At 23.2% G+C, this 288,358-nt stretch overlaps 54 protein-coding genes, 1 non-coding gene and 6 pseudogenes across 55 annotated transcripts, besides 6 other annotated features; 39 read left to right on the forward strand and 22 right to left on the reverse strand.

Moving 5' to 3' along the window:
* Window positions 1–3,839: 3,839 nt before the first annotated feature.
* Window positions 3,840–6,155, forward strand: PMUG01_10044400 (early transcribed membrane protein; the record flags this gene model as incomplete). Its single annotated transcript, XM_029005650.1, has 1 exon — window positions 3,840–6,155. The coding sequence occupies one exon, from the start codon at window positions 3,840–3,842 to the stop codon at window positions 6,153–6,155; it is 2,316 nt and encodes a 771-aa protein (XP_028862218.1).
* Window positions 6,156–8,378: 2,223 nt separating this feature from the next.
* On the reverse strand, window positions 8,379–9,181 carry PmUG01_10044500 (conserved Plasmodium protein, unknown function; the record flags this gene model as incomplete). The annotated part of the gene is made up of 3 exons (XM_029005651.1): window positions 8,379–8,497; window positions 8,788–8,849; window positions 8,994–9,181. 3 exons carry the CDS (start codon window positions 9,179–9,181, stop codon window positions 8,379–8,381), a joined length of 369 nt encoding a protein of 122 aa, XP_028862219.1.
* Window positions 9,182–10,290: 1,109 nt separating this feature from the next.
* On the forward strand, window positions 10,291–11,157 carry HAD1 (haloacid dehalogenase-like hydrolase, putative; the record flags this gene model as incomplete). Its single annotated transcript, XM_029005652.1, has 1 exon — window positions 10,291–11,157. One exon carries the CDS (start codon window positions 10,291–10,293, stop codon window positions 11,155–11,157), a length of 867 nt encoding a protein of 288 aa, XP_028862220.1.
* A 1,737-nt stretch (window positions 11,158–12,894) lies between these two features.
* Window positions 12,895–14,922, forward strand: WDR70 (WD repeat-containing protein 70, putative; the record flags this gene model as incomplete). The annotated part of the gene is made up of 1 exon (XM_029005653.1): window positions 12,895–14,922. One exon carries the CDS (start codon window positions 12,895–12,897, stop codon window positions 14,920–14,922), a length of 2,028 nt encoding a protein of 675 aa, XP_028862221.1.
* A 292-nt stretch (window positions 14,923–15,214) lies between these two features.
* Myb2 (myb2 transcription factor, putative) lies at window positions 15,215–18,043 on the reverse strand (the record flags this gene model as incomplete). The annotated part of the gene is made up of 1 exon (XM_029005654.1): window positions 15,215–18,043. One exon carries the CDS (start codon window positions 18,041–18,043, stop codon window positions 15,215–15,217), a length of 2,829 nt encoding a protein of 942 aa, XP_028862222.1.
* Window positions 18,044–20,475: 2,432 nt separating this feature from the next.
* On the forward strand, window positions 20,476–22,538 carry BDP1 (bromodomain protein 1, putative; the record flags this gene model as incomplete). Its single annotated transcript, XM_029005656.1, has 3 exons — window positions 20,476–21,166; window positions 21,630–21,707; window positions 21,877–22,538. 3 exons carry the CDS (start codon window positions 20,476–20,478, stop codon window positions 22,536–22,538), a joined length of 1,431 nt encoding a protein of 476 aa, XP_028862223.1.
* Window positions 22,539–24,210: 1,672 nt separating this feature from the next.
* Window positions 24,211–26,807, forward strand: PmUG01_10045000 (aspartyl protease, putative; the record flags this gene model as incomplete). Its single annotated transcript, XM_029005657.1, has 8 exons — window positions 24,211–24,727; window positions 24,927–24,988; window positions 25,165–25,203; window positions 25,342–25,403; window positions 25,543–25,622; window positions 25,745–25,808; window positions 25,925–25,962; window positions 26,230–26,807. The coding sequence occupies 8 exons, from the start codon at window positions 24,211–24,213 to the stop codon at window positions 26,805–26,807; spliced, it is 1,440 nt and encodes a 479-aa protein (XP_028862224.1).
* Window positions 26,808–28,480: 1,673 nt separating this feature from the next.
* PmUG01_10045100 (ubiquitin-conjugating enzyme, putative) lies at window positions 28,481–29,819 on the reverse strand (the record flags this gene model as incomplete). Its single annotated transcript, XM_029005658.1, has 5 exons — window positions 28,481–28,629; window positions 28,798–28,926; window positions 29,071–29,238; window positions 29,466–29,545; window positions 29,770–29,819. 5 exons carry the CDS (start codon window positions 29,817–29,819, stop codon window positions 28,481–28,483), a joined length of 576 nt encoding a protein of 191 aa, XP_028862225.1.
* A 4,455-nt stretch (window positions 29,820–34,274) lies between these two features.
* PmUG01_10045200 (Sec1 family protein, putative) lies at window positions 34,275–36,170 on the reverse strand (the record flags this gene model as incomplete). The annotated part of the gene is made up of 1 exon (XM_029005659.1): window positions 34,275–36,170. The coding sequence occupies one exon, from the start codon at window positions 36,168–36,170 to the stop codon at window positions 34,275–34,277; it is 1,896 nt and encodes a 631-aa protein (XP_028862226.1).
* A 957-nt stretch (window positions 36,171–37,127) lies between these two features.
* Window positions 37,128–38,145, reverse strand: PmUG01_10045300 (conserved Plasmodium protein, unknown function; the record flags this gene model as incomplete). Its single annotated transcript, XM_029005660.1, has 5 exons — window positions 37,128–37,224; window positions 37,345–37,409; window positions 37,569–37,604; window positions 37,735–37,769; window positions 37,956–38,145. The coding sequence occupies 5 exons, from the start codon at window positions 38,143–38,145 to the stop codon at window positions 37,128–37,130; spliced, it is 423 nt and encodes a 140-aa protein (XP_028862227.1).
* A 507-nt stretch (window positions 38,146–38,652) lies between these two features.
* PmUG01_10045400 (apicoplast ribosomal protein L27 precursor, putative) lies at window positions 38,653–39,282 on the forward strand (the record flags this gene model as incomplete). The annotated part of the gene is made up of 1 exon (XM_029005661.1): window positions 38,653–39,282. One exon carries the CDS (start codon window positions 38,653–38,655, stop codon window positions 39,280–39,282), a length of 630 nt encoding a protein of 209 aa, XP_028862228.1.
* A 1,456-nt stretch (window positions 39,283–40,738) lies between these two features.
* TLAP2 (thioredoxin-like associated protein 2, putative) lies at window positions 40,739–42,568 on the forward strand (the record flags this gene model as incomplete). The annotated part of the gene is made up of 1 exon (XM_029005662.1): window positions 40,739–42,568. One exon carries the CDS (start codon window positions 40,739–40,741, stop codon window positions 42,566–42,568), a length of 1,830 nt encoding a protein of 609 aa, XP_028862229.1.
* A 1,371-nt stretch (window positions 42,569–43,939) lies between these two features.
* On the reverse strand, window positions 43,940–45,838 carry SDHA (flavoprotein subunit of succinate dehydrogenase, putative; the record flags this gene model as incomplete). Its single annotated transcript, XM_029005663.1, has 1 exon — window positions 43,940–45,838. One exon carries the CDS (start codon window positions 45,836–45,838, stop codon window positions 43,940–43,942), a length of 1,899 nt encoding a protein of 632 aa, XP_028862230.1.
* A 2,761-nt stretch (window positions 45,839–48,599) lies between these two features.
* Window positions 48,600–54,717, forward strand: PmUG01_10045700 (conserved Plasmodium protein, unknown function; the record flags this gene model as incomplete). The annotated part of the gene is made up of 8 exons (XM_029005664.1): window positions 48,600–48,639; window positions 49,004–53,111; window positions 53,368–53,454; window positions 53,612–53,664; window positions 53,761–53,863; window positions 53,994–54,050; window positions 54,250–54,397; window positions 54,586–54,717. 8 exons carry the CDS (start codon window positions 48,600–48,602, stop codon window positions 54,715–54,717), a joined length of 4,728 nt encoding a protein of 1,575 aa, XP_028862231.1.
* Window positions 54,718–55,623: 906 nt separating this feature from the next.
* Window positions 55,624–56,562, reverse strand: PmUG01_10045800 (translation initiation factor IF-3, putative; the record flags this gene model as incomplete). The annotated part of the gene is made up of 1 exon (XM_029005665.1): window positions 55,624–56,562. The coding sequence occupies one exon, from the start codon at window positions 56,560–56,562 to the stop codon at window positions 55,624–55,626; it is 939 nt and encodes a 312-aa protein (XP_028862232.1).
* A 1,158-nt stretch (window positions 56,563–57,720) lies between these two features.
* Window positions 57,721–58,257, forward strand: PmUG01_10045900 (ADP-ribosylation factor, putative; the record flags this gene model as incomplete). The annotated part of the gene is made up of 1 exon (XM_029005667.1): window positions 57,721–58,257. The coding sequence occupies one exon, from the start codon at window positions 57,721–57,723 to the stop codon at window positions 58,255–58,257; it is 537 nt and encodes a 178-aa protein (XP_028862233.1).
* An 856-nt stretch (window positions 58,258–59,113) lies between these two features.
* PmUG01_10046000 (conserved Plasmodium protein, unknown function) lies at window positions 59,114–61,840 on the forward strand (the record flags this gene model as incomplete). Its single annotated transcript, XM_029005668.1, has 12 exons — window positions 59,114–59,163; window positions 59,347–59,454; window positions 59,556–59,700; window positions 59,926–60,059; window positions 60,258–60,345; window positions 60,472–60,535; window positions 60,676–60,722; window positions 60,831–60,878; window positions 61,004–61,116; window positions 61,230–61,322; window positions 61,608–61,680; window positions 61,802–61,840. 12 exons carry the CDS (start codon window positions 59,114–59,116, stop codon window positions 61,838–61,840), a joined length of 1,002 nt encoding a protein of 333 aa, XP_028862234.1.
* Window positions 61,841–63,140: 1,300 nt separating this feature from the next.
* MRScyt (methionine--tRNA ligase, putative) lies at window positions 63,141–65,783 on the forward strand (the record flags this gene model as incomplete). The annotated part of the gene is made up of 1 exon (XM_029005669.1): window positions 63,141–65,783. One exon carries the CDS (start codon window positions 63,141–63,143, stop codon window positions 65,781–65,783), a length of 2,643 nt encoding a protein of 880 aa, XP_028862235.1.
* Window positions 65,784–66,600: 817 nt separating this feature from the next.
* PmUG01_10046200 (U2 snRNA/tRNA pseudouridine synthase, putative) lies at window positions 66,601–70,080 on the reverse strand (the record flags this gene model as incomplete). The annotated part of the gene is made up of 1 exon (XM_029005670.1): window positions 66,601–70,080. One exon carries the CDS (start codon window positions 70,078–70,080, stop codon window positions 66,601–66,603), a length of 3,480 nt encoding a protein of 1,159 aa, XP_028862236.1.
* Window positions 70,081–72,565: 2,485 nt separating this feature from the next.
* Window positions 72,566–74,383, forward strand: PmUG01_10046300 (uncharacterized protein; the record flags this gene model as incomplete). The annotated part of the gene is made up of 1 exon (XM_029005671.1): window positions 72,566–74,383. The coding sequence occupies one exon, from the start codon at window positions 72,566–72,568 to the stop codon at window positions 74,381–74,383; it is 1,818 nt and encodes a 605-aa protein (XP_028862237.1).
* Window positions 74,384–76,282: 1,899 nt separating this feature from the next.
* Window positions 76,283–77,785, forward strand: PmUG01_10046400 (uncharacterized protein; the record flags this gene model as incomplete). Its single annotated transcript, XM_029005672.1, has 1 exon — window positions 76,283–77,785. The coding sequence occupies one exon, from the start codon at window positions 76,283–76,285 to the stop codon at window positions 77,783–77,785; it is 1,503 nt and encodes a 500-aa protein (XP_028862238.1).
* A 2,629-nt stretch (window positions 77,786–80,414) lies between these two features.
* PmUG01_10046500 (uncharacterized protein) lies at window positions 80,415–81,482 on the forward strand (the record flags this gene model as incomplete). Its single annotated transcript, XM_029005673.1, has 1 exon — window positions 80,415–81,482. One exon carries the CDS (start codon window positions 80,415–80,417, stop codon window positions 81,480–81,482), a length of 1,068 nt encoding a protein of 355 aa, XP_028862239.1.
* Window positions 81,483–83,841: 2,359 nt separating this feature from the next.
* Window positions 83,842–85,059, forward strand: PmUG01_10046600 (uncharacterized protein; the record flags this gene model as incomplete). Its single annotated transcript, XM_029005674.1, has 1 exon — window positions 83,842–85,059. One exon carries the CDS (start codon window positions 83,842–83,844, stop codon window positions 85,057–85,059), a length of 1,218 nt encoding a protein of 405 aa, XP_028862240.1.
* Window positions 85,060–86,812: 1,753 nt separating this feature from the next.
* PmUG01_10046700 (uncharacterized protein) lies at window positions 86,813–87,973 on the forward strand (the record flags this gene model as incomplete). Its single annotated transcript, XM_029005675.1, has 1 exon — window positions 86,813–87,973. The coding sequence occupies one exon, from the start codon at window positions 86,813–86,815 to the stop codon at window positions 87,971–87,973; it is 1,161 nt and encodes a 386-aa protein (XP_028862241.1).
* Window positions 87,974–91,185: 3,212 nt separating this feature from the next.
* PmUG01_10046800 (uncharacterized protein) lies at window positions 91,186–92,406 on the forward strand (the record flags this gene model as incomplete). The annotated part of the gene is made up of 1 exon (XM_029005676.1): window positions 91,186–92,406. One exon carries the CDS (start codon window positions 91,186–91,188, stop codon window positions 92,404–92,406), a length of 1,221 nt encoding a protein of 406 aa, XP_028862242.1.
* A 2,257-nt stretch (window positions 92,407–94,663) lies between these two features.
* PmUG01_10046900 (liver stage antigen 1, putative) lies at window positions 94,664–95,758 on the forward strand (the record flags this gene model as incomplete). The annotated part of the gene is made up of 1 exon (XM_029005678.1): window positions 94,664–95,758. The coding sequence occupies one exon, from the start codon at window positions 94,664–94,666 to the stop codon at window positions 95,756–95,758; it is 1,095 nt and encodes a 364-aa protein (XP_028862243.1).
* A 2,477-nt stretch (window positions 95,759–98,235) lies between these two features.
* PmUG01_10047000 lies at window positions 98,236–99,334 on the forward strand (annotated as a pseudogene).
* Window positions 98,236–99,334: a sequence feature (hypothetical protein).
* Window positions 99,335–101,079: 1,745 nt separating this feature from the next.
* PmUG01_10047100 (uncharacterized protein) lies at window positions 101,080–102,288 on the forward strand (the record flags this gene model as incomplete). The annotated part of the gene is made up of 2 exons (XM_029005679.1): window positions 101,080–101,084; window positions 101,400–102,288. 2 exons carry the CDS (start codon window positions 101,080–101,082, stop codon window positions 102,286–102,288), a joined length of 894 nt encoding a protein of 297 aa, XP_028862244.1.
* Window positions 102,289–104,760: 2,472 nt separating this feature from the next.
* Window positions 104,761–106,032, forward strand: PmUG01_10047200 (uncharacterized protein; the record flags this gene model as incomplete). The annotated part of the gene is made up of 1 exon (XM_029005680.1): window positions 104,761–106,032. One exon carries the CDS (start codon window positions 104,761–104,763, stop codon window positions 106,030–106,032), a length of 1,272 nt encoding a protein of 423 aa, XP_028862245.1.
* Window positions 106,033–108,160: 2,128 nt separating this feature from the next.
* PmUG01_10047300 (uncharacterized protein) lies at window positions 108,161–109,675 on the forward strand (the record flags this gene model as incomplete). Its single annotated transcript, XM_029005681.1, has 1 exon — window positions 108,161–109,675. One exon carries the CDS (start codon window positions 108,161–108,163, stop codon window positions 109,673–109,675), a length of 1,515 nt encoding a protein of 504 aa, XP_028862246.1.
* Window positions 109,676–111,800: 2,125 nt separating this feature from the next.
* Window positions 111,801–113,046, forward strand: PmUG01_10047400 (conserved Plasmodium protein, unknown function; the record flags this gene model as incomplete). Its single annotated transcript, XM_029005682.1, has 3 exons — window positions 111,801–111,910; window positions 112,098–112,305; window positions 112,702–113,046. The coding sequence occupies 3 exons, from the start codon at window positions 111,801–111,803 to the stop codon at window positions 113,044–113,046; spliced, it is 663 nt and encodes a 220-aa protein (XP_028862247.1).
* Window positions 113,047–113,402: 356 nt separating this feature from the next.
* Window positions 113,403–115,069, reverse strand: PhLP2 (phosducin-like protein, putative; the record flags this gene model as incomplete). Its single annotated transcript, XM_029005683.1, has 8 exons — window positions 113,403–113,432; window positions 113,621–113,688; window positions 113,828–113,949; window positions 114,071–114,168; window positions 114,251–114,337; window positions 114,482–114,546; window positions 114,726–114,849; window positions 115,022–115,069. 8 exons carry the CDS (start codon window positions 115,067–115,069, stop codon window positions 113,403–113,405), a joined length of 642 nt encoding a protein of 213 aa, XP_028862248.1.
* Window positions 115,070–116,159: 1,090 nt separating this feature from the next.
* Window positions 116,160–119,575, reverse strand: PmUG01_10047600 (acetyl-CoA transporter, putative; the record flags this gene model as incomplete). Its single annotated transcript, XM_029005684.1, has 9 exons — window positions 116,160–116,222; window positions 116,421–116,524; window positions 116,692–116,749; window positions 116,897–116,983; window positions 117,266–118,064; window positions 118,350–118,534; window positions 118,745–118,829; window positions 118,920–119,019; window positions 119,425–119,575. 9 exons carry the CDS (start codon window positions 119,573–119,575, stop codon window positions 116,160–116,162), a joined length of 1,632 nt encoding a protein of 543 aa, XP_028862249.1.
* Window positions 119,576–120,691: 1,116 nt separating this feature from the next.
* On the reverse strand, window positions 120,692–126,231 carry PmUG01_10047700 (conserved Plasmodium protein, unknown function; the record flags this gene model as incomplete). Its single annotated transcript, XM_029005685.1, has 2 exons — window positions 120,692–120,899; window positions 121,148–126,231. The coding sequence occupies 2 exons, from the start codon at window positions 126,229–126,231 to the stop codon at window positions 120,692–120,694; spliced, it is 5,292 nt and encodes a 1,763-aa protein (XP_028862250.1).
* A 4,468-nt stretch (window positions 126,232–130,699) lies between these two features.
* PmUG01_10047800 (DNA polymerase zeta catalytic subunit, putative) lies at window positions 130,700–137,632 on the forward strand (the record flags this gene model as incomplete). Its single annotated transcript, XM_029005686.1, has 4 exons — window positions 130,700–130,795; window positions 131,058–131,156; window positions 131,315–131,360; window positions 131,580–137,632. The coding sequence occupies 4 exons, from the start codon at window positions 130,700–130,702 to the stop codon at window positions 137,630–137,632; spliced, it is 6,294 nt and encodes a 2,097-aa protein (XP_028862251.1).
* A 718-nt stretch (window positions 137,633–138,350) lies between these two features.
* Window positions 138,351–140,492, reverse strand: PyKII (pyruvate kinase 2, putative; the record flags this gene model as incomplete). Its single annotated transcript, XM_029005687.1, has 1 exon — window positions 138,351–140,492. One exon carries the CDS (start codon window positions 140,490–140,492, stop codon window positions 138,351–138,353), a length of 2,142 nt encoding a protein of 713 aa, XP_028862252.1.
* A 1,851-nt stretch (window positions 140,493–142,343) lies between these two features.
* Window positions 142,344–146,472, forward strand: PmUG01_10048000 (conserved Plasmodium protein, unknown function; the record flags this gene model as incomplete). The annotated part of the gene is made up of 12 exons (XM_029005690.1): window positions 142,344–142,579; window positions 142,749–142,863; window positions 142,976–143,074; window positions 143,186–143,394; window positions 143,653–143,789; window positions 143,934–144,040; window positions 144,163–144,228; window positions 144,375–144,480; window positions 144,593–144,808; window positions 144,994–145,295; window positions 145,492–145,769; window positions 146,217–146,472. The coding sequence occupies 12 exons, from the start codon at window positions 142,344–142,346 to the stop codon at window positions 146,470–146,472; spliced, it is 2,127 nt and encodes a 708-aa protein (XP_028862253.1).
* A 1,012-nt stretch (window positions 146,473–147,484) lies between these two features.
* ADT (ADP/ATP transporter on adenylate translocase, putative) lies at window positions 147,485–148,393 on the reverse strand (the record flags this gene model as incomplete). The annotated part of the gene is made up of 1 exon (XM_029005691.1): window positions 147,485–148,393. The coding sequence occupies one exon, from the start codon at window positions 148,391–148,393 to the stop codon at window positions 147,485–147,487; it is 909 nt and encodes a 302-aa protein (XP_028862254.1).
* Window positions 148,394–150,975: 2,582 nt separating this feature from the next.
* PmUG01_10048200 (conserved Plasmodium protein, unknown function) lies at window positions 150,976–154,449 on the reverse strand (the record flags this gene model as incomplete). Its single annotated transcript, XM_029005692.1, has 1 exon — window positions 150,976–154,449. The coding sequence occupies one exon, from the start codon at window positions 154,447–154,449 to the stop codon at window positions 150,976–150,978; it is 3,474 nt and encodes a 1,157-aa protein (XP_028862255.1).
* Window positions 154,450–157,079: 2,630 nt separating this feature from the next.
* Window positions 157,080–159,227, forward strand: DYN2 (dynamin-like protein, putative; the record flags this gene model as incomplete). The annotated part of the gene is made up of 1 exon (XM_029005693.1): window positions 157,080–159,227. The coding sequence occupies one exon, from the start codon at window positions 157,080–157,082 to the stop codon at window positions 159,225–159,227; it is 2,148 nt and encodes a 715-aa protein (XP_028862256.1).
* A 1,286-nt stretch (window positions 159,228–160,513) lies between these two features.
* PmUG01_10048400 (DNA repair helicase RAD25, putative) lies at window positions 160,514–163,856 on the forward strand (the record flags this gene model as incomplete). Its single annotated transcript, XM_029005694.1, has 3 exons — window positions 160,514–160,644; window positions 161,036–161,847; window positions 162,115–163,856. The coding sequence occupies 3 exons, from the start codon at window positions 160,514–160,516 to the stop codon at window positions 163,854–163,856; spliced, it is 2,685 nt and encodes an 894-aa protein (XP_028862257.1).
* A 2,069-nt stretch (window positions 163,857–165,925) lies between these two features.
* Window positions 165,926–166,673, forward strand: ERH (enhancer of rudimentary homolog, putative; the record flags this gene model as incomplete). Its single annotated transcript, XM_029005695.1, has 3 exons — window positions 165,926–166,028; window positions 166,281–166,401; window positions 166,580–166,673. The coding sequence occupies 3 exons, from the start codon at window positions 165,926–165,928 to the stop codon at window positions 166,671–166,673; spliced, it is 318 nt and encodes a 105-aa protein (XP_028862258.1).
* A 168-nt stretch (window positions 166,674–166,841) lies between these two features.
* Window positions 166,842–172,881, reverse strand: PmUG01_10048600 (dynein intermediate chain, putative; the record flags this gene model as incomplete). Its single annotated transcript, XM_029005696.1, has 17 exons — window positions 166,842–166,940; window positions 167,110–167,145; window positions 167,272–167,364; window positions 167,492–167,583; window positions 167,954–168,261; window positions 168,505–168,638; window positions 168,883–168,966; window positions 169,263–169,336; window positions 169,482–169,628; window positions 169,748–169,915; window positions 170,050–170,110; window positions 170,274–170,342; window positions 170,531–171,049; window positions 171,263–171,544; window positions 171,640–171,744; window positions 171,981–172,164; window positions 172,484–172,881. The coding sequence occupies 17 exons, from the start codon at window positions 172,879–172,881 to the stop codon at window positions 166,842–166,844; spliced, it is 2,853 nt and encodes a 950-aa protein (XP_028862259.1).
* Window positions 172,882–173,419: 538 nt separating this feature from the next.
* On the reverse strand, window positions 173,420–174,947 carry PmUG01_10048700 (conserved Plasmodium protein, unknown function; the record flags this gene model as incomplete). The annotated part of the gene is made up of 4 exons (XM_029005697.1): window positions 173,420–173,587; window positions 173,852–173,962; window positions 174,172–174,291; window positions 174,678–174,947. 4 exons carry the CDS (start codon window positions 174,945–174,947, stop codon window positions 173,420–173,422), a joined length of 669 nt encoding a protein of 222 aa, XP_028862260.1.
* A 991-nt stretch (window positions 174,948–175,938) lies between these two features.
* PmUG01_10048800 (antigen UB05, putative) lies at window positions 175,939–177,094 on the forward strand (the record flags this gene model as incomplete). Its single annotated transcript, XM_029005698.1, has 4 exons — window positions 175,939–175,975; window positions 176,392–176,531; window positions 176,669–176,736; window positions 176,983–177,094. 4 exons carry the CDS (start codon window positions 175,939–175,941, stop codon window positions 177,092–177,094), a joined length of 357 nt encoding a protein of 118 aa, XP_028862261.1.
* Window positions 177,095–177,609: 515 nt separating this feature from the next.
* PmUG01_10048900 (GDP dissociation inhibitor, putative) lies at window positions 177,610–180,366 on the reverse strand (the record flags this gene model as incomplete). The annotated part of the gene is made up of 1 exon (XM_029005699.1): window positions 177,610–180,366. One exon carries the CDS (start codon window positions 180,364–180,366, stop codon window positions 177,610–177,612), a length of 2,757 nt encoding a protein of 918 aa, XP_028862262.1.
* An 861-nt stretch (window positions 180,367–181,227) lies between these two features.
* On the forward strand, window positions 181,228–181,726 carry PmUG01_10049000 (conserved Plasmodium protein, unknown function; the record flags this gene model as incomplete). The annotated part of the gene is made up of 2 exons (XM_029005701.1): window positions 181,228–181,291; window positions 181,614–181,726. The coding sequence occupies 2 exons, from the start codon at window positions 181,228–181,230 to the stop codon at window positions 181,724–181,726; spliced, it is 177 nt and encodes a 58-aa protein (XP_028862263.1).
* Window positions 181,727–181,919: 193 nt separating this feature from the next.
* Window positions 181,920–184,426, reverse strand: PmUG01_10049100 (conserved Plasmodium protein, unknown function; the record flags this gene model as incomplete). Its single annotated transcript, XM_029005702.1, has 9 exons — window positions 181,920–182,007; window positions 182,214–182,326; window positions 182,455–182,571; window positions 182,690–182,809; window positions 182,939–183,043; window positions 183,235–183,576; window positions 183,686–183,784; window positions 183,925–184,005; window positions 184,385–184,426. 9 exons carry the CDS (start codon window positions 184,424–184,426, stop codon window positions 181,920–181,922), a joined length of 1,107 nt encoding a protein of 368 aa, XP_028862264.1.
* A 1,984-nt stretch (window positions 184,427–186,410) lies between these two features.
* On the forward strand, window positions 186,411–186,563 carry PmUG01_10049200. Its single transcript, XR_003751949.1, has one exon. It is a non-coding gene; the product is annotated as an rRNA (ribosomal RNA).
* Window positions 186,564–192,169: 5,606 nt separating this feature from the next.
* On the forward strand, window positions 192,170–194,547 carry PmUG01_10049300 (Plasmodium exported protein, unknown function; the record flags this gene model as incomplete). Its single annotated transcript, XM_029005703.1, has 2 exons — window positions 192,170–192,364; window positions 192,577–194,547. 2 exons carry the CDS (start codon window positions 192,170–192,172, stop codon window positions 194,545–194,547), a joined length of 2,166 nt encoding a protein of 721 aa, XP_028862265.1.
* A 9,075-nt stretch (window positions 194,548–203,622) lies between these two features.
* Window positions 203,623–206,007, forward strand: PmUG01_10049400 (Plasmodium exported protein, unknown function; the record flags this gene model as incomplete). Its single annotated transcript, XM_029005704.1, has 2 exons — window positions 203,623–203,820; window positions 203,959–206,007. The coding sequence occupies 2 exons, from the start codon at window positions 203,623–203,625 to the stop codon at window positions 206,005–206,007; spliced, it is 2,247 nt and encodes a 748-aa protein (XP_028862266.1).
* Window positions 206,008–211,076: 5,069 nt separating this feature from the next.
* PmUG01_10049500 (Plasmodium exported protein (PHIST), unknown function) lies at window positions 211,077–212,179 on the reverse strand (the record flags this gene model as incomplete). The annotated part of the gene is made up of 2 exons (XM_029005705.1): window positions 211,077–211,814; window positions 211,979–212,179. The coding sequence occupies 2 exons, from the start codon at window positions 212,177–212,179 to the stop codon at window positions 211,077–211,079; spliced, it is 939 nt and encodes a 312-aa protein (XP_028862267.1).
* A 12,049-nt stretch (window positions 212,180–224,228) lies between these two features.
* Window positions 224,229–225,297, forward strand: PmUG01_10049600 (Plasmodium exported protein, unknown function; the record flags this gene model as incomplete). Its single annotated transcript, XM_029005706.1, has 2 exons — window positions 224,229–224,303; window positions 224,479–225,297. 2 exons carry the CDS (start codon window positions 224,229–224,231, stop codon window positions 225,295–225,297), a joined length of 894 nt encoding a protein of 297 aa, XP_028862268.1.
* Window positions 225,298–240,285: 14,988 nt separating this feature from the next.
* PmUG01_10049700 (STP1 protein) lies at window positions 240,286–242,882 on the reverse strand (the record flags this gene model as incomplete). The annotated part of the gene is made up of 4 exons (XM_029005707.1): window positions 240,286–241,446; window positions 241,530–241,615; window positions 241,694–242,729; window positions 242,880–242,882. 4 exons carry the CDS (start codon window positions 242,880–242,882, stop codon window positions 240,286–240,288), a joined length of 2,286 nt encoding a protein of 761 aa, XP_028862269.1.
* A 6,548-nt stretch (window positions 242,883–249,430) lies between these two features.
* On the forward strand, window positions 249,431–250,078 carry PmUG01_10049800 (annotated as a pseudogene).
* Window positions 249,431–250,078: a sequence feature (Plasmodium exported protein, unknown function, pseudogene).
* Window positions 250,079–253,933: 3,855 nt separating this feature from the next.
* Window positions 253,934–254,729, forward strand: PmUG01_10049900 (Plasmodium exported protein, unknown function; the record flags this gene model as incomplete). Its single annotated transcript, XM_029005708.1, has 2 exons — window positions 253,934–254,020; window positions 254,169–254,729. 2 exons carry the CDS (start codon window positions 253,934–253,936, stop codon window positions 254,727–254,729), a joined length of 648 nt encoding a protein of 215 aa, XP_028862270.1.
* Window positions 254,730–258,845: 4,116 nt separating this feature from the next.
* PmUG01_10050000 lies at window positions 258,846–259,477 on the forward strand (annotated as a pseudogene).
* Window positions 258,846–259,477: a sequence feature (Plasmodium exported protein, unknown function, pseudogene).
* Window positions 259,478–263,949: 4,472 nt separating this feature from the next.
* On the reverse strand, window positions 263,950–265,059 carry PmUG01_10050100 (annotated as a pseudogene).
* Window positions 263,950–265,059: a sequence feature (Plasmodium exported protein, unknown function, pseudogene).
* A 2,657-nt stretch (window positions 265,060–267,716) lies between these two features.
* On the reverse strand, window positions 267,717–268,460 carry PmUG01_10050200 (annotated as a pseudogene).
* Window positions 267,717–268,460: a sequence feature (STP1 protein, pseudogene).
* Window positions 268,461–278,276: 9,816 nt separating this feature from the next.
* On the forward strand, window positions 278,277–280,018 carry PmUG01_10050300 (annotated as a pseudogene).
* Window positions 278,277–280,018: a sequence feature (PIR protein, pseudogene).
* Window positions 280,019–284,480: 4,462 nt separating this feature from the next.
* PmUG01_10050400 (Plasmodium exported protein, unknown function) lies at window positions 284,481–285,369 on the forward strand (the record flags this gene model as incomplete). Its single annotated transcript, XM_029005709.1, has 2 exons — window positions 284,481–284,567; window positions 284,692–285,369. The coding sequence occupies 2 exons, from the start codon at window positions 284,481–284,483 to the stop codon at window positions 285,367–285,369; spliced, it is 765 nt and encodes a 254-aa protein (XP_028862271.1).
* Between the last annotated feature and the right edge of the window lie 2,989 nt (window positions 285,370–288,358).

Genomic DNA, 288,358 nt, shown 5'->3' on the forward strand with positions numbered 1-288,358 from the left:
ATATATTATATATATATTATATATATATATTATATATATATATTATATATATATATATTATATATATATATTATAAATTAAATATATTATGAATATAGTATAAATATATTATGAATATATTATGAATATATTATGAATATACTATTTATGTATGCATAAACATGTCACAATGGTAGGTATAATACTTCATATTTGAGTATATTTCATAAATTTCTGAACATGCTATAATTAAAAGGATCAAATTTAAAAAAGGGGAAACAGGATGGCATGAACTGAACCTATTTTTTTTTTTTTTATTTATTGCATTTTTCTAGGTTAATAAAATTGATATATAATTGTATGAATTTTAAAAAAACTACCTTTTTCATTTTATTCATTTTTTTCATTTTATTCATTTTTTTCATTTTTTTCATTTTTTTCATTTTATTCATTTTTTTCATTTTATTCATTTTTTTCTCTTTTTTCATTTTTTTCATTTTATTCATTTTTTTCATTTTATTCATTTTTTTCATTTTATTCATTTTTTTCATTTTATTCATTTTTTTCTCTTTTTTCTTTTTTAATCATGTTTGAGAACACGTAAAAATATACTCACATATGTTTAAATAAGTTTAAAATATAATCAAGTATATTCAAATATGCTCAAAGTTCATGATATATAATGAAACATGTGTTAATATTTTATATTTTTATGTAATATCATCTTGGATACAAAAGAATGCTAACCTATCTCAGTTGCTTATTAACATAGTACACATGATGGGGGGGGGGGAATGTTTAAGTACGAATGTACTCGTATATCCGTAATTGATAAAATATATAGTTTATAGATATATAAATATTTGTTTATGCATGTATACCATATTTTTCGGGGGTATACTTCTACAAGCATGAGCTATATACATATATAAAAAAAAAAAAAAAAATATATATATGTATATATATATATATATATATGTTTATGTATGCTTGACGTAAAACATAATTTTTACCAAATGAACAAAGAATAGCCATTGTGTATCTGGAGAGCATTCACTATAGTAAAAAGTAAAAAAATATGTGAGCAGCAAGTTAACAATAATTTCAATAGTTTATCTTATTTTCGTTTTATTAACAAAAGGGATAAAGTATGGGTATATATAATAATACATGATGAAAAAATGTAATATAAAAAAAAAGCTATGCTTTATTTGATTTAGATATGTATATATGCATTAACTCCAGCTGTTCAAGGCTTAAGTATATATACAGATGCAGTTGTAGCATAGAGCATATATATTATGTATGCATTTATTGTATATATGTATTTATGTTATATATTTAAGTGTAATCAACTTTCAAGTTAATTTGTATATCTGTAAAATTCATCCATTACAAAAAGGAAGTGCGCAGAAAAGGCAGAATGTGCTTTTATTTTAACGAAATTTATATTACCATTATTGAAGTAAGAAATTTTTCGTTTACTTTATAAACTTTCGTTATATTACAGTTTTGGATAAGTGCTCACGCTATTTTGAAATGAACTATTAAGAAAAAATATATGTAATACGTATGTATATCTTTATGTGTATATATAAATATATTTGTATGTACGTTTAAGCTCGCCTTCGCACAATTTATACACACAGTTTGCTATGGTGCACTATACCGCAAAGCAAAACGAGTAAATGAACTTTTGCATGTAACATATAAGAGTGCAAGGATGAAAAATTAAAATACATTCCGGCTAAATGTTCATTCATTACTTATAACAAGAAAGGTATTATTTTGTAAAAATATTTTTCGAATTTTCGATTGTTTGAATTTTGGAATTTTTAGTAGTTTTCACAAATTAAAATTAATAGGCAGTTCACAAAGTTATATTTTGATAAATACGTATGAAGTACATTACTTTTGATATATCTTAAACACCATGGAACTTATCCATTAGTAGTACCAATTGGTTTAGTAGAGCATATATATTTTGCAGAGTTTTTGCTACTACATCATGTAAACGTTGCAGAGGTCACTATATTATACGATCCTTTTATACGTATGTACATGTAAACATACATATATATATAACACAGTCGAACTTTCGTTTACTATCAAATTTGTAAGGAAAAAAAAAAAAAATATTAAAATAAAAGAATTACATTGAATGGAACAAACTATATATATAAAATTAATAACGAATTAACGAGTTCATTCAAATAAGGAAAATGACGTTTTTTCATTATGTAAAAGTGTCCAACTTTGAAATTATGTGAACATATTTATATATGTTAACACATAAAATGGGAAATTAAAATATTTTAAAATATGAAAATTTTCTGGTTCAATTATATATATATATATATAAACCGTTACAAAAAACATATTTATGTAACAGAACATTATGAGCGAGAGTAGGGAGTAAACCCTACTTGTGCGTAAAAGAAAAAACAAAGAAGAAAAATTTAATTATATAAAATGTCTAATTTTCCTTAAGTAAAAACAAACGTGAAGAGACCAGCACAACGATTAACTGTAGTTTTTACATACGAATGATTTGACATGCGCATAAGTATACAATTACGTGTATATATTAATATTTAATACATATTTTGCATATACATAAAGATATGTATTTATATACAAAAAAAAAAAAAAAAATATATATATATATATATATATTTATTTATTTATTTGTGTACAAAATTTCCACCTTGATACACCATTATTTTAACAAATTTTCCTTTTTTTTTTTTTAAAGAAAACACCTCAATCGACCAATTTATTCATCATTATATTTTACTTTGCCTTTTTTTTTGTTTTTTTTTTCTTAAGGCTAAATACATTTTTTTTCAGCAAAAAGATCTAAAATTAATGACGGTGTATCCAAGGAATATTAAATATATATATATTTCTATATATCGTTTTTAAAAGGTCTTTTTTTCCTTACATTTTTGTATATTCGCTTTTCATTTCCGTATAAGAAATTAAATTCATTTAATTATCCTCTTCAAATAATTTCATACACGGTCAATATGATAAAAGTATAAATAAATATATATATATATATATATATACATACATATATACATGTATGACACTACAACTTTCTACTTAATATATTTGCAAATTTGTAAATACGTAAAAATGAAAAGTTATAAATGAAATAAAAAATATATTAAAAATATTTTAAGTATACGAAAATATTCATGTGCTTTATCACACATAAATGACGAAAAGAAAATTTTTTTTTATTATTTTTTGAATAAATTATTAGCATGCATGTAAAAATTACTAGATAGAAAAAAAAATATAGGAAAAACTTAAACAATAATTAATATTTCGATACCTTAAAATAAGATAAAAAAAATAAAATAAATAAAAGTAATAGTAATAGTAATAATAATAGTAATAATAATAGTAATAATAATAGTAATAATAATAATAATAATAATAATAATAATAATAATAATAATAATAATAATAATAATAATAGAATTCATGATAATAATAATTAACATTAAGAAACGTTAAGTAATATTAGAAAGAACAAGAGATATAAGGATAATCAAACACGACAAAAAAAAAAAAAAAAAAAAAAAATTATACGTTGTTTTTTTTATTATGGCAAATATTTTTAAATAAATAATCTATATTAAGCAAAATAAAATAAATCCTTTTTAGTATTTCTCAAATATATAGTTACATTTATAATACAAAAACATATTAAGTACATATACTTGTATATGCTTAATTATTTATGTAATATTTAGATACCTTGAAAGAAAAAAAAAAAAAAAAAAAAAATACAAGTTGTGTTAGCAAACTTCCTTCTGAATACTTTTCTATTGTTCAATATTTTTAAAATGAAAATATCTAAAGTGTTTTACTTGTTTAATTTATTTTTTGTAACACATTTTTTAATATTATGTTTGTCGAAAAATAATGGTGTTACTAGAGGAACTTTTCTCAACCTAAAAGCAGTTGAACGTGAGATGGAAAGGAAAAGAAATAATAAAAATAAAATGATTATTTATTCTTTAGGATCTGTTCTAGTTTTAGCTGCAGTTATAGTAACAGGTATAGGGCTTGGTGTGTATTTGAATAAAAAAAAAAAGAAATTACCAGAAAATTTAAAGGAGGATAAGTCGAAAAAGGAAGACAAAAATAGCGATGAAAATATCATTCTTTTGGGAAAATCTCAAAGGGATAATAATGACAAGACGTATAACAAGGAAGATTTAGGAGGAGAGGGCAGCTCATCTTCAATGGACATCGGGTGGAATAGTAACCTGGAAACAAACGTTGAAGGGTGCAGTAATGTCGATGCTAATTTAGATCAGGTTAGTAATCTCGACACTAACTTTGAAAAAACTAGTAATCTCGACACTAACGTTGAACAGGCTAGTAATCTTGAAACTAATGTAGATCAGGTTAGTAATCTCGACACTAACTTTGAACAAACTAGTAATCTCGACACTAACGTTGAACAGGTTTGTAATTTTGACACTAATTTAGAACAAGCTAGTAATGTCGATGCTAATGTAGATCAGGTTAGTAATCTCGACACGAACTTTGAACAAACTAGTAATCTCGAAAATAATTTAGAACAGGTTAGTAATCTCGACACTAACTTTGAACAAACTAGTAATCTCGAAAATAATTTAGAACAGGTTAGTAATCTCGACACTAACTTTGAACAAACTAGTAATCTCGACACTAACGTTGAACAGGCTAGTAATCTTGAAACTAATGTAGATCAGGTTAGTAATCTCGACACTAACTTTGAACAAACTAGTAATCTCGAAAATAATTTAGAACAGGTTAGTAATCTCGACACTAACTTTGAACAAACTAGTAATCTCGAAAATAATTTAGAACAGGTTAGTAATCTCGACACTAACTTTGAACAAACTAGTAATCTCGACACTAACGTTGAACAGGTTTGTAATTTTGACACTAATTTAGAACAAGCTAGTAATGTCGATGCTAATGTAGATCAGGTTAGTAATCTCGACACGAACTTTGAACAAACTAGTAATCTCGAAAATAATTTAGAACAGGTTAGTAATCTCGACACTAACTTTGAACAAACTAGTAATCTCGACACTAACGTTGAACAGGTTTGTAATTTTGACACTAATTTAGAACAAGCTAGTAATGTCGATGCTAATGTAGATCAGGTTAGTAATCTCGACACGAACTTTGAACAAACTAGTAATCTCGAAAATAATTTAGAACAGGTTAGTAATCTCGACACTAACTTTGAACAAACTAGTAATCTCGAAAATAATTTAGAACAGGTTAGTAATCTCGACACTAACTTTGAACAAACTAGTAATCTCGAAAATAATTTAGAACAGGTTAGTAATCTCGACACTAACTTTGAACAAACTAGTAATCTCGACACTAACGTTGAACAGGTTTGTAATTTTGACACTAATTTAGAACAAGCTAGTAATGTCGATGCGAATTTAGATCAGGTTAGTAATCTCGATAATAACTTTGAACAAACTAGTAATCTCGATAATAACTTTGAACAAACTAGTAATCTCGACACTAACTTTGAACAAACTAGTAATCTCGAAAATAATTTAGAACAGGTTAGTAATCTCGACACTAATTTAGAACAAGCTAGTAATCTCGACACTAACTTTGAACAAACTAGTAATCTCGAAAATAATTTAGAACAAGCTAGTAACTTTGACACCAGCATTGAAGAGGGTAGCAACCTTGAAGATTACTTAGAAGAGGGTAATAATCTTGGCACAAATGTCGAACATGATAGTAATGTGCACACTAATTTTCAAGAATGTGGAAACGAGGAGTTAGATTTGAAAAATTCCTCTGATAAAAAGGATGTTTTTACCGATACAGATAATAAACAAGATACTGTAACTGACGTAGATCCTACTTATTCAACATCGACAGTAAGTTGTGAACAAACTGAACGAGAGATACCTGAAGAAGTTATAGATGCACTTAGTGAAACGTTAAAAGAAGATTATTTCGACTTTTTTAAAAATGGATTTGATGGAGATAATAATAATAATCCGTTAATTTATGGAGGAGATAATTTTGTAGGTGTGCAAGAACCACTTATTATTCCAACTAAATATTCTTTTTGTTGTTGTGATAATGAAACGAAAATGGAGAATGTTGTTAATTCATATACAGATTAATTTAGATAATCATCAAATGGATATAATGGTATGTGGTTATAATTAATCGAGGAAAACTTAGGTGGGAAATACAAAAAAGGTGAATGCTTATAGGGCCCAAAAATTAGATATAAAAAATGGATAAAATGAAATAAAATTGTGCTCGGAAAATATCTGATAAACCGTATGTTAACACACAAGTACGCATATATATATACATAGTTTTTTTGTAATCGAACAAGTTGATGTACAGCTGAAATCATGTTTAGAAAAAAAAAAATTATATATATATATCAGAATACTTTTACGTTTTTTGAAGGTAAGGAGATGCCTTATCATTCAATCAGAACCTATGGTCTTCTTTTATACCACCTAAATGGTAGTATATTTTTCATTTTTTTAGATATCCCTTTTTTCCGTGTTTTACATTTTCTAAAATTCTCATTTTTATATTTTTAATTTATTGACAAGTGAAGCGTTTTAAACATAAAAAGGAGAAAAATATATTTGTTGTATATTTTATTATATATATATATATATATATATGTATGCATGTACGTATGCATTTTTTTTTTTTTTTTCTATAATTTAAAAAAATGAAAAAAGGTGCAATTTTGAAAGAGTATTAATACAATTTTATATATGTGTATTTATTAATAATCGATTTTGCATGATATAAAGTGACGTTATATGGTTAATATTTTCAAATTAATTTCTTTTCTTTTCTTTTTTAATATTTCATGTAGAATTAAAAAACAAAAAAAATTTTGCATGTTCTTCTAAAGTGTTCATTTAAATTAAAATTAACTAATCGTATTTAATATTATACATTTTGTAATGCGTCACAAGTTCATACCATGAAGTTCATAAATACATAACTACACGCACGTATATGTATATATATATATATATATGTATGTGTGTTTATAGATGTAAACATATATGTATGTATATATATGTGTATGTATATATATGTGTATGTAGTGCACATGAACTTTTTCCAGGAAACATTATTTTTATATAATGCACGTAAATTCGCAATAATTTATGGTAGCATCACCAATATTTTTTTTTTTTTTTCCTTTGTAATAAGCTTTCGAAGGGCATTTTTCTGTCTAATCTTTAAATTTAATTTCAACTTTTACAGTTTATTTAATTTAAAAAATTAACAGAAAATAATAGGAAAATATTTACACACGAATTACAATTTATCAGCACAAATGGCTGTCCATTATATACATATATGTGTTTGCCAAAAAAAAAAAAATACAAAATACATTTTATAAGGAATAATATAGCTACTTTTTAATTATGTTTTCACCTGAACAAGCATTATTTTATGGTGTCCGTTTTTTTTTTTTTTTTTTTCGATGTTATATATAAAAAAAAAATAGAAAATTTAAGAAACTTCGGTGTTTCTACAACATGCGTGGATCACTAAAAATACATGTGAGAAGTAGAAAAATATATGGATTCTTTACTGTTAAAATATTTTAAAATTCCTATTTGAAAGAATAAATATTTACATATCTCTATGACGAATAACACTAAATATTTACTAGTAATACATTCTTTTCAAAATGAACTGTACGAAAAAATAAAATAATAAAAGTTTTCTAATTTCAAAATATATATAAAACTTTTTTTCAATATGGTTACAAAATCCTACATGATATTTTGAAATGTATTATTTAAAGGAATTCAAAAGAAAGAGAATCATGGGGAAAAAAATTAAAAGAGTATATGTAGGAAAACCTAAATATAACTAATATTACGCAGATAACATCTTACAGGAAGATATGTAACGAGAACAAAAAAATATATATATATATTTTTTTTTTTTTTTTTGTTTGTATAATCTATAATATACTCTCTAAACAGCAATTAATGCGGAAATTAATACAAAAAACAAAAAAATAAACAAACAAACAAACAAACAAACAAGCAAGTAAGCAAACAATGATTATTCTGCGTATAAAAATAAAATTATGCATATTTATTTTAAGAATATTATAACATATTTAACAAAAGAAAAAATGGAATATTATTTCTAAGCATGCATTATCCTTAAGTATTTCGTATTTTTACATAATGTAATTCCTTATTATTTGGTAGTAACTAAGGATGAGTTAACTCTTTTACTTGTTCAATTAAATATATTTCATTATAACATTATTAATATTAAAAAAAATGGGTAAACAAACACGGAAAGTTTTACACTGTAAGAAGAGGGGGAAGAAAAACTTATATTTTCTTTAAATTTTTTAAAATATCATTATTTGTATTGTTTTCCTTTCTTACTTTCTCCACTTCTTTCATTGAAAGTAAATTATTATGGCAAGAGGTGCATATAATTTTCATTCCTAAAAAAAAAAAAGGTTATATACGCAAAAAATGTATTTAATATTGCTCACATATTCTACAAATTTATCATTTCATACCTTGTTACATATATAAAGTACAAAATTTAATCTCAGACAGTAACAGCATAATGGTACATTAAATATACTAATATATTTTTCACATTATATCATATTCTTCATTTTTATCCCCATATACAAATGAAACTCTATATCTACGTACACTAAAAATATAAATACAAAAACAAATACAAATATGTACATATGCAACTCAATATAATTTTCCTACACACCTTCTACTGTATCCCAGTGAACTTTGACGTTCGTTTGTTTCACCTTATCGCATCTCCAACACCTTTGTAAAAATAAAAAAAAATTTATAACAAACCAAATAAACTGTTTGAAGCGAAATGGAAGTATTACATACATATATATATGTATATATATATATATATAATAGCATGTATTAAATTGGAATTTTTAATTTTCTAATCTTTACATATAAGCTTTCAAGGCGCTATATTTATGAACAGCAATATTTTTTGCATCAAACTTGTCATCTAAATGTTTTCTGGGCAAAGGTTCGAACTTTTTCAAAAGCTTAACTGCCTTGTTTCTTTCTTTGCTAATATTTGAAGATAATATTCGTATCAGGTCACTCTTTTTGTGATCTTTATGTTTAACCATGTTTTTTTTTTTTTTTTTTTGAAACAGCGAAAATATAAGTATATATATATTATAATAAAGTAATATAATAAAAAATATACAGTAATAAAAACTACGGGAAAGTTAAAAACGAACTGAAATATACAATATTACCATTAAATGTAAGTCTTTCGATATATAAATAATAAAAAAAAAAAATTATCAAATGTAAAATGAAAAAAATAAAATGTAAAATGTAAAACATATAAAATAAAAAGTAAAATGTAAAACATATAAAATAAAAAGTAAAATGTAAAACACATAAAATAAAATGTAGTAAGTATAAAATATAAAATGAAATGCAAAACGTAAAATATAAAAAAAAAATTGGAGAAAGGATAATAAATTTTTTATGTATATATTAAGTTTTTACATATCATCTTTCATATATTACATATATACGTTTATAAGTATATCATTATCGACCACTGAGGAATGTTATTAATGCACATAATGCGTACAGGAATGCGTTGAGGATATTTTTAAAATTTATTTTAGTCAAATAAATATTTTTTTTAATACAAAATTTACACTTTATTTTTCTCTTTAGTATTTATATTATAGAAGAAGTAAAATCACATAATAAAAGTTCGGTATTTAAAAAAGGAGCTCCAAAAATTATATATTTCAATAAAAATAAATCTACATACACGTATGTATTTATGTATGAATGTATATATATGTGGATATATGTATGTATATATGTATGTATATATGTATGTATATATGTATGAATGTTTATATGTATGAATGTTTATATGTATATATTTATGTATATATTCGTGTATATATATATGTATATATGTATACATATGAGAATGAGTAGATTGCGCTTTTTATGCCTTTAATAAATTCACCAAAGAAAAAAAAAAAAATTCTCATATGGTTTGTTAATTGAATAAAGCATTTTTTGTAGTATAAAATATATTTTTTTGTAACTGATTTACCTTTACTACTTTGTCTTACGACTTTACCTTTATTGCTCTTTTTTAAAGGCTCCTTTTTTTTTTTTTTTTTTTTTAGTGCTCTATAGTTAACTCTTCATAATTAAATTAGGAAAAATTTTAGATAAATTTTAGGAGCAGGCAAAAATGCTTGAAATAAAAGATAAAAATGGTAATAAAGTTCAAAAGAGTAACCTGAATGATGAAATAAAAATAATTTTTACAGATTTAGATGGGACTTTATTAAACAGTGAAAATAAAATTTCTAAATTAAATTTGGAGAGTTTACTAAAAGTAAAAGAGAAGGATGTAAAAATAGTGTTTGCAACTGGTCGTCCTTTGTACTCTGTTGAAGGAATAATTGATGAAGAACTTAAAAAACATAACATAAATTTAATGCCAGGAATATATTTAAATGGTTGTGTTACTTATGACCCCAATGGAAAGAGAATTATTGATAATGTTATGAATGATGATATAAAAATGGAAATACATAATTTTTCAAAAAAAGAAAATATATCACAATATTTCATATGGTATAGTATAGACGCTACTTACTGTTTTTCTATGAACGATTCTATTCGAGAATATATAGAAGTAGAATGTATAACACCAAAGGTGTTAAGTGAAGAAGAATTTAAAAAATTGACAGTATATAAAGTTTTAATGTGTTTGAGGGAAGATAATTTATCAAACATTTTAAAGTTATGTAAGGAAAAGTTTTCGCATAAACTTAATGTAGCTAATACTTTTAAGTGTTATATTGAAATGTTTAATTGTAATACAAATAAATTTGAAGGGGTTAAGAAGATATGTAAATTTTATAACATAAGTTTAAATAATGCTTTATCAATTGGAGATGGAGAGAATGATATGGAGATGTTGGAAGGATTAGCTAATTCAGTAAGTCTGATCAATGCATCAAATAAAGTTAAGTCAAGTGCAAAATATATAGCCCCTTCAAATAATGATAATGCCATATTTCATGTGTTAAAGACCTTCTGCAATATATAGGAGAGGATCAAAAGCGGTAGTGCTGCCTGATTCGAGTATGGTATATATATATATACGCATGTGGACATATATTTAGCATAAGATCAAGATAGTATGTGCTACTCGGTTAAGGCAGGATGTGCTGTTACATTCAGAGGCAATTACTGTATCATAACACCACGGTGTACGGTTACATATGTATGTACATTAAGAAACACGCACCCAACATAAGTTGAATGTTAGTAAATTTTAAAACGCACTATTTATCTTTTAATTTTGAATAAACGTAATTAATATTTTATATCAGTTTGATGTAATTACTTTTGAACTCTGGCTTTTGTGTTAGATGTTTTTTTATTTATTTACGAATCGTTCTTTCGACAGTCGTACACATATATTAATCGTTCATTTGCTGCGTGCGTATTATCCATTCACGCATTTATTATTTATTTATGCGTTTATTTATGTAGTTATTTCAGTAAGCACTAGCATGGGTATTATATATATATATATATATATTTATTTATTTTTTTCCGTTTATTCATTTATTATATGATCTTTTTTCAAGAGGCTTTTCATTTTTCCTCATTCAGTTAATTTTTTTTTTTTTTTTTACAACGGTCAATTTTGAAGTATCAGTTCACATATGGCAAAAAAACTGCTCCTTTAATTTGTTAAGAAAACATTTTATTTAATAAAATCTTTTTGATCACACGTAGAATATAAAGGTCAGTGTACACATGAAATTTACATCTCTACGAAGAAGGTACATCGTTGATACTATTTGAATCTATTAATGCATGCAAATGTTTTTATGTATAAAACGTATGCGTATTATGTAAATAATTGCACTTATCTATTTAAAGATGTAGTGACATAACGGTATAGCAACGTATCGATGTATCAATTTTTAACTTACAGCATAATAAAAACAAAACGTAATTTGCATATAACATATGAATACTTTACTTTTATTCATTAAAAAAGACATTTATAGGTATACGCTGAATTATTTTTTATTTAATAAAATTATATAAAAGAGCTCCATGATTTTAAGTTTTTCTTTTTTTTTTTTTTTTTTTTTCCTTTTTACATTATTATGAACGATATAAAATTTGGTAAGGTATCCATATAAACGAAAAGAAAAATAAATAAAAAAAAAAAAAATAAAATAAAGAGAACGATAATGATAGTCATTAAATGTAAACGTAAGAGAAAGAAAAATTTTCAAAGCGTGTTCAAGGTTCCTATGAATAATTAAAACTGACCAAATAAAAAGAAGAGTTGGTTTAATTTAAAAAAAAAAAAAAAATACCAACATTTTGTGAAAAATTTTGTTAATAAAAGAAGAATTTATCCTCTTTTCTTTTCTTTTTATTTTTTTTTCCATTTTTATTTACCATTCCTTTTACTTCTTTTCTCTTTTCCTTTTTTTCTTTCTTATACGCTAGTCCAGCTATATGTAATAACTAGCGAAATAGTGGCAGTTCACAAAGTAATAAGGGGAGAAGGAAAAAAATGACTTAAATACACTTCAAGCATTCCAACGAGAAGTTAAAAAGGAAACAACTGTGGTAAGTTATTGGGTAAATGAACGATAAGCGGGAAACTAAGGAGCAGTAAGAAGGTAGTACCATAGAGGAGGCAGCCAAGGGGAAGAAGCAAAAAGGAACAGGCATTTACCAACTGACCAAACCGCAAGCAGTGCAAACACCGCTAACACCTCTAGCACTGCTAACGAAGGAGGGCTTGGCAAAGATGAATAACGAGGACGTAGTAGGAGAGGACGAGTACCTAGACGAATTTTCAGATGGAAGTGCCTCAAACGAATTTTCAACGAACAGCGAAAGTAGCATAGGACAGAGTGACGAGAGAAAGAGGGATAATGAAAAGGGGGATGAACATAATGCACCGTTAGACGAGGGTTTTGACAAGCAAAGGAGCAAACTAAATTTTGCACTTATGAAGGAGGAAATACTAAATATACATAAGAAAAATATATGTGAAATAAGATCAGTAAGGAAAGGGAGTACATTAGTTGTGTCAGGAAACGATAACAATGTAAGAATTTATGAATTTAAAAATATGAATAAGTATGAAAAAGGGTATACAAAATTGATAAGTTTATCTGAAGGTTCAATTATACAATCTTTAGATGCACAGAATAATATTACATTGATAGCAAATGGAAATAAATGTTATGTATATAATCGAAATTACGAACTAATTAAGAATACTATTAGGGGTGATATGTATATTAAGGATGTTAATAAAACGAAAGGGCATACAAGACAAATTAACAGTTGTCGGATTAATCCATCAGAGGAAAATGTGTTTATAAGTGGTAGTTTAGATAGTACATTAAGGATATGGAATTTAACAAAAAATAATTGTTATGGTATAGATAATGAATTAGTTCATCATCAATGTTTGAAAATAGTTAATGAAAAAAATATGATGAATAATAATATTTTATGTAGCGAATTTTGTATGGATGGAAATACAATTATTATAGGCTGTGAGAGTGGTCAGTTAGAAATAAGAAATAAAATATCAAATGATTATATGTATAGTTATAAAGGTACACATATTATTAAACCAAATGTTTCACATAATAATTATGCTGTAATTGATATATTAACTTCTAAAAAAAGGAACCATTATTTTTATACCAGAAGTTTAGATAGCACAGTTAAATATTGGGATAGACGAAATTTAAATATACCAATTAATACTATTGAAAATATCAACACAATTGTTCATAAAAGTAATATGTGTTTTTATGATAAGGATGAAAAGTATTTAGTCATTGGTACACAAGAAAAAAAAATTTCAAAAAAAGAAGAAAATGTTCAAAATGCAAAAAATCAAGCATACGAATATATAGAAAATAGACTAGATTTTGAAGAAGAGAAGACACAAAAGTTGAAAGATTCAAAAAAAGAATTTCTTACAAATAGTTATATAAAAATATACCAAGGAGATGATGATATGAACAAATTTTTAAATGAAGTGTCTACTGTAAATAAAACGGAAAAAAATATACATGGAATGATCCAAATATATGATATTACTACTAATACTTTTGATTTGATATATAAAAAATATTATGAACATTCAGGTATTATATGTGTTCATTATGATGAATATATAAAACACCTATTTTTAGGTACCACTGATGGAAAATGCTTCATATATTATGATCATAATTCAAAAAATGGAGTCCTAGAATATATAAACAAAGGCGCAAAAAGAAAAGAACAAGAAGTAAAAGAAAAAAATAATTCTTTTTATATGAATACTGAACATATATACAATTTGGATAATTTGCCCAAAGAAATTGAAATAACCCATTCTGGAAAAGTTTTAATCAAAAAACATAACAAAAAGAACAAGTTGAACCCAACTATTAATGCTCTTAACTCAAATGCTTATGAAAGGAAGAGACAGGTGAACCCGTATTCCAAATTCATAGTTGACGTAAAGCAGAATAGTGGTGAGCGTATGGACGAAATACAGAAAGGTGAGCTAGCGAGAGAACATACGGATGAGGAAGAAAATATTGTCGACCTTCTACGAAAAAGGGAATTAAATAAGCAGGGAGATGATTATTTTATGAAGGCTTACAAATATACTCAGCCGAACAAGATAATTGACTATTCCTCAGGAGAAGAACAGGAATACTCGAAAATTTTGAAAAAACCCAAGTGCCCGCAATGTGGAGTTAAAAACTGTGTGTGTGGGTACATGCAAGGTCTGGGGAGAAAAACAGGGAGCAATAAATGAGCGTCAAAAAATGGATGGACAACAGAAACAAAATAATTTTCTTAAAATTACGGACTATTAATTTGAACGGATCTCAGCCACCAGTTTGCATATGTGTGCACTTCATAATGTATGATGGACGCATGTACACGTAACACTATTCGCACATTACACATAACAAACATTTTGTTGCACCCGAAATGCATGACTTATGAAGTATTTTCAAGAAGTCATTCAGTTATACAAAAAATAAAAAAAAAAAAAAAAAAAGTACTAAAAAGGTATGTAAATTATGCACATAAGGGCTAAGCGTTCAATGTCCGTTGCTCATTTGAATTACGGTACATTTACCGCTTACTTGCACCACTTGCTTACACTGCTCCTTCAGCTGTACATTGCATTCCAGCAATTCGGAGTACAACTTTTGCAAGGATTTATGGTACTCTATTTCTTTTTTGGTTTCCTCCTTTTCTTCCTTAATCCTCTCGAGGGCGTGCTTTTTTTCGTTTTCGTATAAGGCGTTTAATGCATCTTTTTCATTTATGCAATTAATATATGAATTAAAAAGAGAGTCAAATGATTTTTTATAACCTTTAATTTTTAACACATATCCCTTAGTGTAAATATCATATTTGTTTTCTAATTTTTTATATATTTCCATATTTTTTTGAATAAAACTTCTCAGCTTTTCACATCTGTATTTGTAATTAGCTTTTATATCAGCTTCGTTCATATATTCAACAAATGTGTACAAATTTTTTGAAGGACAAAAAATTATGCCGTCATTAATTCTTTTCCACATATCTACACTGTCTTCTTCACAATACTGCATATTGTGCTCATTCGAGATTGGCATAATTCTTTTTTCATCATCACGTGTATTATGTGTATTATGTGTATCATGTGTATCATGTGTATCATGTGCTTCACATACATCATGTACAGCACGGTCTTCATCTCGGTCATTAACTCTATCTTGAGCACCTCCCATATTGGTAATTCTAATCAACGAATCATTCGCCTTCCCCCCAATGTGAACTTCTTCCATCTCATGGTTAATCGAATCAATGGCTTGCTGCATATATGTGCTGTCGATATCACTGAGAGGTACTTGGTTCTGAATAGGAGTGCTGTTTTTTATGGGATAATTATACATATCATTTTTAATTAGTAATGTCATTTCGTCCTGTACCAACTGCTCCAGCTTTTTCGAATCATTTTGTAACATATTAGTAAATAGATTAATTTTATTTAAAAAGTAAGGTCTTGGAAGATTCCATCTAACAATTTTATTTTGTTTATTAAATTTTTCTTTCTGTTGTAAATATTCCTGCATTTTTTTTTCTCTATCTATATCTTGAATATCTTTTTCTAAACTTGCTTCTTCATTTTCGTCCATGTTTTGACCATTCACTACATCCTCTTCTTGTGGCATTTGTAGTTCTATTACATTAGTTTCCTTTGGCAAATTTGCTAGTGATGCTTTTATAAGTAATTTTGCTCTGTCAATTTTTTCTTCATAATTATCATCATAGAAGTCACTCAGTAAAGAGTTGTTATGAATTAGTGAGTTATTATTATTCGGACGTTTATATGACATAATTGATCTTGCATACTGACTAATATTTCCTTTAAAACTTTTTATATCGGTAATAATTACATTTTTAATTAATTCCTTTTCGTTCTTATTTACCTGTTCATCATTTATCTTTTTGTTTTTTTCTACTTCTTCTTTTACCTGTTTTACATTATCTCTAATAATTATGTTGGTATTATCTGTAGGAGAAAAATAATCAGCTTGGTTAGTATAGCCATTAGTACTATCACAATGATATAACTGTTCATATTCCTGTGGTTCCATTGCTTCATTGTTCACTCCTATAAGTGGATCATTGATATTTCTAGAAATAATGTTTTGTGCTGCTTGCTGTATACTTAGGTCTAACTTACTTGAAAATGCAATGGATCTATTGTAAAAATTTGTTCCAATAGAGGAGAATTTATCTCTATCGTTCAGAATATATACCGAATTTGTTAAGCTCGGAAGTATATTATTAATGGGTACAATACCACCACTATACTCATTAGCATTATTATTATTATTACTATTATTATAATTATCATTATTTTCTTTAATAATTTGGTTGAATGAAGCTGCTTCTTTATTTATTTGAATAATTTCTTCCAACTCACTTTCATTCAAAATTGGTTCAGGTAAATTTAGTCGAACTCGCTTTCTTAAATGGCTAAGTTCGTTAAATTGCTTGTCATAATTATCAATAGCGGACAACAGATTCTGTTCTTCATTCATTCTTTTTCCTTTACTTGTACCTTTTCCTTTTTCCTTTTTATTTCCATCCTTGTCGTACTGTGTAGACTCATTTATATTTTCGACTTCCATAGATTTAATACTTTTAATTTTTTTATTATTTTGTTCATTCACATCTTCAATATCTTGTTCCTCGCTTACATCAAAAAATCCCTTCGGTGGTTTTCTTTCAAATAATATTTCCTTCACATGGTCAATTTTATTTTTGTCATTTTTTCTATAATTTAAGGAAGTAATACCAGCAGCCTTTAGTTCTCTTTTTTTTTGTAATAATGCTAATCGTCTAGCTTGTTCTAATTGTTTTTCTCTTGCTTTTCTTTTTGCTTTTTTCCCTTTCGTGTTTGCAAGTCTAGCTTTTGCCTCTGCAAGCATTTCTTTCTCATCTTCATCCATGTCAACAGGGTCTGCTCGTGCAGGTCTTGTCTCAGGTGCTGGGTCAATTTCACCAGGTCTTAGACGCCTTAAATTTTTATTCTTATCATGTACCTTTCCTTCAGCTTCATCAAGTAGATACTCATAATGCTCTAAACATTGTTGAGCTGTTCTACCTACAACAGGGGCAATTGTTCTCCACTGGGTAGGGAATAGTTTAGCTAAATGCAAAAGTTTCTCTTCTTCTTCTTTGCTCCATTCTGTTTTTTTAACTGATGGATCTAACCATTCATACCAACGAGCCTTACACTGTTTAGCTGATTTTCGGACTAGTAGTGAAGCAACCCTTGACCAGTTGTTCAGTCCGTATTTCATCACAGCCGCCTTCAGCACTTCATCCTCGCAGTTCTTCCATATGCCCCCCTTTATCTGAATTCGCATTTTCCTACCTTTAGGTTAGACGTAGCAAATTAGCATGTTAATAGGTTAGAAGTTTAACCGTTCAACTAGTTACAAAATTAGCCGATTTGCAGGTTAGACGCTTGATTACGTGCTAATTTTTCAGCTTTCTTTTCCCTCTAACGAATTTTAGCTTGGCTCCTGTATCTCGATCTATTAGAAAGCTCTTGTTTTATTCTTCTTTTCAATTCTTATCACCCTCTTATCTATTATAATAGCTTATTGTCTTCTAGTTACGCATGATACTGCCAATTTTTCTCTTTTGTTATACGCAATATGATGATTTTTCTATATCTCTTTCTTCATTATTCAGTCTTACACTCTATTTGTTACCTTTATTATATTTTTATATGAATAGTTTAAACACTATATTGGTAAAAAAAAAAAGTACAATCGCTACAACTGCCAACTGGAAGCATATCACTTTGGAAAAATTATCTTCCATAAAATATGCTATACATAGGATTTCACACTTATTAATTTTGCTGTCCTACTGAACGGTTTTTCATATTAACTCCTTTAAATGTTTGTCCTTTATACTTGTTTGTACAGAAATATTAAGTATAAATTAATACAATTTTTCTTAAAATATAATTTTCCTTATGAATACGAACACTACCATATCTTCAAATCGCTGAATGGTTCATTTAAATGCTGTTACAAGGTTAGGATGTTTTAATATTATGTTACTTTTATATATTACATTTAAAAGTTGGCGGAAGACAATTAAAATTCACAAAAAAGAAAAAAAAAAAAAAAAAAAACTAAATAAAACAACGCCGAATAAAACTACAGCATAAAATTGAAAACATTAATTCATAGAAGTATCAGTTCCTTTTCCTTTTTTTTTTTCTTTTATTAAATCGAAAAAATTAAGAGAAAGGGAAAAAAAATTTTCTCGCTAAAATAGGTCATCATACATTTATTTTTAGCATAATTTTATATCTCCTTATATTTGCTTTTCACTTTATGTTTATCACGTAATATTTTTAACATCTCACTCGCATTTTCTACGTAAACATAGGAACATATATATATATATAAGTATATGAATTTATATATAAATGTATGTATATGTACATATATATATATAATACGCGTATATACATACTTCATGTATATATGCGTATAATTTTTCTTCCCGTTGGAAAAATTATTAAGCCAAATTTTACGAACAATATTAGTTACTGTTTGTGAAAACATATTAAGAGAACATAACTGCTAACCCGTTTAGCATGTTATAATAATATTCTTTTTTAATTTGGAAAAAAAAAAAAAAAAAGGGAAGAAAATAACAAAATTCAAAGAGGTTTTCATGAAGGCGTAATTAACAAGCCGAGTACGAAACATACATATGGTATTTATATATATGTATACTCGTTTACATGTATGTTTGTATATGTTTGCATTTCGACCTGCGTACCACTTGTGTATATTTTTTATTTTGTGAATTATCTGCAAACGATGCGAAAAATTTTTAAAAAATTTCTTGCTCACATAATTTTTTATTGTATATGTAAAAAAATATAGTTATTGCTAAGTTGTTATTAAATTTATTTAAAAATTAAATAGTTTGTTATGAGAAAAAGTTTTTTGATTTGCCTTTTTCTTGCTCCTCATTTTAGTAACCTTTAATTAATTTTTTTTTAAATCATTTTACCATCATTCTTTTTTATAGTATAGTATCTTTTTTTCCGCACTAAAATATAAGCCATAAATAAAAAGTTAAATGCTTGAACATTTTGAAATATTGCCCATGTTTTTCCTTAGATTATATTTTATATTATATCGTTTGGTTAAATATACTTATGTACAGTATAATACATATATGTATATATTATATATACATATAGATATATATGTAAATATACGTACATATTATATGTACATACCATACGTCGTAAAAGTGAAGGATGCTCGTAACCGGGCAAAGATCAAGGAAGTGAAACCATAAATCAAAGTAGTAAATAGAAAAGCAGGGAACATTAATACCACGATTTTTTGAATTATGTAACTGGAAAATATAGGTGAAATAGGGAAAGAGAAGGAAAGGTTTACATATGTATACATATTTATGTATATGTATGTATGCATATATATATATACAAATATATTTTCACTGTTCTATTACTTTGTAAAAAGGGCGGAGACCATATACCAAACTTATTAGTTAGTTGTTCATTATTATTATTTAATATCTGCAATATAACAAAAATAAGAAGAATAAAAAAAAAAAAAAAAATATGTTACAGCAATTAAATTTTTTAAAAAAGAAGTATGCTACAGGAATCAAAATTTTTTAATAAAAAATATGCTACAAGGATTAAAATTTAAAAAAAAAAAAAATATGCTAGAGCAGTCAATCTTTTTTTTTTTTTGTTTTTTTTTTTTTTTTTTTCAAAATATAACAAATAATGTATGAAGATTTTAATACATTGCCTTTAATAAAATCTATCAGAGAAGATAGTATAGATAATGTATTGAAATTTTTAGAAGCAAATTATAAAGAATATCAAGTAAATGCAAATGGAGATTTTGAGAAAAAAATTGAAATAGTAGATAAACAAACACAATCAACACCCTTATTTTATGTAACTGCAAGAAAGAATGATGATGAGTCAGTTGAACTAAGCAAATTGCTTCTTGAAAAGTTTTCCATATGTAGTCCAACAGCTAAAGATTTAATGAAACAAACGTGCTTATTTTATGCAGCAAGGGAAGGACTTACAAAATTATGTAATTATTTAATTGAAAAGGGTTGTAACCCTAATGATGCAGATAATTTTGGTCAGACATGTTTATTTTACGCATCGAGAGAAGGGAAAACAGAATGTGTAGAAACTTTAATTAAAAAAGGAGCTAACCCGAATTTATTAGATTTGAATAAACAAACTTGTTTATTTTATGCATGTAGAGATGGAAGGTATGATACCGTTAAATGTTTATTAGACAATGGTGTAAACCCATCTATAAAGGACGCTCAAAGGAGAACAGCCTTAACATTTGCTAAGGGAAATGGTCATAATAACATTATCCTTCTACTGAAAAACGCCGGATCCATAAGTAAATCCTCCACTGAGGCTGCAGCGCAGTCCAGCAGCTTAAGTATGTTAAGAAGATATTGCGCGTATATATGTGCTTGCGGATGTATGTACATAAGTTTGCGTTCACTTGTTCTCCTTTATGTATTTATTTATGTTCTTTTTTTTTTGTGTTCTGTTTTGCTTTCATGTTTGTTTTTCTTTCTGCTATCATTTCTGTCCTCTTTTTTATTTTTTTTTCTGTTTATTTATTGAGTGAAGAAAAATAAACTACCCCAATGAGCATATGAACAAATGTTTCTTGAGTACGTTTTATGGAACTTCTAATGCACATATTGTTAAGCGTGTTTTCTTCCTAGGTGCATGCACCCATATATGGGAAATATGCTTAACTGCACAGTGTCCACTGCACCCGAGTATATGTTTTTGAAGTCATAGATGAGTGTTCATGTTGACAGTTACACTCTGAAATTTTATACTTTCTTCACGTTTCATAAATTGTTTTCTTTTTTATTATTTTTATATAGAAAATGTGTTGGTCCACCAAGGAAGCAGTGTAGAAAACGAAAATAATAATAGCGTAAATACACAAGTGGCTCCCAACAGTAACAGTAACTGAAAAAAAAAAAAAAATATATGTTTATGTAACAGATGAGGGTGCAACTGATAACTGGGGTTAAATGGGCATTTCGGTGAATCCGCACCTCTAAATGCTCACTTGAGTAATATCTGAACATATCTCATATATATTTTTTTTTTTTTTTCCATTCTCAGACACTATACTGCGAAAAAAGTATAAGCTACAATACAGACCGCTGGAAGATGAAGATCCTCACCTATGGCTAGATGCGCCATTAATAAAAATACAAGAATTTGAAAGAAAATTTCCAGATATAGCATTATGGCCAAAGAATATATCCAATGCTAGTTCAGAATTAAATAACTTGAATGATCCTTTTAATAAACAGTGGTATATGTTAGCTAACCAAATAATTCAAAGTTTAAGTAAATATGAAGGAGGTCATATTTTTGAAAAACTAGTTGATGCAAAAAAACAAAATTGTCCGGATTATTATGATGTAATTAAAAACCCTATGTCTTTTAGTTGTATAAAGGCGAAATTAAAAAAAGGTGTATATGCCTCCCCAACAGAATTTGTTAAAGATGTTCAATTAGTTTTTGATAATTGTAGTTTATATAATACTTCAAGTTCTCTAGTTGCAATTACTGGAAAAAATATAGAAGCATATTTTAACAATCAGTTAATAGTCACAGGATATAATAATTTTGTTTTAAAGGAAAAGACAATAAATGAGCGTCTGCAAAAAGTTGAAGAAGAAAATATTAGATGGAACGAGCAACAACAGCTGAAAGTTAAACATGAGCAATCAAATGAAGAGAACAAGAGTGAGCAGCATGTCATTCCGAATGCGTAGTAGTCTAAACGGTTCATTAGCAAAAATAGGATAACAACTTTAGTGAGTATCTAAGTTATGTTTCAGTAAAAACAGGAATAACAGAAAGGGAGTACCATATGGAAATTACAGTTTAGAATAGTTACTGTGATGAGGAACTGCTATTGTAATACAGAGAAAAAAAAAAAAAAAAATTTTAATTATTTCTTTTCATTTCTTATAACGTAAACTAGTTGTGCGTATATATGTATGTATTTATGTATGTATGCATGCATTGCATTTAGGCACACACATTGCAATATATGTATCAAGTGTACATTTGTTTTGACAATTTGTAATTTTTGCACTCTTTTCTATTTGAGAAAAAACAGCAGTTCAACATATATATATTTGTGTCCCTCATAAAATTAAAATATTATACCCTGTTTCAAAAATGTTTTAAATTATGAATATATTTTTAATAAAGTGTTTGTAAGAAAACTAAATTTTTTTTTTTTTTATTTTAACACATGTATACATATTATATGTATATATGGGTATACCTATATGCGCATAATTATATGTTCATACCTATCTGTACATAATTATATGTGCTTCTTATTTGTATTATGATCATTGTATTTATGTATTCTTCCTTATTTTTTTTTTTTTTTTTCAAACTTAAGTAATATGTTTCTTAATTTTTAGCGATATATATCTTAAAAAATGCAAATTAGACAAATAATATAACTTCAAAAAAGTATGAAACAGAAAACAAAGTAAATAAAACTATACCGTGGTTGGAAATATAAGAGGAAATAAATCTTTTTTTTTTTTTTCAACAATTATGTTGACTCTATATACATTTTATTTACACATAAACTCACACATATGACTATTAGACTTTTGCTGTTATATTGTGACCCTTGTGCTTTTAAATGAGCATATTATGAAAAACGTAATTTGGGGGGTTGGCACATACATATTTTGCTAATCGGTTTTGGGGAGTAAAGTGTTTGAATCAATTTTAGCAGATTCATTTGATTCTGTATACAAACACACATAAATGTATGTATGTATTTACGTGCGCACATATGTATACAAATATTTTCAATCACTTCCCTTACTTCACCTAACCAGATGGAGCTGCCGCTCCCGCTGCTGTTTCCTATTATGATATTCCTTTTTCAAAATGTTTATGTTATTTCGAACGAATAGCAACACGTAAGCATCATCTACAACATATATGATTTCATTTTGTTCTGATTTCTGTCCTTGACATAAAGGTTAATATTTGTGTTACTTTTGACTTAAATTACATTTGCAGTTGTTTTAAAAAAAAAAAAAAAAAAAAAAAGAGCAAAACTTCAAGTGTAAAGACATCAGATGTTGTTCAAAAATAAAACATACAAAATTGGAAGCACCAGATTAAACCAGTTTTAAGGGAAATGCAAATAAATGATATTAAAAATGAGGAAAGATAGTGAAAAGTATAACTAAAAATTGATTATCAAAAAAATTAAATTAAATTAATTTTTTTTTTTTTTTAATGATAAAATTTCAAAATCGTATCTTTCTTTTTCTATTTATTATGTTTATAACTGTTCTCTACGTTAGTCCGCACAAGTAAATTTGTTTGTTTGTTTGTTTGTCTGTCTGTCTGTCTGATTGCTTTTTTTTTTTTTTTTTTTTTTTTAAAGCAATATTTATAAGTATGCACAGAGTAGTAGCTCACATTAGTGTTTATTTTCTTCTGAAAATATTGTTAATAAAGTTTGTCTTGTCTATTTTGAACAGTAGGATAAATAATGAAACTTATACAATACCAGAAAAAAATGCAAAATATATCAGAAACTCTTATTCGAAGCACTTCAAATTTTTGGAATATCCAGGAGCTTTTGTAATGAGTTCTTTTGTACAAACAAATGAGAGAGATAATGTGATATCAATAAAATTAAATAAGCAAGATATTCCTTCGAAAAAAATATCAACATATTATGGACAGGTAACAATTGGAAAAAATTCAGAAAACAAAATTAATGTTTTATTTGATACTGGTTCAACGGAATTTTGGATACCCTATGAAAATTGTAAAGGTTCAAAATTTAATAATACTATTATTCATAATAAGTACAAAAGGACCAATTCTTTCAAATATAAATATGACAAGAAAGGATTACCCAGCTTGTTAGAAGTAAAATATCTTAGTGGAAAAATAATGGGATTTGACGGTAAATGATAGAGATTTACAATTATTGACAAGCTTATTCAGTACTACCTCTTCCTTTATCCTTAGTCAACTTCAATTGCTGATAATACTTATGTTTGTATTAGATACCTATCCATATATGTATGTATACATCAAAAAAGTATTCCTAAACCCATCGAACTTTTAAACTGTTTCTTTATAACCGTTACGGACATTTTCAGGATATGATACAGTGAATTTAGGGAAAGCTTTGTCCATTCCTGATACAAACATCGCTTTTGCTGTATGTCTCAACACACTTTTTGCAGCCACTTAGATTCGTGGTCCTCTTGAAAGATGCCTTTATGCCCATTTCAAAATATATATTCACACACACACACACACCATATCCTTCCCATTTTAAAATGATGTAAATGCAAAATTTAAATATACGTCATAATACCCGTTTATTTTTCTCAGACACAAGTAGATATACCAGTTTTAGAAGATTTTAAGTGGGTAAACAGGCGTTTTACGAAATATTCTGGCAATTTTTGGGCATTGATAATAATGTAAATTGTGCTTTATGCATGTACATATATATATATATATATACATGTATATACTCTTATGTGTGTACTTTTTTTATCGAATAAGGATGGTATATTGGGCTTGGGATTCGAGAACGAGGATTCCCAAAAACGTGGAGTAAAGCCATTGTTCGTTAAAAACATTTTATTTATTCATAATATCCATAAAAAAAAGAAGAAAAAAAAAGAAATAACACAACAAAACAATATTATATAAATAATAGAATTAAAAAGCAAAACATGTATCTTTCTCTAACACTATTTTCAGTTTAGATCACGTGAAGGATGACAAAATCTTGACAGCTAAAAATTACAAAAATATTTTTGGATACTATATATCGGATAGAGGTAAACATATATGGATACGTTCTTATACGCTAGGATGAGAAGAGGCGTGAACCCTTTTTGTTTTGGGATATTAAAGAGAATAAATAATTTTTTTTTTTTTTTTTGTCTTGCTTTTTTTTCAGAAGGATATATTACCTTTGGTGGAGTGGATAATCGATTGAAAAGATCGCCCGATGAAGAAATTATGTAAGGGATGAAATTTTCATTTCCTTTATTTTTTTTTTTTTTAGTAATTTAGCGTTAAAAGTTTTTATTTTGTGTTCTATTTTCCATTCCTTCTTTTTCTTTTTCTTCTGAATTAGTTGGACCCCAGTTTCAACTGAAATGGGCTTTTGGACAAGTATTCACAAGATTCTGGAAAGGCGAAGAAAAGCGAAGCAGCACTTTTTCGTTTTTCTTAATAGATGTATTTGCCAATTCGTATGTATATTTATGTATATATATGTATGGGTATTTATGCATATATATGTATATGTATGGGTATTTATGCATATATATGTATATGTATGAACATGTATGTATATGTATGTATATGTATGTGTATGTACATGCGAATAACAGTCCATTTGTTTTCTCAATTTGCTCTCCTGCTGTGACTTGTTCTAAGTTGATCTGGTTGGAATCAGAAAGGAAAATGCCCCTAATGTGAACAAGGAGCAAGGTGACGAGCTGATAGTAAAATACGAAGGGTTTCACGATGGAGGGAGTAAATCCATAGTTGATACGGGGACCTTTTTAATATATGCTCCAAAAAAGACTATGGAAAACTACTTAAACGATTTAACAATAAATTCTTGTGAGGATAAACATAAATTACCTTACATAATATTTCAAATAAGAGCAAAAGAAATGAAATCAATAAATGGTACAGCTATTATTGAATTAGTATTGTCTCCAAATGACTATGTCATTGAGTATTTAGATGAGATTAACTCAACAAGAGAATGTGTTTTAGGAATTCAAGCAGATGATCAATCTGAGGAAGATCATATAGATGGTTGGACCTTGGGCCAAGTGTTTTTAAAATCTTACTACACTATTTTTGATAAAGATAATTTACAAATAGGTTTTGTTAGAAGTAAACAGAATTTTACTAAGGACGCTTATACGAAAAAATCGTTTCTAAGTGTAAGGTCAAAAAGGGGAAAAGCGAATAAGAACAATTATAACGGACCATTACAATAAAAAGATAAGCTACAATTTATAGGTAGAAAATGCAAGGGATACTAAGGTAAAACATATGAGAAACAAATAACGTTATAAAAAAGAAATTAGTGCTATTTTTGAATGTTATCAAAAAAAAAAAAAAAAAAAAAAAGTATAGTATAGTATAGTATAGTTAGTATAGTAGAGCATAGTATAATGATTAAAAAACATGTTTATGTTAAGATAAACAAATTTCTCCCAGAACGATGCCACCAGTTGTAAGAATATATTGACACATAAATTTAATCTGATAAATAAGAAATTTTAAAAAATCTTGTTTATTAAACTTGTATTGGATTATATAAATGTATACGTTTATGTGTATGCACACGTTCTTGTGCGTGTATTTGTTTATGTTCATACGAGAACATTTAAGCAGGTATGTACATATATATATGTATGTATATATGTATATACGTATGTACATATACATATATATGTACAACATAAGACTATTTTTCCATTAAAATTTTTCCTCAATTTTACTATTTTACATACTAATTGAATTGTTCAGAGTTTGCTTAATTTTTTATACTGTTAAATGAATGAACTTAAATAGAAAAAAGAAAAAAAGAATGAAAAAATGTACAAATGAGTGGACGCAGAATTGCACAAACGAATGGACGCAGAATTGCACAAATGAATGAACACAAAAATGCACAAATGAATGAACACAAAAATGCACAAATGAATGGACACAAAAATGCACAAATGAATGGACGCAGAATTGCACAAACGAATGAACACAAAAGTGCATAAACGAATGAATATAAAAATGCACAATCGAACGAACGAAAAAAGGTCGAAAATGAACCATACAGGCACACATTCTTCTCAACAAATGTTCACTTGAAAAGAAAGGGCCTTAATATAACACGCTAAATTCTTGTTTAGCTGCTAAATGTTGATAACACAAAAAATAATTATATTTATGAAAGAAGTTGTCAGTGAAATATAGCATCAAAGAGAGAAAAAAAAAATTATATGTAGGTCTACTAAATTTAAATAGTATACAGTATAATATTAAATTTTAAGTTTTTTACAAAGTAATATTTAAAAAGAAAAGAGAAGAGAAAGCATTTTTAATGCATTTGGGTAAGTACTCATAAACATGAATTTACAAATAAAAAATTTCTGTTAAAAAAAAAGGGAGAATTGTGTTTGTACATATTATATATATATATATATATATATATATATATATATATATTCTCGTACTAAATTTTAATGAATATAAAAAAAAGGAAAAAAAAATTTTTAATACAAGATACAACTGATAAAAAAATGTAAATTTACTTTATATAATTTCATTTTTCTTGCTCGCGAACTAAAAATAAGGGCTTAAAAAAAAAAAAAGGAAAAAATGGAAAAAAAGGAAAAAGAGAATTGCATCAAACGCAAGTCTGTACTAAATATAAATTAGTTGTATATAAGCATAAGTGACTAAAACGGAGTGAGGGAGCTACATGTATATACAATATTAAGCTTGTTTTTACTGCTTTCTTTTCTCCTTATTATTCTTCTTGTTCGTCTCCTTATTCGTCTTCTTATTCATCTTCTTATTTTCTTTCTTAACATTCTTCATCTTATTCATTCATATTTTCCGTTTTCCATAATTTATAAATAAGGGACTCACACAAAAAAGGTACGGGTCATAAGTTGTCAAGGTCTATGTCTTGGACTTCTTGGTCGACATATGATAACTCACTAACTGGTGATATGTTACCATTCATATTTGAAGTATTTTTTTCTTTTTTTTGCTTATCCCATAAATCTTTACTTGCGTACAACTTAACATACTCTGTTGATAAGGAAAAAAAAATTATGAAAATATAAAAAATTGAAATGATAAAGTATGTATTTATAGTGAAGAAAATACATATTCATAATTCAATTTGAAAAATATTAAAACACACAAGCACTGGAAAGGAAACATAAAAAAAAAAAAAAAATATATCGAAAAGAATACCTTTTACTTTTTCTTCATAAATATTTTTGTCTTTCATAAGTAATGAAGCCGCATCACTGTTTAGGGGATCAGATGGATTAGGGTAGGTGAGAAGTTGGGGTAGAAAAACTTCGAAAACATTTACAAGGCCTTAAAAAAAGGAAAAAAAGAAGAAGGTAGGTGTATCGGTGTGCTATACTGTACAATCATCTATCCGTTCCTATATTCATATGCATTTTCATATACTCGTCCGCATGCATATTTGTGTGCGCGTTTGTATACTCCTATTCTTACTGTATAGCGGAGTCCATGTTTGGTTAATGACATCCAGACAAACAGACCCAGACGCTTCATCAACATTCGGGTGTAATAATTTGTTAATAAATCCTATAGAGGGAGAAGCAAAAGGATAATCATCCGGCAAGGTTACATGAACTTTCCATATTCCTCCTTCATATGCGGCTAATTTGAAAAGAAATCAAAAATACACACAAATATATACTAATAAGGTATGGATACCACTATAAACACAAATTCATATGTAATTATATATGCTATAACGAGGATTAATACGAATACACGCTTACACACATGCATACAAAGAGGTTCACATACATACACATGTGTATATATAAACACGCATGCGACACTAATGTGTAGATATTTCTAAAACTATAAAGTCTTCCTACTTCCATTTGGCCCATGAAACATCACGTCAAAATCTTGTGTGCTTCCATTGTTTAATTCTAAATCATACCCAGCCATAATACTACGAGAAATGCACACAGTTGTATATGTTTACATATATTATATATACCGAAATACATTTATACATGTACATATGAATATATGCATATTAAAGTCATACACTTACATATAAATGGTGTTACATATATATTTTAAAGTTATTTGTTAGGATTCATTTTTTTCTTTCTTTCTTTCTCTCTTTCTTTTTCTTTTTCTTTTCTTTTTTTTTTTTTTTTTTGTACTAACAGCTTGGTAAAGTCGCACTGCTTTCTCGTTAATGATGTTTGATGATTCATTGTTATATATCTAAATATTTTTTTTCTTCTTTTTTCTTTTTTTCTGTATTTTTTCCCCTCCTTCTGATGCTCTTCTTATGCTATTGTACTAGTAGAATTTGTGATACTCTGAATGTTATTATATTGTTAATCCCTTCGTGTGTGATATGTGTATACATATATATATTTATATATATATATATATATATATATATGTAATTAAATCATTCTTTATATTACTGCTTCGATTTTTTAGTAAGTACATAATATAAAATAAACAATATAAACAATTTTATAGTAATAATTTTTTTTTTTTTTTTCTTTGTTAACTACCTTACTATATTAATTTTGGACGATAGCAGCATGTAATAATAAATATATAGATGTTTATTTTAATAAAAAGTACAATGTGAGCTAGTAGTGATAATATTGATGGTGGATATTTTATTTTAATTCTGTACTGTTATACTCACATATAATACTTATACATATGTATGTACTATATATGTATGTATGCATAACATGTATATGTATATTATTCAAAATGTTTAATTTTTAAAAAGTGTGTAGCTTAAAAAATGGTTTTCCTACATGTTTCGTTTTTTATTATTTATTTTGTAATATTTATTTTGTAATATTTATTTTATATTATTTATATTTTGTTTTTCACTTTTCATTTTTCATATATATATATATATATATATATATATATTTTAATAATATATATGGTTTAACAAAAAAATAAAGGAAAAAAATGGCATTTAATTCTAAAAAATTGTAAGATTTTTTACGAGGTTCTCTGCAAGGTTCTTTGTGAAGTTCTCGTGACGAACAAAGAAATGTATATATTTACAATAACTTGGTTTGGAGTGGTAAATATGACTTTTTAGTTTAAGGCATAATATTGCAATAAAACTTGAGACTTATTTTTTATATATAATTAGGCTTCTGTTCTTTTGTAAAAACCTTTTCCCTTTTTTATTTAAAAGATGGAGGATATAATTTTCATCAAAAGAAGCATTCTGATTTTTTCAAAAAAAGGGGGTTTCTGATTTATTAAAAATGAGATTTCTAATTTTTACCAAAAAGAAGTGTCTGATTTTTGCGAAAACTACCATCAATATATATATACCTCTTCCTATTTTTTTTTTTTTTTCTTCTGCCCTCTTTTTAGGTTATTATGTGTGTATTTAAAATATAACCAAAAAAAAAAAAAAAAAAAAAAAAAAAACAAAATAGAAAAGAAAAGAAAAAGATTTGTAATAAAAGTTCCTATACAAATATTATACTATAATACTAAATCATAAAAAAAAAAAAAATATATATTTTTACAACTTAAATTAAGTCGAATAAACATAATTTCATAATAAAACTTTAATCATTAATTTTTAATTTTCCATGTATATATACATGCGTATATATACAAATATATATACATTGTATATGTAAACATGAAGTTCAATATAAAGCAAAAAAAAAAAAAAAATACATATATATATATATATATATATATATATTTATCTATTTATCTATTTATCTATTTATCTATTTATTTATTTATTTATATATATACATATATATATATAAATTAAAAATAGTGTGAACAAATGGATTTTCTATTTTTGTCAAAAAATATCTTTTAAGTGGGTAATGTGTGTAATATATTTACCAAAAAAAAAAAAGAAAAAGGCAATAATGCAATATATATACATGCATGTAATGTTATATATATATATATATATATATATATATATATACATATTTGTACATATATTCACATACATATATTTATATATTATACACATATATACATATATAATATAAAAGGATAAAAACTAAGCCTTTTAAAGCGTGCTCATCAATGAGCTAATATCTTAATTTTTTTTAATAAAATAAGAAAAAAAAAAAAAAAAAATTAGCATAAATGGAATAATACAGGAAGCGATAAATTAGCATTTATACATGTCGTCTTGTATAAATTTATATATATGCAGAAAAATGTATTTATATATATATATATATATATATAAATAAATTTATATTTTTATTCATATATACATGTGTAAATAAATATGAAGTATATGGGCAATATATGCAAATGTATATACAAATGTATAAACAAATATATATTAAAAAATATACGTAAATAAATAAATAAATATATATATATATATATATATATATAATTTAAGAGGGTAAAATTAATAAAAATAGAGCAATAAATATATCAAGGATCACGTACTTAAAAAAAAAAAAAGACAATACTGTCGCGTCAAAATTATTGATTAAAGTGCGTTGGACAAAAATCTTTAAAACGAAATATAATTATAGATTGACAATGTACCAAATTTACAAATAAAAAAGTTTATTTGTAAGAATAAACTCACATCACAAAAAGTATACATACCAAACTTAACTATATATTGTATATTTCGTGTGTTATATAAGTAAAACATATTTCATGATATATGTACATTACACTTTTAATAATGTATATACGTATATATTTTACTATATATGTGTGTAAAAATTTTGTGATATATATGTACATATATAAATACATATGTATATTTATAGCGTATATTTTGGTATGTATATGTATTTATCACATGATTTATGTTATGTATACTTAATAATGAATATTTTATAGTATACATATATATATTACATATTTCGCGTTTTGCGTACAAGTATATATATATATATATATAACCCAATGAGCTAGATGAACTTCACAATATCGAAGTAGTTTCACAAAAAAGAAAAATAATGTGAATATTTATTTACGTTTAAATATAACCTGTACATAAAATAAAAATTTTTTTTTCTAAATTTTAAACGTTTTGAATGAAAAATGAAGAAGCTGAAAAACGAAAAAAGCGAAAAACAGGAAAATGATATTTAAGCAGAAAATATAAATTGAAAGAACGACGCGTAGATGTAACATATATATTTATTGTAGATATATTGTTTATCATTTGCATAATTTTGCCTTATATATCATTTTACTTTTCTTTCCATTTAATTTGAACAAAACGTATATTAATAGAACTTCAGCTAAATATACAAATATAAAAACATTATAATTTAGGATGTAACCAAATTTTCATGTAGGCATAATGAATGCCTTTTTTTTTTTATTGGAGTTGTCAAGGGTTCATATATTATTTAAATTATTACCAAGTATATATAAGTAACGTTAAATTGAATTTTTTCAATGAAAAAAATAAATAATAACAAATTTTTTTTAAGAAAATTCTTAATGTATACAGTAACTATTTTGCTAAATATTTCAATGTATAATGTATTTTAATATATGATAGCTTGTTGTAATTAGATAATAATGACATAAGATTATATTGTTTTACCGAACTTTGTTTTGTCCGTATAAAGTTAACAATATTGTATTAAGAAAAAAGAAAAAAAAATTAATGAAAGGAAAAAAATAAAATATATTTTTTTAAAATTATTCCGTACTATAATTATTTATATATGTACGGAAAATTGAAAAGAAAAGTAATGATATACTTAAGTTGAGGTGATATGGGAGCAAATAAATACTATAAAGTTAATAAATTAGTATGTGTAAATGCACAATTTATCACATATTTTTTTTGTGCGCATATGTCCATTCACCTATTGGCGTAGATATTTGATGCTTAACTTGTTCATTAGTATATTTCCTTTTCTTTTTGTCTAATGAAGTGGTAATACTCTTTTTACGTAAAACAAAAGGGAAAATATAAATTTAATTACGCTCATTTTTGTTGCATGGTCTCATAGCGTAAATGCATAATATGACTGTACACACATAGTTACATATTCCTTTTTTTTGTTTAAAATGGGTAATCATAGATATTCGCACAGGTACGCATATGTAAGTATTTGAACATATATATGTATGTTTATGTATGCACGTATTTGTAACAACCAATATTATAACTTCCTCTGCTTGCTCGAAATGTAGAAAAGTTCCACCATATGGGTTAATGCTTAATTTTTGTTTGTGCTTATAAATGAAAAAAAAAAAAAGAAAAAAGAAATGAACGAATGAAGGAAAGAATGAACGAATGATGGGGAAAGACTAAATAAAAAATAAGGAAAATGGCACCAAAATGGTATATGTTCACATTTGCAATATTTTAAAAATGTTTACAGCAAATATATCTTTCAAATTTCAACAATTTTTTGTTTTTTTGAATATATATTATGTCATAATTTTGTGCGTATAAATATGTAATTGTTTGGTCTTCAATGCAGTGGTACACCATACGAAATATAACATTTTAAGCAGCATCGCAAAAATGGAAAAAATTGACCATAAATGGAACAAAAACTGGTCAAAGATTGGCCAAAAATATACGAAAAAAAAGACAAAAAAAGAGAGTGAAAGGAACTGATAAAGTTTACATAACAAATTTCCACACACGAGTATCGCTTGGGCCTCCACTTTGTTATCTTCCACATATGGCAGGCTCAAACGGTAAAGGCTCGTCCTATTTCGTTGAGCTCTTGAAGAAAGTTCTCCGGTCGCACAAAATCAGTTGTACCATATATAATTTTTTTATTCATTTTTTCTTCCAAGTCTTTTAAAGCTGACACTTCAATATAGTTACCACCACCTATAACAAAGATAATACAATCTTTTATATTTTCTTGTTTAATATATAATTTGTCCATTTGTGTACTTGGAGGGTTTTTAGGATCAATATAAATAAATTGTTCATTTAAAGAAGAAGGTTTATTTTCTATTAGCGTTTCAACAAGTTTCGTAATTTTTATTTCTCTTCTTCTTGGTAATAAATTCTTGGCACCTTGTAATATGTTAAAACCTTTATCAATAAATATATTACTATATGTGTTTAACTGTTGTTTAAATGTTGTACTTCCACTATTTGAATGAATTAAGGGTGTATTTACATTTATATTTATATTCATTGACTTAAATTTTTCTAACTGTTTAATAAAATTGACAGATGATGTATCTATATTTAAACTATTTAATTTTTGAATAAAGCCATCAAGCGTTTGAGGATTTAAATTCCTTTTGGCAAGATATAAACATAAAAAGGCTCTATATTTATCAAAATTATTACCTTTTATAGAATTTAAAATATTGTTCATATATTGTATACATATTTTTTCATTAGAACATTCAAAATCAAACTCATTTTCATAAAATTTGTCTAAATCTCGCTCTTTTATTTCTTTTATTAGATCAGTTAATATATTTGTATGCATATCTAATAGTCTTTTATGTTCCGTCATTTCTGGTAGTATATTCATGGCGGACATTAAACCCCCTGTAATGTTATCATTGTTCGTTTTGTCATTCTTGTTCAAATTTTTCATTTTTTCATTATATTCGTTTAAACATTCACTGATATTATTTGCAACTTCTGGAAAGGGTTTATTACAATTATTTAAAAAAAAGGAGTCATTATTATTAATATCGTAATATTTATTAGGTATGTTACCATTTCTTCCACTCCTACTATTTTGTTCACTGGAATTAATTTGATTCAAATAAATTTTATTTAGTTTTATGTCAAAAATATCATGAATTAAGGCTTGATATGTCCAAGCATGCTGTATCATGACACTTAAATCAATATCTCTGTCCACTAAAATTAAGAGAGGTCTTTGAATAGATTTTGAGTTAAAAACATAATTATTGGTAGACCTTAAATTTAACAATTCATAAATTTTTTTATGCAATTTTTCTGCAATAGTTTTTGAGGGATACGTTTTATTTGGTGAAACTCTAATAATTGGAACAACCCCTAAGGTAACTAAAAAAGAAACTAACCCTTCAGTTATTTGATCCATAGCATTTTGTATTAAATTATCACTTGTTTCATGTAATATTTTAAAGCAATGAGGTATATTTAACGAAAACGTGGTACTCGATAAACTAATGAATTTTATATATCTGTCTGTGATTTTTGATACATAAGATACTATATTATTTTTTACACATTCGTTAGCAAAATATTCAAAATTTTCATCACTTATATAGGAAAGGAAATTTATATAATAACTTCCATACATATTATTTATCATATCTCTAATAACTTTATCTATGTTTTCTTTATTATTATCTATTAAATAAACAGCATTCACTTCAGGTATTGAATTTCTTTCTTTATGTAAATTTAAATTTAATGTTACACCATGATGTCTTAAATTTCCTACTTTCAGTAAAGGGGCTAAGATATTCTGACCCTCCGAATCATATATTAATATTTTCCATATCTTGTCATGCGAATAATATAATATATTGTCGCTATTGTTCAAACTATCATTGTAATCATTTAAGTTCAGCATATTGATTGCGCTATTTTTTTGTTGCTCCTGAATATTCAACGACATTTTGTTATTTCTTTCCAGCTACTTCAAACGTAGTCCCAGTCGATTGTTATTACATACGCGTGCAGGTTGATACATATGAATATAAAAGTTTTACAGGTATGGACATATATAAATATAAGCACATATATATACACATGCATATATGTGCATACATATATGTACATATATATATATATACATATATTTATATATATATTTTACTCGCTTGCTAGCTCGTTCACTTGTACAGTAATTCCTCTTAATAGGTGTGCGTTTTAGTAGTTTAAATCAGTGCGCTATATTTTGTAGTACATTCTTTAAGTAGCTGTTTTGTTTCTTCTCATATATTTTTAATTTTGCAGTCATATTAAATAAGTATGCTTAACGAATACATTAAGTATAAACCTATTTTTAATTTTCTCAATTTGTTTTTTATTTTTATTTTTTTATTCTTCCATTACACGAATTTTTTTATATGATCAAATTTGTGCGTGCTTTTTATTTGGTTTTGTTTTTGTAATTATTTATTTTGCTCTTATTTTATATGTTTTTTATATTTTTGCTATTTTTTTTTTATTTTTTTTTTTTGCAAGTTCACTAAAGCATGAAGTCTTAGTTAATTCGCTTATTAATTAACTCTTTTTTTATATTTTACTTTATTATTTTGTTAATAAAGAGAAAAATTCTTTTAATAATTTTGCGTTTTTTAGGAAATTCATTTTTATTAGATATTAGCAATTAGCTATTTTAATTGTGTATCATGTACAATGTTTTGTTCATATTATTAGTATAAAAAAATTTTGGAGAGGAGAAAATCTTTTTCAAGCGTATAAATGCAACAGGTAAATGCCTTTGAAAAATTGTACAATTAGAAAATTTATTTTGTTACAATGCTTATAGATTGTATGTATGCGCATGAATTTGTATGCAAATGTATACGCATGAATATGCGTACATGTATGAATGCCTCAAAACAGCTTAAAGTTCTGTGTTAATTTCGCTTTTCTTTTTATAGTCTTTCAGGGTGATTTCATAGTATATTTTCCCGATGCCTGCCACAAGTATACCAATACGTCTGAGTAGAAGAAATATATCAATATGTAAACAAATGTTGAATATTGAAAATAATGTTAATGCTTATAATAATCTAAGAAAAAAAGAAAAAAAGAAGAAAGGACTGTTTTTTTTTTTGAACCTGAGTTCACCAATGCACATTCCTCTTAATCCCTTATTTAAAGGAGATACGTTATGTTCTCCAACCTTCGAAAAAGTCAAGTGTTTCAACAAATATGATGAAATAAGTATTTAAAAAAAAAAATAATAATAAAATAAGGCATAAGCAGTATTAAAAAATAGAGGTGGATGAATGAAAGAGAAAAAGTATTATATTACATTATATATACACGCATATTAATTTACTATAAATTTCTGGTGAGCATAGCCATATTGATAGTCCTGAGAAATTTGAATTATGTTAAAAACTTATTTGAAAACGGACAATTATAGCACATAACGGATTATACATATACACATAGGTATATGTGTGGGTACGTAAGTATGTATTATATGTTTATATACGTTTTACCGATAATATTTGTGGCATAATATTCACCCCAGGGGCTACATGTGATCATTTTAAGCATGACAAAAAAAAAAAATAAATAAATAAAATAAAATTAATAAAATTTTTATTTTAAAGCTATATTTACATATATATATTAATGGCTATTACACGGAACATCAGTTTATTTTTCTGTTGAACAATTTGTTTAATATGAGCATAAAAAATAATATTAATGGCCTTACAAAATGTCCTCATTTCAATTTCTGCTTCATCACGAATTTCTAAACCACATTTAATAGAAGACTTTTTCAAGACACGAACACTAAAATTATTTTTTATTTCATATTCATTTAGCTTGATGTATATTTCTTCATCAGAATTTATAGTAATTAAAATGCAATAAAACAAAAAATAAATGTATGGAAACTTCATCATTGCACGTGTAAATATTTGTGTGTATATGTACGTATTCTCTATTTTTAGCTATCAGCTAATATATATTTTTTTAATTCCATGTAACAGTTTTCTATACTTAGATTAAAAGATTCGTGATATGCATGAAATGCAGTCTTAGCGTCAATTTAATAAAATTAATGAATGGTATACCTCTGTTCTTAAATTTTATGACATGTAAAATTTTTTTTTTTTTTTAGTAACGCTAATTTTTTTTTATATTGATGTGACCATTTTTTTTTTTTTTTTTTTTTTATGTAATTGATACGCAAAAATTTATTGCATTGTGTAATATGTACAGTTGTAAACACGTATTTATACATACACATATATATATGTTTACACTTTTAATACAAATATGTTAATAATTATTTTATACGAATCAAATGTGCAGAAGATATATACATACATATATATGAGAGAAATTGCGAAATGCAAATACGAAGTTGCAAGTTGCTAATTCCTTTTTATAAAAATTATTTATAAATGAGCTTCCAAAGTTTGTTTACATTACTTATATTAATCAAATGTGTTATATGTGCAAAAACAAAATATAATATCAAGCTATCAAGGACCTATTTAAAATTTTTGGGATGGGAGAAAAACATCAAAACTACGCAGATAAAACCTTTATATATTAACAGAATAAATTTGTTAGGAAGAAAAAGCAATAACATATGTAACAATTTTAAGCATAATTTATTTATTAACAAACATTACTTGAAAGATTGCTTTATAAGAAATTCCTATAAAAATGTAAGTATAATAAAAATTAGGCGTTTTAATAAACTATGGGCTAAAAAAAAAGGCGTAGGAAGCACAAAAAATGGTAGGGATAGTAACCCCAAGAACTTGGGTGTAAAGGTATTAGGAAATAATTTTGCGCATGCTGGTAATATTATAGTTAGACAAAGAGGAAGAACCTTTAAGCCTGGATATGGGGTAAAACAAGGAAGAGATTATACACTAACTGCCATCAAATCCGGAAAGGTTCATTTTTTTAACCGCGTTGTAAGCATTATCGATGTTAGTAATCCTAAGCCAATGACATTTAGAGATGTTTACCGAGAGGATCCTACCATCATAAGTTTATCAAAAATGTGGACATCAGTTTAATAAATAAAAAAGATGGATAACATAAAGGTGCTTAAAAAATATTCAGAGAAAAAATTAAAAGGATAGAGACATATATATTATTTTTAATATTTGTTAAGATTCCTAAATATTTATAACATTTTAATATATATATGTTCTTATATATACTAATGTAAGTTTTATCATTTTTACAATTTTTTTTTCAAGTGAAATGTACTATAAAATTCGACTCTTCATTTTCTTTGGATGTAGATCCAAAAGGCTGTAAATGTCTCCTTTATAGGCATTATTTATTTAAGTTGAACTTGCTTATATATACATGTGCATACATATGTACAAGCATATGTACATACATATATACATTTGTGTGTGCTTTTGTAGAAAGCATGCTTCAGCAGTTTGTAAAAGTTATATGAAATTTACATTCTCTCTTTTAAAAATGACCTTTGAACTTTATATTGTGACTTACTACTTACTATCTTTTCGTATTAATCATTTTTTTGTTAAAATTAAATATGCAGTATAATTTAACTGCTTTTCAAGAGAAATATGAAAAGATAAAATCAAGGTAACTACCATACAATGAGTAAAAATTAATCAGTAATCATTAATGGTATTATGTTATTTTATTTTTTCCCCACCCCTTATATATAGAATAAACAATTGTTTATTTTAAAAATTATTACAAATTCATGTTATATATATATATTTTTTTTTTTCTTTATATATGGGGAAAATAGTTATTTTTTTTAAAAATTATGTACAATTCATATATTTTTTTTTTTTTTTATTCTGATTTATGATTATATTAATATGGAGAAGAATACGTTATGAAGTAATATACAAACTGTGTATTACAATTTCGTTTAAAGGTATATATTATTTTAATAATGGTTTAAATTTAAACTATGGCCTCCTTTGTCAGTTGAAGAAATATGTTCTTACAAAGTCGTAGTTACTTATCAGCTTAAATTTAAAAAAAAAAAAAAAAAATGGCTAGCTCTGGTGCGTCTTACTATGTATAAATCTTGTGTGTATATATGTATGTATAAGCAAATTTCTGTGGTTACAACATAATAATGCATAGAACATAAAAAAATCAACGTTTTATAAAATTTAATTTTATGTTTCTTTTACAACTGTAAAAAGCACAGTGTTAGTTAAATAAAGTCTCATTAAGACAAAAATATTTCAGACTTCAGATAGTCCATACGTTATTTTATTTTATTTTGTAAATATTTGATATATTTGGTTGCAACTGAAAAATAAAATAATAATTATACCATTTTTTAACAGGCAATTTTTTTTTTTTTTTTTTTTTAACAATTTATACTTACAAAATGTATGAGATATCATAACAAAAATAACAAATATAATTTTTATTTAAACTTTTATCAAGATCTGTTCATTAAAGTGCGTCTTTAACTAAAAAATAAAAAAAAAAGTTAAAATAATAACAGTAGTAATAATATTAATAATGTACACAAGCCAAAAGACAAATTATGAATACACTAATCCGATGATATTAAATATAAATAATAAAAATGTGAATCCTTATAAAAATGAAAATATAGTAAGCGGTCCATCCAATATATCTCGAAGCATACTTCCTTTACCAATAGATTACCAAGGATATGGATTAAAGAATAATAATACAAACCGCTTTAATAATCAAAATAATTTTAATGGAAGCGAAAATTCAAAAATATATGTGCAACATAGTAGAGTTGGGGACAAATTTGAAACAGCATCTTTGAAACATAGTATTTCTCGCTATATACCCGAAAATAGAAAGGAAGGAAAGCAAATGATTAATCTTTTTAACAAAATGAAACATGATGATATAAACAAAAATACTAGTAACTACATGAATGCAAATTCAATGGTAGTACCTACAAATTTTAGTTCCAGTATTAGTACACCATTAAAATCATATTATAAAAACAATCCTAAAATTATTTATGAAAATCAAAATATGAAATTTCCTATTAATAGAGTGAGTTCTCTAGAAAAGGCGAAAAGTGTAAATTCTATTACTATAGGAAATGTAAAACGCAATAATAAAGAAATATCAAGCATAAAGGAACAGCAAAAGGTTGTATACGCTCCTCCCATAAAAAAAAATATAAATGATTCGGCGATAATAATGAAAGAAGGTTCAGTTCTATTAGAATATTCAAAAATAAAGGATGATAACGTAAAGGTCAGGGAACAAAAGACATTATTTTGGGGAGATGTAAAAAGCAAGGATAATATTATGTTTTCAAGAAATTCTCATAGAAAGAATGATATATCTGAAGCACACGATGTTCATATAAACAAAAAGGCAGAAAAAGTTGAAGAAAAACAACAACAAAAAAATAATAGAAGGGAGGGTGAAAAAAAAAATAATAGAAAAGAAGGGGAACAAAAAAATATTAATAGAAGAGAGGAAGAAGTAAAAAAATATAATAGAAGTGAGGAAGAAGTAAAAAATAAGGAAGTATACTTAACACATAAAGAGAATAATTTTACACAGAATAACAAAAAAAAGGGAGGAAATAGAAAAGATAAACAAATAAACATATCTTTAGAAGGTAGCAAGAAAAGAAGTAAAGAAAAAACAAAAATTCAAAGTAAAACGTTAACTTACAAAATTATTAAAGGTGAATTGCCTTGCACCACTTCAAATAATTTCAAAGAAGATTCATTAAATTTAAACAATGGTTTAAAAACATTTGAAAATATTATTGTGGTTGATAGAAATCATGTTCTTAAAATATGGAATGGATATGAATGGGAAGAAATGGAGAACTATTTTAATTTTTTTATGAAAGCAAGATATGATAATAAAGGTAATATTTGGTGCATAAATAATTCTTACGAAATTTTAAAGTTAATGAAGAACAGGTTTAAAAATTTTGGCAATTTAGCTAATGAAGAGATTATTGATATAGCGTTTGATAGAAAAAATATATTATGGTGTATAAACCGTAAGGGGGAATTGTTAAAATGGAATAAAACGAAATGGTGTAAAATAAAATATAGGGGTTTTCATAAATTATCAAGTTTATCTTTTGATAATAAGGGGGACCTATGGGCTGTTAACTCAAAGAGAGCATTAGCTATTTGGAATAAAAATGAATGTAATTGGAATGAAATAATAATAAAAGATAATTTAAAAATATCTTGTATAGACTTTGATGCTAAGGGGAAAATTTGGGTAATTTCGAATTCCGGTGCGTTATTAACATATTCTTGTGGGAATTGGATAAATTTTGGACATGTATGTTTAGACAAGTTAATATCCATAGGGTTTAAGAAGTAATATTAGGGAAAAATCAAATAGTAGATATACGAAAAATTGAGCGCAATTTAGTTACAGTAAAAATATTAGCAGGAGAATGGGTTGAATAGGAATAGAGAAGGTAAATATAATGATTAAATTTATACCATTATATTTTCATTTCGTTTCTTCCTTATAATGGTGGATATAATGATGAACAGTTGTGCTTATATTACGGAACACAAAGCATGGACCAAGTTCGGATATACATATATATATGAATATATATCTTAACACTTTGCCCCCTTATAGTTTGAGTAATAATGTATATACTATTTGACAACATAAATTCTGATGCAAAAATATGCATGGATTTTTTTGCTAATTTTTAAGTAATTTTTTATCCGACTTTGTATAATCTTTATGAATTTTTGTAAGAAATTCTGTATAATTTTTATTACTTTTTTTCTGCAAATTTGTCTTACTTTTTAAGCATTTTTTTTTTTTTATATATCTTGCTTGTCCATTTATAAAGACATCTTTGTCCAGTTGTTCTGTTATCGTTTATAATTCATTTGTCGATAATTTTTCATTATTCATTTTATTTTTAACTTTATACACATTTGGAATGAACATCTGTAGCGGGAAAACGCAGTGTCTTCCTGTTTTTCTGCTCTAATAATTAATGCGTAAAATGTTACATGAATTTTACAATATTAATATATATATATGTATGAATATCTATTATGTTTATGCATTTGTATATGTATGTGTATATGTATGTATGCTGTATACTCGGCAACGCCCCTTTATATTTTAAGAAAATACGTTCAACATGGACAAATGAAATTCAGTTGTATCGTTAAAATAAAGCATTATTTTTAAAGAGAAAAAGGGGTGAAAACATTTAGTACCTGTTATAACCCCAAAACATATGGAACAAATAATTATGGTAATTTTAAACATTTTAATTAAAATAGAATAGTTAAGAAAACAAAAATAACTGGAACATGAACTATTAAGAAATATTTATATGGATAATTTTTAACTTATATCTTTTTTCGATGGCAATGTATATATTTAGCGAGAATATATGTATAAATTTCATAAAAAAAAAACAATTAAAAAAAAAGATATTAACTTCTCAAAATGAAAGTACCAAATAAAAATAATGAACTTAAATTTTTTGTAATTAGAAAAGTTATTACACAGGAATTTGACGGTAATAACAAATAAAAAAAATAAAAGTAGGAAGAAGTGGGAGTTTACATATTGTGTATAGGTGCCTACCCATACATATGTAACAAAATATATACATGCACACAAACACATTTGCATATTATGGAAAACACTATGAATGTTTAAAAGAGAGATTACATAGTCTGGGGAGGGGAAGTAAATGAAGCAAAAGTTTCAATAAACCCTTTTAACAGGGGGAACGTGCTTCATTTCGTTGTCTAATGGTTCTGTAATAACTTTCCTATATGTAGTAAAATATTTGGAATTTTCAACATTTCTATCAGTCATCCAGGTTAAAGAATGTTTTAAAAAATTTTTATCATCCCGTTCAGGAAAGTCATCACGTGCATGTGCCCCTCTCGATTCTTTTCTGTCTATGGCAGCTAATATTGTTTGGGAGGCGAGGGTTAATAAATTTTCAAGCTCTAATGTTTCTAATAAATCCGTATTCCATGTTAAGGTTTTATCGTTAACATATATATCTTTAAAAAGAGAACATATATCAAGTATTTGTTTATATCCTTCTTCTAATAATGGACCAATACGAAAAACGGAAGCATGTTTTTGCATGCATAGTTGCATTTTTTTTCTTACATGAGATGTCTGAATGTTTCCTTTATTAAATCTTATTTGATCTATTCTTTGTAATGTTTCTTCTCCTATATTTCCTAAGTTTCCATTTATTGGGGGCAAATTCGGCTTATCTATTTCCATAATAGTTAGTGCAGCTCTTTTACCGAATACTACAATGTCTAACAAAGAATTTGCTCCTAGTCTGTTAGCTCCATGAACAGATGCAGATGCTGCTTCTCCTGCTGCGTAAAGACCTTTAACAATAATATCATCTGTTGATTTGTTTTTTAATTTTTTAAAATCCACACTCTGTGTTAATACTTGCGTTTTGTAATTTGTTGGTATTCCTCCCATGTTATAATGAACAGTTGGTAAAACTGGTATGTATTGTTTCGTAACATCTACCCCTGCAAATATTTTAGCTGTTTCCATAATACCAGGTAGCCTTTCTTTTATTGTTTCATAGGGTAAATGAGTTAAGTCTAGATAGATATGATCTGCATTTGGACCACATCCTCTTTGTTCATTTATTTCTATAGTCATAGCTCTACTAACTACATCTCGACTTGCCAAATCTTTAGCTTTAGGTGCATATCTCATCATAAATGCTTCTCCTTCTTTATTTCTTAAAATGCCACCTTCTCCTCTACAACCTTCAGTAATTAAACAACCAGCTGGGTATATACCAGTTGGATGGAATTGCACAAATTCTAAATCCTGTAATGGTAGTTTACTACGTGCAACTACTGCGTTCCCATCACCTGTACATGCATGAGCAGATGTGCAAGATAAGTACGCTCTACCATAACCTCCTGTTGCAATGACTGTATGTGGTGAAAAAAACCTATGTATTTTCCCATCTGCTATGTTTATACATATAACACCAATACATTCGTTCGGATTTAACATTAGTAAATCTAACACAAAATATTCAACAAAAAAGATACAATTATATGAAAGGGATTGTCCATATAATGTATGTAACATGGCATGCCCTGTTCTATCGGCAGCAGCTGCACATCTATATGCTTGTCCTCCTTTACCAAATTTTAAACTTTGCCCCCCAAAAGCTCTTTGATATATTTTCCCATCTTTCGTTCTAGAAAAAGGAAGACCAAATTCTTCTAATTCTAAAATAGATTCAGGTGCTTCTCTACACATGTAATGTATAGCATTCTGATCTCCTAACCAATCTGATCCTTTAATAGTATCGTAGGCATGCCATCTCCAATCATCTTCTGTCATATTACCTAATGCAGCGTTTATACCTCCTTGAGCTGCTACTGTATGAGATCTGGTTGGAAATAATTTACTTATACAAGCTACCTTATATTTATTTTTAGATAATTCTAAGGCAGAGCGTAACCCTGCCCCACCTGCACCTACAATAACAGCATCATAGTGGTGATCTGTCACATCATAAGCTTTGCTTTTCAGACTAGAAAATCTCGAATAACTCGTATGCATAAATTGTATGTACTTTTTGCAGTTCTTAATCATCCTTTACACCTATTTTATCTTTCTCACAACCAGATAATAGTAAAGCCATAAATAAGTATAAAGTGGAGGTGGGAATACTGTGAAGGTAAGGCACATGAACAAGGAAATAAACAAATCAGACGTATCAAATTGGTTATTTGCATTTACAAAAGTTGCATATGTTTATATATACTAATATATACATATATATTAATATATATATCGCAGTACTAATACATGTTCGCGATTATAGGATGAGAAAGCGATACTGCAGTGGTATTATATTATTTGTTTGAGGCAAAAATTATTAAATTAAAAAAAGAAAAAAGAAAAAAAAAAGGTAGAAGCAGGAGAAACTACATTTTATTTTAATAACATACCATAAATAAAACGTTTTTGTAAAAGTATTAAATTGTATTCTTATAATATTCCTTACACATAATAAAGCAACAACTGATCTTTTCTCTTTTTTCTCTTTCCTCCGGGAAACACAAATGAATGATACTTAAATAGGTGGGAAAAAAGAACGTTTTAAAAATAATCTCCTTTTTATAAAATGAGTGCAAATACATATGAATTTATACACATAATACTTGTAGAAAAGGTAAATTTGGGTAAATGAAAAATATTCGTAAAAAATAAAAAAAATAAAATATAAATTAATAAAATAATATAAAATTTTTTATCTCTTTGAGTGAGAATAATTTTCCATTTTAAAAAAAAAAAAAAAGAAAGAAAGGAGCCTTTATAATGTAATATTAAAATCAAATTTTGTACAATTTGATTGAAGTAACTTCACCTTTTATGCAGCAATACTGTTTTAACATAATTTTGTTTTGTTTTTTTTTTTTTCATAAGAAACAGTATAAAGCATTATAGTCTCTACACAATTAGTAAAAAGTAAAAAATATGGATATTATACATTAAAAAAGAAAAAAAATATGAACACACCATTTGAAGGAAATTAAATGCTTAAAAATGGATATAACAAAATTAATAAAAAATAATAGAAAGAGGGAAAGAAAAAATAAGTAAGTACTAAATCAAAACAGGTGTAGCTACTAAAGTATAATTTCCAAAATAAGAATAATCACAAAAACACATAAACATAATACATGATGAATTTAAAAGCTACAAAAAGAAAATTTATGCACACGTAAACGTTATTATACCTGTATAATTTTATTAGTAAAAACCGTTCAAACGTTATATATATATATATATATCATGTTAGGTATCGAAGGAGTACATATTTGTACATATGTATATATATATTGTGGATGTGTTATGTTTATATTTACCAGATTAACAATTCAAAGCAAACACGTGAGACGACCCACTTGGTAAAGTAACCCAAAAAATTATGATACTCATGTGTATAACAAAATGAGTAAACAACTAAAAAAATATATATTTTACTTTTATCAGCGTTATATTTTTTTTTATATTTTTGTTTTATTTGGGAATTTTATTGTACATTAACTGCAGTAGTACATTCACTTTGATGTTTTAACCTAATTTTTGCATTAAATTAAAAATTAGGCTAATAAAAAATTCCCCAAAACAATTAAAATTAACTCATTTGTTTCAAAATTAATTGGAAAAAAAAAAAAAAATGAACGAAAAAGGAAGCAGTTTTTTTAAGAGTTTTTTTTCTGCTTGACATAATAAAACAATACCTGGTTGTAAACATTATGAAAATATAGATAATATTTGATCATATACATGTACGTATTTATATACATATATATAATTATACATATATATGTGTGAGTGTTTATTTTTTTTGTTTAGTGAACGTGCTTTATTATTTAAACCTAAGTAATGGTACTTTTATATGTTCTCATATTTATGAAAAGATATACATATATATTCACGCACATTAGTGTAAATACATTTTTTATATGTTCGTAAGGGCGTATCCATGTGTATCTTTTTCGGAATGATTTCTTTCCCATTTTTTTTGAAAAGGCGAAATAAAAGCAGCACATGTTATCGTGTATATACGTACATATGTTAATAAAATAATATTAAAAACAGTTTGTATTTTGAGAAAGAATAAACCAATAAGTAAGACTCACATTCAAAGGAATTGTCATTATATATCTGTAAAGGAGTTTAAGCAAACATTTAATCGTCTTCATTTTTTGAAGTGAAATGACAGTAACATAAATAGGAGTCCAGAAAATAAACATACATATATGTATATATGTATGTATATATGTATGTATATATGTATGTATATATGTATGTATGTATATATGTATGTATATATGTATGTATGTATATATGTATGTATGTATGTATGTATATATGTATGTATATATGTATGTATATATGTATGTATATATGTATGTATGTATATATGTATATATATATGTATGTATATATGTATGTATATATGTATGTATATATGTATGTATGTGCGTGTGTTTTTATGTATGTATGTAAATAAACATGTGCATATATGCTCGTGGATGTGTGTGAGACCTTAGTCCATAGCTCCATTTTAATATTTTCCATTCCTTAAATTGGTTCAATCAAAGAAAGAGCAGTTCGCCAAATAATTTAATAGGGGTGTATACATATTATCAAATTAAAAACGTCTGAAGCAAGCACTGATATTTTGTATTCCAATCAGATATCTGGAATTTATATCATTAGAAATGACTTTAAAAATAACAATGAAAATATTGAACAGTTATTTTATTTCTCTTAGCTTTCTTTGAATTTTCTTTTTGAAAGAAATTAAACTTTTGCAATAATAAGCAAGTACAGAAAAATGGTAAATCAAAATAATGGAATTTTTTCAAAGTTAACAGGTAATACTATTTATGTTTTTTTAGTAATAAAAAAAAGATAAATGAAAAATGAAAAAAAAAAAGAAAAAAAAGAATTTTATGATAAGAGGAACTAGACATGGACAGAATTTATAAAAATACATAACAACATATGAGAAATACATCTAGAAAACGTCGTTTTCCATACGTTTATCGATATATTTACACGTATATGTATGTATGTACGTATGTGCGTGATATCTTTTAAAAATTAAACATATAAGTTTCATTTTATCTATTAAAAGTTAATTATTTTGACATAATGTTAATGTATGTATGCACGTGCATGTATAAAAAAAAAAAAAATTTCTTTTTGCCTTTGCGTATGGGCTTGATTTTTTCTCAGGTCTGACATTTACCCTCTTTAAACTGAATATAGAAAACATTAATGAAGAAATTGATGAAAATATAAGTCCACTAGAGAAGGCAGTTTTGTTTGGTAGCAGTAATTTAAAATGCCGAAAGATAATATTTATGAAAGATTTAATGAAATTACTAAATAATATAAATTACGAGAATTTTAAGAAATATATTTACCCATTAATAGTAAAATTAAGTGATGATAATAACATAGAAATAAAAAATGAAATATGTAATAAAATAGGAGACTTATGTGCATACCTTTTACAAAATAATAATGACAGTGATGGTTGTGAAGACATAATAAAATTGATATTTCCAATTCTTGATAAATTTATAAAAAGTTATGATAATAAAAGTATCATAGGAAATGTAATGAAATCGTTATTAATATTATCTACTCATATTAATTCAAAATATAGAAAGAATATTATATTCCCATTTATATTATCTCTTATAACAAATGAAGAGTATAAAGCAATTGGTTTTATTTTATTAATTAAGATATGTCATATATTTGAGAGAGACATAATATTCAGTTTTTTAATTCCATATACTGAATATTTTTTTAAGAAAAAAGATGAAGAAATTAAAATATACACCTCTTCTTATTTTTATAATATTTGTAAAATGTTAAAAGAAGAAGATTTATCAAGAATTTTTCTTATTTTTAAAAATATGTGTAATGATGAAAATGATATAATTAAAATAATAAATATTTATAATTGTGCTCATATCTCTTCTTTATATTCGAAAACGTTATTTTTTAATTTCTTTGTACCATTGTTTAATAATTTTTTAAGAAATGGAAATTTGTATATTTTTTATTATTCCTTAATAAACTTACTATTTTTTATATGCATTTTTGAGGATATTAATTTAATACACCCGTTTTATGTCCACAAAATTATTTTCTTTTTTAACAATGTTTTCTCGTCTCATCTGTTTACATTAAATTACTTAAACGAAACGGCAAAAAAAAAGAACAATTATTTTTTTCTGAATATAACAAAGGATGAAAATACCTACATAGAAGGGGCAGAAACAAACGAAGGTATAGAAAAAGATATAGTAGCACCAATTGAAGATGTTAATCAAGAAGGGTTTGAAGTTGATAAAAATAACATAGATCGTACGACTATTTCTGAATCCCTTATTGGTCTTGCTAATCTCGTTTCAAAACCATCAAGAGAATTTCACCCTTCCTTTCGTTCTATAAAGGAAGACATTGCATATACAAAAGAGGATAAGGAAGGGCTAATAGTGGACGAATTGATAAATATGAACATAATGAGAATAGAAAAAGAAGTACGGAGTAGTAGTTGTAGTACTACTACTAATGAAAATCATTCTGTTGTACCACAAAAAGGGGAAAAAAGATGTTCGAGTATAAATGATAATTTATTGGAAAGGGAAGATATAATAATAGAGGGTGATTTATTGATTAAAAGAAATTATGAAATTAACAATTTGCACGAACATTTACAGGATGAGAATAAAAGTGAAGAAGCAAATGTAAAACTAAATGGGAAAATTACGACACAGTCGAATGGATTAAATCATGATATGATAACTTGTAACTCCAGTATTAAAGAGGAAAGAAGCAAAAGTTCTGGGGAAATAGCGACGGAGGAAAATGCCCTTATATACCCATCTAAAAGTGAAGGTGAAGGTGTAGCGGTAGTGACCAGTGAGGGGTGCTTTGAGATAAAGGAAGGGGATGTAAAAGTGATGGATAGAGTAGAAATAATGAAGAAGGCAAAAGGGGAAACATACGTGAAAGGGGAAGAAAATGAGAAAGAAAAGGATGTTCATTATTCATCTTCATCGGGTAATGAACCAAATAGTTCTTCGAGTATATTAATTGAAGGTGCAGGTGACATATGTATAGAACACAATGAATATAATATAATAAATGGATATTATGAAAAACCTCAAGAAGTATTGGAAGAAAAGGATATAAATAATAATGGAATTATTAAGATTAATGAAAAAGTGGAAGAGGGGGGAACATTATTAATTCCCTCTTCATCTGCATTGTTAGAGACGTCTTACTCAACTTCTATGCTTCCGTCAATTTCAGCATCATCAAACGGTATGTTGTCGTCTTCGTCAATTTTTTTCAATAATAATTTAATCAATGATCTTATAATTAATAATACTCATTTTTGTGTAAGCATAAGTCAATTTTTTCAAATACACGGCAATGACGACCGTTACGGAAGAATTGATAATTATCACTCGGTAAAAAGAGTAGAAACCGAGGAAGAGGAACAGAAAGAAGAAAAGAAAGGTGTGGATGGAAAAAATGTTGGATACATGGAGGGGGAAAGTAGGAGAAACGAATTTGTTCATTTAAATGAAAATGACTTAACTGATATAGATAACACATTTAACCATGACAAAACAATCGATATAAATTTAATAAAAGGATGTTATTATAACGAGTTGGAGTTAATTAAAAGCAGTATGATATATGGTAAAATTTTTTTAAAAAAAAAGAAAGAGGAGAATAAAAATAAAAAGGGAAATAATGATCCTATTAACTATGATAATAATGATGATGACAATGATATATACAACATTGGAGCCATTGATTTTGATTCCATAAAAAAAAAATTTTTTTTTGACACGCCAAATAATATTATTGTCTCACATAATATAAATGCAGTATATATTTCAGCACTACATATACCCATGTTAATTTTAATCTTTAGAGAATATTTCTTTAGATTCTTTTCGCATGTTTTTTTTTTCATATGTACATACCCGTATTATTTTATAAGGAAAATTATAGCATCCTTATTTTATGATATTTTACATAATTTATTCGACGCAAAATTTTTAAAAATTAATGTTGAAAAGTTAAATAAGGAACAAGAAAAATTGAACAACCTTATACGAAAGGAAGATAATAGAATGAGAAGAGGAAAAAATACTAGTAGTCTCCATTTATCACATTCCATAAAAGCAGAAAATAAAAAATACAGAAATGATTTTAAAAATGTACAAAGAAATGAATACACAGAAATAATGCACACATTTAACAATGATTATGCGACTTATTATAGTATGAAACGAATACAAAATATTAAATTAGTAGAAGACGAGTTGAACAATGAATGTAAGGAGAATGCATATACAGACAACATTAGGGGAGATAAAGTTGTAGTTCGTTTGAGAAGCGCTTCGACTAATGTGAAGAGCAGATCGAACCGGTTAACCGAGAGAAAGAAAGAGAAGAACAATTGTAATGACACATATAAGCAGGAAAAAGAAACGAGCAAAAGGGGGAAAAAAGAGAGTATAGAAATTGTGAGGGAAATTAAGAGAAAGGATATTGGGAAAGATAATAGGGAAAATAATGAGAAAGATAGTAAGGAAAATAATGGGGAAGATAGTAAGGAAAATAATGAGGAAGACAATAGGGAAGACAATAGGGAAGACAATGGGAAAGACAATGGGGAAGACAGTGGGGAAGACAATGGGGAAGATAATAGGGAAGATAATAGGGAAGACAATGGGAAAGACAATGGGGAAGACAGTGGGGAAGACAATGGGGAAGATAATAGGGAAGATAATAGGGAAGATAATTGGACAGACAAGCGCAATATAAATTCGGAGAAAAATGGAACAAATCAAAATAAAGAAAAAACAGATAAATTTGAAAATTCAGAAAGTTATAATAAGATAATAAAAAGAATACAAAAGCAAATCAATGCAAATTTATATGAAAGCGATTTTTTTATAAATGAGGAAAATGAAAATTTTTTCTTTTATAAAAAATTTCTTAATAAATATGAAAATGTTTATATAAAATTTATAGAGAAATTTAAAAAGTATTACACGAATGATTCATTATTATTTTTTTTCCACTTTTTTATTTACTATTTTTTAAGAGATTCAAATGTATTAGTTAAAAAAGCGATTTTAAAAAATTATGATAAAATTATATCTTTCTTTCCTTGTTCAATACAAAAAATACTTATGTCTTATTTGTTTCATGTTTTAGAATTTAAGACGCTAAATTATTCGTTACGCAGAAAAGTTTCAAAAATTATTTTTAGGATAGTATCAAAAACTGATGATGCCAGGTTAGTTAGGAATTGTCTTTTTCCCATATTTCTTAGGTACCATTGATTTTAAATATTCCCTTCTATCGCATCGTTCTGAATGGGAGTATGGTCATAAGTATATGTATGTGCATTTAAGTGTACTCTTAGATGTAACATGTTCGCGTAAATACTTACTCATTTTATGCAGATATATGTTTCTACGTAAGCATGTATATAAATATATATATTTGTACGCATACGTGTATATATATACACCGTTTTTCCCATTTTTCAGGTTATGCAAAGATGAAGTTGCAGCTATTCGCTTATACACCTCAAGCTATTTTTACCTGTTCTTAATAAAGGGGTGCCCCCGTCTATAGTATTGCAAAAAAAAGAAAAAAAAGTTTAAGAAAAAAAAAATTTATTTTTTAATTATATTGTTACAATACTTTTAACAAAAAAAGAAGTAAAATATAGATTATTTATAACAATTTAATAAAACTTATAATTCACTTTTTCTTATTTTTTTTTAAAAGCAATTTTTTTAAGGGGAATGGAGAGTTATTACCAGTAGAAGAATACAAAAAAGGTTCATACAATGAAAAAAAAGAATGAACTTACAAAGTTGAAAGTATTGAAAATGATATATTATTACTTCTCCCTTTTTTTTTTCGTAAATATACAGATATAGTAGTAACAAATGAAAACAATTACAAACTACAGAGTCGTTCCTTCACGGGTGGAGACGAAGTGTCTTTAATAAAAACAGTTATAATCACATTTGCAAAGTAAAAAGAAAAAAATAAAATATAATAATAACATATTCAATCAATAAAATATCAAGTTTAAAAAAGGATAGAATTTAAAACATTTGGATTGTTCTAACAACATTTATTAATTTTGTTTTTACATTTTCAGGAGTAATCATTTTTATGATAGGCAAATTTTTATAAATATGTGTGATAAAATAATACAGTAATAATAGCGAAATTATAAGAAAATTTATTTGTAAATATGTTACTTAAAATGAATATTACCTGCTCCGTTTTATTATAACTTTAACACATAAACGTGTATATTATGTTAATTTTGGTCAATAAAGTAATAATGTGTTATTGTTTTATATATTTATTCATTTTATTTTTATTTTTTTTTTTTTCTCCCCCCTTTTCAGTGAATGCCCTAAGAATTTATTTTTGCTGTACTTTTTAAAACCATTTGTAATCTTATCAGATGATAAAATTAAAGTTGTTAGAATTACTTGGGAGACATGCGTACTTTCGCAATTTAAAAAAAAGAGGCAGCTTTCGAATGTTTCGAATGTAAGTGCTGCACATATATATATATATATATATATATATATATATATATATATATATACATATATGTATGCGTGTCTGTGGTTATTTATTCATATGTACAAGTATTTTATGTGTACCCGTAAATACTTATGTGTTAGAATAGTTACGTAGCGAGATACTTATTCCCCTTTTTTTATTTTATTTTTTAGGTTTTTGAAAAATTAAATGAGGTGTATGAGAAATATGGAAAGGCAGCCGTAAGCAAATGTAACTTAGCTGATCTTAGTAGCTCGAATAATGCGTCTATTAAAACATTTGATTTACATGATTTGGATGATTAACTTTATTTTTTAAAGTTTTACATGGGATTCCTAGTATGGACATATATACATGTATGTGTACATATGTAAGTATGTATTTTCCATGTAAAGAAGTGTACACAGAATAAGACCTCATGCCATTTTTTATTTTTTAATTTTTTCTAAATGTTTGTACATGTGTTACTAATGTTAGCTTTCCCCTAATGCAGAACATTTGTTATTGTATAATCTACATAGGATATTCTATCATTTCTTGTTTGATTTTACATAAAATAAGATTTCAGAATAAAAGAAAACAAAAATGTGCTAACCCTAATTTTATATTTACTTATGCACATATTTTAACATTCTCTTATGCTTAGGATGTTTTTAAAGAATTATAAAATGTGTTACATTATTTGTGAATCATCATATTTATTTATTTTTATTTTTTTTTTTTTTGTTTCATTTTTTTACCCTATTTTTAATTTTCTTTCACGTCCTTTCACCTCGTTGCAATTCTTTTCATTTCAGCTTTGTTTTAGTTACGTCAAACGCTTAATGTATTTATTTAAACGAAACATCAAATAATTTTAAATGTTGAATAAATTGTTTTGTCTAAAATAAAAGTAACAACTTATTAGAAATGTATTTACAACTGAGGAATAATAAACTGGGTGTATAATATGGAAAAATGACAATAAATCAAAAGACGCAAAATGTTCCTTGTGCGCTATTTTTAACTAATGTATTTTTAAATTATATCGAATACTTCTATTAATAGCACCTTTGTATATTATCCGAGGTAAGATGGGAAGAAGTTTCACAAGACAGGATATAATGGTATAATATGGGAAAGAAATTACATATGCATATGTACATGCACATGTGTATATGTACATGTTTACACTTGAGCGAATTTCCTTGGCGCGTAAGACACGCAAAGCTTTACTTAGGATAGGCTTTTATTAGAATAATATTGTTACTGTTTTGGATATGCCTGAATATTTCGTCTACTTTTGAAATTTTTTTTATGTGATTTAATATCAAGTTTATTTTGAAGTATATATGTAAAGAGTACTTGGTGTCTTTTAATTTTTGCGATTCTGTAAATTTTGTAATTTTATTACTTGTTTGAAAATTTGAAAAATTTCTATGCTTTTTTTTGTTCTCATCTTCCCTATACTTATTTTTTTTGTTAAGTTTTTTTCTAATAGTGGCATCACTGTTATAAATTAAGAGAATGTCGACTGGGCTACCATTTAATAAAAACTTTTTTATTTTATTAATTTTTCTATCCATATCAAACATTTCACAATTATAATATATTTGAATTTTTTTTGTTTTAACCGATGGATCTATGTTATAATAAGGATAATTCTTTTTGTAAATAATTGAGTTTATACTTCCTTCTTTGTTCATTATATTGCATACTTTATCTACTTCAATACATGTAGGCACTATCCTTTCCTTAACCCTCGATTTGATATCTTCTAAAGTCATTTCATCGTTTTTACCCTTACTAGACCTCACTTCTTCCCCTTTGAGTATTCCCGATTTGTTTGTTTCCTTTTTTGTTATTCCCGATTGTTTTATAATGTGTTCCTGTTCCTGTTCCTGCCTCTGCTGATGTTGTTGTACCTCTTTCGGTTCAACCCTTTCAATGGATTTATACGCAGTTACCTCCTTTTTAGGAACCCTCTCATACGTATTATTACTCACATATCGCACATATTTATTTTCTAAAAAAATATATAAGGCCTGTTTTGTTATATGATAATACACGCATCTCTCATAATTAATTTTTCCTAAACCGTGTAATTTCGTTCTCAAATAATATTCCTTTATAAAAAAAGACTTACTTATAAAATATGAATAAAACAACATGCAGAAAAAATGTGTAACTGATTCTTGTATTATTATTAGGAAATAAAATAATTTTTTTTTTATTTAGCAAAAGTTTATTCATATTATTTTTTATAAACAAAAAAAAAAAAAAAAAAAAAAAATTTAATTGTTTACATACCTTTTTACCATTTATTAAAAATTATTATATCCTTAATTAGATAAAATGTAAAGAATTCATGTTTAAAAATGAATTCTCACGTAGCTGTATTCCCGTAAAGAAAAAAATTATAATTTCCTTTAAACATAGGAAAGAAGAAAGAACAAAAAAAATATACTTCAACAAATTTTGCACATATAGTCAATAATAATACGTATATGATAGTAGTAACAAAAAAAAAAAAAAAAAAAAAAAAAAAAATTAACGAAATGTAACGAAAGGAAAGGAATTTGTTTTATGCATTATGCCACTGTTTATGCTGTTTCATTTTTAAAGCAAAAATATAAGTTTTGTAAATTTATATAATGGCAAAATTGTAAGATCGTGATAAAAAAAAGGAAAACAGGGACAAAAAAAAAAAAAAAATAAGCAAAATACATAAAATATATGATATACATGATATACATGAATTACATGAAATATATGAAATGCATGATATACGAGAAATGCATGAAATAATTCCCCAATTAATCGTTAGACTGAACTAGGATAATCATAATTACACAATAGCACAGTAACAAAGTCAGAGAACTAAGAATATACTATATAGCGCAGTGAAATGCATTAAGCATAAATATATTACATCAATAAAAAGCACACTATATAACATAATACAGGATTAACTCTAATAATTGTTAACAATTTCGAAAATATTATGTCCAATGAATGAGAACAATAATGTATTAATAAAAATGAATTTTATTGTTCGCGTAAAAACGCATGTTTAGTGTGTGTAATTTCAACTTTTTTGCAAAAAAAAAAAATTATGAACAATTTACGAAGCTAATAAAGAAGAGTAAAAAAAAAAAGAAGAGTGAAGAATTTGAAGTGTGTGTGGGGAGAAAAATTAATGACATCTTAGGATACGCAATATATATATTTATTTATATATATGTGTGTATATGCGCATATATGTAAATATCTATCAGAGTACCTATTTTACAGGGAAAGAGTGCGGCATATATATATATATATATAAAATGGGAATATTATTTTCCTCAGTATTTTCTCGTTTATTTTCGAATAAAGAAATAAGGATATTAATATTAGGTTTAGATAATGCTGGTAAAACAACTATATTGAATAGATTACAATTAGGTGAAATTGTTCAGACAATACCTACAATTGGTTTTAATGTAGAAACAGTAAATTACAAAAATTTAAAATTACAAGTATGGGATTTGGGAGGACAGTCATCTATTAGACCTTACTGGAGGTGTTACTATAAAAATACAAATGCAATTATTTATGTTATTGATAGTTCAGATGGTGAAAGATTAATTAGTACCAAATATGAAATTAATATGATATTAAAGGAACCTGATTTAGAAGGAGTTTTATTAGTTATTTTTGCTAATAAACAAGATGTAAAAGATTGTCTTTCCATTTCTCAAATATCAAAAGATTTAAATTTGACATCAATAAGAGATAGGCAATGGGCCATCTTTAGTACAAGCGCTACTAAAAATCTGGGTATTACAGAGGCCCTAGATTGGATGGTAAACAATATGAAATAATTTTTTTTGAAAAAAAAGAAAAAAACATAATTGTTGAAGAGATTTACGAGCAAACATAAATCAAAGAGATGTAATAACCAATTATGCGCACACAAATAAATATACACATTTTGTATGCATTTAGTCAAATTTGAATTTGTATTTATCAATATATTATTTTGAATTTTTAAATCACTAATCATATGTATTAGTAAAAACGTATACATACATTTAATATATTTTATCAACATTTGTTATATGGGATAAACATTATATATACATATATATATTTGTGCATATTTTTATTCACAATTTATGTTTCTCATAAACTTTTCAATACTTTTATTCAACATTCATGTATATATATACATCTAAGCATATTATATGTATACAAACTCAATATATACATGCATATTCATTTTTATTTATTTTTTTCTTTTTTTTGTCGATTCCTTGTTTTAATTTATATTATCCAATTATTTTACAATATTTTATTTGTTTTTGCATTTCTATATTTCTGAATGTTATATTTATTATATAAAGAAAACTTTAAAACAATTTAAAATATGTAAAATTAATACATTTTTTTCATTAAATTTTTAACCACCTCAAAAATAATTGTATTACATTTGTTTCATATTAAATAATTTCATGTTATAATAACACATATTAATGAATATGAAGCAGTGCTGTTTTGTATGAATATTTTTCACATTCGTTAATAAGGGAGTATTATTGCTCTTTCGTCGTTAGTCCTCATTTTTCCTTTTTCGTCTATCTTCTTTCTTGTTTGTTTGCATACTTTTTTGTTTGTTACTTTGTTTTTGTTTTTTTCTTTTTTTTTTTTGTGCTTCTTCGTTAATATACAAGTAACATCATGAAAACAAACCGACTAAGGCCTGCCTTTTTACCACGAAGTGCAAGATAGTAATATTACACACTGTGAAATAATTATAGAATTATTGGAAATAAGTATAGTTACTGATAAAAATGCATTGTAATTAAATATGAAAATTTTCTTTTCAATATGAAAATGTATGTTGAATACTTATTTCTTTTTTTTTTTATATATATTTCTGTAAATGCTCTTTTTTTTTTTTTTTTTAACAGTTTTAACACCTCACTGATTAAATCAAAAATAGATATATTGGAAAACTATGCAAAAAAGAATCAGTTGCACAAACTAAGAATGGACGATTTATTTGAAGTTTTTAAATTGTAGATAGATTTTATACCTATCAAACATAAATATAAAACAAAAAATATAAAATACCATTACAAGAAGATAAAAATTATTTTAATTTAAATATTTTTTTCAGATCTAAGACAGAAGAGGACTACAAATTGTCTTTGCATTTATTAAACATCTATTACAATTTTGGGAGAAACTTAAATACTCAGCAAGATGTTAATATGTTTTTTATTTTCATTTTGAGGACTAATCAACTTAACGAAGCAAAAGATGTACTCATACATTATGAATAAAAAGAAAAATCTTATATAAGACTAAAGGAATAAAATAAATAAGTTGGAAATACAATTTATTTATTATTATCATTATTATTATTATTATTTATTATTTTATTTTTTTTATTTTACGATAAGTTATTTTACAAATCAATATTTCTTTTAATGTTTATCTCTCCATTAATAAGTGCTTTTTCTTTCTTTTTTTTTCCTCGTTTGAAGCTTTTAAAATATTTTAATGGATGGTTATTGTGTCCCCCTTCTAACAAATATATTTTATTATGTATGGAAGAGTTTTTAAACAAGAAAAAGTTCTATGATGTTAGAGAAATTTTTTCTTTTATTAGGCAGAATAAGTTATACCACTTTACAAAAAGAATATATATAAAAAAAAAAAAAAAAAGAAAAGTTTATAAGAACTATACTCATAACATATACGAAGATCATGCATATGTTTGATTTTTTATTGTATTTTATTATATCATATTTTACTTTTGTTGCTTAATTTTGCTTTATTTTATATTATTTATTTTTTTTTTTTTTTTTTGCATTAGTCAAATCAAATTAGAGAGCTCTTTTTACGCTATAACAATAAAGTCCATGCTCTTGCTGAAAAATAATTCTATTGAAGAGTCTATGATAGTTAAAAAAAATAAAAATAATGATTTTATATATTACAATTACGAATAATTTTTACACCATTTATAACAACAATAGATGATATATTCATGAATATACAAATGATTTATTTTCCTTTTTTCTTCCAAGATATATGATGATTCGTACAATATGTCTATTTATCTAACAAACGAAGTTCACAATTTGCTACTAGGTTATCTATTTCTGGACTACCGGCTTCGATGATATTATTTCCTACAATGCCTATTATGAGCGCAGACATATATATATATATATATGTATATACACATAAATACATACATATGCATGTGTAAACCTTTGTTTTTTATGCAGAACATAATTTATATTATTACCACAACGCGAAGAAGGACGAACGAGAGGTAGTTAATATTCACAATTTAAATGAAGTTATCTTTAATATTATTTTACAAATATTTGAATATATATCCTTTTTTCCATTGTCCCCTTTTTTTTAATTTTTAATTTAGAACTCAAACTTATTGGATTCTTACGAAGGAAATATACAACGCATAATTGTTATAACTTTAATAGATAAAAAAAAATAAAAAAGGCGTAAAAAATTTTTTGTGCTCAAATATATTCTTATATACGATTTAATTATGTTTCCATTTTTATATTATTTTATTTTTTTAACCCCCAGATACGACTAATAAATGAATTAATTAAAAATAGGACTTCTGTGAAATTATCTTCCAAAAGTTTGACTTTATTTGCATGGGCAAATATTTACTTTGATTTAAAAAAAATTCTTTCGTAATATTTATTAAAGGAAAAAAGAAAAAAGAAGAAAAAAAAAAAAAAATAATATAATTTAACTATTTTTGTAGTAGTTAATAACAAGATTATTACATAAAAACTATTTTTAGGAAATCAAATCATTCCCTAATGGATGTTGAGGAATGCAATAATTGGTTGGATATTTTAAAATTATCTTGCTTGTACAACCAAATACCTGAATGGTACATTCAGTATATTTTATCCATACTAGTTCTATATATACATGTATATATTGAATTATTCACAAATATATGAGTGTATATACGAGTGGATATATTAGTTAATATGTGTGTGTATATGTGTGGGTACATGCCTGTATATATATATGAGTATATAATTATGTGTATATTCGTATGTATAAATGTATGCGTTCCTGTATATGTATTTACAAACTATAAGTATTTATGCATATCTTAATATTATGATATGATCATCGTCAGTACAATACTTTTCTTTCCCCGTTATAGTCACTGCAGCCCATTTTCAGTAGAATTTAAAAATGTGTTAAAAAATATGAAGGATAATAAAGATGCTGTTACCGTAGGGATTAAATGAATATATAGAAAAAAAAAAAAAAAAAAGTAAAATAAAAATAGAAAGATAAACATAAAGAAATTTAATAAAAATTAAATATTTAAAATTTTAATCTTGTATTTTGTAGGCGCTGGAATACATTAATATTTACTTTAAAGAAGAATAAAAAAAAAGAAAAATTTTTTTTTTTATTTCCCAAATTTTTTTTTATTATATATTAAAAAAAATACATATAATTTACTTAATAAAAATTTTTAAAATAACATACAATTCTAATTTTATAATATATTTTGTAGTTTTATCACATTTTTGTTATTTTATCGCGTTTTAGTTATTTTTGAAAATAAATAAAAAAAGATAAATTATAAAAAGGCAAATCATTTGAAACAGTTTCTTTTTCTGTCTCGTTTTTGATCTACTATTTTTTCAAAATAAGCTTATTAAACCGTATTAAAAAAAAAAAAATTTTAAGTATACCAAAAGGATGCCATATTTTTCACTTGCAATATTATATATATATATTTATATTCTGATGTATGCTTTTGTATATATATTCATTATATATATGGATATTCGTACGTACATATCGAGATTAAAAAATAAAAAAATAGCTCTTGGTATATGCAGTATGATTTTTACTTCAATCTTATGTTGTATATTTATAAAGCCCTTTCAAATTTGTAGAATTTAAAAAAAAAAAAAAAAATATATATATATTATATTATATATATATATATGTGTATATATAGATATATAACAAACGAGTATTAAAATAGTTCAAATCGAAACGTACATTTCATTATTATTACATTTTTAATACAAATAATTAAAAAGGTATATAATTAAACATAAATTTTCGCAGTATATATATGACAGAAATAAGTGTATGCATTAAACCAAGCACGAATAATTATTATTATTCAGAATTTTTCCTTTAGTATGAATATTATATATATACGTAATATATATATATATATATATAACTAAATGAAAAAATAATTTATGGAAAAATTTAACTTTATCATTATTACTAATATAACTTTTACTAATTTTTTTCAGGCGAGAGAATTGATTTTATTAATATATATATAGTCATTTATTTATGCAGTTAATTATTTATTCGATTGTTCACCAAATTGTTCATCCATCTGTTCATCCAATAGTTCATCCAATGGTTCATCGAGTTGTTCATCCATCTGTTCATCCAGTTGTTCATTAAATGGTTTAATTATCCTTTTTTTTATTTTTTAACATTTGCTATATATTTTTTACCTTTTTTTTTCCAATTTTTCACCACTTTTTGTAATTTTCGAAGGTATTAGCAAGATTTTTTACAATTTTACAAATACCTTATTTTCCCATGAACTAAAATTTTATAACAAAATTGAATTTTTTAAAAAAAATTTTTTTTTTGCCTTTATTTTATTTAAAAAAGAGAGGATAATACTTATATTAATTAATGAAATATGATATTGTACCCGCATAAATATTTTTCAAACACAGTAAAATGCATGCTTGCTGCGCACATATATAACTTCTGTGTTGAACTGTGTGATGACTTTTTTTATACGAGGAGTTTTGATGTTGAAAAAAGTTTAATAATAAATAAAAAGCCATTACTTTTATATGAGAACAACTTTATTAGTTCTACAAAAGCAATATGTTTTTTATTCCATCGATTACGAAATGAAAATAAGAAAAGTGTAGATGAGAAACTTCGTTTATATTTAACATGGGTCGAATGGAGTGAACTATTGGAAAAGAATATTGAAGTTTTAAATAAAAATAATATTATTGAAAGTTTAGATGAGTTGGAGCTCTATTTAACTGAAAATAAAAATAAAGATTTTATATGTAGCGGAAATGGTAGCGACGATGGGGAAAATAAGCCATCCCTTGCGGATGTTTTTGTATACACATCATTGAAACATTCAAATATTGAAATATGCAAAGAAAGCTGGGTGAATATTAGTAATTACATTGAAAAATTAAATAATTTAACTGATATACAAAAAGTTATAAAAAACGTGGAAAATATATATAAATTTAAAAATATATACAATTTATTTATTTCAAAAATTCATGAAAAAAATATGAATGCATATATAAAAAATGAGAAATTTTATATTACAACTGCTATTAATTATGTTAACGGGGATCCACATATTGGTCATGCATATGAAATAGTTTTAGCTGATGTTATTGCAAGATATCATAAAAACATAGGAAGAGATACCTTCTTTACAACAGGTGCTGATGAGCATGGTATGAAAATAGCAAATCAAGCAGCAAGAAATAATATGACTCCGAAAGAATTATGTGATATGAATGTGTTAAAATTTATAGAATTAAATAATATTTTAAATGTCGATGTAGATTATTATGTTAGGACAACACGTGATGAACACAAAAAGATAGCTCAGGAAATATGGAATATTTGTGAAAAGAATGGAGATATATATTTAGGTGAATATGAAGGATGGTATAATGTTAGAGAAGAAACATATGTAACAGAAAATGAAGCAAAATTAATGAATTATATGGATCTAATGAATAATGTAAAATTAGAAAAAATGAAAGAACCGTCTTATTTTTTTAAAATGTCAAAATATCAAGATAGATTAATAGAATACATACATAATAATCCTGATTTTATTCAACCAGAGCAGAAAAGAAATGAAATATTACAAAGATTAAAGGAACCATTAGAAGATTTATCCTGTAGTAGAACTAAATTCACATGGGGAATTGCAGTTCCAAGTGATTCAAAACATGTTATGTATGTATGGATGGATGCATTACTAAATTATTATTCTAGTTGTTTTATGAATGAAGAAAAAGTAAAATATTGGCCAGTAGATGTTCATATAATTGGAAAAGATATTGCATGGTTTCATACTGTAATTTTCCCAACTATATTAATGTCAGCTAATATTGAATTATCAAAAAGGGTATTTTCTCATGGGTTTGTATTAGCTGCAGATGGAAAGAAAATGTCCAAATCATTAGGAAATGTAATTAATCCTGTGGAAATTATAGATACTTATGGTTCGGATGCATTTCGTTTTCATGTAATAAAAGAATCTAAGAGAGGTTTCGATCTACGATTTGATATCGACAATTTAATTGATATGTGTAATTCTGATTTAGCAGATACTATTGGCAATTTAGTTCAAAGGACATTATCCTTATGTCAGTTATCAAACGATTCAAAAATCCCTCCATTATTCAAAGAATATAATATTGATTTACCCTTTAGCCTATTATATTTTATTAACAGAGTAGAATATTATATGAAATCTTTTTGTGTTCAGAAATGTTGTGAGAAAACAGTTAATGTGTGCAAAGATTTGAACAAATATCTCACGGATTTAGCTCCATGGAAATACAAAGATGAAGATAAAAATAAAAAGTTACATATTATAAGAATAATGTTAGAATCTATTTATTTTATTGCACATTATTTAGATATTATAGTACCATCAATTTCTTCACAAATATTTAAAAAATTAAATGCACCCAAAAAATGTATTGTTGATTTGAATCCATGGTTAAATAATTTACAAGAAGGGGTTCTCATAAATAATGATCATATTTTATTTAAAAAATTTGAAGTGGAAAGTGCAAAAATAAAAATTCAGAAGGTTATTATGAGAGTTTGTAAAATTACTAATATTATAAAAAATGAAGAATTACTGAAAGCAACCGTATGTGAGATAGAAGTGGATCATGAAAAATATCCCGCTGTTTTGTATCAACCCTACCAACCAAATTTTGTTAATACCTTAACCGTTGCAGTACTTAATATTAAACCAATTACCATAAATAATGTTACTGTTAGTGCTATTATTCCGCATGTTCATAATGAACTTTTCTCGTTTTCTCCCCAGGAAAATATTCCTACTGGTACACTAGTAAATGCCAAAAATTATAAGACACTTGTAAAGCAAAGGGACAATTTAACTAAGAAAGAAGTAAACTCCTTAGAATTATCTATTATTAATAGTAATTGTTTTTTTGAGAAAACAATACCAATGGTTTTTGCATCACCTGATGGTAAGCCCTTTTATCACGCCACACAGAAGAACGGGCCGCTAAAATTTTTTTAATTTTTCAAAGCGCCCCTGTGGGGACATATTGGCATGCATGTGCACGCTCGTGTAGATATTTGTATACCTATGCGCACACGTACTATACCTATATATATATATATATATTTAAGTTTACGTTTCCCGCACATATTTATACATCCATTAAATTTTTCTGCTGTGCATTTGTATACATAATTCTCCCCAAATTAGATAACTACTGATTTGAATAATTGACCTATTTTAAGTTAGCCTCTAAAAGTTAGAAAACAGTATGTTTAGACAGGTAAATTTATATTCATATGTTATACGTATATATATATATATATATATATATATATATTTTAATTTGGCTATTTGGCAAATATTCATGGAGTATTATTATTAGTTAGATAAACCAAAAAATAAAAAAAAGAGAAAAATATTAAAGAAAAAGAAAAAAAAAAGAAAAAGGAAAATAAATAATATAACTTTAATATTATATTAGATTATAAAAGTTAACGTTAAAAAATTAAAACTTTCTTCTGTATTAAATTCATATGGACCGTTAAAACGGAAAAAAAAAAATAATAAAATAAAATATTAAGATAATATATTTTATATATAGTATTGGGATGCTTTCGAAAAAAGATGAGACAAAAACATTCCTCAAATAAGCAGAAAAAATTATAAATATAGTAAAATATTAATATTGTCTCTATCTATGTAAACGATCTTTTTGAGTATATATTCTTAGAGGTAGTATAAATATATGGAAATTGGTAACATAAAACAAAAGTGGCTATTCTCTTAAAAGGAATATAATAGTGTAAGTTCACATAGCATACAAACGATCAATTTAATTATTTAGCACCTCCATAAGTGCAACTGTGATATACGACGATTTCGGCAATGTACACATTAAAAAAATGGATGATGTCGTTTGGTAATTTGGTATTTCTTTAATCAAATGATCGTGATAAAAATCCTTTGCGATAAAAGTTAAATGTTCTTCCATTTGTTCTAGCTCCTCATTCCTCAATTCAACTTCTTCCAGATGAGCAATTCCCTCTACATTGACTTCCTTTAGCTGATCAGTCTGATCTGGATCTGTACCTAAAAGCGAGTCCCTCTCATTATGAAGTGCACGACCTTCACTTATGCAGTTAGCACTCATTTTTTTTTCATCACATTTGCTATCAAATTTGCTATCATTCATATCATAGCACTTGTCACCACATTTTCCATAACATTTTCCATCACCCCTGCTATCATAATTGCCACCACAATTGCCATCACAATTGCTATCACTCATATCATAGAACTTGTCACCACATTTTTGCATTGTTGCAGTATGGTATTCCACATGGGGTCTTTCTCTCTCTTCCTTCTTTTCCTCGTTAAGCAACTTATGTAGGTCACTCTTGATGAACGGTATTGTATTCAAGTTGTTTAGATTGTTTTTAATAAAAAAAGATTTGAAGTTATGTGGTTTAACAACAATTTTTCTGTAACACCCAGAAGATGTAAAGAACCCTTTTTCTGATTTAAAGTCATCTAAAGAGAGATTAAATTTGTGCAACACTTCCTTATAATCATCAATTAAGTTATGAGGAAAAATGGTATTTTTATCTCCTGGCAAAGGTAAAACAACATCATAAATATCATATAAGGAAATATTTTCTTGTGTTACCATAACGATATTTTGTTCACACAAATTTTCATCATTTATTGTTGTTGAGTCGTTAGAATAATATGCATTCGACTGATCACTACTTAGATCTTCCCTATTATTATTTTTCATTTCAATTAAGTCACCTATTATAACTTTAAAACCATACTTTTTCATTCTAATATTAACTAGTATGTTAAAAATTAAACTTTGTGTAGCATGTATAAATAAAGAAAATATATCTTTGGGTATAGTCATAAAAGCATTTTTAAGTACTTTATTATTTTTCAAAGATCTTAAAATAGTTTTTTCTACATGTGAATGATTTGATATAGAATTTATTATTTCTCTTATTTCTTTGGGAAGGAAGTCCTCTTGACATTGATTTGAGGTGTGGTGCTTCATTTTAAAATGATTATCATTTTTAATATTTTTTTTTTTTAAAATTATGTTTTCCTTTTTGTCAAAAGTTTTGTTATTACTATGAGTATTAGTACATGTTGCATTTTTGTTAGGTACATTTTGCTCTTGATTTTTATTATTTTGTAACTGTGTCATTTCTCTACATGAATAATCATTCTGTTGATCTTCTATTTCTTCTCCTTCATTAGTTAACTTCTCCTCTTTCGTATAACCTCTTTTTTCCTCTGTTATTCCGTTTAGGTAAGAAATTAAGGTGTTCTTCTTCTCATGATCCAGTCCTGCATTTTCAATGATATAAAAAAGAGCTTGCTTATAATTTTTTTTTAAAATACAAATTCCAATTTCATAATTTTTTATTTTTTTACTACCAAATCTTTGATAACCATAATAATTAACAAACCCAAATTTCTTTAAATTTTCAGAAAGAATTTTATATTGTTCTTGTGTATCATTGTCTACACCCCTTATTAAAATTTTAAAAAAGTTTCCTTTTAAATCGCCTAGAGATAGTCTGTACTTTTTATATTCTAAATTTGATATGTACACATTATTACACCAGTTGGTATTGTTAATAATCAGATTAAATATATCTTCTTTTCTTAAGTTATGGATGCAAAATTTCTGTACAGTTATTCCTCTTTTGTCTTTAATTCCGCAGTACGATATATCTGCATTTTTTTTTTTAAAATTAATTTTTATTTTGTTTAATATTTCACAAATGTCTTTATTTTCTTTGTATAAATTAAAATGTAAAAATTTTTTTTCCTTTTTTAACTCACTTTTTTTTTTCCTTTTTTCGTTTAAATTATCTAAGAAGGTTACATTTCCCCCGTTATTGCAATGATTGTAATTCAGTTCTTTTGAAGCACCATTATTATTGTTATTGCTAGAAAGTAGTAATTTTTGTTCACTATCATTTTTTTTGGTATTATCACAATATATATCTTCCTCTTCATAGTTCGTTTTTTCACCTTTTTCATTAGAATTAATAGTTGGGCGAGGCTTATAAACATTGAGGGTGCCCACACTATTCTGACTTCCTTTCTTTTGATTGGTTTCCAATATGTTTAAAGTACTTGAGCAATTGTAATAACTTATTTGTGATAAATTTTCCACATCTGAATTTTCATTCTTTACTTTCCTTTTCTTTCTAAATATACTACTATCATCATCACAGTAGTCATGCATATTTTTTAGTTTAATTTTATCATTATTGTCTTTTCCATTATTACTGTAATTGGAGATTGTATACTCCCAATTTTGTATTTCGGACAAGTCCTTTTTTTGGGCTTCTCCTGAGCAACTAAGTTGTTCATGTTGTTCAGAATTTTTTTTTGAACATCTTTTTAAATCTTCCATTTTGCCCAACCGTTCACATATTAGCTTTTCCAAGTCCACACTTTTAACAGAACGATACTTTTTCGTATTACTTTTTAGCTTGTTATAAAAACATTTAGGAAATATAGTCTTAAGACAAGTTAGTGATGGATAGACTTCGATAACATTTTTTTCGGGAATATCCATTTTGCTATCATTTGGTACATCTAAATTTGCTTTTTTATCAGCCAAATATATGTTCAAATTGTCTTTCAAAAAATTATCATCTAGTATATTTCCATGTGATATAACAGTTTCCATTGAAGAAGCATTTTTAGTTTCAGTCAATAGAAAGGGATAACATTGTTTTATTAGATTGTGAATATTTTTCCGTACTATTTTTGTTTGTGCTGATTTATCAATTATTTGATTGTTTTCACATATAAAATTATTAAGAACACTATTTTTATACTCCATTGTAATATCATCAAGGTTACTCAAAATGCAGTACGGGATGGTAATTTTTTTGACCTCACTATCAACTTCTATATTTTCGAGTGTATTATCCTTTTTTTCTGTCTTCATTTTTAATTGATATATTTCAAAGAGGATATTTAAAAATTTCTTTAAGACATTTCTGTTATAATCGTCCATATATTTAGACAGTAAGTCCAAGTGTAAATCGGGGTTACTAACATTTTGTAATATACTTCTTTCTTCAGTTTTTTCATTATCTTCAATAATTTTATTAATCTTCTTTTTATTAATAAGGTGGTTCAAATGCAGAATATTATTATTTTTCGTTATTTCATGCACATGAAAATCTTCATAGATAGTTTTTATTTTACCTTTAATACCTTCAAGCTTGTTTACGTCTTTCCTGAACAAGTAGTCGATACCGTGCTTCTCAAGGTGATCATCGTACATTATTGTGTTGAATAATTGAGGGGAAGGAGAAATAAGTGTATATATGTATACATAAAAGAGTGTATACGTGTGTACATATATATGCACATGTATTTTTATGTTATATGTATGATATATTAGTAACGAGGGTGATATACAGCTTACTACTGCTTGGTTAAACTTTTATATCTTTGTTGCAAGCCACTAAAAAAAAAGTAAGTGTGAGCTCCAGAATGAATAGGAATACACGAACAATACATGATACCAACTTTACATAATGCAGCATAAAATTTAAGCAAACGATTTTAGAAAAAGGCAATATTTTTTTTTAATTCCAACCAGGATAGAAGCTCAAAGGAAATATATTATTTAAATATGTAGAAGATATGTTTTTTTATTTCTTCTTTTTCTTTCGCACTTAATTGAATTAGAATTTTTTTTTTTTTTTTTTTTTTCAAGTTGATATGACAGCTCGTGAAGTAATAAAAATATTGCGCTAAGGGAAAAGCTGATGTAGTATTTGACGAGCATACTAAATTTAGCTACTTTTTTATGAAACTATCCATAAATATGAGATGTATAATAAGTCATTTCGGGGGGTATTTAGTTAGCTGTTAAAATGAGGGGGAAAAACAAACAAACAAGCAAGCAAACATGCAAACAAAAAAATATAAAAAAATAAATAAAATTAAATGAAGTTATCATTATTTTTGCTTGTAAGTAGAATGATGCTTTTCTATCATTAAAGATTGCTTATACATAACCACAAATAATTTAAAATTAAAATTAATCTTTAATATTTCAAAAAAGGGGCACTGCTTAAAATTAGGCAAAAAAAAATGTACGTTTATGAAGTTATATAAAAATACGACCGAACAATACGGCAATATGTTTTTATGTATGATGGGAAGATATATCTTACTTCTTCCTTAGAACTATCGTACTCTCTTTTAACATAGTTGTTATGTGTTACATATTGCATACAGAAAAAATATTTCTGAAATGAAGTTTTATATTTATATATATATATATATACATATAGGCAAGTACATAAAAATTGTATCTATAAAATAGTTGTAGGTAAAGAAATACCGACTGCAAAATTGTTAGCGAATTAAAATTCTTCAACCTGTAAAGGTGTATATTTAATTTTATCTTTGCCCAATTTACCGAATTATATATTTTAACAACTTTCTGCAAAATATTAGAACGAACATTTCAGTTAAATATGTGAAACCAGTAGCTCATAATTTTTTAGTATCCATAAAACAGGAAACAAAGTATTTTTAATTTTACGTAATTAAACTTTTTTTTTTTTTTTTTTTTTTTTTTACGAAGAGATGTTACAATGTGTAAGGTAGGAGATACCAGAACACGTTAAATTCCCGTTGATGTTTTTCGTTGATTTTTTTTTTTTTTTAAATAATGTTTATGTATAGTAACACTTATAATTTTTTGAGTTTTATTTATTTATTATTAAACCTAATTCAAACATAACTCTAATTTATTATAAATAAAGGAAATAAATATATAATTAGCAACCAATCACATTTCAGGAAAATAAAAAAAATAAAAAAAAAAATAGTACATCAACCCAAAGGTCTTCCCAACAATAAAAATATTGTATATATTAAATCTAAAATCAGTACTAATGAATAGTTTAAATATTTAACTTAATTTTGCACGATTTATCGAAAATAAAGGAAAACTATAAATTTATATAGTTACGCCTTCATTTATTCAATTAATTATTATATATGTTTAAATTTTTATATTCACAGTAAAACTTCCTTACTATAATGTTAAAATTAGAAAAAAATTAATGTTTTATAGACAGTGAATTTCTGAATATTAAACAAGTGAACTGCTTACTTTTCCTTAACAATAATAAAATGTGTAAGGTAAATATTTATAATAGCGACACAGTTGTAATTATTTTATTTTTTTTTTTTATTAACGATGTTAAAATAGGACAGTTACGAAGTCGCAATCTGCATATTTGATAACAACGAGGAAGCAAATTTCTATAAATTTTTCTATAAAAGGGAGTAATAAAATTAGAAAAAAAAGGAAAATTTCTCACATTTTCTAAAACTTCTTTTAGGGTAATGGAAATGTTTTTATTAATTTTTTAACAATTATAGATGGCATTTTTATATTAATCTGATAACTGAAAGGGACAGTTACATTTTTTTCCCAATTTTTTTATTTAAAAAATAAAAAAAAAAAAGGAAAAAGAAAAAAGATGGAAAAAAGAAGTGTTCAGAATGAATGATATTATACGTAACATAATAATTTCGTATATTTTATTATTTTTTTTTTTTTAAAACTTATATTATATGTGATAAATAAACAATCAGTGTATTTGTTATTCTTAGTTCGTTAAAAATTAGTTAAACCGAAACTGTTCACAATTTTCCAATTTTTTCTTGTCTTGTGCTCTGTGTTATTTCATTTTGAGATACCTTAACATTTATATATATATATTTTTTTTTAAAAGTTAAAAATGAATAAAATATTTAATGTTGTTTTTTACTTCTCATTTCAAAATTTATGTTTACGTGAATATAATTTCGTAAGTAATGAAATAGTAAATCAAAGAAAAACAAATTTGAGAAATGGTTCTATAAATGACATTGTTTCTTGGCAACACGAACACGAAAAAGTGAACACAGGAAGTGAAGAACATTGTGATGATGAACATAACAACATAATTAAAGGACAAGATGATGTTCCAGCTGCTTTAAGTCCTGATGATAAGGCATCTGCTGGCAATAAGGCAGATACAGATGAGGCAGATGGAAATGATATACGTGGAAGGCAAGTAGAAGATGGACGAATAGACTCTCCTGAACAAGTTACTTCATCTAGTAATGATGGACGCGCAGGAGCAGTGGAACAAGCACAACATTTAGAAGGACATGACGCAGATACTGACAGGGAGAGTAAAGAAAAAGAAGAAGAAGAAGAAGACCCTTCAAAGAAACAAGGACAAAGTGAGGAATTAGAAAATTCAGTAGATAGAAGAAATGGAGTATTAACAGATTCCCAAGAACTTGGTCCGCAATTACCTGAAAATCCAGGGGAATCAGAAACCGCAGTAGTAACAGAAAATCCTGAAGTGGGAGGATCAAAAGATCCATCGAAAAAGGCGGAAGAACTTGAGTCACAGACACTACAATATTCATTAGGTTTACCAGGGGCACGAGATCCTGAAGGTTCATTAGAACCATCAAGTTCTCCAGTTCTTGAAGATTCAAAAGATTCATTAGATCCTTCAGGTCCCAATCATTCGTCAGATTCGCAAAGTTCACCAAGTTCGTTAAACTCTTCAGATTCATCAAGTTCGTCATCTTTGCCAGATCCGGAGGATGGCAAAGTGAATACTGATCCAAAACCAGGTGTTTCAGAAGTATCTGAACATCAAGTACCGGAAGATCCAAGGGAACTAGAACCCCCCAGAGAAGGAACAGTATTGGCAGAAAACGAAAGACAAACATATTTAACTGCAAAAGACCCTGCAGTAAAATCAGAAACAGGATCAATATTAAGAGATACGGATGCAACGGATGCACAAGAACCTGGAGAACGGGAATCAGGAAACACAGAAAAAAATGGTACACCACATCAGGCACCACGTCCAACAGCAGAGTCAACAACATTAGATAGTGGAAGAGAAGCACCACGGCCTTTGGAAGAAAGCAAAGAAAGAGAGGAAAGTGTGCCAGTACCTTCTCAGGATACACAAGAAAAAGCAGTAAATGTACCTGGGTCGAATAATGAAGCAGAAGGCTCAAAAATTGTGGAGAGTGTACAAGACCCAACAGAAACATCAAATAAAAACGCGTTAGAACCATTAACAATTCCTGCAGGGGAAAATAACGATATACACCCAAGTGAAGATGAAATAAAAGAGGAAAAGGAGGAGCAGGATGACAATGATGATGACAATGATGATTACGAATATGATGATGGTTATGCGAGAGAGGAAAATATATATGAAGAAGAGCTTGAAAAAGAGGAGGTGACAGAAGTAGAAGATGAAGAAGATATGGTAGAAGAGGACAAAAAAGAGGAAGCAGGTGAACTTCCAAAGGGAAATAATCAAAAGGAAAATGTAACCGAACAAAAAAAAGAAATAAAAGATGTTCCATTTAATGATACTAATGCTCACAAGTTAATTGCCAAAGATCTTGAAGTTTACAATCATGTTAAAAAATCTCAGAATATAATGAAGAATATTTTAAGTTCATTTGATCAAGAAATTGGGGTCTCCAACACCCTGAAGGAATTTGAAAAAGATATAGCTTATTTATTCACTTAATTTTAAGTGAATAAAAAGTAGCACATATATTTACATACATATATATATATATATTTGACATGTTTTTTGTAATATTCTTCTTTATATCGCAAATTAGGCTATAACTTCGAAATGCCATAAAAAAAACAAAAAAAAATAATAATAGTAATAATAAAAATAAAAGACAAACTTTTTTTTTGTAAAATTAAATCCCTTTAAAAGAATTCGAATGATATACATCCTTAATTTATCTAGCAAATTTTATGCAAATTAAAACAAATTTTTGTTAACGTTAGGAGAACATATACATATATTTGTGTTTATGTAAATGGGTAATAAAATTATAAAAATAAGTTGACAACACTATCGGTTTTTAATTAAGTGAGCACATAATTACCTGAATATGTTAATTTAGCGTTAGTTACAACTCCTTATACTATTTATAAATACTATAACATTAATTAAGAATTTCATAAATATAAAATAACATATAAGGGATATATTTTGCAAAGACTAACATAAAATAATAAGTATAATCCTAGAAAAAAAAAAAAAAAAAGGTGATTAAAGAGTATGTAAATCTGTCAACAGGAATAGATTTATTTTATTATTTTTATATTTTATAAAAATGCTTTTTATGACTTTTATTGATAATATAATGATGAGTGTATTTACTGAAAAAGGGAAATTAAGTGTATAATTTTTTTTTTTTTGTTTAAAAAATGGAAAATTATTTTAAAAATTTTCCTTTATTATTTTTTTTTTTTTTGGAATAATATGTAATAGATTTAAAAGATGAACATATAGTTCTTAATAATTCATATATGGAGAGTCGAAAAGTACTTGATAGATAGCTAAATTGGCATATAAGAATGATATTTTGAATGATTTTTGAGCAAAAAGTAGTGTATCATATATCATCCTTTTTGTTGTCCTTTTTCTTTTTTTTTTTTTTTTATTTTCCATTAAATTTAGTTTAATAATAATATGCTGCCATGTAACAGAAAAATACAGACTACAAATTTTTATTTTTTATGAACCAAAAAAAAAAAAAAAGAAAAAGAAATTTTTTTTTTTTTGCACACACATTAAATATAACATATATATGAGGTATAAAAAACCTAAAATTCATTTTATTACCTAAATGAAAAGTATAATACTATTTTCAATTAAGTGCTAAAAGAAAAAATTCGGACATGGAAACGACACGCGAAGATACCATAGTTTTGATGTATTGCACATTGCTCATTTTTATCTTATTAATTATAATTATAATTATATTTTATCTTGTAAACGTATTCAGAAGAAAAAAAACAAAAAAAATTGAAAAAATAAGAATACTTTCTGGTGAAGTTCGTACAATAAGCACTTGCACTTGTGTATGCACTTTTGTACGGACGTGACATATACACTAATATGGCATAATTTTAAGTATATTATATCATAAATGTGTTGGCATATTAGTATATTAGTATGATTAATCCTTTTTTTTTTTTTTTTCCTTGGTTCATAATCGCTAAATTGGACACTTTATGAACCATTAGTTGAGCAAAATAAGTTTTCTAAACAATATTTAATTTCACTTATTTTAAGAAAAAAAAAAAAAAAAATAAAATAAAATAAAACTTAAAATAAAAGAAAGAAAAGAACTTGAATTTTTAAAGTAATGTTTTTTTTTTAAGCGTACTAGGTTTACATATATATATATATATATATATAATATGGGCGTATGTCCCTTTTATTATAGAATTTTGCTAATTTTTTTACTTTTTTTTTTAAAGCGTACCAAAAGTTGAAACAGTTTTTACTGAAGTAAAGTTGGCCCTAAATTATGAATTTATATATATATATATATATATATATATATATACATACATACATTTTCCCCTTTTTAATGTTTAACAAAAAGAAAATCTTAAAATGATAAAGTTCGTTCGTATTTCTTTTTTCCTCATTCTTTTAAATTTGTGTACACATGAAAGTAATGTGACGAGTAAGGAAGTTATGAATCAGAAAAAATATAATTTAAGAAATGGTTCTACAACTGGTAATTTATCTTTACAACGTAAAAATAGTGACTTAAACTCAGAAGATATAGGTGGCTCAAAGAAAGAAGGTAAAGATTCACAAAATGAAAACTTAAGTATTACGAAAGGAGAAGAAGATGGTACTACAGATAGCGAAGGTCCGCTTGAAGGCGACCCTGGTAAAAATGGTATAAAAGGTGATACAGATCCAAGTAATGATATTAGTTCTAAAAGTGGTACTGCAAGTATTCAAGAAGGTCCTAAGGGAGATGCAGATTCGACAAGTGTTGAAACTACTGCGGAGGTTGAAGTTCATGCTACGGATGTAAGTACTAAGGATGTTAAAAGTCCTATGGTTAATGGAGAACATACGGTTGATGGGGGACCTAAGGCTGTTGAGAATTCTCCACCTGGGGGAGATAACAAGGGAGGTACTAGCGAACGAAGGGAGGATGATAAGGCTTCTGCGACTGATAATGATGGCAGAACTAATGAACCAAAAGAAGCTATTACAAGTCCACCAACAGGAGATTCTCAACAGAGTAGTCCACGTGAAGATGAACACCAGGACATGAATGAGGGAAATACAATACCTATGAGTACTGTAATTGGCGTGGAAAAAAGGACAGGCGATGGATTTACCGAAGAAACTGCTATAACTACTCAACCTGGTAATATTGTGAATCAGAATGACCCAGTTGAACATGGGAAGAAAAGTGCTGAATCTGTCGATGTTAATAGTCAGACTGTCCAATTAAGTGACAAAGGGGCAGATACACACAACAGTAATGCTCTTCCTGATGCACCAGATAATGGAGACGCAAGTAGACAAAAAATTACTACATCTGTTGATGGAGATCAACAAAATGATGAAGAAAATAATAACATCCTTAAGGACGTAACTGATGAAAACAAAAAACAAGAAGAGAATAAGGAAGAACTTGTATTAGAGGAAAAAGTTGAAGAGCAAGATGATGAAGTAGACAATGAACAAAGTGTTCAGGAAGTGACAGAAATGGAAGTTCATTTGAAGGATGAAGATCTACAGGATAATGAAGATGAAGATGAAGAAGAGGTGGAAGGACGTAAAAGTGAGGAAACGGATAAAGAAGTAGAGGAGAATGAAAGCGCAGAAGAAGAAAAGGATGCCAAAAAAGGTGAGAAAGGAAAAGAAGAACGAAATAAGGTCCCACCAAATGACACAAAGGCTCATGAATCACTTATGGGAGATTATAAAGATGCTAATAATGCTAAGAAGACAGCAGATTCTTTAGTAAAAGGGTTAATTAATTTACTTGATGATAATATGGAGGTTGATGACACAGTAAAATCTTTACTAAAAGATATAGAACTCTTTTTTTTAAAAAATTTAAATACTAAAGAACTGCTTTCTTAAGGTTTTTTTTTTTTTTTTTTTTTTTTTTTAATGATAATTTGCTAATATAAAAAATAATTTAATCTTATAGAATGAAGATTAACTTCACAAATTGTTCTTCGTTATTGCGTCATTTTCACAAAATATATGAAAGGATAATATTAAGTAGGAAGAAATAAAAATATATTTATTTTTATATATATTATATTGAAGTTAGGAAAATATTGTAAGTACTAATGTTTTATGACTATTATAACCGCATTAATTTGAGGATTTCATAGGTACGCCCAATAGTGCATCCTGCCTACGTGTATGTTAAGCTTTGTCATATTTCATAAATAAAAGTTACTTGTCCTTTTTCATTAGAATATCAGCGTGGTAATAAAATCAGTTTTATATGAAAACATATGGTAACAACATTGTTTTCTAATATGAAAAATAATTACGTAAAAATATGTATAGCACGTTTACATAGTTTATACTTTGCTGATAATCTTATAATATGCTATTTGCAGTTATAAATCTACGTTATTTTAAAGAAAAAAAAAATGGTCTTTTTTTTGAACTATTTGTAATGTGGCGTAATTCTTAAAAGATTGAATATTCCATTATTGTATAAAACAATATTTGTTTATTTATTTTTTTTTTTTATCTTTTTTCTTATGTATTTATTTATTACAATAAATATTTTTGTATTATTTTACTTTATATAACAAAAAATTTAATGTATACATTACTACGGCTTTAGGTTACATTATTACAAGGAAAGAATTGGCTGATATAGTGCAATGAGAGAATAAAGCAGGATCATTTGTTTCGCTTTATTTATTGAATAATACTATCATTAGTTCCAAAAAAAAAAAAAAAATGCATAAATGTAACAACATAAAACAATTTCTTTAAATTCCAAAAAAAATATGCTTTAAAAAATTTTGAAATATTCGTCATCAAAAATTTGATGGATGTATGAAAAAGTAAATAATGAATGTGAGAAGATACTAAAGTTATATAATTTTAGGTCATTTGAACATATGTTCTGTTTCGTTGAATTATAACATATATTAAAGAACGCAAATCATCATAATAATAATTTTGTTGTGATTTTAATATTTAATATTTTATATTTAAAAATTAAGTCTAAAATGATTATACGCTACATATTATTTTAAGGAGGCTACGTGCATCCATAATTCATACATATATGCATATATATTTGTATAAAACAAATAGTAGAACCTCACCATATTACTCAAAGAGTGAGCATCTGATAAACCCATTAAACAGTTTAATTTATTATTTTCCATTTTAGCACAAAAAGAATATTATAGCTGACAAGTTGGCGTGAAGACTACTGTATTTATGATACTGTGAAATATAATATTTTTAAGAGTAAATGAATGAATATATAACCGATATTTGAGGACGTCTACCTGTTTGTACTATTTTAATTTTATTATTTTTGTTGCAAAAAAAAAAAATTTTTTTTTTTTGTTTTTCAAAGGCCTTTTTATTGATTAATTTGTTAAAAATAATAGAATAGTAGTAAAATATAAAGTGAAAATGAAATAATAAAATAATGAAATAATAAAATAATGAAATAATAAAATAATGAAATAATGAAATAACGAAATAATGAAATAACGAAATAATGAAATAATGAAATAATAAAAAAAAGTAATTAAAAAGAATAAAATAAAAAAATAATAATAAAAAAAATAATAATAATAATAAAATAATGAAGAAAAGCCCTTTTTTACTAAATGACTTCTTATTTGCACACACAACAGTACTGCACACCTAGCTATTTCTTATTTTACAGAAATATGAGTACGTTGTCTCAAAAATTATGTAATTTTTATTTTGAACAAATAAAAAATGATATAATTTCATTTTTGTTCTATTCCTATGTGATGTGCGTTATAACAGAAACAATATTAAAAGCACTGTCGTCATTAAATGAGCTATTAAATTTTATTGGGAAATTTAAGGGGAAAAAATGCTCATACTTGAAAAACTGTTGTTGGGTTTTGAACTAACTGAGAAGCGGAAATAACCCATAAGAATAACAGTGAATTATGGTAAAATGTAATTTCTTTATTTTATTAATTTTCTTTTTTTTTTTTTTTGATTTTTTCATTTGCAATATAATTTTTTGTTTTTTAAAAAAATTCTTCTGCCTTGCTATTTTCCAAATGTCCACAATTTCGCAAATGAATAGAGTGTCGTTACTTTTTTTGAATTCAAGTGAAATTAATTTATCTGTACATTAATACATATTTATGTATGTATAATATTATTTAACAATTCATAGTTAACTGAATTATTCTAGTTAACAGTTACATTTTTTGTTTGTCTTTGTGCAGAGTAGAAGAATTTATTAAATTTAATTTAATGCAAACTTTGTAAGAAAAAAAAAGAAAAAAAGACTATTTAATTTTTTTTTTTTTTTTTTGTTTTCCTAAAAATTTGTTATTTTATTGTATAGATTTATAAATAATTAATCGGTATATTTTGTTGTTTGTGAGCATCAAAATAAATCGCTTGTAATTCGAATAAAATAAGAAAAAAAAAGAATATGTACTTATAAATATAAATATAAATATACATATATGTGAACATTTGAACATTTTTATATTAAGACATGATCATAATGAGGAACATTTTATATACTTCTTTATATTTGTTTTTGTTTAATTCGTGTGTATGCAAGTACGAAGGAAATGAAGTGAATAACGTTAAAAATGGTGATGTCACAAATACAAGAAAACATAATTTAAGAAGTAATGTCAAACATGATAATAATTTATCTTACGATAGTGCTAATGATGAACAGCCTCATAATTCCGAAGCAGTAAGTGTGGATGATCTTAAACAAGTTCCAGACCCTCCGGCTACTGAAACGTCTGTCATTTCTCCCCCAAATCATGAAGATGAATCTCTTCAAAATATTGTTAACGATAACTCTATAAACACATTAGAGGAGTCTAATATTAGTAACCATTCAGAAGAATTCCTCAAGTGTGATATAGACTGTCCCGATTGTTCTGAATATTTCACATGTCCTGACTGCCCTGAAATCCCTGATTGTCCCGAACCACTGGACTGCCATGGACCTCTTGAATGTCCTGAAACTCCTTATTGTCCTCATTCCTCCGAATTCGGAGATGACTCTCAAGAAGATAGTGATTCTGATTGGGACAGTTTAAATGATTGTTGTAGTGACAGGTATTATGATAATGTCGACACCATTGATACACCATGCGATACATTTGAAGGAGAAGATCAAAATGAAAATGAAATACAAGAAGCAATTAACAATACCCAAGAAGAAGCAGTTTTAGAAGTGAATGCTGAAGAGGGGGTAGAGGAAGGTAAAGTACAACATAAAGGACAGGAAATAAATGAAGAGAGTATAGAGGCAGATCAAGTACAACATAAAGGGCAGGAAGGAAATGAAGAGGGGATAGAGGCAGATCAAGTGCAACATAAAGAGCAGGAAGGAAATGAAGAGATGGAGGCAGATCAAGTACAACATAAAGAGCAGGAAGTAAATAAAGAGGGGATAGAGGCAGATCAAGTACAACATAAAGAGCAGGAAGTAAATGAAGAGGGGATAGAGGCAGATCAAGTGCAACATAAAGAGCAGGAAGGAAATGAAGAGAGGATGGAGGCAGATCAAGTACAACATAAAGAGCAGGAAGTAAATAAGAGGGGATAGAGGCAGATCAAGTGCAACATAAAGAGCAGGAAGTAAATGAAGAGAGGATGGAGGCATATCAAGTACAACATAAAGAGCAGGAAGTAAATAAAGAGGGGATAGAGGCAGATCAAGTACAACATAAAGAGCAGGAAGTAAATGAAGAGGGATAGAGCAGATCAAGTGCAACATAAAGAGCAGGAAGTAAATGAAGAGAGGAGGAGGCATATCAAGTACAACATAAAGAGCAGGAAGTAAATAAGAGGGGATAGAGGCAGATCAAGTACAACATAAAGAGCAGGAAGTAAATGAAGAGGGGATAGAGGCAGATCAAGTACAACATAAAGAGCAGGAAGTAAATAAAGAGGACGTAGAAAAAATTCCATCAAATGAAACGGAAGGGGAGGCACTTATCGGAGATAATAATTATGCTAACAATATTAAAAATGAAGCTTAAAATTTAGTGAAAGATTTGATTAGTTTACTCGATGATGGTAACTAAGTTGATAATTCACTTAAAGATCTAGCAAAAAATGTGACTTCGTTCTTTTTAAATAATTTGAATAGGACACAGGAAATTTCATAATTTAATTTGTTCATCAATCCTAATATATTCTTATTCACTATTTTGAAGTATAATAAAATTAAAAAAAAAAAAAAAAGGTATATTTTTGGCATTGTGTTCGTAATGTTAGACATATACGAATTCTACTGTAATTTTAAATGTGGTACATATATGTAAATATATTTGCTATATATATATATATATATATATATATATTTTTTTTTTTTTTTTTTTTTTGGTTTTGTTAAATTAACATAAATATGTTTTAATTAAACATTTCGTTATGTGAATAAAAATTATAGCAGTATACAAATCTATTTTTATCTACTTTTTTTTAATCATGGTATCATGAGTTTTTAAGAGTAAATAATCTCGAAAGTAACATGTCATTAACTTAAATTTTTGCAATTAAAAAATGAGAAATATTTTAAAGGAGGAAGTTATTATGAATTAAAGAAATATGCACTAGAACAATACAACGAATTAATCGAATATACTGCATTTTGTGATCTCTTAATAAAGTTAACTTTCATGGTTTATTAATAGTCTTTACATATTTTTTTCCTTTAATATTATATCTATATTATAGTTAAGAAGTATGTAAAAGTACTAGAACACTTATAATTCAATGAAATGTAAAAATGGTAAGAACTGGTATTTGTGTAAGTCCAATATGGGAATATAACTGGACATGTTATGGTCATTTTATAATTTTCATTTAATAGAAAATTATTTCTTCTTCATTTCGTTAGCGTAATGATAAATTAGTAAAACTAAGATGAGAAAAAAAAAAGAAAAAAGGATAAAGGACAAAGGGCCAAGATAACTTTACACTCGTAAGAAATAAAAATTTCTTATTTAATCATATATATATTATTCACGTTGCTATATTTCTTCATCTGTAAATAATTTTTAATAATTTATTCCACAAAATGCTTGCAAATTCACTTTGCATAAATATGATATTGTCATTTGAGTGTTTCTTTAAATAATTATGAAGAGTGGTTAATCTGGAATTACAATGGAAATTTTATAATAGTATAAACAATTGCTTATTTTTTGTGAAAATGATACATAAAAGTATTCACTTGAAAAGTTGTTAATTAGCTTTAGATTAATTCAACTAATTAAACACTCTCCGCAGTTAAGAACCAAGTACATAATATATAAAATTAGCATTATTGTAGTTTTATTTTTCTTATTTTTGATCTTGAAAATAAAGGGAAAGTCAATATTATTTGTTAAGTTGTAATTAATAGGCCAAAAGGAAGCTTAAATTTTACATTTTAAAGAAAAATGGCTTTAAATTGAAAATAACAAAAAAAAAAAAAAAAATATTTAATTTTGTTAAATACGAATGTACATATATGTACGTATATATGCATATATGTATATAATATATATATATTTTTTTTTTTTTTGCTTGTATAAATATTTTTCTCCCTTTTTTATAGAATTTTTCTATTCATTTAATTTTCCAAATCTCCACATATTTATATGCACATTGTACCGCTACCTTTGTAATTTTTAAAGTGAAATTATTTAATTTTTTTTTTCTTTTAATACATAATTATAACAACGCAAAGTAATTTATAATAAATTTACATAATTAAATATAAACAAAATATGCGTTTTTTTATTATATTTTTAAGTAACATATATAACAATGAAGTAATGTTAAAATTGTACATTTTATTAGAACAACACTTATTTTAATTGATCTTATTATATCAGATCTTTTTTTTTTTTTTTTTTTCATAAGATAAATAAATAATAATTAAATTTAATTTTTTTTTTTTTTAAGAAAGGATCGAAATGATGAGAATTCTGGATATTACTTTTTATTTATTTTTTTTAAATCTCTACATATACATAACTAGTTCAAGAGTGATAAATGACGACAACAATGAACAAGGAACATTTCAGAGAAAATATAATTTAAGAAAAGGTTCTGAGTATAATAATAAATTTTATGGTAATAGTGTAAATGGGCTTGCAGATTTACAACATGGAGATATAAGCATTAGAGGAAATGATGAAAAATTAAATGAGGGCGTAGATGCCTCCGATAGTAGCCATGAAAGTGAAGTTAGACGTACTGAGGGCTTGACTAGAAACCTAGTTAACGACAACAATCCTGGTAATACTGCTTTAAATAATTCAGAGGTCAGTGAAAGTGGCACGTTACCTATTGCTGGCACAGAAACTCACAAGGAAGAGGAGGACCATGATGATCATCAAGAAAATGGAACATGTTGTCATGTTATTGATGAATTTATTGATTGTAATGATTTTGATACTACTAGTGATAAAGAATCTAAAACTAGTGATTCACATGCTACAGAAAGTACAGATCATCATAAAGATGAAGAATGTTGTCATGTTATTGATGAATTTATTGATTGCGATGATTTTGATACTACTAATGATAAACAGTCTATTAGTGGTGGTACACAAACAAGACACGAAGTAGCAGATGCAAACCAGAGGCAAGAAGAAAATACTTCTTCAGGAGATCGTACAACAATTCCACAAAATACAGGACAAATTAGAAATGAAGGTGAATCAACAAGAACGACTGTTCCTTCTCCAAATGTAACAACAAGTGATGGACAAAATAATCCGTACCTCCAAGAGGTAAAAGAAGAACTAACTGAAAATGATGAAGATGAGACAGTAGTAAAAGAATTAGAAGAAGTGACGGAAGTCGAGGAGCAATCAGAAACAGAAGCGGAGAAAGTACTGGAAGAGACAGAGGAAGAGGAAGAAGAAGACGAATTGAAAGAAGTGGAAGAAAAACAACAACATAAAGCAGGGAAAAGTAAGGACGAATCAAATCCATCAGCTGATGATACAAAATCTTATACTCCATATATAGAAGAATATAAATATGTTCATAAAACTAAGAAAGCAGCTAATCTTTTTGTTAAAAGTATGTTACGTTCATTCAGCGGAGATCTAAATGTAGCAGATATCCTCAACGGTTTAGAAAATGATATGAATAATTTATTTTACCAGTTTGTGAATAATTAAAAGGGGATATTTTACAAATATATTTAACTATAATTAAAAAAGGATATTTATAAATATGCACTTGTGAATACTAGTGTATTAATATTTCCCTTTTGTTTAGTATTTTTTAAAATTATAATTTTTGAATTAGGTTAAGAGAATATTAGCTGGGGATGCCCGTAAAGAATTGCATGTACATATAACAAATGTTATATTATATTTACATTGTATTATCTTTTTTTTTTTTTTTTTTTCTTCATATATATATATATATATATATATATTAATTTATCTGATTATACGTCCATTAAATATAATAGAGTAATTAATTTTAAAATGACCAACTATTAAATTAAAATTAAATATAAAAAACAGTTGCGTGCAAAATTATTCTAAATTGTTGATATATGAGTTAACGCACCAGAAAAAGTAAAGGAGGGAAACGTTTTTCAATATTGCATTGAAGTAATTTTTTTTTTTTTTTTTTGGAGTAACAGGTACAAAATATCATTATTAATAGGCATAAATATTAAAACGTTGTAATAATTAAAAATATAAATTCATTACGAATTATTGTAGACATGTCTGGTATAAGCAGTTATCTTTGCTTTCCATTAAATTTTTGTAATTTACGTGTAATTAATAATTTCCTTGTTTTGTGAAAATTCTTTTCCTTGTTAAATGGTTCTAATAGAAGTAAAAAAGAAAAATTGAAAGAAAAAAAAAAAAAAAAAAAAAGAAAGAAAGAAAGAAAGAAGTAAATAAAGAAGTAAATAAAAAGTAAATAAAAAGTAAATAAAAAGTAAATAAAAAGTAAATAAAAAGTAAATAAAAAGTAAATAAAGAAGTAGATAAATTAATAAATAAGTAGGTAGGTAGAAAAATAAATATATAGAAATATTTTTTCTTTTAATAACTAATTTTCCATTTGCACACACATTTAATATACATCTAAATAATTTTTATTTTGCAAAAACGCGAAATGATGTCTTCACGTTTTGCTTAATTCTTATTCTGCCTATAATTAAAATAATTTTTTATTTATTTGCTATTTAACCATTTTAAATGTTACGAAAAGTAAAATGATTAAAATTTCATTATAATTAAAAATTAAACGAAGAAAAAAAAAGAAATTTTTTTTTTTAAATTTGTTTCTCTGTTTTAAATCAATTTAGGAAGATGTGGATACCTTCTTAATGAAGACGAATTATGTATATTATAGTTTCACTACCTAATCATTTAACCATTTAATCATTCTTTATTTTATTTTATTTTTATTTTTATTTTATAAAATAAGATTTATAAATAGAGTTAGTACCTAAAATATATGTTGTGAATTGTCTAATGAAAAAAAAAAAAAAAACTTTTAATTTCAATAATTTCCAAAAAGGAAATGACACTTTTAGGAAAAATGTAAAAATTATACTTTTTTCAGCTAATTTTTCCGTTTATAAAAATGTACTTATATTTTAAATATTTGTGAATTAATCATTTTGCCTATGACATTATTGTTTAATGAAGTAGTTGTAACATTTCTTATTTTTTTTTTAGTAAAATAATAAAAATGAATGTACCTTTAATATGGTATAAAATTTGTAATGTAATACCTTATTAATTGTTTTCAATATTTTACATATCTTAATATTAGGTTAAATTTTAAACTTATATAAATTAAGTAGAATTAAAAAAAAAAAAAAAAAAAAAAAAAAAGAATTTTCCCTTTTTTCTATATAGCTTAAAGTTTTGTAATAGTTAAATTATAAAGGAGTTGAAAATGAAGAGAGCTTTGAATATTACTTTTTATTTAATTTTTTTTTATTTCTGTATATATATAAGTAGTGCTAGACCGACAAATAACGATAACAATGAGCAAGGTATAAATAATAGAAAAAATAATTTAAGAAAAGGTTCTGAGTACAATGGTCAACTGATTGGTAGTAGTGATAATGGAGATACAAATTTACAACAAGACGGAAATCATATCAATATGGTAGGTAATGATGGTCACGGTGCAAGTGGTGGTGATAATACAAGAGAAAGTACTGTTAATCTGAGGAGCGTTCAAGCAGAAGGTGTAGAATCTCAATCTGGAACTACACATCATGAACATGGATCAGGTCTTACTACATCCACAGAAACAGCTGTTGAAGGCTGTACAAAACCAGATTGTACGGATTGTACAAGAGGTGATCGCACTGTATGTCCAGAAGAAAGCTGTACTGAACGTTCAACAGGAAGCCGTACTGAATGTTCAACAGAAGGGGCTAAATGCTCAGATCAAAAATGTACAAAATGTAATAGTACTACAAGTGAAACTACAAGTCATACGGGACATTCAGAAGGTTCGAGTGGAGTAAGCGATACAACAGTTCAAACCCCAGTAAGGGATTCCCAAACATCCCAAAATCGTACAAACAGTGAGCAAGCAGATGTAAGATCTGAGGATCAAGGAAGTAAAAGTGAACCAGACACAACAGTAACCAATTCACTACAGGAAATAACATTAACTGATAAAGGTAATATTGATATAACCAATGAGGAGGAGCTCGTAAAAGAGGAGATTGAAGATGTTGACAATGATGATACAGAAGAAGAGGAAGAGCAAGAGCAAGTAATAACTGAAGATACAATAAAAGAAGATATGGAAGAAGAAGAAGAAGATGATGAGGATGAAGAGGAAGAGGAACAAGAAGAGGAACAAATACAGCAGGAAAACGAAAAAGAGACATCACAAAAAAATGAAGAAAAAGAATCCAGAACAAATGATACTAAGGCCCATGATTCACTTGCTAAAGATTACAGAGAAGATATTGAAATTAAAAAAATGGCTGATACATTTGTTAGCACATTGATTAGTTTACTCGATAATTCTAATGGGGTTAATAGTACAATCAAAGATTTATCAAAAGATATTACTCAATTTTTATTGACATAAATTTATGAGAAACGAAATGTATTATTTACCTATCTATTATTATTCATGTTCTATATCTTTTCGTTTTTTTTAGAAATTGAAATATATTTTAAATTCCTCCTATTTATTTAAATAGGAATAAGTTGGGAGAATTAAATATATTACTAAAAGAAAAAGAAGTGACTTCTTTTTTATTTTATACATAGAATTATAGTTAAAACTACTGGTTTTAATTAACTATTTTTAATGCATAATAACTAATATATGAACCTCCTCGAGTTTGAACAACTTGAACACTATATATGTACTATGAAAGAAAAAAAAAAAAAAGTTTAAGTACTGTAAACGTATATATAACAAAACGAAATGTTTCTATGTGATGAACTACCTAAAAGTAGTTAATCTTTTTAATTAAATTAAAATGAATTACTGAATCTAATTTTGATTCTAATAATATGTGCGCAAAATTTATAAATTATACACATCAATTAAAAAAGAAAAAAAGGAATAATTCACAAAATCGCCTATAAAATTAAATACAAAAAAATGATAGCGATTATAATAATAATAAAAGAAAATATATCGGAATATGTTATATATGAACATTAGCGAATTAAAGCAAATATATACAATTTTTTGATATCATCAGAATAAACGTTCTATTAAGTTATGTGTTTATACATAAAGAAACATTTACACATAGAAAATGTGTGATGTACTAATTATTCTCCTTTTTATGCAAAACGTAGAGTAATATTTTATAAAACTTAAAAATAATCCAAATGAATCATTTGTCATTGGATATGTTACGATAGTGTAGATAAATACTTAAAAAAATTTTGTGCAATTGGTAATATTCTTACTCCTTATATTAATAATTATATATTTATAATATTTTTCCTCTGTAAGTAAAACTTCCTTATTACAGGGGTAACATAAGACAAAATTGCATGCATATATTTATCTATACATATATGTATATAGCAGAGCTTGAACTGTCTTAACTCAGTTAATCATATTTGCTTTTTCTCCTTAATACTGAAATGAATAAAAAATGCGTATTTATAATAATAATTTTTCCATTTTTTTTTTTTGTCCATAACTAAGAAGTTAGACAAAGAACTATTAGTTGTACATCAGATATACGTAAAATTACCGTGAGTTTAAATATATCACAATAGATGATAAATTATTTAAGAAAAAAATACAAATATTTAATTTGATGAGTGAATTGTTTTACATTGTTGTGTCCATAATGTACCTTTTTTTTTTTTTTTTTTATACACAAATCTTTGGTGTATGTATATAATGTAATAAATTTTTTTAATTAACTTTGTGAAATAACTAATTCATTTAAATTTTGAAAAATTCCCCACAAAAAAAAAAAAAAGTAATAAAAAGGACAACATAAACAATAGATGCAGCAATGTGGATATACGTGTGTACGTAAAAATTGAAAAAAAAAAAAAAAAAAGGGTATGTCTTTAAGTACTAACTAAACGCGCGTAAAAATCATGTTACTAAAACACATTAATCAAAAATACTTCAATTATTTTCACAGACATGCACTAACAAATTTAAAATATCATAACTAAAAGAACTAGAAAAAAAGCATTTACAAATCTTGCATTCTAAAGGATTTTAAGAAATAGTGGTATAACTCCCGAATAAGTGGATGTGTCAAATAAATGATCATTAAATGAAATATTGTTAAATTGAAAAATTACTCTTATAAGTAAACACTAAAAAACATAGAAAAAATAAAAAAATATACAATAATTAACTGTTTCATGTTTAATGCATTGCATATTATCTTACTTAAGTGTGCAATTAAAAATGCTTTCTTATTGGCTGAAAATGAAAATAAATTATTTTTCTATTTATAATAGCACAGGAATGTCTATCGTTATATTTACCTCTCATTTTTTTTCTTTTTCTTTTTCTTTGTTTATTAAATAAATGTTGTAGTTAACAGATAAATAATAAAAATTTACTTTTGATAAATCTTTGTGTTGAAGGAACAACAGTGAAAACGTTACACGAATACCAGAAAAATGCGGCAATTCATGAATGCGCGCGTTATGGTTGAATTTTTTTTTTTTTTTTTATTTACCTCTTAAAACACGTAATTTTTGTTTAATGAAATGAAAAAATTATAATAAGTTAAATATTCCTTTTTTTTTTCTTTAAAATGAAAAGACAAATTTTCATTTTCGTCCTTGTACAAATTTTAAATGAAACTATTACTTTATGAATAATGAAATTGTCCTTTTCATATTTAATATAAAATATAAAATTATCTGTAGGAGATAAAACAAAAAAAAATAATTTTTTTTTTTCTTGTTCTTTGCGTTCCCATTATTTTTTTCCTCCTTTGTGTTCACATGAAGTGTGTTGCACCTAACAAAATGTTTGAAAATTTTAATTATAAGATAAATTGCCACCGTCAATAGTAAAGTTCATATAAGAGCAACTACAAATTCGAAGATAATTAAATTTTTTTATATTAAGACAGATCAAAATTGCAACATAGTACTAATGAAATACATAATTTGAAAATTTTATACACATACATAATTTTCTTAAATGAAAATTTTAGAAAATTAAAATTTGTAAACTTTAAGCGTTGTACATCATATTCAAAAAAAAAAAAAAAATATCCATATTTTAGTTCTCTAAAAAAAAAAAAATTAACTGAATTAGGTGACTACGGAAAATTGTTAATTATTTCAATTGAATAAATCACTAATTGATTTGACTTATTTACAAATTCATTTGACATAGTTACTTATTGATTTTAGTAGAACCTTTTATGAATTTTTCTCATAAATGTAAATGCATGTGTAATTACTAATTTTATCTAAATTTTTGTAAAATAAAAAAATTAATTGACATTTGAAGGTAGAAAGTTTAATTAAATTTGATGTTACTCAATTTTTACTTCTCTATTTAGTTCTTTTTTATGTCAAATAAAGAATTAATAATTAATTGTTTTTTATTTTTTTTTTTTTGCGTACCTTTGAAACGTTTCTAAATAGTTACATATATATTTGTAGATATATACATATATATTTGTAGATATATACATATATATTTGTAGATATATACATATATATTTGTAGATATATTCATATATGTTTGTAGATATATACATATATATATATATATATATATATATATATATATATATATATATATATATATATAGACAAAAAAAAAAAAAATATTCCTCAATGAATATAATTTCGAGTATTTTTTTTTTCCTTCTTTTAAACTTATGTTTAAATGAAATTAATATTACGAGAGGTGAAAATGTAAATCAGGGAAAGCCTAATTTAAGACATGGCATGTCAATGAGTACTGAACCGTTAAATGAAAAAGACACAGATGAGGCAAAGGAGAATGAAGAATTACAAAATTTAGATAATACTAATAATAGTGATAACTCTGGTAACCCTGAAGTAGATAATGTGTTCCCTACGTTAGAGGAAAATTTAGAGAATACAGAAAACTCCAAAACTGAAAATGAATTTACTGAATCACATAATATTATATCAAGCACAATGGAATCTGCTAATGTTAAAAAAGTAAATGATGTAGGTTCTAAATCTGAATCAGTACTTCCAGAAGATAAACTAAACTCAGAACAAATAGATGTAGATAGTGTTCATGAATATAATGATTTGAATCAAAGTATTGAGGAAGAAAAACACAAAACAGTAACTAATGACAAACATGAAGATGAAAAAGTTTCAGAATCAGATACAACAAAAACATCAGATATCTTAGGAATAAGAAGCGAGAAAATAGAGTTTAACGAATCAATTTTTCCAGATCCATTAAAAGAGATATCATATCAAAAGAACTCAGAAGTTTCTCATTCAAATATTATTTTAGGAGGACCAAGAAACTTGCCAAACACAAATCCAAACGTACTAATACCGGTGGGAATACTTGAAAGTGAACATAAAATATATGAAGAAGAGGATGCAGAAAAAGAAGAAAAGGAGGATGATGCAGATTCAGAGGAAAAGGAAGAATTGGAGAAAGCTGTGCACAATCATGAAGAAATCGATGATACATATGATGTAGATAATGAAGATAACGATGAAGATGATGATGAAGATGACGAAGATGATGAAAAAGACAATGATGGTAATGAACAACATGAGCAACGAAATAGAGATCAACAAGCTGAAACGAAGGAAAATGAAAAAGAAGGAGATCAAACATCCCATGAGACAGAAGAAGAGATCAAAAATGAAAATACTGTACCAAGTGATAAAAATGTACATAAATCACATAGTGAAGAATATAAATCTGATAATGCTGTTAAAAAATTAACCGAATCATTGGTAAACACAATGAATGAATTAATTGATGATGATAGTGAGGTTTCAGACACGATAAAGAGTTTTACAGGGGATATTACCAACTATATAATGAAAAATTAAATGTTAAATATATATATATATATATATATACATAATTATATATTTAATTATTACTACTACCATTTTCTATCATATTTGAATTCATCATATGATAATAAATTTTTAAGACATAACTACTTACCATGATAAGTAAAAGCGCCTAAGGTGTAAGCTAAAAGGTGGCATAAAAGTGTGGGTGTAAATATGTATGCATATATATGTATATATATGCATACGCAGATGTGATTATCTATTTGATTTCGTGTAAAATTGTTCTCGCTGAATGAAATACTCATTCGGTATTTTAATATAGGTGTAAACATAAATAAAATAGAAGTACTGTAATATGACCTGGTTTCATAATAACTAAACGAGTCCAACCTATTTTATTGACCTTTCGTATATAGTAGAATTCGAATTAATTTTGTTACTAGTTTAATATGAATTATCATTATCATATCATAATTATGAAATGGAAGATATTATAAAATATATTAACACATACAATACATTAACGTATATAGAAATATATCCATTCACTAACATATATGAATCTTATTAACAGCAGGATTGTATTTGAGTTAATTTTGTGTTACACTATGAGCGTATAGTGTTATTCCTAAATTTCCCAGAGCTAATGAAAGAAAAAAATATATTTTTTTTATTGCACTTTCAGGGGTACAGGAATATTTTGTGTTTGCATATACATTTACGCATACATTTACGCATACATTTACGCATACACTTACAAATACTCTTACACTTATCCTCACATTTTCCCGTTCATACTTATACTGACACTTTTTTTTCTTTTTTTTGAAGTTTACAAAATTTTAAATATTTATACACCCCTTTCTTTTATATATTACGAATGTACAGTAATGTAGTACATAAAAAGGAAGAATAATACGCCTCAATTTATTTTTACTTTTTCTTCCTAATAAGGAAATTGGAAAAAACGTGACGACTTTTTTCCAGGTATTATTAACATTTATAGGCACCTATATTTTCATGATATTTAAATTGTATATTTTCTTTTTCGCTTTTTCTCTAATGTACTATTGTATGTAATAAAACAAATGTTTATATGTGTCATCATTTTTGTTTTTTTTTTTTTTTTTTTTTAATTATATTTTAATTATTTTAAATTGAGAGATTACGTAACCACTATGCCGTTACGGTAATATTATGTTATTACAATATAAAAAAAAAAAAAAAAGAAAAAAAAAAGATTATCATTTAAAAAAATTATTTTTTATTAAGGTGTTTTAAAAATAAATAAATAAACTTAAGTGCACACAATTTGTCTATAATATATGCATGCCATATTTTAAATGCGGAAATTTGATTGTACATATAATTTAAGATATATAAATTTCACAATTTTATGTTAGAAAAAACAAAAAAAAAAATCGAAATTACAATAATTTTTTTCATTTTCCTAATTTGTTATACAATCCTTATATACACATTTTTAGAATGAATATTTTTTTATTTCAAAGTTTAGACAGGGGAAAATGTAAATTGAAAAATGTCCATTAATTTTAGATAAAGTCTGTAAAGCGCATAATTTTTCTTTTTTTCGTTTCTTATTTTAATGTGTAAATATACATACACAAATGAATAATTTGATTTTATTTCATAAGATATACAATAGGAAAATGAAGATGCAAAAAATTCAAAAAATTGTGCATTACATGTATTAATAGAAAAAAGCTGTTACTTTTCAATATTTTTTTTATATGTAATAATAAAGAAAAAAACATATTTATAAAATCTATTCGAAGGAATGTTCTACTTTTTTTTTTTTTTTTTTAGTGTATTATTATTATTTTTTTTTTATTGTAATTGATATTTTGTGTTTTAATATTTAAAAGAATTTAAATGCGAATTTAGTGGATGGAATTATTAATAATTCAAATGCTTTCTCCTATTATTATATTCTGTTTTCGAGAATTATATATTTCTTTATTATATAATGTTAGATTTGTACATTAGAACAGATATCCTATAAATGTGTGTGTGTCTTATTGATTTTTTTTTTTTGTTTTCTTTATTTCTTTTTGTCTATAATGTATTTTATTCCCTGAGAAACGAAAGTACAATTAAAATTTTGTTTTTTTTTATTTTATTCTTAAGCATTGATAAAAAAATAATCAACTTTAATATTTTTTTTATGTAGAATTATTCTAATATTTCCAATTTTATTTTATTTATTTATTTTTTTTTTTTTTTTATTTTACGTACATTTTTTTTTTTTTTTAAATAAAAGCTGATAATGAAGAATATTAAGCATATTACGTTTTATTTATTTTTTTTTAATATAAGTATATATTTAATAAATGGAAAAGTGGAAAATAATAATCAAAATATTTCTAGCTTAGGTCAGAAAAAGTCAAATTTAAGATATAAAAACGAAAGTAGTAAAAATGTTATCAAAAAAAAACCGGTTTCTTCAGTGAAGCAAATTAATAAAGTAAAAAATTCATCGAATAATTATACAGTTCAGAAAAGTAATAAAAGTACAAGTGGTAATAAGATTTCGAAAATTCAGGATAATAAACATATTTCTAATAAGAAAGAAAGTAAAGGAGCTAAAAAGAGTGCAGTAAAAAAGAAAGATGAAACATCAAACATAAGTTCAAATTTAGATCATCTAGTACAAAAAAATAAAATATCAGATAATGCAGTAAAAAACTTAAGCAATCAAGAAAATAATATTGAAATGACCCCTAAAAATGAAGTATCTACAGAGCATAATAATAGTGAAGATACTAAAATATTAAAAGAAGAGCAAAATGATGAACAGTCAGTACAAGAGAAAAAAGAGGAAGAAGGAGTAATACTAAAAGAAAATAAGGAAGAGGAAATACAAGATCAAAAGGAAGGACCAGGAAAAAGTGAGGAACAGAAAAATGAACAGATAGATTCACATAAAACAGTAGAAAAAAATGCACCAAATGAGACAGGCATATCTGAAGAATCAAGTGTTAATACTATGAAAGATACAGAGCAAGTGATAGAAAAAGAGATAGAGAAAGAGATAGAGAAGGGGATAGAGAAAGAGATAAATAAAGAGATAGAAAAAGAGATAGAGAAAGAAATTGAAAAACAGATAGAAAAAGAGAAAATGGATAAAAATAAAGAGAAAAAAAATGAAAAAGGATTTTCAAAAAAAGTAGAAACAGATCTATCAAATATCAAGGAAGAAATTATATCTTTTGTAAATAATTTTAAAAAAGATGAAAGAGTTGTAAAAGTATCTGAAGCTTTAGGAACTATGGCCACTAATACATATGAGGGTGTCGTTAAGGTTGTAGATTCAGTAATGTTTTTTGTAAAAGATTTTGCTGAAATGGTTAATAATATATAAATACTAAAAAAACAAAAAAACAAAAAAGCATATATAAATTGTGTTTATTGATTATTATTAATATTAGTACCTCGCACAGCTGTTGTTATGCACAAGATAGGGCACTTCTAAAAACATTCTGTTATTATGTTTGAATAGTTTCACTAGGCACATGTTTTCTCTAGATAAAAGAAGAAAAATAAAATAAAGTAAAACATAAATGGTTACGCATTTGTTATTTAACTAGAGTTTCATTATTGTTAATATGTCAAAATAATAAATTTGATGAATAGAAGAAAAAAGAAAGTTCAATTTAGTAAAAAAAAATTCATCATTAAAAAAAGTAAAAAAAAATATTTAAAACTGTAGTACACTTGGAACACTACTATATTAAAGGAATATCGATTCCTTATGAACTAAAAAAAATTTGCTGCATCGATATTTAGTTATCACGAGTTGTATTTGGTCTAATTGTTTCAGTATATATGTTATCATAAATTTAAAATTCATATAATTAAAAAAGAATATGCAAGAAATAATTCGTGGAGAGATGTATAACGAAATTATTGGAAATTCATAAACAAACAGTGTGGATATATGCAGCAAAGGAATAGGTGATAGGCCTTTAGCCTAATTAAGGATATGTATGCATATATATATATATATATATGTGCACATATATACGTATATATGCATATACATGCATGTATATAGCCAAACAAAATTATACTATAATTAATTATTATATTATAATAAATTTATATTTTTTTTACTTATGTGTAAATATCAGAATAAATATATCTAGCTGAAGTTGTAATTTTGTATTTTTATCATATGTAACAAAATTGTAAAAAAGCAAATAATATTACAAACATTTTTTTTCTTAAATAAGATAAACAAAATTCTGCGATTAGAACATGAAATGTAAACATTATTTTTTTACGAAAATTAATGAATTAGATAGTTATTCAATTTCGCGACTTGGAATGTACAAGTATTTAGTCAGACAGTTACAATGAATTCTGTCTACATATACATGCATATATAAACGTTTTAAATGAAAATAGTAACTACGTTTTAACCATCTTAATGATATTGTATTGAAAGAAAAAACTGAAAAGAGGATAAAGATAATTGTTATTTTTTTATTTATGAAAAAGAAAAGTAAACTATATGCACGCATAACAGTTCGGATGCCCACATTTTTAAAATCTACAGTTATTTTTTGGAAGTCAAAATTTTTTATTATTTTATATTCCTTAAGGAAAAAAATAGTTCTTTAAAATAATGATAAAAGTCGTTTATTCTATATGTCAATTTTTTTTTTTTTTTGAATTTTAAAAATATGTACATATATATACTTTTAGACTTTCTATGTATATTTATTTTTTAAAGTCTTTCACTGTTTCAAAAATAGTTTTATCTCAATTTTCAAAATTATAAGAAAAATTAACTTTTTTCATTTTAGAGTTATACATGCTAACCTATAAGTATTTTAGAGCTTTAACATGTCTTTTATTTTTCTAATTTTTTAATAAAAAAAAAAAGAATTGTACAAGAATATGGAACAAAATATATAACTTTTTCAATTTTTGCTCTTTTTTTCTGATATGTTTAAAAAGATCCTATAAGTTGAAAAAAAAAGTGAACATTACTTTTTTCCTGATAATTAAAAATTTTTGTGAGCATGAAAATAATGGCGCAAGCAAAGAAAATTGTGAATCATAGAAAACAAAATTTATGAAAAGATTCTGTAACTGGTCATTTTTATTAATAAGGTAAGAATAGTAATTCAAAAATATGAAATGAAAATTTTTCTGAAGATAAAGAAAAGAATTTAATGGAAGGAAATGTTTACGTTTTATAAAATGAAAAAGAGTTTGATAAGGACTGATGAAGATTTATGAGGTTTTAAGGAGACAGGACTTACAACATAATAGGAAGAAAGTTACGTACATCGGATACTGCATCATCTATTATTCTTTATGATTTTTCATGGGGAGAAGAATATAAATTATCAGCATACTAAATTAAGAAAGAATAACTATTAAAAGGAGCCCTTCCTACTGTAGATCTTAACGTAGGAGGCAGAAAAAATGATTTCAGTGAAGAAGATACTGAAGAAAATTTAGGAAAAAAAAAAAAAAAAAAAAGGATGTGAAGGGAAACAATAAAAAAGGTAAGATGCACAATTACCGGGAGTAGAAATACAAGTATTACCATCTTCATCAGCTGATAAGTCAGAAAAAAAGTTATTAAGAGGAAATATATTTCAACAATTTGGACATTCTGAAACACAAATCAGAAAATCAAAAAAGAAATGTTGATATAAAACAATATGATTGTAACTACCAAGTATTCATGGACCACAAGAAGTAGGAGATTTAATATCACAACCAAAAACATTAAGATGAACAGAACAAAAACATAAAGAAAATTCAAAACCTGTATTGAAAGACAAAACCATCATAATAAGAAGTGAAAAACACGAAAAAAAAATGAGTAGCATATTTTCGGGTTTAAAAGTTATCAGAAGAAATTACCCCAGTACTAGGATCGCAACCACAGAGTGAACCAAAAAAGAGACAAAAAAAAAAAAAAAAAGAACTATAAAGGGTAAAACAAAGATTAAAAGTAAATACGATAGAAATATGAAAAGGAGAACATACAGATAAAAAGAAGAAGGATCAAATGGAATAAAGGCAGATCAAATATAAGAATCACGTATAAATAGTAAAACCTATAAAAATCGATATAGATGTAAAATTAGAAGAAAATCAAAGAAACAAAATTTCCTTGACCAGGAATAGAACGAATAGAAAAAAAAGAACAAAAAAAGGGTGTACAGAACCTTAATAATGAAGAAGGAAAAACAAAAAAGGAAAAGTTGTAATTGCAAACTCAAATAGTGCAGATCCCCTTTCCAAGGAATCCCTAAACTAAAATAAAGACATGTATGCTCTAGAATCAAGACATGTATCTTCTGAATAGGAAGATAGTGTTACTGAAAAGGAAAATGAAAGAAAAAGAGATAGAAAACGAAAAATAGGAGAACGGAGTATATCACATGAATTATCATCATTATTATCACCACTGTTATCAGCACATGCAATAGAGCAACCAATAGAACAGTTTACAGGTCCATACTGTACTTATCAATTACAAAATAGAGAGGAAGGGGATGATAATATAAACAATAATAGGGATAGTTTAAGTGACGTTCCTAGCGAACCACCAAAAAGGGAAAATTCAAATATCACAAGATGTAAATATGTATCTTCATAAAAATGTAATTATATTACCCATAGGGAGGAAGAGATGAAAGAAGAAACAGAAGAAGCAGAAGAAATGAAAGAACACGAGGATGAAATAGAAGAAAAAGATATGGAAAAAAAGGGAGAATTAATTGATACCCCCCTTAACGGTTTTAAGGATCATAAATCACTAGTTGGAATTTATAGAGGTAAAAATGAGGTTCGAAAAATAGCTGATGCTTTAATTAAGAATTTGTATACTTTATCTGATGACTGTAATGGGTTTTATGATAGTCCTAAAAATTTTGCAAAATTTTTTCCTCTTTATTTTTTATCAAAATAGAACTTTTTAAAAGGAAACTTTTTTTCATTTCGATCAAAAATAATAATATTCCCTCATTAAACTAGATAAAATAATAATACATTTTAAAATATTATGTCTACCAATTTGTATTTTATTAGAAAAATGAATAGGAAGCTAGTTTAAAACATGAAAAAAAAAAAAAAAAAATGTACAACTATTAATTTTATGTTTCAGTTATACAGACATAAATAAACTCTAATGATAATTTCATTGGTAGAATAATGTTCATTATTAAAAAATTTACGAAAAGAAAAAACGCAAATATTAAGATAATATAAAATAGCGAAATAATGTGCTTCTGCAGTATAGTTAAAAGCGTGTATATATGGATTTATTTCTATATAAATATATCTATTAATCTACCATGTTTTCAAAACTATAATAATTTTTATACATATTTTTTTTGTCGCAAATGATTAATATAATAGGTACTTAAAGTAACATATTTAAGAAATAATTAGCAGAAAGTACACTATGAAAATTATTGAAAATAGGGACAATTAAAAAGTGAAAATGTGACTAGCGAATATGTACTAATTTATTAATCGTATTAACCTTAAGTATAGTAATCTAAATTTTTAGTTCAACAAACTGTCTATTAATAATGTAAATTTATGGCTTTTTTATTAGGTGATGTTAGTAGGTAATAGAAAAATAAATAATTTTTTTTTTTTTTTTTTTTCATAGTAAATTATTGAAAGGACATTACTTATTTTTATTCTTTATTTAACTAGTGAAATTTAATGTGTGCTTTAGGTTTAACTAATTAAAGAATTTACATGTATTACTTTGAAAATTTAACTAATTTGACAAATTTTACTATTCTGCGTAGTGCAAATAAAATTGTTATCTATATTAAATGAAAGTGCATGTAAACATTAATTTTTTTATGATTATATTACATGTAATTTTTTCATTGGAAAATTTGTGTACATATATCTGTATGCATATAAATATATATATATATAAATGTACTTTAAAAATTTGGGAAAACCTTCTTTTAAGTGGCATTAAAAAAATAATTTTTATTATATAATAAAAATGTCTTTTTTTACGTTTAAATATTTTTCACTTATTGTTGTTTTATTATATTAATAAGTACCGTTATAAAACAATTAGAGAAATATAAACTATAGCAATTGTCCATTATAAAAAAAAAAAAAAAAAATGTTTTCTGAACATTGTAGATGTCGTCCCCGTTAATATTTTACTTTTGAGGTATTATTAGTTTTAAATGTTTCAAATTTTAAGTTATTATGAAAGTGAAAGATTTAAAGAAACGAAAAAAAGAGTGTTTTTGTTCTATTATTTTATTATATTTATCCAAAATTAAAACTTTTTTTTCGCTGTTGCAAAATTTGTGAAAATTCTGAAAATTTTTTACAAAAAAATTATTAGTTTTTTTTTTTTTTTTTTTTTTTTCCTATAATAATAAAGAAAAAAAGAAAAAAAATATTTATTTAAAAATTATGTTTCTTTTTTATATTAATTTGAACGAATTATGTACTATCATTCATTAATCGTAAAATGTACGCACTATAAGGTAAAACTTTTTTCTTAACAGGATGGTTGTAAAATTGACTAGAAAATTGTGTGTTACACAATAGTGTATAGGATCCAATTTTCCGTTTTTTTTTTTTCGTAAAAAAAAGTATTAATAAACGAATGAAACTGGAACATAATATCTCCTATTTTTTAATAAAATAGTTCATTTTATTTTATTTATGATGTAATAATTCTATACTCTTATATTATTGAATTATTCTAAATATTGTAAAAACGATATAAACACCGTACCACTGTTTTTTAAATAGAAGTTAATTTTTTTCTTTTTTTCTTTTTTTTCTTAAATGTAATTTGTACGCATAATTATTAGTGTAATTAAATAGTGTCCGATGATTGTTCTAATTTATTTAAAATAATAAAAAAAAAAAAAAAAAAAAATTAAACTACTTAAGAACAGGGCATTTTATAAAATTGTCATTTATTAATTTTTGTTTTTATTTCCAAAATTATATAATATTTAATAAAAGCAAAAAATTAGGAGAGTACATCCTAATATTTCTTTTATTTACTTGTTTCTTTTAAGTTTATATTTATATAAAAATATTGTTGCAAGTGATAAAATTACAAATGGGGGAGTAGCTAATTTGAGGAATGGATCCCAAACTAATAGAACAATACCTGTACAAAATGAAGAAGAAAATGAAAGTAATAAAAATGGAAAACTTCAAAATTCTCATGAACATGTTCAACCAGCAAACAAAGCATTAATCTCATCCACTAGTGCACCAAATACAAAAGAGGTATATTTAACAGATAATGAAGATAAAAGCGCTGCAACTGCTAGAAATGGACAAGATAGCACATTAGATCCATTAACTTTGGGTTTATCTGAAGCATTTAAATTATTTTACAGTTCACTATATAAACCGGCAGTAAGAACATTATTACAAGATGACAAAAATAAGCAAAAAACAAATGTTCATATATCTGGAACACCAGACGATCAAAAAAATAAAGAAGAAACAATTTTGTTAGAATATGATAATACAGCCAAAAATATAGTTACTGATAGTGAGGAGGAAGTAAGGAAAGAGAAGGAGGAAGAAAGTCAAGAAGAAGATGGAGTAGGTAATATATCTGAAGATTTGATAGATGAAGAAGTCAAGACAGACGAAGATACTGAACAGGGGGAAAGTCTCAAAAAACAATCTCATAGTAATGGAAAAGATACTACTGATATATCAAGTGATGATAATGAACCATATACGAAATTACAAGCATATATAAATGCTGATTATTCTGGACAGGAAATTGAAACGTTTTTGAAATCCGTTGTTAATTTACTTGGAGCTGATAGTAAGTTTAAAGATACGTTAAACAATTTGACAAAGGATATGACTGAATATCTACAACGTAGAATATTTTAAGACCATTATAATTTCACAATTTTATTTATAAACAAAATGGTAGCATTAATTTTTCTTGTTACTCCATAGAATGAAATAGAGAAATACATAATCACTGTTTGGAGTATATAATTATTCTAATTTAAAGGATGATATTAAAAAAAAAAAAAAGATAATATTATGTAACATATAATAAACCTGAAATACCAAAAAAAAGTATAATATATATATTTTTTTTTTTTTCCTTTGATTGAAATATTGTTAATATATACGAATGAAACAATGAAATTTTGCGTGAATATAGCGGAACAGTGAATACATTTGCAAATTGGCAAATGTGGCATAGCGACAGAACGACAAAACGGAAGAATGACAAAACGGAAGAATGACAAAACGGAAGAATGACAAAACGGAAGAATGACAAAACGGAAGAATGACAAAACGGAAGAATGACAAAACGGAAGAATGACAAAACGTGGAAACATGAAAGGACTAAAATAACACGGTTTTACTCATCAAACAAAAGTGCATTTCATTGTTATCAAGCCATCTTGAATTATTAAAATATATATATACTTGTAATTGTTTTTCTATCACGGATTTAAAATTACGAAAATAATGTACCTAATTAGAAGCGATTTAGTAAGAATGGTAAAAAATGATTATATAACCTGTAGTTTCCAAAATGTACTGGGGTATTTAGTCAGTGCATGATCTCAAATACTTGTAAATCTCATGAACAGTTTATTTTATATTTTAAGAAATTTGAGTTTTCATTTTTTTTTTTTTTTTATGTGTAATTAAATACTTTGCACAATATATGTTTGCGAGTAATGGATACTAAAGATATTCCTATTTTTTGTTTTGTTTTGTTTTTGTTTTTTCTTGTCTTCTTTTGGGTCGATCTGCTTCGATTTGTCATGCTTCTTTTTGTTTCATTTTTGGATTATAATCATTATTATTACTATTTTTTTTTTTTTTACTAATTTTAAAATAGTGTTCATTTGTAATTATTACTACAATTTAATATATAATAAATAATTTATTATAATTAACCTAGTGGTAAAGCCACTTACATCTTTATGTTAAAAAAAATAAAAAAATTATTTAATTTTTTTAAATAGTAATATAATAGCTTCAGAACAGTTCTTTACCATTTTATTTAAATTAAACTTTGTAAACCATTTTACCGAATGCTTCTGTAATATGAAGCAAAAAAAAAGCGACTATTACTTCGCATCCATTTTAAATTCTGTTTTATTTTATTATATATATTTTTTCATTTCATTGAAGTAGATTTAATCATTTGCTTATGTTTAACTATTGTTGAGAAAATATTCAAAAAAAAAATTATCTGATCATTTTATTTTTCGCTGACAAAAAATGATAATGTTCACAATATGCAACTACATCATTTATTTAATGAGTTCGATGTAAAAAAAAAAAAAAAAAATTTGACCACATACATGAATTTATTAATGCTCAATACTAGTAAAGATTGTCTAAGCACGAAAGGACACCGTGAAATTGTCTCTATTGTTTCGATTTTACAAATATGCACATTACGGATTCATCATTTTATTTTATTATTACATTTTTGTTACAAATTTCACACGAAAAACAAGAAAAAAGAAAAATTAAATATTAAATATTAAATATTATGCAATGTGCATTCAGTATTTATTTCTGCTAAAAATTTGTGAAGTTCATTTGTCTCTGTCTTTACAATGAAATATATAAAATTATAACGTGATATTTAATTGTTCAGTTGTTTATCTGTTTGATATTTTTTGTTTTCCATAAAAACTCCAAAGGATTGGATGAACTAAGGTGTAAACTTAGAATAATGAATTATGTGTTTGTGCAATAGTATTTTTTTTCGTGTGCAAATTGGTAGTTGTAGCTCCTTGGGAAAAAGGAAATTTACTTCGCCATTACAAGTATCATTTCCTCGAATCTTAAGAATATACATATATATATATGGATGGATGCCCATTTACGTATGTATTTATATTTGTGTATGTATGCATATGTGCGTACATATCAATGTGTATACATGTGTACGTAAATATGAACATAAATAGTTGCACAAAGCTACATACCGTCATCGATATTTTCCTGTACACATAGATCGTTTGTACAGATTTGTGATCGTATATTTAGACATTTTTCCAAACGTATTTGTGTTACATTTTTATAAATGATAAATGAAAAAAAATAATTATATGTATAAATACAAACACATATATATATATATATGTATATATATATTTTTTTTTTTTTTTTAATATTTTATAACAATATTTTTTAAAATTTTAAAAAATTTTCCAGAAACTATAGTTACAATTTTTTATTTAGATAAAATATCCTCAAGTTAAAATTAGCATATATTATAAAATAATATCTCACCAATTTTTTTTTTATTCTATTTTATATACTTTAAAATAAAATTTCTGTAATTTTCTTAAAAAAATGTCCAAGATGAAGAAAAATATGAACATTATTTTTTACCTTTTCTTTTTGATTATATTTTTCCAAGAAATTAATGTTTCATGTAACGGAAATGTGAAGAAGATTAAGTCTAGTTTGAAAAGTGGTACAACTAATAATGATTCACCTGTACAAGAAGACAAGCATAAATTGAAATCAGAGAATTCAAGTGCAGAAAATTCAATTGATTCTAGTGTACCTGAAAATATTGATGAAAATCAAGAAAAAAATTTTGTTTCTCCATTTACCAGAGATCGTAATAAGGCAATTAAAATAAAGGGTAGAAAACTTATGAGTAAGCCTGAACGCTCACTTAAAGGAAAAAGATTACGTGGTTCAGATGAAGAGAAAGAAGGATATTCCCTTAGCAAAAAGGAAGATGTAACCTCGTTAGGTATTCCAAGTGATCATATACATGTAGACCAAGAAATAGTGCATCCCCAGGGAGCCGAAGAAAATCCGTTGCAAGTTAATGGTATTATAGAAAAACAAAAGAAAGAAGAAGAAGGAGAAGAAGAAAGAGCAGAAAGCGAAGGAGTAGAAGAAAGAGCAGAAGGCGAAGAAGTAGAAGAAGATAAAGATGAAGAAAAAAAAAAAGGACTAAGAGGAGAACAACAAAAAGAAAAGATTAGATCAGGATTAGAGAAAGAAACGGTAAAGAGAGAACAAGAAGAAAAGGATAGGCTTCAAAGGGAGCTAGAAAAAGAGGGATTAGATAAAGAGAAAAAATCTCACCTTGAAGAAGAAGGAGTACCAACACATAAAAATGTGGATGAATCGTTAATAGTAAATCCCCCTTTATTTGAACCATTTAATGGGGCTGAAGAGGACCATGAAGTAATTGAAAGCGACGAAGAACAAGAAGAGAGAAGCCAGAAAGAACATTTTGAATCAGAAGATAAGGGGATAGAAGAAGGAGAAGAGGAAGAAGGTGAAGAACTTGAAGAACATGATGAAATTGAAGAAGGGGAAAACGTATCAAAAGACGCATCAGAAAATAATATCTCAGAAAAAGAAAGTTCACATGAAAATGTAGAAGTAAAACACGACAAAAAGGAAGAAGAAAAACATAAAAAAAAACAATTTTTTAAAAATGATGATGAAGAACACATGGACAATTTATCTGATCATGAACATGTAAATGTCGATAATATTGTAAAGGATCCCGAAAGAGGGGTGAAAAATTTTATTAACTTACTTGATGGTGATCTTGCCGTTATAAATATAATTAAAGGTCAAGCAGGAAATATATCTAAAACGGTTTTACATTTCTAAATATTAAATAATAAATATAATTTTTATTATATATCTATTGATATATTTCTCTTGTCTCTCGTGTTACTTTTTGAAATGTGGAATAAATTAAAACAGTGTTGATATTCCAATAATTTAGGTGTATAAATAAAATAATAAAATAAAATAGACAAAAAAAAAAAAAAAAAAAAAAAAAAAAAAATAATAATAATAATAATAATAACAAAGATTACTAAGAGTATATCATTTGAAATAATACTCACATAAATATACCCTTAAGTTGAAAATTTAATAAAATATGAGAGCTGTTTAATTTTTTGTTTTTTTAATTTATCCCTTACCTAAGTTTCAAAAAGGTAACGTAGTTGACGAAAATAGTATGACAATAAATATGTGCAGTTATATTTTAATTGAGCATATTTGTTTCTTCTATTTTTCATTTTTCAAGTTTTTTTACATATATATTTTTGAGGTGTCTTAGATATGTTTATGAAACATTTTTTTTTTTTTCCCCTTTTTTGGGTGAATTGTAATGGAACTCAGAAAATGAAACTATGAAAAAAGTGTTAAAGTAATCAGTAAATAAATACTTAGTGACTTGCTGATAAGCTGAAATATATTCTCTTCCTTTCTAGCTAAAAATTTTGAATAATAATTACCTTTTTTTTACCCTTTAATGAAATATATAATACTTAATTACACGTTAGTATTTGGAGTGCCCTGAACAAAATTTCTAGTAAAAATGATGAGAGCAACATAAAAAAAATACATTTCTTTTTCTGCGCAAAATATTTGCTGAACGTTTAACATATGTGTGAAAACATGTATTTAGTTATCTATTTCTCGCCTTCTTTAAATGAAATTGTGTAGTTCACAAGTGTTTGTAACTGTTAATCTTTTGCAACTCTGGGAATTGTAAAAGTTTCAGTAGATGTATTACAGATATGGAAAACTAAAAAAAAAAAAAAAAAAAAAAAAAAATCAAGGTACCTATCTTTTTATCCATGATATTATAATTAGAATCTTAATAAAAATACTTTCCTTGTGTAATATAAATAAAATGAGGGGAAAAAAAGAAATTACAACTGTTCCTTTTAAGAGCATTTTGAATTTGCACACAAGGATAATAATTCTTCGAATCTCCATGGTTCCAAATCCATGAGTAAATAATATGAAAAAGCTTTCTCAAATTTCATTTATTTTTGAATAATACACATGTTAAGTGAAAATAGAAGAATGCCTTTTTCTTTCATTCTTTCTTCAAATATATATTTATTTGTATATATTTTTATTTGTTTGGATATTTATTTATTTGTTCATTTGTTTTTTTATTTTTTATTTTTTACCTTTTCATTTTTATTAAATATTTCTCTACAGTGTTACATGAAGCAGGACGTTTTAAAAATCTACAAACATTTTTGGGTGTGTACGTTGCTATATATTTTCCATTAATGTAAAATTGAAGTGAAAAAAAAAAATTTAAGAAATTTCGAATAATTAAATAGTGTAATTATTTATTCTAACTAATAATGAAATAATTAAATATTAAAATTTTTTTTTTTTTTCATTTTTTCTTATTATTTTTTTTCCTTTTTGTTTAAGGTTTGGTAAGAGCAGCGTAAAAATGAGTTCTGTAGTGAAAATGGAAAAACCATTTTCCTTCTTATAAAAAGTAAGAATGTTTTTTTAAAAAAAAAAAGGAGTTACATTATTTTCCAAAAGAACGATTCTTTCATTGGTTGGGATTATGTATTATATGTGAATAAAACTATTTTTTTAATTTTACAAAAATATTCTTCTCTTAGATTTTTTAGAAATATCAAAAATAAATTTCGTATATTTTTTTCTTTAAATAGTGTGAAAAGGACTTTACTAATTAATTCAATTTTTTATAAGTCAAATATTATGAAATTTCGGAAAGGTAAAAAATTTAAGCAGCGTTGAACCTAGCATAATAAAAGATAAGTAAACGTATATATATGTGCATGTCGTAAAAGTTCTCTCATTTCCCTCCTTGATCTTTCCTAAAATTGAATTTTATCTTCGTATTTGGAATATATATATATATTCATATTTGTGAACTTAATTTATGAATTTTTTTTTTTTTTTGATGTTGTTTAAAATTGCTTTAATTTTTTAAGAGTCAAAAATGCAAAAAATTTGGGGTGTTGTCTTTTATTTTATTTTTTTAAATAAATATATATATACAAAAAATGGTAATTTGAGAAGTAATAATGACGGAAAAAATACGCCAGAAAAAAAAAAAAAAAAAAATTTGAAAAATAGTTGGATTCCTTATTACTATCCTCAGTGGAATCAAAACAAAGTCCCTGATAATTTATATGACGTTCCTGAGAACAAGGGAAATAAAAATACAACAAAATACAAAGAAAAAATAAGTGGTGTTACGGAAAAAAAGAAAAAATTAGATGAATTAAGAGACGTGAATGAAGATGAAGCACCATACAAATTACTAAGTGTAGGAGAAAATAGTTCAGCATCTGTTAATGAAAGAGTAAATGAATCATTAACTCCTGGATATAATAATGATACATCAGAAAATACATCACAAGAATTTATTGTAATAGATCCTAATGTTGAAACATTTGATGATGTAGCAGTAAACGAAATAGCAACTCCTGAATCTGATAAGGCACCATCGGAATATAAATCAGAAGAACCGAATGTAGTAATTCATAACAACGAAACAATTGAGAGAGACAAAAACGAAGCATCTCATGATAAAGAAGTAATTGAATCATCAACTTTTGAAAATGATGAGGAAACATCAGAAAATATATCAAAAGAATCTAATGTAATATGTTCTGATAGTCAAACAGTAGAGAGAAATGAAAAAAATTCTGATGGTGGAAATGTAACATATAATACTATAAGGAAGCAAGAAATTGCATCCGAATTTGAGGAAAATGAAATAGACCAGGCAGAACAAAGTAGTGATGTGGTTGTAACATATGATAATAAAAGCGAAGATTCCAGCGTAGCACTAGATGCTCAAGTAGAATCCGTTTTTGATAAAAAGACACATGTAAATAAGGAAGAGACAGAAGAACAGGAAAGTAAAACAGATATACAAAAAATCAATAGAGTTGAAGAACGAAATGAACCACCATATCCTGGAGAGAACACACATAAAGAAAATGTAGTAGAACAGCGGAAAGAGGACTCCGAGTCAAGAAGAGAAAAACAAGTTCAAGTAGTACTTGAACCTCGACTGGATAATGATAAAACACAAGAACAACCCAAAGAAAGAACTCATAATTCCGTAGAAAAGATGGTGCAAAGGAATGGGGAAAACGGTGTTGAAGAAGAGGAAGAAGAAGACGAAGAAGAAGACGAAGAAGAAGAGGAAGAAGAAGACGAAGAAGAAGAAGAAGAAGAAGAGGAAGAAGAAGACGAAGAAGAGGAAGAGGACGAAGAAGAGGAAGAAGATGATGAGGAAAATCATGACAGTGTAATATATAATAAAAAAGACAGTAACACATATTTTCCGCCTAATGACAAACACGATAATATGAATATAATGCAAACAATAACTAAGATTCTACTAAGGAATTTATTAAATTCATTAAGTCATGATTATGCACTTAATGACCCCCTGATGGGATTAGAAATGGGTCTTGTTAACCCCTTTTACCTTTTTTAAAAAGAAAAATAACACCTGCAGTATTTGTTTATTGAAGTTATTTGTATATGCCATTGCTCGTTCATATTCGCAATGCATGTATATGCATATATATATATATATATATATATATATATATATATATATATTTATATATATATTTATAATAATTTTTTTCAATTATTTCTGCCGTAATACACTGTATTTGGCAAGAATATTTGAGATGGAAAGCAATAAAAAAAAAATAATCATAAAATAAATAAAAAACAGTAAAATAAAAACAACAGCTTCTTTTATATTATGTAAAATATCATATGTGTCAATTTTAAAAAAACAAATTTTTTTTTAATAAAAAAAGACTAATTCACTTATAATTAAATAATTAAAAAAACAGTTACATATAAAATGGAAAATGTTTATTTTATTATGTAAAACCTTACTTTGCGTGAGCTATTTATAACAAAATAAAAAAAAAAAAAAAAAAAAAATATATATATATATATATATATATATATTATGTACCTTAAATTGAAAGTTTAACACATTAAAATTGAAATAGTAATAAACAAATGAATGAATAAAGCTGATATGGTGAAAAGCGTGGGTATTCTAAGACAGCATTACGTGACACCATGCAACCATTTTTGCATTCCATGATTAAATGAAGTTGATTTATATAATATGCTACTTATCATTTTATAAGTGGTCGTTGCAGGTATTTTAAAATATAATAATTAAAATAAATGGTGACAAACAATTCAAGGAAGCACTTAAATTATTCTAATAATATTGTTTGTATTTAAAAGAACAGCATTCTATTTCTGTGAGTTTAGGCTTGAGAAAATAAAATTATCGTAATATAGTTGTAATTTAAAATTTACATTAACCCTATTTCATGATGTATATTTTGTACATATAAATACACATTACTTCAATTTGTTATTGCTACTATGAATGGTTCAAAATAAAAAACATCGTGATGTATAATTATACTTGTTGAACATAATGAAGTTATAATGTATTAATAATCATTTTATTATATTTGTTTAATTATTTTCTGTAGGAGCATTTTAAGAACATTTTGGGGTTTCAATTTTAGTAATAAAATGATAAGAAATGTTGGTTATTGACTTGCATCAAAATTTTATTCATAAAATGAACATTCTTATTAGAAAGACATTTAGCACTATTTTTTCAGCCTCCTCCAACATAATAAATGTAAAAAACATTCATCATTGTTTATATCTGTCTTTGTTTTTACTATGCGTATAAACGCATATACATATGATACAAACGATGTATATGATCACTAGGTGTTCCTTTTAGTTCGTTGCATATTGCAATAAAAAAAAAAAAGGAGAAAGAGAATGTGAAAGGGAAAGAGAAAGATAAAGGGAAGGAGAAAGATAAAGGGAAGGAGAAAGATAAAGGGAAGGAGAAAGATAAAGGGAAGGAGAAAGATAAAGGGAAGGAGAAAGATAAAAGGAAAGTGAAAGATAAAGGGAAAGAGAGAAAAAAAGAGAAACATTAAATCCCTTTTTATGAACAACTTTTTTTTATATTCTCTTTAAATGTCACAGTATATAAATTACTTATTCTTATTACCGTTATATCATATTTTCATTTCAAATTGTAATAAATAAGTTTGCTTGTTGTAACTCAACTATATATTCTAAGTATCGGAGTCAATTTGTTACTTCTGAAATGTCAAAGTATTCATTTTTGTTTTCTTCGAATAAAATTAGTGTATCAATTACTTTATTATTTTTTTTTTTTTTTTACTGATCACTAATTATTCGTTAATAATTTGTTTTTTTCATACTTGCGTATGATATTTGTTTTTCCCCTATACATGAGCGTAATTTATTTTAATCTCATTCGAATGCATTATTTGCTTACCTTTATTTAATTTTTTTTTTTAATTTATCTTTTTTTTACCTTTTTATACTTTTTCTGCTTTCTTAGTATGGGTTCTTACAAGTACTGTAAATAATAAAACAAAATAAAATTATGGAAACACCCCAGTGAAGTAAATTATGAACAGAAATTTTATATTTTACAATCATGAGGAAAATTAAAATTTGGGGTGTTGAATATAGGGAAATAAACAAATATTATATATATATATTTTAAGGAAAAAAAAAAAATGCTATCACGAATCTTATTATGGAATAGAAATTCTTGCTCATTGTCTTTTATACCCATGAGGGCTCCAACAAAAAAAAAGAGCATACAAGAGAAAAAGAAAAAAGAAGCGTAATATTATATATATACATGTATACATATATATATATATATAGTTCTTTAGCAAAATGTTAACAAATGTGTATAAATATACACATGGTTGTATGTAAAACTAGAAGATATATTTTCACCAGTTTAACAAGTCTTAATGAGGTAAATTTATATGTATGGAACCTTATTTTCTTTTTTTTTTTTTAAGTAATGAAAATCAAGAAAACTTAAGTGAAACACGGTACTTGCCTTATATCCCACCCGCATATGTTGTTGATACGGTATCTTTTTTTAAAGACAAAAGTAAAGTTGATAATTTATTGTCCCTAATTTTCAGTCCAAAAAATTCAACGGATACTTATGAAGATAGAAAAGAATATCAGAAGAAGTTTGAAATGTATCAAATTTTGAAGGAAGTAAGATGAAAAAATTCTATACTGTTTTTATGAATACAAATTTTTTTTTTACCCTAAGAGAATACATTATTTTGTATACCTTTATATATATACCTACGTACAGATGAATGCATATATATGAAGTATATACTAGTATATATATATATATATCTTTACGTGTAATATGTACAATTTTGCACTTGGGCATATGCACATTAATGTGCAAAATGTTAAAAATAATTATTTATGTGTGAAGAAATATAATAAAGAGACGTGAATGTTACTTAATGATGTATATATATGCGTACGTATTTAACAGCATACACATGTTTATATGCTCTTGTATATGAACTTACTCTTTTTTGATAAGATTGCAGTTAAGACAAATTTTGCTAAAAATTAAAAAATTGTTTTCAGAGAGAAGAAAAAAAATATGAAAAGCACTTAGAAAAAATGAAAGAAAAAGTTTATAAATCAATTGAGAATTTACCAGAGGAGTTATATGATGAGAGTATTAAAAAAGGAGACTTATTTGATCATAAGGAAATTCAATTTGGCTTGAAATATGAAAATGAATTATTGAAACATTTGAATATTTACAAAAAGAAGTTACTGCATGTTTACAAAATTTTACTTTACTTACGATACCCATTTTATTTAATAAAAAAAAAGAACCCCATGTTATTTTATATAAGTGAAAGTAAAGCCGTGAGCAGGCAAAAACAAATTAATGCACAAAAGAAAAAATTGAAGAAAAAATAATTCTTTTTAGTTGTGTTGCAAAGTGAACATTTGCACATATATATATATATATTAATGTACATATATATATGTATGCAGACATGCACATATAATAATATCAACAGTCTAAAGGAAAAGGGTAATAAAAATTGGACGGTAACTTTAACATAAGGATATTGCATTTCACATGGAACTATACGAATATATATATATATATGTATATTTTTACATATAAGATTACATCAAAATTAAAAAAAAACAAACCCATTAAAATGTTACGGCATAAAAGTATAAAGTAGATGTGGTTTAATTACACAAAGGAGTTTGTAAATAAAAAAAAAAATCAAACAAACAAATGAACAATTAAATTGGAAATTTTAAACGTCTTCATCACTTTCGTTGTACTCCTTCCAAAATTAAAAAAAAATATATATATACAAAATCATTGTAAGAAATACACTATACTTTTTGCGCATGGAAATATTAATTCATTTTTTTTTTTTTTTTTTATGACTTTTAAATTAATACATAACTTTTGTAAAAATGATCATTTTGAAGTGTCATTTTTTTAATTTAATTTTTTTTTTTTTTTTACCATATTGTTAATAAGTTTGTTTTTAAATAAAAATCCTTCTAAGTCCTTTGTTTTAAAGTTATCTTTGTCTATTAATTGAAATTTAATATACACAAAGATATATAAGCATACATAAGGGTATATCTGTAAAAGTACACATGTATTAATGTGTAAATATGGATATATGTAAATACAGAATTAATATTCATTTTCTTTTTTTCGAAGCACTTCCAAAGTCTTCAAAACCAATGCAGGTTTTAATGAGAACCCCTTCGATAAATAAACACAAGCTGGGAAGAATCTTAATATTTAACTTGTTCATAAAGAATTGGCAGTTATTAGCTTCTACTCTGACAAAAAAAAAAAAAAGGGGGCGAAATAAATTAAAATAAAAGGAGGGTGTTACACAAATAATTTAGTTCTTTCTAATTTTTATTTGTCCATTTTTCTACTTTTTATTATTATATATACTTAATAAATTTAGTCGCTAAATGTATGTTGGCTAGTTTAATTAAATGGGTATGTAAAATATTGCAGCGCTTGAAACTGCTGTCATAAAAATGACAAACCTGGTAAGGCGTAAAACAAATAAAAAATAAAATGAAAATTTGAAGAAATTCATAATATGATTTAAAAAAAAAAAGTATTTACCACATTGTAATTTTTAAGAACGGTTGGTATAAACTCTTTTTCACTTATTTCGATATAAACACCATCTTTTTTTAATTCCTGTTTTTTCTATTCACAAAAAAAAGAACAAATAAGGAAAATATAATAAGAATATTAAATGTGAATGTACTGTAGTATGCGGCATACTTTTCATTTTGTCTATAATTTTGTTTATATATTCTGACAATTTTGATCATTTTTTCTTCATTTTACCTTAAGTTGTGTTAATCTTTTTTCCCTCCATTTCCTTATTTCCTCCTCATCACTATTTTCATTTGCTACAAAAGTTTACATTGAAAATCTTTGCTTTTTCACTTTGTGGTCAAGTTTATTTTCACACCGCATACTTCCGCATGTACCCGTATGTACATTTACGAAAATATATACATGTATATACATAAATGTTTACATGTACATGAGAGATACTCTCAAGTTGTTTCAATTTTTTTTTGCATACTTAAAGATGAACTCTTTACGTCCTTCTGTTCATCCATCCATTGTCCATGGAGTCCATTATCTACATGCTGTCTTTTCTCTTCAACGAATTTACGTTCGTTTGCAAGGTTTTCTTTAGCTTTTTCCTGTAATATTTAAAGGAAGAAAGAAGGTAAATAGTTTATAAGGAATTTCCTCGACTAAATTGTTTCTATACTTTTTTTTTCTTTAGTTGTTATTGCATGTTATTATATATATACACATATAAGTGTACGTGCATGTTTTATGTGTGTATATATATTCATAGTTATGTATGACTAATGTGAGGGTTGCACATATATCCGTTAATTTATTTTTTGGAATCATCTTTTAATTTTATTTAATTAAATTATTTTATTTAATAAAAATAATTCTAATCTATGTTTTCTCTTCAAGGTTTATTTCTTTTGTTGAAAATGACAAAAATTATATACTTAAAAAAAAAAGTAATAACATTAAAATATCTTGATATTGTTAAATTATGTATTTGTTACTAAATAAAGTCATTAAACTAAAAAATGGGGTATACGTTGTTAAATGAAGAAAAAAGTAATAAGGCACATACTTAAGGATGTATGTACGAACATACGTATGTATTGTACATACATATATACATATATATATATATATAATATACTCATATAAAAGTATATGTTCATGTATATACAATATATGCACATATAAAATAATATAAGAGCTAAGTAACAGATGTGGTATAATAAATGTTTGATATGAAAAATGAAGCAAAAATAAATATATAAATTCAAATTCTATGAAATTAAATTAAAATAAAAAAATTAATTGGAAGAAAGTCTACATAAGTTCACTAAATAATTATATGATATTCATTATGTAATAAATTCTACAATAATAAAAAAACATATGATTAACTTGGATTAATGTAAATTATATATATAGTATGCAATAATAAGGATACGTATTATAATGGAAAATAATTTCACGATTTCACAATTTTCTGAATTTTATATTTAAAATAATGCTTATTGTAACTGTAAGTGTATTTATTTTTTATGATAAATAAAATAATTAGCACGCGAATTTTCATTTTGTGACATTAAATAACTGTAATATATTATTTTTTCATTTGCTTGAATAAATTATATTCCCTTTAAAAAATTGTGTGATTTGGTGGACCAAATATATATACATGCGCATGTATATATATATATATATATGTATTTTATTTATTTTTTTTTATTATTATTAACATATGGTATTCCAAGGAAATTTTAAGTGTCCCAATTTTTCTTTTCTTTTTTTTTTTAAAGAATATTAAAAGCCAACTTTTTTTAAAAAAAAAAAAAAGGTAACCACATTTAGAATTTAAAAAAACAAATCAATTATACGAATTTCTTAATTTGACAAATTATGTTATTACTTATGTCCTTATCTTTTGTTAATTTTTTTTTTTTTTCTCTCTACTGGAAAAGCTTGTTCTCCACTCTTCTAGAGGAAAAGCCTAAAATGGGAGAACAAAAAAGAAACAAAAAAATGCACAGAATAATAAATAAAAAAATCAGGGGAATTACAAAATAATGAAAGGAGTTAATTTTGTTATTTTTTGGAAAAAAGTATAAACTCCTTTGAGGAAGTATAACACATATGTGTATTTGTGCATATTTACAATTTTGTTATTTTTCTCAATTATTGTGGTTACTTGAAGTTTTGTTAAGCATCTCAGAATAAATTTATTAATTAATAAGCCAATTAAAAAGGAAAATATCATTTGTGTGTAAAATCCGTCAATAAGTATACACTTCCCTAAAAAAAATGATACATTTTAGTTATATATTAATATATGTGTGAGCTTGGGTATATTGTGTATAGAGTATGAGAAAACTGCTCCTGAAAGATAAAACCATTTATATTACTACACAAATATACGAAATAATTTGCTTTGAAGTTAAAAAAATATGGGCACATTTTACCTCCATAGCAAAATGTTTTGTCCGTGTAATCAAGCAGCCATAAAAATATAGTTGACCACTAAAAAAAGATAAAAAGAAAAATGTGATCTTCGTTTGGTGTAGGAGTAAAAGATGAAATAGACACAAGAATGAAACTGTAATTATATTTTAAAATAAAAAAAAAAAAAAAAAAATTGAATTTTGATTATGCATTTTCGTGTATTACATGAGACCCAATATTATTTATGGTATTTAAAAAGGTCATGTACGTTCCACCAATTTGGGGATCGGATATTATATTCTGAAAACTCATCTACAAAAAAAAAAAAAATTAAATAAGATATAGATACACATTTAAATTTTGATATAGATGCACATAGATTTGTGCATATGTAAGTAGGTGTGTAGTAATATTTTTATTTAGCATTATAATTTCAAAGTATGTACCTTTCTTCTCATTTTAGCATATTATGCCATTTGATTATACACATATATATATATATATATACACATAAGTATATGTATATATAAGTGTGAGACGAATATGCAGGTGAACTCAAATGTGTTGTTCACATATGCTTTAGACTTTTCTTACCGAGGAAACTGTCATCAAATCTACACAAAAATGGTTAAACAGTTGAGCTATAAATATGTATATGTAATAGGAGTAAAAGTTAATTTGGGAGAGCTCCGATTTGTTGGAATACATATATTGAGTGAGTGGTAATAAAGATGATAAAATGATATTTGAAAAGTATCTTAATATATATCCAAAATAATAAACTTTTAAGGGTTTTATATTTTGTATTATTCTGCCTATAATTGCTGATGATATAATTGATATAGGTATAAAGAATGGATTAAAAAGTGCAAACTCTTCTTTTGTTATGCCTTTTTTTAACATTTTAAAATTTGTTCCAACTTCAACTGATGCAAATGGTAAACGATTTATTAAAAATAAAATTATAAATATTTTCATGGGTGGTAAAAATAACAATTCGTATAAATTTTTATAAGTGTCTTTTGCATTTGCAAATTCGTTTTCGTCTTTATTTTTATTATTTAAATATTTCATTTCTTCTGTTTTTCTTTTCTCATTTTCATCATTTATTTCTTTTTTAAAAAAAGTACATATGGTTAAAATTAAAATGAATGTGCCCCAAAATTTTAGAAAAATACTCATATCAACAAAAGGTTGAAATGATGGGTATATTATGTCCATATTATTGTGTAAAGTTTTGTAATAATCGGATTGATTAAATATTAAGTGCATACATCTCACATATTTCTTAAATATATAAAAGCATATATTTTTGTTATTTAGTGTCAAAAACGACAATTGCGATATGCAATATCCTATGTTTTGTCCTAAAATATTACACGTGGATGCTAGCCTGTAAAGAAGATATAGAGGGGAAGGCGGAAAGAATAAAAGATATAAATTTAAAGGATGACTCTTTAAAATTATTGAAAAGTACAATTTATCGTTATGTGGTTCGTTCCTTTGTTTCTGTTAATAATACATAAAATATGAACAGGTGAACATTGTTACATGATAGTTTTGTTCGTTGCGGTTCTAATTAGCGGTGTCACAAGATAATAGTAATTCTTTCTTATATACTAGCGATATTTTATCATATTTTGGGGTAATATATATTTTTTGTTTTCTTTGTTATTACCCCTTGTTTTCCTCTGACAGCATGGTTAATGCCCATCCATCCACTGCAATATCTTGAGTGGCCATTAAAAAAAAGAGAACGAAAAAAAAAGCGGTTAGAAAATACAAGTTTATGTTACTATCCTTTTCCCCTAACCAAATGCTCACATGACTACTGTACAACATCATTGATAAACTACAAAATAGCTGAATAAAAAAAAACAAAACAAATAAAATAGAAAATAAAATATGTTCCGTCATTTATTAGGTCATTGTTATGTACACAATTATATCTTCAAATTTATCTTTTTTTTTTTTTTTTTTTGAAGTTCTATATAAATATGTTAACACTATACATTGTTATTTGCGCGTAACACGTATAAACTTGGTTTTAGTTTATTATCTCTTTTTAAGCACTTGTAACGGAATTATCCAGCTTTTTCTCCTTCCAATTTTTTTATTATATACCGAATCTACAATGGGAGCCCATAACAATTTTAGACTGAAAAAGGACGATAATAAAATATTTTTAAAAAAATATTCTTTACTATGTAATTAATTATTTGTATAGTTGCGCGATTTATAAACTAACCTAAAAGGTATACTAACTAAAGATAACATACTTAATTGGGAGTAGCTCACTTTATCTTGAATTACTAGGGGAACCACCGATGAAACCCCAATTGGAACACCTTGAAAAATTAAGCACAATGATTTAAATGATGAGAATAAAACGTTTTAGAAATATATATACAAATACATGTGTATATATATAAGTATACATGTATATATTTATTTATGCACGTTTGCATATACTCATTATTGCATATACAAATTTATACACATACACATTTACAAATATACACATTTATACATACACACATTTACAAATATACTCTATTATATATACCCACATTTATGCGTATACTCAATTATACGTATACAAATATATATGTCAATATCAAGCAATTAATTATTAACAACAAGCACGCATTTATTAGCATGCTTTGTTCCTCCTTTTCTTTAGCTTTAGTTAATTATTCGTGGTATACTTCGGAAAAACAATTCGTTAAAATTATTATGAATGTAAATAATACCTTGTATAGTATATAGCAACAATAAGAAGATCACATTATAAAAATCATGGTTTTTCTTTGGTACTTTATAATAATTCCCATTTTTTATATCATATTTTTGCATTCTTTCTCTCAAATTAGTATCAATATTTTCACATATAGATTTGGTCATATTGATATTGTATAATTTTAAAATTTTTAAATATCTTAATTTCTATTTCCGGCTTATTTTTTCTCTCTTATTTTAAATATATGCTTGTTCTTATAAACCTTAAAAAAAGAAACTTTTCCTTAATTGAAGTGACTCTTGTTTTTTCATCTTTTTTTCTTTGTGCTTTTTTTTTTTTTTTTTTTTTTTTTTTTGCCTTTCAGAGTTTCTTATTTTTTTTTTAATCTTTTTTTATTCCTTCTTGAATTAGAAAAAAAAAATTAAGAAAAAATGATTAAAAAAAAGTTTTTTTTACAGTTTCAATTAAATACAAATAAATTAAATAAAAAAAAAATAAGTTATAAATAAAACTATTTTTATACTTGAAAAATATTTTTAACAGTATTGATTTGTTTGATGTGTATGGGTGCCCATATATATACATTTATGTACATAAATATGTATATATTTAACATGTATATATATATAAATATATAAATATATATATATATATATATATAATGTATTTATATATGTAAAGGTGTAAACATATACGTATTCTTTTATGTATACATATAGTAATCATACATAACTACGATGACTGCGCTTATTAAACAATATAAAATTTTAATTTAAAATATTGGCAAGTGCGTAAGGATATATAACATACGCACACATATGTACACATATATATATAATATATATGTATATATATAACATTAGATGTAAATCAAAAATACATTTAAAAGGGGGAAAAAGGTTAAAAGAGGATTATAAAAAAAGTAACGTAATAATATATAATGAGGTATACTAAAGTAGTACAATAGAAAAAAATAAATTATAACTTGTGAATTAATGTAAATTATAAGACATAAAAAAATATAGGAATGGGTAGTCTTCGTAAAATAATATATATAACTGTTAAAATTTAATTCTTTATGGTGTCATTCTTCTCTATCTAAAAAAGGAAAAAAAGGAGAACGTAAATAAGGGGAAAAAGTGCAATGGTATATGTGAAGTTAAAAAATTGTAAAAAAACAAAAAACAAACAGGTATCATTCAACAAAAGCTTAATCGAATCGGTAAAAGGTTCAATTACAACTTTATTTATACAAAAAAACATAAAATTATAGTTTTTTTCTACTTACTCCACATGGATAAATTGTTGTTATATGCAGAGTAATTGTAATTTCTGTTACTATAATTATTTTGTTGCTGGTATTGTGTACTTTGATAATAATTTTGTAAACCTGGAGGAGATTGCAAAGCATAACTAAAATTGTTATAATTAAAAAAGTTGTTCGTGTTGTCTCTCGTTCCATTATATCCACTGCTACTGCTGTAGTTCCTGAAAAAAAAAAAAAAAAATAATAATAATTAAAAATGCATATATACATTACATAAAATTCGAAAACATATATATATATACAATACATAATGCGAAAATACAAACTGAGCGCGCTGTATAATCCATATATATATATATATATATATATATATATACATACATACTTATTTCTCCTTACATAAACATTCGTGCAGAAAGGTTCTATTTATTAGTTTTTTTTTTTTTTTTTTTTTTTTTCTTAAACTTACAAGTTACTGGTGTAATTAAAATTATTCTTGTTGTTCCTATTATAATTGTAATTTAGGTTATAATGATTTAAATTTTTTTCATTAACACTATTCCAATTATTCCTATATGCAGTAACACTTGTATTTGCATTAGTAGTGCCTACATTATTATTCAAATAACTACTGTTTTGTTCTTTATCTTGTGACATATTAAATCCAGGAGGAATGTTGTAATTGTTGGAGTTTACATTATTATAATAATTACTATTATGATATAGCTGTTTATTTATATAACTATTTTGAGTACTGCTGTTTAAGTTATTCGTTTCTACTTTTCCTGTTACGGAAGAGGATGTAGAGGAAGCTGTGTTTTGTGAGTTATTTGGATTCATTTGACTTTGAGTGTACTGGTTTATGGAACTACTATTATTATTGTTGTTGTTATTGTTATTGTTGCTATTATTATTGTTGTTGTTCACCAAATTTTGCTGATGTTGTTGTTCTGCATGTTTATTGTGGCTGTGTTGATTACTGGAATGCTGATTATTGTTCAGATGCGTCGTATTTTTATTTTGCACACTTTGGTTTTGTTTCATTGATTGGATTGGGGGTGGAAACTGTAATTGTATGTCATTCATATTTTTATTCATTTGTTGCTTATTTTTTAATTCGCTAGTTGTATTCGTTGTACATGAAATATTTAAGTTTGGGTTTACATTGCTACTCATATTAGTTAGAGACAAATTGTTAATAACATTGTTAGATGTGTCTAAGCATGAATTGTTGTTTATATTGGTCGAATTTTGATTAGAATTATTTTGATTTTCATGTGTTAAATTTTGAGGTTGTAAGGAACCTGAAATGGAAATATCCCCTGAATTGCTTAAATTGTCATCGTCTGTATTTAACTGATTTTTTTTTACATTAACATTCATAAAATTTACATAATTATTCATGTGCATATTATTATTGTGTACATATAAATTACTCTCATCGAAATTGTCATAATTCATATTATAATTATAATTACTGTTATGAATACTATTATTTTTGTTATAATGATTGTTAATTAAACCGTATTGAGGAACTAGGGTTTGTGTAGTGTATCCATTATAATGCATATTGTTGTATGGATAGGACAAATTCGTATATGAATAATTAAATTGGTTTGCTAAACCTGGTGGGGAATTATATGAATTGTATATGCTACTACTGCTTAAATTGTTCATGCCCATATTAATTAAATTCATGTTGCTCACATCGGTGTTTGTATTCTTATTCGACATGCTGCTAACTGTATTACTGGCGTTCACATTTGCACTAGCACTAGCATTAACAGTAGCACTGTTATTATTGTTACTACTACTATTGTTATTGTTGTTGTTGCTGTTGTTGATATTGTTATTGTTGTTGTTGTTGTTATTACTGCTGTTACTATTACTGTTATTCGCACCACTGTTGTTACTATTATTTGCGGATACGTTATTAGTACTTACAGAATTTCCCGAATTTTGATGACTCTGCAAGAATTTTTGTGAAATTTGATTTAGATGTATAGAACTTGAATCTTCTATGTCGTGGTCATAATTCTTACTTTTCAATGTACTTTGAATATATTTATTATTCTTTCCACTTATCAAAGCTGATGAAGAATTATCCTGGGACGAATGAATCGCTTGTGAAGAGTGGTTGATAAACATAGAAGAAGAATGATTATTTAGTAAATGCCTAGTATTTTGGTTAGTACTGTTTAAAGAAGTGTGTAATTGCTGATGATGATAACTAGATGAAGATGCTCCTGCTGCTCCTGAACTTGTGGTTGTCATTTTGGGTACATATATATTGTGAGACCTTGTATTAATATGTGAATGTTTATTATTTGATGACGAAAAAATTGATTTTGTTTTGTTATCATTTAATAGATCACTGTTTATATTATCCTCTCTCTTTTGATGCTTATTTTTAAAATCGAAATGTTTGATATCTCTTTCTTTTGGATTTCTCATATCGTTGTTATGGTCATAATTTCCATTAGTTCCCTCCTTATTATTGTTATGCATTGCTGAGGAGTTTCTATTACTGCTACTGTTATTCATATTATTATTACTGTTACTATTAATATTATTATTACTATTGTTGTTAATATTATTATTACTATTGTTGTTAATATTATTATTACTATTGTTGTTAATGTTATTAATACTGTTGTTGTTAATATTATTATTACTATTGTTAATACTATTATTACTACTGTTATTATTATTATTATTGCTATCACTGCCTATGGTAATTGCAGAAGAATCAATACCATAATTTTTTCTAATATAATTTTTTTTCCTTGTTTCTACATTCATCAATCTATTATTATTATAAGTACTACTATTATAATGAGTACTGTTATTATTTTTCATTTGTTCCATTTTATTATCCGACACATCGATGTTTTCTATTTGATTTCCACTAATGTTTATATTTCCAAAGAATATTTTCTTATTCATATTATTTCCCATCAGTGATAAATTGGGCATATATATTGGTATAACATTATTGTTCTTGTCTATTCCTTCTTGACATTCTGGAATTGTAACATCTTCTGGGACTATTTTTTCCCCACTAATTGTTATCTTCATATTATTATTATTATTATTAATGACCATTTTATTTTTTCCTTTTTTCATATCAAGCGATGTTCCAATAGAATACTTCATTTGGTTTGATAAATTGGTATCACTATTATTCAACATATTCTCTTGATCACTCTTTTTTTTCTTTTTCTTTTTTTTTTCGTCTGTATCCATTTTTGCCTCTTTAACTTTTCCCTTTTTTTCTTCTTCTATCAATTTATTACTGGAAATTATATCTTTCTTGTTAATGTTGCTATTATTGTTATTATTATTACTACTATTATTGTTACTATTATCGTTTACATGCCCATCCTTTTCTACCTTATTTTTACTTTCTACAAGTTGTTGATCCTTGTTACTGTAATCTTCCGCAAATGTTCTGTTAATTTTCTCACTGTTAACAGATTCATTTTTCACTAGTTTACTACAACTTAAAATGGTACCTTTTACAGCACGTGACTCAAGTTTTTCCATATCCTTAGAATACTTCTTATTCACAAGCTCATTATTTCCCCCAACTTCCGTAGATAAATTCTGATTGTTCATGTTCTCAGAAATGATTTCTTTTTTCTTTGTTTTTGTGGCTTTATTATTCGATATCCCTTTTTTATTTTCCTGCTGATTATTTTGATCTTTTTTCAATTCCTTCGAAGAATTTACCACAGTTCTGGTTGAACAGGAATTATCTGATTTTTCATTATACTCGTTGGTGTTCCCACCAGTACAATTACCTTTTGTAATAACTGATACCCATAATTTTTCTGGCTTGCTATTTTTAATAGGAACCAAATGAATTTTGTTTTGTTTTTTTTCTTTTTTTTCTTCATCATTTGCATTATTATCATTCAATACAATTTGGGAAGGTATAATATTGTTTCTTTTAACATCTGTACTTTTAGTTTCTTCAGAAGAAGAATGTTTAATTCTGTTATTAACAACTGATGCATACGATGTGTTAACATTCATTTTTTCGCTTCCTGTTTTAGCATCTAGCACTTTCTTCTTATCACTATTTTCAAAACTGTTTGAATGTTCGTTAGTACTTACTTCATAATTTAACTTTTGTCCCGTATATGGATCGTACTCTTGATCTATACTGTTATTTTTACTAAAACTTCTTTTTTTTCTAAAACTTTTTTTACTCAAATAATTTTTTTTCTGATTCCCTTTTGCATACGAATTGAAATAACTATTACCAGAATTGTATAGATTTAACCTGCTATTATAAAGAGAAAATCTCTTCTTTCCATTTCTTGTAATAATGGAATCATTTAATGGTTTGTTATATCTATTGTAATTTTTATTAAAATATTTATCATGATAATTGAAGTTGCTATATCTGCTAAAATTCGAGATAGTCGTAGTCGTTCCAAGGTAATTCATTCCTACGTTTGCTGAATAATTGTTGTTACTGCCACTGTAATTATTACTAAAATTATTATTATTATTACTACTGTTATTAGCAGTGGTTGTAATAAGAGTTGTCTTATTCTTATAATCCTTTTTACTAAAATGCTCATCATTTAACTTGTATCCCGCTATTCTGCTGTCTTCCAACTTAAAATATTTTTTTTTATCATAATGATTAATAAAATAACTATTATTATTATAACCGTTTATATTACTACTTTTTCTGTTCATAAGACTCTCATCGTTTACTACACCATCTGGTTCTTTGAAATTTTTTTTATTTTTTTTGTGCTCATCTTTTTCTTCTTCCACTGAATGATTCAAGAAATCCTCATCATGCGATTCATTTACATCATTTTTTTTTTCTTCTTCTAGTTTTATATCTCCTTTCTTTTTTTTTATTACTTTTTCATTTTTTGTCTCATAATTGTTCCCTCCCACTACTTCTACTGATTTTATATTCAAAATTTTTCTTGAATTTTCGTTGATATCTATTTTTTCTTTAGTTCCCCTTTCTTCATGAGTATTTTTACTAATTTCATGTAACGTTGATGCTTTTTGGTTTTTTGTATTGGAATTTATAAAATATGTTATTTTACTATTTTTCGGAACAGTTTTATTTGGTTGCCCAAATGAACTGGAATTTATGGTACTTTTATTTTTTCGTAAATCTTTATCTTTTATGTTAAAATCTTTTGAAAATAGTTTTTCAAATTGCTTATTATTTTTTCTTCCGATATTATTTTGCGTTAAATTATTTTTTTTATTAATCTTTTCAGTAAGTTTCTTACTTTTTTTACTTTTTACTGTTTCCCATAAACCTTCATCATTTCCTTCTTTAGATTCCATAATATTACATAGTTCTAATTGAATTTTTTCTATATCAAATTTATATAAGCTAATAAAATTATAAACATCTTCCTTATTATATCCATAATAATCTAAAATTGGTGATATTATTTCAATTAATTTTTCTGTTCTCGGTGAATAACATGATGATTTATCTTCTATTTTCTTTTTGGACAATGAACTCCATTTACTTTTGTTTAAGTTCTTAAGGCTTAAAACCATTGTTTCGTTTGTAGTTGACTTTTCCATTATTCTAAATTAATATATATATGCATATTTATTTTTTTTTTTATTTGCTTTTCCTTTTACGTGCTCTTTTGTATTTGTTAGTGTATATATATTATTGCATAAAAACTATGTGTACGCAACTGCGAATATAAGATTATACAGGAGTATGTATATATATATACACCCATATATGTGTATGTATATCTATATATACGTGTGCGATAATTTAAACCCAATTTTTTATATATGGCACAACATTTACTTTAAAATTAATTCATATGTACCCAGTAATGTGTACATATACATATATATGTACTACTCGCATATCCCTTATAACTTTCCTTCTCCTTGAGTATTTTATCACAAAATTCTACTTTATGTTGTCCTTGACAAATATTAAAAAAAAAAAAAAGAGATAGAGCAGATATTACTTGTATTCTGAAGTGAAAAAAAATATAAAACAATTGATACTATAAATATATATAACTTCTTCTACTAATTATAAAATATCCTGTTTTGGTTTTTGTTTTTTTTTTTTTTTTTTACTATTTTTATATAATATATATTTGTTCCTAATTTTTTTATTCTTGTATGTAAATTAACATTATATATTTTATTTAATTCTTATATTAACACTATATATATATATAATATATATATATATAATATGTGTATCGATTATAATTCTTCCTATACTTCATTAATTATTTCTTGTAATGAAATAAAAACCAAGTAAAATTTACTACATAATATAAAAAAACATTTAAATTTTTTTACACGTAATATTAATCATGAATCGATAATGTAGTAAAATTAATATTCATTTTTAAAAATATAATTATACAAGTGGAAAAAAAAAATGCATAATATGCATGTTTACATATATATATATATATATATATTATATATATATATATAAATATTTTTACAAGTACATGTTGAAGTACATAAAAATATGCAAGGCGTACATTATCAATTGTATACTTAAATAAATAAATTACAATGTAGCGCAATGTTTGATATATAAACAAAAGTTTAAAAATATACAAAGGTTATATACACGTACATAATCTCTTTTTCATAAGCATCTTCAAAATGATACAACTTAATTATTCGAAATAGGTAAAGAAAAAGTAAAAGTACATAAGTATACATATATATATATTTATATACATAAGCATATAATATATCATATGTACATTTTTATGTCATAATATAGGCATTTTATTATATAAATATACATTATTGTATGTTAATAAATAGAAAGAGGTTTTTCTATTCATAAAAAATGTATGTTCATTGCGATATTTTCTTATAAACTAAAAAGATGTAACTTTTTTTCCTTCTCAGTAAATATACATATATATATATATTTTAAGTATTATATATATATTTTATGTATTATATACATATACTTTATGTATTATGTATATATATTTTATGTATTATATATATATATTTTATGTATTATATATATATATCTTATGTATTATATATATATATTTTATGTATTATATACATATATTTTATGTATTATATATATATATTTTATGTATTATATATATTATTTTATGTATTATATATATATATATATTTTAAGTATTATATATGTATATTTTATGTATTGTATGAATAATAAAACTTTACAAATATTAAAAAAGTGGCTATGTCGTATTGTAACTGTAAAATACAGATAAATAATAATTAAAAAACTTGTATGTAAAATATATATATGTATGCATAATATATTATATAAATTACATATAAATTTTTATGTATTATTTATTCTTTATCCATTTAACACTTTTTATTTTGTTTTATAAACATAATATATATAGTAATAACATACTTCTTTTTTACTCATTTCTTATTCTTTTTTTTTATCCTTTTTTTTTTTATTATCACTTGCTATTAAATTTTAATATGTGAAAATTTATTTTTTTCACCGGAGGGTTATACATAACATGTGTTTTTTTTTGAAATAAATACTCTTTTTTTTTTTTATATACATATAAAAATAAATGATTATGTATGGCTAAAATAAAACATTAAATTACCAATCGTTATTTACGGCCACGATCTTAATTATATATTGTACATATATATATATATATATATATAATAATTATATTAGTAGAATTTTACAAAGCCAAAAGGAAGAAAAATAGGAAGCATTCGATTTTTTTTTTTTTTTTTTTTTTTGTATTTGTAAAACTACATAAGTGGACATGCTTAACAATTTATTCTTTTTTCATTTTTATATACTTTATTTTTTTCCATATTTTTTGGCAATAAAATATAATTATTATAATAATATATTTGTGGCATTGCCTATTTTAATAATTGTACATAAAATAACACTATTGCATAAAGAAAAGAAAGGTTTTTTTTTTTTTTCTCTTTTCTTGACATTATTGTTTATAATTATAGGTACTTCTGTATTATATACTTATTTTACAAAAAAAAAAAAAAAAAAAAAAAAAAAAGCCAACTTTTTGATATGTGTTTGAACTTGAATATATATATATATATATATATTTATATTTATATATATTTATAGTAAACCATATATTTATATACTCTTATAGGTATTTCAAAATGTGAAAGGGGGTATAAGTGATTGAGTTGAGTGGATGGAATAAAAAAAAAACATTAAATACATAGTCTATGTATTGGATATATATGCAATTTTTGTTTTTCCTTATTAGCTTTATTTCACATATTTTTCTAACTTTAATTTTGCTATTTCTTTTTTTTTTTTATCCTAGTATTTAATGAAACATATAAACTTTATTGTACATGTGTACATTATGTATGTAAATGTATATATATATATATATATATATATATATATATATATATGTAGATTGTATTATGAAAATTGTGATTAATTAATTTATGTAATTTTTTTTTTTTCTTTTTTTTATATTTTTAATTAATATATATTGAATTTATTGACATGTGTATATACAATTTCAATGTAAAATTATAAATTGCATTTTTTATAGTAGGAAGTTTAAGAGAGAAGAATTATTTCTTGTTAAAATGAAAAAGGAAAAAAAAAAAATTACACCATTTATGAAAAGGATATTATAAGGCTACTAAAAGAATGAAAAAACATATATATACAATATATATATTTATTTATATATATAATAAAATAAAAGTGCACACTATATAAAAAATACTTGCAATTTTTTTTTTTTGGAATATATAGAAGATTGTATATTATTAATCTAATTACGTATATATTTTTAGTAATCTTTTTTTGTTTGATCTATATTAAAAAGTACTTAAAAAAAAAAAGTATATCTTTTTAGTAAATTTTAAATTTGTTAGAAATGTTTGCAAATAAGGTATCAGCATATGACACGAGAACGTTTTTGGTCTCTGTGTTTTGTATTTGCTCATTTTGACCTTGAATTTATTTAATAAAATTAACTGTTCTAGTGTTCCTATACTAGAATGAATTAAAGTACTTAGCATATAAAATAAGTGTATATATGTATGCTTACGTGTATCTACACATTATGTTTGCATTTCCGCGTAGGGAATTTTGGAAGTAAAAAGAATAAAATTTAACATAAGGTTATCTTAAGCTTTTTTTGTACTTCTGTAATTTTAAAGAGAAAAAAGAAGACTTATATAAATTTGTTTTAAGTAAACCCAAAATTTTCTTAATTTTTTAATGTAAACGAAAAATGGGGGGAAAATAAAATTGACAAATTTTAAGAATACATGAGAAAATATATACTGAAATGAGAAGAAAAAGAAAGGGAATAAACATTTTATATGTATTTTTTTTTTTTTTAGCTTGTATATATTAAGTGGTATGTAATAAAAAAACTTATTCATAAGCACTTTTATTATCTTATGGGTTTTGAAAAAAATTATTCTATTTTCTCATGTAGAAATGATAAAACATTTTTCTACTCATATAAAATAGATTCTCGTATGAGTGTGCTTTTAAAAAGGAAAAATTACAAAGTTTAAAAAACACAGAACATGAAATATTCAATAAAAAAGATTGTAGTAAAAATAAAATGTGGTAAATGAAATAAAAAAATATACACTTTCGCAATGTAATGAATGCAGAATGTATTAGCACTGGATGAAAAATTGTTCCTGAAATGTGCACAAATGTTTGTGTACAAATATACATATATATTTATATATACATATAAATTTGAGGAAAGGCAAATGCAATACAACGATATATACCCTCTTCTGGATTCATATTCTTAATGTTGAATATACCATCAACATAACTTTTACCTTAAAAATTTTTTTTTCTGCCAGAAATGTATATATTGAACATGTATTTAATATTTTATTAATATATATAACAATAAAAAAATAAATATATTCTGTTGATATATAAAAAATATATGGTTTCCATAAACATAAAAAAGGTTAGGCATATTATGTTAATTATTTACATGTTTTTGAATTATAATGAAGTATGAATATAATAGAAAAACCAACAGCGTTCTTCATTTGCAAGTTTTTATTTTTTTATTATATTTATAAAAAACCTTCCTTTCCGTTTGATTCATTGGTACTATAGAAACATTAAAAAAAAAAAAAAAAAGAAATATATACATGCACATATAAGTACACATATACTAATACGTATATGGGATCGTATCCTGGACAAAAGATATATTCACAAATGCTTTAAAGAATTTCTTAACGTTTCGTTCACACTTTTGACAACTGTTATTCAGTATTATTATACATCGTTTATGCATCATTTGCTGTATGTCACTGTTACTAATTGTACATTTTTTTTTTTTTTTTTTTTTGGGGGGGGGTATTAGAGATGCAAAATAAATAATAAGAAAATTCCTCATGTGTGTATCATTCAAATATTGGGTCTAAGTTATTATGGGCAAAGCGTGTGCTTGTATATTCATGACGTAAGCTCTTAAGACACAAAAAAAATAAAATAAAAAATGAAATAAAAAATAAAATAAAAAATAAAATAAGAAGGATAAAAAAAGAGAAAAAATTTGCAACCAAATATGTAATGTAATGTATTTTTTTTTTTTTTTCTCCCTTACGTAAATTTTTGTAGTTCTTCCCATTTTTCTACGTATTAATACCTCCAGAAGAAAAAGCAAGTAACAAATATGTATATATATATAAAAGAAAAAAGAAGAAAAGAAAAAATAGGAATTAAAATGTTCAAATTGAAAAGATTATGTTGAAATAGTTAAATTGAATTATACTAAATGAAATCAGTCCTCTATCTATTTCTGTACATCCATACAACCCTCTACATATACTTGCATACCTCCTATGAGAATACATGTTTAATGAAAATTTCTTTAACTTCATAGACTCAAAATTGGAATTGGAAATATGCGAATTTTTAGAAGGAGAATATGGAAAAATAAAAAAAAACAAAAGAGAAAATGTATGCATATACAATATCGAACGAGTAAAAAAAAAATGCATTTACGGTTATAATGAAGAACCAGAAGACTTCCTGAAAATTTATTTACTATACCCTAATACGATTTATTATTTTGCTAGTTTACTAAAAAAGAATATATTTAAAAATAGAGTATGGGAATTGTATGAAGTTCACATAAATTACATGCTACATTTTTTGTGCATGAAAAATATTTATGGTTGTTCAGAAATTTATATTGACAAAAATATTCTATTTCGAAAAGAATTTTTCAATGAAATAAATTTTAAGTGTTTTATGGAAGAAGAAAAATGGAACTTACAAAAAGCGTATTCTATTGAAAATATCAAGAGGAACAAATATTTAGATGTTGAAGCACCATTCTTTTTTACGAGCAAAACAACAAATGTTAATTTTTCAAATTTAAAAAGAGAAACTTTGTATGATATAGAATGTGATATAAAACACGAACACATTTTGAATGATCGTATTTATTCATATGAATTTGAAAAACATAAAATAAAATGGAAGCAAGAACTAAATTTTGATTTACCAGTTAAATATTTAGATTCTTTTTCTAAGCTGTGGATAAAGGAGAAAAAAAGGTGCAAAAATGTGAACCCAGATTTAGTTAGAAGCATTTTTAACTTTGAAGATTTTGATAGAGATTTAAACTTTGCTTCGTTCGATATACTAACAGAGAGAACGAAAAATACGTTTGGCGAGTTTTTAAAATTTATGAAAAGGGAGAATCAGGAAAGGGAAGAAGTAAATATGATTAGTGAAGGGAAAGACGGAGGTATGAATTTGGAATTAGAGGTGGTCAGCGAGGGGAACAAGAAAAATATCTATTTTGGAGAAGCAAAACTGATTAGCGAGGGGAAAGAAGCAGGTATTTATTTGGAAGAAGCACAGTACATTAAGGAGAACATAGAAACAAACGTTTATTTGAAAAAAGAAGGGATGGAAGAAGTATCAAGTATTTGCTATGAAGGTACTAATAAAAATGATTTCAATGCAGGAAATAAATATGGAATGAATTTAAGTAATAAGAACTACAAGGAATTAGCACCAATTAATTTAACACAAACCTACGCACTTAATGATGAGAAGAGAAAATGTATAGCATCTTTTGAAATCAACAATAAAAGAAAAGACATTATTAGATATGTTTATAAAAAAGAACCACCTAAAATAAAAGAATGTTATGCAACTTACAACAACTTGAGCATTACAAGAATGAAAGAAATGGAGAAAAATCATGTTAATAATAATAATTGTGAACATAAATTTCATCAAAATGAACATTCTGCGAAGAATGAAGTTGTAGGATTAAATAACGAGAAGAAAAAGAAGAGAAAGAAAGAGAAGGAGAAAAAAATAAACATAAAATATGGGAACATATTTTTTCTTGAAATTCTTACTGAAATTAAAATTGAGAATTACGACATGTCAAATTATAATGATGACGAAATAAAAGCTGTATTTTATTTAACTAGAGATGAAAGACTTTTAAATTATCATGATGAATATAACAATTGTATAGGTATTATAGCTACTCAGCCGTTTCCTGATATTTCATTCCATTTCGATAAAGTTAATGAAGATATAGAAAAAAAAAAAAAGAAATACAAACGCCCACTAAAGCAATGTACTACTCTAACGACATGTAATAATGGAGTTCGCATATGTAAGGACCATTTTATTTTAACAGGTGAAGAAGAAGAAGATAACCAAGAGAATGAAACATCACACGAGAGAGGTAAAAAAAATGGAAGAAGCAATGACTTCATAGGGTACAGTAATGAGGAAAAACTGTTTCCATTTCCTGTGGATTATAGTAGAATAAATTTATGTATTGTAGAAAATGAAGAGGAGCTTATCAAAAAGTTGGTTGACAAAATTAATTTTTATTCCCCTTTAAGTATAGTGTCTTATGAAAACGACAAGTACAATATCAGTTACTTAAATCAAAGATGTTTAGCCTTAAATATGGGAAATTTCTATATGCGCATTAGTAAGTTAAATGATCAAAAGAATTTTACAGATTTTAATAATTCATATAATAAAAATATAAAAGGTAAAATAATTGAGAGTTTGTATAAATTATCGAACGTAGCCAATACATCATTTGAAAATTTATGTAAACATTATTTAAATATAAATATACCTACCATAAGCAAGTATACACTGTATTATTGGTATAGCTATGAGAAGAAAGAAGGATCATCAAATAGTTTTTATCCAAGAAATAATAAAAACGTACTGAGCAAGGAAAACAACAGTAATCGTGTATATTTTCCTTTTAGATATATAACTGTAAGATATTTTTTAATGAAAATACATTTTTTATATTTAATATATGATAAAATAGGATTTTTAAAAAAAAAAATGAATTTTTGTAAATATTTACATGTCGATTTATTATCCCTAATTAATAGAGGATCGCAATATATTATTGAATCGTTTCTTTTAAAAATATCTATGAAATATGATTATGTTTTATATTCTCCTTCAAATAAAGATATATTTGATCAAAGGCCTATTTTACATACACCATTAGTACTACAACCGAAAAGCTCGATTAACTTTTTCCCTTTATTAGTATTTGATTTTCAATCCTTATATCCCTCCATTGTGATTGCTTTCAATATTTGTTATTCTACATGCATAGGAACATTATCTCTTAAGAAGAAAGCGATGGGAAAATGGGGACAAACAGATAAGGAGAAAAATAGTCCTATGAAAAACAACAAAAAAAGGGAAAAAATAAATTTATATAGTAATGATAGCCCTATTTTTCTAGGTTCACGCAGACAGATGAATGAAGTAGGTTTTTGTGAATCTATTTCCCATGTCTACAATAATAAGGTTAATCTTACTGAAGGCATATCTACTGCTGTTAACTCGTCAAATAATATATATTTGCCAGAGAGAATTATTAATAGTGAAAATGTGCCTTATAATGATAAGATGAATCATGTGAGGGGTAATTGTAAATCCTTCCAACAAGGAGGTTGCAACTTTTTTAATTGTAACTTGGACAAAGAATTCAATAATGCAAATAATAAAGCAAGTAACAATAATGCAAATAATAATGCAAGTAACAATAATGCAAATAATAATGCAAGTAACAATAATGCAAATAATAATGCAAGTAACAATAATGCAAATAATAATGCAAGTAACAATAATGCAAATAATAATGCAAGTAACAATAATGCAAATAATAATGCAAGTAACAATAATGCAAATAATAATGCAAGTAACAATAATGCAAATAATAATGCAAGTAACAATAATACACATAACAGTAATACACATAACAGTAATACACATGACAGTAATACACGTAACAGTAATACACATAACAGTAATACACGTAACAGTAATACACGTAACAGTAATACAAATAAGGATGACGATGCTAGCGATGATGAGACGAGTTTTGAATTTATTAGACTAGGGGTAAAGAAAAAGGCTCCAAATGTTAGGAAGATAATTAAAAATTTAACAAGTAAGGAAATCATTATAACCAGCAACAACACTATGTATGTTAAAAAAAATAAGAGAAAAGGTATTTGTACTCTTTTTCTTGAAGATCTTTTGAAAACAAGAATAATGCTAAAAAGATGTATTAATATATATGATAAAACAACTGCGAAAAGATTAATCGAAAGGATGGAGAAATTAAAAATGATATTAAATGTTGCTACAGGTTACATTGGAGCTAATTTTTCAGGTAGAATGCCATGTGTTGATATTTCTGAAAGTATTATTAGTATTGGAAAGAATTTTCTTCTCTATATCATTGAGTATATAAAAGAAAATTATAAATTTATTAAAGTCCTTTATGGAGATACAGACTCTATATTTTTAATAATTGAAACGGATGATATAAATTACACCTTTAAAGTAGCTCGTGATATTTTATATAATGTAAATAGTATATTACCACCACCCATGTATTTAAATTTTGAAAAGGTATATTGCCCTTCTCTACTAATGACAAAAAAAAGATACTTTGGTTTTGCTTATAAAAATGAGAAAGAAGAAAAACCGACTTTAGATTTAAAGGGAGTAGAAAGTATAAGATCAGATCAATGTAATTTGGTAAAGATTGTATTGATACAGATTTATTTTATTTTTTACTATTTTAAGAATAACTGTTATTTCTCTCATTGCTGTTGTTGCTGTTATTTATGTAGGAACTTTTTCCCTAATTTTATTTGTTCTTGTAAAGAATCCAATGTTCATAAGACCTATCCTTGTATATTATCAAAAATGTTAGAAGTAGTATTGTGTATGTATAAAAAAATTATATTCCCAATTAATGATATAAACACATCAATTAGAACGATAAATTCAAATGAGGAAGATGATAAGGTAACGTTGTACAAGCAGTTTACAGATTTACTAAATTATGAAGAACACAACGTTCTATTAAAAATGATGCACTTTTTATATAAACAAAAGTATTCTTTCCTGATGTATTTATTTATCAATTTTAATGAATCTATTTTTAAGAAAGAGATAGAAAATATATTAAAAGAGAATTATGAAAAAATTAGAAATCAGAAAAATGATTGTTGTTTAAAGAACCCACATAATATATTAAAAACTTGTTTATGTATAAAAGAAATAAATGAGAATATAAAATGTGGAGAAAACAAATGTTTTTGTAATATAAAACAAGCTCTATTTTTTCATCATAATAGATCAAATGATAATAATGTCAAGAGTGTCTTCACTATGAAAATATTTTACTCTCATTTATTATTAAATATAAAAGAAGTAATACGTAATTTTTTTACTAAAATATATGATAATCAAATTTCTTATGACGACTTTATAATATATAAAAAGGTAAAATTAGGTACTTATAAAGGTGAAATGGAGGGTAACAAGAGGAAAGTTCCCTTACCACCTCAGGCAATAGTGGCCAAAAAGCTTTTAAAAATATACCCGCTTTTATTAATTACTTATAAGGAAAAAATTCCTTTTATAATAACCAAAAAGTTGAAGGGCGATAAAATATATAATTCAGTTTCACACCCATCTTTTATTAGGGGTATACAGAAAACCTGTTATGGCGATGTTACGAATTTTGACTCCAATTCAGTTGACACGAAGAGTGCAAGAGGAGAAAAGGAAAAGGAGGATGTACTAAAGGCGACATTCGTTTTAAAATCGGAAGCAACAACTGGTGAAGTGGCAAAAGACGAAGCAGTGGAAGGGAAAGCCTCAAATGTCGTAAAGTACAATGAACATAACTACGATCGAGATGCACATGGCCCGAGGGAAGGCAACAAAATAATTCCCAGAGAATGTTTTTTTAAAAAAAAAAAAAAATTGAAAGAAATAAATTTTGACTATTATATACAAAATTTAATAATTCCTCCCCTTAAAAGAATGCTGGACTTACTTCCATTTCACTCTGTAAATTTAGAGGAAATCTTTTATAAAACTAAGAGGAAATATAACTGGAATAAAGCAAATTTAGAAATGTTCCAAAAAAATTTTGAAGGTGGTGAAAAGCAATCTTTAAAAGATAATGGTTATGTAATGAAGAACAATAATTTAATAATAAATATTCTGAAAGGGAAAAATGGATATCTTAAGGAAAACAAAGGAGCAGAAAAAATTAACAATAATAATGAAGAGGAGGAGGAGAAGAAAAAGACGGAGAAGTGGAGAAGTAATAATAATATAATATGTAAAAAAAAAATAAAAATAAAAATTGATGAAGAGGAGAATTTAAAAATTAGAAAACAAATAATTAACAGTTATGTAGAAATGAGCAAATCTCAAAATATGATGAAACATTTAAATAATATTTGCTTGGTATGTGCAAACTCGGAAATGGAAGCTTTGGCTTGCCAATATTCAGTACACTGCAAAGTATATTTTAAAAAAATAATTTTACAAGAAAATATTTCAAGAAATCAAGATGCTATAAAAAGATTAGAAGGAAAGTAATTTTTTTTTTTTTTTTTTTTTGAAAATACAAATATTCCAAATTAATTTTGACATATAAAATAAATACAAATATGGATACATATAACTGATAGGAAATTATTTGTCTTTTAAAAAGTTAGATAAAAAAGTGGGAAGCTTAACATGTGATTTATGAGAAGTTTCTCATGTTTGGGATGTGATGGGTTAGACAATTATATCGAGAGTCCGTTAACTATTTTTTATCGTCAGACAAATATATCGAGGATCCGTTAACACTTTTTTATCGTCAGACGAATATGCCGAGGGTCGGTTAACAATTTTTTGTAGTCAAACGAATATATCAAGAGTCCGTTAACAATTTTGTATGGTTAGACAAATATATTAAGGGTCCTATATCAATTTTTTATTATCTATTATATTCTTTTCCTTTTTTACTTTTCCCAGAAACATAAAAAAATTTTCCTTTTGATAAAATTTAAAATAGTCCCTTTTTTTTTTTTATCGTAACTTTTTGAAATATTATGTGCTCATGGATTACTTCTTCATATAATTAATTTATTTTCGAGTATCACTAGATGTGTCATAAATTTTTATTCGAAGATGAAATGTGCTTACATATCCATGCATAAAAACATATATATGTATAAGATTTTAAAATGAGTTTTTTTTTTTTTTTTTTTTTTTTAATTTAGTTAGTTTTACTCTGTAATATGCCACATCTTTATTGTTTTCTAATTCACTAAGAGTCATTCAAACATGGCTGGCACAAGTAAAGCAAATTAGCTGACTTGTTAATATTTTTTGTAAAGGTCACAAGGGAATATTCATCGGGAGAATTAACAAAACCCTCTTCTTTTGAGACCTTACATCCGTAGTTGATCAATGATAAGAAATCATCATTGGATACCTGTTTTGAGTTAAAAAGGTGGGGATATACTCCCCATGTTAGTTGTAATTTCCTAGCTAGGTAAACATTTTCTGTTATAACAATGATAGGAGCTTTTGCTCTCATATTACTTAATTTTTGAATTTTTTGAAACTCATTGGAGAATAAAATAATAGATTTCAAGTTTATGTTATTACTTATATCTCTTATACTATGAAGTAATTTCTCAAAATAGGAATTATCATAAACCAATGTTTTATTTAACTGTTGGACATACTTAGCATTATTAGTGTTATCCATTTTTTTTTGTGAATATTCATAATAATAATTATCATTTTCTACACCCTTAATTACATTATTTTGTGTCAAAGCAGTTAAAGCAGGATATTTTCCAGTGGCTGTTTCAGCTGATAACATTACGCAGTCACACCCATCATATAGGGCTGTAGCAATGTCAGAAACCTCTGCTCTCGTTGGGGTTGGGAGAAATCTCATACTTTCCATCATTTGTGTTGCTACAATAACAGGTTTGTTATATTTAATTCTACATGAATTTATAATCTTTTTTTGCAATATAGGTAAATTGGACAAATCTGTTTCAATTCCTAAGTCCCCTCTTGCTATCATTATACCATCAGATAATTTTATAATGCTTTCTATATTTTTTACTGCCGAAGGTTTTTCAATCTTGGAGATAATAAAAATTTTGTTTGCATTAATTGAGGCTTCTTCATAATTTTCAATATATTCACCATTTTTCGAATTAGCAGATGTATGATTTTCATTATGTTGTGTAATGTTACTGTCATGAGTAGTATTCTCATTATCATAATTGGCAAAATCCTTTTCCTCATTTTGATTATGATTTATTTCTAAGTTCTGATTTTTGTATATATTGTATATTTGTTTATACCTTTGGTAATTTTTTAAGTAATAATTATTGTAGTAATCATTTACTTCTTTTATATAAAAATCATTTTCATCATCATACTGTTTTATCTTTAAAGTATTTATGTCATAATTAATTCTATCTTTTTTTTTATTTATATAAAAATCACTTTCATAATAATCATTAATAATACTTTTTAAAAAGATTAAATCATATTTTGTTTGAACAAAAGAATAACCTAAAAAGTCTACCTCTTCATTTAAACAAAATAAAATATCTTTTATATCTTTTTCATTTAATACTTCGATAGGCATAATCATATTTGGAACACAAAAGCCTTTTTTACTATACAATTTCCCACCTGTTATAACTTGTACTTTTATAGAACTATTTTGTTTATTTTGTTCATCATAACTGTTTTCAACAACTTTCATATTTAAGTTTCCATCATCTAATAATATCATCTGACCTACTTTTACATTTTTTAGCAAATCAGGATAATTTAATGAAACTCTATTTTGATCTCCTAGTTTATCCAACAAATCGAAAGAAAAAGAATCTCCTTCCTTTAATTCAACAAAAGTATTACTGTCCATTGCATTTTTTTCATTTTTTTCGAATTCTCCTATTCTTATTTTAGGTCCTTGTATATCTCCTAGTATTGCAATAGATGTATCATATTTCTTCTCTAATATTCTAATAGAATTAATTATGTACTTTTTAATACTTTTTAGTCCATGAGAAAAATTTAACCTAAATACATCAATACCATTTAAATAAAGTTTTTCTAATTCTTCGAAATTTTCCGTTGCAGGTCCTATGGTAGCAATTTGCTTGCCTTTTGTAAATGATATTTTGTTTTTCTTAGTCAATAAATTACTATCTCCTTGTCCATTTTTTAAATTTTGTATATCACTATGAGCTAATATGTTTTTTTTTTTTTTATCTATATTTTTATTAATGTATACATTATTGAGGAATAATAGTCGTTCCCCCTCCGTATTCTGTATATGCCATTTGGTAAAAGCGACCTCTTTTTTGTACTTTATTCCGTTAACAAAACTTGCTATCAATTTAATGAAAAAGTAAAAACCAATTGTTTTCATTTTATTCTTTCCCTTTGGTCTGGGGTGTCATACAAAGCGAATAATGGTACAGTACTTTACGAGGAGGAAGTACGTATATGTGTACGTATTTACCTATGTATATGTGTTTGTAAATTTATCTATGTATATGTAAATTTATAAATGAATATATATATATATATATATGTGGTTAATTTTTTTTTTTTTTTTGTGCCTTATTTAAATCAGAAAAATCGTGGAATTCACTGCTTTTTCCTTTATTTTTTTTAATTTTCCTTTTTTTTTTTATTTTTTTATACTTCCTATTCGTATTGAATGTTACAACTTATGAAAAGTTACCTTTCTGGTGATTAGTGCTACTTTGTTATTTTATTAAATTTATTTTCGTTTTTTTTTTTTCGACATTCACTCAGGTCAAAATTGAATATGAGAATGTTAGATGTTTTTTTTTTTTTTTTTTCCCTAAAGCCCCCCCACTTTCGCGTTTTAAAACTATAATGGTTATAGAACTAAAATTCTTGTATATCACTTCTAAATCTTAAGGAGCACATGTATATAAATATATATATATATATATATGTATATATGTACATATGTATAAATATATACATATTTACCAAAAAGTTTCGCTTCCAATTTTTACATTTGTTTTATATTAAGAGTATTCTCTAATCATGCGTTTTCTTTTTCTTTCTCCCTCAAGTTAAAGATAATATATTAAATCATGCGACTTCATTTTTCGTAACTCATTAAAGGACACTGAAGATAATGTATTTACCAATGAATTTTTAATCGTTAAAGGGGAATAGCTTTTTTCTGTTTATACGTAAAAAAAAAAAAAAAAAAAACCTAGTTTATACATATGTGTATTACGCTTAGAAATATAAATGAATTTTTTTTTTGTTTGAGATTACCAAAAAATTTTCAATAACAAGGTAACAAGAAGAAAAGTAAAATAAAATATAATAAAATATAATAAAATATAATAAAATATAATAAAATATAATAAAATGTAATAAAATGTAATAAAATGTAATAAAATGTAATAAAATATAATAAAATGTAATAAAACATAAAATAAAACATAAAATAAAACATAATAAAACATAATAAAACATAATAAAACATAATAAAACACAATAAAACGTAATAAAATATAATAAAGTATAACTTAAAATATTGAAATGCATTACAATAATGTAAATGTAGTGGGGAATATACTTTAAAAATTATCGTTCATATGCACATCTTATCTGCTGCTACCCTTTTTTCTTGTGAAAGAAGACATCCCCAAAATGTATAACAAAATTGTGTCACTGATGTTGCCATATTTTAAGTTGAATTTTCCTTGGTGTATATACTTTTAAGAGGAATATGATGTTGCACTTTTGTATTATCATAAATTGCCTTAACGCGAAAATAAGAAAATGTTCATTCATATGTACGTACGAATGAAGACTCTATGTATATTTATCCTCATTTTTGAGGGTGTACCTTTTTTTTCTTTTTTTTTTTTTTTCTGCAAAATTTTTGTTCATTGCACGTTTTAGGGGAATGTACAAAAATTTTGAAATTCTTTATATGGAACAACGCAATTCCATGTGCAATAAAAAAGAAATAAAAAAAAAGGCAAAACAATTTTATCATTTCCATTTTTATTAACTTATTTTCCATCTGTGTTTGTGCGAAATAAATATTTAAACAAAATAGTGAACATCTAAACAAATTTAAAAAAAAAAAGGAAAAAAGGAAAAATAAAAAAAACTTCATGAAATACAGGTGCATGCATAAATAGTATGTCTTTCTTTTTTTTTCTTTTTTTTTTTTTCTCTCTTACTACACACCAACTCCCTATCATCACATTGATCTACAATGTTTTTTAACAAATATAGAAAGAAATTTAAAAACACCAAAAGACGATATTGTGGTGTACCCGAAATTAGTAGGAAAGAAGGGAACAATTCCTTCCTTCCTATTTTAGGCAGTGATTCATTAAAAGAACTTATATTAAGGGATTATTTTAAAATAATTTTAGAAAGCGTTTATGATAACTTTCAGAAAAACAACTACTTCTTTGAAGTCTTCATATATGTGGACATAATAAAATTGTGAATCTTTTATGAATAAATAATATATAAGAATAATAATAATAAAGATAAATAACTCTTATTATTACAATAATAATAACGTTAACGATGTTTCTATATAGATATATAACTAGTATGCGTATTTTATTTTGTTCTTTCATTTTTATATTCTTTCCCTTTTTAAATATAGAGTCGATTCCATTAGCTGTTTGGGATACTATTTGACCAAAAATTTCGTTGCATTTGCAAACTCTTTTAACGAAATATCATATAGTTTGTTGTCTGAGTTTCTGCAAAGTTTTAAGGTAATATAGGTGATATATTACATGCGTTCCCACATATATGAATATATATATATATATATACATAGATGCATATATATGCATGTTTCCCAAAACGATGTTTTAATATTGGCAGAATGAAAGACCTAATAGTGATATGATAGAATACCTCAACGTTCTAATTAAGAGTAAATTTTTTACTATAACCCTTATTCCAACTAATACTCCAGTAAAAGTACTTATTTAAACATATTAGAAAAAAGAAAATAATGAAAGTTATAAAATATTGTATACTCACTCATATGGGCATCCATAAACTTATTTTTTTTTTTTAAATGTAATATAGGTAGATTGTATTTTAAATCTAGCGAAATCATATAAATTGGAAAATAACTTCTATAATGTAATAGAATTAATTAATGCTATATTAATTTGCCAGGATAAAAGAAGTTTTTTGTATAAATCTATTTATATGAGAATATGCGAATGTTCAAACAAGTACTTGCCTCATCAAAATGTAATCGTGAAAATGAACAAACTCGGAGATATAATTGAGTAAGCACCTGTTCGAATACATCAGTTATGAAAATGAGAGACTAGATAAAATATATATATATATATGTATGTATGTATGTATGTATGTTAAAAATGGTTAATAGATTAATTTAAAATTAAGAAATATGGTTTCCACTGCGAAAGTAGTTACTAAAAGTAAAAATAACTCTGGCGGATACAGACACCTAGGCACAAAAGTATTCATATCAATGCACATATAACAATAAATTGAACAAACAAACTCTTTACTTTTTTTAGCAAAAAGGAGGGTAAGGAGATATGTAAATTATGTTTTACAAAGGAATATGAAGAAATAACGAGTAAAAGGCAGTTCAAAAATTTTTTTCTTTTGAAGTTTTCTTTTACTAAAACACTTGATGAATATAGTAACATAGGTTATTCATCATTATTGCATTTAATTTTTCATTAATTAGTTTCAATAAATTTTATGTACTTCTGGGGTAAAATTTTCATATTCGTTTAGTATTATTTAAAAAAATTTTGTTTGTTTGCTTGTTTTTTTTTTTTTTTTGATTAAGATGAATGCACAACTTTTGAAGTTTTATATCAAGACATCCCTGAAAGAACAGAAACCTTTGAAACTGGAATGAAGTACAACTTAATTGTTGTGTCCATTCCTAACCAAGTTAAGAAGTGATTATATAGAAATGCAATTAACCTCAAGAATGTAAATTTTCAATGATATACATATGAAAATATGCATGTATAATTTTTCATTATTTTTTTATTTATTTTTGCACTTAAAAGCCAAATAAAAACAGCATTAAGGGTTCACGAGTTAGCAATCTGTGGCTATTGAATTATTGGAAACATGTAATTATAATAAAATGGAGTTAACGTACTATTTAATCAATTATTCATAATTAAAGATAAAGAATTTGCATATATATATATATTATTATTATTATTATTATTATTGTTACAGTTTTTTTTTTCTTTTTTTATTGCGACCATTTAAGAATACAAAAAAATTTGGAAGTAACCTGTTGGCACTACCAGAAAAGGAAAAGACATCGTTGTCCACTGAAATATTTAACGATTTACTACAATCCCAAAATTTAGATGGTACATAATTACTTTTTCCGCTAGTATATACATGTATGTACACATATATATGCTCTAGTAGGATATATATGTATATCTCAGAATATTCTCTTTCCGCATAATTTCTGAGCAGACATGAATAAAATTATAGTTGACATATTAAAGATGCCGAATAATAATTCCTGTTTGAGTAAAATTTGTAAAACGACCAAATTAACCTTAATATTAATTAGCATTTGCAGTAACTTTTTAAAATACTCAAAAATGGACATTTTTGCGTACGATATATACAACAAAATTAAATCGAACAAATGGCTAAATCCTAGCTCAAAAGGACATACCTTAGCAAGTAAAATAAAAAAAAAAAAAAAAGTTTAATCTAAAAAAATGTAATGCTCATAAGAGTCAATCTGTTAGAAGCAGTTTTTTCCGTTGAGAGTTGTTTATCTGATTGTACCTGAACATAGATATATACAAATATATGCCCATACGTACGCGGAATGAGAACATCACTTGCATTTGTTGCATGTGCAGGGGTAAGAGCGCCTCACTGTTTTTTTATATGCTTGGATGAAATAATAATGAAGGACTTAGTTAAATTTTGCAATTATTTCTGTAACATTAAACTACTCAACGTTAAAAAGGATTCTTTTAATATATTACTAACTCAAAAATACGACATATTAGTCATAAACATAAATAATTTGAGTAATTCTCAAATAAATGTATTAGTGGAGTTAATGAAAAATGGGATTTACAAGAATAAAAAATGTTTTTTTCCGATATCAACTACTTTTTGGGTCTATGCTGTAAAACCATATATAAGAAATGAGCAGGTAAGAAACCGGGTGAACGACATGACATGTGTTGGTGTGCATTTATGTATATATGTATGTGTACTTTTATGTGTTCCCATGTGCATATAATGGATGGATACCCCCACGCTCACTCACATGCATATATGTATATATATGTATATATATGCATATTCGTGAGAAACGTTACTTGCATACAACGAATAAACCTGTATAGGAGTTTAATGCATACATCAAGGAAGATTTGTTAGCACGTTTTGACTTCTTGTTTGAACTAAGTTTTGAAGATGTTGATGATTTAATCGATGAAATATTGAAAACAACAGATGATGTTGAAAACAAAAATTTTGACTTTTATTTTGAATTAAATAATAAATATTCCTATTTAAAAAAAAGCAATTTATCTAATTTTGAATTTAGCGAAATGAGTGATATAACGAAATCGATCATTCAAAAGTACTTTAACATGGCTGCGGATTTGTCAACGTTAACTATGTAAGTAGTGATACTTAAAATCGTAAAAACATACCTATGTACGTATATATATATGTATTTGTACACATGTTTTATTTTTACTTCCATTCTTTCTATATCACTCAAAACGTGTTTTTTGGTTGGCCATAGATGAGGGAGTTCCACAATACAATTACCTTTACATTTATCTTTATTTTTACCTTTATATTTATATTTATCTTTATCTTTACCTTTATATTTATCTTTATCTCTACCTTTACCTTTATATTTATCTTTATCTCTACCTTTACCTTTATATTTATCTTTATCTTTACCTTTACATTTATCTTTATTTTTACCTTTATATTTATATTTATCTTTATCTTTACCTTTATATTTATCTTTATCTTTACCTTTATATTTATCTTTATCTCTACCTTTATATATATCTTTATCTTTACCTCTTTTTTCTTTTTTTTTTATTCCCAGATACCACATAGGAATTTGCGAATTGTTATGTATCAGTGTGTCTATTTTATTAGGGAAAAATGAATGCCTCATTGAGCACGTTGTGTTAGGACTGTTTTTATACGACACTTTTGTATCTTCTAAAAAAAATGAACTAACTCAATTTGATAAGAATATCTTAAAAAGCATAATAGACCCCCCGAACAATGAAAGTACCTCTTTTCAGAAATTAATGAATTATTTTTCGTCCTATATAAATGCCACGGTAAATCTGTAATTGCGTAGGAAAAAAAAAAAAAGCCTACTGGAAAGAACTACATGTATATGATGAAGATTGTGAATGTATGCACTTATATGTATACCTATTTGTACATTCATCACTCGTATTACATACTTATCACAACATAACGTGTTAACGAAAAAATAGAAAGCACTTTTCTATTTTTTGTTCACAAATAATGCGTATTTTTTTCGTTTTGTTTAATGTCTGTTAATACTCATATATTTTATTACGATCGCCAAAGCTATAATGTATATTCGTTTCTTTGAATATATAAAAAATACATATTAAATAATGGATTTATGTTGTTTCCTTTAAAGTTGTGTACTTTATTATTTTAATTTTAATTTTTTTTTTTTTTTTTTTTTTTATTTCAATATACAAAAATAGAAAAAATAATAACTTAAACATTAATTTAGCTGTTAACGAATGTTGTTTATGTTCTCATTTAACAACAATGTATTATTATTTTTACTCTAATTTTTTTCCATTATAACTTTAAAAAAAATAAAATAAAAATAAAGAATAAATGGCAACATGTGTTAATAATTAGTTTTTTTTACAGCTAAATATTGATGAAAATGGAATTAAATGTATAAAAAAGTTGATGTAAAAACTGCGCAAATATATGTATATGTATATGTATATATATATATATATATATATATGTATATGTGTTGGAGAAATATATATACAAATATATATTTATGTATGAATGGGTAATAATGCGAGTAAAAAAAAAAAAAAATGTAGCTATACTCACTTTCATACTTGAAAGGTTGAAGATAAAAATTAATACAACAGTGTGAGAATTACAATAATTTAAGAACTGTTTAAATAAAAATAAGTATATTGTAATTACAAGATATTATTCTCTCTTTCTATATATATAAATATACATATATATATTTATATGCACATGTGTAAATACTCAGACCGTGTACGAGATACAATTCTGCACATTTTGTCCTTCATCATAATTCAGTTTTGTGTCTTATCAATGTTCATATTAAATAAGCTTTTGTAATTCATCGTAGAAGACAAGGACAAGTGCTCCCCCAGCGCCTCTAATGACGTTAGCCCATGCCCCTTTAAAGAACCCTCCAAGGCCTTCATTCTTCAAAATCTTAATCCAACAATCTATTGTATTTTTGTATTGAATTTCTTCCTTTGCTTTCCTACCTGACATCATCATCATTCTTCTTCTGACCGTATCGAATGGATAGGAAATGAGACCTGCTAATATGGTAACTGATTGAGCAACAGCCCATTTAAATACAATATGTGTATTTTTATCATTATTGAATAAAAGAGCTTTTGCACTGTCATATAAACCAAAATAGGATCCTCTGTAAACAATAATTCCAGTAACTGAAACACCAAAACCACTATATAAGGATAATAATCCTGTTTGTTTATATATTTTTACTAAACAGTCTAGTAACCCACTAAATTGTCTGTCTTTTCCTTTTCCAATGTCTGATGCTAATCTTGTTCTTGCGAAATCTAAAGGGTATACTATTAACAAAGAAATTGCTCCTGCTGTTGCACCTGACAAAATATTTACACAAAAGAATTTACTGAACTCTGTATTTTGATCATATTTTGGAAATATATTTTTAAAATAATCTTTAAAAGCAAAGTTAAAAGCTTGTGTTGGAAAATAACGAATAACATTGGCTAAGTTTCCTCTCCATAATGACGCAACACCCTGTTCTTGTGATACTCTTTTAAAGCAGTTCATTAAACCACTATATCTTTCTACTTGTCCTGATTTTATCTCAGGTATAGAGTCTTGTGTTTGAATTAACATTTTTACTCTTTCTATAGGAGCAACCACTGTTTTTGATATAGCCGCCGACACACCCCCCATTAGGAAGTCTGCGGCAAAATTTGTTTTTATATCCCCTCCACTCATTTTCGCAAATAGTTTCGTAATATATTATTTAATATATGCGATATGTTGTGAACACACAACTCAAAGTATACTCTATGTAATGTTTACACAATATTAAGGATGCGCTATGCTACATATATACTGTTCACACAACGTTATTTATGCGCTAATTATTTATTTGATACCTATTTATAAGCAAGTATTACTTACGCACAAACATACATATATACACCCATACATAGATATAAATGTGTTATTCAGGCCGCAGATTCTCTCAACAATGAAAAAATTGATGTAAAAAAACGTTTTTAAAAATGTAAAATATAAATAATACTATATAAAAAATAATAATATATTATTTGTTCAGACAAATCATGTTTTATATAAAATATTTTCTTTAAAAATTTTTTTTATCTGTTCTCATTTTTCATATTATTCCAAAAATAAATATGAGATTTTAACTTTGGGGAGGAAAAATATCTCTTATTCTACAATAAGCTTATATAACATATTATAAAAAATTATTTAAGAATACTACAAAAAAATTATAAAACATAACGGAAAAACACATATAATGCATATATATTTATTTATGTACATATAATAAGCATGTACTAATGCAATATGCAAAAACGTTATAAGTAGCATCTAATACGTATATATATGATATATATACACATATATTTATACATATACGTAGTACGTATAAGTGTAATATATAAATTTATAAATATATTTTTCCAAATATCTTATGTTTTTTTTCCTCTTAAAAATTAAAGAGATCTTAATTTCAAGGAAAAGTGCTTGGGAAAAAAAAAGAAAAAAGAATACATCAAAATCTGTGAAAAAACACTTTTTAAAGCTAAGGAAATATTTCTACGTATAACAAATACAATTTAACTCGATCCTATAATCCTGTAAAACTTTTTATTCGACTTAACCTTTTTTGCTACGTATGATGCATATATTGGTGTATTAAAAAATGTAATATATTATATATATGTGCTTATGTTCTTTTTTCCTACAATTTTTTCTTCTCTCTTGTCATTTATACTTCAGTATATATAAACGTAAAGGTATCTATATAACTTTTGTATATTGTTTTTTTTACAGATTTTCTTTGATATTTTCGTTAACTTCTTTTTGTAATGTTTATAATGCCTTTCTCATTTTGTATTCAATTATTTTTTTTTTGAATCATGGTTTTTAACTTTTAATTTTGGTTCACAATTTTCCTTTTTAATTTTGTTTTTTATTATTTTTAATTTTTTAAATCCTGTATACTTTGCAAGTATTTTTAAATTTTTATATCTTTTTAAACTTAATTCCTTTTTTAAATTTTATATAAAAAATCTTTTTAATTTATTTTTTTTTTTTAATTTTAGCGTATCGTTGTTTTAATCATATTTCTTTATTTTATTGGCTCATTTTTTTTTTTTTTTTTTTTTTTGTATATTTTTATGTAGATATACATACATACATTGTGCATATCAATTATATAGAGAGATAAAGAAATACAGTGTATTTAATTGATTTTTCAACAACATGTGCTTTGTTCAATTCTTTATTAGCGCTAGTCGTATGTACAACATTCTTCTGAATATATTAAAAATTGGTCAGAAATAATTTCATGTTATACCTCTTTTTTTATAAATATTTAGATATAGTGCATACGTAATAGGTTATTCTATTTTTTTATTGTGTTAAACATTATATGTATATGTTATATATATTATATATATACATATACATGTATATTTATTTATGTATGTATATGTATATTATTGAACTTGAGAGGTAACAATTATTTTTTATTCATATATCCTATATTTTTTATAAGAAAGAGTAAATAAATTTATAACAAATGAAATCTAGTGTAAAATAAAAAAAAGGTTCCATGCGGAATATACTTTTTAATGCATTAATGTTCTATTGTATCTTGCAAAATATTCAAAATATGTAGCAAATATATACATAATACATTAATTCTTTTATTAAAAACGATTTACTTGTTTTTGTTTTATAGTATTTGTAGAATTGCAAATTTTGGCAATATGTTTTTTACCTTTTTAAAAATTTTTATATTTTATTTAATTAGATTTTTAACATATGCATATGTATGTATTATAAAAAGGATATTATTGGGTTCAATTTTTTTTTTCCATAAGTGAATATTAGGAGAAAGATTTAATTATTTACATAAATATATACATATATATGAATACATATATATGATGTAGCTGTACTGAGGAATGGAAAGAAAATTTAATATTTTTTAGAATAAATAATGTAAGTAGCAAATTCTGATTAAAGAGCGACAACAAGTGTTGATACGGAAAAATAAATTTATGCTTCATAAAATTATTTAAAATAATGAAAAAAAAAGGAAAAGCAAAAAAATGATGTCATTTAAATGTAATAATGAGAAACTTAAAAAAATTAAATATAAATAAAATTAAGGGAAGAAGTGAGCTTACCTGCGCACGCATTCTGTATTTACATGGAAAATTAAACATTAATTATAAATTTAGAGATTCTCAAATTAATTTTAGAAAATATGTATGTTTTGTTTTGTTTTATTTTAATTTTTTTTTTCTTTATTATTACTGGCTTAATTCAAATAAATACGAAATACGGAAAGAATTAATAAAAATATTTTTTTTTAATTTTATAATTAAATTATCATTAATACAAAAAACAAAAGGGTCGTACTTGTGAGATTTACTTGAGGGATATATAAAACTTGTAATTTTTTCTTGTTCCTTTTTTTGACAAAATGAATAAAGGAAAAAATCTTCATAAAATATTTTAACTGCATTAAAAAGGCTTTCTTCGAAGTGATTAAAATACTCCGTAACTTCTCTGTAATAATTATCGAGTGGAATATTTTTTCCATTTTCTTTTTTGTTGTCTGAATATTTATTTAATTTTAAAATGGTATCATAACACCTTATCTTTTTAATAAGTAGGTGTTGTTTTCTACATGTTTCGTAATCAAATGGTTTTCTTGTTTTTAAAAAATAATTTAAACAATCATTATTCAATCGCAAGTATAACGAATCAAAAAGAATTTTTAATTTACATGTTCTTATTAAGTTGGAAATTTGGTGATTACCATTTTCACCTACTTTCTTTTTATTTTTTTCTGATAACACACTTTTTTGGAAAAGGCGAGTTTTTTGTTCGTACAAATCTGCTAGTAACAAAAAAAAGAAAATCCTTAATTCATTAATATTTAAATTGTTTACATTGTTTATATTATTTACATTGTTCATATTATTTACATTGTTTACATTGCTTATATTGTTTACGTTTTTTATACTGTTTATACTGTTTATATTGTTTATGTTGTTTATATTATTTACATTGTTTACATTGCTTATATTGTTTACGTTTTTTATACTGTTTATATTGTTTATGTTGTTTATATTATTTATATTATTTATATTGTTTATTTTGTTTATATTGCTTATATTGCTTATATAGCAATATATATCATTAAATAAAACATCAATGTAATCACAGTCATAACTGAAACTCGAATAAAAATATTTGCTCTTATTATTGTTGTTCTTGTGGTGTGCTAAATAATTTTCTGCTGTACGTGTCAGTTCATTTTTCTTGTCTTCTGTCCTATCACTGTAGCCTTTCTCTTTGCCATTATTACATATTACAGATTGCAACGATTTTTCGAAAAATAAAAAACATGTCTCATTTAATAGGAGTACAGGTGTTACATATATGTACAATGATATAATAATTTTTTCTGTTATATAATTAAATCTAATTTCATCTAATACTTGTGTTAATTTGTTTAGAATATTTTCTTCTTTCTGTAACGTTTGCACAGAATATACAGATAAGATGTGCAAGAAAAAAATAAGGATTTGAGCGTCTTTTACTTTAGAAAGAGCTTTATATATGACTAAATTAAAAAAAAAAAAGTTAATTTGATAATTCCCACTTTTTAAAAAGTATAAAAACACGAGCAAGGGTTTTATGCCTATGGAGTGGAAATTATTAAGTATATCTATGCATAAATCTTGCAATATAATGTCATCAAAAGGAATATTAAAATATGATGATGAACAAAAAATATAAATGATATTCTTATAGTTATATTTTTTTAATTTGAGTTTTATTTTTGAATACAAAGAATTTAAGAATATTTGTATTTCTTTATAACTGTTTAAATTTTTCTGAGCATATTTACATAGACACATGAAAATATCAGTAATATCTTTTTCATTATAATGATTTTTATTAAATAAAATTTTTAAACGAAATAAAATTTTTTTAAATAATTCGTGATCAAGCAAATTTAAATTTACTAAACAATTTAACATGATACAACAATTATACACATTAAAAATGTTTAACTGATTATTTAATTCATTTTTAATGTATTCATAAATATTATAATAATTTTTGATTCTTAGTTTATTTATATTATGTACAAGGAAACAAAAGTCTTTCTTCTTTAATTTAATTAAAGTTCCATTTTTTGATATATTATGTGAGCTGTTATTTTTTCCTTTTTCCAAATATTCAACGAGTGTATCTTTTTTTTTTAGTAAATTTGAGAAAGTTCCACATTGTTCATTATCCATCCTACTGTTAATACTTTCGTTAGAGATAAAACTTCCATTCAAATGAGTATATGTATCAACGTTATTTACATAATCGTAAGTAGAAAAAGACTTATTGTGAATCGTTTCATCATTATTTAGTAGACCTTTTTTTATTTTGACTTTTTTTTCTTCTTTTAAATTTAGATTAATGACGACTGATAAAATAATTTCCTTAAAAAAATTGTCTTCTTTAAAATTATACTTTTGCAACACATTCATCAGCATGTTCAGGGAACATATATCTAAACTATGCAAATTGCGTAAATTGTGAGTATTGTACACCTCAGAGTATAACCAATTTTGCATGCTCATTAGCATCTTTTTAATTTTAAGTAAAACGCAATTTTGAATATTTCCTTTCAACTTAGTATAGCTATAAATAAACAATATCAAGTGATTGTAACATATTTTGTTAAAAAATAAAAAATAAAGAAAAAGCTTGTACATAATATTTTTTAACTCATGCATATTTTTCAAATGCTCCAGATCATTTAACTTGGAGTATGTGTTACATATTAATGTTAAATCTAAAAAGTTCAAGTGATTTCTCCTATTACTAAAAAGAGAACTAACATTCTCTTCATTGTTTTTATACATTAATTTATTCCAGTTTTTTATCTCATTTTTTTCATACGTAATCAGCTTATTATTCATATTATCAATGTTAGTAGTGCAAGGCACTTTTTCATTTTTCAACTTGTTCAAGTGAAAATTGGCGATTACTATATCACTGTACGGATAAAAGCTAGACTGTGTAATATCATTTTTTTTTCTTTCTGCGTCCTTCTCTTTTCTGATATGTATTAAGAAACCCTTCTGACAATTTAAGATGAAAATTAAATTATGGGTAAACAAGTTTAAAAAGTTCAAATTAATATATTTATAAGAATTTACAATACTATAAAAGGACAGAATTATTTGTTTTAAGTGCATGTTGAAAATGAAACTTATATTGTCCGGATTAACTATACTTCTCCAAAATTTATTATCGTTAATGTTTTTTTTACTTAATAAATGAATTATAATAGAAAAGTCATTTTCACTCAATTTTTTGAATTTCAGAAGATGTAAAAAACTGTCATTAAATTTGTATATATTACATAAATCATCTTTTCTACAAAATTTTCTTATTTGCCTGACTAACTCAGACTGTTCAAAAGGGTTGATATATGAACTTGTATCTTTTTCATTTATTCTATTTTCATGTGTTTGAACTGTATTTACGACCTTCCCCTTTGTTGCAGGTAAATTTAAATATTCCTTATATTCATTAATTATGTTACCATTAAAAAATATATTTCCATATTCTACATTTGAAGCGTTACTTTTTATGGTTGTTTCAAATTTCTTAACATTTATTTTTCTAAGATTTCCAAAATATATTTTTAAAAATATATCTACCTCCTTTGCTACACTTAGATGGGTACATTTCTCTAAACATTTCATCTAATTTCGAGAAAAAAAATTCGACAAAATATAATCCTCTTTTTTTGTCTATTTTTAGCATATAAAAACGAACATCTCAAAACGAGGGACTTTAAAACATTTAAAAAAGGGGATTGTGATATCAAAAAGTGTAAAGTGTATCTATATGTATACCTTGGTATGTATATATTTAAGGGATTTACTAAAAGTCCACACTTTTTCATATATATGGGAAAGTATCACATTTATGCTTCTCTTTTTTCACTTTTTATCCCTTGTAAATTATTCCGTGTCGGAATAGATTTTACAATCAGTGAAGATGGTATTCTGAGCTGTTACTTTGTTGTTTCTTTCTTTGTATTGTTTATTTTTATTTATTTATTTTTTTTTCATTTATTGTGTGGCACTCGAAAATGCATAAAGGGGTAAAATATAATTTTATCTTTTACTCGATATAATTTCAACGTTTTTTCTTTCGAAATGACTTCGGTATTTTCTCCGTCCCCAAAATAATTTTAATGCTTCTTTTCCATTGTGGAAATCGTTTTATTAATGATATTTTCGAAATAGTTTTTATGTTTTTTCATGTTTTCTTCAATCAGTGTTGAAATTTTTTGATTTTTAGAAATAACTTAAAAAAATTTTATTTCGTTTTTTTCTTTCTTTTTTTCACAATTTTTTCCAATGTTCCTTCTACTAGTTAAAACTCCATATACGCAATGTGAATATATATATGTACAACACATGTATTATTAAAAAAAAAAAAAAAAATTATAATGTTATCATATGTAGAAAAAATGCAGACATGCAAAGGCATTTTATTTATCCATTTTTGATAAATTTTAAAAAATTTTGGGAATGTCATAAATATTATAAATTTATGTTTATACATTTGTATATAAAGGCTAAATTTGATATGAGAAATATATTTCATTGTTGCATATTTATGCATTTTTTTTTTTTTTACGGTTTTATTATTAAAAATGAAGAGGAAACTTTTTTTTTGTTTGTATACCATTTGACTATAATTGTGTGCCCCAATATGTATATATATATGCATATATATATAAAAATGTGCACATATATAAAGATGCATTGTATAAATATGCTAAAGTAAATATGAGTATATAAATAGGCATATAAAAATATGAATAAATGTAAATTATAATGTTAAACAATATTTCACATGCATAATAAAAAAATAGCAAATAAAAGTTTAAGACATTTCGATTTTGTTTTTAATCACCTTTTTCATTTTATATGATGGAAAAACTGTTTTGTTTTTTTGTACTTTTGTACCTTCGTTCTTTCTTTCTTTCGTTCCTTTTTTTTTTTTTTTTTTTTTTTATAAAATAGAATAGTATTTGTAGATTTTGTATTTAAATTTAAGAACATGGGAATGTAACACCCACTGTGTGCAACATATGCATATATATTTGTATACATATATATATATATATATATATATATATATATATATATATATTTGTATGCATATATTCGTTCATTTATATTTGTGAAACAGAGGAGGAAGAACAAAGAAATGAAATTACATAAGCAAAAGGCACATTTGGAGTATCATAGTAATTTTAGGGACGTATATTTTATATATTATTTTCAATCAAACGGATAATACAAATATATTTTTCTTTGAAATGTTGGTTGTAGATTACCATTAATAAAATTATACAGTTGTACGTAATTTGTAAAAGGTAGCATCAAATATGCTATTTGAAATATTTAGGAATAGGGGAGTTATATGTTATTTTATTTTTTTTTATATAGTGTTAAAAATTAACTTAAGGAAAAGGATTTATAAATTGCATTTTATTGTAGCTTTAACTTTTGAACATCAGCTAAAAAAAATAAAAGTACAGTTAGGTGTTCATTATTAATATATATTCTTCAGTTCGTTCCTTGCATATGCACATATATATACACGTAACAAATTTTACATTAAATTCTTCTATTTTATTTTGTTTTACCCTTTTTTATTCTGTTTTTCTATGTTTTTGTCTATTTTATTTGGTTTCTCTCTGCTTCATTCTGTTCTGCTTTGTTTTATTTTTTTTTTTGTTTCATGCAACTTTTCCATTTTGCTCACAAATATTTTTTTATTATTTGTAGATTAGTATTATTGTGTTTAGAATTTGATTATCATTTATATTATATCTTTGGTTAGCTTCTTCATGTGTACATTTTTTCGTATAATCTCAAGTTAGTTTTCCCCCATATTTAATTTATATATATATATATATATATATATATATATATATATATATATATACATATACGTATACATTTATGTACGCGCATACACGTGTGTATACCCATACATGCATCTGTATATGTGCACATATATATTGGTATACACATTTACATATATGGCAAAAGTGTACGATATGTACATGTAGATTCATTTTTTTTTTATCATTTGTCCAAGTTTGGCTTAAATTAAATTTATTTCCCTTTTTGATTAAATATTTGGAAAGTTAGTTTAATTAATACAAAAACTTTTTTTATATTATAGAAGTACAAAAAAGAGACAGCAAAAATTACATTTTAGTGTATTGAAAATAATAGTGCACATAATAGCAGTTGAAAGAACATCACCAGCAGACTGGTATATATCGATTTGATAGCAGAACAGGATGGATAAACTAGTTCCAATAGTAAATAAATTGCAAAACGTGCTGTCTTCTTTTATTAGTAGCGAAACATTAAGTCTGCCACATATAGCAGTTGTTGGTGCACAATCAGTAGGAAAAACATCGCTATTAGAATCATTAGTTGGTTTAAGTTTTATGCCTAAAGGAGAAGATATTGTAACTAGAACTCCTATTATAATACAGTTAACTAATTCGAAGGCAGATGATTGTTATTGTACATTATCGTATTGTGATTATGAAAACAATAGAGTAGAAAAGCATATAGATGATTTTTCTGTTTTAAATGATATGTTAGTAAATGTTACTGAAGAAATTACAGGAGGAAATAAATGCATTAAAGAAACTCCAATTATTATAGAAATACACAAAAATGATGTTTTAGATTTAACCTTAATTGATTTACCAGGGTTAACGAAAGTCCCTGTTGGTAATCAACCGCACAATGTAGAAGAACAAATTGTTAATTTAGTAAATAAATACATAAAAAATCCAAACTGTATAATTTTAGCTGTTTCTTGTGCCAATATTGATTTAGCTAATTCTGATAGTTTGAAGATGGCTAGAAGTGTAGACCCAAAACATGAAAGAACAATTGGAGTTATAACAAAATGTGATATGGTTGAAAAACCTGAAATATGGAAGAAAATGATTAGCGGTTCTTTATATCCTTTAAAGAAAGGTTTTGTAGCAGTTGTGTGTAGAAGTCAAAAAGACGTTGAAGATAATATTAGTATTGAAAATTCGTTAAGGAAAGAAGAAGAATATTTTAATCAATGTATAGACTTTTCTAATCAAATGGAATCCATTATGGAATGTGGAATAAAGAACTTGGCAAAAAAATTAAATAACATCCTTATAGAACATATTAAAAATACTGTACCATATTTAAAACCCAAAATTGATGCATTAAAAAGTATTGAAGAAGAAAAATTATTAGAATTAGGAGAACCTATGGATAACATGAACCGTTCAGAATATTTAGCGGTTCTTGTTAATTATATAACGAAATTTTCTCAACAATATCAAGATATCATAGATGGAAAGGTATTCTATAAAGATAGAGTAGACGAATTAAAAGGAGGAGCAAGAATACATTATATTTTTAATGATTGGTATATAAAATCTTTAAATGATTTTTCCCCATTGGAAATGCTAACGGATGAAGAAATTAGAATAGCTATCCGAAATTCTAGTGGACCTAGGGGTGCACTATTTGTACCAGAAAGTGCCTTTGAAACGTTAATAAAAAAATTAATAAACTGTCTAAAGGAACCTTCACTTCGTTGTGCAGATCAAGTGTATGAAGAACTTATTAAAATTGTCGATAATTGTAAAATAGCAGATATGGAACGATTTACAAATTTAAAGAGTGCAATAAATGAACAAGTCAAAATATTATTAAAAGAATGTTTACAACCAACTAAAGAAATGATAAAAAATTTAATGTTAATTGAATTATCTTATATTAATACAAGTCATCCTGATTTTTTAAATGAACATTTTATGAAAAATGTATATGACAGAGATAATGATTATGTAGATGAATTAGATAATATAATGAATACTCAGAGTAACAGTAATAAAGTTCTAAATCAAAAAAGAGACTATCAAGAAAATTATACTACTACTAGTAGTAATAATTATAATAATATGAACTACTCAACCATTCATCATCATACATATAAAGAAGAAACCAAATCATGGAAAAATAAAGAAGATATGAAATTATTCAAAAATAAGGAAGGAACAAAAATAACGAATATTCATGATACTAGAGAGAATGTTTTTGTTTTACCTGTTATTCCAGACAAAATCATACCAGAATATTCTTCCTCATCTAAGGAAATAATAGAAATAGATTTAATAAAATCTTTAATTAATAATTATTTTAATATCGTTCGAAAACATATAGCGGATGCAGTTCCGAAGGCCATTATGCACTTTATGGTTAATACGTCAAGGAAAACAATGCAGAAAGTTCTAATATCCAATTTGCATAATGGTGAGCTTTTTAACTTATTTAACGAATGTTCATCTATTAAGGTAAAAAGGAACAACTGCAAAAAAAATTTGGAATCGTTAAACCAGGCTATAAAAATGTTGGCTGAAATTAGGAATCAAGAGATTTAAGAGAGGGGCAAACATATATATATATATAATGATATAAACCATGGAGAGGAGGGAAAAAGGAGATGGCCTTTTTTGCGTTTTCTTTACATTATTCCACGTATATATATGCTTTTGTTGTGAACACTTAACTATTAAATTGTTTCTCAGATAAAATGTTCTGTTTTACATTGAGAAGCTGTATATTTGTATTATTATACATGTTATGTGTATATGTATACATATATGTATGTACATATGTGGGTGTTTAGATCTGTGTATATATGTATGTACTTACGCATAACGCACACATTTGTGTTAAGCTTTTTTGTACAATTTCATATAGTGAAATAAAGACGTAAATACCCAAGAAAAAATAAGAAAAAAATATATTATATTTTGTTAAATTTGAAATATGTTTCATTTTTCTTTTTTGTTTTAATATAATTACAACTCTTATTTTTAAAAGTGAACAAAAAAAAGAAAAAAAATTTTTTTTTTTACTATTCAGGTGTTTTTTTTAATTTTAATAAACTTCACGATTATTCTAAACCTGTGAAAATAATTATGTATTATGTAAAAAGAATTATGCATGTATAAAAAGATCCAGTTTGTTAAGAAATTTACAATATTCTTATGAACATACATGACAAATAAGAATAGATGATGAAAGTTTATGTAATATTACCCTAAGAAGAAAGCAATTATATTGCTAGTTAAAATCAGATGACCAACGAAATTAATTATGCGCTTATATACATTTAAATTTTTTTTTTTTTTTGAAAACTTTTTCAAAAATTATCATTTTACATAAACACAGTTAATATAATGTTTTGCAATGTAGTAAAATATTGTATAAATTAATTTAATCTTTTTTTTTTTTTTGTACATGTAATGTTCACAGTATCAGTAATTATAAGGAGTGAAAATATCCTATGATTAAAACCCAATTTTAGCTCTTCAATAATACTTCAGTTGTAATTACGGCTTTTGGTATTTTTTCGTAATAGTTCATATTCGGAATATTTGCGTTTGTTGTACAATAATGAACTCTCATACATTAGCAAATTTTATCGAAGTTGTGTACTTATGAATATTAGCAAAATTTGAAAATGAATGCTAAATTATTTAGTGGCAAACTTTTTTTTTAGTGATTATCTTGTTTTTATTTTAATAAATTAGGAAAAAGTTCTTTAAACTTTTTTTTTTTTTTTTTTTTTTTCATTTTTGAAAAAATAATGTTTAATGAATATTTAAAAAAAATAATACTAATAATTTCTTTTAAAATGAAGATTTAAAAAGTAGAAAATATGGATGCTTCAAATAATTATATTGGAAAGAATTCTTATAAAAAAGGTTATAATAGGAGAGCAGACATTTTAAATGAGGACTATTATGCGAAAAATGTGAAAAAGCGCAAATTAAAGGCGGCCAAAAAAATGTAAATATATTAAAAATATTACCATTTTATTTTTATCTCTCTGTTTTTTTTTTTCTTTAAGAATTAATTTCATGGACATGGTTATAACATATGCGCGTGTTAAAAGCTCGACGCATGTGTATGCATATATACATATATATCTGTAGCAATGTCTATCCGTATTTTAAATGTTTCTAAACAAAGGAAATTTGTTTTTTTCTCTTTTTTTTATAAGTTCCAACAATGAGCTGTTACAATATTCATTATAATATAATGCGATAGACTAATGTCATCATTTCCCATTCATGTATTAGTTAAACATTGTTTTGTTTTATTTTATTTTTTTTGTTTTTGTTTTTGTTTTTTTCGGTTTGGTTTGATTTCGTTTTTCCTTGTTATACTTCTTATTTAGAATTAGCTTCGTTTTGTTTCTTTTCATTAGTAGAGATGAACAAGATGGAGAGGTAACAAAAAAGACGAAAAGCAAGCTTAAAGAATATTATGAAATGCGTTTTGATAAAAAAGTAATAAACCTACCGTTCAGTACAGACTCTATAAATGTTCAACAAAGAGGATTTCATGATTATAGCAAAGATATGAAATTAAAGAAAAATCATATGAACAAACCACTATGGATATGTTCAGATGGTTTTATATATTTAGAAATGTTTAATAGTTGCAGTAAACAGGCATCCGATTTTCTTATAACGATAGCTGAACCTATATGTCGACCTGAATTAATTCACGAATTTCAGTTGACTATCTTTTCTTTATATGCAGCTATATCTGTAGGAATTACGCTTGATGAATTGTTAATAAATTTAGATAAATTTTCCAAGAATATTTTACCAAATGAATTAGTTCATAATATTACAAAAAGTGCTGAATCATTTGGTAAAGCGAAATTGGTACTAAGAGAAAATAAGTATTATATTGAGGCTACAGATAAAGCAGAACTAGATTATTTATTAAATAATAATATTATTAAGAATGCGAGAATTTATTCAAATAATAATAGTAACAATAATAATGGTTCTAATAATAATGATCAAAAAATGAAAAATCTATTTAACTTAAATAATAACTTTTTAGAAAATAAGCAGAGTAGTGAGAACAACGAAGCTAATACTGCGAACAATTTTTTAAGCGATATTGTTGAGGAAAAAAAGCAGAAAGATTCTTATGTTACTTATGAAGCCCCTGTATTGGACACCACTCAGCTCGGTTATAAAGAAATACACTATTTTTTTTTTAGTTTTGTGTTCTTTTTTTTTTTTTTTTTCGTTAATTTTTGAAATGCATTTTTTTTGTCCCCCTGTACTATATATTTTAACCCATAATTTCATATTTTTGTGACCCCTTTAAATTTTAACATGCTCGATTTTGTAGTGCAATAAATACATATTGTCGGGATATATTATTTTATTCCGTTCAGTTCATTAAATTATGATATACCATATTTTATATGATATTTAATCCTTCTTACGACAGGATTTAAAATAAGCGAGAGTGAGAAGCAGCTAATACTAGAAGAGAAAAGAAATGCCAACGAAAACACAACTGAGCATCCAGGTAATTCATCGGAAGTTTATTCCTTTGAAGTGAATTGTGATAAAATTGAAGAAGTCAAGCAAGAAGCATTACAAACAATGCAAAGGCCTTTACTAATGGAATACGATTTTCGAAGGGATAAGAAGAATCCTAATTTAATTTGTTCTTTAAAAAGTCATGTACAGATAAGATATTATCAAGAAAAAGCATTGAGAAAAATGTTTAGCAATGGAAGAAGTAGATCAGGTATAATAGTTTTACCTTGTGGTGTAGGTAAAACGTTAACAGGAATTACAGCAGCTAGTACGATAAAAAAATCTTCGTTATTCTTAACAACGTCAGCAGTAGCTGTTGAGCAATGGAAAAAACAATTTGAAGATTTTACAAATATTCACCCAAGACATATAAGAATTTTAACATCAGATTATAAATTTGATTTATGGCCTATCAACGAAGCAGGTGTATTAATTTCAACGTACACTATGCTATCATATTCAGGTAAAAGAAGTGAGCAAAGTTTAAAAATAGTTAATGATATAAAAAGAAGGGAATGGGGTCTATTAGTATTTGATGAAGTACAATTTGCACCTGCACCATCTTTTAGAAGAATAAATGACATTGTAAAATCGCATTGTAAGCTTGGCTTAACAGCAACGTTAGTAAGAGAAGATTTATTAATTAGAGATTTGCAATGGATCATTGGACCTAAATTATATGAAGCGAATTGGGTAGAATTACAAAATAAAGGATTTTTAGCTAAAGCGTTGTGTAAAGAAATATGGTGTAGTATGCCAAGTTCCTTTTATAAATATTATTTGAAATCAAACAGTTTTATTAAAAGAAGGTTATATACATGTAACCCTAGGAAACTTATGATGTGTGAATATTTAATTAAATATCATGAACAAAATAATGATAAAATTATTGTATTTAGTGATAATATTTTTGCTTTATTACATATTGCCAAAACGTTAAATAAACCATTTATATATGGCAAACTTTCTCCTATTGAAAGAATTGCAATAATAAATAAATTTAAAAACGACTCTTCTATTAATACAATTTTGTTAAGTAAAGTTGGGGATAATGCAATCGATATACCTATCGCAAATGTTGTGATTCAAATTTCTTTTAATTTTGCTTCCAGAAGACAAGAGGCACAGAGATTAGGAAGAATTATTCGACCTAAAAATAAAGCCAATGAAAAAAAAAATATCAATGATCCCGATTCTTTTTTTTATAGCCTTGTTAGCAAAGATACCATAGAAATGTGTTATTCAGATAAAAGACAAAGGTTTCTGATAAATCAAGGGTATGCTTATAATGTCCTTAGTGATAATATTGTTGATTTTAATAAATTAAATTTAGTTTATAAGAATAAGAAAATACAAGAAAATTTACTCAAGTGCATTTTAGCTAGCACCGATGACGGAAATAATGATGAAGATGATGATTTATTTGAGGACCCAAATTTTAAAAGAGATAACTCCAAAACAAATAAGACTAATGTAAATGCTTCGTTAAGTAAGGCGGATGAACCTTTGAAAAAAGTGGACAGTGGAAGCTTGCTAAAATTATCTTCCAATATAGATGTTATATTTAGTGATAAAAAAAAAACTACGCAAAAGAAGCATGCGGATAAGCATATTCTCTTTAGGAAGTTTTTAAATCAGAATCGCTAAACTGATTGACAATTGTGCAAAAAATATTTTATATTGCATATCTGTTTTTCAGGATATCAAGGAATTGTCAAACTGAGAAAAGGATATGTTCTTGTTAGAATTCTTATCCAATAATTTTATTATTTTTTTTTTATGCCTTTCTTATGCGTATATTTACATATGTGTAACCTTCGCACGTATGCACACTTATGCGAATGAGGATTGTCATATAATTTAGAAACATTTTAAGGAACATATTTGAACACGCCTGTACATACAATATGATTAAATTATATGCTCTCTGTATAATATAACACGGCCCTGTATGAGAAAAAATGTAGATTTATTAAGGGATAATAACTCATTCTTTTCTATTTAACACTTAAAAAAAAAAAAAAAAAAAAAAGTGATAGTAAGAGTTTTCAAGTACCTTCATTAATGACACTAACACATTATATACTCACGAAATGGATATTTTTTAAAATGTAGCGCTTTATAATTATAAGATAAATTATCATTAACATGTCACTCATTACCATCATAAATTAATAAGCCATAATTATCGTTTACTGTTTCATTGTCTGGTGCGATAATAAACGTGCCCAAGCGGGTGTTTATCATAATATTATATATATTTATCTATCAAATTACGTATGTATGTATGTATGTATGTATGCATTTATGCATATGCATTCGCGTTTCCTGCTGAATATTCTGGAAGATATACCCATATTGTTGAACCCTTTAAAAGATGTAAGAACGTTACTGCAAGCGATTTAAAAATTCTATAATTAGCTATTACAAAACTATAAATATCATTTATTCCCTTTTCTCATTATTGCCCTGAGCAATGGTTTTTTTTTCATACCATTATTCCCCTAATGATATTCTTTACTGCTTAGTCCATTTCATTTCAGTATTTCAATATTTATACAAATATATCTATCTACAAATATACCAAATGCGTGGATATTTATACAAACATACATAAATGAGTGGATATATATATATATATATATTTGTGTACGCACATGAGAAATATTTGCTGTTTCGGTGTTTATAAATGGTACAAATTCCAACTTTTTTTCGTAATGCTTTCAAATTAAAAAAGTTATCTAAAATTTAAAACATATTATTCAATTTTCTTATATTACGATTTTTTTTTTTTTTGTATTATGAAAATGGAATATACAATATGTATATATACAATATATATATATATATATATATATATATATATACATACGACACACATATAAACAAGGTTCGTCTCCAAAAAGGGATCTTAATATTTTTTTTGGAGTCGCTGTTATGATTTTCATTCCCCTTTCTAGTTTTATAACATCAGTTTTTAATTTATTAATTTTACCTAATACAACTATTTGTTTAATGGAAGCTGAAAATTTTCACTTTCGTAAATAAGTATATATATTTTATGTATATTATATTTCATAAATATTTTTTTTATTTGCAAAACTATAATCAGTGGCTTTGTAATTTTAGGAACTTCTCTAATATTTTTAATTTATTTTTATATTCCAAAAAACTATTATGCAAAATTGGCGAAGAAGAAAATATAAAAAAATAAAAATACTAAAATTTTTTTTGTTGAAAACTTATTTTTAATGTAATTTTTATTTCTGTTCTAATAGAAGAAACTCCACCAAAAAAAAAAATTATATAATTATAAGCATCAGAAAAATATATATATATATATATATACATATATATACATGTTTATTTATTTATATTATGTAGGTACTGTATTTATATATTATTTTGCGTAAGTCACACCAGTACGATGAACTATTTTATTGCTATATTTTGTATGCCTATGTAAGGAATTAAAAATTAAAACGTCTTTAATTATATTATTGTAAATTATATTTTCTTACCAATTTAAGGATTTTCATATGTAATTAAGAAGAAAAAGGCGAGAACAAAGCAAGAAAGAAGCAAAAAGTAAAAAGGAAGGCAAAGAAAAAAAAAAAAAATAGAAATATATAAAAGAAAGAAAAATTAACGAAAAATTCGTTAAGTACATATCGGAAAAAGCATATTTTGTTATTAAGGGAAGAAGAAAAAGAAAAATGAATCCAGGTTATAGCGATGTTGTATTGTTAGTACAGTTTTCAAGAAAAATAGAAAGTAGAACTTTTGTTGAATATAATTCCTTAAAATTAGCATTAAATGGTTAGTATATAGTAGAAAAACTTGAGTACACAGATAATAAAGAAGCATGAACGAATGATAAAATTATTGCGTACTTGTGGATTTTTATGTATGTGTATATATATATCAATTAATGTGTGTATGTATGTTTGTACTCATGTAATTATATATATTTATGCTCATTCATGCGTTGTATGCACATCAGTTATTCTATATAGATATTTGGGTAAATTCATATGTGCAAATATTCATGTATATATTTTTTCATTTTAGGGATATGTCAACTATATGAACAAGCAATAAAAGAAAATGACCCATCAGTGCAAAGGATAACATATAATATGAATGATTTGTTTTTATACATCGATAACGTACAAAAAATGACTATAATGTTGTAAGTATAATAGGGGAACAATAGGAAAATGGAATAAATAATTTAGAGAGACCTTTTTATAAATAGTGATGGAATATATATATATGGTGTTACATAATAAGTATTATTAAATCCGTGCATATTTAGTTGTACATTGAAGTAATATTTAATAATTTGGTTCTTTTTTTTTTTTTTCAAGATTTCACCAACCCACATGGACGTACAAGCCTCACGACAAAAAATGGATAAAGCAAAAATTAGTTGAACATATTAAAGATCAGATTGGCCAATAAAAAAAGAGAAAATTGTCTCATTTATTATCTGGAGTTGTAATCGTTGCTGCTGTTTGTATTGATACATTTTGTGTTTTTATTCAAAGTTGTTTTAAAATTTTTAAGCGGAAAAGAAAGAAGAAATCATAAGGTTTCTTCTTCATATTGAGTTTACCACTACTCTCCTTTTCATATTTTATTCCCTAATAAATAACTTTTATATTTCTCTAATACATTTTTGTAATCTTCGTCTAGTTTAGCTTTGAGTTGTTCTTTCCTTTCATTTGTCTATTCAAAAAGAAAAACAATAAATCAAAAAAATTAAAGAAGAAAATATGCATTTTACATTATTGTTATTTTTATTCCTTATTTTATTTATCCTATTTTTCCTTTTCATTATATATTCAGTTGTGTGCATAAGTATGCTCTACCATATATATATATATATATATATTACATTTTTTTCTTTCTTCTTTTTCATTTTTTCTTTTTCCTGCGAAAATTTCATTTTTATTAATTATATGGAGCATGTCAAATTACTTTTTTTTTTATTAAATGCAAAAAAGTAAGATGAAAAAAATGTAACAAATAGAAAAAAAAAGAAAAAAACTATAATTACTTCGCATAACTCCAATTGTCTCTTTACTTTTTGTTTATTCACGAATATTCTGTTTTCAACCCATAGTAAAAATTCATCAATTTCGTCCTTCGACTAAAAGAATAAATATATTCATATGTATATATGTATGCATATTTACATGTACACACACAAGTGTTCCAAAATTTTTAAGTTCTGTTCCAACTTTTCCTTTTAATAAAAGTACGTAATAATAAATTACCGAGTTTAATAAGCTTTCTTCCATTTCATAAACGAAGACACATCCACTCGAATCTCCAATTATTATCTTGTTGTAGGAATACATGTATACATCTTTATATAATAAAAGAATCATATACAAAAAAAAAAAAAAATAAATAAATAAATAATATATAAAGGAAAGAAGATGTTATAATAAATATTATTTAATGGAAATCTTTTCAAACATTTATATAGGCGCATTAGTAAGCGTTATATAAGTAATATGAAGTATTAAATTTTATATGGAAAAAAGTACAAAATAAAAAGAGTTTTAAAAGAATAAAACATAAAGATCATAATACTGGAAAAAATTAAACAAAAGTAGACGAAGGTTTAATAGTTTATATATATGCATATATACATATATATATATATATATATATATATATATATTTATTTATTTATATATTCATATATTATTTTCCTTTATTTTTTCCTTAACCGTCTTCATTTTTGCTCATCAAGTATTCATTCGTATCTACAACCTCATCAAAATTTTCGTATGTCGTAAGATCATTATCAACCTTGGGAACTTTAGTTTTCTTATCCATATTGTTAAATAGATTAGAATCGAAATTGTAAAAAATACTTATACATGTTAAACTATAACTGCTAATTGACAATGAACATATACAATGATTTTTTTGTTCCAATAAATTCCATATTTCTATATGCCCATTTATTTTCCCTATAAATATGACACTTATTTTTGTGTGACTAAATTCACAGCAGGAGTATATTTCATTGCTTCTGTGAGAAGGAGAAAAAGTAGGGAAATTGAAGGTGAGTACACGGATGAATGAGCTATTGAATAAGCGCATAAATGAGTAAATTAGTATATGCATGAGTATATAAGCAAATGGGAAAACATACTAATAGGAAAATGGACAAGAACACAAATGATCAGAGAAGCGATAAAGTGGTTATATTACTAAATTTTGCCTATTTAAAAGGAATTATGTATGCAAATACTAAAACAAGTTGACAACTTACTTTGGGGAAGCATATAGGGGATGCTCTTCATTTTCTTTCCATAAGTAAAAATTGGTATCAGTTAAAGTCAGAATTAAGTATTTAATAATTCTATTTCTCTTTACACATAGTAGTGTCTTAAAACTTTTGTAATCCTTAAAAAGGAAAAAGAAAAAAAAAAATTAAATTTCATAAGATTTTAATTTTGGAAAAATTAAAAATGCATACTATGGATTACTGAAAAAAAGAAAATAAAGGATATGTCAATTTAAAATGAGAAAAATTGTAAATGTGTAAACACAGGCACATACGTACATATGTCTATATATGTATATATATATATATATATTACAGCTTCAAACGTTATGCAAATTATTTCTGCTTTTTCTGTTTTATTACATCATTTATTTTACTAATAATGGAATAATTTTTCTCCTTCTGCATACATCCATACATATTACCAATTATGTATTCCCCTTCTTCCTGCAACAATAAATTTTATAAATTTAAAATTTCTGTAGATCTAGTAACTCAGCACGGAATATGCATAAAAGCGTGATAACATAATGGCATTATATTTTTATGTGCAACATACAGCAATGAAGATATACCATTATATAGAAGAGATAAATTTGCAAAAAAAATAAAAATAAAAAAATAAATAAATATGTAAATAAATAAATGTACATATATATATAAATAAGTACACAAATAATTAATCTATGGAAACCGTTTAAAATTAGTTTAATTGAAGAAGTAATTTCTAAAGGGAAAATTACGGAAAAGGCAAAAAACGAGGATACATGAGAGTTTATCTCAATAAAATGAAAATAGGTGAATCCTAAAGAATACTCTGAATAAAATAGAACATTAAAAATAATATTGAAATTGTTGTAATTGTTTTACCTAAACAGAGAATTATTAATATAGGAATAAAAATCAATTTATTTAGATTTAATGAATAATATAAAATAAGAAGATTATACAAATATTGTAACCTGTATTTGGTCTAGTAGTATTTATTTTGAAAAGTGGCTTGAAACTATATAGTTCATCTGTTAATTCTTTTTCTTTCTTCTTTGTATTATTTTTTACTTCAACTTTTTCAATATTTGTTGCATCCCATATTAGTATTGTCCCATCAACTGATAAAGAAATGTGCATATTTTTACTTGTATTCATATATACAATTAAATATGTTTACTTACATATAAAGGGAAAAAAAAAAAAAAAATACATATATATATATTTATATGTATATCACCAGAAATAGACACCAATAAGTGGGAATTTTTCTGATTGTTAATAGATATTTTCTTTTCGCTTAATATTAAATTTTTATCGTTTAAAAATATAAGGGTTGTTACTTCCCTTTTATGTGAGTATTCTATACTGCTAAATAAGTATGGTTCTATGTCAACTGTTTTTTTATCTGGAAAGGAAGAAATATAATAAAATGAGTTAATATACGCCTAACTCGGGAAATTTTATACGCTTAAATAAATATATATATATATATATGTCGTAATATTTGTTTTATTTTATTTTATATTTTCTTTTTTGTACTTATTTTGGAATGTAAGATAGAGGTTCCATAAAAATTTGGGGGTAACTTCCAAATAACTAACTGCACAAAAAGGATTTTTAAAAATGTGGAATTGAGTATCATTGTATACATGAATATATGCGCACAAGCATATTTACACACAACGGAAAGCTTTGTATCGTATCGTGTTGTATTTTTATATTTTTTTTTTTTTTATGCTTTCTTAAATAAAATAGAAACAAACCAATCCGTTGCTACAACCAGCAATGACCAAATCGTAGCCCTTATCATTTACAACCGCGCTGGAAATTTGCTAAATAAAAAAATATGTGTATTTTTTAATAAGAAAATGAGAACAGGAAAAGTTTTCAAAAGGATTAGAAATAATTTAAGCATTAATTTTCTGTTATTTAATTTTTTTCATAAATTGATATTATTTTGTTTGGGTTAATGTTTTATTATTTCTATTTCTTAAAAATTTTACTTTTTAACGTTTCTTACATATGGAGATATTAAGGCGTATAATGGATTAATATAGTTTGTATAAGACCAAACGAGTATATAGCTGTCTGTGTTAACCCCTTCAATGAAACTGTCATTGCTATAATTATTTATATATATAATAAATATTAAGTAATTTATTAGAGACAGATACAGAGTAAACAAAACTACTTTATCTGTTGTATATTTTACATCTGTATATATAAATATTTTATTTAAATTTTTAATATTTTTAAAAGATAATATATCCATGCTTTGAATATTCGGTTGCGCATTTTTCTCTATTATTATGACATTTTCAATAATGAACTTTTCAATAATAGGAAAAACATTATGAAGAAATTTCTGCAACTTATTTGATTTCATTATTTCTTCTTTTTTTTTTTTTAAAAAATCTATGTTATATTGAACACCTAAATTTTTGTAAACTGTCTTGTATGTCTGGCAACTTTTTTCTCTAAGTATAATCGAGTTTTTGGAGCAAAAGTCTAACGTTCTTTCTTGCACGGTAGAATTAGGCTGATAAAAATGAACAAAAAGTTAAGCATTTGAGAGTGGGCAAAGGGGGGAGTAACATTAATATTGCATGAAAACACATGTACGTATATGTGTATGGGTATTTTTTTTAAATTGTTCTGTCCATTTAGTCATAATAATTATTATTATTTTATTTTTTATTTTTTATTATTTTTATTTTATTTTATTTTTTTTTTTTTCTTCTCTATGCTATACTGTTGTATTATCTTTAATCGATATGGAATTATCATAGTCCGTGAACTCATATTTTACTTCTTTTTTTTTCTTTTTACTAATATATATGTATTTTTTAAATTTTTTCCTATTTTCAGTGACATTTGTTGAATTTATTTCCTTTTCAATTTCTTCTTCATATAATGAAATATAATTTTTTGGTTTTATGAAAATGCAACTTAGTTCTTCTTTGTCTTCAGAATTTTCCACGGGGCAATTTACTCTATCATTTTGATCAGAACCATCAGTGGAATTTTTATTTTTCTGAAACAGAGAGTATAAATTAAATATGATTCAAGGAGTAACATAAATACAGAAAAATGAACCATAAATTAGACAACAAAAAATATATTACACACCTTTAGGAAATAAGAAAATATTTCTTCGTCGACAACTAAAGCATGATTTTTCTTGTAATATATTTGAATGTTTTTAAAAATTAATACATCATCCAGTTTGTATTTCTTAAAAAATGAAAGAAGGAGACTAATTATATCCGTGCATTTTTGAACGAATGCCACAATTGGGGGGGAATAAGAGGGGACTAATTTATTTATAATAAAGTATGCATATTGAAGTAGATACATAAATTTGCACAAAAATGAGAAAAAAAAGTAAGTGCCCCAATATATGTAAAAATATTACATACATATACCCACACATGTAACATGTATATGCGAACATGAATCTGCATTTATACAGTTAACGAGTTCTTGATTAACAAATATTCTTCTGAGCCTAGGTATTTTTGAGCGAGAGTGAAAAGATAATTTTTATTTATAACGACAGCATTGGAATCATTAAATATTAAGCTGCTCATTTCATCTACTAAATCTATCCCCACTACATTATTTACATCTTTTTCCAGATCTATATTTACTCTACTAAAATATAGGAAAATATTAATTTAAAATAAAAAGTGGATTTGATGGAAAGAAGTAAAAAATGTAAGTAGCAACTACTAGAATTTTTACGCTGAGATTTGCGTTATGTAACTAGGTTGAATTTATATTTGTGATGCTTCTTTTTCAATTATCCTATTTTTTTATCCTTCCACTTCTTCTACTACTACTACTACTACTACTACTACTACTACTACTACTACTACTACTACTGCTGTTACTACTACTAGTGCTTTTACTACTATTTGTGTTATATATTTTTTTTTCTTTGTATATATTTTAAATTTCCATCAAAATTTACCTTATTAACGAATTAACATTTTTATGATGGCCTTTTACTTCAGACAAATTTTCCTTTTCCTTGTTTAATACAGTTATATCAAACGGTGTGTTATTTTTTAAAGGATAATTTTTTTTATCATTACCAATAATTTTTGTTTTTGAATCATTTTCATTTCTTTTTTTAGTATCATTAGCTATTTTCTTTTTTTCTTCATTTTCTTTTTCGTTTTTCTTTTTCATATCATTTTCATTCTTATTTTTTGATTCTATTTTATCTTTAACACCTAATGTTAATTTTTTTTTTGTTACATCATTTTTTTTCTTTATATGTTCTTTCTCTCTATGTTCAGCCTTGTCACTGTCTTTTTTTTTTTTTTGTTTTTTTTTTTCCATAGGAATATTATTTTTGTTGTTCATGATTTTTCACAACGTTTTATAGCAGTGTTAAATTTATAATACGTTCCTTAAATTGTACAAGGTTTTAAAATAATTCAATAAAAGTTTAACGAAATTATTATTTTAAGCTTTTTTACTTGTTAGATGTGACCAAAAAAAATGAAAAATAACACTATAAAAATCGAAATTAAAATGAGTAGACATCCATATATATATATAAAATTTTCACTGGGATGTGAAAATGAACGTTTACATTTACGTAAAAATTAAAACATACATTAATAAAAGAGGAGAAAAAGAATAATAAAATAATAATGCAAAACTATATAAGATTAGCCTGCTGTGTGCACGTGTTTTGTGGCAATCGACAAGATAAGAAAAAAAAAATTTTTTTTTGAGATAAAGTACATATATATATATAGCACTTATTCACATATTCTAATTAACACATATATTCATACTTTTTCTACATAATAAAGAAGTAGCCTACTCACTACGGAAAGGTAATATTTTATTGCAATATATAAGAAATATAAATGTTCAAAAATGGCAATCTTTTTTACTTTGTTTCTACGAAATCCTGTTCCATAATCGTTAAAAGATTATCAATGTTTTTTCTATTAATTAATAATCTATTTTTATTATCACTTAATTTTCTTTCAGTATATAGCCTAGTATTGTTTTCCTTAGAAGCTTTATGTAGCACGTAAAGACCGTATACGCTCACCTTGAAAAGAAAAAAATGGAAAAGTTATTACCTAAACCACAAGTGTTTCTTTGAATATTTCATCTTGTATACATTCGTCTATTCATTCATGCTTATGCGAATAAAACATGCAAGTATATATATTCATAAATGCAAATATAAATATATGCGTTCGTACGAAAGTAATATATTCGTGCATACAAACATATTTTTAATTATGTTTGTATTTTCATTATACGCGTCTTTAGTTATTTTCATTTTTTCAATGTATTTTTTTTTCAAAACCAAATATAAAGCAGAATGGGTAACAGAGCCAATAGCAAAAAAAAAACCCGTTAAAAATAAACCGAGAATTTCTTTATTTTTATACTTTTTTGAACTTTTTTCGGTTAATATCTAAAAACGTAAGAATACAAATATAAGGAATGTAAAAATAATTTAATATTTTCTAATTCTTTCGCTAACATGAGATATATCAAAGGGTTCGTTCGTAAATTGGTGAATGTGTAAATGCAAAAATTAACAAATGGGTAAATAAGCAAATAAGTGAGTAAACTGAAAAATGAGTAAATAAATAAAACGTCGCGTGATGCAATAATTTGTACTTTTATTTTTTCTTCCGTCAAACGCGTTTTATCAGTTAGCAAAACATTTAACTCATCAATTATTTTTTGAATTTTCGCTTTCCTTTCTTTATTTAAAGATTTACAATTATTATTGATTAACTAAGGTATAAAAAAAAAAAAAAAAAAAATTAACAAAAGGATAAAAAGTAATTTATAATAAAATTCATATTAGAAATTGACTATAGATGTGAATATTTTATCATTACGAAATTTGATATAATATAAAAAATGTGTAGCTTTTATTTTAATTATGATTCATGAGCTTTCTTTTTAGTAAAGAATGTGCAGCAATTAATTTTTTCCTCATGGAAGAAATCCGTTCCGCGTACATGTGTGCATATATATATATGAATATATTAAGCTGATTTAACTTTTCCTATATGGAAGCACATATATTTTCATATTTTTCACATACACATATATATAAATATATATATATATGTATATTTAAACCCGTGGAAAACAAATATGGTTAAAATGTTTACTTCTTGCAGTAAATACAGAGAACCACGATCTAATTTATTTTTTGCTTTTCTGATTGTGTCAATTATTACTTGCTGTGAAGCATATTTTTTTTCTATGAGATGCGTATTACACTTTTTCGGCGAAAAAATATGGTTCACATTGTTTAATTTGTTAAGGTACTTCACATTTTTAAAAAAAGCTAAGGATGGTGAATAAAATAATTTATTCACAAAATAATTATCAAATATTTTTACATTATTACGCGAAAAAAAATGAGTTTTTAAATGCATTTTCTTTTTTTTTTTCCTTTTTTGTGTAATATCTTTTATATAAACAAAAGATTTGTTAAGATATTTTGAAATTACAAAATTTTAAAGTGAAACTTAGTTCTTATCTGAATGTTGCATTTTATATAGTATTAATGAAGTAAAAAAAAAATATATATATATATATATATATATTACAAAAATTTATATATACATATTTATAAATATAATTCATAAATGTATAAGTAAAAATAATTATACATAAATAAATAAATCAATGTTTTTTAATTAATATTTGTATTATCTTGATTATAGCTATATTTTCATTTTTATTTTTTTCTAATGCTATTTTTAAAATATTAAAAAAAAAATTTCCTTATAATATTCAATGCACATACATGAATAATTATATGCATATGAGCATAGGTAAGTTTAAAAGATACATAATATATTTTTACATATATATGAAGTTTTATGTAGTTCTTTTTTTTCAAAAAAATATCGTGTATAACTTTATTATTAATTTTTATTCTTATATTATTCTTATTAAAAGAATTCAATATATAAATATCATAACGATTTATTTTATATATTTACGTAGTTCACATATATAAGTATATGTATATATGTACATAAATATAAAAAAAAGATATTTTTTTTTTATATAAGTTTTTATTTAAAAAAAATATTTTTAAATATATATATTGTTATCTTTCAATAAAAAAAAAATGTGAGCTTATTTTTATTTCTAATTATCTAAAATATAAATTATACGAGATTCACTTATATTTTTATAACTTTAATAAGAAACATTTTTTATTTTTAAACTTTAATATAAAGATTAATTATAAAAATTTTTTATATTACAATAAAAAAGAAAAAAAAAGCACAAAAAGGAATAAAATAAGAAAATAATAAAATATAAGTACTAAAAGGAAAGAAGTAATATAAATAAAAAGAAAATCATTTTAATTGATACTTGCAAAATATTTTAATATTCTTAAGATACTAAAAAATGGGGTCACATATTCAACCATCGAGATTTTTAGATAGTAATGATTTTAATTTTTTAAAAGAAAAAATACCAATAATTTAAAGATGCTTAAAATGTATAATGTTATATATGTATTACTTGAAGTAAAATACTTATATATATGATGAAATGCTGATTATTACATTTGACCATATTCAATATAATATTCTGCTTATCCTTATACGTTTTTCTCTCAATTATGTGCTTATATGTATATATATATGTATATACTTATGTACATTGCACGATTTTATATATAATATTTTTCACAAAACTGTGTATATATATTATTGTGCTAATGTACGCATATGATTTATGTAAAGTTATGTAGATAGTTTTGCGCAGAGTGAACATAAAACTATAATATTTTATGAATACCAATATATACATATAATATTTATACATATGCATTTTTGAACATCTTTTCTATTACAGGTGCTGTATTATCCTTGTTTGCTATGATGATTTCGGCATCCTTCCTTTATATGTTTTCGGAATTTTATACGTTATCTATAGAACAGAAATTACTAAACAATAAAATAAGTATGGTATTAACGCGTTTATTTCCTTTTAAAGTAAGATGTTTGGAAAATAAGGAAACAAAAATTTGCTAAGGTGTATATGTATATGTTTATAAATTTTGCTTAATTGTTTATATATATTCCAAATTTTAAAATAAGAAAATTCATCATATTTTTTTTTTTCGTTCTAGGCTAATTTTGAATACAACTTGACGCACATATTGCTCCTAACCATATGCATAATTATTCTTAGTCTAAAGTAAAACAAAAACAAAAAGAACGTATAAAATTATTGCAAAGAAGAACGTGTTAATAAAAATTATAATTAATTGTAGTGATATATATATATATATATATATGTTTATATGAATGGTTAACGCGTTCTTCGTACAAACTTTTTTATATAATACTATTGTTAGTTTTTAATTTTACATAGTTAAAATGTATGCATGAAGAGCATTTGTTTTTCCCGCCTCCTTATTTTTGTTTTTGTTTATTCTTGTAGACCTGATTATAGCTTTTACTGCAAGCTTATTGCAAAGGAATGTAAAAGATTCCAAGGTAAAGAAGAATCACACAAGAGTGATGACTCCGATCGAATTCAAAAGAAAAAGTAAATATTAAATAATGTAAGTAAGGAAATGCAGGGGAATACACATATAAGTTTATGTACATTTATATATATATTTACACATATATGTATGTGCATATATAATTATTATATATTTTTCCAAAATATGTGTTTTGAATTTTTGCTCTTATTTTTTTAAGTTGATTGGGAAAAAACAAAGCAACAACACAAAAAAAAAAAAAAAAAAATATAAAATAAATAAATAAGAAAATAAGTGTGGGGAGTAAAACAGATGATATATAATTGATTAGAAAAAATATTTTAATATTTATTTTTTTTTAATGAGAAAAAATAAAAATTTTATAAATTATATATACAAGTGATTATTTTATATATTTTTTTAAATTTATGCTTAAGTAGAAACGTCAAATTTAAATATAAACTATAATAATAAATATAAAAAAATATCCTCAAAATTTCGTGATAAAATTAAGCACAAAAAAAAAAAGATAAAAAAAAGCAGGAATATGGAATAAATGATAAAGTATTTCTGTAAGAGTTTTAAGAACTGTTATGTGCAGTTCGATTATTAAAAAATGTTTTTATTACGTCGGTATATGTATCATATATTGTTTGTCCATGGTGTGACTGAAAAAAAGTATTATGAATTTTATTAATAATATAAAAAAACATAGAAATATCTTCAATTAGGGGATAAATGGGGTAATTGTGGATGTCATTTGTAAAAAGTAAGTTGCAAATGTTTTTATTTTCGTCTATCCCTATAAGTTGGTTGCTGTAAGAAAGATTACAATTGTTATTTCGCTCATGTATGTTTGCATCTTTGTTTTCGTTGGTTTTGTTTGTAGTTTCAGATATGTCACTATTGTTATTACAATTAACCTTTCTTTTATTTACTTCATTTTTTTGATTTTCACACATCTCTTGTTTTTGTTCTAGTTTTTGTTTTTGATTTTGTTCCTTAAGCTTTTTTATATTTTCAAATATTTTTCTATAGTTCTGTACATTTTGATTAATTAATTTGATAGTATCTTTTCTGTACACTACTGGTTTATATTCATAATATGCATAATAAATGATTCCTTCGTTTGTTAGTAAGTCATTGAAGGCTTTTATAGAGGATTGCCTTTTTGTCTCATTAAATTGTGCTTGTTTTCGTTCATTCCCTCCATCCTGTTTTGGGCCATTTTTAATACTTTCCTTTTGGAGCTTCATATTTATCACTTCACTTTTCAGGTCATTCTTCTGGTTGTTTTTCTGATTGTTTTCCTCATTTTCGGTTTCCCTCACTTTGATTACTTCTTCTTTGCTAATAATATTTTGTGTCTTCTGCGTGCTAAAGAAGTCCGCGATTTTGTTCAGAATTTGTTCATCAAATGGGATTTTAACGGGTAAGTATGAGTCAACAGATGTATTACTAATAAATCTATGTTTTTTAACAAATAATTTTAAGACATTAAAGAGTAACATGAAATTTAAAGGCTTCTGATTTTTCGTATCCTCATTTTTTCCATTATTTGAAATGTTAGAAGCTTGGTTTTGCTTTTTTTCTATTTCTAAATATGTAAAGTACGTTAAAAAAAAACCCAAGGGACAAGAACCACTACTGTGATCTAGTTGTAATATATGTACCGAGCAATTCATGTTATAGAACTCTTTTTTTTTTTGTCCTCCTTCTTTTTCTTGTTGTTGCTCCATTTTTGGTTGTTTGTGTATGTAAAAGGAGAGGCCATTTTTTCCAATAAGTGAGTAAGTACTTAAGACGACTAACCTATTAGTTTTAATTTGTATTTTTTCTTTTCTAGGAGCTTTGTTACTTTTATTTTTGCAAAAAAGGTACTTTTTCATTTCGTAGAAATTTATATTGGATCCGGACGATATAACAAAATTGGGTCTAATTATATGGCCATTATCTAAGACGATTTCTTTTATTTTTGATGATGTGTGAAAGGAAAAAGTGTTATTATTATTATTATTATTATTCTCAATTCTTCCAACATTGTTAATGTAAAAATCAGAAAGTATAATATTTTTTATTTTTCTATTAATCATATATATAGAATTATTTAAACTGGCTACTCTTGATATTGCATATATAATATCATTTAAACCATAAGATGGGTAAATAAAAGCATTTTCAAACAGATTTTGTAATTTAAATTTATTTAAAGAATTTACTAAAATGTGTAAGCGTTGTAAAAACTCCCCTTTATTCATAACAAACATTTTATCCTTTGTATAACCACTCAAGTAGTACTGCGAGATGCTTCTATCATTTCTATATCCTAATTCTAAATCAAATAAACCAATCCCGTAAATGATATAATCAGTTATTTTATCATTAATGTTATATGATTTCAAAAATTCACAAATGCTGACATTCAAGCATTTTTCTTCTATTTGCTCTTCATGTTGAAATGGTTCCTTTTTATTACATACATTTTTCCCTTTTTCATAGATGTAATTATCTGCGGTATTCCTTATTATTTTACTTGATACGGATTCATTATTTTGCAGCAAAAATTCTTGTTGAGTTACATTTGCCTTTTTTACAAAATTATAGTTAGAAAAATTCGAAAACGTGTAATTCTTATCATGAACAATGTTTTTATATATAAAATTCATAATCATTCTTTTTTCACTAAGATTTAAATTATTGTCTAAAAAAACTTGTGATCTGTTTAGAGGAATTTTTAGCAAAATTAGATTATCTTCTTTTTCATCATCTATCGTAGAAAGACTATGGACACATGTTTCATTCATATTTTCTACCGTTTTATTTTTATGTTTTTCTTTTTGAGTATTACTAACTTGTGTTTTTTCTGAATTAGTGATAATTGTTTGGTTTGTGTTGTCCTTTTTAGATGTTAAATAGAAGTGCTGTATTCCTACAAAATTGACATATGTATGGGCATTTAGGCTAACTAGCAAACTGACAATATTACTTTCATTGTATAATATCTTTGGGTTTAAGTCAATATTAAATTTATTATTATTTAATTGAAAATAATTTTGAATTATTTCTTCCATCAGTTTTTTTTTTTCCCCGCCCACCTCATCCTGTATGTTTGATGAAAAAGGCAAATATTCTTCGTAAAAGTTTTCAAGGTTTACTTTCTGTTCCTGAAATTGATTAAAATTTAGAGAACAGTTAACGTCACCATAGTAATTATTTTTGTCAATATTTATTACTTTGTAATTATTGATGGAAAAATAGGAAGAAAGTAAACTATTCAACAAACTCGTACCACATATTAAAATATCGCAGTTGAAAGTTGTGATTTCTCTATCTTCCATTTAGCATAAATGGAAAGTTTGACCGTACTAGAAAAATTAAAAAAAAAAAAATCAAAATAAAGAGAACGAATCAAAATAGAGAGAACGAATCAAAATAAGAAAGAGAACGAATCAAAATAAAGAGAACGAATCAAAATAAGAGAACGAATCAAAATAGAGAGAACGAATCAAAATAGAGAGAACGAATCAAAATAGAGAGAACGAATCAAAATAGAGAGAACGAATCAAAATAGAGAGAACGAATCAAAATAAAGAGAATGAATAAAAATAAACGAAGTGAAGCAAATTATATGGAGAAAGATGTAAAAAATAATCAAAATGACGTAAAACAAAACAAAATGCGGTAAAATAAAGCATTATATTGGACAAATTAATTCTCTATACAGTAACATGTAAAACGTATATTTATAATTTTTTTTTTTTTTTTAAATGTGTATCATAAGGAGAAAAAGGTTATGACGTATAATGAAATTAATTTAAATTGAGCATTTTTTCTTATTTTGTATTTTCATTCCATATGTATATATTTATGTATGCAAATGACCAGTGCACGCGTTACATCACCAATTATCGTTATATTTTTATTATGAAGCCAATAAATAATATGTTCTTTTCTGATATCATAAAATTCTCACGTTGTTTATTCATGAACTTGCTACTATTTTTTTTTTATTTATTTATAAGCGTTCATTGTTTTTATTTAAAAATATAATATCAAAAAAAAAAAAAATTAAATTTGGTAAAAAAAACATTTTCAGAGGATACACAAACTAAATATATTTCAGATGTATTTTTCTTCACATTAAATAATTTTATGTATAAAAACATACTATTTTCGTTGTATAAAAATATCAAAAGAACATGCTCATTTCTTTAAATTCAACTTTTTTAAAATGTATCAGACGGAATTTCTTAACACTTAATGGTAAGAAACGAAAGAAAAAACAAACAATTACATTAATTTTTTAAAAAACTAACAGAAAGGAAGACACTGATAATTTTATTTACATTTATTATATACTTATATGTACATTAACGGATGTTTTTTAAGTACGTATATTATGTTTATAGATATATATCGATATTGATTATCCGATTAAAGGGATGTTTACTTCTCTTTTACGTACAATAAATTGTTTATAGTATTTTTTCTTAATATATTAACACTTTATATAAAAATATATATTATAAGATATATATGAAATTATATTACTATAGCATTATTTACTTTGTTTTTAATTTTTAAGGCGTTTTGTACGCAAAAAGAACGTGGCAAACAAATATGAAAAGGAAAACATACAGATCAAAAAAGAGGAAAAAGTTTATAAGATTGGGAGAAACACTTATTAGGATTCAATAAAAAATTAGTTACATCCTTTTTTCACGTTTTTCATTATTTTTTTTTTTTTTTGTTATTTAATCTTTTTTTCGTACCATACTAATTGTGCAAATTTTTTCAATTGCATTTTGTTTACTGCTTTTTATAACTCAAAACAATGTGTTAAATCATTGCAGATAATTTTTTACAATATTTATGCTGCATAAATGTTTTTTTAAACATTTTTCCTATTTGATTTTTTCTTTTTTCGCTTTTTCTTAACTAGCTTTAGATTTATTTCCTTCATTATTTCATCATCAACTCTGTAAAAATTAATAAATAAAGAAAAATGAAAATTTAAAAAGATTTTTTATGTGCATAAGAAAAAATACATAACTATTAAAGCAAAATATACACCAAACAAATGGAAAAAAAAAAAAAAGGAAATTATGAAATATCTAATTAAAAGAAAAGGCCAAAAAAAGTGAGTATTATATGTATTATATAATTATAGAATATATATGTTAACTCATGTGGTAATTTTAAAATAGAAATAGATTTATTAAAATTCATAGCATTATTTATTTTAGACAAATTGTTATTCTCCACGAAATTGCCGATTAAATATATACTCGAAATATTCTGTAAATTGTTAAGATAATGTGTTATTTAGATTTGTATTAATTACATTTGTGTTTATTAGGTTGTATTATATTATCATTTTAAGGTTTCTCTTTGCACATGAAATTTTTTTTTTTTTTTTTCTTTACGGTTTCACTAGTAATAATCTTGCAAATTGTTTCAACAAATAAGTCATTTAAATTAAACATATTATAAGAAACATCGATATTACTTAAAGAATTATTAAGTAAAAAGCTTTCAAAAAGCTAATAGAAAAAAAAAAAAATATAAAAAAGTACGAACTATTAAAAAAAAATAAAATATTAGAAATGTTAATATATCGAAAAAGTCTGATTTATTCAAAGTAATTATTATTTTTATTACTTCACACATTCCGTCTTCTTTAAAATTATTTCCACATAAATTCAAATTAGATAAAGAGGAGTTCAAATATATGACTATATCTATTATATATTTTATGGAATCGTTATTTAAGTTGCAATACTAAGAATAAGAAGAAATTTAAATGATGGAATATTTGCTCATCATTAAATTTTTTTGATTATACATTATTATGTATGTATTTATGTATGTATGCATGTATGTATATGTATATTTAAATTTTAATATTACTTGAAAACTTAAGGTTTTTAAATTGTTATAGTTACACAGTGAAAGGGACAGATATTTGAGGCAATCAGAATTTAAATGAATACAATCTATTGCTAAATTTTCTAGCTTTAATAAATGTTAAGAAAAAGTTAAATTCTTTCAAACTTTTGATTATACGTTAAACATTTGTATAATAATATAATTTGTATCAAGTAGAATATTCAAAATTACTGTTAATATGTATTGTTTATATATATATACACATATCTATCCAACTATCTATCTATATCTATATACGTGTACTAATTGGAGTTTACCTTAGCGTAACTATTATCATATAAGGATTTAGAAAGGAGTATTATTGCACTTATATCTATATTACTATTAAATATGCTCAACGATTTTATATTGCACTTATTTCTGTTGTTAATTTCATTATTTTTTTCATCTTTTTCATCTTTTTCTTCTTTTTCTTTTTCCTTTTCTTTTACTTTTAAATTAACTTTATCCTTATTTTCTACATTTACATTCTTTTTTCTTACATTTTTAATATTTTTTTTTAAAAGTTCACTGATTTGTATATTGTCCATGTAAAAACATATAGCTCTTATAACATCATTAGCATTTTGTACATTTAGGATATTTATTTTGTTAATTCGCTATTGTTATAACAAAAAAAAAAAAGAAAAAAAAAAAAAATTTGTAGTAATGATTATTTTTAGTACTTCATTTTTTATGAAAATATATTTTAATTGAAAATATATTTACGGTATAATTGGAATCAATCATAGATAAAATTAAAAAAGAAAAAGCATCTGAATTAACGTCCTCATAAATTGTTAAAACTGAATCACTGTCTTTATTTTCCTTTTAAAAAACAAATTAAAAAATGTTGATATTGGAAATTAATTGATAATTAACATTATACGACACTTTGGCAATTTTGAATATTTACATATTTTTGATTATTTTTGATGAATATGGCATTTTCGATAATTCGCACATACCTTTATTAAAAATTCATCTATAACATAAGAGCTTTTTTTCTTGAATTTTTTTAACAATAAATAATAACAGTCAACCATGTTCTTATAGAAAAGAAAAGGCAAAAAGATACATGTGCGTTATGAGTGCTTTATAAAGAATGAATTATATTGTGCTTAATCATATGCATAATCTTTTGTACGTTTGCATAATCTTTCGTATATTTGCATAATCTTTCGTACATTTGCACAGTCCTTCCTACATTTGCACAATCTTTCGTACATTTGCACAATCCTTCGTACATTTGCACAATCCTTCGTACATTTGCATAATCTTTCGTACATTTGAATAATCTTTCGTACGTTTGCATAATCCTTCGTACGTTTGCATAATCCTTCGTACATTTGCATAATCTTTCGTGCATTTGCATAATCTTTCGTGCATTTGCCTAATCTTTTATTTATTTATTTATTTTTTTTTAACTTTGTAACTCTCATTATTTTTGCTAGTTTTTTCTTTTTCCATTTTATTTAAATTATTATATAATCACTTTAAATTAGAATAAAACATATTTAAATTTAGAGCAAAACTTTGGCCACTATCACGATTTTTACATTATATAGCGTATTCTATCAAACATTTCTTCCTGCACATGAATTTTTGTATGAATGTATAAGTATATGCATATATGTACATATATAATAAAAAAAATTGTTTATAATGAATTTATATAATTTTTAAATTTTCACATAAAAAACATAAAAATTCATATTTATATGTTATTATATGAATAAAAAAAATATTTTGAGCATTATATGGGAAAAATTCGTTTAAGTGCAATTTTTACATATGTGCAATGTCTTAACTTTTCAAAGAATTTTAAGATAACAAAAATATACACATCTGCTGAGTATATTATAATAAATAGTTCAATAAATATATTTTTATTTTTTGTCGATTTTCTTGAAAGAGAAAAGAAAAAAAAAAAAAGGAATACGTGTATAGAATATGAGAATTTTTTTAGAAGAAGCTTCTATATGTAGCTATAAACTTTTATGTTTAGCATTTATTATATATATATATATATATTATGTTTATGTTTCATTTTTCTATTATTCACGTAAAAAAATTGACGAGTACCAGAGATTTACAGTTCATTTGTATCAAGATTTATTGATCGTTCATTTTATATGAAAAACATTTATTCTCAATTGAATGAAAATAGTAGTAATCATTATATATATTCATTATTTTAATATATTATTGCTATTAGTAGAACTTAAAGTGCTAGATATTTAGCGAATATAGGCATACGGCACTTTTTACGTTACTTTATTTTATAGAATAAGTTAAGCTGTTCCAAATAGTTTTTTGATTTCTATATGAAATAGAGTTTTTTTTCAAATATTTATTTTATTTTGTTGTTATTTACGTTCTTTTTACGAGTATGATGTCTTTTTTTGGATAATTATAAGGTTCCACATGAGACATATGCTCGCATTTTTTTTTTTTCCCTTAAGAATATTTTTTTAGTCAACAATTTTTTTTATTCTTAATTTTTTGTAATTTTTGGTGAGTTATTTTTTTTAAAATAATTTTTTTTTTAATATCTTTTGGTTAGTTTTTTTTTGAATAGAATTTATTGGGTACTTTTTTTTTATTTTTAATAGTTTTTGGTGAGTACATTTTTTTTTTAAATAGTTTTTTATGAGCATTTTTTGTTTTGAATTCCACAATATGAATACAAATTAATTACTGCTTATGTCTATAGGTGTTATAAATAAAATAAATGATTAACTGTTATGTTATATCACTTGAGATGAAAAGATGGGTACTTGAAAAATAAGAAGTAAAGTATATAGTTAATAATAAAATTTTACTACGATTTTACTACGAAAACATTTTATTGTATTTACATGTTTTTTTGCGAAGATTTTTTTTTTTTTTCTCTGTTATAAAATAAATTTCTTTTTTAAAATGAAATAATTTTATTAAAAATTATTAGGTTAAAATGGAATATATTTAGAGATGAAAAGATATAGACAATGAAGTTCAATTTGAAAAATAAAATGTCAATATAAAATCATTAAGTGGAACATTTTTTTTTAATTTATATATTTTTATAAATATTCTCATATTTTATGTATAAATATTTTTAAATTTAATGTATCCACTTAATGTAAAATGTAATTATTACATGAGAGTTAAATATTTTTTTAAAGAATTGAGATAAGCGCAGTTTCTAGCAAGTTGAATAAATAAATAAATATATGTATAGTAGATAAAATATTCAAGAAAATTAGGAAATAGATTTGTATAAGAAATGTTATTCTATATTTTTGAATTTTTGTATTTTTATTTTTTATTTTTTATTTTCATTTGGTGTATAATGTTGCTATAATATTTTTCCTTAATAAAATATGCGTAAGTGTGTATATTTATACATTTACTAGTAATGTTTATATATATATATATATACATATATTTATACATTTTCAAGTTAAGGGTATAATTTTAACGATGGATATCTTGGTTCTTACAGTGATTAAAACCGCAGCAACATGTGATAAACAAAGAAAGTTTCAATGAATGTAAATCATCTGAACGCTCAAAGTAAAATTCATCAATGTTTGAAGTGAACAAAGGTGAGCTTATATTGTTTAATATTATTTCATATGATATAGTTAAAATCGTCAGCTCACATAATTTCTGTATCGTGTTATTTTACAATATAGTAGGAAAATTTTTGTGCATTTTCCCAGAAAAATGATTCGGAATTTACATTAGAAATGAAAATTTTACTATCAGCTTATTAAAAGTCTGTAAATGAATAAAAACACTTTTACTTGGCAAAAATATAAATTAGAATTTTATGTTTTTTTGAAACATATATTTTTTTTTTTGTTATATTTACACTTTTAACAATTAAAATAATATTGTGTAAAATATACTATTGACACATAAATAATATACTAATTTTTATAATAAAGTACATTATTTTAATTGTTTTAATGTATTATAATTGTGATACTTTGCTTTTAGCCTTCATGTTAGAGGAAACGTTTTAATTTCAAGTGTAAACTTTAATAGTTTACTGTTATGCTGTTAGTAGAAAATAAAGTATTCTATTTTAATTTATTGCATTATTTTAAAAAAATAATAAACATATTCGGATTTTCATAAGAAAAAAATAGGAGGTACATTTTAAACTATAAGGAATTTTTTGATTTTTTTTGGGGTTTCCAATAAGAGTTTGTATACGTGTAAAAATGTTCTTTATTACTATGTATAACAGAAGAAACATTTATTCTTTATATGTTTGAATAAACACTGAATGTATATTTATATTTATATATATATATGTGGGAAGAACTTGATAATTTACGTTATATTTTTTTGTGTAATGGAGTCATTCATTTAAGTTCGTTTCGTGTGTTGTCAAAAGCAGAAATGCCTAAGTGTAGTCCTATTTATAGGCATATGTTTCCTGTCATTGATTCCTTTTGATAGTGCACATATGTTTATGTGCATTAATGGTATATATATATATGTATATTTGTTTATTTATATTTTTATATGTATATATTTTTAAAAGTAATTTTTTGTACCAAAAAGAAAAGTAAAAATTAATTAGGAGAATTAAAATATTATAATAATATACATTATTATTGTAAGCTAAATATTATTTCCTCGTAACAAAGAATTTAAATTAACATAGTTATGTGAAGGAAATATATTTTACCATTTCGTATTTATGAACGAAAGTATACTTCAGAATTCCATGAATTTTCCAAAAAGCTACTTATTTAAGGTATATTTTCAAGGAAAATCATTAATCTGTTTTACTTATCATTGGAATATTTCCATTTATTTTATATTTATTTTTTTGGATTAAATGTTTGTGAAATTCATACAAAAAATGTATATATATATATTTTTTTTATGAATTATATTTTTAATTGTTAAAGAGAAATTTACGAAAAAATGTATAAGATGGTACATATCTCATGTTGAATTTTTGAAGCGTACTTTGACATTTTATAATGTGTAAACAGCTTAATTCATAACTTAAATTTTGAGATATGGAAAGATGCAGTTATTTTTATATTTTGGGAATGAACAATTTATACAATAAAATTTAATTGGCCTTTGCCTGTTTCATTAATTTTAATAGGATGGATGTGTTCGTTATTTATAAAAATATAAAAAATTATTCTAATTTTTCATTTTATAATCATATTCTTTTGTTAAAAATATGCAAACTAAAATTTTTTTTTTTTTTATATTGATGAAGTATGAGCTATAAAGTTTTTTTTTAAGGAAAGTATGCCTTAAAATAAATGTTGGCAGTTAACTTTTATCTCATTTGTACCCGTTTTAAATTTATCAGTTCGTTATAACATCAATTTTCTTATAAATTGTTTATTTACTGTAATTCACTATATATTTTTTTTTCCCAGTTGTTATCGCCTTTCTCATATTTGTTGCATTTCTTTTTTGTTTTGTCTTTTTAATCTTTCTAATTCTTCTAATCTTTCTAGTCTTTCTTGTTATTCTACTATTTTTTGTTTTGTTTTTTTTGTAATTAATTGAAATTTTACATTTATCAAAAAGTAAAAAAAAAAAAATTTGAATAAGGTGCTTGTTCAATTTTCATTGCGTATATTAAAATAAATAAATAGATATAGCAACGACAACTTGATAAATAGATTTATTTTTTTTAATTTCAATCTACGCAAAAATAAAACCAATTAATTGAAGTTATAAATTTATTACACTGAAATATTATATATGTAAATTTTCATTTCTTTCATTCTAAAAAAGAGAATTAACAAATATAAATTTGCATATACAAGTGTAAGAAATTTATTTAAATAAAAACATACAAAATCATAAATTAAAAATATGTTTTTTTTTTCTTTATAAATATTTTGATTTTAGCTAGATATTCAAATATATATTAGAATATATTATATTATCGTTCTCTCATTGTTTTATTATATATTCGCATTAATGTCACTTTAAAAGTGAAAAAATTAAAAATTTTTTAAGAGTTTTATTTCCCGATGTCACATGGTACAGTGATAAGCGTAACAAAATTAATTTAATGAATCGGACAAATTTGCCTTTATTTTATTTTTTTGTAATATTCATTTATCTTTCCATATATCTAAGTATTTTATAATTTTTTTAATATTATCGTGGAAATATTTGGAAATAGTTATATAAAGTGTAAAATCTTTTTTAGAATTATTTAAGGAGGTAGGGAAATTTTTGTCATTTTCATTTTAATATGTTATTTATGTTAATTTTGTTTCTTTTTATTATTAGTTAAAATATACCTGTATGTTTTAATTTTCATTTGATAGTTTATTTATTTTAAAGTAAAATTTTGATTTTATTATATTTATATAACACTAATGTATATACATAATAATTTGATTCTTTATTTTTTATATTTAAGCGGAGAACAAAAATATGTTGAATATTTCATACTAATTTTTAAAACTCAAGAATATATAAAATTTTTTAAGGAGGCGTAACATGTTGAATTATATAGTAGTACTCATAAGTAAGAACTAGAGTACACAATGTTAACACATAATTATTTATATTTTGTAAAGGATATAATAAGTTCTATAAAAATTTTTTATATAGGCATACATATTTCTTCGTATATTACTTACAAGAAAATGCATAAAGCCTCTTTTTTATGTATCAACAGAAATATAAATTTTGTTAATACAAAGAATACATTTCTTACAAATGTGGATTTATTTTCATTGATCACTTTTCATAGTAATATAAATTATATCAAGCCTTAAAATACATGATCATACACACACATATATATATATATTAATTTATTTATATTATTTAATTGTTATCATATATTATTGAATGAAAAACAACCTAATGAATATTACACTTGTATATACACATTACTCGAATAAAATAAAGAACTAGATATTAATGAGAAATGTGCTAAATACATTTACTATATGTGCAAATATATGATATGGTGCCTAAGAAAAAAAGAAAAAAGAAAAAATAAGAAAGTAAAAAGCAAGTAAAGAAATATTAAGGGGTAAATATGTTTTGTGTCTTTTATGATGATAAAAATAAAATTTTATTCCATTAACGTGAAGAATAATACATATATTCTTAATTTAATTATTATTATTAATATATTTTTTTTTTTTATGAATTAATAGGGAAGGATTTTTCAATATTACGATCTACTAGTATTTTAATTATTAGCTTTGTTGTTTTAACGTAGATAATGTAAATACAATAAATTTTCATTAAATGTATAACTTTGTTATTGAGTTTATAATGTCTATTACTGTACATTATGAAAAACATGAATAAATAATTCTCATATAATAAAGAATAATTTAAATTATGCGTTTTATATTAAAGAGAAGAAAAGTCAATCTAAAGGATTCATTGTTTATACAAATATACATTTTTCTGTAATCTAATTATATATGTTAATTTCATTAAGTATAAAATAACAATGGACAGTATGTTTTAGGAGATTTATTGTATACACTTCAGGGAAAATACAAGCTACAATATATTTTGTGGATTTCAGTAGTAAATAGATATAAATGTATCTTAGAGTAATAGAACTTCTGAAAGTTATCTAAATTTAAAGCATTACCCATAGAAATATATTTTAAAGTGTTTATAATTTGAATAGAAAAAAAAGAAAATATTGATATGGAAAAAAAGAAATAATGCTGATTATTATGGGTACCATTAATAAATTTATTGTTACAATAATCTTAAGATCAAAGGAAAAATGATTTAAATATTGAAATAGATATGATAAGATATTAAATGCATCTTTATATTTTATAATCTATTATTTAATTCTTCAAGAATATGAAATTAGAAATGTTGATCTCCTCCTAAAATACAAAAAGGATAGGAAAGTTGAAGAAAATTTTTAAATATATAAAAAAAATAATGAAGAAATAATGATAATGAAAAATATTCATTTGACAAGAAAAAAAGAAAAAACACACACACACATATATAAATATATATATATATGAGCAAAAACATACAAATTTTTTAATTTTTCTTTTTTGCACATATTTTTTGTTGGACATATTTTTCAATGTTTATTTTATTGAGTTATACATCCACGTTTATTATGTATCATTGGAAAATAACATCAAAAAAAAAAAAAAAAAAAGAATATATTAAAAATAAATATTATAAATAAATTGATTGCTCTGTTTTTTCGTGTAATTTTATCTTTCCTTTTGGTATTTTTTTAAGGAAATATATGGATATTTGAGTAATAATATTTGAAAAATATGAAACTTAATTTTTTCGCTATATAAGTACTGTATATTTCTCTTAATAAAAATCAAATTATTTATGACTTATTTATCTTTTGATGTATAACAATACAGTTTTTTCCTATGTATTTTTTTCTTAAAGTGAAATTAAAATCAGCATTATTGATTTATTTATTTGAAATAGTGGAACGCTGATCTTTTATTAGCAATATTTTTTGTACTTTCTTAAATTTTTTTTTTTTTTCTTAGTATAAGTGACCTATTTAAATTAAATGTAGATAATTTTTTTATTTTTAATGTATGCTCCTAAATGAAAGCTTAATTTAAATTTATTATAAAACAAAAAAACATCGATATTCTTAAACTTTAATATGCAAATATATATATATATAATGCTATTACCAGGACATTTACCATTTCATATAAGAATATAATTGTTATATATATATAATATCCCTGTACATTATTGTATTTTCCTTTAAAATGTGTAATTATGATATGAATTATTACCAAGTGGAATCTAACATAATTTTTATCTATAGTTAAATGACTAAAACTCTGTCAATATTTCGCATTACGATGGTAAATTAAATTTTCGTATTTCCTTTTATTTTATTTATTCTTTATTTAATTACTTGTTATTATTATTTTTTTTTAAATATACGAAAAATTATCCTCAAACGAATTTTTTTTTTTTTTTTTTTTTATAGGAATATCCATAAATTTTGATGAATTATTAATAAATAATTCATTTATATTTTAATAAATTCGTTGAATATAATATATTTTAACTACTTATGTGGAGAAAATACATTTACAATTTTTTATATTTTAATTCATTTATTGCTAAAAATATATATAGAGTTATTTTTATCCCTTAACACACTAACTATTATTATAGCTAAGGATACACACAATACAATTAATTTTACTTTTAGAAAAAGAGAAAATGATGAATAAGAAATACAATATCTTGAATATATCCATGATACATGAGGAAAATAAAAATATATCTAAAAGTTTTTTAAATGTGCATTTTGAAACATTAAAAAGGTGTCGGAGGAGAGACAAAATAAATGAACTTGTTTTGTTTCTTAAAACTTTTATTTTTACATTTTTATTATGGACGGATCTATGCTTTAATGATGTAAGATAATAATAGCACTTTTAATTGTGTACATTTTTTTAATTATTCAAATTTTTTCTTCGTATTTTTTCTATGTTGTAATTTTTAAAATTTGGTTAGCACGTAAATTAATGCATATATGTACACACAAATATATATATATATATATATATATATATATATGTATATATTTTTTTTTTTTTTTGTACATTCAATGTTTTGTTAATTTTTAGCATACCTTCGGTAAATCATGGGATAATAATAATCATCTAGAGAATATATTTTATTATAAAAATATTCGAGCATTAACAGAAAATGAGTACGATGTGAAAACATATTATAAAGTACTAGTTGCGAATTTTAAAGATAAATTTCTTGAAAATGAAGGGAAAATAAATCCAAAAACAAACACATTAAAATTAAATAGTAAATTGAGAAACGAAGATGAGAATGTGAAACCTAAACGCAAATTATTAAAAGTAAAATTAAATGAAAAACTGAGCACTAAATATGAAAATGTGAAACCTGAATATAAATTATTAAAAGTTAAATTTAAGGATAATTTAAAAAGAAAAGGAGAGAGTAAGAAGTGTAAAAACAGAAAAGGTTATATAAATGTTTATGACATTGATGGAAATACTCATAGTAAGAATAGGAATGTTAATTATAATTTTAATTCATATGAGGAAAGAATGTTTCCTGCTTTTCAGAGACATATTGTGAACATAGTAAAAAATAATGGAGATTATAAAAATTCATATGAGAGTCGCATTATACGGGAATATTCAAACGAACATAAAAAGTTTGTGGGATATAGTAACTATGATCAAAACGGAAAAGAATATATACATAGAAATGAAAATGATAATGGCGATGGCGATGGTGATGGGGATGAAAATGGAAATGGAAGTGAATATGGGGAGGAAAGTGGAGATATAAATGAAGATAAGGAAAAAGATGGAAATGGAAACGAATGTAAGGAAGAAGATGCAAATGAAGATAGAAATGATAGTGTATATGGAAGTGGAGGTGGAAGTGGAGGTGGAAGTGGAGATGGAAGTGGAGATGGAAGTGGAGATGGAAATAGAAATGGAAATGGAAATGGAGATGGAAATAAAAACGATGGAAATGGAAATGAAGATAAAGATGGTGACGACAAGGAAAATAATGAATCGAATGATAAGAACGATGAAGAAAAAGATGAGAATGAAAATTCAGATGACACGGAAAATAAAGATAAAAATGACGATATTGCGGAAAATGAATATAACAAACCAAACGTGATAGAAGTTGAAGAGGTAAAAGAGGAAAAAATGTTAAGAGAACAAAATTCTTTAAATGAATCTGCAATAGTAAATGGAGAGGATATGTTATATGAAGAGAAAGGGGAAAATACAATTAATACAAAAAATGAGGATAGTGAAATTCAAAAGAAATTAGAAAAAGGAAAAGAAGATGTTATTGATGATACAATATTAGAAATGACTGAGCATAATGAAAAGGAAACATATAAAAATTTTGACGAAGATAGTGGAAAAAATATATCTGTAAATTTTTTTAGAGGTAAATCTGTGAAAAAAATGAAATTTTATAATATAATAGAAGGAAATATAAAAATTATAAAAGGGTATGTAGATAAAATGATAAATTGGTGTTTGACGGAATATGATATCTTAAAAAAAATAATAGAAAATTACTTAGGGGACAATATAAATAAAAATAAGCATGCAGATACAAATGTAAAAGAAACGGGAATTTTAAGAAAAAATATTATTGAATTTACATATATTACTGATGACAAAAAAGATAATGAAGATAGAAAAGCAGAAGAAAACAGAAGTGCAGGTGAAATAACATCTGAAAAAACTAAAAATGTACTACTAGCAAACATAGGTGAATCATTTATAATGAGTATATTAGAAAAAACAAGTGATATAGCTAAAAAAGGTGCATTATATATAGATGCTATGTTAGATAATATTTGTGCATTAGCTAAAAAGGGTGCATCATATATAAATAGTAAGTTATATAATATTGTTAATTTTGCTAAAAAATGTGCATTATATATAGAGGGTAGATTGAATAAAACATGTATGTTAGCTAAAAAACGTGCAGTCGATATAATGGGTATGTTAGAAGAAATTAGTGATATAGCTAGAATATATGCAATAAATATAATTGGTGCACTATATAAAATTGGCTAACTACTTAAAAGGGATGCATTAGCTAAAATGTGGTCCAAAGATAAAATAGGATTGGAAGATAGAATGGGATAAGCTGATATTTAAGCTGATATTTAGGGTTAGGAATTAAAGTGGGAGCAGAAGATAAAAAGATATTTGAAAATTAAAATGATATATGAAGATAAAAAGGGTGCATTATCTAAATATGGGTGCAGCATCTAAATATGGGTGCAGTAACTTAATATGGGTGCAGTAACTTAATATGGGTGCAGTAACTTAATATGGGTGCGGTAGCTAAAAATTCTATCAAATTTAAAAATAAATCGACTCTTAAAAAGCGTGTAAATAAATATTGAAGATATTTAAAAAATATAAGAGATAATTTAGATAACAGAATTTATGTAAAAAGTGATGAAATTGTTAACAAAGATGAAGAAGCTAATGAAAATATTAAATATCATAGAAGAGAAAATGGAAATTAAAAAAAAAAATATATATAAATAGAAATAAGAACATTCGAAAATATTAAACGATATGTACACATGTTGCAAAAAATATAGAAGTAAATATAGGAATATAAAGAGATACGGAAAAAAGAAAATATGCATGATAGGTACAATTAAAAATTAAGTTAATGATAATCCATCATATTTAAAAATGTGATAAGCGCCTATTTTATATATATTATAACAATATTTATATTTTCGCTGAATGGAATTTATATGATTTTATATAATATCATCTTATGTAATTATTTTAATGGTAACACATTCTTTCTTAAAAATACATTATATATATAATTACATATTAAAAATATATTACATAAATGCTTATAATCACAACGTTTATTTTTTTATTTTTTTTATTTTTTGAAGTATTCAAAGAATATTTTGATGATAAATATTACTATAAATAGTATTATTCCTAAAAATATTTTTTTCGTAAAACAGTCAATTTAATATCTTATCTTGTTTATATATAATACTTTTCATAATGAAGAATCAAAATATGAACATTTGATTAATTTATGACTTTTTGCAAGTCATCATTCAATATTCTTTTTATTTTATTTTTTTTATTTTTACTTTAATTCATACATTTAATATATCATTATGGTTTCCTTTACATGATACTATCATTTTTTGTCCATTTAGTAATATTGATCCTACATAATTATATATACCATTTTTTTTAAGAGAGTTATTTTCACATTATATACATATTTGTATGTACAATTATTTATATGTAATGAATAAATAAATAAATATAAATATATATATATTTATGTATTTGTGTTCTAATTAATATCTCTCGTGTTTCTTATTCAGTTATACTTGATTAAAGGTAACATTTTACACTTAAAATTAAAAAAAAAATAATAAACAAATGCACTTACCTTTTCTTTTATGTTATGTTATTTTTCCGTTAAATTTTTATATCACACTTTAATTTAAATTCATGTTAGAAAATAGTATATAAATATTAATTATATATATCATTATAAAAACACATAAACATATTTTTTTCCATTTAACATGTTTTAACTTAAAAAGATGATTTAGAATAAAATTTGTGCGCTATATTAATATGATAGTGAAAAATATTTTGTGAAAAATATTAAGGTACCTTTACCGTTTTTGTATATTTTCAAAAGAAAGTTAAGAAGATTACATTAAAAAAAATTATTTTCTCAAATATTATTTATCCCACGAATAAATAATTTATTAGCGTATTAAAAATTGTATAATTATATATAACCTTTCATTTGAGAACTCGTTTAATGGTGCTGTTACTTACACTATATAAAATAGAGTTTTAACATAGCTTAAGCATTACACATATCAGTATAATGTAATGTTTTTCAATATTCTATTTTAATATGCATATCTTCATAACGGCATATTAATTCATTACAATATTTAGTAAAAAATAGAACTTTAATAAATTTTATGTAGAAATGCTCCCTTATTTTTCGTCATGAAGAACAATTTCCTAATGTAGAAACAAACATAATAGTTCTATGAGAATATTAATCTAATATATATTCATTTCATGAAGAATCAGCGCTTTTTATTATAAAATGAAAAGTGAACTCTTGTTTTTATTAATAAATTTGATGAATGTGCATATCTTAATACGTAAATAAAAGAAAGGTATTTGAGATGATTACACTTTCTTTTTGTTTTTCTTCTAATCGTGTATTACATTATGTTGATATATAATATATAATGAATTAAAGAACAGGAATACAGTGTTTATATTAAAGCAGATTCATTTATCTAGCTACCTACTTATTTATTTATTTTCTAATATATATTATACGTAAACCTTTTAAGCTGTTATAAAGTTGTATATTATAAATTATAGAATAAGCATACATGACGAATATTTTAGTTTAATGTGTACACTGAATAAGAATTTCGAGGAAGTGCAATTTATTAAAAGTACCTGACTATATATCATCTCTTACATATATTTGTTCACTACATTTAAAATTGGTAATCAAAAAATAACTCATGACATAAGAAAAGAAATCATAATGAATACTATATGAATTAGAGAAGATGATTTGTCTAGAGAAATTTTATAATTTTTAAATAAAAAGAGATAAAATTTAATAACCAAGGTTATGATAATTGATGGTTATCTAATATGTGAGGTTTGTTAGTTAAATGCATACTTCTAATAGCTTACAGCTTTTGAAACAATTAAAAATAAAAAAAGAAAATATACACAATATTAAAATTTGAAATATATATATGATAATAATGAAATTATTGTTATAAATTTTTTAAGATTAAAGCATCCATGGTATATAATATAGTGGTGAGTTAATAACAAAAAAAAAAAAAAAAAAATTATATATTTTCGAGATTATTACATTTTATACATTATTTATACAAAAATATAGTTATAAGGAGATTAATTAAATTTAAAAGGACAAATAAAACAAAAGAAAAGCACTATCTTTTAAGTTGGTAATAAAAAACAACCAAAAGTTGTATATCTGGATATTTACTTTTACACAAATATTTTCTGTAAAAGGTAAACGAAGATTATATATATTTTGTTTAAGTAGTCACCTTTCGTATGTACTTTTATTATACAATTTATTTATTTTATAATTTCTTGCACATAATTTTTATTTGGTATCGGCAGAAAAGTATTTCGCGAAATTATCTGTCTATATCTATATATAAATATAAAACTATCTTATAACAGACGTACCACCAAAATCATTTGTTGTATACATACCAATATTATATACGATAAAAAGACAGAAATAAGGTAATTATATAAATACGTTTTTATAATGTATTTATTTGTTGTTTACTCTTCTTATATTTTAAGTTAATGCTATTATGAAGTAAAATAGGTACTTGCTGGATTATTCACATGTTTATATATAACTTATAATATAATGTACAAATCATTCTTCATTATGCATTCAGTATGAACGAATTTAATCTAATAATATACAGATTTAAAATTTTTACGTTTTACTTATATTGTCCTTTCCTATCTTACTGTAGATTTATTCATATGTTTTGTTTGTAAAAATATAATTTTCTTATTGCTCACACAAGAAATTATGCATAAAATAGCTATATTCTTATTTCATTATTTTTCCCTTAACATTTCCAGCTTTTCTTTTTAGTGGAGAGGGGGCTAAATATTTTCTTTTTCACTTTTATATGTTGCATTATTCAATTTACATAATTGTATTATTAATTAATTTAATTTATTTTCGTAAAAAATAAAAATTATTTCTATGAAAAAATTAAATTTTAAATTTTTATTTTCATTATTATTTACAACATTATTTTTTTTATTATTATTTTATTTTTTATTTTTTTTTTTTATTTTTTATTTTTTTTCATTTTCATTTGCTTCAATTTTCAGCAAAATTTGAAATTATGTATTTTGTTTACACTTTTCAATAAAAAACAAAATTGTAAGAATAACAATTCGCATTAGTTTTTAATTCTATAGTATAATGTTAAAGTAAAATAGTAATAAATTATTTATTCTTATAATTTATAATATCATGTAATATATGTTCATATTATTTGTATGTATAATTATAATAACATTATCATACATTTTTACTGTTTATCATTAAATTTAATGAAAAAAAATTTTGAATTTTTTTTTCTTTTTTTGGATGTACAACTAACATTTTAAAATAATAATTATATATATTTAAGAATATCAAGTAATATTTAAAAAATTGGTATTTTCAACAGAAAAATTAAACTAATTTTTTTAATTATTAACCGGGTGCCATATAATAAATAATTTTTTTCTTGTTTTTTTTAAAAGTACAAAAATAGAAATAAAAATGTATAAAAGGAATAAAAATGAATGGATTAACGGGTTTCTACTTTAAATTTATGCACACACTTTTAAGTATAGAAACAATTTTTTTTTAAAATTGAATTAACTCAAAGCATGAAAAATTGAAATTAATCAATACAATTAATATATATTATTCTTACATGTGTTAAAGAAGTATACTTAAGAATAAATTTTTTATTATTTTAGTTAAATATAAAAGATATATTTAGTAATGCAGAATACCTAGAGGTACCTTTTCTTGTTTTTATCATTAATGTTTATTTTATTTAATAATAGTTTTTAAAAAAAGAGTTATTTAATTTTAATTTTTTTTATATATTTTATTAGGTAAAAATAATGAATGATAAAGATAAGTAATTATAAGCGCAACCACTACATATATCAGTAATCATCGTCTCGTAAATGAAAGGATTTTGGATACACAGGATATTTTGGGCACTTTAAAGAAGTGTTATAAGAGAGAAAAGGTGTATAACATATCCCTATGTTTATTTAAAATTCTTGCTTTAAAACGTTTAAATTGGGTGTGTAAATATTCTACTAATGTAAGACATCAATTATATGCGTAATAACTGTTTTTATACTTTTTGTTTATATTATAATTTACTAGCTCCAAAAAGGAAATTTTATTAATATGGAAATAAATATATATTTTTTTAAATAACTAATGGATATATTAATTTAAATAGTATACTGCGCTTCGTAATTAGAAGAACAACAAAAACAATCTATATAATGAATTATTTTTGATATGTAACAGATCACATAGCTGAGTACATACATGAAGTATGTTTTATAAACTTTTAGAAAAAGATGTACTAACGGAATATGTAGAAGATAGGGTGAATGTGTAAGATGAAGAATGTGACAACTAATTTGTAAAAATGATTGAAAGTTTAATGACAAACTATGGTATAATGGGCTTGCATACTTAACATTTTATGAACATTTTAAGCTGATAAGCAAATTATAAGAACTGAATGTTAAAAAATATTTAGAAGTAAAATATGATAGATCAATACTAGAACATTAAACAAATATAAAATCTTATTATGAAGTATTTATAAAATATATGTCCCATTACATAAAATTTAAAAAGAAAAACGATAAATGCATTTAATTTGAATTATATCGTGCATTGAAGCATGGAAACGTAAGTACGCATTTTACGCACAAAAAAATATATATAGAAAATCAAAAAGGTGTCTATATGGAAACGGATACATTTCTCCTACGTTGTTATGCGACATTATGTTAGTAGTATTTTCAATACTGAATTTTCTGGGGAGGTTGTTTATTTTTTGGAATAATATCTTATCCGATGATATTTTATATTACACTGAAACATATAAAAATATATATATTCCGCAGATCTTATGGAAAATTTAAGTAATTATAAATTTTTTTGGGATTAGTAATATTATATTACCCAAATAACAATTATTGTTACATATTTTTTAAGTTGAGTATCAGCATAATTAAGTATTTTGAGTATTCGAGAGAAAAAACATATGTTTATTCCTAGTATGTAGACAATTTGTACATATATAATATATATGGTATTTAAAGTAATAATTAAGTTTAGATATTAATTTATTACAATTTTGTGTGATCTTCTTACCTTTTATAGATATTATTTTTATATTATTTTTTTAGGTTACATTTGCTACTTCTTATTAAAAATGTTTGCATATATATATATATATATATATGTATACTTATGTGAAAGTAATATGTAATAGTAGTTAATTTATGTACCTCTGTACACACTGATTTATAGACATAATAAACTACATTGTATTATAAAATGTCTATGAAGTGAAATTTAAAATTTTAACTATATATTTTTTATATTACTCATCTGCTTAATTTTAGTGTACAATATGGTAATATTTCTATAAGAAAAATTCTAAATTTTTTCATTTTTTAGATTTTTTAAAAACTTGCTCAAAGATGGGAAAAAAAGTGGACTTTATATGACAGAAAGGAGTAAAAATATCCAATGATAAATAATGTTTTATTTTTACGCTCTTACATCTATCTTAGTAAATGCAAGTAATTTCAAAATATGGAAATCCAGTTATGTTAAACCTACTATTCACTCGAATAGTTCATATTATATTTGTGTAATTTTTTTAAAAAAAGATAAGCTTTACATAACTTAAAATTTTATATAAAGTTTGTCAAAATATGGATTATTAAAAAATTTATTAGTTCTGTATGTTAATTACATAATGTAAAATAATGTAATCATTACCAAAAAATAAAATTTATGAGATTAATTCTGCATATGTATGTGTCATAATTACCCTTATAAAAGAAGGAAATTTAATTTTTATTTGTAGAAAGTGCCATATTTTATTTTACTTTTTTTTTGGAGTTATTTAAAATGTATGCTTTTAAAATATTACATTGTTTATCAATTTTATTGTAAATATAATATTTTAGCAAATCTTTTCCATTCAGCAAATGAAGAATAGAAAAATAACTTCATTAACAAATGGATATATTAATAAAAAAAAAATGTACAAAGAAAAATGAAATTTAAAAATAAAATTTCGTTCAAAATCGCAAATTTTTTATTATAATTTAAAAAATGAATTTTTTGTTATATAAACTAAATGTTATATTTTAACTTTTAATACTTGTTATAAATTTACAACTGGTGTGATGTTCAGCTTCTTCATTTGGAGATTTTTTGAAAAAGAAATTTCGCAGGAAAAATTTTAAATTATGAACGTTATATTTTTATCTATTTCTAAATAAGGTTTGTCATTAAAATGAAGTACTTAAAGGATAAATATTAAAAAGTAATAGAAAATACACTACAATATATAATGCCCAAACTTGGTACGCCTTATATGGTTAAAAATTAGGAGTGCACGATAGGGTTAGGAGGTAGACGTAATATAAGGTTTCTATATTTTTGAAGACAAATTTTTAAAATCAAATATTCTACCATCAATTTTATTTCTAAAAATAATAAAAAAAAAAAAAAATCGTATACTGTGTATCTTATACTTTTGATATATGAAAATGCAAAAAAATTAATAAAATACATCTTATTAAATAAAAGCAACTTTTAAGCTTCCAGCACTATACTTTTTTATAAAAATTGTGACGTTCCGATGTTTTGAGGTAGTTTTAAAAAGAACAGTGAAAAAAGGATAAAAAATATATTTATAAAAAATAAATTAGTTTTCCTTTCATGCAAAATATCTTTTTAGAGAATATTGCATCAACACACAATTATATATTAGGCTTAAAAAAAAATTCATTTTAATTTTGTATTTAACCATAAACAAGAGAATTAAAATATATATATTTTTTAATTATATATATTTTTTAAAAGAAAAACGATAAAAATATTTTCGTATCTTGGTTTATGAAAAAATTAGAAAAATTCTTATTCGTACAAATTTTTTATGTGTGAAAATAACTTTTCCAATTAAAAATGTACGTTTTCTAATAAAACAAATTATTATAAAAACCCCATAAATATGTGGGAAGAAAATTAAAATTTTTTTATAATTTAGTAGCGATTTCTTATAATTATATAATAAATTTAAATTCAATGTGCTAATAATAATAATTATATGTCACATACACGACATTTTTAACGGAACAAAAATGTAAAAAAAACTTTAAAATGTGAATTTATTTTGAATAATTTTATAGAAAATTTAAAATTAAAAAAAAAAATTTTTTGTTCTATTATCTTATATTTAAAAATATTTTTTCTATTATATTTTATTTTCTATTCATTTTATTATAAAATTTTTAGAATTTAAATTAATCCTAAAAATAAAATGAAAATGGGTACATTAAGAATTATTACGTATTTTTTTTTATGATATCGTAGTTTTATTATGATGCTTAACCCCACTTTTTTATTTTTTTATGCATATATTAATGAAACATAGATTTCTTATTTTTACAGTAGAATTTGCCCATATATGAGATTTAATATTTTGTCTTTATTCAAAATGGTATTTTTTATATTGAAGAAATTAAAGAGCATAATTTAAATCCTTGAATTATGTAATAACATATAAAATCATAATTTTTTTTTGTTCTACCAAAAAAAAAAAAAACAAATATTAATGCGTTAATAGTAATATTATATATGCCTATTTTTAAATGTTAAATTCTTTATTTCTTTACATTTTATTTTAAAAATACATATTTTGATTATATATTGTTATTATTTCGTAATAGTACTAATTTATTATTGATATAATTGTAATTAAATAAATAAATGATTGCATATTTTATTGAATTTATAGTAAATATATTATAAATGAGTATATGAAAATGAACTTCATAACATATTATAAGATGATAAAACCCATAAAATTTAAAAGAAAAAAAATTTTTATTTTTTGTTAAAGATTAAATTATTTTGTTTTTAATTTTTATAATGAAGGATAATACTATGAAACAATTTCTACATTTTTTTTTATTTTTAAATTCAAATTTGTTTAGTAATTGCATTATAGAAATTTTTTCTTTTTTGTTTGGTAGAGAATTATTAGTAGTACTGATGAATTAAAATTAATAAGAATATGTTTTACATTTTTAATAATTATTGTTTTAGTAATATAATTATGTAACTTAAATAGGAAAAAATTTTTAATTAAATGCAATTTTTTCCTTTTTACGTGAATATTTATATAATAATTATATTTGTACGAGGGATCTAAAATGTCTTAAATTTTAAAATAATAGAAAAAAAAAATGACCAAAAAAAAATATAACTCAACAATCATTGAGAGTTATCAAAGGAGCTACCAAATAGATAGAAACTCTATTATTAAAAAGGATTCAGAAGATTTAAAGAAGTATCATATGGAAGATAAAACGAACAAAATATTCTTTATTTTTATTAAAGTTATTACTGTTGTTTTAATTTGTTCATCTAATTATGATGATGAAGTAATATGATAATTTTAGTAACACATAAAAATTTTTACGTAATTTCTTAAATGTATATTTTCCTTTTAAAACAAATATTATATTAATATAAAAATAAATGTTTTTGTTTGACATAATTGTTCATTATAATTTGTATAGGCTACGAACGATGGTAAATCATGGTTTAAGAAAACAAATTTAAATAATGAATTAAATGTAAGATGTAACAGAAAGTTAACTGAAGGAATCTCAGATATTGAAAAAAGATATGAATATATAAACGAACAACTAGAAAGGTTGTTGAAATATGATGATAATTCCCTTTTAAAAAACTTAAAAAGATTAAAAAATAATTCCACTTTTAAAAATGAATCATGCGAATCATTAGAAAATGATCATTTTAAGGATAGTTATAATAATAAATCTATGAATAAGGATAATTTGGAAAACAGACATATTCTTGATAATAATAATAAAAAATCATCTAAAACATCTAAATATTATGGAAAATATGATGATATATCTTCTGAATTTTTAAAGTATAAAAAGATTTCTGATGATGAATTTAATAAATCAAAATCTGGTGATCAATTTAAGGAAGGAATAAGTGTAATGGGAAAAAACAATATAAAATTGGTTAATCAAGATAATGCGTTAAGGTACTATAAGGAATTTAAAAATCAAAAAGGTAAATCAAAAATGGACAATGATTTTGAAAATAAATTTAAAAGAACAAAACACAATGAAGATGATGACACAGAAGATTATGAATTTAGACATAATGACAATTCTGTTTGGGAGGTTGAACCATTAAAGCATTACGATGAATTTAAAAGTCAGGTTGATGAATCAAAATTTGATGAAGATTTTAAAAATCAATTTGGTGAAAAAAAACATAAAGAAAATGTAAAGAATCTATCATATAATTTTGAAAATAATGATGAATTTGGCAGTGAATTTGATACTTTAAATGATAATGAAAATTCGAAGAAGCAATTTGATGAATTTAAATATAGCCTTGATGACATTAGAAATCATAATGAGTTAATAGAGAACGGGAGCTCACCTAAAACATTGGATGAATCACAATGCGATATTGACTTTAGTGCTGAATATAAAACGATAATGAAACATGCTAATGATGATGACAAACGACATGATGCAGTAAATTATTATAAAGAGTTTAAAAAAGAAGTTGATAACTCAATACTTGAAGAGGGCTTTAAGAACAACGTCGGTAGAATAAGACCAGATAATAAGGATAGCATACAACTTAATAAACATAAATCTAATGATAATGATAAGAATCAACCAAATAAATCAAAAACTTATGATAATGAAGAGAACGGTAGTAATAATTCGCAATTTAATGATAATGATAGGAATAAATATAATAAACCCCAAACTGATAATACTATTAATAGGCAATGTGATAGGTTAAGAGATGATATAAATTATGAAGATGGAATTGATGCATCAGAAGCTGATTCTGAGAAGCCATCAACTGAATTAAAAAAGGATGATGTTTCTGAGAAACGTTATGAGGCATTAGAATGTACTGAAACTGATTTTAACGATCTGTATGATTCATTAAAATATGAGGATGGTGAACTTGAAAATTTACAATCCACGTTAAAAAATTATAATAATTCGGACAAACAACCGGATCATTTAATGAAATCTGCCAAATTAAAGAATGAAGGTAAAACAGTGAAAACATCAGATCATTTAAATAGTCCTAAGCGTAGTGGAAATTCATATAATATAATAATAAGAGGGGATACTAAAAGGGGAAAACGAATAAAAGAACCAATGTATGAAGAGGATAAAAATTGTAAGTTTAAAAAAAAAAAAAAAATTCTTGTTTTAAGAGCTTACGATTTTATAAAAAAATTAGATTCAAATTTTGAATTACAATTTATATATTTATTGAAACGTCATAAACCAAGTGATTTGTTTTTGGTTAAGGGTGAAACAGGAATTACAAAAATATTATATTATTTGAGCAAATATAAAATAATTATCCCAATTTTTGTATTACCTTTCGTTGCTGGTGCGCCTTTGGTGACAGGTAATAAAGAACTAGCGTTCGGTTTAATATGTGTACTTATTGTAATATTAATTTATTATAATATTAAATTACTGAAGTGCCATAGAATAAAAAGGATTTTAAAAAAATTTAGTAAAAGTAATAATTTTAAAATATAGTATCTTCGTAAAAGAATTGTATTTTTAATTTTATAAAATTAATATAATTTTTTGAGTGCCCTTCGAATTATATTTATTCGAGAATAAAAAATAAATAAAACCTATGATTTAATAATAAATTTTGGATTATTTATAAACATATATATATATATATATATATATATGTATATATATTTCTTTAAAACAGTTTAACATTTTTGCTAATTTAAGTAGCTTATTTATTGCGCATTCATTTATAACAAAATATACTCTCAAAAATATTCTAGTTTTTCTTTTTTCGTAAAATTTATGTGTACAATTTATATGAAAACTACTGATAAAGTATCATATATATGTATATCTTTGTAAATATATGAATTTACTTTTATAATTGAAGTATTAATGCTTTTTATCTTTTAAAAATATACATGACTGCTTTTGTTTTCAATTTTTAAGATCTTATTTTAACCAATAATTAATGTATTCTTTAGAAAAATACATGATTGTTTTTGTTTTTAATTATTAAAATCTTATTTAAACTAATAAATAATCTTATTAACATTTTTATTAAATGAAGTGTAATTTGTATTCTGTAGTAAATTTATTAAAAGAAAAAAAGTTTATATTTTTTATTGTGTATTCGTATTTTATAGCCACTATAAGTAGGTGATAGTTCTTTAAAGTGATTCAACTCATAGGATATTTCATTTGATATATAGTACATTTATTAATATTTTATATAGTTTTTAGAGTTTCCCAAATATCCCTTTATATTATTTTTTATGTTTGTTATATATTCTTTGCTTTTAAGAAAGATACATAGACGTGTCTATTATTATGTTATGTACCCTATTTTATATCTTTAGGACAGTTGTAAAATTTTCAAAGATATTAACTTTTATTTATTTTTCTAGTTTTTTATTATTTTATTATTTTATTTCTTGATTGTTCTATGTGTAATTTTTACATTAGAAGACTACTTATATATATTTGTCAGGATAACAAGAATACTATTTCATTCACTCTTGATATTATAAATTTATTAGATGTTGTTACTCTATTTTGTAAGTAATGTTATCCAATTTTGAGTGTTTAAAATATAAGAGAAAATTTTTAGAATACCTCATTCCTTTTTGTTCGTGCATAATATTACATAAATTTTTCTTATATTGTCTAGATTTGTGTAAAGGTGATCAAAGGAGAGTAATACTATTAAGCCTAAAAAAGGCAAAAATAAATTATAATTATGTGAAAATATATGTGTGATGATTTTAAATTAATATGAATATAAAACATCGAAGATATGTAATAGGGTAGCTTAATGAAAGCAAAAATATAATTATATTACGGATATAGATTACAAATAATAATGAGTTATACAAAATAACTAATTATTAATAATATGCATATTTAAAAAAAAAAGTATTAAGTATAGTAGTATAATAATATCCAATAATAAGAAAAATGCTTTTTAATATTTGTGATAATCTATTACATGGAGACAGACACGAATAAATAATGAATATTAAGTTCAGAAATATATTATGAACTTCTGATTATAAGAGTGAACTATCAGCGTTTTTATAAAAAAATTCCATATGTAATTAATAGAAGTAGATGAATACGTTCTGGTGTGAATAAATTATCTATAATTATTAAAAAGTTATTTGTACAAATTCCACATCAAGGAATATACAATAAAAAAAAAAAAATAAAATAATGAAATTTATGGAAGAGAGGAAAAACGATCATCATAAAAACTTATTCATCCTTAGAAAATAAAATGTTCTTTTTTTATAAATATAAGTTAAAATAACAAAAATAAAAAGAATTAATAATCTCTAAATAAATTATATAGAATATCTTGTATTGTAATTCTTAATTATTGTTATCAGTAGAAAATTTATTTACAGTTATTATAGTTTAAAAAGAAAAAATAAATATAATAATTGTGCTATATTCCATATTTTTTTAGGTTATTTTATTTATTTTTTTTTTTATCTTGTGATTTGTGTTGAACAGTGTAAAGGAAAAAAAAAAAAAAACAGGAATAATAAAGCTGATGTTAAACGAGAAACATTAATTAGTTAAATTTTTATATGTGTATAATTGGAAATATATTAAGGGATTGAAATAAATATAATAATTTAAATACAATTAAGAATATAGTTATTTTTAAAGAGAAAACATTGGTAGAACTAGCTAATAATTCCATAAAGGAAATAGTACAAAAGATATACAATTCTAACTATTATAGAAAAAAGTATACAAGTATAATTAAAAAATTAATTTTAATAATATTTAATTAACAACATAAATCATAAAATAATTAATATGTTTTTTGATATTGTAATGCCCTTTGGTTATCATTCATAGACAGAGGAAATAATGTTACAAGTTTCTTAATCACTTTCCTTAAGCATGTTTTAAACGAAGTCACGTGTATTTCTAAAATATAAAAAAATGATAACGATATTTAAGCACTTATGTATTAATATTATTTATTTAAAAACGCTTGCTTCGACATTTGGTTTTTACGTATTTATTTATTATTACATTTAAATTAGAAATTCTTTGTTATATGTTTTGACCGACTACCAATGATCATTTAAGTTCTAATCATGCATTTTATAATAAAGCGAAATATATAACAATAGCAAAAATTAGGATAATTCTGAGGAGCTCTTTTATATTTTACATAATGAATACAAATGGGATTAAAATGTTAAAGTGTCAATGTATGTGAGATATCAAAAACATGTTAAAACTGAAAAAAAAAGAAAAAAAAATAATAAATATAAATATATATTTATATAGTTACATAAACCCAAATTAGAATGATAAAGAGAATCATTCAGACAATTCAAAAACCTTATATAATTACACATAATACAAAGTAAACATAATTTTGTTATGTAAAATATTTTACACATTACTTTAGTAATTTTTGCTACATTATATCAAATATTGTAAGATAAATAAAATTTTAGTAATTAGTTTATTGTATTCTAAATGTATCATGATGATAGAACCTTTGAAATATTACCATTAATGTGATTTTTTCGTTGTACAGTTTAATATGTTTTTTAAAATGCCTATTTAGTTTCTTCGTAATGGAATTATTAGGTTATATATTTAAGTATTAAGTACTATTATTACATAAGCCTTAAAAAAGAACATAAATGTACACGTTATAGTATCTTCAAATAATTTGTAAAACTAAACACTATTAGCCACAATATTTAAAGGAATGTATTTATATACCCATAACATAAATGAATATGTGAAAATAGAAAAATGCAGAAACATGTATGACAAAAAAAAAAAAAAATTCATTAAAAATAGCTATTTCTACTAATAAAAATAGGTTTTACAAGTTCGCTTTTATTGAGTAACAAATGTAATGAAGCAGAATATATTATATCAAGAAAAATGAAGAAAAAGAATATTGACACATTATATATAAAGTATAATAATATAGGAAAACTAGATATGTACAAACCTGCTTTTATAGGTGTAAAAAATGAAATGAGGTAGTTTTCTAAGGTTTAAATTAGTATAAACAAATTTATAAACTTTAGAATGGAAATAATGCATAAAACCAACTGAATGGATACATTGTAAATGAGTCATCATCCTTGTTATGCACATACTGATATATTATTATTTAAGGATTATCATTAAATAGCAAAAAATGAGGAGGTGTATTATTTTAAAATATAGGTTAAATTATGTAAATTTGGATGTCTGGCAAATTAAATTTAGAAAAGTTTACATCAGTACAAAACGGAAGGTACTCAATAGTTGTAAGAATTAAAATTTTTTTTAAAAAAAATTTAATATAAAACGAATTAACAACTTATATAAAAATACAATTTTTTTTATTTGTATGGGTATACAAAATAATTAATGCGTCGTTACATAAAATGTGATCTTTTTTCAGTAGTGTAATTATGAAATTAAAAATTATCGTCGTACAAATAAAGAGTACATCTCGTTAACGTTATTAATATGTTTTTAACGCATATTATGTAATTAAAAATGTTTATAGAATTAAAACATATTAGAAAATACAACTACGGCATTTATTATATCGTAAATAAAAATTATTAGAATATTAATAGGAATGAATGTATTTTTGATAGAATGAAATTAAAAAACATAAATGTTAGGCACATAAATATGTAAGCAAAAGAAAAGATTGAAGTAAATGTATATTTCCTGCAATATCAAAAAAAAAAGAAAAGAAAAGAAAAAAAAAAGAAAAAAATTTATAATTATTTTTCAGTATATTTTTAAGAGTTCAGAAAACATATATACAATAAAAAATTGTTTCGATAATTTTATTAAGGCATTAATTTACATGCATAGATAATAAAGAGTTGCAAAGTAACACATTTAAGAGTAACAACAATAATGCATATACGCTTAAGTAATAACTTTTTACTAAAATAACGTGTTATGCCAAATATTTTTAGTAAGTTCTTGTGTTCTCTTTCATTAATGTATAATTTATGATTTTAATACAAGATATACAATATTTACACGTATATAATACACATATTATTTCTTTATTATATAATGTAAAATAATAAAGTGTACACTAACTAAAAAAACCAACAAAAATTACGTACATAAAATATTTTATAACCTTATATTGTATGTATATGCTGTATGAGTGTCGAATGATTTATATATATAAAAATAATTATAAAGAGTACAATTTTGTTTTACTCATTATAATAATAGTACGAAGCATATAATAAAATATGTAGATTAAGAATATATGTGTTAAATGTTTCTAGTAAAAATAATTTTGTACCCATACTGTATAAATAATATATTTGCAAAATGTAGTGTAGTAATGTAACAATATACTTATATTTTGTAGTTAATGAATTTTTTAATAATTTTACTTTTGCGCTCATTGTAAATTCAAAAAGAACTATTAGAATTTAAATTATTATGATTAGTATATATAAACCTTATTTAATTAGACCTTTACTTTTATTCATATATACTAATGAGACGAACATTGTACTTATATAAATAAACCCACACAGTACTGTACTTTTATAACATATTCACTTTTATTTTTTTTCATTATACTTTTTAAATGTATTATTTAACTTACTTATCCACTTTTCTTTAATTTTTTCCCGATATTCTGTCCATAATTTTCTTTTCATATATATGTACCTTTGAAATTCCCACCTTGCGCATAAATCTTCACCTGCGAAAGTCTTTATATTTTTAAAATCAGAATGTCCTTTTTTCAAGAAAGCTTCTGTCATTTTAATATTTATATTTTTCCATGTTTTCTTTTCATAATTGATTGGTATTTTGTAATCGCTTGCTAATGATTTACAGTACTTTAGTGTGTCTCCTTGCATACGAATATATTTTTTTTTTTCATGATTATACACAAAATTCCAAACAAGATACATAGTTTTGGGATCCACGGGTCCCTTTAAATTATTTATTTTTTCATTTAATTCTTCATCTGTTACATCTTCACATTTTTTTGAATTACTACATTTAAATAGGTTTTCATTTTTTTTAAATGTTTCATGATTCCCTATGTTTTTTTTCGAGAGATAATCTTTTATAAATGTATTTTCCATTTCATCGATCTTTTTAGCTAATTTTTTAGAAGCAGTATCTTTTTCTTCATGGTGCGATGAGAAAATTTCCTTCTTCTCTAGACTTGTTGCGTTATGATTTTTGATTCCCCTTATTAGCAAGGGATTGTATTTATACAATATCCTTGAATGTCTATTTTTTAGCTGCAGTTGCAAGTATAGGTTCCCTTTAGATATATGGATATACTACAAAAAGCGTAACGTTAAAAAAAAAATGAACCGTTTAAAAAATACCGTCTACATGTTAATTTAAATAGGTTAAAATAGTGGTGGGAAAAAACAATATACATATTTATATATATATATATATATATATATATATATAGTGATAAATTTAAAAAATGTCATACTTGTAATAAAAGATAAAACAAAGACAGAAGTAATGCACTAAAAAAAGAGGTAGAAAAAATATATGCTGTAACGTTTTTGTTTTTAAATTTTGTTTCCTTATTATTTAACGTTTTTTTAACATAATTTTTCCTTTTTTCTATATTCCAAAATGGAGGTGTTATGGTTAAAACCGAATTCGTTTTTTTGGTATAATTCTCCATTTTTTTTTTTTTTTTTTGGATATTATTATAAAATATGATGAATAAATATTTTATTTATGAAATATATTATTAGTTTATTTTTTACTTAAAGCTATAAAACTATTATTGTGTTATACTGTATTTGTCATTGTTTGACCACATTTTATAGGACTAATTTTCTTCAATATAGATAAAACAAAAACCAAAAAGTGCATATAAAAAAAAAAAATAAAATTATACCATATAAAAGAAAAAATAAAGAAAATGAAATATCCTATAACAAATGCTTTAGTTAAAACTAAAAAAATGCATTATTAAGTTTAAACTATTATATATATATTAATAACTAAAACTATAAAGTGAAGACGTTTAAAAAACAAACAAAAAAAAGGAACAAAATTTTTTCTTCTTTTTTAAATTAAATATTCTGAAAGTATGCATTCATAATTAGTAGTAATAAATTATAAAATTATAAATTCGATTCAACAAGAAAAGTTTAATATAATTATTATTCAAAAATAAAATATTTTTCGGTATTCTTATCTATATTTTAATTGATACATATAAACAATTAATAATTGTAAAAAAAGTAATTTGCACCCATGTCCATTTTTTTTTTTTTTATTACATAAAAAAATTTGTATACAAAAAAATAATGTTATGTCAAAAAATTAATAATTTATACACATATATCAATTTAAAGAAATTTGTTAGAATAATTTTTGTTAATTATATATTTTTAATTTTTGCATTTATATATTATTTTTTGAAATTTCTTTTTTCTTTTTTCATTTATGTTATTAGAACATTAAATTTTATTTCGTTATAGTAGTGATGTGCATATTTAATTTTTAACAGTTCTTTTAATTTTTCAATTTTATTTATATTTTTCGCTCATATTTATATCTAAGAAAAGAAAGAAAAATGAGAAGTGTTAAATAGAAATAATAAAATTTCCGTAAAAATATGAAATATACAAATTAAATACTGTAAACTAAAGATAATAGAAAGGTCCAAAGCATTTTAGATTTAAATGATATACATGTAATATATAAATTATCACATTAAAATATTTTTTTTATGAATACCTGAAAAAGGATTTAAACAAATATTATCATAATATTATTTTATAATATTAACTTTTTTGAAAACATATACCAATTACATAATACAGAATTATTATTGTGTGGAGCTATCATAATTATAAAGTGTACTACATTTCTCATATACTTTTTATATAAGCTTACAGAAGGGTTGCTTTTATAATAGTTTATCTATATTTAAAACTGGAGTAGTCTGACTGTTATTCGGGTACATATCATTATGTAAAAATATTTGTAAGGAAAATATCCTAAACATTAAAGAAAGCCAAAAATGTTTAAGCTTCAACGTAACTATATATGTAATAATAAAACGTTTACTTAGTAAATAATAAAATATGTGATTCAATACTAGATAATTAAAGAATTATATTTATACAATTGCTAAATTTAAAATTATATATATAAACTTCTTAAAGTGTTACTGCTGAACAATAATGTAAAAATATATAATAAAAGAAAACTGTTTAGATGTTTCTTAATGTAATGAAATATTTAAAAAGATTGATTAATTTTTTAGTAAGGAAATACATATGTATATTTATTTTTCAAGTATTTACAAATTGTACATAATATTGTTCTGTTAAGAAAACAGTTAAAAATTTATATCTGAGTTTTATTTGATCCATGTTATATAATTACACATCTTACTTTTTTTGTTGTGCATGTGTGAAAGTTTACAAGTTTTTATGAATTATATTTTCTACAGTTGAATTCGTAAAATAAATGGAAGAGCACAAGGTTGATATATATATCAAATTTAAGGTCTTATCTTATGTGCAAAACGTGAAATATACATATATTATTTAAATGTGAACAAATATTTAAGTATTAATTTATAAGATACAATGTGCATAAAAATAAATTGATTTTTAGGAATTGACAAAATTGATGTACATAAATAATATATATTACAGTAAAACAAATTCTTAACTGATGAGATATTGGTTAAGTACAAATGTTCTATAGTTTAAAGATCCCAAGAAATATACATTTACGTAGTAAATTACAAAATAATGATAATTGGACTGAATACTTATATTAGTACTAATATATTTACTTAATAAATAATTATACGGAATATAATAAAAATTATAAATATATAATAATAAAAACTCAAATAACTTTTTAAAATGGAAAAATAAAAATTACGATATGCTTTGTTAAAGGGAAATACATTACATTATACAGTTATATTATATGTCCTTTTATATATTACTTAAAACAAAAGTTTATCATTCATTATCATAATATTACAAAATAAAAATTAAATAAAAAGACATCGTTTTTAACGAACGTATTTTTTATATAATTATTCAGAATTAACAATATTAATATTTAAAAATTAAAGGTTCTGCTCATATTAGTGGACATGCAAATTTATGAAAAAATAATTCAGATAAAAAATGAGAAATATAAGTTCAAAAGTTACAAATGCATTATTTTAACATATATTTTTCCTTTTATATATAGATAACCAAGATTACTTAAAAATTACTGTACTGATTTTACAGATTTATAAGAGTATCTTTTTAGTATGCTGCTTTTGTTTATATTTATAAAGATGACAAAAACTCTTGTAAAAATGAAACTAATAAACTATAATTTTGTTAATTTGTACAAATAAGATCATTTCATTTAAAGACTTATTTTACAAATAAGTATCAAAGTATATATGAAAAATACAGGAAATAAAATAAGTAAAATAACGGATAAAAGACTAACATCCATATCTACAATAAGTTGTAAAAAATATAAGCAACAATATCGATAATAAAAACGAAGAAAACACTCTAACTCTTTTAATAAAATATAAACGTTTTCTAAATTTATTTTCATGTTTAACAAAATAATCTTTCGCATTTGGAACAATTTTCAATTAAGATAATAATTGTAATTCAAACTAAGAATTGATTTTAATTAAAAATTTTACGTTTCTTATATTTAGGTTTTTCGCCTAAAGTTCCATAAGAACTTAAAGCATTAAAAGATGACTCATATTTTTTATGTTGTATTATTCATTTTAAAATACATATGTTTTTTTCTATCATATGATATATTATAACTATGTTATTATTTTAATGAATCAATTTTTATGCCAAAATTATTACACTATATTAAAACTATAAAATGTTTGTCAAAACAGTAACAACCGTTTAATATGTGAAACGCTTTTTCAAAATTAACACTAAAATAGAGTGGCTCATATAACTTTTCAAAAAGGACATAATAACTAAATGTCCTAATTAGCTTCTCAAAATTATAATACTGTATAATGTATTAATATATTTTTCAAATATGTCGTTATTCAATAACTCATTATAAGGTTTTCGAAAAATGTATTACATATAAATGTATTTAATTATTTCCAAATTATTATGATGTTATTAAAATAAATATATTATTTTTTCTTTTATAATTGCATATGCTGTTATTATATATTATTCCTTCCATAAATAATCTGCTAATTCTTCCATCTATGCGCTATTTGGATTTATGTTCTTATTCCAAATTTAATTAAAATATAATGACTCAAAATAAACAATCATATATTTAAAAAAATAAATTCATTTTTATATGGATAAAATTTTCCTTTTATAAGGAAAATATAAAATAAATTAAAAATATAAAATTTCTTAAGTATATTTCACATTTAATCTCATAAAAATATTCCCATATGAATATTAAAGGGGTAAATATTGATATATTAATTGTAAGGGAAAATAAATTATTTTTTATATTTGTTCTTCTTTAAAATTACTAAGTCTTTAGCATATAAATATAATTTTAAATAAATGGCACTTTTCTCACAATATTTAATAATATTTTATTCATATTCTTTAACTCTATAAATTTTTAAAATTTAAATTACTCTGAAGCTACGTTAAGTATAATTATAATGTATAATACTGTATCAAAAAACAAATATATATATATATATATATATATATATATATATATATATATATATAATATTTATGTATATATAAAAGAATTACGTTTATAAATCCGTGTAATACTATCTACAATTTAAATATAATAGTATTCATTAAATATTATGAATATAGGAATAATTATATAAGAGTAATTCAAATTATTTTTGAGAATAAATTATTTCAGAAAAAGAAAAAATAACATGCGCATTGACATTTTTGTTTTTTCTTAAGGTGTGCATTAATTTAATAAAAAATGATAATATTTGTTGTCATTTTATACATATATTAAATTAGGAAATTATGTTTTTTAAATTCCCTTGCAGCATTAATAGTAAGTTAACTTTCTAAAAACTTTTCCAACGTTATATTTAATATAATGTTTTTTAAAACTATTTATGCTAATATTATCAAGAAAGTCATATAAATTATACAATGATAATAATAATCCCTTTTAGGCGAAGTGCATAATAATGTCACATTATAAAAATGGCATATATTTTAATTTAAAATTATTAATTAAAATTAATGAAAATAAAATATTAGCTATTTAATAAACATTTGTTTCAATGATATATTACAAAATACACATTTATTTTTTAATTTTTTTAAAGAACTTTAACAAAATATATTTATATTAAGGATTAGATATGTGTGTCTATACATAAATACAATAATTCCAAAACTATTAATGTAAAAAAGAAAAAAAATGTTAAAACCATAAATTTTTATATTCATATTTTTTTTTTATAAGCATTTTTGTATTCCATAAGGAAAATTTAATTATAATAATAAAAATAAATAAATAAATAAATATATATATATATAAATAAACGATGTTATAAAAGAAAATATATTTATAATTTTAAATCTCTAGGTAAATCTTTTTTCATGCATATCTGTTAAAATGCACAAATTATTATTAGGAAATATACATATAAAAAATGAAAATTTTCCACTATAACTCTAGAAAAAATTGAATTATGGCTCATGGAACCTTAGAAAAGAAAAATGAATAACCAGTAAATATGAAAAAAATTATTCATACAGTGAATTTAATGAACATTTAGACATAATAACAAACAGCATATTAAATTTTTTTCAATGGTCATTCAAATATTAATATTTTTTTGTATTTTCTTAAACAAATGTTAATATTATTATAGTTTGTGAATTTTTTTTTTCATGTATATATATATATATATATATAGGAATTCGAATAATTAAAACCCTCTTCTAATTCTTTTAATGCATTTATAAGTGATCATGCTTTAATACGTTTAATTAATCCATTTATATGAATCCATACGCGGATAATTGTATGCTAATGAATGAATAATTATAGTAGACCTTTTGTTCCATAAATTATATTTGTAATGCCAAATTATTAATGAATAATGGAGATATAATAATGTATAAAATGTTGGTAATTTGTTTTTCCGCGCATAATATTGCATTAGAACGAAACTTGCTGAGGACCATCTGAACAGCGTAAAATTGTTATTTACCCTTGGGCCACGATGATATACAATTTGTAAATTTCGTAATATTAATGATATTCATTGAATTATCATAGAAATAAAATGTCTTCATACGTACATACACAAATATCAATTCATGATAATGATAATTTTGATTTACAAGTAGATAATCTTCCATAAATTTTTTGTAGTGATAAAATTATTATTAGTTTAAAATATTTATTCATATAATTCTACAAAATTGCTATATATATATATAATCTCAGAAGATTATCCAAATTTCATATAAGAAAGTATAACAAGGATTTAATAGCCATGTTTGATTCTGGAATTCATGCAATTTTAAATGTTTCCCATTTTCATGAACATCACATATAAAGCGGGGGGTTAATACTAAATTTTATACAAAAACAATTATTAATTTTAATCCATATTAACTTTTAAATTAACTTGAGATTAATTTATAATGGAAAAAGCATATATATCACAAAAGTTCAAGTGCATTAATGACCCTTTAACTATATTAAACAATTACCATTATTATTTATAGCATAAATCATATATGAAATTATTAATGGAGAAAATTTTTCATTTTTGTAAGTTTTTACATAAGATAATAAAATATTTTAAAATAACTTATATTAAAGAACATGTAATATCCGTAATTTCCAACTTTTAATAAGAAGTGTGAGCGCATTTTCATAATACCTTTTATCCGAATGGTCCATATACTGTATAAACAAGACGTGCCATTACGAAAAAAAATAATATATATATGCACAGTAATAGTACTATTTATTATGTACTCATGCAATACATATAAATTATGTGCAACGAATGAGAAAAAATAAACTAGATAAAATAGTTACAATAATAAAAATGTATTAAGGAAATAACACGAATATATCTCTCATAATTTATATTTTAAATATAAACATGATGTTTCACAAATAGTCTCAAAATTAGGTATCAAAATATTAGCACAACAACATATAAATCTCCAAAAATATTTTTCGTAATATGGATACTTATTTATGATTATATTATTAAAACCCTTTTTTCTTGCGTTAACTGTACCGTATAAATTGAAAAAAGGGAAAATATTCATTCATTAGTTTTATAATAGACCGCAAAACATAAGTGTGAAATTCCATGAGAAAATTTCATATTATTATGTTTTTCTGCTATAATTGTTATGTTTATAAATTCGTTTCTACTATTATATAATAGTAATCTCCATCTTATATAAGTATAAATATTTTGTTTTTATATTACTTATGTTTTACGAAAATTAAAATGTTGTGTCTGCACGTCCATCTATAAATATGTCAATGTGTAACTTTAAGCTGTTTTCTTTTTATAATTTTTGTTTTAAAATAATTTAGTAACATCCTTCATATTTTCTAAATAACAAAAATATTTTATTCTTTCATTTAAGGTACTGTAAGCTGACCCAAATAACAATGGGGAAACAACCGCCCATTATGGGAGAAAGATACATACTTTGAATATATATATTTTCCAGTTATACAAATATTTATAATTTTTTCTTTTTTTTTTTGAGAAAAAATTGCAAAAAAAAATTTTTACATTAAACTATAATATGATTAATTTATGTATTTAGAATGTGTATTCTTGAATTCTAATTAATGTACTTTAACTATAGTTCCTAATCCATAAATAATTAATATGTAAAATTTATCTATATATTTTTAATATTGCTATTACTTTTTTACAATTTAGTTCGCTGTATATTTATGTATGTATGTATATATATATATGTAAAGTAGTTATTAATTATTAAGAAATAGAAGAAAATAATAAAATAATAATAATAACTCAAACAACTCTTCAATCATTGAAACCTTAAATTTTTAGTTAAAAATGTAGTAACTGTAAATGAAATGTAGGAAAAGTGTTCTATCAAAGAAAATTCTATGTTTCCCATTTTCTGTAAATTTTTACATTTATGCTTTTAAATGGGGTATGCAATTAATAAAACAGTTTGGTCTAACAATAACATTTCAAAAGATTCTTTTTTTTTTTTTTTTTTTTTTTTTTGCTTGTTGCCTTACGTCCTATTTTTAAAAGTGACATTTGTTTATTGTGTAAACAAATATATTTGTAAATAATAAATATTTAAGTTGTTTTTTTATAGAATTTTTAATGAATGTTTGGATGAATAGCATACTGTTTATAAAAAAATAGGTGTAAGAACTTATCGATTTCTAGCAAAACAAAAAATAGAAAAGCATTGAAATATTATAGGATTAAAAGATGGAGTACCAAATGATGGGTTATACAAAAAAAAAAAGATTCATCAAATCGTAAAAAAAGTAACCAAAGAAAAAAATAAAATATCATTTGAAAGTTCTTAATATAATGCAGAAAGGCATAAATGAGATAGGAAAAGTAAATCTTTTGTATATAACATGGGAGATCCATATTTTTATACAAGAACATCCAAGAGAAGTAATTATATAAAGTTAGAGATTTTATGAAAGCCGATTTTATGTTTTTAACAAAAAAGTTACAATTTTAAGAAGGCTTATTTAATGCTATAACTATTTTCCTTGTACCAATTATGATACTACTAAAGGTTGTAATATATTTAAATTGTATGTAATGGTATAAATATTAACAAATTTTTATTAACGACATCTCATTCATTCAATATAGGATTAGTAATATGCACGTTTATATTTATGGCAGCGATTATTTATATATAGAAAAAAACTGTAATATGTAGTAAGTTGGTACCTTTACAAAAAATAAAATGAGTGATTCTATGCTTCTTTACGTAAAGTACTAATTTATTAGTGGTAAGTTCTGTAATTTTTTTAGTGATATACACGAATAAAAAACATATCTGTAAATACGTAGGTTTCATAAGTCACCTGCATGTGCATAGCCTTTTTGGTCCGAAGCAGTAAAAAAATAATCTTTTAATTTTTATGTTCATTTGAATAATTTAATATTTTTTAATTTGTATTTTAAATTATTCTCTGAGCTTAATACAACATTGTGGTTTTACATTTACATTTTTGTATATAACTAGATTATTATGAAATATATCTATCCATTAAAATAAATGTAAAAAAACGAATTTCACATAATTTTATTGAATTTGTATGGAAATTTATACTGCAACTGTAAAGAATGTTACTTTCTATTTTTTTATTTTCTTCTAGTCTAAAATGACTATTTGTTACCATAATTAAAAAAATGTTTTATTATTTTTAAATTAAAGATAAATGCGTCTTGTTTTGCATATGAATGAACAGAGTGAATGAATATCGTTATGCTGTAATATTATGTTTTGCTTAGTTTAAATATATATAACAAGTGTATTTTACGTTGCAAGAGTATTATCATCATACATTTAATTTTACTGGAAATTTATATGAGATAAGAATAAATTTAAAAAAAGGAAGCCAGAGGACTACAATAAATTAACGCATACATGTTATTTCTTATAATATATATGATAATTTTTATCAATTTTGCTTTAACGTCTTTTTATTATTAGGAAAAATTTTGTTTAATTAATACTAAAAATGTTATGTAAGACACAAAAAGGTATTCAACATTTATATTATTTTAAAAAGAAGATAAAAAATAAACGTCTTTTTTGCTTATTTTTATTATGCTTTATACTGTAGTAGATTTATTAATACTATTTCATGATACATATTCTTATACTTTACTATTTGTGGTTAATATTAGGTTCAATAATACATATGTATCGAAGAATTTTACTTTTACTTTATTTTTAATATTTTTTTTAACCTGGTTTACTATATATTATCTTACATTTGTGTATAATAAAAAGGTTCTCAATATTCAGCAAATAATATTGGTTATTTTATATATATTTGTTGTAGATCGTATTCTATATTTATTTATATTAAAATATTCATTTTATGTAGACTTAATAATTTAACTTTTTTTGTCTTTTTTGAAGAAACTTACAATAATTAAATAAATGTAAATTTATATGAACTACGAATACGTTAACTAAGTTTTGAGCATATTATATTAATTACTAAAAATTAATGTCCATTAAATGCTACAGTTGCATTAAAAATATATCATCATAAAAAAATACTTAAATGAAAATAGATATAACACTCATTTTTGTGATTAATTATATAACTTTATGTTGACAAAATTCAGAAAATCTACTTGTAAATGTACAGGTAAAAACACATAATAGCTTCATGGTAAATATCATTGTAAACTTGTTAATTCAAACAAGAAAATAATATTTTCATTAAATATTTATACATAGTACATTATCATTTATTTTTAAACAAAACATTGAAGTAAAAAAAGTTATATACTCATTAATTATACAACATTAATATCTATTACTAATTAGAAGAAACACAAATTATTAATATAGTAAGTGTAATCAGAAAAAATGGGAACTACAAGCAGTGTATGTCTACAATGAGCAAAAAAATATTAAGCGGTTAACATAATAAATATATTATATGAATTATTAAATATAACTATAAACTACAAATATATATATATTTAATAGTACTATTAATTTATGATATGAATATATATATAAAAGTAGAAACAAATTAAATATTTTGCGAATAAATGAACAATTAAAGATTACTCATTAATTTGGGTGCGTATGATTAATTAATAACGTTAATTTAAATTGACATAGACATTTTAAATAGATATATAATTCAAAATATAATTCAGAAAAAAATATATATTCCAACAAATTACGAACTCTGCTATTACATGAGGTTCCAAAAATATCTATTAAATGGAATAATATTATAAGTTTACATAATTTGTATTTTATTATATATTCGTTATACAAAATGGTATTTATTATTAATATAAACTGTTACTATTTTTTATATAAATATAATTTTGTAATATTTAAGAAATAAGTTTTCAATTAATATTCACATTTCAAGGGTTCGCACGTTAGAATCCTTTTCATACTATTCTTATAGCAATATATATAATTATAAATAATATATTTGCACATATATTTATGAAATCGAGAAAAAAGAATATTATTTTTGTACATTGTATGTTAGGTTAATATAAATGACATATTAAATTTAAAGATTTTTTTTTTTTTTTTGGGTAAATTAATTTCTAGAAAAGGTATTTGCCATAAACAAATTAGTATTATTTCATTATTATACGTTTAAAATAATATATTTAATTATATAATATTTTTACAATTATCTACAGTCAAAAAGTATTAATTAGAAGGAATATTAAAAATATTGAAATATATATATTTTTTCTATTATAAGATTATTTCGTTGAAAGTGTAATTATTTCGTTTGTATTATTTGTATTAAAGTTTAAATTTAGTAAATGATTTTGGGTAATATTTATTTTTATATATATTAAAAAATAATATTTTTGATGTTCTCTCTATAATTTAAAATTGAAAATATTTATGTACATATATATATAAGATACTGCATATACATTACAGCATATTATTTTATCGTATAAATATTACGTAAAATTATATTTTATTACAATATTTTTTAATATTAAAAGTATGAAAAATACTTTACTACAATTATTTTTATGTTATTTTTTTTTTTATTATTAATATTTCTATAGAACTAGTAAATTTTTTTTTTTCAAAAAAAAAAAAAAATATTAATTTTATTCATAAAATTTTTTTTTAGTAATATGTATATATATAAAATATACTTTTTTATATTTTTAAAAAATTATAATACGCAATTTATAATAATACGAAGCAAAAATATGAAACTGCTAAATTGGATTGAATGTTTTTAACATATAAGAATTTTGTAAATAATTTTATTACAATAATGGAACTTGTAAAATAACAGTGATTAAAAGTTCTACATACCCTTAGGGTATATATCCACAAGTTAGCTTATAATTTGTGACATGAAAGAAATTGTCTTTTTTTTTTTTTTTCCTTGATGTTATGTTATTATATGCTTTATAATAACGGATGATAAATAACAATAAATAATTATAAATTAATGTTTAAATATTATGTACAAAAATTTATGTTTACTATTAGGAAATACTGCGTATAAGTTAATGCTGTATTTCTAATATATGTTTATGTATCCATTTTAAGGCACATATATTCAGTATTTTAAATATATAAAATAAAAAGTTCAACTACGAAAGGAGTCCTTTTATTTTATATATTTTTTCTGAAAAGTGTTAATAGGAAAAATTTAGAATTGTTCTGTTAGACTGTTACATATATATATATATATATATTTTATTTTTATCAATAAAATTTACTTCACTAAAAATTATTGTATTTGATGTTTCTTTTTTTATAAAGTATAATGGAAATATACACCCAAATGTTCTTAATTTTAATTTTCTTTGTATACTTTATATTTGTATTTTATTTATGATATTTAATATTATTAAAAAAAATAATAATAAAATAAAAATATCAAAATAAACTGTACCTATGTATCATTACCTTGCAAATTTACAATGTATTTTTTATTTGTGTAAGGATATTATGAGATTAAAAAATTTCAACGTGAAATGAAAAATGAAAATTTTCATTTTACTTAGAACTGCAGTATTTATACTTTATATATATATATATTATTATTTGAATAGCAAGGTATAGTGAAATATTCCCAAAACTTTGCTTTATATTATTTGCAACGTCGTGTTATATATTTATGTATGTATATGTATATATATGTATAAATGTGTATGTTTATGAGAAAATGCTGTTAATAAGTAAATAAATATATCACATTATAGATAATAAAAATGTTTTTTCTTCTTTGTAGTTTTTCTTTGATAAATATTTGGATTATAAGAATTGTGCAGATAGTATATCAGTTTCAAGAACTTATAGATTATTTTCAGAACATAAGAATAAAAAAGAAAATTTAAAATCTAAAAAAGAGAAATCAGAAAAAGCAGATAATAATAAAGGAAATGATAATGCTAAATTGATAAATAATGAAAATTCAAAAACAAAAGACAAAAAATCAGACAAAAAAAAAATAGATGCACGAACTAATCATTTTGCATTAATAGATAATTTTTTGGAAAATCGTGTAAATGCAGCAATAACTAGTCTACATAAATTTAAAACATGTTCTGATCCTACTTTGAAATCGGGTTTAAAAGTTGAAGTATTAAGGAATTACATGATAATATTTGGTGGACCAATAGCATTTATGGTGGTAACAATTATAGATGGTGTTATTGAATACGTTTTTAATAAATTTCTTGGAATTTCATTGGTGTCTGGTATATTATGCATTTTAAAGGCTCTCTATGTGTTCATAAAGTTCAGAAAATGTTCAAAACAGTTAGAAGCACAAAGAAAGGTAATCATGGAAAATCCTAAAATGTGGGAAGAGGAGCAAAAAAGGCAGAAGGAGGAGGAGGAAAAAAGGCGGAAATTGAAGGAGTTGATATGTCAGAAGAAGAGAGAGAGACAAATATGGAAGGACGAGATGAAAAAAAGAAAGAAGAAGGAGAAGCAGAAATGGCTGAAAGAGATGAAAAAAAAAATTAAGAAGAAGGATTGGAAAAAATTTTTAGTGCCTAGTTATTTATTATATACAATTCTCTCCAAAAAAATATTTTACATGTAACTGATAAAGTTATTCTTTATATTTAATTTAATTATGATATTAAAAAAACCTCTTTTATGAAAATCATTTTTATTATTGCATACTATATAACATATTATATATATATTTTTACACAATATTAAAAAAATATATGTTTACTATTTATAACAGTTTGAATGTTTATATATTTTTTTTAGTATTTTATAATATTTTGATTTGATGTTTTAGTGTTTTGCTTTAACACATTTATATATTAGATATATACAAATTTTTTTTGTTTTAAAAAAATATCAATTTGATCTTGTTTAGTACTGAAAACAATAAGATGTGCTTTATACACAAAAATTATGTTTATGCATATCTTACGTAAATTTGTATTAATGTATATATGTGTTCTTTCAATTTAATATATAAAATCCACAGTAACACAACTTTATTTATTAATGTAATACAAATTTTTAATGATAATACTTTTTATTATTTTTTTTTATTGGTTTGATTGTTTAAATATGTTTTTAAATATATTATAAATTATATTTAATTTAAATATATGATTTTCTTCATTTAATAAAACTAAATGCTTAGTATTCTATTAGTTTGTATATAGTTTTTATTTAAAACTGAACTTAAAAAATGATCTTTGTAAAAAAATTAGTATTATAAAATTATATTTCAAAAATTACAAATAAGTATATTTTTAATGAATTTTTATATTTGTTTTGTGTAATTTTAAAAGTATAAAATTATCCATACACACAATAATTATTATACTGTTAATGAATTATTAGTGGAATATCAGTTTTAGAATTCATAAAGCTTCTTATAATTATATTAAGGAATATAAGTTTTTTATAATTTTATTTTTTAACGTACATAATTATTATAGTTAATTCTATTTTATAAAAATTACTTAAATATATATTATAAGAAAAATTGACAATAAAAATAGATATTAAATATTTTTGTTTTTGACTTTATTAATCGAATATACTATTGAACATATGTTATTGTTATGTTAGAACGTATCATATGACAATTAGGCGTTTTGTTTTGTCTTAAAAAAATTACCACCTAATAAAATAAAATAATATAATTACAATAAAATTCAATTAAACATTAAACAGTTTGAAAAATAAATTTTAAAATAAATTTATTTTTTACATAATATCATTATATATATAGAAAGTTATTTAGACATTTATGATACTTAAAAATTTTTTTATATACATGCATTTCTCAGATCACTAATGAGATTTTAAGTGTGTGAAAAAATGTAGAGCTTATATTAGTGACCAGGAATATTTTTGGAAACTTATAATTCATCTCTTTAATAATATAATGTAAGGAAAAAAAAAAAAAAAATATTTTATACATATAAGTTTACATAAATGCTATTGTTCTTTTGTTAAAGGGACAAGACCCCATACATTTTAATTAAAATATAAGGATATATTTCTTATTAAAAGTTTAATTATAAATGAATAAATTACATCATTCTTGGTGCAGTTTATTTATGAGTTTTAACACTTGATTAAATAATAATTTTTTAAAAATGCTCTTTTATATAATAAAATTAACCTCCAAAATTAAGATTAATATTTGTTTTAGTTATCACGCAGTAGGCATATTTTAAAATGTTTTGCATATTTATTGAGATAACATTAGTATTTCATTTTTTTGCAAAAATATAAATAGAACTAGACAAATTTAGATTTATATTAGAATAAGTGGACAAAAAAAAAAAAAGTTTAATTACTATCATAATAAAACTTTTAATCTATTTTTTTTAGTTTTTTAATTTTTTTTTTTTTTATAATACATAATAACAGTTTCTTTATAGTTTGTCTAATTATAGTTTGTGTTTTTTTATAATTCAAAACCTTCTACTTTTTTAATTTAATATAATTAAAATATATATTTAATATGTAGATAAATATAAGAAAAACAAAAATATAAAATTACAACAAATATATATGTGGCTTTAGTAAATGATACATGCAAAAAAATTAATAATTAAAACAATCTTCATAGAGTAGTATTTAAAAAATATATATTTTTATATTTTATGTACAACAAAACAATATTGGAAATAATATATTTCAAAAAATTTATTTATTTGTATATTTTTACCATGCCTTTGAATGATGCTTCTTTTATTTTAGAACAAAAACAGATAAAATATATAAATAAAATATATGTGAGGGGTTAATATATGTATGAAAACGCAATTTGAAGAAATAGCATATTAATATTTTTTGTTAGTATTGAAATATTAAAAAAGATTTAAAAACAGTTTAAATCTATATTACATATAAAGTTTTTTTAAAGTAATATCTAATAAGAGTAATATTAGAAATAACAAAAATTACGAATATAAGTAATAATTTTTTGCAATTAATATTTCTATATGTAGAATAGATAATGATAATATATAAGTAACATTGGGTGTTATTTTTACTGTTATAATATAGAAGACAATTTATTTTTAGTTTTTCTAAAAAATATTATAACATGATTTTATTAAGTAGACGTCAAATTATGTATAGTTATATATTAATTCGAAATATTTAATTGTTCAATGGGTGAGATAACATAAATACAAAAAATTATGACATACATAAATTTTTTTCTATAAAAATATAATAAAAAGAACAAAAAAAAGAAAAAAGAAATGCGCAATAAATGTTTCCTTATAGATGTATACTGTATTTTGTATTATCAAGCAGAATACTTTTTTTTATTGATTCATTTATTGTTTACTATCTAGCTGCCACTCAAATTCTTTGTGTTATTCTATCCTGAGGAATTAAAATTTACTAGGATTACTTAGAAAATAATGACATTTGATAACATCCGAAGCACTGGGGTTTCAACTAGACATATATAAATATTAGTTTTTTATCTGAAATATAATAGCTAAACATGTATATAACAATATCACATATATATTACCATTCTTATATTAAAAGTTGAGACTATAACATATATAAAACATTAGTTATATGATTGAAAGTGTAAGTAAACGTAATGTAATTTACGTTTATTTATCTATTTTAATATAATATTATTATTTTTCCAAAATTTTCAATATTGTTTATACTTTTTTTCATTATTATTTTATAATGTAAAATTTTATTCCATTTTTATTACAAAATAATAAGGAGAACAACTTGAATATTTTATAATGTTTCGAATTACTTAGAATAAAAAAAAACATGCACATAAACCGTACATCAGAAGTAATCCATTATATAAAATATTTTATTAAATATATATATTAGGGATATAATGTGAAAATACAATTCAACAACTACAGAATTATTTATTTCTTGTAATTTTTATTTTCATTTCCTCCATTTATTTTAAGCATTTAGGTTGCAATTTTAATAATAACAGTGAAATAAATGATATCGAGATAGTTAATTATAAGTATTCTAAAATGAAGATGATTTTCTTATTATGTTTTAATATTATTTAAAAATTTGTTATATTTTTAATACAATCAGCTTAAAGTATTTCAGAGACAATTTACGATTATAGTAAAATTATATAGTTTGTATTATTTCCAATTAAAGAATATTTTTCATTTTATAATTAAGATATGAATTTTTGATTATTTAATTAATTGAAAATAAAAACAATGAAGTACTCTTTATTTCATGAAAATGTATTTTTTTTATTTTAGAAGAGAGAAAGCGGTTTTTACTTATTACAATTTTTTTTTTTTTTTGTTGAATATTTTCTGAATTTAATATGTTAAGAAAGCAATAAATATAAAGTAAATATTAAATTTAATAGAGAATAAAAATTAAAAAACAATTGAACAATGCTCGGGGAAAATATATTTGGATCATTTGTTCATTATACATTTATTTATGATAAGAATGAAAAGACTTGGAAGGTTAAAAAAAAATAATTAAAAAATAATAGAGATATCGTGATAAATAATTATAAATATTTAACAAATATTAAAAATCCTATCTAGCATAAACATAATTTTGGCTTAGAGAAAAATGAACATTTTAGACCTATTAAATATAACATATATTATTTATACGATTATTATATATATTCATCTCAGATATAGAATTCGTTGAAGGCATAATTTTCAAGTACTTTTACTTTTATACGTTTTTTTTAAATAGTTAAATGATTTTAGTTTTTAAGTGTTAATTTTAAAATCTTTAAGTAGTTATTACGAATAGTGTTACTCTTATTATATTAAGAAAATCTCCAAAAAAAAGGAAAAAAAAAAAGAAAAAGATAATAATATAATAAATAATAAAAAACGTACTGTTATGTTATATTATTTTATATGATCTAAATTAAGAAGAAAACTGGTGCACGTGTGCTATTTTCAGCAACAAAATGGATATTATATATACATTTATTAAATGTGTAATTAATTTCGTGAAATTGGAATATGTTTTAGTTATTATATTATATATTAACCATAAGCTTCTTTTGACAGAACAATAGATGAAATATATTAGCTTATATATTTATGGGGCATATTAATGATTTCTGTATCGTACTTCTTTAAGTTTATATATTTAACCAAACAAATAATGTGAACTCTTAAAAAAATACGTTTCAAAATATTCTCTTTCTCAAAAACTACACATAATAAATAGCATGTTTGTAAAATATTTACATTAATATACATTCAGATTGAAAATTATTTAGCATGCATTAAAATCATACATACTTTATACTGTATAATTTCATTTTATTTGATTATACAAAAATAATGAATCATATAATGAAAAGTTATAACTAAAACAATGAATATTATGTTATTAAATATTATAGTGTAGATGAAAGTTTTATTATTGCAGTAGTTTTGAGAACTTTAAATGGATGAGATAATGGAGAAAACGTAAATAATATCTTTCTTTTATTTTAATAAAATTTTTGAGTTAACTTAATATGAACTTGGTTATATTCTACTGGTGTAATAAAAAATTATATATATAATTATTTTGTGTATATTTTTTTCATATTTTATAATTTACTAACTACATATAAAGCATTATATTAATATAATAGTAAATACGTTTTTTTAAAATGACGAATGGATGTTTTAATTTTAATAATGCACTGTCCTTTGTAATTAAATGTACAACGAAAACAATATAAATAATACATAATTTTTGAGATTTTATAAAACTCAGTACTAAGTTGAATATATGCATTAAGCATAATATAAATTCTTAAAAAATTATGAATTATTATTGCATAAAAATCATGAGAAAGATAGGAATATATATACGAACATGATATCGTTTTTGGAGAAGTACTTGAAGCTCTAACAATAGACATCTGTGATATGATGAACTCTAATCCCGAACATTTTAAGAACGCCTTATATTGATAATAAAATTATTGAAGCACAATTTTAAAAACTATTTGAACATAAAATATGCTATATCAATGAAAGAAATTTTATAAAATATAAACACTTATGAAACATTTAGAAAATGTATGTAACGTTTCATAAAATTTCTAAAGAATAATGATAAACCAAGGAAATTAGAATTTTATAGTAAATTGAAGCAGGCAACTAAAAGTAATTTAATTATGGAAAAGTATAATGGAAAAATTAGAAGGATTTTTATATAGAAATATATATCTTTCTCTTATTTTGTTATTCGGATTTATGGAATTCACACTTTCAATACCGAATTTTTAGGGGGTTCATTTATTTTTTGGATCATTGTATTATATAATGAAATTATATATTTTATTCAAACTTATGAAAATTCGTTAATTTCGTAGATCTTAAGGAACATCTAAGAAATTATAAAATTTTGAGTTTAGTAATAATATACATTGTATTACCAACTAAAAAATTCCTGTTAGGAATTTTTTAATCTAATTAGTGTGTTAACATAATTAATTATAATTATACATTTAGGAGAAAAAACACACGTATATTCCTGAAATGTAGATAATTTAAATAAATAATATATATGTTATTTAAAATTATAATATATTCTTAAAAATTAATTTATTAGAATTGTGCATGCATCTTTTACAAATGTATAGTATTTGCAATTTAATTTTTTTAAGTAACAGATTCTTGATTTTTATTATAAATGTATAAATGCACAAAAATAACTTTTTTTTTTTGATGTTCCTTTTTTTGTTGTTGTTTAATTTTTTGTTAAGTATTTAAGTAATATAAATTTTATAGTAGATGACAAATTAATAATTACTCATGTATTATATATTGTTAATTTGTAACTATAGTACAATATATTAATGTGAAGGGCTTATTTACATTCATGCACAATAATAATTTGTTGAAATATGTATGATGAAATAAGTATATATAGATAGCTATACACTATATAATTAAACATTAAAAATAATATAAATTAATATAGATTAATAGAAACACGAACATATAATAATAATAATTTTTACTATTTATGCAATATTCAATTTGTTCATATTTAAATGTTATATACTGTTTTTTTTTCTGTATGTTATACATTATGTTGAAATGTTAAATAGATATATATTAAATGAGTTACTAACTAAATTAATATGTGATATAATAAACCTATGTAAACTTTTGCAACTATTCATTAGTATAGTTTAAATTGTATTAAAAGCAAAAAAGAAAATGGATAATCTGTATGAATTTTATAATGATATAATACATTTTAATAGATACATCATACAAATATTTTACTTTTATTCCTAGTGTTCATTAAAGAATATAACATTATGTTTTACACTAAAAACCATAAAATACAGTTAGAAAGTTCAATCAATAAAAAGGAAATATCATTATTTTTTTTAAAAATACAGATAAAAATTACATATTCCTAGTTCTCATTAATGAGTTACAATTACGAAGATTTATAATGTTATGATTTATATAGACTTTACGAATAAGAAGAAATAAAGAATTAAATTAATTTTTTAATATTTTCACATTTATGATTTCACTGACATAACGTATTTCTTTTTTGTAATATAATACGGCAAGTCGTAAACTATTAAGAAGTATATGTATATTTTTATGAATTAATTCATGCATATTAATATTACATTTATATAAAATAAGAAAAAAATATTATTTTTATCATTGAGAGTTGTGTTTGATGCAGTAAGTTAAGGAGTTAGAAAAGATCTAAACAAAATGTTATGCACGTATTTTTATTTAGGCATATTTTTAAGATTTAATTATTTGAATTAATAGAAAACAATGAAAACGATTAATAAAAGAAATATTCTAACTTAACAAATAATGAATTGGTAAAAATGCACAAATAATAATTATGATTAGACATTAATAATTATATATAATTAATCTGTTGAGCAAGTAATTCTTATGGTGTCATTGGAGAAATCTATATTTTGAAAGAACATAAAAAAATGATTAAAAGGAATTTTTAAAAAAAGAAAAGTTCATATATTCTGTTAATATGTTAATTAGTATCTTATAACAAAAACTTTTGGTAAATGTACACAACTCGAATAAAAATAAAAAGTTACAAAAAGGAGGATTTAGAATGAACTTAATTTGTAGTGCATAAATATTAAATAAAAAATATTTTTAAATAAATGAGACATTAGTATATATATCACAAATATATAGTTCTTACACTTTTTAATATATATTATGCTGTTGTATATTTATTAATTAAATTTATTTAATATAAAAAGAAATTTTAAAAGAAATATAGTTAATTGTTGATAAATAAAGATTCAATGGTGGCATCTTCAAAAACAAATGTGAATTAATATATGTATTTATATTTTACTACAAGAGAAATATAAAGATAATAATCATGGAATGTATAAAATAAATAATGTAAAAAAGAATTTATTTTTAAACAGTTAAAGCCAATTTTTGGTACTTTATTTTTCTATATATCGTGATAAATTTAAAGAAAATTTTTTTTTGATTATATAATTTATGTTATTATCATAATAAACACTGTTGAAATATTGAGAAACAAATTATTAATCAGGTATTGTACATAAAATTGTTAAAATATTACTATAGGGGTTTATTCGATGAATAATACAAAAATAAAGTAATACTACAGGATGGAAGAACCCCTAAGATCAGACGATATTTACTTAGATATTATAACAACATATGAAGGTAAGCAAGAAAAAAAGTGAATCGTGCAATAAAGTATAAATATTTTATATATATTTGATTGTAAAAGAAATGAAGAAACGTATAGTAGTATATATAGTATAGTGCAATATAAATATTTCACAATTTGAATATTTTTTTTTAATTATGTATAATTTAAAAATAATTTAGTTCAGATTTTTTTCCCTTTATAAATATTTTATAAATTTTAATATGACTTATATTCATTTGAATGAGCAAAAATAAGTATAATATTGTATTATATGAATTACGGAATGTATATACAGATATTTATTGAGAGTTTTTAAAATAAACAGATATTTTTATTCAGAGATATGTGTTATATGCTAATATATAGTTTAGGAAATAAAAATTATTGCTAATGATGTGATAATTTTTACAAGGTAATACATTTAAATAATTATCAAATTTTTTATTAAATATATAATTAGGTGAATGTTATTAGATACAATGTTATATTCATAATATATGGAAGAAAAAGAAAAAGCACATGTTTATCATATTTATAGAAGTAATTAAAGAGATACATAAATTACATTTATTAACAAAGTGTTATTATAGACTTCATTTTGATTTGTAATAATCTGTTAATAATATTCATGTACTCAGGAAAATATTAAAATATTGAATTTGAAGTTAATGATACTGAGATTTATTATTGAATGTTCCTACCTTTGATGTAATATATGGAAGAAAATTTCTTGAGTTTTGGAATTGTATTTTACTTTTTTTATACTGTACAATGATACATGGAAAAAAATATGTATGATTCACTTTATTTTAAGTTAAAAAGAATTTTTGTAAGTGAAAATGTTAACGATATGGAAGTGTAAAAATTTACACCATTTAAAACTTTGGTGAAATAGTTGATCTAAGATATATATTAATGAAAAGTTATTATAAATGGATATCTTTTGACAAAATAAAAATATGACTTTTTTTCAAGATATTTAAGATGATAATAAAGAGTGAAAATGCCGGGATGAGTGGGTTAGAACAAAATAAATGATAACCAATGGATGATATGGTGTCGATTATACAGTAATTGCAAAAATTTTAATAAAAAATGGGAGAAAATAAGAAGTACTACATTATCTGCTATAAACAAACGTAATTAATAAATAATTATATTTTATTTAGACATTTTACAGATAAATAATTAATAATAGTTGAAACACGCCACTAAATTAAAAAGAAAAAGTACATATATTTCCAAAGAAAAAAATGTGAATAAATGTAAGTTAATTAATTGCACTTTTCCATATTATTTTTTCTTGAAAATGCTAAGGTTTTTCTCCAATATATAGTTAATATATATATATATATATATATATGTAGATAGATAGATAGATAAATCGCTGTAAAAGTATATTTTTACATAAATAATGAAACTGTACTATTTTTAAGTAACATTTTGAATATAAATGATTTATATTACGGGATATACAGAATTATATTAAGGCAATTTTATAAGATGAATTATGAAAAATAATTAATTCAAATATTACATAATTGCATTAGGGACATGCCCTTTTTTGTTATTAAGCATATAAAATTTTATGTCTTCGAATTCCTGTAACAATTAAAAATTTATAAGATTAATTTTTTACAGTAAAAATATATTTTATAATTATAAGTAGACTTAGATTTATTTATGCACTAATTTTATCTGTATTAACCTAAAAAAGATGTATTATAAAGTTGTAAAAAATATCATTTTAATAATGTAATGATGAACAACTTTAAATATGTTTGATATGTAGAATTAACTTATAGACCATAAGAAAACAAAATAATAGACTTAATTACGGCAAAAAAAAGGAATAAGATTACATAAAAAGTTGTGACGAACATAGCTTCAGAATGTACTTTATGTCTTTTTGTAAAATATAAATATTTAATAAGTCCATTTTGAAATTTTAAAGATTGATTTTTATTCCTTTAGCTTATCTGGATTGAACATGCTTCAGCTTAATTCTTTGAGTCTACTTTTTTTGATGGAGTGCGGTGGTTTATATGTTTGTGAGTGTTATCACAATGTTTTAGTCTATTATATTTTTTTTAAAATTATGTTTAAAGTCCAAGGAATAATCTTGTTTTTGAGATTTTTTGCATTTCATCAAATCATTATGTTCTTGTTTAGAAATGCCATGGTTTAGTAATTTATTCAAGTGTCTTCGAAAAGAGCCATCATGTTCTAATGCATTTAGTTTTTCTCCAAATGTATCATTACTTTTATATTATAAATCATATATATTTCATTTTTTAACATTTCATATATTTGATTTTCCTCCACTTTTGCTTAACTATTTAGTAATCTGCTAAATATTATATTTAATGTATTGTTTCGGATTTATTCCTCATTCCATGATTTAGCGAATACGGTTAACTAAAAATAATTATATATATATTCAATAAAAAAAAATATAATATTTTTTTATAATATATGCATAAAAATTTTGTTTCCGCATAAAAAGAAAAAGTGACAAAAACGAGCAAAATAATTTTATGTATAATAATTAAGGTGCCTCATCAGAATATTTCCATGTCTATATTAAAGGTGAAAAAATAATGGAATTCGTAAAAATGAAGAGCATATTATTTGTAATTTCTTTTATATTGAATTTTTCTAATGTTGTTAAAACTTTTGCAATAATTTATGTACTATATATATAAGATATTTTATGTAATAATAAGTACTTTGTTGTAATTTATTTTAATTATTTTCTATTATGTTAGAATAAAAAAGCTTTAGTTTTTTTTTTGTAAAAAATATAACTGCAGTATAATATGAAGCAGAAAGAGAATATAATTTAAAGAAAATATTTTGTTAGTAGTATTATTTAAAAGTATTATTAATTAATATTATTCAAATAACAAGAAAGAAACAGAATATCATGAAAATTTGAAGGATATAATTGTATAAAAATTATAATTGAACACGCAAACAATGTATTTCAAATAAGAAAAGAAAATACATTATATATATGTATTTATATCATACATAGAAAAAATATTGCATTGAAAAGTATATAATTGGGGATAAGATCTAGTAAAATAATATGCATTAGGATATATATATATAATATTTATATAAAGACTATTATGTTTAAATCTGTCGTTAGAAATTGTATAATAAAAATTTTTTAAAATTTGTTTATTAATTATTCCTTTTCAATGTTTTTTATATTATATTTGATAAATATTAATGGTGAAAAAGGAAAAGGAATATACATAACAGTAGTAGAAGTACAATGTATTAATATACTTATATTATATATAGTATTATTTTTAAGTATAGCTTGATATTGTGTAATTAATAAATATTAAGTTTTAAAAGTATAATAATTTAACGCACTCATGGTTTTACTTTTATATAATAAAAAATATATGAAATTTTTGTTTTGTATAATAATTTAACAGTGTGTTCTGTTTATTCCTTACAGGGGATGTATTTTTATATATAATCTCAAAAATTCCTATAAAATATTACTAAGAAGTATATTAAAACTATAAAATATAAACTTTTGTATAATTTTTTTTATACAAGTTTCAATAATGTAAATAAGAGTAATACGATAAGCATAAAAACAAATAAATAAAAAATTTTCCGTTTGAAATATGAATTTTTTTTTTTAAGATAAAATATAATTTATTTATGCTAGTTGTTTGGTTTATTTTAAGTGAATTTAACATTTATTCAAATTTTTTAATATTAAAATGTACGAAATAATATTAAATATAAAAATATTAGCAAGGATAAAATTTTCCTAAGGGTCTATACATTTAAAATAAAAAATATAATTAATAATATAATAAAAAAATAAATAAAGAAAAAATAATAAATACATAAAAGTTTAAAATGTTATAAATAATTGTTTATATATATATATATATATCTAATAGACACTTGAATAATTTAATAATTTGTATTTTTATTAGCTATTTTACATAATATAATTTGGAAATGTATGAAATATCGTGAAAAAATGGCTTCACTGAGTTAAATTTATGAATGAATCAAGAATATGACTAGATAGAATTATTTAACATTACTTGTAATAAAGAATTATTAATTAAAATTATGTATATTATATTTACAATATAGTATTAAAATGGTATTAAACTTTTTTAATATTTCCTTCTAAAACTATGTTTCAATTATATTTCATGTAATAATATAGACATATTACAGGTTTATTAAATATTTTTTTTGTGTACTATATCTGTAATGAAAAAGTTGAAACAAGCTCCTTCTATTTATTATCCGTACATCAAATATCTCTATTTTTAATTATGTTCTAAATTTGTACGTATATACGGTGTGTACTTGTTTATAAAAAGTTATTATTTTTTAAAGACAGTAAAATTGACTATTATGTAAAAATATATTTTGTAGAGTTTCATATATATAAAGATGTTAATAATATAAAATATATTTTTATTTTTAATTATAGCTGAATGTTATATTTATTGGCTGCTTACGTGCATGACTATAATACCAAAAAATAACCTTAACTTACATTATAATTTGGAATCTTTTAATCGGAGTCATATATAATAAATCGTTCATGTGAATAAAAGTAACTTATGAAAAATAGATTTGTTCTTGAATTTTTTTACATAAAGGATGAATTAGAATGATAAGTCTAATGAAAAAAATTATTTAACATATTGCATATTTTTATTCATGATATATTTCGTATATAAAAGTAATGAATTATTAAATATTTAAACAAAACTGAAAATGATAAAAATTTAAGTGGAATGAACTTTCTAAATAAAATATATATAAATGTATAAAAATAATATGAATACTTTGTATTTTAAATATTACTACATATGCTATGTTGACACGAATATGTAAGTAGACCTTTTCTTCAAAAATAACACTATATAACCAAATAAAATACTAAAAAATTATTATACGGATAAATATGTAATACTTCTCGTTTTATTCATAAAGATAAATGTAGAGCGCTTATTTATAATCCCTCATATTAATTATTATAAATAGTTAATATAAATAATCTTTCTATTTTACGAACGAGCTATATTTATTAGAAATACGTTACACATATAATAAAATTACAGATGAATATAAATGAAAGGAAGTTGTAAAATGCACGTAAGAAAGACAAAAAAAAAAAAAAAAAAGAATACGTAGATGCAACAGACAAATAGACGGAATAGTAGTATTTTACTTTATTTTGCTATTGTTAATATAATGTTTTATGAATTTATTATAAAATTAGTTAATGGAAAATTTGAGAAAAATTAGTTTCACGTTTTCTCTATATTTCTATGTAATAAAAATATTTATATATAAAATGTAATTTAGGAATATATTTTGTTTTATAACATGTAATTACATAACAAAATGAAAAATAAAATAAAAAATAAGGGAAAAAAAAAAAAATTATAAAATTCTAATATTTTAAGAATAATTTATTAAAAATTTAAAAATAAGAAATTGAAGTATAATTATAATCTATCTTTTAATTTCTAAATTTTTGAAATATTATATATATTATATTAGCGAAAAATAAAAAATAATATATATGAATAAATATTTGTTTTTCTCATATTTACTAATAAATGATATATTGTATACATATATGTACATGTATAAATATTTAATTATTCATAATGAAAATCTCATTTCTTGTAATTACCTCTTTTTAATTTAACAATAATTATAATGTTTTATAAGTACTTAAAATATTTTAAATCATTCATATTAGTTGTTGTATATATATATATATATATATATGTAGGTATCACCATATATTATATGTGCAACATGAAGAATGTAAAGGAATAGGATATTTTTTAATTTGTTTTTTCTTTTTACGAATTAAAAGTATCTACTGTTGTAAGAAATATGTAATATAATGTCATTAATTCAGCGTATCGTATCTTTAGATCACAAATAATATATTAAATGTATATTTAGTTAATACTTCATATTAATCAAGGAATAATTATATTCATTTGTTTAATTACATATTCTGATAATAACAAATTCATTAAACCTTATATTAGGTTGTCAATGTTGAACAGGTTTACTCAACATAACAAGAAACTCTGTACCTTAATACCAAAGCAAAATAAATTATCAGAGAATATAATAATTTTTTTTTCATTTGTTCTTAAAAAATATTATTATTAAACATAAGAAAAATTCATTAAACTTGAGATAAAATATATTATTGTATTTTTTTAAAATTATATAATTTTAACAATAAATTACTAATATTATGTTTAGACAAATTAATCATTTATTGAAAAGTGAAAAAAAGTTGACAAATATTATATTAATAAATAAAAGTATTATTATGTAATGTGCTAATCTTTGCTTTTACATATCTATTCTCGGAAGCTCGTTCTAAATATGATATTATGTATTAATTTAATATATATATAAATAAATAACATACATTTTGTAAAAATATATTTAGAATATATAATAAGTTATAATTTTAATTTGTATTATTATTTATTAAGGAATGAGACAAAAATCATTTCTTAAATTTTCATGAATTAATATGTTGTTATTTAATATAAAATATATATATATTATAATCTTAATACTTTTATTGAATCAAAGATTAATATAAATATTCTATATATATTCTTAGAGAAATAGAAAATAATATTTTTATGTGGAATGTTTTTTAAATAAATATTTTTAACACTTAATATATCATGTTTTTTTTTCTCTTTTAGATTACTCTGTATACTGCATTTTTCGTTTCCCCTGTTATCTTCATATATTATAGAATATAAAATACGTTTTCTTATTTATCATCACCTTATTTTACTTAAATATCGTTAGATTATATTTTGAATCTATCCCTGTGAATTTATGGAGTACTTTTTTCTGCAATTCCAACATATCCGTTTGTTATCTCATCATTATCTATAGGGCTCACATATTTGCTATCTTCTCTTATCCAATTTTCTATATCATTTCTAAAACGGTGTTCCTCTGCACATCCGTGAATTTCTTTATTTTTTCTATTTTCTGAAGCATCGCCGTTAATATGAAATGTGTTTTCTGTAATTTCTAATTTTTTATTTAAATTTCCTTCTTTCTTCCATTGATTTATGGAACCATCCAAATGTGATTCCCTAATTTCTATATACTCCTCTTTTTTACATTCTTCTATTACCATCATAAGAATCAGTGTACACAGTTTTTCTAGAAATTGTTCTTTTATACATTTATATAATTCTTCATAACTTTCTTTATTTTCCAGTTCCTCTTTATATATTAATGATACATCATTTGTATTTTGTTCATTTTCAAATACATCTGATAAATTATTGAGTTCATCAGACAATTCCTTAAACCAATTCTGTTCAATATATTCTTTTATAATTATGCCCTTTTTTGATATCCACTGTCTCCATATATCTTTTTCTCTTTCAACAAATTGAACATTTTTAATTTCATTTGAGGAGTTCTTTTTTAATTCTTCACTTTTTTTTAAGTAAGCTTGTTCACTTTTCCATTCATTTTTCAAATTATTAAACCAGTCTTCTTTTTTTAGTTTTTCAGAAAGACTTCTATGTTTTTCTGCCCATTTGTTCCATAGAATTTTTTGTTCGTCCATATTATTGCTACTTTTAATATTTTCCATTATTAGTTTATCATTTGTTAAATTAGAATAGGTCCAATATGTTTCTTTTGTGAAAACTTCTAGGCATATTTCTAAAAATTCTCCTTTGTTTAATTCCCATTCTTCATTTCTACATTCTTTTAGTACTTCCATATGTACCTCTATGATAGTTATAGACTTGTCTTTTTTTAGGTGTGATATATTTACATTTTTTTCGAAGTTATGTTCATTTATATTTATTTTTTTTATAATTTCTTCGTCATCGCATATTGGTTTATCTAAATGATCATCGGTATGAAACTCACTTTTTCCATCAGAATGTGGAGGTATTAGTAATCTTAGGAACTTTACTTGTCTTGTTCTTATTCTTTTTTTTTTTTTTAATAACCCCATTATAGCATACTACGATATGAAAAGATAGTTTTTTAAAATAAATTAATACAATAATCAAATGCATAACATATTTTTAGTAAGTTTCATTTTACTTTAAAGAAAAGGGAAAATAGAATAATTATTAGACAGCTTATTACGATAGATGCTATATTTTGGATTGGTGGATTTTGTGGTGGACCTGTAATTGCATTTTAAATATATATATTACATATTATAGTTATTTATAAAATAAAAAAATAAGTATAATATTTGGTACTTGGAATATTACTTATTGAAGGAGAAACAAGAGAATGTGAAGGAGCAGATGATGCCTGAGGGTATGGTGTTGTAGTTTCAGGGTCAAAGGATACTTCTGAGACTGGAGTTGAGTGATTTGATGGAGCAGGAGGTATTAATTTTTCTGTAAGTTTAGAAACTAAAGCAGTTTTTGAATCATGGGATTCTGAGTCCTCAGCTTGTTTACTTGGATTTTCTGCATTTGCAACTTCAGGTTCTGTTTTAGGTGGATAATTAACTGAAGATACACTTTCTGATTTTGGAGAGGGAACTGTGTGTGGCGAAGAATCTGTTTGTAGAGGAAAATCCGTTTGCATAGAAGCTTTATCTTGAGTTATAGGAAAATCATGACTTACTCTTCCTTTTTCTTTATCTTGTGGTCCTTCAGCATTGCTTTTTGTAACAGTTTTTTCTTGTAATTTTTTGTTCGACGTTGAGCAATTATTAATTTTTTCAAATGTGTGTGCTTTACGTATATCGCATTTTCTATCTTTTGGAAATTTTATTTCTAATTTTTTTATATTAGTACTGTCTTTAACAAGATCTTTATTTTTATCAAAATGACTCTTTCTTTCATCAATCCATTCATTATATTTGCTACATTTAGATTCATAATTATCTGAAATATTATCTGCTGTTTTAAGGCTATCTAATTCTTCCTTTCTTTTTTTTCTTTCTTCACAGAAGTTATCTGCATCATATGTTAATTGTAAAAGTTCTTTATCTTTCTGCTCAAAAATTATAGGACATCCGCCGTGTTGTTTAAGCTTTTTAAAAAAACCTTTAAAATGATTATTAAGTATCGGTTTCCAATTTTCTGGCTTAGAAACATATTGTGGAGGTTTATCCTTTTTCAAAATGAAATATTCAGCCAAATTTAAGCATCTATTCCTAAATTGTTGTTTATCCGTCTCTGTTCTTAAAGAATTGATTTCTTTTGGAATATATTGTTTAATTCCTTGATATTCTTTTGAGATTATGAATTCTCCTATTCCAAAACCAAATCCAATGTAGCTCTAGATTCAAAGGAATTATTAGGAATTTTTTAAGAACTGATTTTTACGTTAGTTTTATCATCACTTTTTTTATAAAAAATAAATAAATTATGAATAAATTTAGACATTAAAAAAAAAAAAAAGGAATATTATCTTGGGTTGTGTACCTACCATGATGACTTTACATTATTATTTTAGTTTGTTGTAAATAACAATCTGTAGGAAAATATAAATTTATGTCTTTTTATATATTAATGGAGTAATTTTAAAATTGATATATATTAGGAGAAAATTTTAAATTATCATCTACATAAGCACTTATTTAAGAACCATAAAATAATTGAATACATTGATATTTATTATATATACTTGTTACCTTTTTTTGTCCTTATGTAAATATACGACGACAGGAAGAATGCTCTAATTATATTTTGATATGAAATCAAATTTATGTATATATATTTATATAAAACTCATACTCATTTTATAAAGAAAAAGGTATATATCTTTAAAATATTACATATAAATAAGATTAATAAGTGATATAATATATATTATTTAAAATTATTATTAATATGTGTATTATATCTTTTTTTTTTTTTCTTTAAGACACATTTATATAAATATTTCTATCTGTATTATTGTATATAATATTTTTTAACTATTTATTCCTACGAGAATAGGTAGATTATAAACAAATTTATTACTAGTGCTGGTTGTATGTTTACTTTTTGTGATATATTTGTTATTTATTTTTGATATAATGCATCATGTTGTTATAATCTATTTGTTAACAGTTTTTTGTATTTACTAAACTATATATATAGATGAGAATTATTATTATATAAATTATTCCAAATTTTTTGCTATAGTATGAAAAGTACGTATCATTAAAATTTTGTATCACTATTAACGTTATATATATATTTAATTTACCTAAAAATTAATTATTTATTATATATACAGGATCAATGAATAGTTTTAAAACAATATAGTTTATTATATATATATTTATATTTACTTTTTATATATGTCTATTCCAACTATTATACATGAATAATTTCTTCTGGACTAAATTATAATTAATAAAATGTATATTTATATGTATTAATTAATTAAAATGAATATGGAATATTATTCTAAATATGATAAAAATTTAGGTTATATTTATACTGAAATTAATTATATTGTTAAAAAAAATATAATAAGTTATAACTTCATAATAAGAAATAAAAATATTGTAAGTCCTTGTAAATAGAATAATATGTAACATAATATTATGTAAAAAGTATTGAAGCTTTATAATTTTTTGCTGTAATTATTCTTAGGTATTTTCGAATAAATAGTTTAAAAGTATGTCATTTATTTTTTGTTTTTTTTCTTCATTTTATAATAAATGAAAATATTCCTTTAACGTTATTAATAAAAATTGCATTAACATGCAAATAAAATAGTCTCATGTTTTATTTTTTTTATACTTATAAAGATATGAATTGATAAATGACATCAAAGAACAATTTAAACGTATTACGAGAAACTTCGATTATTTTATTATAATGTACATATGTTATTTTTTATTTTAATGTTCTATCTGAAACAAATACATAATAGGTAGTTAATGGTCAGAAATTTAAAAAAAATATATATTTTAATAATATATTTTCGTAAATTATTATGTAACGTAAATAATTAAGGAACTGTGGTTATGTTTAATTATTCTGTTATATTAAAGAGTGATTGATTCATTTATTTTTTGTTCTTTGTTTTAATTTTTTTTTTTTTTTTTTTATTATAATAGCATTCTTTTTTACTTCTTTTTAAAATATGTAACCTAATAAAAATAAAGAGTATATATATATAAAAACAATTTCTAAGGTTTTAAGATATTATATATTTATACTGTTTCACTTGAATACATTAATTATTTATATGGTAAGCAATACATTATAGAGTTATAATATTACGGGTATGTGTTACAATATGAAACAAAATATAATTTTCGGAGATGTCTGAAAAATTATGAAAACAAATATGTAAAATTAGTTTTAGAATATTTATATAACAATATTTATCTGTTTTTTTTTTTTTTTTTTTAATATTTTCACCATATTATGAATATATTATAATAATTTTTTTCTTTTTTGATTTATAATTCATCATTTTTTTTTTATAATCAAAATTATTTTATGATACTGCAATTTGAGTATATGATATTTAATTAAAAATAATGAAAAATTAATTACATTTCATATAAACTATTGAATAGTTTTTTATGTTATTACAATCGTATTATTTATTTATGTAAAAACTAATATTTAACATTAAAATATATATTTTGAACGTGTAAAATTTTCGTATCAAATACCCTAGTAGAATTGCAATATATTTATATTTATACAAAGTATCAGAGAATGAAGCTGAGCATATACATAAATGTAAAATTTTTTATGATAATTTAGTTAAATAAAATATTATAAATTTTCTTTTTTTAATAAATAAAATGCTCTATGGAATAATTGTGATTTATATTATTATAAAACAGCAATTACTAATTTAAATTTGTAGTTCATATTATTTCATACTATATTTTATAATTATGGATATATTTTAGTAGTATAAGCAGAATTAAGGAATAATATATATGAAAAATATAAAAAAACATAAATATTTTACTATAAATAAGTTTTAATTTTTCGTATTTTCTTATATATGTACTCATAAACATAGAGAGAATCGTATATTATAAAAAACATATCTTTATATGCCATTTAAGTATAATATCATAAATTATATTTATGGACCCTATCTTCGTATAAAATATGTGATATTATACTTAAGTTTTAGTTAATATCATTTAATCATAAGGTTTATATATTTTAGTTCTATATATAATATATTTAATATCAATTCTATAAATTTTGGACAGATAATGAAAAATTTTAATTCAATAATTTATCGATTTTTTAGCAAATTAGTTATCATAATATAAAAATTGTTATTTATATGTGAATACTACATTAATATATATTATAGTATTATTATTAAGAATTTTCAGTTAGTTAAAATAAAATTTGATCTATATATTCCTTTCATAGCACACTTATTAATTTATTAAATTGTTTTCTTTGTTACATTTACATATATCTATATTTATCTATCTATATATATATAGTTGTGCTTCCTATAAAAAATATTATTTATACTATGTTCACGATGAATTATTTTATGGATAATGGTTATCTAATAAATATTAATATTCTTTTATGCTTTCTAAATCTGTAATACATAACATATAATTTTGTATAAAATATTTATGTATTAATTCAATATTTTTTTTTACTTAAATTACTTTACACTGGTCTATATATATGAACTTTTTACATTTACCTTGGCATGATACTCACTTGTATAGTATTACTTTTGCAATATTATTATTAAAAGAAATTATTCTGAATCATACTTTTTTTGTATTTTTTAAAAATAGACTTAATCTGTGGTATTGAGTAATTTATCTCATGTACCCAATGACTGTTTTTTTTGAACAATTATAAACTAGAATTTTTTCCATTATGATATATTACATAATACATACTATCATCTAAACATGTATTATAGTTTTTAGAACTATGACTACTTGATTATTTTATTAATATATATATTTTAATGTCTTTATATTTTTTTTGTTGAAGATAACAACAACGTTCATATAATATGAACTAGTTTTAAACGATATTACATATTTGTAAGTAGAATAACGTTACGACATTAATATGTTACCATAGATTATAGGGTTTTCAGAAGAATATTCACATTTTTAATTAGACTAACTTATAGTATTATTAAAAGAAAAAATATGAAAAAAATTGCAATAAATGTTAACGTAATTATTGGAAATGGATAGATAAATTTATATCTAGCATTATCAGGAGATGTTTTTATTTGTGCGTATGAATGCAAAGTTGAATACATCACGCAAATTTGTATATATTAACATTAAGCAGATTCATGTAGATTATTAAAATGTTTTATGTATTGTTAACTGTTGCACTTAGTCATATAATTTATATGAGTACCATAGGCATTTTTTATGTTTTACAACTGTGTACAAAAATTATTTCAATGTGACATGGTACATCTATTTATATGGCTATTATATAATAAATCATACTTTTAAGAATATATGAGGGGTCTATATATATTAATTGAAATATGGAAACTTTCTAGAATTAGAAAGCAAATAATTTGCAATAAAAATATAAAAAGTGGGAAATTTTAGAATTTATTTTCATAGTACCACAAAAGAATAGACGTTTTTAAGTTCATTATACTTTAAACCATATAAATAATACATTAGATTTGATAAAAATTGAATATATTAATGAATAATTTATTTTTTGTTGAATTCGCAACACTTAGCTTGCATAAATATGAAAATATAATTTAAAAAATTGAAATATAATATTATTTTATATTTAATCTTTTTATTTGTATGTGTTAAAAATTAATCATATTTATTAAAAATAAAAAGTGCATAACGTGAAAATTATATAATCTTTGTCGATATATATATAAGAACAAAATTCTGATATAGTATATAAACTTAATAGTAAGAAAATCAAACATTTTACTAGGAAATTAGTATATTTGTATATTGTTTCTTAATTTATAATATAAATATATAACTTATACAAATATTTATTTATTTTAAAAAGAAAAAATCTCCAAAAAATATTTGAAAACAATGAATATTCCTAAAACTAAAAAATTCTATTTATAAGTAAAGTTTTAGAATTATTGTATTAAATAGAGTTCTTATTTTACACATTTTTTTTAGTAGGTTATTTATGGGTTATTATAAAATTTTAATTAAGGTTATCTTCTGTTATATATATAAACTTCTAAAGAGAGTAAAAATTTGATTCGATCAAATTGTGCAAAAAACTAAAAGAAACTTAATAATAGCCTTCATATATTGTACCACGATAATTATATATATATATATATATATTAAATTATTAGAATTATGTTAATATTAAATTCTATGTACTTTTATTTTGTTTCATTTTAAGATGGTTTTTTAAATTATAGGTATTTTTTTTTATTTTTTATATTTTCATTTGGAAAAATTATATTTTTCAAAGGGAACATTAATATAGTTTTTGTTTTAAACTATTATAATACTTTATTAGGTATAAAATATTTTTATAATGAGCAATATCTGTGAAGTAAAATATAGGGAAGAGATACATTTTGATATATTATATTTTTCCGGCTAAAAGTATTTTTAAGGAAATATTATGTATTTTTTATATTTATGTCGATTCATTATGGTGTATCTGTAAAATATTTTTTAAACAATATGTATTTTTAGAAATATGTACAAAAAATAATATATTCATTCTAAATTAATCTGTAAGAAATTTGTAAATTATATATTTTAGCAGTTTATATTGTTAATCTTTCTTATATGTTGCTTACATATTATATCATATATATTATTATTAATATTTTTTGATTTTATATATTTTTAATATTAATAACATTATATATATATTTCTGTACCAACATTACATTAAAATTCTTTTCTTTTTTTTTTTATTCCATATTAATATTTCTTAAAGGCAAATATTATTAATTAAAAAAAATAAAAAAATTATGTAGTAAAATATAGAGATCTCGCAACTAGAGATAATTTTATAAGTTATTGTTATGTATTATGAATTTCAATATTTTTAATGGAAAAATAAAAAATTAGATCTTATTTATTTTTAAAATGTGTATTTCTGAATATATTAGATATTTACATATAAATTTAAATTTTTAATTAAATTATAGAATATAAACAATTGCATGTGCCAAAGGAGTAACTAAAGCATGAGTTCTAATTAACATAACCCAAAGTTTTGATTTTGTTAATTATTATTATTATTGTTATGTTTGTATGATAACTAATAATTTTTGAGTATTATAACAATTTCTAAAATATTATGTTTATGATAATGGAATAATTAATAAGATAACATCCTTAAAATATAGTAATAACTGTATTTATACGAAGGGCAATGTATTACATATATATTCTATACATTCTATATTGTATAAAAACTCAATATTTATATATAATAATATATCAAATATTTTTTTCTTAGTTTTTTCTGAAAATGAATAATACAAAAATTATTTAATTAGTGTACCACGTTAAATAATTAAATTATATATATCATTATTTAAGAATTAATTATTATTCTTTTATTTTAATGAAAGTTTGTTTTTTATAAATAACATTAATATGAAAATTATTTAATTAATTTTTTAATTAATTTTTTTTTTTGTAAATACTGCAAAATCTACTATAGATACATATATATTTTATTAAATAGTTGCGTAGCAATAAAAAAAAAATTTCTTTAAATAAGTATATCATTCCTTATTAGTAGAAGTATATTATAATTATCTTAAATTATGTATCAATGAATACATAAAATAATGAAAATATATATAATATAACAAAATTTTAAGGCACTCTCTTTTATTAAAATTCTTAAATTTGTTCTTTTAACATGGATATACCATTTTAACAATAACAAGGTATTACAATATTATTTAAGTTTATATGTATTATTTATATTTTTCATGGTTTATTTTTATTAATTCTGTTTTATATAATAGGATTTGTTGTTCGTTTAAATAACAAATGTTATTTTATATTTTTTTTTGTGTAGAGTGTCTTCAACAAATTACTGGATGAAGAGTACAAAGTTGATGATTGATAATATACAAGAACTTATCTATTATTACCATAGAACAAAAATAGAAGAGGTTCAGATATTATGGGGTTAAAAGAAAATATACCAAATAACAGATAGTACGAAAAAAGAAGTATACCTTGTAATGAGTAGTGGTCTAAAGGAAAAGATAAACGATCTGGAGAAAATTTTTTAAATTATGCAGTAATCCATGAACAACCTAGAAAAAGTAAATCTTCTTTATACAGAGGAGGTAAATCAAATTTTGTAAAAAGGTTATTGGACAAAATATATTTTATAAATAAATGTTAGGAATGCTAAGAATCTTGATATTAAAATTTTAAGGAGGGTGTATAATATATACATGTTACTTTACATTACATTCGTCTTAATTTTCTCAGTTTCATTAATATTTCGCGGAGCAAATGAATTAAATATTATGAATATTTTGAAGCTCAAAAAAGGTAGGAATTACACAAATATAATAATTCCGTACTTTTTTCAGTATTAAAGCTAATATTTTTAATATCGTTTATTTGAATCTTCCAGAAATCTGTAAATGTTCATATGTCAAAACTTTTGAAAAGTAAAATGTATAAAATGAAATATTCTTCTTTCATTTAAGTAACCTTTTACAAAAATTAAGTTCTATAATTTCTTTAGTGATATGTGCATATTACAGAGAATTCCAATAATTACTTAGATTTTACAAATATTGCATCATGTACCCAAATTTTTGATACGCAAAAGTAAAAGTATGTGTCTTTAATGTTTTTTAAGAATTTGGTTATTTTAATGTTTTTCAATTTGTATTTTAAAGTTTTGTTTCATTTTTATACAATAATATATTTTCATATATATTTTTTTGTATTTAAATAGGTTCTGATGAAAACTTATGAGTAAGTACGTTAAAATTGATATGAAAAAGCACCATTAAAGTAATTTATAGAAATTTTACATTGATCTATATTTATATCTGCAAAAAATTGTTTTATTTTTATTTTTGTATTGTTACTCTCTAATGATATTGTTTATTGGTGCAATAAATAAATGCATTATTTGTTTAAAATTAAAAATAAATATGTATTTATTTTCTAATTTTCAAAGGAAGTGAGAAAATGCATTTATATCTTATTCTTTTTATATTATATTTTTTTTCTTTTGTTTAAGATTATATAACAAACGAATTATATGTTATATGAATACTGTCATACTAATTTTAATTATGCATAATGCATAATTCTGTTTTATAAGATTTATGCATTTACATTATAATAGGAAAATATTGAATAATAATCAGTTAGATGATATGACTAATTTCAAGTTATATATGTGATAATTATTTTTTTATCTATTTTTCATTTTTGATTTTCTATTATTATGAAATACTTTATTATATCAATGATTATAGTATATAAGTCACAAAAAGGTGTACAAACATTTATGTAATTTTAAATTGTAGTAGATAAAATTTAAGCATCATTTTTTGTTTATTTATATATTTTTAATATGCTTTACATGATCAATTAGAGTTATCATTATTATTATATGTTACATATTCTTAAGATTTACAATATATGGTCCATATATGCTTAGATTATATATGTGTTATATAGAATGTTACTTTTTCTTTTATTATTTTTTTAAAGTTGTTCTTCAGTTTATCCCTTTACTAATATTTAAGTATAAGAGAAGGAGTGGATATTTATTAAATAAACTTAATTAATTTATTTATGTTTGTTCTATATTATATTTTGTGTATATATTGAATTTTATATATATATGATGAGAAAATTAATATATCTTTTCTTTTTTTTCCTTATTGTCAACAATGAACTAATTTATATATATGTCAACTTGCATGCAATGCGTATGAGTTAAATATGTTTTGAAAACAAAGGAATAATCCCTCCCTCCAAAAAAAAGTAAATATGAATAATGTGCTACAGTTAAATGGAAAATATAGAGTTTTAAAAGAACAAGTAGATGAAATTAGTAGTGGTATTCATTATAGTTATTCTTTTAAAATATTCATATATAAGAGAACATACTTCAATAGAAATGTTAGTGGTGATAATACTGTTGTAAAAATGTAACAACTTTTGAATAGAGATTTTTTTAAATATATTAATAAAACAATTAGAAAATAAAAACTTCGCTGAAAATATACTTAAGGCGCTTCAATTTACTTTAAAAAGAAATGTTGAAATAGAAAAAGTAATGTTCTATATTATTGTTATGAAATCATTAATTTGAAGGAAGGTAAATTATTATTATAAAAGGCATATTTAGAATAAATTATTACTATAAGTAATATAATAGTTCCATAATTCAATAAAATATTAAGGGTCTGATATTAATATACTCGTTTATATATATAAATTAATAAATATACATATATACATTATATATGTGAATATATACATTTATAATAATACTATTGTTTTATGATATATATAGTTACTAAGACATAAATTAAATATTTCCGGAATAAACAAATAATGTTTGGGGATTATTCTTTGATTTAACTAAATATATATAATTAATTATTTTAAGTTGATATGGATATATTATTATACTTAGAATTAAGAATATGATTTAGGAAAAAACAAATAATACAAAAAATAATAAATTCATTAAATTCAATGAATATCTAAAAAATGTTTATTAAATAGAATACATATTGATATATATAAGATGCATAATATATATCATTATGTATTCTTCATTTGATATAGTATTAATTATTAAGGTACGCTATTATACTCTTTATATAAATGTAATTTTGTAATATTTGAGAAAGTAAGAAGTATTCAATAAAATTTTTTAAGTTAGACAAACTAGCATTCTCCTAAGTATTTTTATTTCTATCTCTATATATATGTATATACTGCAAATGAGTGAGATTGTGAAATACATAATTATCTTATTTTTTGCAAAGCTAATGGGATATAAGAATTATATGTCATATGGAAAAATTAAAATTTTTATTTATATATTTTCATATGATTATTTTTTAGAAGAGAATTGAGATTACCCCAATTTGTATCAATTTATTAAATATATAATTATAACAATGTATTTAATAAATAATATTTTTATATTTATACATTTTTCCTAAGTGCAATAGACAATAATGAGTACAAATAATGGAATACAAATATTTTTTTTTTCAAAAATGTTATTTCATAATATATTTACTTTATTTCATTTAAATTAGTTGTATAGTGCTTATAACTTAATGTATGTTTGCAGGAAGTTTTTATTTATAAATGTATAAAAAATGAATACCCTGCTCTATCTTGTATAAAGTTTTGCAGAAAAACATTAATATATCCAGAATTTACATAAATTTTATTATATATTATTTTATATAATATCTCTTCATATATCTTAACTATATTATTTTATATTGTAAATTATTTTATTTAAAATTATTTTGTATTGGAGTCTTTTTTAAATAATCATGATTACAGAATATGTGTTTTTTCTCTATCTCCTTTTATATTATTATTTTGTTTTTTAATATTATTAATGTTCTTTTCCGTATATAAGTATATTTTTTTAAATAAAGAAATATATATATATAAATAACAAATTTCTTAATTTTAATAAATATTTTATTAGTAATAATAAACAAAATGTATTTTTTTTAAATTATAAAATATCTATAACATTCAATTTATATTAATGTGATAAAAATTTATAAAATTATTCATTTAGATTTCGGTTTTTATTATATAATAATTTCCAATGCGAATTAAATTCACGAATAGTACTTTTATAATTGTAATGCATAAATGATGCGTATATCTTTCGTGAACTTTGTTTGTTGAATTATAATTTGTTCAATAAAAAAAAAAAAAAAATAAACGTTTTTTTTTTTCTACTCATAAAAATGTTATTATATTCGTTATATTTGTTTAAATTTTTCAATTATAATATAATTATGAAAAAATGTAATATGTACAGAAAACAATTTTTATTGTTAAGGAAAATAACAAAATATTATTAGCTATATTGTTAAAATGTGTTAAAGTACCTATCAGTAGCACATATACTTTTTTTTTATTGTATATTTAAAATAAAAAATTTAAACGCTAATTAAATAAGAATATTTTATTTTCTTTTCGAAACATATTAAAAACAAAAATTTTTAATTGTTATGTTTTATAAATAAAATACTTATACTTTTTTTAGAATTTATTTAACAAAATAAATTATATGTATAATTATTTTAATGAGTACTGCTTTTTTTATGAGTTAATCTTTATGAGAAATATTTAATAAAATATGGTTAAAATTTGAGTTTTTTTTCATACATAATGTATGTATTTTATCTATTCAATTTAATGTTTTTTCTTAGAAAAAATGAATAAAACCCTTAGCAGTACCACAGTGCCCTTTTATCAGTACATTTTGAATTTCGAGTGAATTTTTTATTTAGTTAAATATATTATAACTTTATGAAATTCTAAAATGAATGGAAAAATAATGTATTTTATTTTATTAATGACTTTTATATTTATCAATTTTATTTGGACAAATTGCGCTTTAAGTTATATGGTATAGTGATAACATCCCAGAAAATTCTCTTTATATTCTTTGAAAATTCATATTATTTATATATAAATATATTAATAAAAAAAAATTCTTAATGAGTAAATATGCATATCACATTATAAATAATTAAGTTAATTTATTTTCTTTGTAGTGTATCTTTGATGAATATTTAGATAATAAGTTCAGAGCAAATAGAGAATTATATTCAAGAACTAATATATTATTATCAGAAATTGAGAAGGAAGAAAACAATGTAAGATTAAAGGGTATGTTAATTAGAAATCAACATCGCAATATAGAAAATGAAGGTGATAATGTTGAATCAGGAAACGATGGAAAAGTAGAACATAAGGATAAAGATAGATCGAGAACAGTAGCCAAAAATTTAGTTATGAAATGTGAATCCTTTATGTGTAAAACCTTTTATGTGATAGGTAATCTTTTTGAAAAGATACTACATATTGAACATAATCTTATAGATAAATGCATGAAATTCTCAGATTCAGCTCTGAAAAAACGTTTAAATTTTTCATCTTGTATTAGTACTGCTTTAGCATTTATTTTACCAGGTGTAGTTTTTTTAACTGCAATTATATTATCAATTCTAGCTATTTATTATTATGACAGTATAAGTAGTATGCAAATTGGTGGACTTTTGTTTATTTATTTATTGGTACTTTTGATGGTACATGTGTATTTGTATTATCGTTAGTTATTTTAATATGTTTTTAATTGGTTTCTTAGAACTGGAAAAATTCTTGAAATATGAATTTTGCTTATGGGGAAATAAAGTTTAACTATAGTTATAATAAATACATTTTTTTCGGAAAAGGGGCTTTTCATGTTACTATTAATGATCTAATTTATGCCTAGTGATGTTATGTTCTCAAAAGAATTCTTCAATTTATACATATAAATATTAATATATATCATAGATAATATATTTATATATATTAATACCTACAAAAGAAGGAACTATTTATTAAATAATTATAACAGTTAGCATGTGTCTATAATTGTCTAGTTTTTATTATGTGTACTTTTTCTATAAATTAGTAATCTTTCATAGCGGATATATCTTTTATGTTTCAAAAACTATTAAATTGACATTGGTATTTATTTGCAATAAGTTATGTGTTATATATATAAAAATTATACATATAAAAGTTTTACCTAATCTTGTATTATAATAATTATGTGCACATTTAATTTAATATATAAAATTAAAATTAATACAAATTCACTATTCTGGTGAGGTATATTATATGTTTAACTATTATACTCTTTTTTATGTTTTTTATGGCTGAATGTAATTAATTGAATATAATTTTAAAACGATTTATTATATATTGTTTTTAATTTAAATATATCATTCTGTTCTTCATTTATTTAAACAAAAGCTATACTTTTTTTCTGTTTATGAATGTGAATTTTTTAAATAAATGGGTAATTTATAATTCTTGAAAAAAAAAACTTATGAGAAATATATATTTTTAAATTTATTTTAAACAAAATCATTATAAATATATTTTTATATTTTTTACGTATTTTAACCTATGTTATTTATCCTCACTGATGTTATTTTGATTTTATGAATAAACTATTGATAACACATTTTCAAATTTATAAATCATAAAGCTTTATTATTGAATAAATAATTTAAATTCCATTTATTATTTTATTTTTGCATTTTCATAATTGTTGTATTTAATTTTTTTTTATACAGAATATTTAAAATTTTGTAATAAAAATGAAATTATAATAAAAGTATATTATGCTTGTTTGATTTTGATAGATATAATCAAATGCATTTTTAAAACAATGTTAATCTGATAAGAGCATTTATCACACAACAACTGCTGATTTTGTTATTTCTTAAACAATTACAACTTTATAGATATTAAAAATACATTTTTAATTGAATTCAATTAAGAATTAAATAGAACGTAAATAATTTTAGGGATAAATACATCATTTTTATGGCTTCTATTTATGTATTTCTATTATATTTTTTAATTTACACATGCTTTAACCGAGGAAGTCGTACTATATTAAATGTATGAAGAAAATATAACGAGTTTATATAAATGATATGAATTTTATCGAATCCTTAACCTTCCTTTTAGTAAAATGAAGAAAAGTAAAAGAAAATCCATGTTATACATATAGGTTAGTTCATAAAAGTGCTATTATACTAATATTTTTGCTATATGTTATATATTTTAAATAAAATATTATGATCTATCTTGTATGAAAGGATTAATTATATAAGAATAAAATATGTTTTTTTTTTTTGAAATTTATTAGATTTTCGCATGATTAAATTGTAACATTTTAAATAGTTCTTTTAGTAGAATCATGTTAAACGCCCCAAATTAATATTAATATTTGATTAATTAATCACAAGTTACGTATATCTGAAAATGTATGCTTTATCACATGAAACATTGTAAGTATTTAAATTTTTTGCGAAAATATAGTTGAAGATACATATATTAATATTCATATTTGGAAATATCAATAAAATAAAATTCACCTTGTTAATAAAAACTTTAATGCTTTATAATTTTTTTTTCTTTATTTATACAATGAGTTATAACATTTTACGAAATTATATTCTTTTCTGTAAATTAATTACATGTCCTTATAAAATGGTTTTACTTTAAGTTCAGCATATTAGTAGAAAAATATCAATATTTATTAATATAATTTTAATTTTTTTGAGAAATTATAGATACAAGATTAATAACATTGAGTATTATAATGCATTAAAAATAAACAAAAATATAGATAGATCTCTATATTCTTTTTTTTATTACAATTACATATTTATTCATGTATTTATATAAAAAATAAAGATTATTTAAACATTTACGATAAAATAAACTGATAACAAGAAAGGTTATTTATTTATATTCTTTACAATTTTATGTAAATAAATAAATATATGTTTTCGTTAAAAACAAAAATGAACAAAAAATTAAGAGAAATGAATAGTAAGAATAATTCTTGAGAATGTATGCATGTTTATCTTATTAATTATATAGTAGGAAATGGAACTTATACATGTTTTGTAATTTAATTCTATATACTATTTATATACTGTTTTTTTTAGGGATGTTTCTATAATAAGCCTTTTTTTTTTGTGTAAAAACATTTGGTTAATTCGTTAAAATATTTATAGGTAAAGTGATATATGTGCATAACAGATGTTACATAGATATCATGAATGTTATATTATATATACGTATATTTAATGCAATGTAATTAAAATAAAATAATGTTAATTTTTGGAACTTAATTTTGTAATTCAGAATTTTTTTTTAACTATTATAAATATTTCCTTTCTTTAATTTATGCCAGTGATAATATTTTTTTGTATATAATAATTTAATAATTATTATTTTCTTAGTTGCAACTTACGAAGAGTAACAATAATAATAGCATATATAATAATTTTCTGCTTGTAGGAAATTTCTATATTATATAGAAAATTAACTGTTTATGTTTGCTCTTAAAAGGATGTTATTAATTGTATTAATATATGTAAAATAGTGTATTATATATTTTTCTAAATTTTACTGTTAGTAAAATTAGTAAAACTTTCATGTTCTCAATTTTTTTTTTATCATCCTTTTATATATATTAAATTTATATTCCCTTTGTTACTTTATTTGTAATATTATATGGCTATAAGTATTTATTTGAAATTTTGGAATTGCATAAAATGTTTTTATGCTAAATGTATTTTTATCTTTATTGTTTTACTTTTATATTTTTAGATATATTAATATATTTCTATATTGTGTATATATATATGAAACAGAAAATATGGAAATTGTGAAATTTTGAACTTTTAATTAACAATAAATTTTATTTGTATTCAGATACAAGTTATAACATAATAAAGTCATTTTACAAACATGTAACGCTCATCATTATAGTACATTTACAAATTAACGTAAATTCACAGATTTTATAGTAGCTATAAATTTTATTTTATTAAATTATAATAGTTTATACCTATGGTATTTTTTTCAGATTAATACAAATGTATATAATATATAATAATGCATATTTTTCATGAATTCATATATTTTTTCATTATAATAGTATTATTTATCTTTAATACGAAACTCTTAAATGGGTATGTATAAAATTAGAATTATTACTTTAATACAACATAAAATTTCATAGTTAGCTTCTGAATATATATTACTATACATTTTTTACATGGCATATGATTTTACATGTGAATGGAAAATTCTTAACACATATTATATAATTTTTAATTTGATTTTATTATATCTAATCTTGTTCTTATTATTTTATTTATTTTTTTTTTTTAAACGATTAATAAAGAAAAATTTTGAATATCTCAACTATTAAATAATTAATTCAAATACTTTATCCATATATCACTTAGTTTTATTTGTATTATTTTCATAATGTTTTTTTGTCTCTTTTTTTTTTTATTTATAACTCAATATAGAAATTATATAAAATTATAATGTTATTTTGGTTATGTAAAATTTAATATAAGTTATAACTATATAAATTCAATTTAGAATATTTATAATAAAATATATAGATTATAATTAATAATATAAACCGTATCTTTTAAAATTGGTGATATTTAAAATATAGTTAATATATTTATTAGTCAATATATATTAGTATTAATGAATACAATGTAAGAAAATTTTATCTCCATAATTTTTATTTAAATCATTATATATACCTTTTAAATAAGGACAATGTGTTATAACAATAATGTGGTATTATAATGTTATTTCATATTTTTTTTGTTGTTTATTTTATTTTTAAGAATAATTATGGTAAATTATTGGATAAGAAGTATATGATAGATGACCATGTATATTTAACAACTAATTGAAAATCAGAAGACAAATCAGTGGACGTAAATTCAACTGAATTTATACTAGGTAATGGGAAGAATACTAACTTACTCGATAAAGTGAAAGATATATTTATAAATGGAACAGGTACTGCTTCAGAAAGTTATGAAATAAATTAACGTTCATTAAATAGTTAGGAAAGGGATAAAATGTCTAAGAAACAGAAATCATCTTTACTCAATAGAATATATATTTTTTTGAAAAAAAATATTCAACATATTAGACTCTTTAGATAAAATTAAGAATAATACCAAAATTAATGAATTTACAACGAGAAGATTGGTATATGGAAAGATAGCGCTAGTGGGCATTCTCCCTATTTTTGTTTTATTGGCAAGATTAGGGCTTTTAATATTAAGTGCCGCATTTTTTGAGAATGTAGAATGGTATTACAGCATAAATGATTCTTATTATAGTTTATATAGGATATTTATTATTTAAAGGAGTATTAATTATATTAGGTGTTGTTTATACTTTAATGAAAATTGTAAAATATAAAATAATAAAGAAAATAATACTAAAATGTGTCATAGTGAGTTAATTTTTTTGTTAAGGAGAACTTTTAATATGGAAAAAAAGGATATTTAGTACCTCAATAATATTACATACCTAAGAAATGATTATATATATACTTAATTTTAATAATATAAACTATATATACGTGACTATTTTAATATAAAATATAAAAATATGTATTCTTCATCTCTAGTGAACTTTATTGTTTTATTTTTTAAATTAGTATTTTATATAGTCGTTTGTACATAATTTAATGATTTAGAGTAATATATATATATGTGCTACATTTAAATAAACTTGTGAATATAACATATTTATGTTTAATAAAATTGATATAAAGTAGCAAAATTAGTACTTTTCGTAAATTAATAGGAAAATTCATAATGTCATCTTATAAAGTGTATTTATTTTGTTTGCTTTCCATTTACATTTTTTTACGTCAAAATATTTATATCGTGACCTAACTAAATTAATATATATGTTTTATAATAATTAAAAATGTCTCTTTTTTTGTATATAATAAAACCATAATAATGATTTTTTTTTTTGTTTTTGTATGAAGAAAAGTTAATTAATATTTTTTATAGTGGTTTTGTAATAAATGTAATATAGTATTTATTTGCTATAGATACATTACTAATATAGCGTTAATATTTTGAGTTTTTAAAATATGAAATTTTAATTATATAATAAAAACATTTTCTTTTTAAGAAGAAATTTTTTACCATTTGTTGTTAATTAAGAGAATTATAGTTTCTTATATCTAAATGAGGATTAACTATATTTAATACTCATTTAACAAATGCTATTATTTCAGTGTTATAGGAATTACTTAAATATATGTTATGAAGTATGTTAAAAATATATACTAAACTTATATTTTTAGTTTTTTTATTAGAACCAGTGATAGAACAAACGTACTAAGAATAATAGGTTATTAAATGTTTTTATACAAATATACTTTATTTTGTTTTGTAATAACAATAATATTCGAAAAATGAATTATGTATATGTAAGCGTTCAATTACCAATAATAGTATAAAAAATAAATAATATATTTGATTTATGGGGGTAAATTACCGTGAGTAATTGTTTTTTTGTTTCTGTGATTTTATAAGTTTCTATATGTATGTAGTACAAAATAGAATTAATATGGTTTATATGTATTTTAAAATATGCAAAATAAATGTTAAGGACTACAAATATTTTGATACTAATAATTCTTTTTTTTTTTAATATATAAAAAGTGATAAATATAAAATGATGTCAATATTTCTTTAATCAGATATATTTCAATTTTTTCCTATTAATATGTTATGTAATAATATTCTAGAAGAAATGTATAATTGTACATCCAACAAATATTTAGGTAAAAAAAAAATAATAAATATAACATTTACACATATAATATACACGAAATCTTTATATTATTATAATGAAAATATCAAATTAGATTCTATATAGATTTAAATAGGAGCGAATGTTATGCTTAGAATTTGTTTTAGGGATTTTAGTTGTGTACGTATATAATTTGTTTTCTTGATCATTAAGATGTATATATTTTTATTAATCATTTATATGGGGGGTTATGTTCTGTAAAAAGTTATATTAACAAATGAAGAACTGTGTAATAGAAAATTTATAATAATTATAATAAAAATTTAAATAAAATATATATGAATTACTTTTTTTTTTTATTTAATATTAAAATACTCTTTAAAATATTTAAATTTATGTATATAATATATATTCTTTTTTTTGAAAAATATTACTAAAGAACATTCTTTATAAAATAAAAATTATATTTTAAATAGTACATTTATAATAAGGAATAATAGATATGTTAGATCTTATTATATACATTAATTTTATATGAGACCCAATGTATATTATATCAGAAAATTTCTTGTAACTTTTTGCTTTCTGCAAGTTTTATTTCATATCCTATATCCATTTATATAATGAAATTTATAATATAGAATATATATATGCACATATATATATATATATATTTTTGATATCATCTATACTTCTTATTTTTGTAGTAGAATATTAAACATATTTTTGAACAATTTCTGAAATTTAGTGTGCGTTATATATACATTTGGTAATTAAGTACTTTCACATTTACAATACCATTTTATATAATTTAGTAACTTATGTCTGGCTAAATGAATTTATGTTATTAAAAAGAGGAAATTAAAAAACGCTCCAAATTATTTTATCGTGTAATTAACTAATAATATTGAGCTCACGTAGGACAAAAATTGCATAACAGAAAGTCATATAAAGTCATTTTTCTTTATGTATCTTGTGGGTCTTTGTTGGAAATAGGGTTCATATATTAATCAAGTGAATTAATATATATTTTTAAGTAACTTAATAATAAATTAAGTAAAATAATGTTTATGAATTCAATTATTATACATCAATTATATATTTCCCCTAATATATAAATTCTTTTTTTATAATAGTAAGAAATCGAAAAGGATAATTAATATACGTAGTGCACTTATTTTGTATTTATTGCAATGCTTTATAATGATATATAAAAATTATATATTAATTTAACACGTTTTTTAAATTATAATAATATAATATTTTTTACTTTCAAGAATAAAAAGAATACTTAAAAAAATAAAAAAGTTAATTTATTAAATACATCATAAATATAATAAATAAATAATGGGGAAACAAATAAATTATTAAATTTTTATTTAAACAAATATAATTTGCAAAAAAAAAAATTATTATAATAATAAAAGAAATATATAACATTTATATTATTATCAAAATATTATTCAAGTTGCAAGTGAGCATTTTATAAATCTTAAAATGAAAAGGTACTATCTTATTTTGTTTCATATATATATATATGTGTAAAGTGTATTCATTTTTTAATATAATACATAATAAATTAATAAAATATTTTTTTTTTATTTATAAAACAAATTATTTAACACGAATTATTATAGATGATTTTTTTGTAAAATTACTTTAATGTTATAATGATTATTTAGTTTTATTATATATAATAATATCTCATTAATTATCATTTGTAATATATAAATTTCTTTTAGTCAAACTATTGTTTAAAATTGCGGATTTTATTATATTTTGTGTAAATCAAAATATTTAAAGAACAATCCTTATTTATTATTATAATATATTATATTAATTATTTCCTAGGAAGTATTGTAATTGGTTTTATTTATTATCTTATTTTAATTTTTCTTTTTTACATTTAGAAAGAAAATTTGGATTATTACCCTTTTAATAGTTTTTATGTAAAGGTTAATGCGGGTAATGTTTTAGACAATGAAAAAAAACTTTGATATGATATATATTTTCTTATACAAACAGTGAAAGTGATGATGTATATATTTATCGTGAATAAGTTCTAGAAACTTTTATATATTATATGAATCTGAAAATAGTAATTTGTAAAGTGAAGATTGTTGCATATATATATGTGACATTTTTAATGAATTATAATATAAATATATCTCCCTGATCACATTTGTCTTATTTAAAAAAATGAATTATTATTTATAAGACAAAAAATAAATATTTACACATAAAAAAAATGTGTTTTTTAATTAATTTATTCTACATTAGTATTATATATTTTGTTGAACATAAAGAAAAGTAGTAACTTCAACATAAGGATTTAACAACATATGTAAAATATAAAATTACTATTTACATATCTTAATATGAAAGATAAAAAGAAAATAATAATAATAAATGGGATAAAGTTAAAATGCTTAATCCATGAATGTCATATAGCGTTTTTGTTTCTAATATAACAGATGTAATTCTATAATATATTATTTTTTTATTCACCCAAAATATATGATCTGAAAAAATAAATATTTCTTTATAAACAATAGATTTCTAGAATAAAAAATATTATTAAATTAATTTTATATTTGATTTAAATAATAAAATGTTCGTGATACTATTTTTTTCAATAAAAAGTGGTTTTCATTATTATACAACAAGAACGTTTATAATTCACTAGATGAATTAATAAAAAGAAGAAAATTATAAAACATAATAATATTAAATATTTAGAAATATACATATATATTAAAATATAAAACAAAAAAATAAATGAAAAAATAATGGATTAAAAACTTACTAAAATAAATAGTCGAAATCTGACTTTGCAGAAATAACTAAAACAAAGCTATGTTGGAGATTTTCCAACATATATATAAAAAAAAAAAAATGAATAATTTAAAAATTTACAATTTTTATAGCACTAACAAAAAATTAATTATATGAATATGCACTAAAAACATAAATGATATATTTATATTATGGAAAACAATGATAATATTAAACTAATTTTGTTAGATAAAAGTTTAATATAATTCATATATTACATATAGGCTGGGAATTTTTATGTATATATACTTAAACATAGAACGTTTTATGAATATTGAGATATCTTAATTTATAGACTTTGAAGAATCACACTTTAATATGCTCCTAATGAGATTTAAAATATTTCCTTGTACTTAATGATTGGTCATCTTTACGCATATCAAGATTTTTCGATACTTTAATAAAAAAATAAATTAATGATAATATGGATAGTACACCTAATATTGGAACTCCTGGAAGAGAATTTATTGACATAAAGATAGATAACGATCCAAAGGCCACTACTGAAAATGGAATAAAAATATAAATAATATTTTTAATATTTACTTCAAATATACCTCCATATTCATCTGCAGTTTTACACATATAATCTAATAGTTTTGCTATTTACCTCTCAAAAATTTCATCTAATTTATTCAAATATTTAAGTATTGTTGGTAACCTATTTTGTTTTTCCGATAAATATTTTTTTATTCGAATAAGTCCTTCATTTAATTTTCTGTTCCTATATCATGATTTTTATCAAATAATTCTGAATCATAGTAATTCTCCACTTAGTCTATAAAATCTGTTGAATTAGTTGATTTTTTATTTTTTTCACCATGTATTAACATTGTAATATCCTATAGTTCATTATCTGTCATCAGGAAATTAAAATCCTTTCCAAAAGCATAATCTTTTTCATTTTCTATATCACTATTTTCATCAGATATTACTGAATCATAGTAATTGTCCGACTAATCTAAACGTTCTAATGTAATAGTTGATTTTTCATCATTGTCATCATGAACAAACGTTATAATAGATTCTAATTTACCATCATCTATATTTAAGAAATTAAAATCTCCTACAAAATTGTGTGTTTTATTTTCTGTTTTATTTATATTTTCTCTTAATGCTGTCATTAATTGTTCATGATTTACATCTGTTTCTGTATATAATGATTTGCTTACTCTTATGTGTAATGAATTATTTGTGTTGACTTTTTTATTGCACAAATATCCAGAGGTATTTATCTAAAAATTATGTTATATATTTAATTTATAAAAAATTATCAATTTTTCAACATAAATATAATATTAGTTTTAAAATGAAAATATAATATTACAAAAAAGTTATAAAAATGTCTGAACTGAATAATTATCTTACTTCATGTGATTTCTGGAATACAAATATTTATAAGTAAGAGAGGATAAGTTTATTGGATTATACCATTGTATATAATTTATTTATATAGATGCTAAAATTTTTCTGAGAATAGAATTTTTATTTATACAAGTTTTTTGATAATAATTAAAAATATAAATGTTATAAAATTTTCTTTATGTTTTTTTTTTCTTTTTATTATGTAAAACTCTTTAATTTTCTCTCGTTAATGATAGTTACAACATATATTCTAAATATACGTGAATATATTGATTAAACGAGGGTATTTTAGTAAATCTTCCACTTAAAAATATAAATTATAATAATATATTTAAAAAAGTGTCTTAAAAATCAAAATTAAACTAATAATAATTATATAATAATAACTGCCACAACACATGCTGTAAATAAATTATTTCAAAATATTTATATAATTTTTTGTGTTAACAACACAATGTTTTGCTAATTTTGTTAAAATGTGTAATAAAATTGCATGCTATGGTTCTATATGTAAATTCAACTCTAAAATGTGACATTTAAAAATTATCTGTTCGAATAATTTAATGAAAAATATTTAGGTGTTAACGAATGTTTTACAAGTGAAAATTTTTTTTTAAACATTTTTGCAACAAGCATAATAATTAAAATAGAAAAAAAAATTATTTAATAGTAATGATTTTATAGAATTTTAATGTACATTCAGCATATAAAAGATTAACAATTTTTATTTATTTTGAGAAAAAATGCTTAATATACTATCAATAATAAAGTATATTTTATTTGAGTTTATATTATATAAGATAAATTAAAGTTTGATTTTTTTACACAAAATAAAAAATGTAATTTTATTAATTTGTTGTGTTATTAAGAGCCTTTAATATTTATTTATAAATTTTAATAATAAATATAAGAAATTATATTAATAAAAATTTGAATAAAAAAGAATTTTTTTAAAAATTGTTTTGAAATTTAAATAATATATATTTAAAAAAAAAAAAAATAATAATAATTGATCACACATATAAAACAAATTTAAAGCACAAATGAACGAAAAATTGTATTTTGCTCGATTCTTTCCTTGTTTATATGATATACGATTCTGTTATTTATACAACTAATAATACATTTGAGAGATAATTATTTTTATTAACTAATTTTTTTTCATAATAAAAATATCCAATTATAAAAAGCAATTTAAGAATATTTTTCATTTTTTACTTAACAATTAAATTGCACTAAGCACAAAGAAAATATAAAATATAACAAAAATATAAAAAGAGTTAGTATGTTTTATAGCTTTAAAATTAATTTATACGAAAAATAAAAATAAAAAAGAGAAATTTCGATACACCTATATTTTACTTCTCAGTTCTTAAATTTTTTAGAAACTTTAATATTATATTATAGAATAATTATAAAGTGTTATATAAGAATCAATATCTATTATTCTGTTATATATTTTTAAGAATAATTAAAACATTATATATATATGTATATATATATTTTTTTTTTAATTTTTATGAAGGCCAAAGTTTCTAAAATAACGGATGTAATATACTATTATAAAGTGTGTTATACAGATGTAGTACGCACTTATTAAATGTACATTATTTCCATAATTTACTTATTAATTAAAGAATGATTATAATACGTGTTGAATTATACATTAGGCTAATAAAAAAATTCATTAATCCTTGTATTTCATTATACGAATAAAAAAGCATTATTCAACATAAGATATAACTTTATATGTTAATATAAAAGAAGAAGAAAATTTTAGAAAGTGTAGTAATTTTTTATTTTCCATGTTGAGGTAAAAATGTTATTATTAAACGTACGAAAGTAAACTATTCTTAATTATAACGTAATATTATATTTCTATATATAAATAAAATTTTAATATTGAATTAAAAAAAAGTATTTTAAACAAAATAATTACTTAAGATGGAAAATTATTAAGGAATAATATATTTGTATAATTAAATTAAATGCATTTTTATGTTTCTCACCATTCTGAACAATTAGCATAACTATGATGGGAATATAGTTCTACACTTTATATTATGTATTAATATAATATTATATATATATAAATAATATACATTTTAAATAAATAATTCATAAATGGAACACTTCTTATAATTTCATACAAAAAATTAGTTATTAAGAAATAAAAAAAAAAAAAACATTGCATACATTTTCATGAATTGTTATGCTAATATTTAATATATAAAAATATATTATTTATTTTATATAAATAATTATTTGACTATATTTATTAAATTAAATATTAATATATCTCCACTACATGTATTCTGATAAAAATAAAAAAAAAAATCTATATAATTGGAATATGTTTTAAGTATATTTATTACAATCTTCATAATTCTGAGTGATTTTACTATTTTATATTACTCATAATTTTATATTTTTCTTTTTCTTTGTTTCATTATTCTCTTACAGAATTTATGAATTTTGTTTCATTGACATATGATTTCTCTTAAATATGATCTGAATATATTTCGGATATATTCTTATCAATTTCTTGAGTGTATTTTTCTTTTATTTCACCTGATTTGTCATTTTTGTTATAACTTTCTATGTAATCACTATATATATATCTTTTCTTATCAAATCTTCTGTATCCTATGTAAAACTATCTCCCTCTTTATAATTATGAATTTCGATATTTACAGTACTTTCAAAAGCTTTGCCGTTTGTTTCAACTATGTTTTCTGATATCTATGATTTTTCCTTTGAATGTTGATCTTCTGTTCATTCTTTCAATTATCCAAATTTAATTCCCTATTTTTTATATTCTCCTCTGTTTTATATTTTTCTAATACCGTCATTAGTACTAATATACACAATATTGCTAATAATATTTTTTTGTTATATTTATATAATTCTTCACAACTTTGTTGGTGTTTCAGTTTTTCTATATTTATTAGTGATATATTATCGTTAGTTTCTTCAGTTTCATATTCATTTTCTGTCTTTTATATTTCTTATAAGAATATATTAAACTGCTGCTGTTTAATATACTGTTCCATGAAAATGCCCTTTTTTGATATCCATTCTCTCCATATATTTTTTTTTCTTTCTAAGTTGTCAATTCCATTATTTTCATTTGAAGGTTTTTTTTCCAATTCTTTCTATTTTTCTAGGTAAGCTTGTTATTCCTTTATCCATTCATTTTTCAAATTATTAAGCCATTATACTTTTTTCAGTTTTTTATAAAGATGTTTGCACCTTTCTATCCATTTATTTCACAGAATTGTTTTTTCTCCGTGTTATTGTTACTTTTATTATTTTATCATTTAATTTGTATCTGTTTTATATTTTTTTGTGAAATCGTCTAGGCATATTTCTAAAAATTGTCCTTTGTTGTGTTTCCATTCTTCTTTTATGCATCGTTACAATACTTGCATATGTATTTCTATAATAGCCTTCGTTCTTTCCTTTTTTTTTTTTTTTTTTTGGAACGATTATATCGTTTACTTTGTTATGTTGACGAGATTTTTTTTTTTTTTTTATGGTTTCTTCATTATCTTATATCTCAGTATCCTTAGGAATATTATACTGTGGACGTTCTAAATAATCATTTGTCGAATATTTTTTCATCCTTTCTAAATTTGACGGTATTGCTAGTATTTTTCGATATTGTAATTATTTTTTAATCTTTTTTTTATTACTGAATAATGATCCCATGAAAATATACTAAAATATATGAAGAAATAATATTATAAAAGAAATTAATATAATAAACAAAAAAAGAATTATATTTTTAATATTTAACTTTTATTTTACCTTAATAGAAAAGGATAGATACACTCATAATTACGAAGATTATCAAAATAGTTGATATGTGTATTGTTGATAGATTTCTTTTATGTGCAATATCGGGTGATAAAACAGTTGGCTTTTCCTGGAAATAAAAATGATACATTATCATTTGTAATTGCATTTGTAATAGATATAATATTTAATGTAGTTATTACAAATGATAATTATAAGTAGAACAAATGTTATATGGCTCAGCAGAGAAAGTATAAATATCAGCACAATTTTGTGTTATAGGGGGATATTCACCATTAGAGGACTCAAAATCCTTAATTATAGGGTGCTCTTCAAAAAGTTGCCATAATTTGGAGGGGTAATGAATATTCTCTTAATTTTCAAGAAATAGATGAAAATGATGAATCTGTTTGAACAAAGACTTGATTAATATCTGGAATTTCAGAATCAGCAGATATGGAATAAGAAAGAATATGTGTAATTTTTTTATTTTATGGAGAATGTTCACTAGTAGAATCTTGATAGTGTTGAAAAGGTGTGGTAAACTCAATAACTGTAAGTTCTGTATCTTCGCTATCAATTAGAGATTTAAGAACTGCATTTTGTTGTGTAGGTTGGGTATTTGAAGGAAAATTGGATGATTCAGATACAAAAGAACATGGGATATCTTCAGAAATTGGATCTTGATTAACAGTTATTGTATTCGTAATATAAATTAAGTAGGTTCAGGATGTGCGATATTTGTTAACGAGAATTTTATTAGGTATAAAAATACGAGTAGTATTAATTTTAGACATTACCTGGATCTCCGTTTCTTGAGATGTATCTTTTACAGATGAGCCATTATTGAGACTTAAAGGTTGGAATTTATGTTTATTTTTAGTTCTTCTTGTTGTATTTTCTGAATACATAACTTTCGAGATTTTTATTTTCTCATAGGATTTACTTGAATTAGGTAAAGAGGCTTGATTTCAATATTTTGGGTATTTTGATACAGGTTTATACCTTTTGGATTTATATCTTTATATTCCTTCGATCTCAGAATTACCTAAGTCGTTATCACTTTTGTTTTTTTTTTTTTACATTATGTGTTCCTATATATTCTTGGGAAGACAGATTTTGATTTTGAAGAAAGTTTACAATATAATAGATTCAGTAAGGATTAGTTACATTTTTAAAATAAAGATTTGTTAACACATTGAAACCCTTTGGAAATGTATTTTTATTAGCAGGAATTTTTTTACTGTAATCAGTTATAAAATTTCTATGTTAATGGGAATAATTCTTATTATGTTCAATCCACTATGCTAAAGTTATACTGTGATATTTGCAAAATTCACTTTTACTACATTGTTCTAGAGGTTTTTACCACTCCTGTGTCTTAATATCTAGTAATATTATATATATATTCATGATATTCTTTTTTCTTTACACAAAATAGGTTAATATTATGTTTTACTTCAAAAAGGTGTATAAGTTAATCTGTTAAAATTATAGGAAAATCTCCTTACTTTTGAAAAGGATTATTAAAGTGCACTTTTAAAGTTGCATAATATACTTACCATTCACTTAAACCATATTTTGTCTCATAAAATTTTTTTTTAATAATGAGATATAAACCCAAGTCTATGCACTTTTTTACGAAATCATTTTCATTTTATGTATTCCTCAATATTTATAACCTACTTATAATATTTTGTGTAATTTTCGTAAATTCCTCATAATAGTTAATCGTTTTAATGTTTGACTTTGAGGTTTAGCTCCCTAATGAATAAAAAATTAAGAGAAACTATCAAACCATTAATTTATGCTATGGCTGTTTTTCCTCTTTGTATAACTAAATTGCGGTGAGACATAACATATGCATATATGTTTACATATTAGAAGACAAATTTATCCTTTTTTATTATGGGATTGTATTACTACATACAAGTACGCATACACCATCTGAACGAAAAATTATAATTTACAACTTAGTGGTATTATATTTAAATTTTTATATATTAAATAAAACTATATAATTGGAACTACATGAGATCTTAAGTAAAAAGTTGTAAAATAATTGAATGCATTATTATTTTTTTATGAACTTGATAATTATTTACACTTTAAACAAATATATTAGATATAGAGATATATCTTAATGTTATATTGATGTTATAGTAAAATATATAAATTTGTCTAAAATTAATATATAATTTATAAACAGAAAGAAAAGCAACGAACAATGGAAAATTATATATAAGTAAGATTAATAGATAATATGAGAACTCATTTGTAAAATTATCATTTTTATTTATGTGTTACACTTTGTTATAATTATTTATACATACACATAAAAATTGTCACGCGTGTGAACTTACATTATTTATTTTGCCTTTTGTGTACATTACAAAAATTGATTATTTATAAATACCATAAGTGTTAATATTGGTAGTGCATTTTTATTAATTGCGTTACATTTATAATTTATTCTTTATATAAACTATTATTGTAATATATTTAGTTTTTTAATACTTTTCATAATTTAACAGAGTACATGTATATATGATAATTAATAATATATGAATTAATCTAAGTTTATGCTATAATCGTAATGCCCATATACTACTAAAGCGGCCATATAACAAATAATCAATATTAAATATCTCAATAAAAAATTAAATATTTGCTGTATATATTATTTCAATGACCAAATTAAAAAAAATATTTTTTTTGTTGCTTATACATGTGTATTATCTGTCTTTTCCTATTTTTACTATTAAATATAAATAATATTGTAAGGAATAAAATTTTAATTAATTATGTTTATGTTTATAATATAAATTATTATATAAAAAATTTTAGGAAATTATTCAAATAAGTGAAAAATTATTAGATTATATTAACAACAAATTAAATGTACTATATGTGGTTATAAAAATGAAAGTTTAATATATTATGAATTTATGTTAAAAAAAAATAAGATAATTTCATATATTTAGAAAAAAAAAAATATATATATATATATATTACATTAAATAATACAAGTAAAGTTAAAGGCCAATAATTATTTTTTTTTAGTATTCCTTCAAAATATTCAAATCAAAATATTGAAGTGTTGTCATTTTAACTTCATTTTTGTGTTTTTTAGGTCATTTTATCAATTCGTGAACTTAAAAATATTGAAAAATAGTATTTTACCATACAAAGAAGACATTGTGTTGTTTTATAATTTAAGACATAATCTGACAAAAGAAATATTATAATATATATATATATATATATATATATATATATATCTAATAAAACTAGTTATTTTGTTGTAATGCAAGAATGTAATTTATAATTTTAGTGATTATATGGAAATTTATACGTATGTGATAAATATTGGAGTGTATAATTGAAAAAAAAAAAAATGATGATAAAAAATTTTGTGAATAATTGTTTCCATAAAACATTTAAGTTATTTTATTTATATATATTTAATTAAAATATGATATTGAAAATTTTCATGCTTGATTTCTTTTAAGTTTTTGCATTTTATCTTGCACAATTTACTTGCTCTTATGCTTTAAATATTTATTTTGATTGATAACTTTTTAAATCATTACTAATTAAAATTATATTGATTAAAAAAAATACATTCGGAAAAATATATGAAAATAATTCATGGAATTTTCTGATATTATTTTTTTAAATTATATGTGAATATATAAGTTACACTTATGTGATGAAAATAATCTCTAATTAATATTATGATAGGCAAAACATGGTAAAACAATATATAATACCATTTTGTGGAATATCTGAAAGTATATGGAAAGAGCTATATAGAAAATGGTTTTAAATATTTATTTTACAATAATTATCATTTTTTTATTGTAAATATATGAATTAATTTTTGTTGTTCATTAATATACTTTTATCAGGTTAAAATATATTAAAAGACTTTTTTTAAGATCAAGTTATTTATGCATCACTGTTCCATATAAGTAACGAAAAATTAATAAAAATTCATAAGAAATATTGTCTTTTTCATTATAGTCACATGAATATATAGATTATTTATTTGAAGTATAATATTTAATGTAAAAATTGTTAAGTTAAATATGTTAATATTTCACATTAAATATATTAATACAGTATTAGAATATATGTGAAAAAGTGGTACTCTTGAATACTGAAATACATATAAAAGCAATTCCATATTGTATGATATAGTTTATTCTGATTAATATAATTCTTTTTCGTTAAATATGTGTAAATGTACAGTTTAGGAACTGTGGTTAATGTTATAAGGAGTTAAGATATATATATTATAATTCGCATTATTTGATTCTGGAGCTTATTATTAATAATGTGTTCTAATAGTTCACCCATTTTTAGAGAATTATATTTATGAAAAATATCATAGAATATTTTATTTTATTATGCATAAGTTTTTGCTTTAATATATTCTTATATATATATGTATATATATACAATAGGAACATGTTATATAGAGAGGAAGTTAGAATTATATGAAATCCGATATGTAATACCATAAATTATACGTATTCATTTATCATATTGTACAACATGTAATGTTACTGTTATGTTTTAATTAATGTCATTTAATCTTATTTGATTATATATCGCCCTTCTATGTTTAATTTATTTAATATCCAATTTTGTTGTTCTAACAATGATCTTTTATATTTTAAGTCTCACACATGGTATTACAAATCTGGAGTTTGCTATCATCGTATAAAAATTGTTGTTTATGAATTAATTCTATATTAACATATAATATATTATTATTATTGTCAATTCTTAGTAAATTTAATGAAAATTTTATTTTTCTGAGTTACATAGTGATCAAATCATGCATATTTATTTATTGAATTGTCGTTATATGTATACACACTATATGGATGCATTTCTCGTATTAATTATTACATGTGCCATGTAATTTTTGAGAAATAACATTTAAATTGATTATGTAATTAATATTAACATATTTTCATATTTGCTCTAACTTTAGTAAATTACATATAAAGTTTTATAAATTCATTATATTTTCTTTGCATATAATTTTTTTTTCCTTGTTATAATAGTTTACAGTATTCTTTATATAAGTACCTTTTATCGTTAGAATGATATTTATATACTATTTCTACTGAAATTTTGTTATTAAAAAAATTTATTCAAAACTATTTTATTTTTTGGTATTTTTTTAAAATTCGGATCAATTAACATGTTAAGGACGTTATTTTATATATGTACAATAGTGCCTATAATTGAACTTTTGTAAATTAGAATTTTTTGCAGTATGATACACGATATAGTATCTTGTGCCATCAGAATATGTATGATTCACTTGGTAATTTCGTTTATACAGATATTTCTATGTCTATTTATGTTTTTTTCTTTTTTTTTTTTTCATATTTTATAGGTAACACAATTTAAAATAAGAACAGTACATATATTTTCAGAGTTAGTACTTCTGTATGGTCTAATATTTCATAATTATTTTGTGGATGCCCACTAGAGTTTTCTAACATTTTGAATTCAATTAAAAAAAATAATATGTTATAATAATGAAAAATCGAAATATGAATATTTCATATTTATGTAAAACAATTTTTATTGGATCATTATCTGAAGTGTATTAATACAGATTTTTTTGTCTACTTTATAATAATAAGCGTAAAAGGTACGAATTTTTATTCTTGTTAAATTACTTAAAATTATTTCTTAAATTTTAAATGAGCTAATTAAAATTGCCCAATAACTTATAAAGCTTCGTAGAAATTTTTTTTTTTAAAGTACCAATAACAACAGAAATGTCTGAATATAGTTTTTTTTATTGGAAGCTATTATATCCTTAGTTTATATTAGTATAATTCCTATATATTAATTTTATTCATCAAACGGATGTATTGATAATTTGATGTATATGTCTACAGAATCATTCAATAAGCCCATTATTTAGTAATTTTTTGTACATCTATAAGCAAAGAAGTTAATAATTAAAACTTATATAATATGAATAAGGAAATATAAATAATTTAGTTGTAGAGACATATGTCTGTTCCTTTGGACAAATCACATTAATGTAATTTGAATATTGATAAAATGATAGAACTTTAATCACAAATATTATTTCTTTTTTTTGTCTTTTATATATGAAGTTATATAATATCATCATATTATGAATTCATATATGTAATCGTCTTAATTTTTTCTTATGTTGCATACTATTTAAAATAGCAGGAACCCGCAACACTTGACCCATAACTGAAGTATTAAAATTTAACACTAAAAAAATATATATTTTTTGATAAATTACTTTTATGTTAATTTTATTACTTCTATAAAATATATATACTTTTATTCACTTTATATTATAATAAATTTTAATTAAAATATTTTCAGTCACATAATATATGCTTTTGACTTATAGCAATATAATTCATTAAATTATGTATGAGATGAATGAACGTATATGTATATATTTTTTTCTAAATCATGCAAAATTATATTCATAGAAATTTCAGAATTTTCAGTAATCAAATACACAAAAATGGTAACCAGAAACCTTTAAACCGCAATTCCATGAGATCAAAATTGGATACTTTTAATCTATTTGTTAAAAGATAAATATTTCTAAGATTTTATTATTTCATAATAATGAAATATAAGTTGAGAAGAAGTTTATACATAATTTAAATATAATTTAAGACTTATTACATTTAAAATTTACTTATATGTTTACTTTTTTATTTTTTCTTTAATTTTTCATAATATTATACCTTAAGATATATATCATATTATTATTTATAATACTAATTTTAGCATTACTTTATTCATTTCTTTTATTTGTTATGTATATAATTATTTGTACAATATTTACCATCTTACCAATATAAAAGTATGTACACCACAGTTGATTAAATCTATTATTCATAAAAAAGGGTATTTTTTCTGTTTTAATATAGTGTTTTCTATAAATATAACCTGCATTAATAATATATTTTATATATATTTAGATGCTATTAAAATTTTCATAAAAGTGTTCTGTTTATGATATTTTAAAATATATGGCTTATATAATTTTATATACTTTTATTTATAATCTAAAAAATGTAACATATTTAATAAATATTCATAAAATATTTTAAAAGAATTTTTGAATATTACATTATATATTTATAATAGGAATATATATAATTATTATCTCAGGTTTTTTTTGTGAACAAAGAAAAATTAAAGTAAAAATCATTCAAAAAAAATAATATATTTTTTTTGAGATAAAATTGTACTTAATATAGTATCATTTAATAATTGTAAAACACGAGTAAATAGAATATGGTATATAATTCTTTAAAACCAAGTATGAGATATGCATAATAACATTTATCTTAAAATTTATAAGTTATATGTCATTATTAAATTTATTACACTTGATGAATAAAACAATAATTCTTATTTTGATTTAGAACATAATTGCAACTTATACGTTAATTGCAAATGTTTCCTAAATACGAATGTTAATAAATACACGAGATAGTTTATGTCCTTTTTTTCCAGTTCTAATTAAATATAAGTATTTTATTATTACAATAAAAACTAAGTGAAAATGCGTAAAAAATATATATATATATATATTATTAAACTTAATTACTCTTAGATGTAAATAAAAAGGGAAAAAATAGATCATTAAAAAAATATATATTTTGACTAAAATGATATAATCTAAATATGTATAATGAAACTATATGTAATTGTTCGTTAAATATTTTGAAATGATTAAAATATCGTAATGCAGGTACTTTGTATATATGAAGTATATATAATAACTGAAGATTAAAATATACCTCTACGAAAATATTATAAGAATAATTATTTAGCATTTTCTTATTATATTCAAATAATATTTTATTATGAAGTGTTAATATTTTAATAATAAAGAAGAAAAACAAATGATTTACTTTAAAGTGTATAATTCTAAAATATGTTAATAACTATTTATATAATTGTTAACAAATGAAAGAAAATTAAAATTACGTATATTAAAGATTCATTATAGATTGTATACTTTAAAAGTTTTTTAAACTATGTCCGTAGTGTATTATTTCTATTTTGCAAATATATAAAATTTTGATCATACTTTTTTTATCTATTTTTGGTAATAATTCTCATAATTTTTAAATTACTAATACATTCCAAATGTATTATTTATTTATTTCATATATGTACATATATATAATAATATAAATAAAAAAAAAAAAAAGTTAATATACAACATGATTATAATCATAGAATGGATGTCTAAAAATTTTAAGTTATCTATTTCATAGAATAATTAGAAATATAGGAAATTATGTTGTAATGACAAAATATAAAAGGATTTTTCAAATAATACAATTATAATTTGTAATATGTTATGATAAAATTTTTTCATATAATATAATAGAATTTATTTATTATATATTTATTTAATGATTTATCGCATTTACTTTTAACTGAGAAATGTTAAATATGTAAATAATGGATATAGTTAATATTGTAAAAAAAGTTACTAATATTTAATATAACACATAAAACGATCTAAAGGGGACAATTAAAATTGCATATATAAGAATTCTTAAAATATATTATTATATGTAAATGTGAATATTTATTATATATTTATGTAAAACAATTATCAGTGAAAAATATTATAAATAGTAAGGTGAGAATATTAAATAAGCGTTATCTTACAAAGTTCATATTTGTAAAAATTAGAAGTATTCTATTTTATTTTGAATCATTCATAGAATTATATAGTTCCTTTATAATTTTAAAGGTTATATAATAATACCTTTTTATTTAATATATTATTTTACTTGAAAAAATTAATTTTTTTTTTTTTTATGAACCAGGGGTTTCATTTTTTTTGAAATTAATGATCCCACAAAAATAAAAGCTTAAAATGCAGTTAAAAATTTGTTTTTAAGAATACATTTTTTTAAGATTTAAAAATTATTACATATTTATGCATAAAATGTTAATATATTATGTTTTCTATTTTTTATGCTTAAATATTTAGATCCTCAATATTTTAATTATTTCAATTCAAATAACATTAAATATAAGGACCTTACCATCAACTGGTGAATTTTCAATATCTATTAAAATATTTATTTATACCAGATTATTTATATGTGAAATTTATTATTAAATAAGTAAAAAAGGTTTCATCTTTAAAAAAATTATATATTCATTTATGTAATTTACTTTGTTTATCATAAGTTCAGTAGGTTATTTTACAAGAGTTAACTTATCATAACATATATTGAGCATTAAATAGTGAAGTCATTGTAATTTATTATGAAAGCGAATGTAAGTAGGTTGATCATAATGATGTAAAAAATATGTGTAAAAGCTGTGAGGAATTTAAAAAAATTATCCGATATATTCAAAGATGAAGAAGACACACGCCATCATTATAACTATTTTCTTTATTTGGAAACTAATGAATTATGAAAAATTTATATGTGAATAATTCAGAATTGGGACGTAATCTTCATCTAAGTGGCACTTTTTATGTATGGAAAGAAGATAAATATTTGTATAATTATTTTAAAAATTATACCAGTCTTAAAAATAGTGGTACACGTAATAATGTTAACATGAGTAAATATAAAAAATATCTTAAATTTATTAATAGTCTATATAAACAAGATAGGTATACTTGTTATATAGGTGGAATAAAGAGCTATCCAAATTCTTTTTTGGAATATGGGAACATTTTAATCCATGTAAAATATTATCTGCGTTAGAATCCCAAACGAATGGAAATTGTGATAGACTAAAAAGTAATGATTCAGATGAAAAATCTGAAAAAAAATTGGATAAGAAATTTGAACAAGAGTTTATGAACTCAATTTATATTGTTGGAAGTCCTAAACTGGATAAGAAGGAAAAGACGTTTTGTAATTTTGGCCCCGGAGTTGCATGTATACCTAGTTGTAGAGATGGAAATAGAACTAATGGACAACTAGAGAACGTTGGGATTCCTTGTTCAGGAGCAAAGACAAAAACACCGGGAACATATTCAGAAAATAAAGCTCAAGATATAATGTCCAAAACACATTTAGGAGAGGCTCAGGATAAAACCATCAGAACAGATTCATCAGAAGTTTTGAAAACTACCAGCAAAGATTCAGCAGAATCTCAGATATATAGAGAAGACTCAGCACGATTTCAAAACCCCCTCTGTAAAGATTCAAAAGAATTTGAAAGTGAAACAAATATGGACCAAAGTGATTTTACCATTCTCAATACAATAGGTAAAATATTTTCTCTTTACAAAAGAATAGATGAAAAAGTTAAATGCATATTTAGCAAGGAAAAGATGGAAGCTGATCCTGAAAAACAAGCGGAAGTTAACCCCCAAATTTTCGAGTACATAAAATTGCTGCATAAAGCAGATTTTCTAGAAAAAAGAGGGTTCTACGGGTAACATTATTAAGTGTGGAGTATTACTATCCGATAAAGGATTAAGAGAAGCATTTAAAAAAGTGAAAGAGAAGGAAATGGAAGAAAGGGAAAAAGTAAAAAGAGAAATAACAGAAAGAAAAATAGTAGAAAATGAAAAAGAAGAAAAAGAAAAAGTAGAAATCGAAATAGTGAGAGAGCCAGAGCGTGAGAAAGAAAAAGAAAAAGAAAAAGTAAGAGATAATTGAGAAAAATCACAAAAACGGGAAATAGATAAAAATATAGAAGGGGGAAAAGATAGAAATAAGGAAGGAGACAGTGTTAAAGGAATAGTAGTAAAATAAGAGAAATCTCGCTCTCATCAATTAAGAAATATAGAATATACACGCACTGTAATGCATAAAAGAAAAGCGGTTACTGGAGTTGACAATTCATCAGTAAATATATTTCCTGGTATTCAGGTTCATTCTCTTATTACTGTATGCTCAAACTTTAATATATTAAAGAACATTGTTTCCCGTGTTTTCCTTGTATTTGCTTTAATGCTTCGAGGAATTTTGTTTTTTTTGCTTTTTAGAAAAGTAAATACCTAATTAAATTGTGTATTATGAATATGTTATAAGTTTGAATTAATAATTTATTTTACTTGAAATGTTATATTTGTAAAATAATCATAATATATATGTTTTACATCTTTATTTTTTTTAATTAGTTTATCCCCTCTGGATCATATGTAGGTAAAATTAGAAAAAGGAGAAAAAGATATAGGACTAATATAGATTAATTTAATACGCAAATAAAATGAATAAGATTAATAAAGCGTATATTTAGGTATTCTGACAGGAGATTTAATGTAGTAAATATAAAACAGTGAAATTCATTTCATTAGTGTTACAAAGGTTATCAAATGATCTAGACCAAAGATATAAAAAAGCATACAAAATTGAGGTAGAAGCACTTTTCTATTAAATATCTATAATTGAAAAAAGCATGACTAAAAATAGTATAATTAAAACTCATTCATTTTTTTTATATTATTATATATATTTGTATGTATTTTTTTTTTTTGTCTTTTTAATAATATTATTAATTGAATTTTTTTATAATGCTCTTTCTTTATTGAATTTTTTTTTTAAATAACCATAATATTATAAGACGCTATTATTATTTCTAATACGTAAAAGAATAATTCCTATTTTAATGTTTAATAATAATATAAGGTTCTAATATATTAGACGCAAAAATATATTAGAAAAATGATATATATATTTCATTTATACTTAAGAATTAGTACAGAGATTTTATTTTATGTTTAGTTAAAGCTTCACATATAATACATGTTATAGTTATATTTGAAATAAACATAAATATGAAATTTTGAATTTATTCAATATATTGTGAACAAATTAACTTATAACATTTTAATATTATATACTCCTCAAAATGCAATTTTGTATCTATTAAAATAAAAACACGTAGACTAATACATTTTTGTAGAAAAATTTATGTATCAAATTATAATTAAAGAATCTATTATGATTCATGAAGTGTGTTTTAGATTTCCGTTAACATTTATACATTATTATTTTACTTCATTTTTTGGATAATATAAAATTACTTCCGGAAAACTGTGTTTTTTTTATATACATGAAAGAGTTTATAATGTATTATATTATAAAAATTTTGGTGTATACCAATTATTCTGTTAAAATGATTTGATTCTAAATTTTTTGGAAAATAAGCAGTAAAAGAGAGAGTTGTATGTGAAACTCGGATAAAAAAAAGATATGAAAAATTTACTGAAATTTACTTTAATGTTAAATAATTTCTCATTTTATGGGGTATTAAAAAATCATTTACAAAATCAGAACAGCTTCGTGAAAAGAAAAACCACAATTATGCGGTGCTCTAATTGGATTTAACATTAGGGGATAAAAAATTTATATTCTGTACTAATTCATCTGTAGGTAAAAATGAAGAAGATGCAGAATAAGATAATTTTTGTATATTATATATAACTATATATTACAGAAGAATAATATGTAGATGAATTATTCGACAACAATTTGAGTAATAATCTTAACTTTCCCAATATAAACATATAAGAAAACTGCAAAACTATAAATAGTTTACACAGAATTGCATTTGATATTTTAAAATAATATGAATTATGCAAATAATCAAATCAGAATGATGGTATAACTTCTAATACTTTAGAAAAAATTAAATATATATATTATTTCAATTTTTACTGTGTTTATATCATATATTCTTTAACAATGGAAATATTTTTCTTTCTATTTTTATATTATAGTGTAAATAAATTTCTGATGCTAAAACATTAATATTACGTGCTACAATTTATAATTTATATTTTAATAACATATAAAAGTTATAATTATGATGTAAATTATATATATAATTTTTATTATTAATATATATTTTAGTTAAATGTATGAGTTAAAAATTTCTTTATATATTATTTTTTAAAATAAACTGTAAATTTTATCTTATCATTCATAGATACTAGTATAAAGGAATAAAAATAATTTTTAGTTCCAGAGAAAATATCTAATGTAAATATAATGTATAAAGTCCCATAATGATGTATATAATGGACTATTTAAATGTATTTGCTTGCAAAATATATAATGCAACCATTATTTGTAGAACTATTATGCATATATAAAAAAATTGTGGTTTATAGATAATATAAATTTGGAAGGAACGTTATAAGTATATATGCAATTATGAAATTATCAAATATAAATAAATTTAAATTAAAATATTTTAAAACTTTTCTTTTTTGCGTAACTTATATAAATGAATTATTATTTATGTAATATATGAAGACAATGTGTAACACAAGGATCATATCGATAAATTAAAAAAGTAAATGCCAATATAGTAATGGATATGATACAAGTTTATAACATTAAAAATTATACGTGAATAGATCTGTGAATTTTTATTAACTCAAAATATTAATTAAAATAATTAGTTTTATATTTACTTATTATTGTTCAGTTTCTTAAAATATGGAAGAATAAATGTGGTAACTAAATACTAAATGTTTTCAAGAATTACGAATTCCTGGAAAAAGTAAAAAAATGGAGTAAATATCTCTTTATAAATGTAAAAATATATCTGTTAGATTCTGCACGAAAGTGATATAGGAAGAAATATGAATTACTCCATACATTTATAGATTTGAAAACATCATCAACTAAAAGTATAATAAAATAGAATTAATCACATATTTAGAAGATGGAGATGCAGAAAATAATATTGTATCTAATATTGAATTGAATAAATATTACTCAAATAAAAATATGTATGTATAATTCTCTCATTACATAGATAATTAGGATGGAGCAAATTAAATATATTAAAAAGAATTTAAGTTATTTGTATATGATTCTTTCATAATACAAAAACTTAAATAATATAGAAAAGAATATATAAATTATTAATAAACAAAAAGAAAATATGTTTAACAACATCAATTATTCATCAAATTAATGAATTATATATATAAGTAAACGTTTAGCAGGATTTTATTATATAATATTCTAATTTTTCAAAACATACTTTACTAATTATTTAAGATTTAATATAAATTTTTAAAATAAGTTAAATAATATTTTATTTGAAAGTATTTAGTATGAATTAATAACTAAAATTCTTAAATAATAGGATCAATGAAAGAACAATAAATAATAATCCATTTTATTTGTCAGGAAAAAAGTATAAATAATTTAAAACATCAAAAACGTAACAATGTTAGATTTTGTAGATTAATCTTTTTTGTAAATTCAAAAATAATATTTTAAATTTAATTATTTTTCTTTTTTTAAAACTTTTTTTAATTATTTCCTGGGTATAATAATATGTTTTTGCGAAAAAAGTAGTATAAATTTTTATTTCAGTTATTACAATAATTTTTGTGAATATCATATTTGTATTGTTATCATACGCATGGATACAGAAAAATTTATACATAGGAAGTAGAAATACTTGAGAATATTATATTTTTACTGTTAGTTGTGTTTTAAATAAAATACTATATATTTATATATTTACGTTGAATTATTATTCTTAACTTTTAAAATATATCCTGATATTATGTATATGTATAAGAATAAATGAAAAAGAATACTTTGATAGTGAATATAACAATATAAAAATTAATAAATTATATATATTATTAAATTTAATGTTGTTCTTTTTAATTTGTCATATACATATTATTCTCTCTATATATTATACTTATTTGTAAATATTTTTCATTCATATACATTTATATTAATGTTATTATATGTAATATTCTTGTAAGAACATTAATTTTCTTTTTTTTTAAATTTATTTATATTTTTTTTAAATATATATATTTTATTAATAAAAAAGGAAAAAATTAAGTATATTAATTTTAAACTCTTCATTTATAAAATATGATATAAATTAATGGTTACTAAAAAATTAAAAATTTTAAGTGTGCCAGTAAAATAAAAATAAATATGCTTTTATTTAGTGTCAAATTATATATTTTTTTAAATATTAGAGTAGTATCTGATAAATTTTATCTTTTTAATTTATAATAGATAATATATATTTCATGTTTTATAATTTATACAACACGAAGTTATGTACAAATTATTTCCTTTTTCATTTATTATTTACTGCAATTATATTATTATAATGTTCAATATTATTTAATATTAATTAATATTTTTTCAAAATATAATATTTATAGTATTATATTTATTAATATGCCTTCATAATTTATATAAGTAATGATTCTCTCTAAGTATTTATAACAAAGTGTTTTCTATAATCTATACTGTAAATAAACGCATTTTTTTTTTTAAATATTAAAGAAAAATATATTTTTTTAATTTTATTTTTAAAGGAATAATGGAAGAATTATTGAATTTCTAAATTATATTGCATAGTTAAATTACATATTTTGAACAATTTTTAATGAATGCGAACTGCGTTATTTTAACGAATGTTTGTATTTTAAAAACAGTATTAAAAATTCGTTAAAAAAATTTTGAAGTTATTTTTGTTTATATTGTAAAGAGAATTATAGTTATAAATATTTTAATTATACATTTATATGAAAAAAAAAAGATAAGAAAGTAAAATATAAAAAATAAATATTCTATCCTTTATAAGTAAAAGTATGTTATATAATTGTTTCTTTTTTCATAATTGAGTATATTTTAATATTAAAAATCTATGTCATGGAAGAAAAATGCAAGTTACACTTCTATATTAAAATATGTACTTTGTTTCTCTTAACTTGGACATGTTATTTTTACAATAATATGGTACGCTAATATTATTTATAAGGATATATGAATTACACGTATTTTTTTTGGTATCTTTTTATTAATAATTTTTGGTAAAATAAAATTACTTATACTTTTATATCATGGATATTTGCTTTTATAGAGGATATATAATGAATGTTTGAATGAGAAAATCTATAATGATATAAAATTGGTTACAAGAACTTATCGTTTACTAGCAAAGCATAAACAGGGAAGGTGTTCAAATATTGCATCGATAAAAGTGAAGAAACCAAATAATAGAGAATACGAAAAAGAAGGCATGTACAATAATGAAAAAGTATATAAAGGAAAAAATAAACCACTAAATGAACATTCATTAAATGTTGCAGTAGAATATGGACAATCTAGGAAAAACAGGTCTTATTTGTGCAACAGAGAGAATTCATGTTCTGGAAAAAGAATTTTGGATAGCATGTACTATAAAAATAAAGTCAAGTATTCTACAAATTCTGATTTTAAATTTTTAAAAGACAGTATAAAAGGAAAAGGATCTACGCTTTGTGCTTTATTGGGTTTCCATGGATTAATTGGAATAATATTAATTATTTTAGAACATACAAAGTCTTTGAAAAGTATTACTAGTGATATATGTAAAGACATTGGTTTAAATTCAACAGCATTGGGATTCGGTATATTAACATTTATAGTTATACTAGCGACTATTTATCTCATCAAAATAATTATAAAATTTGTAGAGATAATAAATAAAAAACGTGAAATACTTAATACGGCATATCCTCCTTTTCATAAAGACTTTTATAACAGTTATAGTGTATAATTCCTTAAGTTATAAAAGGACATAACATATATAGAATTGGTTATATTTCGTAAGTTCAACTGCATGTGCCTGTTCTTTTTAATTCGAAAAAGTATAATTATGAATATAAAATTTTTTTGTTATATTAAATGATTTAACGTTTTTCGTTTTATGTTATAATGTCAACCTAAAAATATATTTCATATGCAAATTTCTGTATTTAAAGAAATTTTTTTGAAAAAAATATATATATGTAACTTAATATATTAAATTATAATTTATATAATTTTAGTGATATTATTTGTTAATTAATGTTACTTCAATTAATAGTCTTAATTTTTTATCTTTTTCTTGTTTTAAATATATATTTTATAAGTGATTTAAAAAAATGAATTATCCGTTTAAAATTAAAAATAGATATATCCTGTTTATTACATAATGAAACGAAATAAAAACAGTTCTTTTATATATATATATATATATATATATATATATATATTTTAATTATTGAAGAAAACGTAGTATTTATTCTTCAAAAAAAAAAACTTTATAGCAAATACATTATATCAAATATATTATTTTAATTCGTTTTAATATATATTTTAATATTTTTTTTTTTTGCATTGTATAAATGTAAATATATAATAAGATATTATCCCTTCAAAATAGAATTATGAGTTTAGGGATAATTGTTAATATTTTGATTTTAGTATTGTTTATATTTTACCTTATTTTATTAGCTTATGCATTCTATAAAATATACAGTTAATTCTTTTTTAATAACAAAAATATAAACTTCAAAAATTTAGATAATTGTAATATATTAGTTTTTATATTCTTAAAAAAAAAAGTTTTATGATATAGAATTTGAATTTTAAAAATATTTTTTTAATATGTAAAATAATTTTTTTAATTTAAATATTATTTGTTTAATATGTAAATAGAAGAAAATTTTTATTAATAAAATTATTTTTTTTATAAAAAATAAATTATCAATATATTGAATTTGTAGGTAAACTAAGCAAATAGTTTATATAGATCAATTCTGTTGAAAATGTTTTAAGTTGATATTACATAAATTAATTAGGAATGAAATGTTAGCTTAATATTTTTATTTTTTTTGTTATTTACCTTTAAAAGCATAAAATGTAAATATATATATATATTATATGGTTAAATTAAAAATAATGATTAAAAAATTATAATAAACAAAATAGTATTTTTATATTTAATAGAAACTTGAACCAAATGATGAACTGTTTCTTCTATATTAAATTTACTACTTTAAAAAAATCGTTATGAAAAATAAAATTGAGTACCTCCTTATTGTAAAAATATTTTTATTTATTCTTTTAATATATACATGTTAATGTTTCAAAAATATCATATAATTTCAAGAATAAATATTTTTTGTTTTATTATTTAGTATGTGATATTAAGTATGATCTAATAATTTCCCTATCTAAATTAATAGCAAATATGCAGATATATGGTAAGAACCAAGATAATATATAGTTATATAGAATAATTAAAATTAATATCTGTTCTGAAATTTCTAATTTGATTATTACAACTGCATCTGAAATTTTTACGTGAAGCAAGAAAAGATCCTGACTTTTTAAAATATAATATGTATAATAATGCATATGTAACTAGTTCTAAGGAGATCATAACAGTGGAGTTCTATTAGGTACCTGAATAAAAGAATAATTTCCTTTCAATTTGTCTGATACTTTAGGTATTATTATGTTACTTTCTATTATATTTATAGAAATAAGTATTATATTTTTTCCTTTGTATACAGTAAATAATAGTGAAATATAAAAGTATATATGGAATTTGTCACTTATATAATTTACTTTAGCGGAAATTTTATAATTATAAAATAAATTTATATGTGTTTTTTATTTATCATATATAGATTTGCTTACTACTTCGGATGTAATATGTATAAAAGGGTATTTAAAGAGAGATGGTAAATTAATTATAGTGCTTGAATGTATTTATGATTTATTACCTAACGGCTAAAAGTTTCACTATTAAAATTAAAAATTCAGCCTAATTCGTGTGTCTTAACTTTATGTTTAAATAATCTTGTTACAGTGTTGCATAGAATATATACCAGATAAAAACAAAAATTCTATACTTTTTGTATATTACGTTAAATTTTTAATTATATTTAACTGAAAGAAGATAAATGATAATAAAACGTTAAAGTTATATAAAATATATATATATTCATTTTATTTTCTGAATAGTGCTTTTGTTTTTAGAATTTTTTTCTTTTATTTTGCATAATAATATTACTATTTTTTTTTTTAAGCATTTGTTTCTTTTCTTCTTTTTTAATACTTATTTAATAAACTTATCTATATATTATTATATAAGAAAATGATTATTTATTTCACAATCTTGTGATATATATTTATGTTTTAATGTTATGTACTTTTCAATCTAATGATAATTTCATATATAAGTGTATTTTCGTGCTACTGACACTTACAGTAGTATTACATTTATGTTAACCTTTTTTTTTTTTTTTTTTTATAAATTTTATGCACATTTATACATTACTTATTTTTTATTTTATCTTATTTATTAATAAATATCCACTGATAAGTAACTTTTACACCACTGAGTATTAAATTTTCTATTAAAAATAATATAAACTGTAACATTTTTTATCAGGGATCTCCTTGAATTTGATACCCTATACGATGAAAACTTCCTTTATGATTTTTACCTACTTCTTTATTTATATTTTGTAAGGATTCTCTTATTTTTGCAGGTTCGTTAAATTCATCTATTTTTTTTTCGTACGTAAGAGATTATTAAACCATGATTTCATTCTTGTAAACAATATGAAAAAAAACATGTATATACACCTAAATATGTAACTGTTTTATTTTGGTAATTTACTGTGAAAATGAAAATTCTTATTGTGCTAGAATATTCACACTAAAAGGTATAATTTTTATTAATCTTATATAAAAAGAATAAAATGATAGGC

This window comes from Plasmodium malariae (assembly GCF_900090045.1).
Source record: "Plasmodium malariae genome assembly, chromosome: 10".
In the NCBI taxonomy this organism is placed as follows: domain Eukaryota; phylum Apicomplexa; class Aconoidasida; order Haemosporida; family Plasmodiidae; genus Plasmodium; species Plasmodium malariae.